General features: G+C 44.2%; 4 protein-coding genes across 12 annotated transcripts; 3 read left to right on the top strand and 1 right to left on the bottom strand.

Annotated features, from left to right (window-relative positions):
• Positions 1-11,342: 11,342 nt before the first annotated feature.
• CLK4 (CDC like kinase 4) lies at positions 11,343-21,706 on the top strand. 4 transcript variants are annotated; one of them, XM_084215889.1, is made up of 14 exons: positions 11,343-11,454; positions 13,278-13,337; positions 13,926-14,083; positions 15,127-15,352; positions 16,516-16,606; positions 16,997-17,063; positions 18,295-18,411; positions 18,508-18,674; positions 18,780-18,874; positions 19,229-19,358; positions 19,662-19,744; positions 20,229-20,308; positions 21,226-21,313; positions 21,397-21,706. In XM_084215889.1, the coding sequence occupies exons 2-14, from the start codon at positions 13,284-13,286 to the stop codon at positions 21,532-21,534; spliced, it is 1,494 nt and encodes a 497-aa protein (XP_084072015.1). In that variant the 5' UTR covers positions 11,343-11,454; positions 13,278-13,283; the 3' UTR covers positions 21,535-21,706. The 4 variants fall into 4 exon arrangements, with proteins under 4 accessions (XP_084072015.1, XP_084072017.1, XP_084072016.1 ...); XM_084215890.1 differs by having other exon boundaries at positions 11,356-11,447; XM_084215891.1 differs by lacking the exon at positions 13,278-13,337.
• Positions 21,707-23,990: 2,284 nt separating this feature from the next.
• Positions 23,991-198,071, top strand: COL23A1 (collagen type XXIII alpha 1 chain; the record flags this gene model as incomplete). Its single annotated transcript, XM_084215806.1, is given in 35 exon segments — positions 23,991-24,097; positions 24,714-25,027; positions 25,030-25,102; positions 25,104-25,145; positions 25,147-25,185; positions 25,187-25,505; positions 29,304-29,373; positions 147,937-147,981; positions 155,721-155,764; positions 172,582-172,608; positions 174,390-174,416; positions 175,064-175,090; positions 179,633-179,704; positions 180,962-181,078; positions 181,505-181,540; positions 182,041-182,067; positions 182,472-182,498; positions 183,687-183,731; positions 184,334-184,396; positions 185,631-185,675; positions 186,136-186,213; positions 186,562-186,585; positions 187,446-187,499; positions 188,214-188,258; positions 188,731-188,820; positions 189,160-189,231; positions 189,543-189,584; positions 190,430-190,456; positions 190,857-190,928; positions 191,017-191,070; positions 191,341-191,367; positions 191,832-191,885; positions 192,534-192,620; positions 194,013-194,090; positions 196,474-198,071. Coding segments are annotated over 35 exon segments (2,418 nt in total). The 3' UTR covers positions 196,522-198,071.
• A 152-nt stretch (positions 198,072-198,223) lies between these two features.
• On the bottom strand, positions 198,224-224,364 carry HNRNPAB (heterogeneous nuclear ribonucleoprotein A/B). 4 transcript variants are annotated; one of them, XM_084216040.1, is made up of 9 exons: positions 224,220-224,364; positions 223,822-224,103; positions 220,771-220,939; positions 220,528-220,686; positions 220,002-220,133; positions 218,238-218,346; positions 217,992-218,144; positions 217,829-217,913; positions 198,224-200,217 (listed from the first exon to the last, which is right to left on the bottom strand). In XM_084216040.1, exons 2-8 carry the CDS (start codon positions 224,064-224,066, stop codon positions 217,843-217,845), a joined length of 1,038 nt encoding a protein of 345 aa, XP_084072166.1. In that variant the 5' UTR covers positions 224,067-224,103; positions 224,220-224,364; the 3' UTR covers positions 198,224-200,217; positions 217,829-217,842. The 4 variants fall into 4 exon arrangements, with proteins under 4 accessions (XP_084072166.1, XP_084072168.1, XP_084072167.1 ...); XM_084216041.1 differs by lacking the exon at positions 198,224-200,217 and adding an exon at positions 215,339-217,572; XM_084216042.1 differs by lacking the exon at positions 217,992-218,144.
• On the top strand, positions 206,874-215,200 carry PHYKPL (5-phosphohydroxy-L-lysine phospho-lyase). 3 transcript variants are annotated; one of them, XM_084216039.1, is made up of 14 exons: positions 206,883-206,967; positions 208,078-208,185; positions 208,475-208,593; positions 209,336-209,495; positions 210,096-210,170; positions 210,997-211,084; positions 211,179-211,295; positions 211,498-211,580; positions 211,865-212,090; positions 212,357-212,511; positions 213,042-213,131; positions 213,283-213,413; positions 213,822-213,878; positions 215,020-215,200. In XM_084216039.1, the coding sequence occupies exons 3-13, from the start codon at positions 208,539-208,541 to the stop codon at positions 213,848-213,850; spliced, it is 1,209 nt and encodes a 402-aa protein (XP_084072165.1). In that variant the 5' UTR covers positions 206,883-206,967; positions 208,078-208,185; positions 208,475-208,538; the 3' UTR covers positions 213,851-213,878; positions 215,020-215,200. The 3 variants fall into 3 exon arrangements, 2 of the variants coding, with proteins under 2 accessions (XP_084072164.1, XP_084072165.1); XR_014616529.1 differs by lacking the exons at positions 208,078-208,185; positions 215,020-215,200 and adding an exon at positions 212,858-212,934 and having other exon boundaries at positions 206,874-206,967; positions 213,822-213,958; XM_084216038.1 differs by lacking the exon at positions 208,078-208,185 and having other exon boundaries at positions 206,874-206,967.
• Positions 224,365-230,585: the final 6,221 nt, after the last annotated feature.

The following is a 230,585-nucleotide window of genomic DNA, read 5'->3' as shown; positions in this document are numbered from 1 at the left end:
AAAACTACGCCCTAACAGTAGACTCATTGTTTGTGTGTGGAAAAAAATGTTCCTAACTGCCCCAGAAAATATCTCAAAAAGCTTAAATGAAACCTAAATGTCACATCATACTGAGCTTTGCATTTTTATTACTGACTTGGTGCTATCTTTTCAGATGTTCCAGTCCTTCTCTCCCTACAACAGAAGGATGTAACCCTTTCTTTGAAATCAGTAATAATTTTATTTCAGCACAGAGTGATTCCAAGTGGCTGTGGTGTTTTGAAAAATTTGGGTAATCACAAAACCTGGCTGTGCTGGTCTATTTAGCCAGAAAACTGGAACTGCTCCTGCCCTCTGCCAGGCCTCAAAGTTGTCCATGCCTGAGTGAGCTGTTGACCTGGAGGCATGGGCAGGCTGGTGTTTGGGGGCAGCAGCCTGGGAATGCTCTGTGTGGTGCACTCCAGGCTGAATGTGTCTGCAGAGCAGTTCTGTGTTGGGTTATGGCCTGTGGGAGCCCAGCCTGGCTCACTGACTCCTCTTGTGCTTGCTGAGCTGAGCAGGATGGATCCTTCTGGATTAGCAAACATGGCTTGGGGCAGAACTTCAGGTCTCCTTTTCCTGTAGATCAGTGCACGAATTCAGATGGGGGGACATAAAACTCTAATGTGTTTATTCCAGCTTTGTGGGGAAGAACTAAGTGTAAGGATGGTACAGCATCATTGCAGCCATGGAATGATGACTGTTCTGCTGATACTGTGAATCTGCTGTTTGTTAATTTTTCTACATGGAGCTGAGAGCTATACAGAGGAACTATACACATATAGCTGTTCCTTCAGGCAGAACCATTTCCAAAATGAAGCCATTAAAAGCCTGTTAAATTTCAGATTAATCCAGAGCAATAACCATAAACGTATCTACAACAATGTTAATGTTTAAGTGTGTTTCCTAAATAGTAATTTTTTCTTACGATCTGCATATTTTTAACAGGCACAGTGTGACTTCACAGTGGAAATATGGGGGTTTTGCTTATCTGAAACCCAGTGCAGGTGGATGGGCCCTTTCTTAAAACCTGCTTTTTAAAATTTAAATCCCTATTCCTTTTCTAATGAGCCACTAGAGGTCTGTACAGATTAGATTAAATATTGTGACAATTAATTAAAATATTATTTCTCATTATAATTCCTTATATTTTGGGGCACCTTCCATGAATTTGGGCAATTTTGCAACTACAAATTAAATTAGATCTCCTAAAGTTTATCACTGTTGCAAACTAAACCACTTTTGTAGTCCAAAACTTTCAGATCTCAGTGCTTAAAATGGAAGCATAAAGGTCAGATCTAGGTGGGTATCAAGGGCTTAGTGGGACTGTCAGAAGCACTAAATTATTCTTAAGCCTTTATGTAGTCACACATTTAAAAGGTCTTTTTTCAGAGGTGCTAAACATCCTCATCTCTTGGGGAGTAGTGAAGCAATTATTGCTTTATAGAGGTGCATGGCACATAAATCTGTAGTGTTTGATCTCCAGAGACATTCACTCCTCTTTGCAAAATGACTTGGAGATGAGAGTGCGCAACAACTTAAAATGAGAAGACTGCTTTTAAAAAACTTACTTCAGGAGACGTAGCTTGCTTCACAGAATTTTGTAGCTGAATCCTATTTAAACAGAAACAATGTAAGCCTTAAGTTGCAGCTGTCAGTTGCATTTCTAATCGACCTGCGGCCTAACCAGGGTGAACAGCTCCTGGCAGGAGTGGGGTTAGAGCCTTGCTTCACCAAGCACCAGTACAAATGAAAACAAAGAATGACAACTTGGGCAATAAATTTCTTCTAAAAATGTATTAATATTACATGAAAATTAGGACATATACATGCCCAGTAATCTATTTTTCTTGCTATAACGGCATAAAGAACTCCTGCCACACTGAAAAGAAAGGATCACTTCCCACCAAGCACTAAACCACTCTAAGGTGTGCAGTTATTAGACCAACATCTAGACAAGTTACTTGTAGTAATGTTGTGGCTTTCTAATTCTGCTTCTTTGAGTGGATTCACTCCCTGGCAGCTGCTTGAACTAATGCTACACAGAGAGCAGAGCAAAGCTAGACCTGTAGGTCTGCACTGTTGGTATCAAACCCCTAAGCTGGTAAGATGTGAATATGACACAGTCTTGCAGAAGCATTAACTTAGTTTCTGGTATACAGCAGTATTTTAGAAGACTCAAGTACATTAAATCACTTCTGCACCTCCTCCAGTGTAATCAGAATGGTAGCTAAAGTCCCATTTTTCCATTTCTTGAGTGTGCTATCCTGCAATGCAGGCATAGGTATAAAGCTCAGTGGAAAGCAAGGAGGGAATTGTGTCCTTCAGCTTGTGTGAAGTCAGTAGATGAACTTGCTCAATGCCTTTTGAAAGACACTTAATTGTACAGTGTTGCCCTCAATTTCACATCTCCATTGATCACATTACCAAATTAAAGGTGCATGGATATAGGGCAGCTGGGCACAACTAAATTTTTAGGGCAGAAACTCAAAATGAGTCAAGCATCAAGCATCCTGTGCACCAGAGTACCCTGATTAGACTGTCATTGTTCCCCCTCTTAGGCAATGAACACAATCCTGTTGTACATCTCTGGAAGCTCCCCATGAGAAGCTGTGATCTCAGCTTCTGCTGAGGTGTCACTTTAAAAAAGTGTGGACAGCTGCTAAAGCACTTCAAATAAGAAACAATTTAAATGTAGAGATATTTTTCTGAGCTCAAGAACATTTTATGATGTGGTCAGTGGTGATAAGATAATCACTCACTTAAAATTAAGCCTGTCCCTTCCTGATATCTTAGTTATTTCATCATGTTTTATTGCAATAGTATAATGCACCTTCTTTTAAAGCACATGAGCACTGGTTTGCACATGAATTTAAATCCAGTTTAGAACAGAGTTCAGATCACTGAATATGTAATTGGAATTATCAACTAAAAAGACATGTTAGTAGAAAAAATAGTTATGCATATCAATGTAAAAATGTTGCACAGTTAACAGTCTCTGGCCTAGCAATGACTGTGTTCCATGGAATGAGACTGATTCCATGGCAAAGCAATGTGCCAGAGGAACAACTCCAATTAATTTTGATGGGCTTTGGAACAGTCCTGCAATTACTAACTGGAGTACATTTTTTCGTTATTCATAGGTATTAAACTGTATTGCCAGCTGGCGTAGTCTCTGTGCCAGGTGCAACTCTCAGATGGGAGATGCACTTAATAGGGTGAAAGTGCAGCCTTAGCAAAAGTTTTCTTTGACATTGTTGAACTTTCAGCAGCAAATTCAAGAACTAAATCTGATCCAATGAATTAATTCATGTCTGAGAGCAAAATTTGACTTTCTGGCTTTAAGAACCTTTTCCTCTTTTTATACTAGTAGAAATTAGCCATACTATCTCAAATTACTCTTTCATTGGAAATTAAACCCCCCCCCTCTTTGATTGTGAACTGATTATTTCCATTGTTGTAGTTGCAGAATGGGGTTAGGGAGTGACAAGGAAACAAGGAAAAGCCCCTTTGTTACTGCTCAGAGACTCAATTGCGGGCCAAAGCTGTCTTTTCTTTTGTTCTTTCCAACATTACCTGTGGAGTGGAATTCCCTCTGCAGGTGGTGCGGGGCATTCCTGAAGTGTGGGTACCCAGCTCTCGGGATGGCAGCGCAGGCACCACCAGGGGATTATCTCAAAGCTCAGTGCACATTCACAGCTGAGCCTGCACTCTACTTTCTGATGCTGGAACACATCCCTTTTGAAAGGGAGAAAGTTCTTGGATGTTCACCTAAGGCAAAGCCTACTATGCTTCCTTACCCACCCAACAGAATGATTATGAGAAAATTCTTTGAACTAAAAGATTTTCTCTAGTGGACTTAGAAAAGTGAAGAATTTGTTACTTAGTTGACAGAAATTTTAAGATCCAAGAAAAATAAGTATTTGAAAAATTATGAGAAATACTTTGATGGTTGTTAACTTTCATATTTCACTGCACGGTGGCAGAGTGAAACAAAATATCTTCTATTAATACCAATGGCAGCTAGGCAGGTGAAGGCAGGAGAGAATACAGTGAAATACTGGTGCAGAAAATGTTACCAAAAATTTTGTTTTAATATTGACTAGAATGTGTCCCTTCCCCTGAAACCAATGCTTCCTGCTGTGTGGAACAGCTGAACCAGTTACCTTTTTAGATGGAACAGATCTGAAGTTAAATCTGGTTTGTATTAATTTCTTTTACAATTCTTTCTGCAAATTTTCAGATAGGCAAAAAATACTAAGTACACTAAAGCTAATGCTCATACAAGGCATCACATCCTGCATTGTTACACTATGCCAGCGTAGCTAGGGAGCAAATAGCTTGTATGGCTGGTATTTCATACACTCTGCACGAGTGCAAGACACTGAAACTCAGGCAGCAGCCTCAGCCGCAGGAAGAAGCTAAGAAAGAGTCACTCCTGCCGATCTCCCTGCCCTGCTCCATGGCCAGCACAGGCTGGAGTGCTGTAAATTCAGAGTGGCTTGGACTGCTCCCTCCTCCCTTGATGCCTTTCCCTCCACAGAAGTGGTATTTTGCTCCATAAACAGCTCTTGAAAAATGCCAAAGGAACATTTTTCTAGCTTTCTGCCATACAGAGGCTCTGTATTCATACTCCAGATCTGTCATAACAGAATAAGAGTCCTTCTTTCTTTTCATCCCCATGGCCTTAAAACTGCCAGCCCAGAATAATATTGCAGTGTAGCAATGTTCCCAGGCCTCCTAGAATGCTGAAGACTTAGGAGTTCAGAGCTCAGGAGTCCTACAAATTAAATGTTTGTAAAGGAACCTTATTTCTAAAAGTTGCAAAGCCCCATCTGATGGAATTTTGAACAGAAAATTACATATTCCAGCTACCTTTCAGAGCAACATAACATCCTCAATGAAACTATTACTGGTCAGTACTATATCACCGCTTTCATTATTGAATAATGCTTCTAAAATTCCAGTCTTTTTGAAATGAATATGTGATGGTTTTTTGATGATTGGTCTGTGGGCAAACAGAATAGAGAAAATTGAGGCTGTAGTTTAGGCTGTTGACATCATCTGTGTTTCTTTAGCAGCCCAAGCTAGGTTATCACTTGCTGTCTGTCCTTGCCTTGAACCAGAAGGAGTTGTTCCAATACAATTGTCCAAATTATTAAAACTTAGGGAAAGATGCACATACAGAGCTATTAAATTCAAGTGTTTCAAAGTCTGATTCTTACAAAGGTACAAGTACTTCCCTTAGGGGTCTGTCTGTAAAAACATCATTATTAGTAGACAACATAGATGGAAAACAAATTATCTTTTGGGTTCCAGAACTCTTAGCAAGCATTCATAAGCTTATAAAGGTGAAAAATTGGATTTTAAGATTTTTTTTTTTTACTTTTAGCAACAGTGACTATCAACTATTTTAACTAAACTCCAAGAACATAGTATTCTAAAACTATTAGAATGATACTATTTAGTCGCAGACCTAAAAGCACAGAGTAAAAATGGGTAAGCAGAACTATCTTCATTTTCAGACTGAGAAATTCAAAGGTTGCACGACAGGCCCAGGGCTACCTGGGAAGTATGTCCTTTCAAAAAATGACCCAAAAAGATATCCAAATTTTAGTTTTACATTTCTTCTGGTGTTAGTCCTTTTTACAGCTGTGCTTAGATAAATGGGAACTAAATTATCACTTTAGGTTTTGAAAATAATCAAGGTAGGAAATAAATATGGCTTAAAAGAGTGGTATGTATTAATCATGTGAGTGATAGCAATGAGGAACTGTGATTTTCCTGTATCTTTTTCATTAAATTAAAAAGTTCATGTTGTGATCAGTATTTTCAGGTCAAATTGAAATCTCTCTACCATAGAATCATAAAATTGTAGAATAATTTCGGTTGGAAAGGACCTTTAAAATCATTGAGTCCAACTTTTAACCCATACATAATACTCAAACCATATAGTTTTGTTAGAAATTCCCAGAATACCAACTCTTTATTAATTGCACAGGCAGGAAACAGTAAAGTTACTTGAAAGTGGCTGTTATGATTTTGTGACTGTACATAGATCTTGCAAAATGTTATTGGTAATATGCATCCTGTAGCCCACATAAACACTGCGAGAATAGCATGGTCATTGTTACGCTTTATAGCTGTTGTGGAAAATGTCTTAACCTGCATTCATGATGATAGTGCCCATCCTACTCCCAAGTCTTTTTATACAGTTGTGGTAAGATTGTTATGAAATCCTTTTGTCAGTCATGTTCCAGCTAACTTACCTATGTATAGAATTTATATATTAAACCCCCCTAATTTATACTGTGTTTTAACAGTTTGCCTGAACTGTCTATGGTTTCTAAATTTTGTAATGTGAGTGTCAAATAAGAATAATAAGTAAAAAAAAAAAAAAAAAAGGCTTGTCTGTGTGGATTTTTTTCTTTGGTTTTATATGTAGGAAAGATTTCTACAGCATAGGGTGTGAAGAAACTCACATTGCTTTTAAAGAGATGTCCCTGACTCTGCACAATGATTAATGAATACGTGCGTAGAAGAAACCTGTGGTTTCTGCTCTTTTTCATTTCCACTTTACTGCTTCCCTCTTCATCCTCACACATGCAGTTCAAGCAAGTGCACTGCAAGGAAAGGAGACAAATTCACAGTCCCCATAATAAAGTATTTTCACAAATAGGAGCTGTAGAATGGAAACTTCATAATAATAGGAGGAAAAAGCTGAGACTGGGTCTGAGTATTTTTAGTTTGTTTCTGTAAAACTCTGTGGTACAACTGATGTTTAAATGTATTCTTTTAATATTTGTTTTGCTAATGGCAATCCAAATAATAAACTGAGAAGTGCTGCTGAGATGAGAGGCCCATTTCAGTAACAATGTAGAGCAAGTGACATCGTTGGTTCAAGCAGCTTAAAAATCTTTTAAATAAAGGAAAAAAAGGCTCAGAGGTGAAACTTGCATAGAGAGAAGTGGTGGAGTTCCCTTGATGTAAAATTTGGCACCTGCACCACAATGCTTCTGAGAGTGTGTAAGTGCTGTTCAGCACAGCTGGTCCTGCCTGCTGTCACCAAGGGAGAATGGCTCAATGTGAGTGGTGGCACTGACTCCAAAGCCTGCAGAAGTGGATGTGCAACCTCCTTCCTCAGCAGTGTTCTTACTCACAGTGCCAGAGCTGCTCTTGCCAAAAGTCACTCTTGAGTCATCTGGCTGAATTTCCTGTAAACTGGCTTATCCAGGCTTCCCCATGTGAAGCCCCCAATTCTCTACTAGGCTAAAACATTTCAATCTTCAGCAGGCCCAGCTGTGCCACAGAGAGTGAGAGAAGTCCAAGTTTCAACCACCCCTGTGAGCTTTTCCATTAAAGGGAGTGGATCAGCTCAGCTCAGCCCAAGGTGAGCCTAGCTAGCCCGTGTATCACCAAAGTGAAACCAGTCTGCCTGCTGGAGGGAACACTCCCTGGTCCGGGTGAGCTGCCAGGGCTTGGTGTCCCCATCGCCCTCAGCTCAGGACACGCTGAGGGCAGCACAGCCCATTCCAGTCTGCCACTGGCCACAGCTCACCTATTACCTGGCCACAACTTCTCCCCACCAGGGAATGAACACAAGTGCCCACACTTACACAAAGTTTCTGGGTCACTGCTTTTCTAAGAAAAATTCTAATAACTCTTAAAAAAATGTGTCCCTAAGCCGTAACCATACCTTGTTCTTTTTCACCTGGCTGAGTATATTTGCATTTTTTCTATTCTACTGCATAATATTAAAAAAAAAATTTAAAAATCTATTTTAAAATTTTCTTTTATAAAAATTAACCCTCGTAGAATGGAAATGCAACTGTCAGTGGGTTCTCACTTTACCTTTCTGCTGATCCAGGCTCCTATTATCTCTTTTAATTTACATATGCCACAATAATCTGGGACGCTGGCTCCCTTGATCAGTAGTTACAGTGATTTGTGAAATGAATAATATATTTTACCGGATGTATCTTAGAGATTCTCGTGGTGGTTTTTCCATCCCCATTCAGTTCAGTCCCTTTTAATGAGACAGTATTGTCATTACTCTGTCCCTGAGCTCCCAAGCAAAGACACAGCTGTTCCCACACAGTTGGGGAAACCTAAGAAAATCTCTCCGTCAGTGCAAAAATCAGACCATGGAACTGTAGAAATCCATAAACAACTAAAGGCAAAGCACAAAGGCTAATCAGCCACCCTCTGACACCAGAGGGAGGAAAAACAAAACCAATACAGCTGTAATTAAAAGAAAGCGAGCACAGCACTGGAAGTACTGAAAGTCAGGAATTTTTGGCTCTGCCTCTCTGTTTTTCTGAAGCTTTGGGCAAAGCAGACAACCCTTGCTTTAAATTTTGTATCCAAACAATGAGAAAACTCAATAAGGTCTATATCTCCTGAAGAGCTGCTGTGAGGATGGATCACCTCCTGTGGCAAGACATTTGAAAAAGGGACCATACAAAATTGCATCTTGAAGCAAATTGTTTGAATGTATCTTTTCATACACTCACAAATGTGTCCCAGCAGCACAGTAACACTGAATTGTAATGTGCTCTGCTGTACAGAGCAATTTAAAACATAGTTGCATTGTGTGTTGCTCACTCCACAAGCTGTGCACACATTTGGCATTGCAAGTCTAATTAAAGAAGGATATCTCTCACATAAACAAAAGTAAATACCATAAGGGCTGGCAGCAGAAGTGGCTGTAACTGCACTTAAATGAATTTCCTGAGTTTTGTAAAGACTGAATTTCTCCAGTTTGATTCTTCATTGTTCTTCACCTCATTCCTGACTTAAAAATGGCCATTAGAAGAGGGACTGTCACTTTGTGCTACCTAGCCTGGTCATGGGCAGCAAATTCCTCCTGAATTTATCCTACTCTGAGACACCACCTAAATTCCAGCTGACATTCCTTCAGTGCTGTGTCTCCACTGCCACCTCCTGAACAGGAAGGAAAATTAACTTCTTCCAATTCTGCTTTTCTTTTGAATGTCTGCAGAGGTGTTTTTGAAAGTGTTCTGTTCAGCACACAGAGCAGGAGCTGAAACTGTTTTGCCATCTGTCTAGAGAGGCTACATTCTATAAATCCATTGCAAGGCTTTTACTTCAGAGGGAAATTTCTTTATGTATCTTTGATATGAAGATGGTTTAACGTTCATACACTGCTTCTTCTTCAAAAAGGTCCAATTATTCACTTCTGATAGGTTTATTCTTCTTTTAACTGTCAGCTGAAAGCCTCTGACTGAATACAGGAAACTTTTAAAGCTCCCATTCATTCTGTTTTCACAATGCACAACAGTTATTTCTACCTTTTCTATTCCCAGCTGAAGATCCTTATTCCTAACAGGAGAGAACCAAACTATCCAAGAACCAAAATTTTCCTGCTTCCAAAGGTAGTCAGTTCTGAGAGTCTCTTCTGCATTAATTTCCTTTTTTCCCACTAAATGTGATTTCCTAAAATTGTCCCTGAACTGCTATACTGTGTTAGAGGCCTTGTCATCCATTTAAGGGGAGAGGAAATTAGCAAAGGTAAAACCCAGTAAAAACTCAGAAGAGTCAGCAAAGCAAGAAAGGCTGATCTGTCACATCCCATCTTCTCTGCCCTTCCAGGAATACCTGCCACTGGTTTGTCATCAGCCTTCCAGCAATAAACTTTCCATAAAATCCAGATGGTCTTCCTAGACACACCTCTTGGATTAAGAAATTAGAGAAAAATAGTAATTATGTGGTACAGTTGGCTAATATCAGGTACATGGATATTTTCTGTGTCTTCACAGGTGCATGTTCACTCTCTGTAAATTTAATTTCATACTTCTATATTTTTTCTGCTGCTTGCAGTCTGAGAATTCCTCAGTATCAGTGGATGTTGGGAAAACTCTTAATGCTTGGCAGATATTACTAGTTTTTTATAAAGAATAACCAATCATTTAGGTGCTAAATGAGAAACAGTGAAGCAATGGCACCAAAGCCATATCTGGCATACAACATGAATTATGAGGTTAAAAGATTTTTAAAAATACGGGGGGCAACAAATAGGTGTCAATGCTCTGTATCTTAGTTTCTCTTCTTTAAAGAAAACAAAAACAAACCAACAAAAATAAACAAACAGAAAACCCACAAAAAAAAAACAAAGAAAAAAAAAAGGAAAAAAAAAAAAAAACCAAGAAGAGGAACAGGATTTCCTGTCCAGTGCAAACCAGGTTCAAATGGTTATCTGACTCTTCTTGACAAATTAATTGTAATGACAATTTTAAAAACATAGATACTCTCCTTTTAGAACAACTTACTAATGCTATTTTGGGGACTAACATTAAAAGGACAATAGCAGTCATTAAATTCTAAGTACATTATACTTTAGCTATTCTGGATTTTGCTTCAAAATCTTGCTGTATTAGATGTAACACTTACTAAAATTATTCTGGGAAAGTGCCAGTAAATCCAGGAATTTTTCAATTTACCCATTAACCTTCAGAGATTGCTATTTCCCCCAGATTGCTACATTCCTCTAAGTAGGGAAAGAAAAAAATCCCAAGCAACCATAAGTAGAATTTTCAGTTCACCTCAAAATTGCTATTTTCCCCCATTGTGAGCTCCTAAACCTGAAGCTTGTCTTTCAGTTCGACATTTCCCTATTTTGGGGCGTGCTTTTCTTTACTTTGCAACAATCTCTTGGGGTTTATTGAATTCTGCCGGGCTGAGGGCAGGGGGAGTCGGCCGTGCCAAGTTTCCCGGCGCAGTCCAGCGCCAACCCCGCGGTCCCTCAGGCGGGTTTGCCCCGCCAGGCCGTGACTCAGCGGGATCCGCCATCCCACACGGGCTCCGCGGCGAGGCACGGCCGAGGGGCCCTGCCGGCCTGCAGGCCGCGGCAGATAAAACATCTCCTTGGGCTTTTACTGGTTTTACACAGGAACGACTCGCACAGAGAACTGTGAGCCTGAAGCCAGGCCTAACTGCGGGATCACCAAACTGCTCAAACGATCCGTTTGGCGAGTTCATTAGAAGGAATTAATTGGCGGTTGGGACTACTTGGTGATTTCTGCACTGCTACACGCGTTTGATGAGGAGAGGAGATCTGGAGTTGCCTCTGAACTCGCCCTCCATGCTTGACCTCGTCCATGAGGTTGGCTTACAAAGCCGTGAAGATCTGGGTAGAGATGCCCAGCGTGTGGGATGGGGTGGCACGGGACGGCACCAACCCCTCACAGCCGCCGCCATGGCAGCGGCACCGCTTCAAGGGTGGGGCGTGCGGGCGGAGCCTCTTCTGGCTCTCCCGCCCTGCCGGCCCTTACGCCGTGCGTCTGATGTCACAGCGCACAGACGCCGCGAGAACGAGGGAGAAGAAGGAAGCAGCCTCTCCGCGCTCGCAGCCGCCATTTTGTCTGTGCGTGCAGGGTGGAGACGGAGCTCGCTCGTTTTCTGTTCCAGTTGTAAGTGGTGAGGGCCGCCCTTCTTCGTTCTCTTTTCACCTTCGCTTTTTTCCCTCTGTCCTTTCTGTTTCCAGGGGGGACGAAGCAGCGGGGAAACGGAGAGGAGGCAGGCTGGGGGGTGGGGTGGGAGAGCTGCTTGCGTTGTCTCCGTGGAGCGGGGCGCATCAGGCGCTGCTTCAGGAGGTGTTGAGGGAGGAGGAGGATTCTCGGCACAGCACCTCTGCCGGGGTCTCTGCGGAGGTGCGGAGGGCTGGGGCGGGCGGAGCTGGGCTCACCCGGCCCGGCCGTGCCTGGCGCCCGCCCAGGTGGCAGCGGGGACCGGCCCTTCCTCCCCCGTCGGCCCCGGAGACCTCCCGGGGGAAGGTGGCCTGGAACGGGCTCGGTGCCCTGGCTTGGGGTGGCGGGTGTCCCCTCCAGGATCTGCCGTGTCGGACTTTAGCCATCCCGAAGGAATAAGCCTTTGACCTCCTCCGCCTGCCAAGGTTTTGAGGAGAGGCATTTAGAAAGTGCTGTGTAGGCAGCTTACGGCGGGGCTTTCGTGGCCCTTATGTGTATGGGGCTGTTCAGGAGGGGAATGGCTCCTGCCTGAGCAGCCTTATGGCAAAATGTGGGAGTGAAAACTGCCTGCGATATGGATTAGTTCCACATGCTACAGGAATGCATATGTTCATGGCAGCTGTCAGTATTACATAAGTGAAGTTCTTCGGCGCATAAAATCAGAGCACCGTAGTTTAAAAATTGTAACGTGGCTTCTAGCGTAAAATGGAGTCAGACCGATTCTCGCAATTTCCTCCTCATTTAAATTTACTTGGCTCCTTTAGGGACAAAAGTCGTAATTTTTGTCTTAATTTCAGTAAAGCTATGTGCATTTGTTTGTAGCTAAGCAGCAGTTAGTCTTCAAGCATTTTCTCCAGCTTCCTGTGTCAAATATCCATCCTTGCCCCCAAACCCTGCTCTGCAGGACAATTTAATGGTGCTTTTATTTAGATAGTTGTTAATTACAGAGCTTTAGTGCAGCTTGCCTTCCTCCAAGTAGGGAAAGAAAAAATCCCAAACAACCATAAGTAGAATTTTCAGTTCACCTGTAACTGTATGTGTGTTTGGAGCTCTGCATCTCAGGAGTAACTGAAACCCTGAGTGTGCTTCAGAACCTGAGTTATGTAAGGTGAAAATACACGAAAATGGCTTTGGAGCTGTGTAAGAAGAGAGGAAATTAAAGCATGTGAATGAAACACCAAGTCGGTTTTAATTTTTCAGGTGGTTTTGTTAGTCATTGGCTACATTAGTATTTTTTTGTTTTTATTAGAATATCTCAAGTGATATAATTGCCAAAATAAGGCAATTTTTTTGCACAGTTTGTTAGTATGTTTTTGGTTTTAAAAATATTGTTGCAGATGTCTGACGGTTTTTTTGGGTTTTTTTTTAATTACCAGCCTCTCACGGATCTTCTGAAAGTATCAAAAAAACCTTTTTTTTCAGAATAGGCCTGTTCTAGGAGTTTCCAGCTTAATGCCCTCTCTTTGTATAGAGGCATTGTTCTCTGTAAATTTACACGGATTTGCACAATTTACACATGATTTACAGTCATGATTTTTCTACTCGATTGCTGTCACTGTCTCTAAACTACTGTTCTCACTGTCACTGCTTACTGCAGAAACTTTTTATTATCTTGTATAAATTCATTCTTTGGAATATACTGGAATAGACATAGAAGGTTATTCTTACTTTCAAAAAACTCCTGCTGCAGATGAATAAAAAAATATCAGCTGGTTTTGTTACATTCATTAATTCTACAGCCGTGTTTTACTTTGCCTTTTTTTTTTTTTCCAGTTGTGCATGTACCTGTTTGAACAAAGAATTCCTGCACCTAACATCCAGCAACAGAAGCTGGTGGGTTTTGTCTTTGGCAAATCAGCTGAACTGTAGAACACCCGCAGTCCTGCATGCTAATAGGGTGCAAAAGTTGTGTTAATCCATCGGAGTTCACAGTGGTTGATGCTAAAAGTGACTGTTTCTTGGTGTTCTGTAAATAGTTTAGTGAGAGAAGTTTTTAGACTGATTGTGCATTCTTGATTTTCTGTAGTAACTTTACAGTTCAGTAGGGAGACTTAAATCCAGGTTTTCTTGTTTAGAGGATGTTTGGAGAGGAAGGCTTCTTCCAACAGGAGGCTCTTTAAGGATACTATTGTGCTTAGTCACTTGAGAGTTTATTTAAAACAGGCTTTAATGACATGTTTGAAGCTATTAAATGAGGATGAGTTGGCCTATTTAATCTTGATTTGTGTTTCATAACAGCGTTAGTGTTGGGATGAGGGAGCTGGGTCTGCTCGCCAAACTGAAATAATGGGGGGAGGGAGCTGAGGAAAAATGTTCCTTTTTAGTTCTGTCACACTTGATCAAACTGCCATTGTTGACTTGCGCCTACATGTGTGTTTGTTGATTTTTTTAAGTTGTTATTATTATTATTGTATTTTGCAGTGGGAGATGAGGCATTCAAAGCAATCTCATTGTCCTGAGTGGGACGACAGGAGGAGCTGGGATCAGAGGAAGCACAGCAGCAGCCGCAAGCGCAGAAAGAGGTCCCACAGCAGTGGCCAGGAGAGCAAGCACTATAAACCCAGTCGCGTTTCAGAAAGGTATAACACTCTGAACTGAGTAGTGTAAATGTTTCTTACCATGTCTAAAGTAAATGTGTTTTCAGGGTAGGAGTTTTTGAATTCCCAGAGTTGTCAGTTCCTTGTGGTTTGGCTCACTTAAGACAAGCCTGATAGGTAGTTGTTAACGCAGCATCTGAACCAATGCATAGAAGTTGTTGAATAAAAACAAGTAAATGTTACTAGTTTGTCTCAGTGGTGTCAGTTAAATATTGGTATTGAATACAATCAATATTAAATTTCAAGTGAAAAGGATGCCTTTTAATTTAATGTGAACAAAAGGAGAAGGTTTGTTTAATCATTTAATACAGTGGTAAGTATGAATTTCTCTTACTAATTTGCAAGTGATTTGTGTTTTCTCCCACACTGCTTTCACTGGAAAGATGTATTTTCTGTTTTGTCTTGGTTTTTTTTTTTTTTTCCCTTGAAAAGATGCAATGGAATTCTTTTAAAAGCTCATACCCATGCTTATTAAAATGCTGGAAGGAGTAGGCGTACAGCAGTCAGGGAACTCTGTGCCTCAGCAGCTTTCTTAATGGTCTGTTTTCTGTGCAAAAGATCCCTGTTCCAGATCCTCTGAGGTTTTAATGGTAGTTGCAAAGCACTTTTAGAATGATGCTACTTCTCTCAGTCTCTAGGTTTTATTTAAGCCAGGAGCTTTGAAAGCATAGAAGGGATGATTTCTGTATTGAAGGTGGTTTGTCATGTGACTTTAAAGGTTGTAATGAAGTTGCTCAGTATATTTTAGGAAGTGTTTCTCCTTTTTAAGTCTGAGTTTCTTACTATGCAAACTGTGGTCAGATCATACGTTGTTCATGTGGATGGCTGCCATGTATTTGAGACTGACAATGTTGTTAAATTCCGAATAAAGTAACATCAAAAGCTCCACTATTTTTGGGGAGGGAGTCAATTAAAATACAGTTGTGCTGTAAAGACAGATACTGTGTAACTCAGCTCAAGTCACTTATCTTGTTGGAACCTCAAGTTTTTGAAGTGGAGAACATTCACTTAAAATATATTTTCAGTCATTATTTGGACGATAGAGCCATAAATGAAAGAGACCATCATGACCGGAGATATGTTGAGGAATACAGAAATGACTTCTGTGAAGTGTATGACCACAGGCATTATCACAGAGACTATGAAAAGAGTCACCATCATCACTATAGCAAATCCTCTGGTCGGAGCAGGAAAAGTAGTCATAAAAGGAAGCATAAGAGACATCATTGCTCCAGTCACCAATCGCATTCGGTATGAGTAATTTTTAACTTTATTATTCATGAATTAGTGGTAATAGACTTCTTAAATGAGTGCTAGAGCTGCAATTCCTGATCCACGGTACTTTAAGAAATACATTATTAAAAAGGATTTGTATTTATTTGAGTCTGTTTGTGGAGCATGTGAATATGTTGTTAGTTGAGATTCTTGGATCATTGTTGGGTGGGGGGTGGGATCATCAGTGCTAGCTGTACACTGGGAATGTAGGTGGTTGGTAGTCAAAATCACTGGGGTTGATCTGAAAAATGTTAACTTGAAATTGAAGACAGGCAGCTGTCCTCTTTTAAAGTACAGTTGTCACTTAGCTTTGCAACATAGTGAACTCTGTTTTTCCAGGTAGATTGTGAGATGCTATCCTCCCTATTGCTAAAAGTAATTGAGATGACATGCCTTCTTAACATGAATTGAAAGTATGAATGTGCATGTCTGGTAAATGGATGTGAACAATTTTACACCTAATTCCAGAAAGCTTTGATAAGCCCTGTGCCCAGCTAATGGCACCTAATGTCTTATGAGATGGGATAAGTTTGCTGCTTGCCTTCTTTGAAGGTGTGCTCTCTGAATTTCTCATGATGCCCACTGATGCATCTGCAGTTCCAGCTGTTTTATACCACTTTTCTGCAGTAGAACAGCAGGGTATATTAGATTATATACTGCAAATTAAGGACTTCAGAGTAACTTTTCTCCCCTCTCTAAACGTGGGAGAAGTAAAATTGTTTACATGAGTGGATGTTTTAAGAATAGAAGCATTTCACCTGACTGAGAGCTTAGGTATGTACATAAATACTGGTTTCTGCTATTTGCTAGCAAAGAATTAGAAATAGCAGTGTTTCAATCTTAATCTGTCTTCAATTAAGCCACTGTTTGAGAGACAAAATTGTGTTGTTTTTTTTTCTGTTGCTTGTATCACTTTAAGTATTTATCTGAAAATCTGTTCCTTGCCATGTTTTTCTTCTGTAACATAAACTGTGCCCTGTGAATTTCTGGGGACTGAATTTGAAATTGCTCCTGCCAACTGTTCGTGGCCTGGTGTGTAACTGAATGCCTGAATATCTCCCCGCTGAATGAATTGCGTATTCTGCCCTGAATTCACTCTGATATATTGATTGGCTGGACGATCTTGGTGCCGTTCCCAGAAGAGTCACCGAAGGAAAAGATCCAGGAGTGTAGAGGATGATGAGGAGGGTCACCTGATCTGTGAAAGTGGAGACGTTCTAAGAGCAAGATGTATAGAACATTTTTCAACACTTTTAAAAAACTTTTCAGAAAAAAATCTGTTTAGAATAGTATGTCAGAGGAGGGGGGCTAAAGAAATCTCATTGCTCTTTTTGTTCTGTTTTTTTTTTGTGCTTTTTTTGTTTTTTTGCATATCTTCTTTTCTGTAGAATTTAAATACTGTGTTCAAAAAGTTCCAATTAGTAAATGAACTTGAGATTAGAACGAGAGATAGTTTTTTGGCTAACTGTTTTCATGACTCCTGTCCAATAAAATAATGCATTCTGATGCTGAAATTTAAAGTAATTATGCTTTTGTAATGGCACATTTTAAAATCTACATTAATATGTTCATTCTCCTTTAAGTAGTTGTATAATTCTAACTTATCTTTGTTCTTTTTAGATGAAATTGTTGCGACTTTAGGAGAAGGAGCTTTTGGAAAAGTAGTGGAGTGCATAGATCATGATATGTAAGTGTTGGGTTATCTTTATCAGTGGATCTCACAATAAAAGATACTTAGTTCAGAAATTAAAGCTCGGGGACATTTTATTTAAGAGAAGGCTGCAGCCCAAATGCCCTTTTTAATGATTGAGAACTGTTTTGTTTCATTTTTCTGTTTTTCTTAAGTACTGCTGCTGTAACTGGAGAATGTGAGAGGAGGTGAAGAGTGCAGAACTAGTTTGGGAGACTTAAGGTGGTACAGTGACATACTGAGAAAGTAGTTTTGCTTCTTAGTGGAAGCAGCTTCTGAAAAGCAGTTGCTTGGAATTGCTTGAGCTGTAAATAGCCATCCTCAGTTTTCATAATCAAAATTATCCTTTAAAGTTTTTTTAAAATCAACAGTAACCTAGTATGGAGTACTTTTTAAATTAAATGATTGCTTCCATGTGGGGGGCATGTCTGGTGAAGGAGAAGAAACTTAACTGTATTTCTGTTAATTCTGTATGTTCTAACAGTTGTTAGAACTCAGACTATTTTAACTGTATGTTTTATATCAGCAGTTCTGTGATATGGTTTTAGTCCTTTTTCCTCTACCTTTGGTTTGTTCATTCTGTCATTTCATAAGTGAAGTCTGTTCTGGAGTTTGAGGTCATGTGAGTGTTCTGAAGTTAGAATTGAAAGAGCTCTACAGAGACAAAAGTTCTCTAAGAGTGAATGGGACAGAAGGAGCTGTGTCTGTGTTCCATTTTACAGTCTGAATGCATGCAGGCATTTGGTGCAGGGCAATTTTCACTGGTATAAACTGCTCATAATCCAAACTTCAGAAGTTACTCAATTCCCCTGATTCCATAAGAACACTGGAAAAGAGCCAGCAAAAGTTGTGCAAGTTGCAGGAAAAAAAAAACCATCAAATTTTTGTAGTATTTTTGTTCAAATGAGAAATTTGTTAATTTTTTAATCATTCTGCTGGCAGTTTCCTAATGTTTATTCTGCTTCATATGAGATGATAACCCTGAGAAGTCATTAATAAAGCATGTCCTATAGGTATTTGAGAAAGGAAGGATCGGGATTACTTTTTTTTTTATAAAAATTGTTCTGGTTGAGTGCCGCATGCTTAAATCAAATTCCCCTAATCCAAGTCATAATTCTCCATGACCTTTAATCTTCCTGTGTTTCTTTTATTAAAATCAAGCTGCTTTGGGGTTGTGGGTATTTAAGAATAATGGATTCAGTTTGCTATGCTTTACTTTCTTTCCAAGGAGAGGAATGCATGTAGCAGTTAAAATAGTGAAAAATGTTGGTCGATACCGGGAGGCAGCCCGTTCAGAAATACAGGTGTTGGAACACTTGAACAACATGGATCCGAGCAGCAATTTGTAAGTATGAAATTTGAGTAGTCAGCATACCAAGGATTTGAGGAAGGTGATTTATTCAATAGATTTTAATTTGTTTTCCTTTTTTTCTCTTTTAAGCCGCTGTGTCCAGATGCTGGAGTGGTTTGATCACCATGGCCATGTCTGTATTGTTTTTGAGCTACTGGGGCTCAGTACTTATGACTTTATTAAGGAAAACAGCTTTCTGCCATTTCATATTAATGACATTAGAAACATGGCCTATCAAATTTGCCAATCTATAAACTGTAAGTAAATTTCAATACTCCTTTCAAATATATGGGTGTGTTTTGGTTTCTCCTCTAGGAATTTAATGTGTTAATTATGGAATACTCTTCTCTTTTTTCTTGTAGTTCTACACCATAATAAACTAACTCACACAGATTTGAAGCCTGAAAATATCTTGTTTGTGGAGTCTGATTACATAGTGAAGTACAATGCCAAAATGGTAGGTTTGTTCTTTGTTTCTCCTAACTTAAGTTGCACTACTTCTGTCTTCATTGAAACTTCTCATAAAAAATGAAAAAGAGATAACAAGTAACTGAAGTTAAGGTTAAAAAAAGAGGAAAAGAGCTCTTGTTACTGTGAATGGCCTTTACTCAGATGTTTTGGGTTTTGAGATTAAATCACTTTGTTACCTGCTCTTCTTTCTTGGAGCATGGAGCTGCACAGGAATTAAAGTATTTGGAGGAAGTGTTTTGTTACACATTTTATTCTAGCTGGTACTTTGAAGATAATGTGATAATGTTTTTTGCCTAAGCATGCTTTTAAAAAGTATTAACAGCATTTTGGTTTCTTGCAGAAACGAGATGAACGCACTTTAAAAAACACAGACATCAAAGTTGTTGATTTTGGAAGTGCGACTTTTGATGATGAGCATCATAGCACATTAGTGTCTACAAGACATTATAGAGCTCCTGAGGTTATTTTAGGTCAGTAAAGACTCTTAAACCTTCTGAAAGTTTGTTGCAGTTCATTCAGATGTCTTTACTTCATAAACTGGAGTAGTTGTTCATGGTTCTGGTAATCAGTCATCTCTTGGGTGGTGGGGGTAAAATTATTGAGAGTAAACAGTAAAAGAAAGACTCTAAAACCAGAAACAAGCAGCAGGGTTTGAGGAGAGCATGGGGAATAAGTTGGGCATCAGTAAATGTTTGGAAACGGGACGTGTGCTTTGTGAGTTACACATTTTGGGAATGTACTAAAAAGTAAAACAAACTTTGCCTTTTTTGCAGCACTGGGATGGTCTCAGCCGTGTGATGTGTGGAGTATTGGTTGTATTCTGATTGAGTATTACCTGGGATTTACAGTGTTTCAGGTGTGTATGTAAGCTTAAATAGAATGTGTTTATTACAGATTACTGATTTTAATCTTTTAATGACAGGCACTTAACTATGTAAAAGGCCAGAACCCCATGGGTTTTTAAGGATTACATAGATGAGATTGGAAAACCACCATCCATACAGGAAAATGTTACATCTTGGATATCTCCTTCAGAGTAGCCAAGATGACCTTTTCTGGCATTTTGAGTGAAGAAGACTGTTGTGTTACTGCTGGAATTTAGAGTAAAGAAAACAGTTGTACGATACTTGGTTTGTGAACTGTCGTTCAAGGGTCATCCTCACTGTGGAAAGTGTTATATAATCTACATTACATAATCTGTTTTTAGTAATCGAAAGTGGCAAAGTTTAAAGATATTGTGACAGTGCTCTGGCAAAAACTTGTTTGGAGTTTGATTGTTGTTACCAAGTGGCTCAGAGGAGAAAAATGTGCTTAGTGCTTTCACTGCTTTTTCCACACAGACTCATGATAGTAAAGAACATCTGGCAATGATGGAAAGAATACTGGGGCCTCTGCCCACTCACATGATCAAGAAATCCAGGTATGTTCATTGTAGAAGTGGTAAGTTGCCTAATATTTTCTCTTACAAGAGAAATTGCAAAGTTGCCATTGTAAGCTGTGAGTTCTTGCAGATCAACAGAGATTCATAGGCAACTGTAATTAGTTGACAGTAGTCCTTTTTTTCTGATTTTGGTATGAACTGTCATCCTCTTGAACTGTAACTTGGGTATGGATATTTCAAACTCTTTAAAGCTAAGTATGGTATAGTCACCACAACAGTATTATACATAAAATTTTCTTTAAACTCTCAGAATGTGTTGTCATCACAATAGTTATTGCGAGGAAGAAGAAGGTCCTTGCTTGCTAGTACAGCTGTCATCCTCTTCTACTGCCCTTCCATATCCCTCAGACATGCGCCTCAGTGATCTTTCTTCTTTAGAGATAACTCCATGCAGCAGGAGTTTCTCACTCCATGGCAAGGAGAAGCAGCCAGCACAGGGTTCTCCCCTGACCCCTCTGTGTTCAAAATTTAGAGTTCCTGAGATTTGATGGTCCATTTTCTTAATTACATAAGCTGTCCTCTTGCCAGCTCATGTAGATAATTCTGTAATAACTCATGTTAGAGTAGGATTCCAATAATTCTGAGTTGGATAATGTATATTGTTTTTTACAGTTTCCAGTTGATTATAGTGCATTTTGAAAAACAGGAAAAAGCTTGGAAAGCAGCAATTGCAATAGATTCAAGTAATAAAAAAAACAGCTACTGTGTTTTAATTAATTGTGGCAGCAATAATAAAAACCCAGCAGATCTCTGTGAATAAATACACGCTAAAAGAAGTGTTAGCTCCCAAATGCAGGGATACTTGCAGGAACACTTAATGGTGTTTTAAAACTTCTTGGAAAAGCATCTGCTTGCTGTGTGCACTGACAACTTCCTGTTATTCCCTTGTCCTGCAGAAAACATTATTTTCACCATGACCAGTTGGACTGGGATGAGCACAGCTCTGCGGGCCGGTACGTCAGGAGACGCTGTAAGCCTCTGAAGGTAGGAGACAGCATTTTTATTGCTCTGCTTGACTGCAGTTCTGAAAGCTCTCTCTAAAATACCTTCTGCATTTTTTCTTTCAGGAATTTATGCATTGCCAAGACACAGATCATCAAAGTCTGTTTGACCTTGTTCGCAGAATGCTGGAATATGACCCAGCCAAAAGAATTACTCTTGATGAAGCCTTGCAGCATCCTTTTTTTGATCCATTAAATAAATAAATTCAAAGATCTTCTATGCTTCTTCAAGGAGATTTCCTAGACTGTGTCAGTCAGTCAGCAGAGGTTGCATGAAACCTTTGTAAGCTTTAAATTATTTTGTACAGTTAAGTCTGTAAATAATTACATATGTTTTGTATAACTGTTATGTTTACCTTGTTGAGCAGTTGTAGTCTTATGGGTATCAAAGTGAAAAATAAAAGTAATTTTCATTTTTGAAAGTCTGCACCATTCTCCTTTTACAGATGATGCTAGTGGACCCTCTGACTGTAGGTGAGGCGTCTGGGCCAGCTGGAGTAGTTCTGGAAACATTCCCTAAAATTTCCTTTTGTTAGTCTTGAAGAAAAAAGATCCACATAGTTATGCTGTAGTAACAGTTCGATGGCACTTGAAACATGATTGGAAACAGTGTATATCCTGAGTAGGTGGCTTTTGTGGGTCACATCTTTCCCAGATTTTCTGTTACATAGTGTGCATTGCTCCCCAGCCAGCTAATTAACTCTTGGGAACTTGTCTGATGCCTTCAGTTTCAAGTATTCGTAGCTAATCTTTTTAGTTAAGATCTGTAAAGTAACATTTAATATTTTCAGTATTGTTTCTAGTATTAAAAATGAGCATTTTCATAATAAGTTTTTAGATTGTCCTGCAGAGAGATATGGTGTGCCATGGAATTGGGGCATATTTAAGCTCTTGCAGTAGTGAGATCATTCTGAAGTCTTCGATGTGTATTTCTGTGGAGCTTTTTTTTGTAGTTACTGGTAAGTGAAGTGGCCTTGGGAACTGAGAAGTGCTGGCATTGAGACTGTACAGGATGGAGGTGGCTGGGTTCTCAACTGTGATGCCTGAGCTCCAGTACTGAGTTGAGAAGAAAATGGTGCAACTTTCCAAGACCCATTAATGTACTTTGGTAGTTTTGGGGTTCCTACATCTATAAGTTAATGGTTTTTACTCCAACTCCCTTAATCCATTTGACTCTGTATGGGTGGCTTGCTGAGCAATAGGAAGGAAGCCTTCCATAGAAAAGTTAATTCTGACTGTAATAAGCAAGTTCTGGCTATTTATTTTAATCTTTACTGCACAAGCCCTTCTTCAGAGGAAGGAAACTAAATTGTTTTGGCTCCACAGGAGCCCGACTCCAGGTTTTGTGCTTGACGAGTTAGCCCTAATACACAGTAAGATTTCAAACTGATGTGGAGGAGCTTCATTTGCAAGAGGCTCCAGACGTGCATATCTCTGAGCTGGGGGTAGAGTAGAGCTGGGCCAGGCTTTGAAAGCTTATCTTCTGTTACTAGTGCCACCTCTTGGGCTTGATTACAGCTCATCACAGCCACCTCCTTTCCTTGGATGTTGGTGTTGATGACATTGTTTCTGCTTGGCATGACAGAAAATGTAACAGTCTGTGCCATGCAGGTCAGCTCGGTGGGGCTGAGCAGGACAAGAGTAAATTCCTTCTCTTCTTCCCACAGTACTTTCCATCCCACAGCTAGAGAGGCGAAGCAAGGACTTGGCTGAGTGTATCAGCTGAGCAATACAAATCGAAGGCAGATGGGGGGAGAAAAGTTTATATGCTGCTATAACAATAAAACTGTAACCATAAAACAGTTCTATCAAAATTAGGGAAAGATGGTGTGCTCTAGCTTACAGAGTGCTTCTAGCTGTTGATGTAGGTACTGAAATTTGTTGAGCTGGGTAAAGGAGATACAGCTTAGCCCTATTAAAGCCATCTTTAAATTGACTTTTCTTCTTCCAGTGAATTTAAAAGCACTATCAGGATTAATGTGGCACCTGCAGCAAGGTGCCAAGGGTTTTTGCAGACCTTTCAGCATCTACACCCGTGTTACTTTGCAGGCACACAAGTCCAAGGCCCCTGAGTTCCCCAGGGAAGCTGTGTGGGGGGCTCTGGGCAGCACCCTGGAGCAGGGTCTGGTGCTGCAGGGCTGCCCTCAATGCTTCTGTCTTTAGTAGAGGATGGATTTTTAGGTGCACACACCACCACCTCCCATTGTCATCTTCATACTTGTAGTTGGTTTGGATGTAGCATGTTTGGATCAAGCTATATAGCTGTTAAATAATTAGAAAAGTATTCCCATCTATTTCTGCACTTCAGATTTCCAGCTATTTTACCCTCAAAATACGGTCTGGGACTGGGTCAGCCAGGCAGACCAGACTAACTGTGCATTTCCATAGTGCAGCAGCCACACTTTTTACTGAAGGTGGAGGACAAGAAAGAATAAAACTGTCTTTTTAGTGGACAGCCCAGGCTTCATCACTGAAGTGCAGAGTGTGAAATCTAGGGCTCTGGAACCTGAGGGAAGAGTTGAGCTTGAGGCTAAACTGCATGGGAAAGGAGTGGATTCCTGGGGCAGGAACTCATCTGCTGCAGGAGTGATCAGTCCTGCCTGTTCCTTCAGTGTCTGGATATCAGGGCTGCCTGAAGGGCTCGGCTCACACTGGACAAGATGCTTTACACCCAAGGGTCTTCCCACAATGATGGCAACTGTGTGTGTTCTACTGCTCTCAAGGAAAGTCTTGGCATGCTCATACAAAGGAGAGGGGGGAAAAAGAGGTAAGAAAGAGGGTCTCACAGAAATCTGGAGTTTTATCATCAGGATCTGTAAAAAAGCAGGAACTAGTTGTCAACACATGCTATGGATTTACCTGGTTTAACTGCTTTGGAAATAGCTACAAGAAGCCTGTGTCTATCCCTGTGTGTGTGTTTTATTAACAAACTTAATTAGAATCTGACTTTGGTAATGTTACTGACATCGTAGCATTTCCTAACTCTGTCCTAGGCTTCAATCATCTATTCTAGAATTAAGAATTACTCCTCGAAGGGCAAGTGTCTGTGTCTAGGAGGCAAAAGGTACACTGGAATTTGTACACCATGTACTTAGAATCTAGACAAGCATTAAGTTGCAGGAGGATGTTTTATAGGTTGTGATGCTCTTTGTAAGAGTAAGGAGGAAGGATGACAAACTATGTGGATGCTTAGAGCTTATGGTGAGCAGTTTTGTCTCGTTCAAAAGCTCACGAAAGTGGATGGAGCACTCCACTGAGATAACAGTGAGTTACGGTGCATGGTAGGGTTCCTCTCTGGAACAGATCGCAGTGCAGTCGGGCTGTAGGGCAGAAGGTACAAAGCTCCCGGCCGAGTGACACCTCTCGCAGGTCGCACGCTCCAGGGGAGCGGGGCCGGGCGCAGCGGCCGCCCGCTCGTTCTCCCGGTGGGGGGAGCCCGCTGGAGGGCGCCCGGCCCGCGCCCGCCGCCCCCGCCACGGGCAGCGCCGCTACCGGCACCGGAGCGGGGAGCGGGCACCGGAGCGGGGCCGCCCCGCCAGCAGCCTGCGCTCCGGAGCGGCTCTCGCAGCGCCGCGCCCGTGCAGCACGGCCGGGACCCCGAGGGGCGCGGGGTCCGCGGGCGGGCGGGGATGGGGATGGGGCCGGGGGGAGCGGTCCCCGCGGGGGGCCGGGCAGCGGGGGTGGGATCTGCTCCGCGTAATCCCCCATGGGGGGCGGCGGACCGCGCTCGGAGCATCCCCCCTTCCCCAGCGCGGGGGGAGGCGGCGGGGGAGCCGCCACCCCCCGCTTCCTCCGTTTAAGACCCGGGCTGGCGGGGCGAGCGCAGGAGAGCGGCCGCTCCGCAGCTCCGGCCCCACGCCCGCGGCGCGCACGGGGCGGCGCTGGATGCGCCGGCGGCGGGAGGCGGGCGGCAGCCGAGCGGGACCCCGCGCAGCGGCGCGGAGCGCGGCGCGATGAGCGCGGGCAGCGGCAGCGGCGCCGCCGGCGCGGCGGGCACCGCCACCTCCGCGCTGTGCCTGCTGCTCTCGCTCACCGCCGTGGCCGTGTGCCTGCTGCTGGGCGCCAAGACGGCGGAGCTGCAGGGCCGGCTGGCCGCGCTGGAGGAGCGGGGCGCCGCCGGGCACGGGCCGCTGCTGGACGCGCTGCAGCCCCGCGTGGAGCAGCTGTTCCGCGAGGTGAGTGAGAGGCGGCGCGGGCGGCTCCGCGGCCCCGCGGGCGGGCGCGGTGAACCGGCCGCTCCGCGGCGGGGCGGCAGCATCGGGGAAGGCGCTCCGGCCCCGCTCCGCCTCGGGGTTCGCTCCATGTGTCACCGGCTTCTCATCCTCTGTGAGAAAACTTACTCCCTTCTACCAAACTTTCCCCTTCTTGCTGCCGTTCGCATGAATCAGGCGTAGGGCGAGGCGCGGCAGAGCCCACCTTGATTAGCCCCAGGTGAAGGGCCGGCAGTCGAAGGTTAGAGGACATGCGACTTTCCCCCTTATTCTATTCACTGACACAGGTAACCCGAGTACTTTAAGTATTTGTCTTGGGATTTAATGGACCATAATTTCCTTGTTAGAAATTATGAACATGATCCCTGCTATCTGGACTCTCTGTCACAGACGATTGTGGTCTGGCAGTGCAGAACTGATTTATGGCAGGCAGAAGAGACCCGCCACTTGTTACTTCACTTTCAGTCCTGGGGTTTTCTGAAATTATTCAATAAATATTTCTGCGCTGAACAATTCCGCCTACTTGGAGAACTATTATCCACACTGATGCCCTTCTCAGTGCCTAACTGAACCAAATCTCTAGGAGAAGTTACACTTTATCCCAGGGTTATCTTTTTCCCGATTCTGGTGTTTAGGTTTGGGGCTTTTTACAGGCAAGGGGGACATGAAGGGCTCCATCACTCATAGGCACTGCTTGAAGATTCCGCTGTTAGTTTGCTGGATTTGTATAAACAGTAGTTCATAAAGTTCAGCAAGACTCAACACTGCTTGTGGGGCTGCTGAAGGGCACCCCTGAGTGATCGGTTCTGACATCTGGGGAAGGTTTTACACTGGGACTTTATTAATGGCCTGACTGTGGTGCAAAACATGCGTTAAAATCATGACAGCCATGAAGCCTCAATCATGCAAAAATGTGTTTTTATGTGGAGCTCTGTGAAAGCTCTGGGGCAGTGAGCAGGGATGGAGGCAGTGCTGGGGGCATGGGGAGACAATTCCTCATGCTGTGTGTCGGGGTTGGAGCTAGGGTGAGGGTATTGCTGGCACCACCACAGCACCTCCTTTTGCCTGGAAACTTGGTTGCATTGATGTGCCTCGATAAAAGTGAAATGTTAACATATTTTTGTGAAAACCCTGAATACCAGACCAGGGGGGTGCCTGTGAGGCGTAGTCACAGCCTCTAGTTAATGTCTGTTCTCCAGGCAGGAATTAGCCTGCCGGTTGTGGCAGTGGTTCTGTTCCAATTACCCCAATAAATGTGCTTAGCAATGGGAATGGTTTCTGTGGCACTGTCTAAGATCATGTGCAACCTCTTGCTGAGATTTAGTTAAGTGTGGAAAGCTTGTTTTGTACTGGGAATGCTCAGATGGAGTTTGTACAGGGGAAAATAAAGCAAAACCACATAATTGGGTTTCTAATGGAAGAGTGAGCTTGTTGAAACATTTAGTATGACCAAACTCTTGTCAATGCTGAAGCAAATTTTGAATCAAGCAACAAATTTGATCAATCCATAGTAATTATTGCACTATCTATTAACGGTCATTTTAAATGAACCTCTTAGTTTATGGTAAAGTTTCAGAAAGTGTTTCTTGCCCAAACTCTGTTACATAAGACGGCTCATTTGTCAAGCAACTGCTGCCCTTTCTGTGCTTGAGAGTTTCTGGAGAGTGAGAGAGTATTTCCATCGTATGAACATCAACTGATGCCTGGGGTCAGTTTTTTTGTTAAATTCTGTGTTGGTCCTCCTTTGAAGTTTACCACAGTATTTCAGAAGTGAAACCAAAGCTCCATACCCTCTCTGTGCATGACCCAGCATTCTTTGTTCTCTGCCACGACCCAAAAAGCTTTACTCCATGTACCAATGGAGGGGTTTGCTGGCATAATTTATGGCAGAGCAGTGTGTAGAGAGCAGCAAATACAACACCAAACACCGGCTCTGTTCCTTTAATGCTGTTTAAATGTTTGGCAAGTAAAAGAGGATGGGAAATAATGTAGGAAGGGTAAGTGTGTAGTTAAGGTAATGAAAGCCAATTTGGACAGCTAGGATTTAGTTTCTGGCTCTGTGACAGGCATCCATGTAACTCTGGAGAAATTGCTGATTCGACTGTGGCAGGACCTTGCCCTTCCCTTGGCTTGTCCCGTTAGTGGGATGTGCTGCAGGCTCCTTTGATGCCCTCTGAAACATTGCCAACAGCACGGTCCAGGCGTGGCAGCATCTCCACTTGCTCTGTGTCTGAAGCCCCAGCTCCAAGTGTGTAGTTTTCACACTGGAGGGAAAATATTAACAGGAGGATTATGGAAACATCCAGTTGTTGTAAACAAAGCCGGAGCATTTTGTTCACAAAGGATTTATTGTCCACAGTGTCCAGATTAATCAGTTTCATGACAAGAACAATTCAATGGGAGAACAGAGGACTCGCTCCAGGATTCAGATCTCCTCTGCTGCTCCCAGTGATGCCTGCTGAACCAAAAATGTGGGAGAGCTTGTTTTCATTTCCTCGAGCATCTTCATCATCCAAATTACTTTAAAAGTAAACAGATAGAACTCGAGCAACTCTGTAACATTTAGACTGCAGGTTGCTGTCAGGAAAATCTCCTTAGATGGTTTTTTTTGCCACATTTTCTCAAGGAAAGTGTATGTTTTGCAGAAGGCAGCCGGATCATTCTGGTATTTATACTTCCCTTAGGACAACTTCTCTGTCAGGTGCCATGAAACCACGTTGATACTTTCAGGACCTCTCAGTGTCACATCCAAGCAGATAGAGGAAGCATAGGACTTCAACAACAGATACAACTATTTAATCCTCAGAATAAAAAGAAAATAACCTAATTCACAGGTAGCCTAATTCCTGAATAGTCCACAGTGTTCAAATATTTGAAAAGGGTCTGGGTCATCAGTTGTACAATATCAAGTCTTAACACCCTAAAGTGAATAAGTACTTTGAATTTTCTGTCTTTGAAGTGTAGGGACTCCAGTTATCAGATTATTGGTTTGTCTTTTGGCAAGTACTTTAGGTAGAACAGGGCATTCCTGGAGGACTGAGAGAGTGAAGACTGTGGGTGAAGATGAGCTGTTCCCACCCTTGCTGGGCTGTCCCAGGCAGGGAGCATGCCTGAGCTAATGTAATGTACCTGTCATCAGGCTCATTAACTTGGGCTTGGCAGTGGGCTAAATGCAGGCATGAACAGTCTGGCTGGCTTAGGGAGCAGCCAGAGTGTGCACACATCTGCCTGCAATATGCCACGTAGACACTGCTCTAGTTTCATGAATTTTGATGTGTTCTAGTTACCCCATTGATGAGTTTTTCACTTTGGGGATGGAAACACTGGGCTTTGGGCAGGCCTGAAAGTGGGTGAGCACTCCAGTCTTGACTGTCCTTTACCTCATCCCTCTGCTAAAGAAACCTCTAACACTCCATGGAGCATGAATTTTAAGTACAAAATCAACCAAATCAGGTCAAGTTTGAACATGGGACTTGTAAGGGAGCTCAGGATGAATCCTGCCAATGGAGCTTTGCTCAAGGGACTTTGGGATGTGCAGGAGGAGTGTCTGCCTGCTCCCTGTGAGCGCTGTAGGCTGCCACTTGCTCAGAAACATTCAATATTTACCTGCTACTGCGGCATGGGACACTATCCAAGGAGGCTGAACGCCACAGGATGAAAGCGTTACCCCTCCCTGGATGGCTGGGAGGTTGGGGTGCATGCACAGTCCATGTTTAGATGTGATGTGCTCTCTAAAGGGCTCTTTTCATCCCCTCCAAACAGAAACTCGGCGAAGGACTGGCCAAGCTGCGGACGGCGCGAGAGGCCCCCCCAGACTGCGTGTGCCCCCCAGGTAGGTGCCAGGTACCAGCGCAGCCCGGGGCCACCCACCCTCTGAGCGCCTCCTCTCCTGCTCTACATGCTCCTTCCCATGGAGGAAATTGTGTTAAGAAGCGTTTTTCCCCGGCTGAAGCTCTCCAGCGTCTCCCAGAGCCTTGCTTTGGCCTGTTTACAGATCAAGGAGTTTGAGGTTTGGACAAAAGCGATGTTTGGCTATAAGAATAAAAGAGGGAAGAACTCGACTGGGTTGTGAGCCCTGGGTGTTGGGCCAAAACAATTTAGAAGTAGTAACAAAATCACTGGGGCTTAATGCAAGTGTGATAATTAAAAGCTGCAGCCTCTCTGCCTTTTCGGAGGGCAGGATTTCTTTTGCTGTAGGAAAGCTGTCACCGATTGTTTAAATTTCCTCCCAGAGTTTAATGAACTTCTAAAACCGTCAAAACTTCCTGTTCTGCTGTGGAAGTGCATGCTCCTTGGAAACAATAAACAGCTTCGATTAGTTTGTAAAAGAACCTCATTTACAGAAATGTTCTGTGAAGCGCTCTGCTGTCACACTGAAGGGTGCGAGTGGCTTTGAGCTGGGGCACTTCGAGCCTTTATTTTCTTTTTTCACATAAGTAGTGAAAGATGGGCGAAAGATGTGCAGTGCTTTGATGCGGGAGAATTCACAGGGGTGTTACAAGGACTTGCAAGCAGCAGAGAGTTCCATTCTAGTTGTAAAGAAAATAAACAAACAGTAAATGCTACATGGGGATGGCAGAATAGGCAAAGGGGCAGGGCCAATTTTCCCTGCCACCCTGGATACCAAAATACACAGAGTTAGTCCATATTGGCAGGACCAAAACAAACAACAAAAAAAAGGGGTTTTTTTTCCCCTGTAAGATTTTGTTTAATCTCAGAAACATTTCACTAATGATGCTCTTAAACGTACTCGCTGCTTTTCTGGTGGAAGGCTCCCTGTGTGCCTCACTGCCTGGTAACAAAACCCACCAGCTGAGAAACAAATCCTGCTTATTTTCAGCTCTTTGCAAAGTGGTCAAATCAGATTTCTCTCTTGTGGTGCACAGACCCAGCAAGCCCACCAACCTCATGGGACTCTGTGGCTGTGTCTTTCTCTGGTCTGGACAAACAGGGCACTGCTGGTGTGCTTAAGTGGTCAAGAGGCTTTTCCTTTGCTCTTTGGAAAGCAATTGGGATTGAAGAGGCTTCTTTTGTCCAGGAAAGTCCCAGTTCTGTTCCGGGTCACTGAGTTGCTGGTTGCTGTGTTTGGGAGATGGGGGAAGAGAGGAAGGGGAAGGTTTTCCCACGTGCTGCTGAAATGCTCGTTACAGTCATTAGTAAGGAAACCAAGTAATTTGGGAGCCGAGGGAAGGAGAAGTGATTTCCTGGTGGGTAGGAAATGTCCCATCGGTGGCTGCTGCTGGCCACACTGCAGAGAGCTGACTGGGGATGTGCTGCGGGACTGTCCTGAAGCCTTCTGGCTGTTTTTGAGCGAATCTAAGAAATCTTCAGCTGTGTTTCATTCTTTTCCTCTTTCTCCTGAAAAAGGCCGAATTACCTTCTGCTCTGTAGTTAAAGAGCTGGGTCTGGAAACCTCTGAGAGCTTGTGGTCCTCACTGGCATTTGCTGCTGAGCTATGCCAGGTTGCAAACCAACAGCTAAGCTTCAATTTGCCTCTGCACTGAAAAAGCAGCCCCCGGTGGAAGGAAAATTTCCTTGTGGAGGGGATGGGGAGATGCTGCCAGCCCCACTCCTGGCTCCATGGGCAGCTGGTGGGTATCCTGCACGCTGGGCTGGGTGGCTTTCCTCTGCCAATAACCCTGCCAGGCTTAAGAATTCCTGATTACAGCTGGATTTAAAGCCAGCTGGGGAGAGAGCTGCGGGAGGATGCTCTGCGATTGCCGTGCAGGCGTGCTCCCTCCCTCTATATAAAACACGGCACCGGCTGCCCCGCAGAGCCACCGTGGGCAGTGCAGGAGCAAACACGGGCTCAGGGCTGGCCGTGCCAGCTGGGCTTGTTCCAAACAAGCCCCGATTTTCCCTAGAAATGAGTCAATTTGGGGTTTGTTTGGACTTGAGGGGGTGGCGGTTGTTTTTAGGGCACTGCTTTGATACAATTGACTCACTACACACTCAAAGCAGTTTTGGAACAAGATGACCACGACCCACTTAAAAGTTAAATGAGGGTCAAGTTATTCTAACTACAGCGACATCCTAAATCACTGCCTGTAAAACCAAGACAAAAGACAAACACCGTTCCCTCCTAGAAGAGCCCCCAGCCCAAACGGACCCGATTTGTGCCTTGTGCTCCGCAGGCGGTCACCTCTTTGGCTATAGGGCACGGCTGGCTTGGCTTTCGGGATGGGACCCTCGGGGCTCTCCGCGGCTGCGGGGCCGGCGGGGCCGGTGGCCGGCAGAGGGGGCCCGGCTGTTTCACCAGGGCCACGGAGAGATCGCGATCGTCAAAAGAAATCATAGAAGGACTCTTTAAAATTCATCCAGTCCAACTGCCCTGCAGTGAGCAGGGACATCTCCAGCTAGATCAGGTTTCTCAGAGCCCTATCCAGCCTGATCTTGGAAGTAATAACAATTTGAAAAAAAAAAAAGATAATTAAAAGAATATATTTTTAAAAGGTAAAAAAATAAACTTTTCTGTCTCTAATGCTGAGCATGCTGCAAAAAAGTTGCCTCTGCAGTTGCTCTGAGCATCTGTGTACTGCTTTGAGTTGACTTGTTTTGCATTATTCATTCAAGCAAGGCGATGCGGGGGAGGATGACAACAACTTTGTGTCACTTTGAGTCCTTTGTGGTTTGGGCATTTTTGTGGCTGAGGGAGAGGAGAGCATCCTTGAGGGGGTTGAGGCAGCTGGACTGAGCGTGGGTCAGGCTCGGGAAGGCTGTGACAGGCTGGTGACCCCACTCTGGGGCCAGGCATGGCCTTTGGGTCCCCTCAGCTATTTGGGACGGGGTGGCAGCAGCTGGATGCTGCGGGCCAGGACAGGCTGTCCCCATATGTTGTCTTGCAGGGAAACAGCAGCTTTATTCTTGTGTTATTGTCATTCCCTAAGCCAGGCCTGTAACGCTTTGCAGAGAGGCCCCTCGTCCCCTTGTGTTCAGCCTCTTCCTCTGGTGGGATCCTCACAAAGCCTTTGCTGCAGGATGAAATGCAGCAGGTGCAGGAGCACTGGTGTAAATGGCATTTGGGACAGCCTGCTGATCAGCACTGGGAGGTGGGTTGAAGGCAAGACTAAAGCTTCACACTGGTAAACAATTTGTTTGTCAGTTGTGTGGGCTCTGGCTGCCTTCTCACATATATGTTTTTTAAGGATTAGTTTTTATTTTTCCCACTTTAAATTTTAACAGTCTTTTAAAACATCAGGTGCCAAAGACTCTTGTTAAAGGTGGTATTTGCTGTGCCAAAAGTCTTCAAGCTCTGTGAGAACAGGTCCCTCGAGAGCTCAAGGTGCTGGATGCACTGTGCTAGAGCCTGAGAGCAAATATTTCCTTAAATCCAGTAAAAAAAGGCTTAAACCAGCCCCAGTCCTCAGAGCATGCCTTGCCCAGCAGCTGGTCCTTGCTGAATTGTGGACTGAGGGTGTGAAGAGCTCCAGCTCTGCTGGCTGCTCTTGCACTGCGTATTTCTACGTATGCATTGTGTTTTCATGTGCCTTTTTATTTACCAGTACCTCTGGAGCCTTAACTCCAAATCTCCTGGCTGTTGGATGATGCACATCCCTGTTTTCATCTCGGGTTCCTGCTGGGATGGAGCCGTACGCTTTTGAACGTATGGATTTATTACAAAACAGCGTTAAATGTTCAGCGTAGTAATCTGATGTTCCAGCTAATATGTGACAAATATTTCCCAATAATGGCTTGGCAGCAGCAGGAGTGCAGTGGTGCTGCAGCCGGCAGGACGGCGGATTGCTCCATTTCTCTGCAATTCAAACCATCTGTACTGGGGGAGCCCAGCATTTCAAACCCTCTCCACCTCTGCAGACTCAGCAGCTCCAGAGGCTCTCTTACTTAGATTGTTTATAGAATTAAATTTTTTTTTATTATTACTTTTTTAATATTTATCCTAACTTTATACACAGGGATCGGCACACTCCAGCTTGTCCTGGGAGGCTGGTGTGGCACTTCTTGTGATTTCAAGTGACTTGAAATATCTGCCTGGTTTTTACGGGTGTAAATGTTGCCTTCAAGTGTCACTCGCTATCAGCCTTCTCCCTGTGTTGTCTCCCCAGGTAATTAGCACAACAGAATTTCCCTAATTGCTGCAGATCAAGGGGGAGAGGGCTCTTCTGGCTTTGTAGTCCTGACAAATGGCAGATGTTTTCCAGGAGGCCAAATGGGATGCACCCAGCTCTGCTAATTCTGACTCTCTGTTTTGTTCTCTCCATGATAGCAGCTCTGTTATTACATCTTCAGGATCTGGGCCTGTAGTGCCACATTTCTGAGTCCTTCAGGGTAGTTTAACAGATACTGAAAGATATCAAATATAAGCAAGTATCAATTTTTTTTTCTTAAATTATCAGTGACCTCTGCTTTTCTGAGTTACTTTGCTTCTATTGACCTTAAACCTCCCTCTGAGTTATTCCTTACACTCATCTCAAGATACCTTTTTCTGCTTGCTGAAGCCATGAAAACTCAGTATTTTTCCATAATTTCTATGATATAGAGTGGGACAAAGAGCTTTACAAAATATTCAAGTTTTAAAATGTCTTCTGAATCCCCTTTGCCTTGGTTTTTGTACCCTACTTCACTTCAGCAGGGTTTGCTATCTCCATCTGCCTTTGTCTCCAGGAGGCTGGGACATTCGAGTTATGGATTAGTGCAAACAGGATTTTTTTTTGTACTAAACTTACAAATGCAATCAGAATTCTCTCCTGCACAGAAGAGGCTGTGCCAGGATTTTAAAAACTGAGCCAGAAGCCAAGCGTTAAAGCATCTAAAAAACAAAGAACAACGGCCTGAGAAGGACTTCTGGCAAATGGTGCCGTTTAAATGCGGGCACCTTCTTTCTGTTTCACGTGATTTCAAATCTTATTCCTTCAAAAATCCAATCTGCAGACCTTAGCAACTTTTGGGAAAATGCTCTTTGAGCATAGGAATGACTGCTGGCTACCTTCCATCAGCTCCTTCCTGGCCACCATTCCCCAGTCCCTTTTGGATATTTGTGGAAGGCCCCAGGGACATCTGGAGCTGTGTCTGCACACCACATGTGCGGGAGCTGCCAGTTCCTTCTCCCAGGAGCTACCTGGGATGGGCACTGACACCTTCCATCCTCTCACTGCTGGAAAGCAGCTGCCACAGGGTGATGGGTGCCCATCTCATCCTTGGGACCTCAAAGCTTTGGCTTCAGGATTGATGAAACCTTTAGGTCAGGGGTTGTTTTTCTGAGTGGTTGCAATAGAGGGAAATAAATGGAGGAGAGGGAGTTTTGCTTGGTTTGGCATCTCCTCCCAGCCATGTGGGTGCCAGCCAGCAACAGGGAAAGGAGCCCAAAGTCCCCCTGGCAAGAGGAATGACTCTCTGGAGGTCCTGTGAGAGGCTGAGTGCCCCGAGGGGGTTGCTGGGGTGCTGGCAGCAGCCAGGTGTGTCATGGGAGAGTCAGGAGGGCTCTGCTCACAATTCTGGCCCTGTTCCACAGCCCTGCTGAGGAGCTCGTGGTGGTGGTGGGAGGAGGTGACAGCCAGGTGTGCAGCAAAGGGGAGGTTTGGGTCTGGGAATGTGGGGACTGCTCTCAAACTGAGCTCCCCCCATGTGCTGTCCCAGCGCTGTCCCACCTCAGCTGCTGTGGCACCAGCAGTGACATTTAACGTCCTGCCGAGGTGACCGTCAGTGCTGGATGTGGTCGGGGCTCTCTGAGGCAGGAAATAGCACAGCATCAGTGTTATTCCCAGAGCTGGCGGCGCCTCTGACACACAGGCAGAGCACGAGCTAGAGGCAGTCTGGCCTCAAAACCACTGTGGCAGGGAAATGGGCTGGAGGCATCTTCAGGGAGGCAGGATTTCTCCTGGTGGCGCTCGGTGCAGCCCCAGCATTTGAACACCAAGGCCTGCAGCAGCCCCCAGCAACATTTGCCTTTAGACCACTTCAGCAAAAAATAATTAAAACTGGTGACATCAATAGGAGAAGGCTTTGAAAATTTATTTTTTCAAAGTCTGCCAAAGTTATTTTGAGTGTAATGAAAACTACAAAAATAAACCTGATGACCATGTCCTCCACAAGAGGCTCTGTGTAACTTTATCTTTGTCTCGACATATGAAGTCATTTACCCAGGCACAGATATTTTTTGCTGCCAACCCTTTCGGTGCTGCCTTTCCAGAGAGAGACTCTGGAGCAGGTTGGTTCATTGTTCATGCACTGACTCACCTGGGGAGTTCCTGCTACTTTCAAGTTGTTTTCCTCCTCTTTCTTGTTCAAATGATGGCTCAATGTCATGCAAGTGAGCAGTGACTTGGCTGTGCAGAGCTGATTATTGAAAATAGACAGTGCTGGCAGGGTACCTGCTGCACCTCCATCCCTCTCATCAAGTCAGTAGTGCTGTCATCTCCTGCCCGCCCTGGGTCTAACAGGGTGGGAATGTGTCTCACCCCAGCAGGCCTTAGGTTGAGTTTTTCAGTCATGAAATGTTGATAGAAGCAGTTTTTAGCACAGAAATCTTTTGGGACAGTGAGAAGCTCCAGGCTGACATTTCATGACTCACTCTGCACAGGAATCAGCATCACCTGTGGCTGTGCCTGGGGGCATGTAGGTGACACAACCAAAACCAAACTCGAGCAGAGGGGCAGTGTAAAAGTTTTTATTCTGCTCTTGCTGCACTGGGTGGGTGCCACGTAATTCACCAACAGGTACCATTAATTACCCTTCCCTCTGGCCAGCCCAGACAAAGGCTGGACAAATAGCCCCATCTGCCTTACCAGCTTTCTCCCTTGGCTTCCCACTTGAGAAATCCTAGATTATCTACAAAACTGGTGTCTCCTGGTTTCCATGACCAGAAGCTCTTCTCCTCCCTGGTGCTGTTGGTTTGCTGCTGTTTTGTTGCTCAGACATGGTCATTTGTTTGACTTTGGAAGCTGCAGGGGCAGTAGGTGTGGTGCCCTTTAAAGGATCCAAATATAACTCCACCACTCCTGACACTCCAATAAAGGCTGGAGCAGCGAAGGGCTGAGTGGTGCTTAGCTGGGGTCAGAACATGAGCAAATCTATCAGTAGCTTTTTTGGGGTTATTTTACAGACTTTTGGGTTGGACAGTCCCTTTCAGCACTTGTTAAATAAATAGAGTTTTCTTAAAGGGGAGTGTTGTGAGCTCCAGCCCTGGAACAGTCTTTGCATTGCAAATGTGCTCATGCTTTGACCACCACATTGTCATGGGAGGGAGGAAGGTGAACTGGAGAGCAATACCCATAGCTGGCTCTAGCTGGGAGTCCCAGCAGGATTTTAATCAAGCAATTATGTTGCAACAGTTGCTCAGGGAGGAGTGTGGCTTGCATGGATTACAGAGGCCAGGGTGTGAATCCAAATACCAGCCACAAGCGTGGATCACTTACCCTTCCACTACCACCCAAACAACAGAAGCCAAGCACTGATCATACCAGCTGTGAGCATACTTGAGGCTCCAGGTGTTATTTCAGACAGAAAACAGAGAGAGACCAGGAACTTTTGTCTGTTATTGTCTTTATTGCAGTAGCTGTCTGTCTAGATCAGCTGTAAAATTACTTATCAATCTGATACAGAGAGCACCTGGACCTTGCTCCAGGGGAAGTTGCTGTGACACCAGCAGGTTTGTCCCCACATGTGCCAAGGGAGAGGCAGTTCTGACCCTGTGTGATGGGACATTCCTGCACCTTGTTTTTCATGAAGCCAAGCTGGCTGTAGAAAATCCCAGAATAACTTTTAAAAGCAGACAGAGGGAAGAATTTGGCCACAGGTTTGTCCATACATGGTTGTGAGGAGTCTGGAAACAGCATTGCTGCACTGGTGTCCCTGGCTGCCCTGGCCCAGGGGTGCTGGGTGGGGTGGCAGGGGTGCACGTGGTGGCTGCACCTGGCTGGAGCTGCTGCTGGATGTGCAGGAACCATGGAATGAACTCAAGGTACACCAGTGTGAGGGACAGGTCCTCGTGGTGACACACTGCAAGGAGGAGCAGCTTGAGGAGGCAGATCCAGTTGCTGATCTTTTTTGTGTTGCACCTGTCCTACTATGATAAACTAGACTGTGAAAAGGCTGGACTTCTTTCTGCTTTTCTAAATCAGGCCCAGGAGGCAGCAATTCTCATCACTTCCCAGCATGAGCCCTGGGTAATCCCACCAGCATCCAGCCTGGGGGAGCAGTGGTCTCTGCAGGCTGTGCCTGCCCCCCCAGCACGGACTGGTGGGTATGAGCACTTGGGTTAATGCAGCTTTACAGGACACACTCATGTGGTTAATGACCTAATTAAGCTTCCACCTGCTCTTTGTTGTCACCATCAGTCTGTTTTATCATGTGGCAGAAGAGGTACTGGTGCCAGGATGCCCCAAGCACGTGGCTTTGGCAGCCTGTGCAGCACAATGTGCTTCTTGGGTTTCATCCCTGTGGCAGATGGAGAGAGCTCGTGGCCTTGTGTAGGAGTGAGGCACAGAGCTGCTGGAAAGGCAGGAATGACAGATCCCCAATGCCCCCCAGCTTGTGCTTGTTTGCTTTTTAAAATGTGACCATGTGGGGCAAGAAGGAGAAAAAGCTGCATGTGCTGGAGGCATTGAGTGTAGCCAGAGGACTGACAGAAGAGGGCTATGGAGAGCCCATCACTGCCTTGAATGCTGATTTGGTGGCAGGAATTCACTTTTTTCCCACCAATTTGAGCTGGGGACGTGTTTGTGAAAGACCTCCCATTCATCTTGTGTGTCATACAGAATTTTGGTTGGGTAGGGATCTGGGGCAGTGCTGGTTGCAGTTGAAGCTGTTGTTCATGTTTCTGGCTCACCTTTAAATTGGGTCCATTTATGTAATTACATACTGAAGGCATTAAAAGAACTTGGCTTCTGCTGAATGGAAGCTGCCCTTGATGGTTTATTTTTTCACAATGATTGCAATCATGGCAAGACATGAAGGCCAAGAAAAGCCAGCCTTTACCTGAGGCTGGTTGTGTGACAAAAATTGCTTTTTTAACCCACTTGAGTAACCCTGTGTCAAGAGCCACTGACTTTGGGACTTTGTTCACCTGAAGGTTCCCTTCAGTGCAAGTTTGCTGGGACACTTAAATCGAGACAGCTCCAGTGAGGAACTTGGCTCCAGCCCATGTGTGATGTTTCCTCCACATTACAAGAAATCCCACATTTCTCCCTTTGTTTCTGGCTCTCAGTGGCACAGCTGTGGATGTTGGATGTACAAGCAGCAGAGAGAGGCCATGTGCCCCTGGGTGAACCCCATAAATCCTGTGCACCACATAAAAATGTTATCCTTCATGTCCCAGGCTCTCAGGTGGCTTCCCAGCAAGGGTGTCATGGTGGAGTGAGAAGTATTCACAAAGAAAAATTAAATAGGTTCTACAATGTTCCCAACCATCTGTGTGCTTGTTGTCAGCCGCCTAAAAAATACTGGTGGAGATGAGATCTGTCAGTGCAGTACATCTGGAAATGTTTCTTTCTGCTCAAGTTTGTCTGGGTTTTCTCCCCATTTTGTGCTGTCTCTGAGCTGTCCCCATTTGTGCTATTCCAGCCCACTTGGTGCAGGAGGCTCGAGCAGGTTTGTGCTGCTTCACTGCTCAGAGGCATTGGAGAACTTGGAGGAGATGTCAAACAGATTTTTCTTTTTTTTTCTTTTCCCCAGCAGATCTGTCTGGAGGATGAGAACAGTTGGTATTGATATGATCTGCTTCATATTTTGGGAAGCCTTGGCAGTAACTACTACCAAATAATGATGCTTCTGGGGCCCTATTGTGCAAACATTTAAATATGTTCAACCGTGTTGCGCAGACGCCCTGTCAAGAGACTGACACGCCATCCCAGAGGGACTGGAGGGCATGGCTGATGGCAAAAATGGGCCTTGATAGGGAACTGGGAATGTATGTTCTCATTCCTTAAAAGAAATCCTGGCTTTTTGGCTGCTGACAGCTGCTGGTGGCTTGGCTGAAGGCTGCTGGTTGTTTATTGGAGGTGGGTTAGAGGGGAAGCACGCTGTTGCTGGAGGAAGGGATGCTGCTGGTGTGGGCAGTGCTGCTCATGGGTGCTGGGACTCCTTGTGTTCATTTGATTCTTTCCATTTTTCTCCTAAACTTTGCATCCTAACCCACAGCTTGTCCACCTCATTTCTGGGGTGATCACTCTGCACGTGGGTCTGCCTCATCCCTCATTCTGGTCAAGGTGTGTTGGGGGAAGGCAGTGATGCCCTGAACCTGGCCAGAAGTTGCACATGCTTTTCTTTTCTGCTGCATTTTCTCTTTTTTCTTGGTTTTATTTTTTGAATCTATCCATTTTGTAGATCAGGACTGTATAAAAGTGTTTTTTTTTAAATTCCAAAGATACAGTTGAATTCCCCAAGAAGTTCTCTTCAGCTCCACTTGGGAGCCTACGCAGACCAGTTGACTTTAAGGATAAAAGCTCTGTATTTGAGCTCCTCGAGGGTTGCTTTGTTGTCAATTAAGCCAGACTTCAAGGAGCTCTGCTTCCTTTTCAGAGTGACAAGGTTCCCAGTCTTTAAACCATTTCTTCACAGAGAGGTGAGGTCAGAGTGCATCACTGCCCTGCAGCATCCCGGGACAGGGGGGCTGTGCTGGGGATGATCAGACACAGGAGCTCTGCTCTGTGTGCAGCAGCAGCAGCACAGCCACCCTCTGGTCTGCTTCCCTTTGCTTGTGGTGGCACAAAGACACATTCAGGCCCTTTGATAAAAGCCAGGCTTGGCTGCTTTTTACAAACACAAACAAAACAAAACAGAAAAACAGCAGAGGAGAGGGGGCTGGGTTTTGTTAAAGTGGGGACTTGGATTTAGCAAGAAAAGAAAACCCAAACCTGCGCTTTCTGAATAAACAAGGGAGTCTGAAGTTGCACCCTTCTCCATCTCTCCCACCCTGCCAAGTCATTTCCAGACCCCTTCCTGGGAACATTTCTTCCTCTTCATCCCCATGGTGGTGTTCTAAGGAAGAAAGAGTTTTACAGAAATACATCTCTCTCCCTCCCCCACTCCCATATATATATATCCCATCCCATATAGAATCCCATAAATATTTATATTTATTGCTTGCTAAGTGGCAAAGCAAAATGCAGTGAAAACCAGCAAGTGACAAACACATTCCTTCTCCTTGGTAACTAAATGCCCACCCTCTCTTACTGGGGTTTATTCTGGGCTTTTCTGATTGCAGGTTTTAGCTCCTCTTTGCTCCAGACTGCCCCTGACTGCCAGCTCAGTGCTGAGAGCTCATCCCCAGGGGATTCCACTGGTGGGAATGGGTGAAATTAGGTGGCTTCATCCTGGTTTGGTTTAAAATGGTAATTATGTGTTGCTTGAACCCAGCTGATTGTTGAGCTGTTTTGCTTTTAAATTCATTTAATACCTCATTTTGGAAATTTTTCTTGCTGTAGTTGGGGGTTCCTTACAGCTGCTCCATTGCTGTGTGTCTATATTCCATGACTACCCTGAACTCCAGCCCCTCCACAGAGTGAGTTCACGGCTGGCAGGAATTCCCCTGTGCAGAACTGGCCATGTCAAACCTTGCACTGATGCCCTGAGGACACTGGCCTTGGCCACCAAATGCTGCAAATGTTTCCTTTCTCCTGGATATAAAACTGTGCAGTGAAGGCAGAGGGAACACACACATTGAGTTGTGTCACTTAGGATGTGACAGCTCCTCTCAGAGGCCCTGGCACAGAGCACCCAAAGGAGCTGTGGCTGCCCCATCCCTGGGAAGGGCCAAGGCCGGGTTGGACAGGGCTTGGAGCAGCCTGAGACAGTGGGAGATGTCCCTGCCCGTGGCTGAGCTTTGGAGAGAGATCAGTTTTAGGCTCCCTTCCGACCCAAACTGTTCTGTGATTCTACAGAAACTCTCCTTTGCTGGGTTCCTCAGGGAGGTGTTCATGCACTGCACCCTCGAGAGGCTGAAATCCTAACAATGAACCTGGAGAGGCAGATTCCACCCTCAGTCACATCCTCTGTGCCCCCAGGAATGACCCCAAAACTGGCCTCTGCCTCGCTGCAGAGGAGCCAGGAAGGATATCAGGAGCATCTCTCCCTGCTCTGAATATCCTAGGGAGGGGAACAGAAAGGGCAGTAGGGCTGTGCCCCTCTTTTTGCCGAGGGGAGCATTGCTTGGTCAGACTCTCTGTCTGTACAGACACAGCCTGGCAAGAATTAGAGTTGGTTTTAACTCATCTGCCCTGGAACTGGAAGTCTGCTTGGCCGTGCTGTGGCTGGTGAACGTGGGAAATGTGCACCTTAAGGAGAAACCCTGTGCAGAAGGGTGAAGTGGCCCAGCTTCAAGATGTTAAATCACAGGATGCTTTGAGGGGTCCTCACCTCTCTGGCTGTTATTTTTAGTGCTTTTCTTGCATAAAGAATCTTTTACACACAGACTGTGCAGCTATCCCAGTGCAACTGAAGCATGGTGGGGAGCAGGGGCTGAGCCTGTTGCTGGCCCTGCTGAGACACCAGCAGGGTTGTGCGGGAATGGCAGGTGGCATACTGGGGTATAACGCCAAAAAGGTGACTCCTGGAGATGAAAAGATTCATCAGGCAGTGGGAGCAAGGTTAGAAATGACACTAATTGCCTTCTGTCTGTAGGAGTCTTTCCAGCTCAGTTCTGTGACTGCACTATTGTCTTTAGTGCTTTTTTCCCTGTGGTGTTTGTTTGTTTTTTTATTTTTGTGGAATGCCTCTGTTGGAGGAGGGTGGGGGCAGACCTTTATGGATGAAGGAAACATTTTCTTGGGTAGGTGTTACAGAATGCAAAATGAGAGGAGCCCCAAGATTCCTCCAAGCAAGCCCTGATTTGAAGAGGCATCTCACTCAGCTCTGGGCAGTGACTGCGGATGGCTCTGCCGCTCAGCCACGCTCAAGCACGAGCTGGTGGCTCTTGGTGGAGCTGGGGGAGGCTGAGGTCGCTGCTGACGGGCCCCAGCTTTTGTGGGGTTGGTGCCAAATTCTGCTTTTAGATCTCAGTGCTTGGTAGAATTTAGCAATAGCCTGGCTCAATGTGAAATGGGGCCCTGGGCTGGAGTCATTCATCTCCCCTGCTTGGGGCTCTGCCCTTGCCAAGGAGCCACCAACAGCCTGGGGAGAGGGGGCAGCTGAGTTACAACCTTCAGCTGGGGGTGGAGAAGAATCCCTCTCATCAAGGCCGCTGACTGAGGCTGTTTTCTCTCAGGACATCCCTGATAGCACCTGGGATGCTGAATAATAATGCCTGTTACAGGCAATTTGTCCTTATCTGATAGCCTGAAGTGGGAAAGCTGGAAGGAGGAAGATGAAGGGACAGAGGCTAAGCCCAGGACCAGAGGGTTTGATTTCCCTCTCCCAGCTGCCAGCATTTTGATGGGGAGCCAGGAATGCTGTGGGCTGTGAAATGTTTTTGTTTCACTTCATCGGGTTTGTGCAGCCAAGCCCTAATCGAGGCTGTCATTTCCAGAGAGGGGAAATGGGAGGTCTGTGTTTGGAACACCTCTGTGGGACTGCAGCAGGGGCAGGGTCCTGCCTGGCAGTTTTAAGAGCTGAACTTTACTTGATGTTTGAGGAAGTTGTTGTTGTTTTTTTGGTTTGGCTTTGTTTTCCTTCTTAAAAAGTTTTTTTTTTTAAGCAACACTGAATTGCTGTTTAGAGTCTAAGTGATATAAAAAGGGACTGAGCTGAAGCTTTTTAGTGCCAAGTGTCACACACTGCTCTGATCAGCTGGACAGCTGCAGCCACAACTTGCTCCTCTCAGCTCAGCCAGGTAAAAACACATCAGGGATTAACATGAGCCCTGTCTGCATCTTTCTTAGGGACCTGCCTAGAATATCAACATCACTAATGTGTTATCATTTAAGTCTCTAATTTCTGTTCACATGCAACTCTTCAGCTCTCATCTGTGAATAATTCATCTGAAATTCAGAATAGCAAAGTGACTTTGTTTGCAGATATTCTTGGAGGAGCCCTCCTTGGTTTACTTGTCTTCCTTACCAGTTTATGTATCTTGACATGTCATTTCCTTCGTGGTCTTCCCCCCCTCCCAAAATGATTTGCATACGAATAATTAAAAACAAAAGGAGGCAAATCCCCATCATAAATGTCTTTCACATTGGGTTAGACACGATTTTTGGGGAAAGATGACTCTTGTAGGCTGTAATGGAAACATCACATGGGACATACCTGAGCACGAAAGGGAACCTGCTCCTCTCAGCTCCTGCCCTGCTTCCATCTCATCCTCTCTTGCTCAATGCTCTGCTGCCCTTCCTTCAATACTCTCTCAAAAGAGCAGGATGGAACCATAGTGGTTAAATTAGACAGGAATACATATTTTTGCAGCAGGTTACTTGAGGACATTAATTTAGTCATCAAGCCTATCCTCCTCCCATAGCCTTCAGTGCAGCCCCTGCCTGCTGAGCCCTTACCCTGCACTGCTGAGTGAATCCCTGCTCTCTCTGCTGTGTGCAACAAGACAGTTGTAATTTTAAGGTAGCTCTTCAAGGGAATAAAACTTTAAATCCTTGGGTTGCAGTCAGTCCCAGTTCTAGTTTTTGTTGGTCAGTATTAACAGATTTCTCTTTATTATGATTGAAAGGTTTTTATTAGGACATGGAGATTTTTTATTAGGCTCATGTATGCATTGATTTGCCCAATGTTCCAAACAGATCATCCAGAAGATGATCATATTTCCTGCAGGTGGTTTAACTGTAGATTCTGTAGTGTTGTGGTACCACTCCTGAAATAGATTGACCTTTCAGTCTCAGTTCTGCTCAGTTCTGCCAAAATGATTTCCTCCTTACTCTGGTTCACATTATCGAATTGCAAAGCCATTAGTTCTAGTTCTTGGTAAGGATGCTGCTGTCCAAATCTGGCCCTCACTTAGGCTGAGTGAAACTCATGATTATTTACTCAGCCTGAGGCAAAGTACTGGGAAATGAGATACAGGATGGGATTGAACAAGTCCCATCAGTTAGAAATTAGTGTATTTTTAAAATTATTTCAATTTTATTTGGACTACAGCAATGTGAGCTGGAGAGCTTGGGATGTGGTGCCCGCAGAGACAAAGGCAGGGCAGCCTGTGAATCCTCTCTAAGGAGCTGCAGTGGTGCTGGCTCTCTCTGGTTGTCCTTTTGCGGGGCTGGAGAGCATCTGCTGTGTCCCTGTCCAGTGTAGGCACAGCAATTATTTACTTTTCAGGAGGAAATAAATTTATTTCATTTGGTAGAAATTGAGGTATGTGAAATGTTTCTATTGGGTTTTTCCCCCCAAGACTTACTGGATAAAAATTCTACTTGAAAATGTAGAAGGTTATTTCAAACATTGAAACAAGAAAACTTTTCTTGAGCTGGAGTTCGTCACTCCCCTACTCTTGCTTCTTACAAGCACAGCCAGAATGCAGCAGTGGCCCTCAGGAACCCTGCTCTGGGCTCTTCTGGCCGTGCAGGTCACTGAGCCCCAGCGCTGGGGCAGCGGCGCTGCGGCTGTGCCCGAGCAGTGCTCCCCCTCTGGAGCTCACAGGAGAGCCTGTGGCACCGTGAGCCTGCTGGGATCTAAGGTGTCCCTCTGGCTGACTGATTGATTTTAAAAAACCCAATTATACTATGCCCAAAACAACCCTCTCCTCCAGTCCCACCCTTGAGCATTTGCTTTCTTTGGCTCTGCATGCATCATCCTGATGCTGTCAGCATCCTGCTGCAGGTCTGCAGAGCTGCAAAATGGGGGTGGGAAGCTGCTGCACTGGACAGCTGAACTTGTTTCTTTTGTGTGGCAATAGCCCTGATCTAAAATTGTTCCTGAGGGTTCAAGAAGCACAGTCCCTGTGACCCAGGTGTGTGACACAGCCCTTCTCCAGCTGATGTCAGACCCTCGGGCACCAGACATCCTGCAGAGATTCACCTCCTGCATCCAAATTTCTCACCCAGCAAAGCCAGAGGCACGTGCTGGTAGCAGGTTGGGTGGCACTGTGTGTCCTGCTGGGGGATGCTCGAGGTAGAGGAACAAATCTGGGGTGGGAAGGGGAAGAAGTGGCTAAAAGAGTTTAAAAACTGGCTAGATCCTGGTAATAGCTGTAACAGTACATGAAATATCAGCTCATGCTGAACGAGGAGATAGTCTTGGCATAATTCAGCAAAAAACTGACTCTTAAAAATGTGTCTTTTCTTTAGATTTACTCTTAATATCCTAAATAATCTCCAGCTTTGACATTTTAATTGTACAGCACAGATGTGAAAACTTTCCACCAGGTCCTGGCAGAAATCCCAGCAAACTTCTTCAACCAGAAAAGTTAAAAAGGGGGAAAAAATTGTTTCTTGCACTTGTAAACCCTATTGTTTCAGAATTTATGAGGTAATATTGACCTCTCCAGGCTTTATAAAAATCAGGATAAAAATATTGCAAGTGATGGTGCGAAGGAGATGTGGTGGAGGCACTTTGTGAGCATGCAGTAGTGTATTTGGTGCTGAGGAGCTAGGAAGCTTTAGACATTTGTTTGGTTTTTGTGAGATCAGAGGGAGGCAGGGATCCAGTCATTGGTGCTCAGTACTGGCCTAGATGTTATGGGTTTAGCACTGCTGCTTTGAATTTTATTCAGTGGTACTTTCTTGCAGGGGACAGACTTTTCCCATCTGTTTAGCAAGTAATCCTGGACCTGATTCCTTTTGTATCCACTCTGCTGCCAGGAAAGATAGGAAATATGCATAAAATCTACAGAATATGCATAAAATCGATTATGTAGGGTTTGGGGATTCTTTTGAGTGTGTCTGCTGTAATGAACAAGCTCCTTGAGAGGGGCCAGGACAGCCCCAGAGCTCTCCTCCTTGTGTCTGGAGCATGTCTGGGGAGGTGGAGGGAGCTCCTGCAGCTACTCCTTCCCTTAGAGCAGTGTCCTGACCCTGAGTGTGCATGGGGATGCCTCTGCTTTGGGAGGTGAAAATGGAGTTTTAATGCAATTCATGGGTTGCTCCTGCCTGGATCCTTCTGGCACTGAAGGCTTTGAGGCAGTGGCTGCTGTTCCTGGTGGGATGGAGGGGCAGAGGGGCAGAGGTTCCCATCTGACAGCGAGCAGAGGCTGATCTGTGCCACCCCTGGGGTCAGTGGCCATCCCTGGGTGGGCAGGGCAGGGCTGTGGTGCAGGGGAAGGTGGCTCTGTCAGCCCAGCATCCATAACCTGCATCTCCAGCCTGGCTCTGCTCCTGGGGCTCAGGCACAGCTCCTGCAGCCACCCCTGGGTGCTGGGGGAGAGCAGCCCCTTCTCCAGAGCCTGCTGCCATCCCCAAAGGGCTCAGTAATTAATTCCAGCTCAGCTGTGATTGCAGGAGCCTGGGGATGGCCTCCCCTGCCTCTGGAGAGGGACCTTGTGCTGGGCTGAGCCAAGCAAGGCTTTGCCTGGAGTGCTGGGTCAGAGCAGTGCAGCAGCTCTGGGGGAATGGTGGGCGTCCACAGGCTGAGCCTTTGCTGCCCAAGTGTCTCCCCTGTCCCAGTGGAAACCATTCCAGAGAGACAGAGAGCATGGAGCCCTTGCAGCTGGGCTCAAAGAGAGTCCAGACATCCCCCCCTTATCACACAGAGCTTGAACTGATGAATTAATTGAGTCTGCAGAAGAGGGATGGGCGAGCACAGAGGGGCTGTAAATTAAACTCCCATGTGGGAATGTGAGTGCTGGAATAAGCTGGCAGGGAGGATTGGTGCACACATGGCCACTCACTGCTGTAGGTGAGGGGGTCTGGAGCTTGTGAGGAATCATTTACTGAAGCACAGAAACATTGCTGGGAGCTCAGCACTGCAGGGATGAGTTGGGGTTGTCAGATCTCCGTGGCCAGCCCCTCGTGATGGCTCTCCACTGTCATCCTGGAGCTCACCATGTCCAGCAGCACTATTTATGGAGGCAGAAGCCCCAGCAGTGCCCTTTGCCTCGTCTGTCTCTGCTCTATACCATGTGGTTTGTCTTTGATGCCAGTGAAGTATTTGTCTAAAATTTGGTGGGTTTTTTTGTGGCTGCTGGGCTCTTCCACAAAGGTCCAGCATCTGAAATTACAGCAAGGCGTCTCTGGAGCTTTGCTGATGTCTCAGAATTTCATTAGCTTGGAGTTGCTGTTAGTGCACTAATTGTATTTCCCCCCAGCCTTTATTTTTTTTTCTTTTTGCCTGCAGGAAGACGTATGGTTTTTGCAAACACTGTTTGTTATTTAGCTCTGGCTTCACAGAATGCCTGTGAAGATTGGTCTCCATGAGAATCAATTGCAGATAATTTTCATTGCAAACAAGACCCTGCAGTACATACATGTGCAGCTGGGTTGGCTTCTCCTTGGAGCATATGTAATGGTTTCTAGATGGAAAGGAAAGTCTGAGATGGAATAGATCATGACATGACATTTTGAAAGTGTATGAAACAATAAAAAACAATAATCATGGTTAAAATTTGATAAATGTGTGGTGGTGTTTTTCTAGCACAGAATACAGTTCTGCAATAAACTCTAATTAATACAGTCTGTGGCAAACAGATTAATTCCTGTTAAAATCAAACTTTCCATGCCCTGAACTGAGACAAGTATTCATTTTAGCAGCCAGTGTCTAAACCGGGGAGTAAAAATATTTCTGTTCTTTTTTTTTTTTTAATTGTTGTTATATTCATTGTATGCCTTGAGAAAAGCCAAAAAAAAAAAAAAAAAAAAAGAAGCAGTTCTGAAACTGCCTGGGTGACATCAGGCCCTGGCTGTGTGTGCACAAACCCGTCCCCTTGCTGTGAAACACACACAGCCTCATGTCTGCCAGTGCTGGATTGTCTGGGTTTATTTTCTCAGGGAAAGGGTGATTTCTTTGCCAGTTTGGATACATTTTCCCCAGAGGGCACAATTTCCCTTTTTCCCTGGGCTGAAGTGAGCAGCTGTGGGAAGGGTCACAAATGTCCTCAGAAAGCTCCTTGGGACACTCAAGGGCTGGGACACTTTGAGCTGAGTTTGATGTTGACTTCAGCTGTGAAGGCACATTCTTGCTTTAGTTAGAACGAATTAACTCCGTGAGTCATCCTCTGGTAAATCAGGATTTGGGAATCTGAGATGTTCTGAGTGTCAGTGAGTGGTGGCTCCTGCATGAGGGGACATTTGGGAGCTGGAGAACATTTGCCCTTTCCGGGTCTGAATTTCCAAGCCTACTTTTGAATCAATAGAATGATAAAATATAATGACTAAATCTAAAATTGTTGTTGTATCAAGCTTTTGATTTCTTGAAAAGTAGAAGATGGCATGAGTTTTTCCATTTTAATAAAACAAACTTGATCCTAACTGCAGAGAATCTGCACTGAAAATGCACTTTTCCACCTCTATCCCACTGTGGTTTTCCTAATGTGTTTCTGAAATAGACCTGCCTGCCAAGGAAAACATCAGCTGTTACACTTGCTGGGAGGAGAGGATTAAATTCTGCTTCCTGATGGCTGGATTTCACACAGGTAGTTTAGGCCTAACAAAATTCCATTCTGGTTTTAACAAAAAGGAGATTTTTTTAATTGGCACTGGGCTGTGGCTTGGGGAGTGTGTACATGTGGGTTCTGTTTCACTGGAGCAGGGATGCCCGACCTCCTACACCGCCAGCACAAGAAACCTCTCAAAGCCTCTTGTGCAGCTCCTGCTCTGCTCTGCAGAGAGGATGCTCTGCTGAGAAATTCATCAGCAGTGCTGGTATTTAAAATTAAAAAATAAAAATCTCTGAGGTCAATGAGAACTTGACAGAATTAGGGTGTATTTATCTAAGTTTTATGCTGCCACAGTTTTATTTTGATTTCTGAAAGCAGCAATAGCAAACTGTGGTGCACCTTCCACATACAGCAGTGCCTGGAGTGTAACTCTTGGAAAAGCCAGACCAGAGAGCAGAGCTGGGCACGATGGGGTCTTTCCCCACTTGAGCAAGTTCAGTGGAGCTGAAGAAAGCCCCAGAGCCCTGGCTGGGGCTGGGGCACGGCAGCAGTGGCTGCTCACCCACAGCCTGGAGCCCTGCAGCCCCAGGGCAGCCTGCCATCAGAGCCAGAGGCAGGGCTCCTGCTGGGAGCAGGGATTGGAAATAACCATCTAAATGAATGTTCCTGTGAAGTGCAGCTCACTGAGCTGGCTCTGGGCTCTCTCTGCTCCACAGGATTAATTACTGAGTTGTCCCAAGAGCACGGGGTTTGCTGCAGAGGAATTCCGGGTAGCTGTGGGGTTAAAGAGGAGGCTGTGAATCTTTACATGCAAAACCATCTTTGTTTGTTAATCTGGGATATGTGACTCAAAACCTGATAAGGTGCCACTGAAGGTTTTCTAAGTGAATATATCAGTGACTTGTTTACTGAACTAATTGAGTTTATCATTCCAAGAGTGTTTATGGCTGTCCCTGGGAGCTTTCTGGCAGACATATTAATGTGTTTTCACATACCTAAAATTTGTAAAACCAATTGTTTATTGTGCTCTTGAGCATAAACAATTGTGCCAGACTGAGTTTCACACTGATGTTTGTAGACACCATGAGCGTTTCTGCTGTAAATACCTTCTCTGTTACAGTGCTTCTTAGCCAGGACTGATTTCTCTGCCTTTAAAATGCAGTTGCTTCCTCTCATGACTCTTTGCATAAAATTGCCTTTGAATGGGGTGTGTATGATGTGTAATGCACATGTGTGAGCATCTCTGTGTGTGTAGTCATATTAAAAATATAAGAAATATGTTCTTTTCCCTCTCGAGAGCGGGCTGCTTGAGTTGGGCTGTTTCAAAAATGGGAGGAACCCACACCTGGGTAGGTGCATGAGAAGTGTTTTAATAGTGAGATAAACTCAGCAAGAAGGCCCTGCTTCTACACTGCAATCTCCTGAAGCACTGAGCTGAAGGAAAAAGCAGTCACCTGGCCTGTAGTGGGGACTGCAGAGCTGAGCCAGGATGTGTAAGCCTCTGACTGTTTATGAGCATTATCCCCAGGAAGCAACAGGTAGGGGGAAATCCAGTGACTGAGTAATTCCTCTGCTTAGGATGGCTTCCAGTTTTCTCTTTCCCCTGAGCACCACAAGGCCTTCAACTAATTCTGACCTGGGTTAAATGAGTGCTTTAATTAATGTGTGTGTCTGTTGCTTAGCCATGAGGAAAATCAGGTTGAAAAAAGTTTGGGGCTGTTTGGAAAGCTCTAAATGGCCTGAATAGTTTCAGCCTGAAAACAGCCCTGTTCCCATTATCCCAGCTCTTTCCCCAGCCCCCTGCTCCTTCTCCTTAGGAAGTGCAGAACTGGAGAGGGACTTTGGAAATTAAATGGGTGGCTCTGCAGTAGTTTCACCTATGAGGACAAAAGACAGCCCTGAATTTCTTGCTGGAAGGGATGATGATGATGATGCTCAGAGGAGCATCTCTGTCCCAGCAGCGCACCTGTGAGCAGCGGCAGAGCTCGGGGCTGCTGGGGGCTCCAGGTGGGGCTGGCAGCCGGCTCAGCACAGCTCCTGCCAGGGGATAATCCTCGCTCCCAGAGCCCCTCCAGGAGCTCTCACACGTTCAGCTGCAAAGCGGGTGGAGATGTTTTAAATGCACAAGAGCGCCTTTGATCACCGGGAAGGTTTTGCTGCCGTGAATGTTCCTCCCGTCCCGCAGGGGTGGGTTACTGCAAATTTGGAAAGCAAGTGACTTATCTGGACTTCAAAATCCTCCTTCTCCTCCTCCCTGGGAGGACTGGAAAAGGAGCTGGGAAAGTGTCACCATCACACGTTTGCCTTGAACTTGCCCACCTGAACTGAAATTTTCCAGGTGTGAAGCGATGGCTCTGCATGCCCTGATTGTATTGATGGCACCAGCATAATTCTCCAACCAGAGTCCTTTTTCTCCCTATATTTCTGTAATTAAAAGATGAATAACACAATTATTTTATGCATGAAAAGGGACTACTCCTTTTGAATAATTTTTACTGAGGAGCAGATTGTTTAAGTAACTGTTTATGGTGATTAGTTGTGAGTTTTCAGACTGAATCAATAGCAGATGTTACTTTAGAATGACCTTTATGAAATGTGGATGTGTTTTCATGCTAAGTTGACTCTTCAAGGTACCCTTGAAGTAAATCAGATGTCTTAAAAACCCCTAACCTGTGCTGTGCCAGAATGCCATGCACTTAGGAAATAAATGACAGACAGCTCTGCTGGCCAGAGCACCTTGGAATCTGCATAAGTGATTTTATGCTCTTGCAGCCAACAAACATCAGGATGTGGTTTTCTTACAGGTTTCCATGCTAATTGAGTTATACATGGAAAAACCAACATGATAAAAAATCAGCTTTTTTTGTTTTTAAACCTCTGGCCAGTTTTGGGTTTTGTTTTTTTTTTCTTCATGCAGTTATCTCTGTGGTTCCTGTTAGAAGTTGTTAATTTAGAAAATAGGAAGACTTTATTTCTAATATGTGTAGCTGGCTGCTTATTAACTGGTTTTTAGCTTTTTTAGCAGTGCAAGTAGCAGGCATCCATGTGAATGGAAAGATCAGATCTTTATATAGATTAACACCTAAAAATCTGTTCTCAGTCAAAAGTATTTGACTTTCATTTGTGTGCTTATTCTTCAAATTTTTTTGATGGCCTTGACAAGTGATGCTGATTTGGCTGCTCTGAAACCTGGCATCATCATCATCATCTCCCAGAAATGTGATGCTCAGCTGGGTTAGCCTGCCCTGCAAATACATGTTTGGACGTGGATAATCGGTGAACACACATCGAATTTCTCCCACTCGGTGTGGGAACACCTTGAGCCTTGGGACTGGACTAAGACAAAGCACTCTGGGAGTCTTTGCTTTGCCTGCAAGCAGCAAAAACAGCACTGAAATCTTCATTTAGGGGTGAGACCTCTGGGTATGCTGCACTCAATCAGCAGTTACCTGAGTTTCTGGCAGGCTGCAGTGACTTTTATGTGTGTGTGTCCCACCTCCATCCCCCCCTGGAGTTCTGTCTCAAACCAGAGAAGAAATTGCATGTTCAAATTGATAGTGATTTTTCTGTATATTTTAATGTGTTTTTTTGGTTTGACTTGATTGCAAGATTTACTTCCAGTTTCAGGTAACTATTAATATCTTCTTTTGAGCAATATAAAAATTTCGGTTTTATCTTTGTTTATGGCTTTTTCCCCTCCTGTCTCTAATGTTGTTGAACAAAAAACATTAATAATCTTTAGCAGGGGAAGATGTTTCCTGACCAGTACCTTTTTCTTGGTAGGAAAATATCCAGGTCAACTGTAAAACATGGATGAAATCACAGGTCCATTTCCTGAGGAGCACAGAACATATTTGCAGTATGGCACCAACTGGCTCCCATTTGCAGAGCACATCCATGCCTCTGCCTGCTTCACTGCCAGTGAGAAATTTTCCAGACACGTTTTTTCCTTGGCTGTGTGATACATTAGCATGGGAGTGCTGAGCAAAACCTGTCCATGGGATTTGAGGTTAGAGAGCTTGGGGGATATCCCAGGATTGCTCAGGAGGCACTGAAATCTCAGCTGTGGAGGGGCAGTGGGAAGGAATAAAGGGAAAATACAAAGTCCCATAGGATGATTTCTCTGCAGACTTCCTGGCCTTGGTTTGATGGGCTGGGCTTCTGAATGCAGAAATGCAGAAGCACTCAGAGCTCACTGGGATGCTTCTGAACCTGAAGAAAAAGGCAATAGAGTAATTTTAACTGTTGCTGAAGCTTTCTGTGAGATCAGTAATTGAAGGGATTCATCTTGAAGCCCTGGCATTTTTCTGTAGAGTGTGGGTGTGTGTTTTGGGAGAGGCAAGGCATGCATTGTTATTTCTTTGCTAGCAGTTCTTGCACATGTAGTGATATGTACTCAGCACCCAGAAACCTCAATTAAGGACCATTATTATCCACAGCCTGGAAGTGAAGTGCCCTGAGGGCTTGTAACTCACCTGGCTGTTACTGAGGCAGGTAAAGAAAAAAAAAAGTGTGAGTAATACTTCCTGACATTTTTGGTTGTGTGACACAGCAATACAGAAAGCACTTGACAAATTCATTTCTGCCATAGAGGGTGGAAGAGGATAATGAGATCTGTCAGACACACGTGTGGGTGTTTCACTCCTGTCTGTCCGGAGCATGCACGTTTTGGTTCAGTCTCATTGTGTGGAAGAACAAGATGTTTAACTGTGCTTGTTCTCTGACAGTCTGGCCTATCCTCTGGGCCTGGGTGGAGGGCAGGGAAGGAAATCCATCTGGGTTTCATTTGGAAGGTGTGTGCTGCAGTACTGGGCTGCACCTCCTGCTGCCCTGGCCCTTCTCCTGGCTCCTTCTCCTTTGTTTCTCACTATGTATATCAAATTTGGAATGTTAAAGTCCATTTCCAAATGCTCACTTTTAGCCCAATGTCTAGAAAAAAAAAAAAGGATGCTACAAGTGGGACTAAGTGAAAAATGGATTTTTAAAGCACAGTGAATTCTGGTGTTGTTTCAATCTCAGTCCCTCTCTGCTCTAGTTGTGAACCATGGAAGAAATTGTTCTGTTGTGGTTGCTTGATATAAAAACCAATGAGATGCACAAAATACACACTTTTGGCTTTGTCTCTTACACTCTTATATCCTATTTTATATGCATTTTGGAAAAAAATATTTTTTGCCTCATATTTTTCTTTGAGAAAACAGAGCAATATGACCTTCACATGTACTTGGGGTGTCTTGCTGAACTCTGTCCTACCTCACATAGTTTAAAGTGAAAGCAGGTGTATTTGACTAATATGAATTTTTAAAATAACTATTTTCATAAGAATATGTGAACTAAATTAAGTGGAAGATGGAGTATTTAAATTTTTTTCTTTTATTTTTCTTGGGCTCATATACCCCTAACAGGGTTTTTCTACCCTGTAGGAAGGACCTGATTTGGCTTCTCAGTCTTGGGGTGACCTTGCGGGACTGGGACCTGAACCACTTTTTTCTTGGTATCTATAACTCTGAAATTGAGTCAAAACCCCCAGACAAGCTTTCGGTATCTCCTCTTCATTCACTTCTAAAACCTTGCTGATATGAACACCTCAGTAGGTTTTTCATAATCAAGACATACTGGGGTAGAAATGACCCCATGCTGCCTTGGCAAAGTCAATCTTTAGCACAGGTTCTCCCAAATGGGCCACACGAGGCCATCCTGGAGGAGAGCACTGGGAACTGCTGTGGGAACAGCTGCACCACCCAGATTGGCACACTTGGGCAGAGCCATGAGCATCCCCAAAGTGCTGTAAAATCTTCTTTTATTGGTTTGGTTAAAGCCCTGGTAGTTGTAATTAGAGTGACAAAAAAACACTTCAGAAGTGAACAATCACTTGATGGCAATAAAATCTTGGAGCAGACCCTCCTCTCCTCAAGGGCACAGGCTGCCTTGGAGAGCCTAGAATGAGTCTGGTGGAGCTGCAGAATGGTTTGTCAGACCAGGAAAAATCTTGGTTTGCTCTCTGCCCTGCTGTTGTTTCTTCCTAAGAGCGAATTGGATTGTAGCAGCAGCATTGGTGGGAAGGGCTTGGTGAAGGGCTCTTGTCCAGGCTCCTGTGCAGAAGGGTTTGATCAGCATCCCCCTTGATCTGGGGGCCCAAAGCTGGGTCCAGCCCCCATCTGCAGCTGTGCTGGCCTGGGCAGAGGGGGCACAGTGCAGCTCTCAATCCACTACCCCATCTGTGCTATTGAGCAATGCAAACCAATAAACCCACGGTGGATGTGGCTCCTCCAGCCAGCCCCACCCTGTGCCTCCCTGGGCTGGATGTTGGTTTGTCAGGCTAAGCCTGGCTGTCCAAGGATGTGACATTTAGCAGTCTGCCTTGTAAAATCCATCATTTGTGTTTGGACATCCTCAAATGCCTGTGGGAGAACACGAGGTCAGCGTTAGGTTCACAGTTGTGCTCGCCCATGTCCAGCTGTTCAGCCCCCCGTGCTGGAGGGGCTTTTCCCCCCTTTTCTTGCATATCACATCACAAACTGTTGCAGGTCTGTGGACTCCCACCAGAGCTACTGGGTTTTATATTGTGATAAGCCACAGCAGTTTAATTCTCTTGTGAAAAGCATTAAGTGTGTTTAGGCTGAAGGGGCATTTATAATTGTTTCATGTGGTCTGATTATGAATTTCACGTGTTGAAAACATAGACTACTTTTTTTTTTTCTTTTAAACACACAACACATGGTGTGGAAGATGGAAAGCTTTTGTCTTCTATGGTCCCACCCCAGTACATAGAGGAAAAACTTAGTCTGGTGCTTGTGATGACTCTGGAGGTTCACTTTAGGTAGCTGTTCAGAAGTTTCCTTCTCGCTGGCTTGTTTTTAAAAGAGCCTTCAGGGGAGAACTGGATGCTGCTTCCTGAGCCTGCATGCACGAACCATTAAAACAGAACAAATGGGGAAAGGAGCACCAGCCATTCTACTGAATTTGGGCTTTGAAGTGGATACTCACTGTACAGAAGTCTCTGCTTCTGTCAGTCCCCATTTTCTGTGTCTCTGCCTGTTTTCCCCACAGCCCCATCTCAGTTCTTGGTCTTTTTGCAGAGAGAAGGTCAGTGCCTTGTGTCGCTGCAGGGCAGTGTGTAATGGTCACCCCTTGCTACAAATGATGAACTTTACTATTCAGAAGTTTGCATTTCTGCAGGAGATTGGGATGAGGGAATAAGCAGAGAGGGGGAAATGTCTCCAGGTGTTCAGCTTGTGGAAAGAAGGCAGCTGACCCAGGTGGGTCAGGACATTGATCCTGGAGGCTGCTGGGGTTTGCTCTAATGCAATATTGGTGAGATGTACAGAAGCATAAACCTAACATGAGTCCTTCAAGAGCTGTGAATTTTTTGCAGATTAGGCTGCACCTTAAATCCTGTGCTCATTTTTGGGCCCCTTGCTGCAAAAACACATCGAGGTGCTGGAGGGAGATGGGAGGAAATGGCCTCAAGTCGTTCCAGGGGAGGTTCAGGGTGGATAACAGGAAACATTTCTGCACAGAAAGAGCTGCCATGCCCAGGGAGGTGTTCAAAAGACCTAGATGTGGCACATGGGGCATGGCTTAGGGGTGAATGGGGCAGCACTGGGTTAATGGTTGGGTTCTGTGACCTTAGAGGACTTTGCCAACCTCAATAATAATGAATTTAGGTAGAAATCTGAGCAAAGTTGATCTGCTGTGCTCAATCTGCAACCTGAAGAGTAGGAGAATAGTTCTGGGAAGCTTTAGTCACATGTTTTGGTATGCATTTAGAGTATTATAGCCACTTAAAAATAGTCTTTTTTATAAGAAGGTAAGATTTTTGCAAAAAAACCTACTCATCAGCAGAGTCCATGGAAGAATTGCTAGGTAATTGAAAAACCTGGCCTTGCTTTTGGTTGTTGAAGCTATTCTAATTGTATAAAAACATTTTGATTTACACAATCTCTGATTTTCAGATGGTTTTGGAAAGGAGCAACCTTCTGTGGGAAGTGAGCTCTTCCGTGCTGCCTGAGCAGACCAAAGAGCAGGGAAAATGGGGATTCTCTGGAAAAACGCTCTTATGATTCACTCAAACTCTGTAAACTAATATGGGAAGGGCTTCGTCTTCCTAAAATCCAGAGTGGTAACACCTGGTTTTAGTTTTTAAAGGAGCTTGTTGCCTGTGCTGCTCTATCAGCAGAGCATTACATTTTCCATTACTTTAGGCAAGAGTTTGAACATGTTTTTTTAGCAGATGTACTACTGTGAGTTTTTTCCAGTTTCTAAAAATACAAATATTCTGTTTTCTAGTAGGAGAGGACCAATTACTCTCTACTATTTTGCCTTGTAGCTCAATAGTGTGTATACATTCTTTTTCCAAGGAAAACTCAGAGCCAAAATATGAAGGAAAGAATCACAAGTACAAATTATCATGAGTACAAATTGCTGCTGCTCTGTTGAATATTCCCACTCTGCACACATGGAGAGACTATGCCCACTTTTGTAATTATGATCTGGTCCTTAGGATCTGCCTTAATCTATATATTACACTTAATTATACATATATGTATTTTAACTTATAAACATCTGAAATAACTCACCATTAGACTTTGAATACAATTTGAGGGGACTCACCAAATCCAGAGACTGAATGCTGACAGCAGGAATCAATTATGAAACCTAATATGAGATTAAAAGGTTCCTGAGTATATCTGTAATTGAATTGTACAAAATGCCTGATTTGTGCACTGGACACAGCACACAAGAGACCACAAGCCTAAATGAAGCAAATTATAATTCAATTATATAAATGCTTCCAGAGCAGTTCAAACCCCATCTTTAAGACCACTTAATGTGGAGAAAATGCTTTTTGCTTTTTTTTTGTTAGGATATAAAAAAAGAAGCCCTTATCTGAAGGGTGTCCTCTGTACCACTTCTGGCAGCAAACTAGAGTGTATAACAGCACTGGCTGCAGTGGTGATGTTAGTCTGTGAAAGAGAAAGAAAATAGATGTTTTGTAGAGAAATTGGAGAAAATGATGATAATTTGTAGTGGTGAAAAACAGTCCACTGGAGCTGTCTTGCAAGCTCAGCTCAAATTTTCCCATTTTCATGAGGCATTTATGAATTCAGTCTCCTTGCAGAGCCTGTCACCAAGTCCAGCCGGGCTTAAATTTAATTCAATCCAACTTGTGCTTATCTTGGGATATCTGTTTGTTTCCTCCCTTACAATCAATGCATGCTTGGCAGTTTGAGTGCTGCAATGTTTAATTAACCCTCTCAGTTGCTTTGTTTAATTGCAGGAGAAATTTAGTCCTCACTAGATGTCCATGTATCCACCTTACAGTAGCAAAGCAAAAAACCCCTGATTTTTAACAGCAATAAGAACCTAAAATGTCAGAAATCTGTAAAATATGAACATTTCAAGTCACTTCTGCCTTTTTTTTTCTTATTTTTTCCAGAGGGTGATATTGGAGTCAAATATTACCACACCAGCTTACAAGCAAGGGTATGGCTGTATCAAAAATTTGCAGAGAAATGATGGATAAGGTGTGAAATAAGTTTTGTTGGTGATTGTAGGAGTCCAGAAAGCTTAGTTGGGATTGGTACACTTGGCAAGTAACAGGAGGAGTAGGAGCTTGTTTGCTTGACTTAAGTCTGACACTCATTCTCAGTGTTTTCTGGCAGATTACTTTTAGTGGGGATTTTAATACATTTTTTTTTGTTTACTTTTTTTTTTCTCCTAGTGGGGCAGATGAGCATAGCATTCCATCAGACCTCTGCAGAGCCAGCAAAGAAAAAAGCAGTAATAACAATAACAATAACAATAACAATAACAATAATAATAATAATAATAATAATAATAATAATGATAATAATGTGGGGCTGGGAGTGGTCTGGCTGCCAGGCATGCTGGCAGACTGTAGCCACTCAGTAAATACCACAGGAAATTGCTTAATGAGAGCAGATATAAGAATATCTCTGCCTCTAAAAAATTTTTGGCTTGGCTGCTCCTGGATAATGTGAATTAGGCTGTGTGCTTTGTGAGGCCCAGAGGGCAAAATTGGCATGACTTCCCTGCCCGTATTAGGGAATAATTGCAGATAGATAAGGGAGGGCAAGGTTCCCCATTAATTTTAAGTGGAAGCAGTGAGTGGGCTTGCTGGTTATTTCATGTATCCTATGGAAAAACCTCTTTTCCCTCAGCAGTGGTAGCATAAAACAGATTTATGCAATGGTTTGCCACCTTTTATCCTGTCTGGAAGAGCTCTGCCTTGGAGTGCTCCTGTTGCTCTTCTGGTCCTGGTGAAATCACTGATTGTCCCAGGTGAAATCACTGATCTGAATTCTCTATTTCTGTACAACAAATTGCTGTGTAAGCAAAAGCAGGCTCAGAAATAGGTCCCATGTGTAGATATTTTCTATCAATCCTCAGTGTTATCCAACAGAGGAATGTTCAACACAGCAGCCACATGAACTCTTGTGCAAGTTTTGGGTAGCCTTGGGTGACCTACCAACAAGTTTAAATTGCTCTGTCACCTGCAGTATTTTCATTAAAAATGTTCCTTTGCATAAATCTGCTGATTTTAGGATGTGATGATATAAATGCTATGCCATGGATGAGTTGAGAACAGCAGGCCAGATTTGCCTGTCTCAAAGTTGGGAGAGTTGTGCCAGGGATGAGTTGAGCTTGGTGAATTTAAGGCAAATTTCCTGATGATTGATAGTTCTGGTGCTTGTGATAGGCACTTCTCAATGTTAAACCTCTTGCTCATTTTAGTTCCTTTTTTGAAAACTCTTTGGTCTGAAAGACTTTGTGATGAATTGCCAAAGTTCACATTTCAAATTACATTCCTTCTGGGCTAAATAAAAGAATAAATGAGCATCATGCTGCTTGTGTATTTCTTGTTCACTTTGTTATTTTCTGGTTTCAAAAGAATGGGCCTTTTTTAAACTTGTGAAGTGAAATGAAATAGGCTCTTTTGCCAAACTTATGCATGTTCAAATTTACTGAAGAGCAAAACTCAGCTCTGGGTTTCCATTTGGACAGGCTAATGGAGGTATGGGAACACAATGACTGATCCTTCCCCCACTTCAGCTCAAGGTACCATCCATGGAAGATATTTTAAAGAGTAAATTTAGATCCATCCAAACAGTCCCATAGTCATCTTTTCTTTCTGGCTGGATTCTGCTCCTTCAAGCAGACAATTTCTACTCTAACTACCTCAGTTAAACTATTTATGACAGTAGGTGCAAATTCATGGGCTTTGTTTTCTTAGCTTGAGTCTGTTTTCTTTTATGAATATTGTTTCCTCAGTTCTGCTGAACTGAACATCATCTTTAACCATCAGTAAAACTCCCAGTGCAGAACACAATGAATGCCTCTTTTGAATTTCTTCAGCTATAGGAACTTCAGTTATTGTTTGGGAGTTTTTTGAGCTTAAAATTAAGGGGGTTTTTGCCAGCCTCATTTCTTGAATGGTTAATTAAAAAAAACCAAAACAAAACAACTCCAAAAGCCAAAAGAAATAACAAAACTATGAATGAGCAAATTTAGGAAATGGCCCTAAAATACCTTTTGGCAAACTTCCTGAATGGGCATCTTGCCATACTTGTCTTTGGAGAAGCAGGAAGTTTAATCCTCTAGAGCTGATCAAATTTGCAGAACTTTGAGCTTTTAGCAGCTTGGGGTTTTTTTTTGTTGTTGTTGTTTTTTTCTTTTTTTTTTTCTTTTTTTTTGGTTTTTTTTTTGTTTGTTTGTTTGTTTTTTGTTTGGTTTGGTTTTTTTGAGTTTTTTGTTTTTTTTTTTTTTTTTTTTTTTTGTAAATGACTGGGTTGAAGCAAACTGTGTGTCTCCTTGGCCCTTTTTTGGGCTAAAAAGGAGCAGATTTATCCAACCCAGAATGAATGTTGCTGATCTTGGCTGCCCCAGCTCTAGATCATCACTACCTGTGGTGTGAATTTCTTGGTAGAAGAGCTTCCCTTTCTTTCTTTTTCTCTTTTTGTTTTTTATATTTCCAGCAAATATTGCTGTTGAATGCTGACTTCAGCTGTAAATTTCTTCCAGAAGGTAATTATTTTCTTTTTAAAAAATGGTTGTTTTGTGTAAGTGAGCAATAATTCCTCCCAGAGACCTGCCTGTAGCAGGATAAGAGGATGTGCAGGAAAATGAGGCAAACCAGAGCCTGACCTGCTTCTTTTTATCTGGTTGCTGTCAACTCAACTGATCTTGATTGTCGACTTCTGCGTTCCTGAAGTTTACTTGTTTATCTGAGCAGGGGCCAAATCAAACAGCCCCAAAATGTGCCTTTAATCTGCAGTGATAAAGAATACCTTGGAGAGGAAATTACGTTGTAATGTTGGGAGAAGAGGAATAACTGGAGAGAATGCATGTGAAAGCACTGCTCTGCTTTCCTTACAAACAGTTTTTTCCCACCACATTTTTCTCCCAAAAGAAAAAAAAATGAGGGAGGGAAGGGGAGCTGTGGGGAATGGCAGGTTCCTGCTAGCTGTTTTGGAAGGAAATTGCAAAATGTTAATTACAAGGATAAAATTTGAGGGGGAATTAAGAATTGTTATTTTGAGACATTAGTTTCTTGCCTAAATGCTTTATCACATTGCTGCGAGCTGACTTTCTTTAATAAGAATCTTTAACTTTGTCTTACTTAATATAATATGTGTTAATTTTCTTAATTCTTTCTGCTCTTTCTCCATATTTCAAAACCTTGGCTGGGAGTGAATTATTTTGAGGTTTTCTGGCCTGCCTGGCTCTCTGGGTTTAGCCCTGATTGTCAGGCCTTTGAGGAAGGGATCGTATTTCATTATGTGTGGACTATCAAGCTCAGAGGTTTTCCCTTCTCCCACTTGGAATTGCAGATGCTCATCTGTTCAGAAGTATTCTGCTTTTAAAATAAAACTAATTGTGAATAAATTTTGCCATGAGTTTGTTTCCCCTCCTTCAATCAATGGGTTTTCTAAAACCTGGTTTGTATTTTCTTATTTTCTGGTGCTCATAACTCTGACTTAACCCTGCCTAAAGTTTTAGAAGGAAAACTGCCTTTGGGCTTTGACAGTGCGTGGAAAACTTTAGTCCTTTGCAAAATTTGTTTAACAGAGCTATTTGCAACAGAAAAAGTGGATTAAATTGGAAATGCCATCTAGTCCTGATGCTCTCTGCTGTAACCTGTGCCTGCACACATGTAATACCTCTATCATAACCTCCTGCCTTACTCAGTTGCTTATCTCTGTGTGAAATTCCTGCTTAAATATTTTCAGGGAACAAGTTTAAATAAACGATGGGTAATTGCTTTCCCTCATTCCTTACAGCTTTTGGCACTTCCAGACTTTTCAGTGTTTTTATGAGGAGTTTTAGCTTCGTGCTTTTAATTGGTAACCTGAGAAGAAAGCTGGTGTATACTTCATTTAAGTGAAATCAGAGCATTTTAATGAAGCCATTTTTGGGCTGTGATGGGGGCTGACAGAGGTGCAGAGCACAGCCAGCCTCTGGTAAAGCCAATTATGCAGATCTTTGCTTTGCCCATCCCTGCACTGTACATCAGGGCAGTGTTGATGCTGGTAGTGCATCCCCACATTCTGGCCTGTCTCTGGCTTTTGTTTCAGTGAATTTTTCAGTGTTTTTGGTTTATACAAACCAGTTGATGTGTTACTCTGGTCTTTTGGGTTCATATGCAGCCTAGAACCTGGGGAAGGCAGCTGTTCCCTAAAGAAAACCCTCATATTGTGTTACCAAGGGCTGTGAACCAAAGCTGGCTGTGGAATCAGACCATAAAACACAGCCCTGGTGGCTCTAATCCCTGGTTTAGGATGGGGTGGGGACTGGTTTCCTGTGGTGTACTGGGCAGTGCTTTCACTGGGGAGATTATCTGATGGCTGAGAAGATAGTTTGGTATTTCAAACCTGTTCAGCTGAATTTGGTTGGTATTTCACTCTCCCTGGGAGTTTGGCACATGGGGCCAGAGCTGTGTCACAGCCCAAACTTCTGGGGGGGTCTGAGAGGAAAATGTTATCCCTCCCCCTGTTGCTTTTGAGTAATAAATTCCCACAGTGACTTATGTATTCATCTCCTCTGACTCCTCAAACAGAATGAGTTACATGTTTAGTGGTATTTTGTAGCCAGGAAAGGGAAGGAGACACACAGATTCCCTAATTTCTTGCCTTTGGTGTATTTTTGTTGAGTTTTTGGAGGATTGGAAATGAATATTCAGTTGTCCTCTTTAATCTAGATCTTGTGACACATTGCAGATTAAATACCATAACTCAGAGCTTAATGTTGCCTGAACATGACAGTTCCAGCCATAAGAAATCAATCATCTTGCAATACAGCCTTGCAGCACATAAAATGCCCCAGCAATTACATTCACATGCATTGCTTGGACTCAGATATTTTAAAAAGTTGCTATTTCTGTACTCTGTTGGAAATGGAGGCATCAGAAAGGAGGAGCTGGTTGCACCACTACTTCATGTTAACACAGAAAATGTATTAATATTTTATTAAGTACAAAGTCCCTCCTGCCTGGCCTCAAGATGTGTGTTTGACTGACCAATATATGTTCATTTTTTGACACTGAAGCTGGGAGGGACACATGTGGCTATATAAATATAGGGAAATGTTCAAGGAAACTCTATTAGTGAAAATAGTGAAGAGTGTTGCAAAATTGCCATGATCAGTAAGGATATAAAATTATTCAGCACTCTGAATCGACTGCTCACACTGGACTTTGTAAAATGTCTTTTAATTTAATCCAGAGTTGTGAGAGTTGTCTGTAAACAAGCAGGGGAATAGAAAAAAAATCTCTTCTTACACAAGAGTAATTGAAGATTGAGGACAAAGCCATGAGAAAAGCTGGCCCTCTCAGCACTACAGCTCTTTTTTGGGTTTGTTTTGGTCAGTAAAAAGACCAGAACTGCACTATTGATAGTTCAGAGTGAACCTGGGAGAGTGGGCACTGTTCTCTGAACTGGCACCCTCACTGAAGTTTCTGTGATGTCTTCTGAGGCAGAGGGAGGGTTGCAATAAAAACCTGTGGCTGGGCTCTCATTTCACACAGTGAGAAAGAGAGGAACCACATCTACAACTCGAAAAAAGGAAATATAGAAAAGCTTTCTGTGTTCTAGGTCAGGAATAAGCATAAGATCTGTTTGGATTCATGTCTCTTGCCCTGCTGACTTAAAAGGTTATTTTAAAGTATATGGGTTCAGATGGTGCCATTGCTGCAGTGCTCTCCTAAAGAAATTTCTCTTTTTGAGAAAGTTAAAATTTAATAGTTTGAGCAAGTAAAAAATTTTGAACTAGACAGTTGTGGATTTGTCCAAATCTGAAATGGCAGTTTACAACTTGATGAGCACAAGCGCTGCAGAGCTGAAGTCTTTGTGTCCCCCAACAGGTTTTTTTTCCCTGCCAAAGTCACTCTGAGCCAACCTTTTTTCTATTTTGGGAATTAGTCATTGCATCCTTCTGTTTCTAATCAACCTAATTGGTAAAAAAAGAAAATTAAAGAAAAGCTGAGACTTGTACCACTCATTCTGTTGATCACAATTGTGGTGTGTGGTTTGATGCAGGTGCTCAGCTGCTGTTGCTGGTTGTCTCTGCAGTAGTTCTTTTAATGTTAAGAAGGAGGGGTTTTATTTGATTGTAAGCACCATCCAAACCAGCCAAAAATGGCATTGCACCCCATTCTCTCTGCCTGGTGGTGATTGGGACTGAATTGGATTGCCCTGGCAGGCTGGAACCCTGGCATCTGGCAGAATTTAAAAGGGGGGCAAATGTCCAGCTCACTGCTGGTGGCAAGGGCTTGGGCTGTAATCAGGCCATGAAACACTTCCCTGACTCACAGGCTGGGTGCTTGCCATTAAAAACATTTTGGTGTGAAACGTGCTCAGTTCTGACATGTGGGCATGGCATTGGTGCCATCAGTCACGGGGACTCTGGGGCCACAAGCACTGGTGTCAGGCTGCATTTACAGCTCTTTAATCAGGCTGGCTGTTGTAAAATCATTCTGGGCAACCAGAAGAGCTCAAGTTCCCAAGAGGGTCCCTGAGGGGGTTCTTCCTGGCCGGCTCAGTCAGCTTAAATACACTGCATTTTGTGCTTGTCATTACCAGGACAGCCTAATTACTGCATTGGTGACAGCCAAGGTCAGCTGAAAGAAACAGGGGATGCCAAACCCAGCCTGAGCTGCTGAAGTGAGCGTGGCTCCCTCACCAAAGTGGCTTGGCCAGAAAGGATAAAACAAAGATAAAATGTGCAGGTCTGTGTGCAGAGAGCACATCCGAGGCAGTGAATGGCCCATCCCTGGAAATACTCAAGGCCAGGTTGGGCTGGACTCTGAACACCTTGATCTAGTGGAAGATGTCCCTGCCCATGGCAGGGGGTTGGGCTGGATGACGTTCAATGGTCCCTCCCAACCCAAACCACTCTGTGATTCCATCTCCAGCTCGTGCCTTGGCAACACTGATCAGGGATTTTGCTAATAAAAGACTTCCACAGAGGCAATTAGCATTGTGCTTTCACAGGCTTTGTTGAGTGGACAATTCCTTGCCCTGAGCACAAGGGGCCAAATGTGGTCTCTGTGTGACTCACAGGACACAGGTGAAGCCCATGGTACAGGCACAGGCAATTAATTATCTTTTAATTATCTTTCCATTGCTTCAGTAGGGGTGTTATGAAAGACAGACCTGCTTTTGATCCTGCAGTCTTCTCCCTGCAGAGACCTCCCCTCCCCAGGCAGTGGCTGCTGCAGCCATCCTCTCCCCACTCCAGTGCTGAATATCCTGAGCCCACAGTGGTTTTCCTTTGCAGCCCCCATGTTTCTGGTGTAGAACAGTTGATGGGATGTTGAATGGTGGCTGCTCTGGGTGGCCACAAAGTGCTGTTTCTGTTCTGTCAGAGCAGTGCAATAACACATGCTGTAAAGCACGGAGAGAAGGTGTGAGAAATGCAGCTCTGCCAGCTGTAATGCTGAATGAAAGGCTGGAGTGCATTTGGATCCAGGTTAGCAAATAAGTGACAAGCCAGTACAGCTGATGCTTTCTTGCTGCAGGAAATTCCTCTGGAACATCATGGAATTGCTGAAAATAGTATCAGGATGAACAAATTTCCCAGGTGGTGGGGGGAGAAGAGAAGCAAGCTGCTGGGAAGGGGTGATTCCCCAAAAATTTTTTGGCTTGTTTGTGTTTTTAAAGAAGATAAAGCAAAACAAAAAAAACATGTGGGTTTCATAGATGTTACAATCTCTGTGCAGTACCATGTTTTGAGCTATGATAAAGCTTTATGCTACAATAGTAGTTGTCATTTCAAGCAAAGGGACACACACAAGGTGGGCTTTAGTGCAAGCTGACCAGGAGAGTGGCTGAGATGGAGAGAGTAGAGCAAATCTCCTCATGACAGAATTAATGGCAGTTGTTTACAGCTCAAGCTGAAAGATCAGCTTTCCTCAAAGAATGATGCTTGCTGTTGACATACCTCCTCCAGCCTGAGGACAACTCAGAGGGCTGATGAGGTATTTGGGCTTTTATTATTATTATTTTTAACTCAGTGTAGGTGGGTGACAGCAGGCAGTTGGTGTCCCTGGTATCTCTGCCCCTCGTGGCACTCTGCAGGCCAGCTGCATGGCTCAGGACAGCTCCCAGCAGACTTTGTGATTTACAGTAAATCATGCAAAAATTTAAAATGTAAATGCAATGGCACGGAGTGTTCTCAAAGGGTATAACTTAAAACATTTCTGACAGGAGAAGTTCTTACTCTTGGACTACAAGAGCTGTCTTGGGATATGGAGGGCTCATAAAAATCAGGAAAACCTCTGAATTTCCAGGACCATGGAAATGTGCTCCTGAAAAAACCTGGCTTTGTGCTGCCTGGTATCTTCATGGAAGCTCCTCTTGTATTTGATAGATTCCTAATGATAGCATCCTTCATGGTGGCTTTGCTGTTTAAAATATGACAATTGGAACCACTGAAGTGTCTCATTTCCAAATTCACTGTCAGTGGGCTGGGACAAGTGTGAGGCTATGGGGAACTGATTCCTAGTGTCCTTTTCCCACTTCCTACAGGGGAATGAGAAGTGTTGTTAAATAACCAAAGAGGCATTTTAATAAAAAAGTAAATATCACTGTTTGTAATGTGATGGCAGAGCGCAGCTCACAAGGAGGGCAAGGACTCCCCTCTTTCTTTATGCCTGGCTGTGGTGCATAGCTGGATCAGCCCAAGACATTTTCAGACCCTTTTGCAGGTGCTCTTGGCCTCAGGAGAGCTTGGCACCCTGAGCAATACATGGGGGCGATGTTTGCTGTTCCCATGTCATGGGAGGACAAAACGTGGTCAGAAAATCTTCCCTTGTGCACTTAGAGTGATTGGAAAAATACCTCCAATAACAGGAGTCCTAAAATGATCCATTCTTACCCTTTCCTAAAAGGAGTGGAAAAAGATGAGAGCAGATGCTGAGCAGTGAGCAAGTGTGTGGGTGTTTGGTGTTTATTGTATTTCCTTCAGCAGCTGCTGGTTCTTCAGGCTGTTCTATATCCATGCGTGAGACTTGGTTTACTAGTGCTTTTAATCAGGGGATACTTCTGAGCTGAGTTGCCTCATTTTAGTTTACAGGGGATTTCAGAAGTCCATCCAGTTATGTAAACTGAAGATGTCCTTGCTCTCATGAAACACTGTGGCTTTCCTGGAAGCTTGCAGTTCTCATTGATAAATTTTTTGTGGCACATTGAGGCAGTAGGAGCCTCTGGTGTGAGCCTTTACTCAGTGCTTGTTCAAGCTGGGGACAAAGCAGATGCCTCAGCAAATGCTGCTCCCCAGCTTTGGGCAGGCACAGCCCTGGCTTTTTCCAGGTGTGTGTGGTGGTTGGATTGTGGAGTGTCTGTTCTGATCTTGGCTACAGGTGAAAAATGCCCTATTTTAAAGCATACCTGCTCTCTTAGAGCCTTGTGTGTTCCAGGTTTTTATAGGGAGGAAAGAAGGAGGAGCGTCCTGCTCAGGTTTGGTGTGTAAGAAGCCTTCCAAGGAGACCATCTTGGAGGCTTCTGCCAGATCCAAGTTTTATCTGTTTATTTTTCTGCAGATGTGTTTACAGATGCAGATGCATATGTACAGATGTATGGGGTCATGCATGAAGGCACCTCAGCCCCAAGTGCAGGGGAGAGCCTCCAGTCTGTGCTCACACTGCGCCAGTTCATGAACAATCAGCTGCCACCAAAAGGTCCCTCTGTCCATGGGGGTGTGCTTGGTGTTGGGGATCTCTGCATTGATCTCTGCCAGGTCCCATGACAAGGAAAAAGGGCTATTGGAGAAATCCTGCTCCTACATCTATTTGGACACGACATGAAACCTCTCTGTAACACATTTCCCTAGGCAGCACGAACCAGGTCTACTCAAACTGCAAACAAAGTGGGTTTGACCCTGTGCTGTCTCTTGTCCCTCTGCCATCCCTTCCCTTTTGTTGGCATGAGCTGTTGGGGATCCAGCCCCCCTTTATTCTCCCAGTTTGCCCACAGCAGTCTCCCTTGTGGCTCATCCTGCAGTCACCCTGGCAATGGGCCAGCACAGGGCTGGATGGGGCTGGAGCTGGGAGGGAGAGCAGAGCCTCTTCCAGGGGCAGTGCTGGTTCTCACTCCTCTCACCATGGTGGCAGTAGGTTAAATAATGTGTTGAAACATCCATGGGGGAAGAAACTGAGACTACTGCATGTCCAAGGACTTGTGCCTGGCATTAACATTATTCCTGATGAACTGTAGTTAGTGTTTTGTTCTCATTTTGTTACTGCAGAAATTCTAAATATTTACAACCTACAACTTGGGAAATCATGTTTTCTGGCACAATGTGCAATTTAAAACTGCATTAAACTGACTGGGATGGGTTTAATCCAAAGCACTGTTGCTGGGGCTTTTTCTCTTCAAGTTTGTGTACATTAGTGTGAAATTCTGGGAAAAGCCTCTCTGCACATCGAGGGTGAGAGGCTGCTAGAAATTTACTGGCAACTCACATCTGGTTTTGACCTGGTCCCCTGCCTGTCAAATTGGTGGAAGATCTTCCAATTACTTGTAAATCTTATCTTCTTAATGCTTTTCCTCTGGTCTTTAAAATTTTTGGTCTCTGCCAAACCAGCTAGGGCAAGCACAGGACACATCCCACTTCCCCCATCTCCTTTGTCACTGAAGGATGATGGGGGCTGAGGTTACAGAGGCTGCAGGGTCAGAACCTCAGCCCTTTCTGGAGGACCCTGTGCTGGGTGCCCCCTTTTCCCCTCTCCTATTTTGTGAGGGAAGAGCCTTTCCCTGTCCTTACTGATTTGCCTGCAAAGCAAGAGGGTCATTTCCTTGTTTGGTGCTGGAGAGTCAGGGTAGAACAAGGGCTCTAGCAGTGGGGAGCAGCAGGGATGCAATGGGTGCTCCCAAAAATTCTGACAAATCCTGGGCTATGGCTTGGTGGACCTTGTTCCTGCCCCAGTGCAGGCTTAGGGGAGGGGGTCCTGCCACAGCCCATGGAGAGCAGCAGCCCTGCTGTGCCCAGGTGTGTGCTGGTGCCTCCCCACCCAGCCCCTCACCAGGAGTGGTTTTCCAAGGTGAAATGCAGAGTGGTGGCCGTGCAGGGGGCAGGCAGCACTTTGGGGTGGGTAACTTCAGAGCCAAACACAAAGTGGGCTGTATCTTGTGCTGCTGCTGTGCTGCCACCCCTTGCTTCTGCCTGGAGGGGAGCTTGTCCTTCCTTGCAGCTCTGTTCTAGATCATGTGAGCCTTGAGGCTTTCCTGTCTAGTTCTGGATTTTTCTTCCACACTGACACAAGGATCGGTCTTTCTTATTCATATTCTGAGGAAAACAAACCAGAAAACTCTCATATGCTAAATACACTTTCAGCCACCTGGCTCAGCTAAGGAAGCCTGTGCTTGGGCAAAGTTTTGCAGAGGCAAGCAACTGCTTTGTTTTATGAAATCTGCATTTTAAGGCTACGTGTGCCATTTGGTCACCAGCTGACTGAGCTTGCAAACCAAAGGCCTCCTTTGACTTCATACGCTTTCAACTCGTGTGTGGCACCTACAGACACTGACTTAGCAAAGTGAGCTTTTCCAGTAATAATAATTTCATTGTAAGAATAAGGGTATGAGTCACATAGGATTAAACACATGGGGAGAATGTCAGCTTTTCAGCTACATGGATTATTTGGAAGCTGATGGATGATTTTTCATTACATGCTCATATTCTTTTGTAGGCAAAAAAAGGGGGAAAGCCATTGCCCCGTTGATTAAAATAGCAGGCATCTACTGTATTGAACTTGAAACAATTCATTTTTAAATTGCCTTGCCTTTAATATGTTGTGAGAAAAACGTGTGTGTTCTGAAGACATCCAAAATCATACCTGGAGTAGGAGAAAAAAAGAAAAAATTAAGTTTATATCTGCAAGAGATGAATCACCTGGGTTCACACTTTGTTTTGCCATTTCTTGCTTCTATCAAATCAAACTTGCAATTGTCACGAATATTTGCAAAACAAGTTATGACAGCGCTGTGCCAGGGATCAGAGGGAATCCACGATTCCCAATCCCAGCCTGGATGGAGCTGTGCCCTTGGAGTGAGTTGATTACTCCTAACAGGAGAGATGTGAAGAAGGGAGGCAGCCTCTGCCTGTCCTGTACAGGAGCTGTGGCTGGGGGAGGCGTGAGAGCGCTGGGCTCTGCTTCCTTTTTGCTGAACACTGATACCTGTTGTTCATGTGAATGAATTCCTACCTTCTAGTTGATATTTTTTAATGCCTATTTCGTATGTATTTTTGTCAACTGGGAGACATCAAAGCTATTCTACCCAGAAAAAAAACAAGAGAGATAGGGAATAGCAATTGTTTCAAATTAGGTCCTAATGAGGTGCAGATGTTGAGCTGTGCTTGCTAGAATTTCTTTGAAACTACAGATGGTCTGGTAGTTCAGGGGTAAGAGAGGGGCTGGGAGGCTTTTTGGTTTCATTTTCCCTCCTGTGCCATTTGCATGACATGTTAGATTAGGGCTGAATGTAAATGAAGAGCTAATACCCTTCTTGGGTCTCTGGTCTTGCAAAAGCAGTGTGTGTGTAATTTTGTCAGTGAAGCAGATTTTGTTAAGCAGCCTGGGCTTATGTATAATACATCTTTCTGCTTTCCTTGGGCATTTTGTGTTGCTGAGGGTTGGAGGTGAATGGGGGAGAGCAGAGGGGCTCTGAAACACGCAGAGATACCCCAACTGTCTAGAAGTACTTTGGACCTTTTCTGATCTAAAACGTATGATTGTATTTTAACAGAACTGGCATTAAGGATGTTTAAAATGCATATGGCTCTCTCTGCTCTGTTAAACTTGGTAAAATGTAAAATCTGCCTTCTCCCACTAGTTCATGCATTTTACTGCTCTCTGGGGTGAATCTCAATAAATAACTGGGAACCAGATCAAAGGCCCATCTTTAAGACTGTTTATAAATGCTCATGTTCTCTAGAAGAGATGATTGTGCACGTTGGAGGACAGGGTTTGGTCTGAACAAAACGATACGTGCAAGGCCTGCTTTAAAATACAGCATGTTTTGGTGGCTCTCTTTCTCATCCCAAAGGTGCTGAACCTCAGAGCTTGGCTGAACTCAATGGGGTTTTCAGGCTTTTAGCACATTTGGAAGCCACGCTGATCCATGATTATTGAGCTAAGTAGGAAGCCATGAGGAGTGTTTTGAAGCTGCTTCAGCCCTTGGTGAATAGAAGGATGTGGTTGCTGGTGTCTGTCTCCTGCCCTGCTGGGTGCTCCCAGCAGATCTGTCTCCCCTGGTTGCACTGCTGAGCCCCAAAGCTCCCACTGCCTGCTGTGAAAGAGGGATTTCACCCCAAAGGAGGGAAATGTTCTCGGTGTTTGTGCTGTAACACCTTGTGTGGCTCTCTATCTCCACAGTGACTATCTCTGGTGTTGTTTGCACGTTTGGCATTAGTCCTCCTGCTAATTAATGTGAAACAAAGCCCTTGCAGTCCCTTTGATGTGGTCTTCTGCCTTTCTTCCTCCTCCATGTAATGTTAAGCCTTTTAAATCTAGATGGATAAGTGGCTGTAAAAGCACTAACATAATTAAACCTTCAGTAATAGGGCTACACTTTGTTAGCTCAAAATCAGAGCTGGGAAATAACAAACTTCAGCATCTCTGAGCCTTCTCCCTGTTCAGTAGGGGTCAGGGAAGGCATGATGTGGCTCATCTGCTGCCCAGAGCCTCCCTGCAGTGCAAAATTACATTTCTGGTAGTGGGTTCAAGCTGTTTCACCTGGGCTGGCAATGGGTGCAACAGTGTGAATGAAATGGTTGGAGGAAAGAAATGAGATTTTGTGTTCGTCGACATTGAGGCACCTCATGTCATCCCATGCTGGATGATCAGGTTCAGCTCACACATTGGAAGATCTCTAACCAGATAAGGGAGGAGGTTCTGCATCATCATGCCAGCTTTACTGAGCTGGGCTGGCTCCAAGAGGAACTTCTTGATCCAGTTTGTAGACTCACAGAATAGTTTGGGCTGGGTGGAACCTCAGAGATCATCTTGTCCCACCCTCTCCATGGTCAGGGACACCTTCCACTATCCTGGGTTGCTCCAAGCCCCATCCAACCTGGTCTTGAACACTTCCAGGGATGGGGCAGCCACAGCTTCTCTGGGCACCCTGTTCCAGGGCCTCACCACCCTCAGAGTAAAGAATTTCTTTCTCACATCTAATCTAACCCTGCCCTCTGTCAGTGGGAAACCTTTCCCCTTTCCTGTCACTCCTTGCTCTTGTCAAAAGTCCCTCCCCAGCTCTCTTGTTCCATTATGTTGGTGCAAAGCTGACTTTAGAGAAATCCAAGTCCAGGCAGCCATGTGTACCCTTAATGTTTTTTAAAAATGTGTATTTAGCTGGTGCCAGTAATTTCTCACTAGATAAAAGTCCTATGAGCTGCAGGCTTGCACAGCTCCTCTTTGGAGGGAAGGCAGTATGGAATATCTGATCTCTGAAAAGTCATCTCCAAATGAAGATCGGTGTGTCCTTGGGTAGGGGTGTGAACTGGCCCAAACTGTGTAGAGGAAGAGCTGTAAGTGAGCCTGAGCAGTGGGTGCTCAGGGGTGGAGCTGTGGGGCCACCTGAGCCCCTTGGCACATGGTGCAGATGTCTGGTGGCTGCACAGTCAAGGTTGGTCTGGATTTCTGGAAAAAAGAGCTCCAGATGCGCTGCAGTTTGGAGTGGCCATCTGTTGGCCAGCTAGCCAGTAGTTATTAAGCATTTCATGTGTATCACCTCTTTTCCTCTGTGAGATTTTTATGTAGGTTTATGTGACTGTGAAGGAGCATCGTGGTTGTAATCTCAGCTCTGGATAACAGATGCTGAACACTCCCAGATTACAGATTGCATTTACTTTTTAAGGCCAGAAAGAGTTATTAGGGTTGTTAAATCTGTGTTTGATACCTCCCAGTGCAGGATTTCTTCCAGAAACCAGATTAAAACCTCTCATTTTGGAGAGGTATCTAATCTCCTCTGTAAGACTCCAAGCAGTGGCAAGTCATCCATCACAGACTGAAATAGTCAAGAAGTGATGGGCCAGCAGCAGGGACTTCAGATTTGGGTTTGGAGCAGCACCCAGGCTTCACATTCTTGCTCAGGGCTTATCTGGCAAACCCAGACCTCTGGAGCCTGTGGGTTCAGTGTGGGAGCTGCAGTGAACAACCTTCCCCCTTGCATGGCTGCACAGAAGCTGCTTTGTCATTTTCTCTGTATTTGAGTACAGAACAGAGCAATATACTGGATTTTGGGAAGGATGGAGTGCAGGTGCTGATGTTTTACACTGCATGTCAAAGCTCTGTTTGAGCCATCACTCCTCCACGTACACATCCCAAATAATGCTGAAAGCATGACCAGGAACACAATGTGCCTGGACCCATCTCTTTGTCCTCTCTTTTGGATTTCATCTATGCCAGAGGCATGTAGGTTTAAATTTCCCCACTTTTTCCATGAATCCATTGGTTCCTCTCGAGGAGCTGTGGTGAAGAAGCAGCTTGTGCTGAGCTGAGTGAGTGTACCAGTGTCCCAGCTCGTGCCAGCAGCTGCTTTCGAATTTCCTGAGTGAGAAGTGAGAAGCTGCAGTGACAGAACAACCTGTCACCACCAGAGAATGTCACGGTGCCAATGGGAGAGTAGTTTAGTAAGGGAGGGAAAGAGGTCTAAAATGAGAAGAGAGAGCATCAATTCAACTTAATGCTTTTCATTGAAAGTTCAATTTACCCATGGAGAAATAGAGAAGTTCAAAGGGGAAAGGCTGCATTGTTCATTGACAGATAAACTGCATCTGTGCTGTCTGCTATTTTTAAAATATTAGGTATTTTATAGGGATTGGAAAGATACCTGAGTGGTATGGTGAACTTCAGCCTTAAGTGGGATATGAGTGGCTGTCATTTGAGGACAAGGAGGGCTTAGATGGTCCAGAGCTGTATTTGAAAGGTGGGAATATTGACAGGCAGACAGAATATGGTCAGTGCAGTGATGGAAGTTGCAATGCCTACTGACAAGGCTGGACAGGATTAGAAAAATCAGGTGCCGGTAAAATACAATGATTATGTAGACATTAACTGTTAATGAGGTGTTTCCTAACTGGTGAAAAGCTGCAGAAAGAGGTTTAGTGACACAGGAATCCTTCTTCTCTGCTCTTTGCACAAAGAACTTTTCTTCATAGGAATTTCTGTCATTAGGACCTGACTTTGGGTTGAATTTCCCTTTTGTATAAAGTTCTCTGAACCTTTTGTAAGTGACTGCTAATGATTTCTTCTTTTTATTTTGGCTTTGCTTTTATTTCAAATAAATCTTGGCTGCAGTGGCCTTTAGAGCCTTTTCTGGTCTCTCTGGCTGACAGCAGACCCGTGTCTCATTCTCTTGTTTAGGTTTCTGCTTACTTTGTTCCAGGCATTGGAATGCTGGCACGGAGAATGGTCAAATTTTCAAAAATGCTGAAATCCTGACTATCTAGCGCTGTGGCAAGAGAAGCATGCAAGTCACGAGTGGCTGCTCCATTCCCTTGCCATCCTGGGAATAAAGAGTGTTGGCTGCAGAAGGGATGTCCTGAGGTGCAGGGCTGCCCTTTGGAGAGGCCAGCTCAGATGGTGCAGCGCTGGCCTGAGCCTGGGCAGTTCATTGTGAAAGAGCCTCTGGGGCCCTGCCTGAGCCTCCCAGACTGCAGGGCTGGCTGGGCATGGGCTCGTGGCTGTGTTTGCTTTCAGATGCGCTTGGGAAGGGCTGTGCTGGCTGCCCACAGACATTCCTGCAGCAGGAGTGCCAGCCACAGCTGTTTTCTCTCCATCACTCCACAGCTCTGGTGTGAGAAGGAGCTTTGGGTGAAACAAGGAGTGTTTGCTTCGGTCCTGGTGGTCTGAGCTTGTGCATAGGCTGGGCTGGGGGTTACACAGGGAGAGGAGATGTGCTGCTCCCAAAACACAGCAGGTAAGGATCCTGCACAGCAGACACCTTTCTTCAAAAGTCAGTGTGGATGGCATGGATTCCTCTGGTTGTGTCACTGATGGAGTGGCAGAAAACTCAGTCAAACTTGGAGAAGCCACACACCAGGTAAAGGTCTCACTGGGTGTTATCAGCTCTGGGGATTGACAGGCTTGTCCTGCCTGACCCTGATCTCTTAAGGGGCTGATCACAAAACCAACTGCAGAGTGAAAACAAGCAGTTGGCTTGGAAAGGATGAGACAAGAGTCTCATCAAAGTCCCACAGGGTGTCAGAGCTGGAAGTGCCTCCTTTGGTGTCAGCAGCACCAGCCAGGCTCTGTTTCTTGACTGTTGCTGGTTATTAAAGCTGACTACAGCCTAGGCAGTGGCTGGTTGGCAGCCTGGGGCTTGCATGACACCCCAGAATTCTTTCTAGCAATTCAAATAATTAACATTTCATTGCAAAACAAACAAACAAAACCCTAAACCATAATGGCAGGAATTTTAAGGATTTTCTCTTTTTTTAGTTAAAAAAAAGAAAAAAACACACTAGAAACTTAATCATGTTGGAGCTTTACCTTTGTTTTGCATATGACCTATTGGCATTTTCTCCTGAAACTCTGCAACTCCAGTCTTTGGTGAGGATGAGTTGTAAGCTTTAAATGAATGAAATGTTTTGTCCAGGATAGTTCAATGCCCAGGAAATTTGTGTTTAATGCATCTGTGTTTGCAGTGGGTTCGGAGTTACCAGGGGTCTGTCTCAGCTGCTGGAAGAGGTTCTGTGTCCCCAGGGATGGCACTGTCCGTTGTTCCCTGGGACTCTTTGCGGTCCTTCTCCATCATGAGCCCTCCCCATGTCACAGCTCTCTGCTCCCCAGCCCTCTCTGCCCCCAGGGTGTGCTCCCCAGCCCTTTTCTCCCTTGGGCTCAGCCTTGCTTTGAAGGCTCACCAGCATGGGACAAGTCAGCATTCCATGTGGGGGGTTTGGGCAGGTCGGGTGCTGCAGGGCACAGAAACAGCAACAAGCAACTCTTGCCCTGGTTTTTATCTCCATGCCAAGGCTGGGAAAACAGTCTTTCCTTTTGCCTTCAAGTAAAGATTCCTGTCTCTTCTTCAGCTAGGGTGAGTTTGATTGTGTGGCATTTCCTGTCCTTGCCTGTGTTTTGGGTTAAAGGATGGAAGCAGTTATGATTTTGATGTGACCTGGAGAAAAATGGTCTGGTCTGTGCTGGGGGTGTGAGTGTTCTATAGCCTTTTGTGTTGACTTCCCTTCTTCATCTGGGGGGAGGCTGTTGGTTTAGGACACATATATGGAACTGGATGTTCAGGCTCCACCTCTCAAAGGGAATTGTCAAACTTAAGGATGCTGCCCCAGCAGCTCTGTTCCCTAGCTCAGTAACAGCTCTGGATGATGTTCTGATCATGTCTTGCATTTCATGGTGCTCCGGTGCTAGGGAAATGTGCTTTAAATGCCTTTTCCTGGAGATAATGTTTAAAGGAATAGGAAAATAATTCTATTTTTTTTCTACTGAATAGAAGGTAAGGAAATGATGGAATGGGTGGTATGTTCCTAGTGCCTCCTGTTTAACTGGAGAACATTGCTCTGTCTTTTCTGCTGTCCTGTGACACTTTCCCTCCCTTACCCTGGTATTCCTATATGCTCCCAAACCACACCTCTTTGCACCAGTGCCTGGAGAGTGACAGTCATGGCTGGAACTGATTTCTCAAGCTCAGGCTGGGCTTCTCATGACAGCAGTTGGTGGGTGATCTCTCCCTGTCCTTATCTCAACCCAGAGCCTTTAGCTGTATCTTGTCCAGCGAGGAGGGGAGTAATGGAGCAGCTTTGGTGGGCGCCCAAAGACCAGCCAGGGTCAACCCCCTACACAGAGACATGATGCGCAAGGGTTGCAGGACAGAATTCATATTTATTATGTATTAAATGAGGATTTGTATACTTTTATTTGAATATTGACTTGTCAAAGAAGGACTTTGATTTTCAGCCATGGAATTGGTAATCACAGAGTCCTAAATTCCTGGGCTTTCACCATAGTCCAAGTGTATCTTTGAATTTTTTTCAAGTTGTTCAGCCTCTGTTGCATTCGGATCCTCCTTTTCCCAGCCTTGGCCGTGAGGATGGGAATCTTCTCTGGTGGAAAGTAAGATTTCCATGCAATGCCCTACTTCCAGGAACTGCTGTCTGCAGGGAAAATGCCTGTTCTGGAACAGGATTTTGAAAAGCAACAGCGATTGCTAGTGTTGATAAAACTAAAGCACTGCTGGTGTTTGACTGGGACTACACAGCCTCTTGTTAGTGGTGGCGCCTTTGAGTGGGTCCCCTGGTGCTGCCAGTGCTGAGCAGACAGGACATCAGTGGTGGTGGTGTGGCACCAGATGGGACAAGCACAAGGGATGACTTTCCCCATGCTTTGTGCTCATGGAAAAAACCATAAAACCCTTTTACAGCTTGCTTTTACAGTGTTTAAAGAACTGGGGCTGGGGGGCTCTGTAGCACTGCAAATACCAGAGATAATGGGGATGTGTGTTTGCCTTCCTTCACTGCACTGTGCTTGTGCCTTCCCAGGAGAGCAGGAATCCCTGCAGAGCTGCCTCGTGGGCTTTGGGGCTTTCACTTGCAGTGGCACATGTCAGCTGGAAAGGAAGGAGGGTCTTTGCCTGGTCTGCTAATGGAGCAGGAGAGGGGGAAAAATGTGCCCAGCCATCCCATTCCCTTTTGGATGGGGAGGGAGAGTGGGACAAGGGTTTTGCACATTGCTCTGTGTCCTTTGTTAGTGTGGCTCATGCTGCCTCTGGGAGATCTGTCGTTTCCCTGCTCAGTTCTGCACAAGGATTGACAGACAGCAGCTCAAAGACCCTCAGGTTTTTATTTGGTTTTTTTTTCCTCTGTGAAGCTGCTTCCCAGGGAGCCTGAGCCATGTGCTGGGGGTTCCCAGGGAGCATGAAGAGGGAGGCCCAGCTTTGGGAATCTTATTTTATTTATTTTTCCCCTGTCCTGCTGCTTTCTCAAGGCAGCTATCTCTGAAGTCAGGGCAGGAAATGAAAGGGCTGAGAGGTCAGGGGTGCCTGGGGAGTGCTAAGGACCTGCCTGCTGAAAGCCTGCCGTGACTCTCCAGGCTTGGATACAAAAGCAGGAGGCTGCATGTACTTAGAAGCATTTCTAGCTTGATTCATTAATAGCCAAGCCAAAAAATTAATGTGCAGCCCTTCCAAAAGGGGAATATAACTTTATGTTGAGCTGGGTGTGTATTTGGAGTGCAGAGCTGGGTTTTGGGTAGGAGCAGTGTCGCTACTGCAGGAAATTCCATGGGATGCCATTAAAGGTCTACAGGGGTTACCTTTGGAGCTGTGTCCTTGTTGCTGTCTTTAATTTGCCCATCAGCTGTTATCAAAAACTGCAAGATATTGTTGAGAACTTGAATTTCAAACTACAAGTGTCCTCTTGTAGTTTCCTGGTGATATTCAGTGTATGAGAGGATATTTTTATATAAATACCCTGGAGTTGAGCAACAGAGCTCACAGCGTCAGTAGAGAGGGCTTCTGAGCAGCTCCTCAGGGATTCCTGTTTTTCAGGGCATGACTGGAAATGGAAGAGGCCTTACTCAGTTTGAGCCTTGGTTTAAGCAGGGTGTTATTCAGACACTGTGATGTGCCAGTGTGTGATATCCTGTCCGAGCTAAACTCAGCTGAATGAGGTGGTGCACAAGGCACAGGGGAAGTGCCAGGGACCAGGGTGCATGGCTGGGAAGAGGGGATTGGAAAACAGGAAAGGCTGTTTTCCCATGGGCAGCTCCTGTCTGGCCCCATCCAAGAGCCCATTTGCCTCCTCCTGTGCTGCAGGCAGGACTTGCAGCCACGACTTGCGGGTGTTTGTCCTCTCCATGCCTCCCCAACCCCTCTGGGGCTGGTGAGAGAGCCCTCCCAGGTTAAACACCTCTGCCTCCTTGGAAGACTGGCTGTGTTTGGGCTGTTGGACATCTGTGCCTGTTCACTTTGGGGGTGGCTGAGAAGTGATGAGCTCCTGGCATGGCCAGAGGTGGCCTTGCTGAGGAGCTGCAGCTGTTTTGCCCCAGGAAGGAGCTGAGGCTGCCCAGTCATCTCCACCTTGTGGGGATGCAAGTTTAACAAAATGCTCTGAAGGATGGCCCTCCAGGCTTTTATTTTTAGTGTAAGTATTTACAAATAGTAACTGTTTGTATATTTTGCACCCCTGCTCTCAAGCTGTGCACCCACCCCGTGGGTGCTGACACATGGAGGCTTGGAGAGTTTTACCTTACAAGGATGTTTTCCCAGATGCTAATGAAGCTTTTTTGCCATATAGTTAGTGATCTTGTGAGAACTCCAGTGAATTACCCGGAAAAAAATATTGGAAATTAATATTTCCATTTTTTTGGTATTGCCTTGTCATGGTTTGAAATAATAGAGAAGTGAGGTTTTTAATTAGAATTTTGGTTAGTTCTGCTTTATGAGTAATAAATTCAATATCTCCTGTGCAGGTTTCTCTCCTGGATTGAATTACTTAACTTAGTTCCACATATTTTTTTCCCTGAAATATCTCAGGCTTCTTTATTTCACAAGAAGTTTTCTTCCTTACTTTTTCTTTCTGTTATGATTTTTGTATTGTATGACTTAAAAAAAAAGAAAGCTGCACGTAGTGTGCTTTTTTGGGCACTGCTAATGAGCAAACATTTGTAAACCATTAGCTTAAGAATTAGTAAGAACAGATAAGCACAGTTTTGGCAATTCTGTCAAATTAGACATTTGCTTTATTTTAGCAGAAGACTTTCCAAGTCATAAGCAGATCAGCTGCCAAATTGCCATTGACTTTTTGGAGGAGTAAGATGCGTTTCTGCCTAACACAGCATCCTCTTAATGAGATGCACCTTCTTGACCTTCTGTGTTTATGTAGATACAATTATAATTGTATGTGATTTTTATTGTTTAGTTATGATGTGGTTAGTAATCACTGGTATTCCTCCAACAACCCTGAAGGTGAGCTCTCCTGTGTCCTTGTACTGAATGTTTTTAAAGAAGATTGTGTCTAAAGTACTCTGCAGACTTAAATGTTTTTTTGTTCTGTTGGTTTCTTAACACAGAATCCCACATGAGGTTTCAACTGATTGTCAACATTTGTAAAAGCTTATTGCCACTTGTATTTAGAAAGAAATTTATGTTAAATTTTCAGATGCAGAGTTCTGAAATCATCTCATAGAGCAAACATACATTTAGCATTACCTCAGTTTGTGTTGCAACTCCATAGGAAAACAAATCATCTTCATCAAAAATAACACAGAGCTGGTGCCAGTGCTTCTATTGCTCAATTCTCACATTTATTTCAAACAAGCACCTTCATGCCTGGGAGCAGCTGCATGCAGGCATCTGCAGAACTATCTCATCATTCCCATCCCGAGTCCCACTCATAAATCTCTCAGGGTTTTTAAAAAAAAAAGGAAAGGCTTGGTTGGTCGGACACTTTTACTGTATTGATCATTAGGAGGTTTTGTACTTCTGCCTAGGTTTGGTTGGGCTGTTGCTTTATGAATTGAGAGCTCTTTGGGCAAGGGGTTACCTTTGGCACTGTTTGGGCATGCTTGCCATAGTTTTGTGTGTGACTGGGGCAGGGTAGCACTGGAGTTCTGAAAAACGCAAATAAGGATAATATCCTTGTAATAAGGATAGAATTTGCCTACCATGGCTATAAGCTCCCAGCTTTCCAAAGAGAGTAATGGATTTCCCTTATGGATGGTACTGCCCGCTCACTTCCCAAAGCTGTTGGATTTCTTTTCGTCTCTGAAAATGTTGCTTTGTTCTGGAAAAACCACTAAAGAAGACCAGCACTTCTCCCTACTTGTTGCTGGGTTTTGAGGATGCTTAACACAGAGCCAAGGGTTGAGCTGCAGAGAAAGCCATTGGCACAGCTGCTGCTGTTGCTGCTCTGTGATGCCACAGCAGATCTTGCAGACCCCCCTGCTGCTGAAGCCACTCTCTCCTGAGGACACTCATAGCTGGGGAGTGAGCTGTCATTCCTCAAGGGCTGGAGAGGAAACAATTTGTCTTCTATGAGTCCAGTGATACTTCCTTTTCATTAATGGATCTCCTGGTGCTGTACATCAGGATGAGTTTTTAAGAATGAAACGAGCGGTCACGACTGTTCTTTGCTTTAGAAGATATTTTAAGTGTTTGTAATATAATCCATGGTTCATGGTCTTAGCAGCAGTTTTCCAGAGTAGCAAAGAGTCAATTACACATGCATGGAGAGGAGGAGTTGGGAGAGTAAACACAGGAGAAAAATATTGTCTGTTGCAATAAAAATAAGCAAAGTTCTCATGGGCTCTTGAACTCTGTGCTGGGTTTGACGGGCAGCATGAGGTTTGCAGCTGTCATTCTCCAGCCTCTTCATGGGGACAGCTTCATAACCTGGGAGGTCTTTAAATACGAGCAGAGGATCAAAAGCAAGAGGAGGAATTCAGGCTCTGGGCTCGGCTCTGCCCATTAGGTTATGTTACTTGTTTAAACCCACTTTTTTTTTTTTGGAAGCATGTGAGGGAACTGTGTGCTGCTAGCACCACAACAGTTTCTGTGGTTTGCAGATGTAAATGCAGTGCTAACAACACTAACTAAAAGGCTCTGGCTGTGATTTATGGCTGGTGCATATGGCAGTGAAACAATATCCCCCGTGAGCGCGCTGGTATGAGCGGGATGCGCGATGAGCCTGCCCCGGGAACAGGTGGTCACGGATTTTCTGGGGGCTCCACATCTCCTGGGCTCTACGTTTTGTGTGGGGTGAAACTTAATGTTCAGCTGCTGGCTGCCTTTGATGGCCCTGCTGGTTTGCCCAGGAGAAGTGGCTGGTGCTGTGAAGGCAGGAGGATTGTGCTTCTGCAGCTGGACTGGCAGTTTCCCTCTCCATCGTCCAAACCAATTTTATCTCCTGCAGCTTGTCAGTAGCAGCTATTTTCCCCTGCAGACAAGAGAGAGGGATCAATGACTGCTCTGATAGTTATCCTTAGTTTATGTACAGTCCTCTTTTCTAAAAGGGTTAGTGGATTACCACTGTGCAGCAGAAACTTTTTGACTAGTACCATCAAACAGTAAAATGTTTCTATTCTGCAGTGAACTTCAAAGAGGGAGCAGCAGTACAAAGCTAGGAAGAAGATAAAAACAAACTTTCCAGCTATCCAGGATGCTGTAAAGCCTTTATTGATTCTGCTTGGGAAGATCTTCATAATTCTACCAGACCTGGACTCAAAGTAATAAAAACTTTAAAGGAATCTGTCCAATCATATGTTCTCTCTATCCTTGAATTTCATAAGTAGTGTAAACATGGAATTTTAGCAGGCTCTAGTCCCAGGAGGAGGCTCTTACATACACAAATAAGAGCAGGAATATGAGTGCTTTTCCCATTATAATTTTTTTCCCTCTTCTGTATGTTTACCATTTAGATTTCATGGACTCATATATTTTCCTGATTATTATCCAAAAGGAAACCACAGTAATTAGGGAGGTTTCGGTATATACAACACCCTATCATGTCTCCATAAAAGAGAAAATTATGATGATTTGACTTGGGGTCAAATAATTGTAAACCTCCATCTGACAGAGCTTCCCTTGGTGCTGTGCTCTTCATGGCAGCACTGCAGCAGCACCCTGGGAGTGGGGAAGCTCTCAGACTTCTCTCCCTGATGAGTATCACAGGACATCAGGGTGCTGTTAATTATTTCAAAATCTGGGCATCTGGAAAATTATTTTGTGGGGGTTTTTGGGGCATGTTTAGTTTTGGGGGTTTTTTAAAGAAAAAAGTAGAAACACTTCAAGATGTGTGTTTATTTACTCAGGACTCTGTTTCCTATTGAGAACATGATCCAACTGCATGGTTTTAACTCTTCTGCAAATATTCCTGTGCTAAGTTTTGGAGAAGGAATGTTGTTGCTCTGAAGTGCACTTTCATGCCCACATTGAGAAATGACGTGGCCTGTGGACTTAAATAGAAAGCAAGTTGCTTTTAGATCTTGTGATGATAAACTGAAAAATGGAGGTGAGAAAACTCTCCATGCTGTAAACCACTGTAATCCTGCAGTGTGAAGGGGAGAAGTGGTGTGGCATGAGTGAAAGATGAGTGTGCTTTTCTTGGAAATAAAAAAGGGAAAGAGACTCAAACTTCTTGGACAATGAATTGGTTGGACATAATCCAGCTGTGGACTTTAAAGAAAGTGAGATGTGCCATCAACTTGCTGAATTCTTGTGATGATTGTGCACCCAGGAGTTAACTTCTGTGTAGACAACTTCTAACATCCCAAATAACAATCTCATGTGGTTTTTGTAAAGTACCTCTCTGAAATGCATGGGTCTGGTCAATCTTGGCCCTTCCTGTGTCTCTTCATAGCCAGCCTTCCTCCAACTCCTTAAGATACAGCTGTCAAAGTAACTTGAAAGGTGTGGTGGGATGTTTGACTGAGCAGTTCCTATAAAACCAGGACAAGCCTGCAGGACACATCTGTTCAGAGCTCTCCAGGGAGCTTTCATTGAAGTTAGAGCTGAACATGTGTTGGGAAGAGCTTGGGTGTGGTTGGGTTGGGGTTTCACTGCACTATGTAGGGTTTTTGGGGGTTGTTTTCTAATGACAAGATACATGTGGTGTGTCCATGTTGTAATTACCCAACAGCTGCTGAGTGCCAGGCGATAAAATGACAGACAAAATGTGGTGCAGATGAATAAAATAGTCATGTATGTGGGAGATGGGTGAGTAATGGTTAGGAAAAACGAGAGACATCTCGGGCTCACCTACATCTTGAGACAGTATGTGTGCCTCCTCCTTTCTCCAAAGGGAGACAGAGTACCTTTGAAGTGTGCAGAGGAGGATGAAAAGGGATGCCAAAGAACCATTGGATAGACAGTTCTTTCGTGTTCTCAAGTACCTGCCCAAGAGCAGGAAGAGCCCCCTGCTATTTTGGTTGGCATGACTTGGGTTCTTAGCCAGGAAAGAGTGCAAATGCAGTCCCCCAGCACAGTTCCTAGAGTTGTTTTCTGCCCCCAGGGTAATCAAGCACAAGAATTGGTGCAAGTGCTCAAGAGGTAATCTTCTCAACCTTGGAAATGCATTCTGCCTATTCCCCACTGTTGGACACAGGTTAATAATAAAGAGGAGAGTCATCCCACACATGTTCATGTTTCAACTTCTTGCTAATGCTGTCATGTGCGTCAGCAGAGCTGCCAGCAGCAGAGCTCTGTAACGCTCTCTTCCCCCAGCCCTGCATCCCTGGTGCAGCACAGATTCCTGCTCATAGCCATGGCATGCGGCATTAACCACCGTGGAGAAAGCTGGATTTGTGGGCTTGGCAGCCCATCCCTCCTGATGGCATGTGAGCATTTGCCCAGGCAAATCATTGCACAGCTGGGCAACAGCTTCCAGCAGCACCTTGCTCCCACCAGGTAGCCCAGGCAGGGAGGCAGCACTCAAATAGTAACTGTCCTCTAGCAAAAACCTCTGTCAGCAAATTTGAGGAGATTGTTTTGGATATTCTCTGGATTTTATTTTCACTAAAATAACCCATAAGTGGTTTTCTGATTAGACTTAATCTATTTTTTTTTCCTTTCTCTGAAATTAGTCCATAACCTGAGTTATGTTTAAGCTATTTTTTGTGCGGCTGTGCCACCCAGACCATGTAAATATTATAGTTTTCCAACTGATTTCACTGGAACTCTGATGGGGTCTAAAGTCAAATGAGGGTTTTAGTGGTTGGTGATCTTGGTTTTCTCCTATAAAATCTTGGTTTTCTCCTATAGAATAAAAAGATACCATCTCAAATTCAGTCAGCTGCAGGTGTGATTTCCTGGTCCTAATTAAAAAATAACGTAGCAGCACTAAAGGTTGTCTCATACATTGACCAGGGGTCTGGTCTTGCGTGTCTGCTTGTGAAGTCTTTTCATATCAAAATAAGGAAAGAATTTCCAAATGTTAGAACTACTGATGTAAGATACCTGGATGCATATAAGACACTTAAGGTTTCTGGGCTTCTAAAATCTTGTTTGTGCCTTGGGATCGAAGAACCCCTTGTTTGTAAATACTCTGTGTCAATGATTGGCTCAGAATAATTTGCAATGCGTGTTTTACTGGTGCTGTTCAGCAACAACAAAATGCCTTTGGTCCTTTTACGTGCTACACTCATTTTTCTAGTTCATGCTGCTCAATTAAATGGGCCAGAGATGGGCAGACACTGAGCTGATTTCATCTGCCTGAAATGCCCCTCTTCCCTGGGTCTGTGTCCACAGGACAGAGCTGGTTAGGAGTCCCTGGGGAGAAGCAGCTCTCCTGGGGACCTCTCTAGGGGCTGTCATCAGCCTTTTCTTTGGACCCCACAGGGGTGAGGATGAACAGCTCTAATGGAAAACTCTCCTTCAAAGGCAAGTAAAGGCAGGTGAGAGAAATCCCACTCTCAAATCCTTATCAAACATGCTGGAATAATCCTGCTGTGAGGCTTTCTCTCATAACGCAGTGCCAAAAATAGTGAGCTATCTTCAATTTACTCAAGAATTCCGTTTTTATAACTCCTCTCAGACAGAAACATGCGAACACGTTTCATAATTTCCTCTACAATTGTGTGCATCCATCTATGCAAATAAACAGGCTGCTGGAATTATTTAATGTTGGAGTGCTTTGAAAATGTAATGTGCTGTTAAATGCAAAGTATCAAGGATAGAGTCCTACGATTAATAAGGCCTTTTATTAAATAAATGCTGGTTCTTGCCAAAATTCCAGAGAGACTTGTGGTAGAGCATGTGTACTTAACAGGTCAGAATGTGAAAGTAATAACACACATTCTCAAATAGAAAACACATGTATTTGTTTTTAAACTTGGATATATTATTTTAAATTCTTAATACCCTCACCCTTCTTTGATTAAAGGGCCATAGACTAAGTGGGGTTTTGTAAGAGATTTTCTAACAGATGTTCACTGCTGAGAACATTTCAAACTGAAGACAGAACAGATGAAAATCCGTAGAGGAAAATATAATATAAAATTGATCTTTAAACTTGGAAGTCTATGGGAAATAACAAGCACAGCTTTCCTTCTCTTAGCAGTTAGGGCTTTGCACTGACTGGGCAGTTGCAGAAGTCCATGTACAGCAGTAGCAAGAGGAAAAAACAGGGAAATTGGTCTGTATCATATAATACTCTGGTCACACAAAGAAATTAGGCTGTTTATGTTAATCCCCATGAACGCCACATAAGTGAGCAAGTATATAAAATTATACTGAGGCTTAGGTCCCTCTCCTATCTCAGCTGCATCATCTTAAGTGGAAACGTTGCTCAGATTGATGGAGCTTGTGTTATCAAGTGCTCCTTTATTAGTGTTAGGCTCAATTCTTGTTTCTGTTCAGTTTATCAGCTTTTACTACAAACAGATTAGAAGCAATAGAGGCTTTATCTGACCTGAAAGCCTCAAGATTCAGCCATGAATTATACTGTTTTGTTACACAGACCACTGGGGGAAAAAAATGAGCTAATCAAGGAAATAAATTGCATGCACACTTAGAAGTTTGGGCTTTTGAAGAGAGATTACCTTTGCTATTCAGTGAGATGTGTTGTGGTAAATTACTCTGTAGTGCTCTGGGGATGTGGGCTGGCTTCAGATCCAGGGCTTCAGTGTCCTGAGGTATTTGTTAAGATTCCAAGCATGACGTGAAGGTGCCAAACAGCCTCCCTTGCTGCCTGTTTCAAAGTGGGTGTTTTGACAATTGCAGAGGAATCTGAGATCAAAATCTGTTGAAGCACAGCTATAGATAATGTCAGTAAGCAAACAGAAAAGCAACAATAAAAAAAAACAAAACAAAACAACAACAACAAAACTAAACAAAAGATGAATCAACCCAAACTAAAAAACCCTAAAACTAGAGAATGTGTGAACTTCAGTGTTCCAGGCTCCCTTCTCTCTCTTTATTCTCAAAAAAACCCCCAAACAAACAAAAGAAACCAAAACCAAAAAACAACCAAACTGAAAGGAGGCAATGAGGAGAGAAAGGTGGAAAACCACTTGGAGGGACAGCTTCCTGTAGTTCCCTGTTCAGGACTGTGGGGTTGGAGCTTGCTCCCTGTCAGGGAGGCAGGGTAACCAGAAGGGATGGGGCTGGCACAGCTGGCTGCTGCATGTCCCCAGGGGCACTGCTGGGAGCACTGTGACTGCCAGGTAGGCTGGAGCAACACATAGATTGGAAATCTGCTGCAGGTGAATGTTTGGGGGACAAATGTTCCTCTGGATATGCCAGACAATAAGGTCTGCCCGTCTTGAACTCTTGTTTTCTGCATTGCTGTGTGAGAGCATGAACAGAGCAGCTGGCTGTGTGCATTGGTCTTTACCCATGGTAGAGCACAAGGACCTTGATATTTTATGGCAATTCAATTTTCTTTTTTCACGTTCAGTTTGCATATTAAATTGCTTAACAGCTGCTAAAAATGGTTAGCACAGGATATGGACATTCTCATTGTACAATATATATCTTAATTAGTTTCTACTTCTAGCTGCTTTTATTCTTCCTTTTATCATATGGATTTTGTTTATCTATGGATTTAAATTGTGAACCAAGGAGGTTAGAAGAGTTTGATCTCTGCCAACATCTTATACTATACCAGTTGTCCTTAGACTTAGATTTTCCTTTTTAGCCTAGTGCCAATATAAAACTGGGTTCAGATTCTGGACAATTTTGGCGTATCTTCTTTAAAGAAAAATATCCTCTGCTTGTCTTGATGCTGTGATTCACCTATATCTCCTGTCTCTTTCTTATGTTCTTTTTCCTTTTACTATTTTTGTTGCTTTCAAATATTGATAGGCAATATGTTTGGGGGAAATTTTTTTCCTGTGTTGAATTTTTATCTCAGCAGTGCTGACACTGTGGTGCAGGTCTGGAACCAGCACCTCTGCCCATTTTGATATGAGGCAAGTCTGGCTTTGGTTTCTAAATAAAAATTTGTTAAAAGCAGGAGGATCATCTTTCATCTCATCTACTGAGGGAAGCATGTTTCACTACAAGCCAAGCATGGAAATAGGAGAATGTAGTTTGTGGAAAAGGAAAATTATCAGGTTTGGGATAGCAAGGGCTTTCTGCTTGGGAGGCAGTGGCCCTGCTGCTCACTCGCTGCTGAAAAATGGTGACATCTATCAATCCATCAAAGGGCAGAGCAGTAAGGTAAACAACAGCCCTAAACAGGGACATCTGGCTCCCATAAATTAATTGGCCATTTACACAGTGAGGGCTGTTTGCATGTAAAAGGAGGCCTTCCTGCTAACGCTGTCATACGCTTTTGATTCTCCTGGTTCATCCATGAATTAGGATGGCTTGTTTTAGTCAGCTGGGTTTAATTTATTTTACTTTGTCACTCTTGAAATGAAGAGGAACTGGGCGGTCATGAATCATCTGACACTGACACTTTGTCTTTTGATCGTCTGGGATCTTGCTTATATTTTTCTCTTATAATAAGAAACCCAAGAAAAGGGGATGATGAGTCTGTCTGCACGAATGTGAGTTCAGACTCCTCTTCCCCTGAGAAATCTTTTTTTTTTTCCCCCTCTGCCACTGCTGTTGAGTGTAATTGATGGTGTCATGGGTTGAAGAGGTTTCCTCTTTGCTAAGAATGTTCTGAACAGTCCCCACATGTGGGAGCATCCCTGGATTGATGTTGGCAACACCTCAGGAGTTACTAACTGGGCATGACAATCTCTGAGGCCTGGACTTACTTTGGGACAATCAAGAGGTTTTAGTCAACTGGACTCTTGAAAAGCATGAGGATGGATGGAGGGATGTGGAGATGCTGCTGCTGGGATGGACAAGGCTTTGGAATAAATCCAGTGGAAAGACTGAAGCAAACTCAATCCAGTGTAAGGAATGGATTTATGTTCCTGGGCCTGCAGCCAGGACATGCTGAATGCATCCCAGAAGTGTTGTATTGCTTATTTAACATGCCTTTTCCATGGTTAAGAGAAGTTTGCCCTTCAGGGTTGCTCTCCTTGATTCATCCATTAAGTAATGTTGCAGTGGGGGGGAGAAAAAAAGCTCCTAACATGTTGTTTTAGCTTGAATGAAGTAACCCTTGCTGCCACATGTGGCACTGAGGATTGTCATCCAAATTTTTGAGTCTGTTAAATAGCTGAGGCTTCCTCTCTTCTTCACCCTGAGGTGAAGTACACATGGTCTGGCTTTTCCAGGAGAGTTGTTGAACTGAAATGCTGGGGTTTTTGGTTTGGGTTTTTTCAGGCATCTGTCAGCAGTTCTGTGGGGTGGGTGGCTGACCTTTTCTGAGGTTCTCAAGGAGGAGATAAGTGATTTTAATCACTCTTGGCATAATTGCTGGAGTGTGCTATCTAGAGAAAAAAAGGTATTATAAAGGGGGAGAAAGGCCATTTAAAATTCTGTTTTCATGTTTATGCTAAATACATCCTGGGAGGGAAGAATTGCTGCTGACATATGAAACAAGATGCTCTAGAACTGAGAGGCCTGAGGGGACGTGTTCTGCTGCTGCCTTTTCCTTTTGACACTATGCAAAGATGTATTTTTCTTCTGTTTGGCAATCTCTGCCCCAAGGTACCAAGATTTTCAATGCCCAGCTGGGTTGTGGTTTGGCTGGATGGATGGACCCTTTGCAAACCTGTGAGTCTGGTAGATGCTGGTTTCAGGATCAGGACCATCTGGAGTGGAAGGAAAAGAAATCTGCCATTGCATCCAACCAGTGTATCCAGCTTTTCTTGAAAAAGCACTATGGGAATTTTTTTGAGCCAGTCTGTAAGCCACTTGAGAGAATACTAAGTAAATATGTACATTTGGATCAGGCAGGCTTTGTACTAAAGAGGGAATTTATTAGAAAGTATTCAGGGAATAATAAACATCACTGAGAATTCCTGGGTTCCTGCCCATGGGTTTATGAGTTTATGCTTTAGCTGGATAAATCTCTGTGCCTTAGCTTTCCCATTAGGATGCAGTGTCATCCCCAGCCTTCATATCATGGAACTAAAAAATGACACAACCATTGTTCCTGTTAGCCTTCCACCCTGTGTCACTTCATGACTTGTCTGACTCCTGCTGAAGTGGTGTTGATTGAGAAGTGGCTGTTTCCACCAGGGGGGAGATTTAGGGAGACCCCTGCCAGGTTTGGGATCTCTGTGAGGAGTTGTTACCCATGCAGTAACTATTTTGCCTTCTGATTTGTTTCCCTGTGGTTGCTTTTGGGCACCTGCAGCTCTGAGAATAGGAGGCACAATTTCAGTGCAGGCATGTAAAAAGGAACGAGTCTGAAAGCTCTGGCACTCTTTGAATGCCATCAGAGGAACAAAAAGCCTGTTCTTCAGCTTTGTGAATTGCCCTGCTTTTAAATGCTGGTACTGGCACCTTGGTTTTTAATATGACTAATGATATGAGGATTTTTTAATATTTCTAATTGAGGTCTGAAGCACTGACCCTGACTACCTCCTAGGAGCATCTCCTGTCCAGGAGGGTTCCCTGCAGGAATGGAAAACCACCAACTCTTTTGTACCAAATACAAGCCTCTTTGGGGGATGTTTCCTGAGGAAAAATGCTTTTTCTTCACCTGCCAAATATAGCTGAAGAGTTGTTCATGGCTTCCTGAGCAGTGACACTTTGAGGTATGGGGATGTGACAGCCTTGGGAAAGCAAGAGCTGTCTTAGAGCACTTTAGTAGCTGAGGCTTGTTGGGAACTAAAAAAAAAAGGCACAATGGGAGGCCTGGGTTTGTTTTGTTGTGTTGTTTTTAAGTCAAGATGAAGTTAAGTGGAAATAGGAACTCTCTTTCCCACTAAGCAGAGAAGTTTGTCAGTGTCTGAGCCCACCAGGCTTCCCACTGTACTTGTGATTCCTCCAGCCTGTGGTGGTGAAAAATCAAGGGTGAGTTCTCTGCTCTTTTCATCTGGTTCAGGTAAAGCTTTCCATGGTGCAAAGTCACCAGAAACACCTGATGGTTCTCCAGACATGAGATCTCCAGGATCTGGGAGATGCTCCTTCCAGCATGGCCTGTCTGCTTCTCTCCTTCCTCCCTCTCCCTAAACCCTGCTGCCTTTCAGATGTTATTTGTTTTGCTGAAGCCTCTTGTTGCAGGCCACCACGATGGTAATAGAGCAGCGTGTGATTCAGGCGCTGGTGTTGAAGGAGGCTTTCCTCTTGTTTTCCTCTCGAGGGGTCCAGGTTGAACCCACTTATCTCCTTTCCTGTGGATTATCAGGAGCTTGTTTGTGTGCTCCCAAGCCCTCTCTCTTGGGCTTCATCCCTTTCCCTAAAATCCAGCAGGCTTTTGAAAGCTGTGAGGCATTGATGACAAAGCACAGGAGCTGTATTTGGGTTTTGATGGGAAAGATACAAGCATCATGATATTTTTTATATGTGGGTTACTTCTGAAGCTCAGAGCAGTGAAGAGTTCTCATTTATGCTTTCAGAAGTTACTTCCAGAAGGAACAATGTAGGTCTTTGTGTGTTTATGTATCAATTCCCTTAGTGTGTTTCTACTCATATTTCATCAATAAAAGAAACATATTCTAATAATATTTTTCTAGTGACATTAAATAATGCATTCTCTTCTGAATAAGTTGAAATCTATCCAGAAATTTTAAGTAGGCTCTTTGTTGCTCGGGGTTGGCTTGAATATTTCAATCTCTGTCCAGCACTGTAAAATGTAACAAGCATTTTGAATAAGTAGTTTGGGGCTATTTTTTAGTTCAGTGTGGATATTTTTTTAGTACCTCCAATTTAAAGAATCAAATTGATACTCCTTGCATTTCCTAAGCAAAAACGCAGTTTTGATGGATGGCATGCTTTCATAGGAAGAGATTAAAGTATCAAATGCTTACTTTAATGATGCAGAGAGATGCAGTTTGCTGATATTCCTTATAATGTTAGGATTTGATGAAAGTCCCTCTAGGTTTACAGTGCATCCTTACAGTCTCATTTCCCATTATCTTGTTTTGGTAGTGGGACTATAACTTATTAAATGAGGAGCTGGAGTTTAATTTATTATGGGTAACTCTCCTAAAAATCTACTTTCATGTACAGATGGGCTGCAGCACTTTTAAGTGACTGTTGGGCAGAATGATCTATTTATTTGTGTTGCTGGTTGATAGAGAAGAATTTTTCCCCGGGGATGTAGTACAGCACAACTGACCTATTGCATTAAATAAATTTTCTGCTTTCCTTTGGAGTAAGCAAACCAGTCTATTCCCAGAGCAATTAGGGATGTGTGCCCCTTCCCCTCGCTGTGATTCATACCACATTGGTACAAAGTCTGCAAATAAACAGAGCTGCATTCTTACCTAACTGTGCTACATGGGAACGGTGCTGCTGGGCTGGCTGGGGGTGATCTGATCCTTTTGAATGAAACTCTGCCTGAGAATTGCCTTGACACATTGGCCTCGTGGAAAAGGCTTGGAGATGGACATTGCAGGGGCTGGAGAGGTGGTCTCAGCCTTGAGGGGTTGTAAAAGAACCCAAGCAATAACCATGGCATGATGGCTTTGAGGAAGAGACAAGCACCACATCAGTCAGTGAGGAGCTGTCATCACTGGGAAGCTGAGGACAGGAGTAAAACACTGCTCCATCTCCAGGCTGGTGCTGAGCTACACCATGGTAGCACAGGAATGGGGGAAAATAGAGCAGGATTAGCTCTGTAGCTCAGATGATTAAAGAAGCTCTAATGCTAATTCTCAGCCCTGTTCCAGATTTCCTTTCTAGATTTTACAAACTGCTGTTTCTGGGAAAGCCCAGTTTATCTTGATATCATCTGAGTGCTCGACATGAGCACAGATGTTGTCGACAGAAACTCCCTAAATTGGCACCAGATCTGCTGCTTTGCCTCCTCCTTGTGCCTCCATTCCCCTAAGGAGCAGACCCAGGGCCAAAAGGAGCAGTCTGTCCTTCTGTCTCCAGCACACCTGACACATCTGCTGGCATGTTCCTTGCAGGATGGTTATCCCCAAACACAGTTTTGCTCTCATCACTGGAGTTTCCCTTTGCTTTAATTCCCTTTGACTCCCCACCTTCTGAGGAGTATTTAAAGAAATAGTTACGCAATAGAGACATGAACAACCTAAGCCCTGCTCCCAACATGTTTTAATGAAGAACAGAAAATGAGAAGGAAGTAAGGCTACTGCCAAACCCTAATGTATGACATAAGTTCCAGAGAACATCACAAACTTGTACATGTAGTCTGAGTCCTCACACTCAGGCTTAGGGTTTTACTGGAAATTCTACCTCTGCAGCAGTGATTTCAGAGAGCCGACTAAAATAGTAACAAAATTACTCTTAAAGTGAAAGCGTTTTAGATTTGGGTCTGAAATTGACTTTTGTTATGTGTTTAGCCTATTAAGCCTTGCCTACAGTCTCTGGGACTATATGTGGAAAAACTCTGGAAAAGAAATTATCTGCACCTTGGTTTTGATTACAAAAACCCACCCCCTTTCCTTATAGGTTCAGGTCTTGCTTATACTGCATAGTAGTAACACATCATAACAACTTTATAATATACAAAATTGACTTGGCATAAATACTTTGCTCATAAAAAGAACACTTCAGCCTGCAAGTGCTGCTGTTCCTGAGCCTCAGGGATATTGGTTATTCCAAAACAGGCAATGATTTGTCACTCAGTTTTAAACTTATATGCAGGAAGAAAATCCTTTCCTAAGTGTATTTTTATGTCAGTCCTTTGAAATGGGATGAAGAGGGGATTATCTGAAAATATTTTTGTGTGCTGAAACCTGAGTTTTGGATGTAAGTGTGAGGGAAATCCTCCACAAAGCATCATAGTTATGGAGATCACAAAAAAGCACTGTGCATTTTGATCAGAGGGATCATTGCTGTACACAATTCTAAAGCTTTCAGCGAAATGTAAGAGCATTAATGTGGAGCTTTTGTTGCTGAAAAGCAGGCTTTAATTCCAAAATGGATACCCCGTTGTCCTGTCCCATAGAGGCCAGTAGAAATCCCACCAGAATCACACTGGAGTGACCATTGCTGGGCCTGCTGTAGTATTTGGCTCTTATGGACAGGAAAGCAGAATATTGTGTGGAATAGGAAGGATAAACAGCTCTTAATCCCAGCTGGGTGCTTTTACCAGTTTTATCTATTTTCTGTATCAAAATCTGGTATTGTCAGAACTCTCAAAACAAGTTTTCTATCACTTTCTTGTCACAACAAGGCAAGATGCACACCTTCAGAGAATTGGAAGGACATGCAATCATTTGTTGTGATTATTTTAAAGTTTAATTATTTGCTGGTTTTGCAGCTTGAAAGAAACTTGTGCCCTGTCCAAGGATTGCTGGGTCTTTCTCAGTTACATGTATAGCCTTGAGTTGTCTGCAATTACTAAAAGCAGCTATTGGGCAACTGAGGAGTAAATTAATTCCATTCCTTATGCCTATATCCTTTCATTAGTTGCAGCAGCATTTAATTAAGAACTGCAGAGCCTGATAGTAAACTACAGGAAGAATGCCTTGTCCTAAACAAATTAGTATTTACAAATTTAAAAACCCTTGTAAGAAGTGTAGGCTCAAAAAGAAATGCCTTGCTGAAGGCTACAGCGCTGAAACCTCGAAGGGCAGCAATGGGTAAACCCAAACAACCCAAACCTCCCGGGAGATGGTCAGGTCTTCTGCCCCATGGATTAGGCTCATGGAATCTTAGAAAATCCTGAGCTGGAAAGGACCCATAAGGATCATCAAGTCCAACCCCTGGCTCACAACAGGCTGACCCCAAAAATCATACCATGTGCTTGCTGGTGCTGTCCAAAAGCTTATTGAGCTCTGTCAAGTGACTGCTCTTTGTTTCAGACCCCTCCCAATGGCTTTATTTTCTTCTGTCTCTTTGGAGTTCTGATTTTACTGACTTTCTCTTCATGTGTGTTGCTTTAAACTGGTAACTGCGCTGTGTTGAAACATTTCTGACTGTGCAGGAATTGATTAATCTGAGCACTGGAATGGTGCCATTGACAGAAGAATATGTGTGCATGTCTGTTTTCATCAGCACAGAAAAAATAGTCATTAGTCACTGTTTTTTTTCAATAAAGATTTTATTTTAAGACATGTCAAATATCTGTTGGAGCCAAGGAGAGGTTTGTTCTGAGTCAGCTGAAAAGATCCTAAATAGCAGTAGGAGATTTTTCTAATCAGATTTTCTGATCATATGTGATTTTAGCACGCTAAAATGGCATTCTTTGAAACATAGGTTGTTTCTTGGATTATGGCAATTATAGAGCAGAGAAAAACTTAAGCTAGTGGAAAAATAAATTTATACTTGACAATTTACATACTGATGTCCAGAAACAATAAAATGTACTTGATGTGCAAATAAACAGATTCTCCTCTCTGATGAATTTGAGTGGCATAGCTCCAAGCACAATAGTTTTCCAACGGGGACATTTTCAGGAAAAAAAGCCTGGGTGTACTATTTGTTTTCCTTTTCATCCATAGAGAATGTACAATCTGGGGGAATTACAAGGGTCTTTCTAGGAACTCTGCCAATAAATGGACCTTGGTGGTGGTGTTGTCTTTGGCAGCTCACCAGGGAATAATTCTGAATTAGGTTTGAAGGCCCTGTTTCTGAGTCCAGCAGACCAAGGTCAGGGTTGAAACAACCCAGTAAGGCAGGATGGAAAGGACATTTTGTATCTGAAACGATGCCTGTTTTAGCATTTTAATCTTACTTTGTGTGGAGCTCTGCTGGCTGTGCCCAGGCACCTGTGTGAGCAAGATAGTGCTTGTGTGGGCTGGTGGAAAAGGATGCAGCAGAAGTCCTTGGCACAACTACTTTTAAGGAAAAAGTGATAGTTTGTGCAGTATTGTTAGAAGATTGTTGGGGAATTTTTTTTGTGTTGGATATAATATCCTGATTTGAAGAAGAAAGGGTCTGGTTGAAGAATTAATCAACAGCAAATGCTGGTTGGTGTAAACAGCGTTTATTTCTTCTTTGGCCATGTAACTCAAGGGCACAAAACCACCCCAGAAATGCTCTCTTCCCAACTGTCCAGCCAGAGAAGGGGAGCTGGACCAGCAGCCTTGGCAGCTCAGCAGCAGCAGGGCATCCTGGGGCACAGTGATGGGTGCCTAGAGATTCAGCACCTTCTCTTTTCACCTCTCTTTGCCCTGGGTCTAATCCTGCAAATGCCAGTGGCAAGCAGAGAGCAGGAAGCAGTGGAAGGGGAGGAACCCTGGAGAGGGATTTTGGGGCTCACTAGGAAGAGCTTCTGCTGGGGAACCACACAAGCTTTGAGTTCTCCATCACTGGGAGTTCATGGAGGTCATTTTTCCCCCCACTTTCCACGAAGGGAAGGAAGGAATAACACAGGTTGTAGTTTTGAATTAATGGCTGAAGAATTAAGTTACCATGTTTTCAATTAATTACCATCCTCCACTCTGAATAGATCTGCATTATATTGCAAAATGTGTCTGTTGCACACGCATACGCGATGTTTTTAATATATAGAGTGCATGCAATTTACCTGCGTATGTATGTGCAGATGAGACGCTTCCTTGTGTTAAAAATATGAACACCTTTCCAGGGACTAAAACCATTATTTTCCTGCTTTTTTTGCTGCTTATTCAGTGCAAAAGAGGGGAGAAAGCTGGCATGCAGGTGCCTGTAGGGGAGTGCTGGCCACAGCCCCAGCCCCACGGGCTCTGTCATGCGAGGAAGCTCCGCTGTCCCCGTGACCCTGCTGCAGCTGGGGATGCTCCGTGCACATCCTGGGGCTGCAGATCCTCTTGCGTGATCCCAGCCCACGTTTCATGCTCGGGCTGACTGTAAATTCTGCAGTGCAACAGCCTCTTCATGGAGCACTGTGCTGCTTGAATGCTGAAGTCATTTTGATTTACTGCATAACGAACTTATACGTGGCTTTGAAATGCTGTGTGCGTAGTTTACCAAGAGATCCTTCCAGGCTTTTTTTTTTTAATCTTGCCACAAAATATCACGATTTGTGTTTGGTCTGTGATTTTGCAAATGGGCTCAGAGACCGGGGTTTGAAAGGCAACAACAACAAAAACCTCAGAACTTCGAAACACATCCCTAGCTCTATTTTGGGATCCAGCACTACAAAGGAGCAGCAAGAAGCAGGAGCCAAGGTCTGCTCTTGGTTACCCTGCTGGAGCAGGGAGTTATTTCAAGCTGTCATCCAACCAAAGCTTCTCACAGCAGCAATACCAGCACAAGTAGTGTCTGCAGTTCTGCGTGGTGAAATGGGCTGGGAACTGACTTGGTTGCTGAAAATAGCACATGGAAATGGCTCTTCTGAGCCTGGGCCAGGCCCTGGTTGGGTACCACTGCTGCTGTCACCCAAGGAAATGCTTCTTGTCTTGCACACTGCAGTAATTGCAGAAGCCCGTTTACCACATAGAGTAACCAAGGCTGTATGTGGCCAACTGTTTGTTTTCTAGACAAAAACCAGAACCTCAAGCCTGCTGCTGTGAAAAAAGGGCGAGGGTACACATTTTGCATCACAGAGGACTCGCTGGGGTGGGCTCTTGGTCCAGTTTTGCTCACAGATGCACGTGTTTGGTGCTGGACTGAGGCTCAGCTGTGCCAATGGCACTGAGGTTCTTGCACTTGATTTATCCAGGAGAGGTCAGTTCAGTGGCAGTAGCATCTGGTTTTCAGCTGAGCTTTACTTGGGTTTTCAGGCTGACAAAGGCACAGGGAAGCTCACCACAATCCACCCTGAGCCATGTGGTGAATAAATGGCTTGTTTTTGTGATCACAGGCCCTTCTAGGTTAGTAGTCACTGCTAGAATGTCCTTCACCTTAACAAGTCAATACTTCCCATATTGTTTGGGAATGCAGAGAGAGGAATCCAGCTGAAGGTCAATGTTGTTGGAGTATCACATTTATAATTACTCAGTTTGATCTCTGTAAAGCTCAGTGTGTTCGTGTTTCATGTAGGATGGGAAATATTGCCTGGACTGTGAAACCCAATGACCCAAGGGATGAACTTTTCCTTACCTGCTGTACCTAAGGCAAGTTTATCTCAGAAACACCATCTGAATGCAGAGCTGACTCTTCCATGGGGGATTTGGGAGCTGTTTTGTTGGGGTTTTTTAATTGATAAAAGCTTATTGTTGTTGCTGGGGTCTCCTGTGTTGAGGCACGCTTTTTGTGGTTTTCCTTTTGGAAATGTTCCCATGCTGACTGAAAGCACAGACATGCTGCTGTGCATTTGGGCCTTTCAAGATCATGGAGCAGGAGGCTGTGCCATGCTGCTGCAGCTCTGGGAAAAGGACCCAAAGACCCCAGATATACAAAGAGAATCCCAGAATGGTTTGGGCTGGAATGGACCATAAAGATCATCCAGTCTTAGCTGCCTCTACCATAGGCAGGGACGCCTTCTACTAGACCCACCCAACCTGGCCTTGAACACTTGCAGGGGTGGGACAGCCACAGCCTCTCTGACACCTGTGCCAGGGTGCCACCAGCCTCACAGGGAAGAATTTCTTACTCATATCCCACCCAACCCTGCCCTCTCTGTTTGAAGCCGTTTCCTCTTGTCCTGTTACTCCAGGCCCCTGTCCAGAGTCCATTTCCATCTCCCTTGGAGTCCCTTTAGGCACTGGAAGGGGCTTTAAAGTCTCCCTGCAGTGTTCTCCAGGTCTCTCAGCCTTTCCCACAGCAGAGCTGCTCCAGCCCTCTGAGCATCTTTGTGCCCTGCTCTCCACCAGCTCCATGTCCTGTTTGTGTTGGTGGCCCCAGCTCTGGATGCAGAGCTCCACTCCTTGCTTTAGTGTGACAAGACAAGCAGAGGTGTCCAGGCTCTGTCAGATCTTACAGGAAAAAGGAGTTTTGCCAAGGCAAGTTGTGTATCCACCCCCCAGCTGCACTGGGACTCTCAGCTGACCAAAGGCTGCCACTGGCGATGGGGAAACACCTCTCAAGTCATGTTCAGAAATGGAGAGAGCAGTACCAGGGGAGAATCTACCTGGGCAGTGGTGTGTTATGGCATTCTGCAGCACGGGGCAGTTTTGGTCTGGGTGCAGGGATGTGCCTGTCCCTGATGCAGCCTCTGGGTGCTGCTGCATGGGCAAGCCAGAGCTGAGCTGTGCTGTGCATCTCCCCCAACTCACAGAACTCACATCAGCCACACATGGGTGTTTAGGTTGCTCTGCAGTTGGTTTATTGCTTTCACATGCTGCTTTCATTATACCTTACAGCCTTATTCCTTTTTTTTTTTTTAGGGGAGGGAAAAAATAGAGGAACAAATCCAAAACTAAAATTAGTCATTTGAGAGTCCAAGTTTGGTTTTCATTTATTTGCAGATAGGATGAGTTTGAGCTGGGGGAAGGTTTTCTGAGGGGAGGGGACTGCAGAGACGAGTGGTGGGGATGAGGCAGTGCTGCCTTTTCTCCCTCAATGTCAACATAGTCCTTCTGCAGTCACACACTAACATAAAACACCAGGGTCTTGATGTTTTATTAGCACCTTCCTCCACTGGTTCATCTCTCTTGTGGTGTTTCTGTGGCAGAGATGAGCTATTGCCAAGCCACCCTCCTCAGCACTCACAAGTACCTTGGTGCTGGGCCTGCTGATCTTCTCCTGCTGCTCCATCATTGCTCCATGCTGGAGCAGCTGGTGGGACAGGCTCCAGAGAAAATTAGAACGAGTCAGATGTGACCCAGCTGTCCCCCCCATCGCCTTCCTGGTGCTGGTGTCTCTTGGTGGGTATTTCTGCTCTTCATCCACGGCACGTCTGTCCCCGCTGTCCCGCTGGCACGCAGCACCACACGCTCTCCAGCCTCCTGGGACTGCTGGGAATGCTGCTGGTCTTGGGTGAGACACTGATGGTCTGGTGTGTGCCAGGGGGGCTGCTGTGTGCTCCAGCTTGAGCTGCAGCCCTGCCTTTGATGGGCTTCCCACTCCCAGGCACCCTTTCCTGCCACCATGCCACAAACCCTCATCCTGACTCAAAACCAATGTTTTGGGGTTTTTTTAACCTTCTCAAAAAGTTTTTTCTACTCTTCTCAAAAAGTTTTTTCTACAATTATAAATCTGGCTTCTCCCCAGAGCCTGGCTCTTACATCTCTCCTACTGCTGGGCATGTTGGCCAGACTGATTGACATCTCCCCAGCAGCGGGCTCAGGGCCAGGCACTCATTAACAAGTACTTCAATCTCTATTGAACAGTAAAAAATGTAGATGTTTCCAACATATTCTGGCCCCCTACCAATCACCTGGAGGTAAAATACATGGTGCCTATTGCTGTTCTTTAATTCTGTGCTTCCCCCACCATCCCTCTCGCAGTGTCTGTGTGAGGACGGGCTCCATCCAGAATCCCAGGGCTATTCTGGGCTGCTCAGGGGAGGCACAGGGCACTCTGCCCAGGTCCTGCTGGGGGGATATCTCTGCTTGAGAGATTCTTGGGGCTTGGTCCTGCCGTGGCGAAGCAAACCTGCTGGTGGTGCATAATGATAAATCTCCTTGATCACCCTAATCTTGCCTCAATTCTGGTTTCTCCTGTGCAGGATTGTGCCCTCCCACAAAGCTCTTTGGGTGATTTTAGAAGTAGTAAGAAACTGCTTTACTGTCTCTCCCCATGGGAGCTCACATGGTGATCTCATGCATTGTCCTGATGGGATGTTTCTCCTGGCTGCCAGGCTGAACTTTCATCTTTTCCATTTTCCTAGGGCTCAGGCAGCAGCATGCACTGGAACATGGCTGTCTTCTTTGTGCCTCTTCATGGTCAATTTATTTCCAATCCTTTCTAAGCTTTCATTTAACTACCTCTTAATAATAATACCTCTAATATTTTTTTTTCTGCATGAAGATACTGTGGTTGCAGGTGAACTGAAGAGTGACCTGCTGCCACACTGGTTTTGGGCAGGAGCACACCAAAAGGAGAGAACTTTCATCACTTGTAGCCTTGTTACCTTGCAACCTTTGTCTAATATATAGAAGTTTTTATTCACATTTTCCTTGTGGAGTTATTGCTTCTCTGATTTCCTTCTCCCTTTGAAGAAGTTGCTGGGAGGGATGGTGCTGGTCCTACCTGGCAATAAGCACAGCACAGGGCTGTGATGTGTTAACTGGCATCCTGTCTGTGATAAAAACTCATCCTGCTGCGCTTTTATGGTGTATCAATTCAAGCATCAGCTATGTTCATATTTTCTTTTAAACCTTGATAAATCTCCTTGTATAAAATCTAATTTGAGATTTATAAGGAGAGATTTAAAACAGGAAAAACATCTGAGTGTTTTTCCTATTAATGATGTGTTATTGAATTTGACGTCAGTCAAGCGGTTGTAAAACGCGTTATAATAGAAGTGCGCCCAGAACAAAATTGCTCACTACTTTTTGGCTCTGGTGATTTAGCTCTTCATTGTGAACATAACTTCATAATATTGGAATTGTACATATTTTTATAGATTTTTTTTCTTTTTTAAGTGCTGTAGAGCATCTTTTAGGAGCCTTACTGATCACTTTTTTAACCCTTTCAGTAATGTTCCTAATAGAAATTTCAGGAGAACGCACTGTTGTGTTTGCTGTCTGTTGTTTCTGATGATGTTTTGTTGAGACATAGAACATATGTCCAAGAGCTGCATGAGTGCCCTTTGGGTGGAAACAGGCTCCACCACTGTGAGTTTACAAAAATTGATCGTGCCTGGGCAGAGAGAGGAGGGAGAAAACTCACTACATATCCTCCTTCCTCCCACCCCTTTTCCTCTTTGGCATCAAATAAAACGATGTCTCATATGGTAGAGTACAGTGTTCCTGATGAGTTTACTGTCTCCATACCACCCAGGATGGGTCTGGTTCTTATTGTGTGTACTTGCACACACAGCGTGGAAAAACAGACTCCTTTGCTGAAAAACAAAGATTTCAAAGCCTAGTTAATTGCCAATTATTCACCTATTGCCTTAGAATAGGACCCTGCAGGTTGGATGTAATTTTCATCAAGCTGGGTTCATGCTGCTTGGGATGGAAAAAGAGACAGTGAACTCCTTCCTCCTTCAGTGAAGAATCCAGCTGTGGACTCGAGCACCTGTGTTTGGTTTCTACCCCAAGCCCAGTGTGAACGAAGCTTGACAAATTGTTATCTCTTTGTCTCCCATCTATAAAGTGCAGAAATGCTTTGGCAGCCTCAGGGTAATTACTGCAATGTGTGGTGTTAGTTCATGGCTGTGGTCTCACTCTGGCAAAAGGCAGAGAAAGGACCTTTGGATGAAGTGTCTTCACAGAAAAAGTTGCTCCATCCTCAGCCCTACTGGTTCTACATAAGTGGCAAAGCCAAGGCAGAGAAGTCAGGCGTTTTACCTCTAGCAAGTTGGAAACTCATTTGTTAGTGTTTCCTCCAGGCTCAGAAGCCCAACAATAACAGCTTTAGATTGGCTTGGGTTCAGCCTGAAAGCCCTGGCCAAGTTGTGACAGCCCATTGCCTCCTCAAAGGCAAAGAAGATAGATGTGTGTGGAAAACGTCCCAGCTGTGGGATTGCTTGGCATAGTTTACCAGAAATCACCTAAAGTAAATTCTCTGTTTAAAAAAGAGTAATTTTTTTCTCTCATGCACTTCTGGATGACAGTTTTGTGACTGAGGAGATACAGAACAGGTCTGTGATGGACTGGACAGCTTGGTAGGGCTTTTATCTACCTTTGAATCCAAGATGTTCTGACACTGAAGCCTCAAAGTGTGCTGTAAATAACTGGGATAAGGGAATGAGCAGGATCTGAGTATTTTTCCCTCTGAAAAAACCTTTAATTTTTAATTAGAGCAGCTGACATAAGAATACAATCATATCTGTGAAAAATATTACAACAATGCAATATTCACTTTCAAGGAATTTGTTGTCCAGAAACTCTATTCCAGATAGTCCTAAAATTGTTTGGAGGTGCAAGTAACCCATATGTATCTGAGATTCACTGTTGTACTTGTGAGAACATGAACTACAGCAGGTATTGGTGGGATTTTACAATGGGTGATCTTTTACAATGGGTTTAGTATGGGGTTTATTACTGGTTCTAGATTTGTGGTTGGTACCAAACTGTTGGGAAAATCTCACCATGAGACTTGCAACATTCGGATAAAACATTAAGCCCACGTTAAGCGGTTTTCCCAGCTAAATTAAAGATTGTTGTGGCATACTTTCAGGAGACAGGGAAGCACCTCTCCACCCTGTTTTCCCACTGGGAGGCTTCCCCAGCAGGCTGTGAGCTCGGAGGCTGGACAGGAGCCCTCGCAAAGCACAGAGCAGCAGCTCTGTGTGCCCACGCCGCCAGGGAGAGCCGGCACGGCTCGCGTGCGAGTGGAAGCACAACCGTGCAGAACAAAGCAGCTGAACAGCCCACACAGACCTTGGAGACGCCAGAACGCTTCAGCAGCCAATGTTTTCATGAGGATTAGGCTGGGTTGTTTGATAAAGCACATACAAGGACCATTGTGTGCTATCGGTGCACAGAAACGCTGATGTGCTAATGGGCAATGAAAGGCAGCTGCAGGGACTCTTCAGATGCCCGAGGATCTGATGACAAGTGTGCTCACTCAGAGCCCTCCAATAAAGTCACTGGTGGGTTGTGGTATTCCCTCTGTGGGCAGTGCAGTGGGATGGGGCCACGGCTGGCAGATGGACTGGCCACAGCTGATGGGAATCCTACAAGGGCTCCAGCGTGGAGTGAAGAAGAAATGAGAGACATGGGCAGAAACCATTAAATAAACAGGGATTATGCTTTAGATATTTTTCTTTCATTTTGATTTATGGCAGCTGCAGAGCTAAATCTACATAAATTAATCTTGCCTAATACAGAGTGGTTTATCCTGTGAGAGAAGGTGGTGCTGGGGGAGGGATGGGGTGTGACAGCATGGGGACTCCAGGCTGGGAATGTTTCTTGCTTTTTGTGAGCTTGGGATGCTTGCTCCACTGTTGGGAATGGTGGTATAAAAAGCTTGCTGTTCAAAGCATGGAAGCCCTGTCCCAGATCTATAAGTGCTGTCTTGGAGAAGATGAGAGAGGAAAGGGCTTGATGTGAGCAACATGCCCTACCTCAGCTGCTTGTGTTGGGTGCACCCAAGGGAGTTCGTGGCTTTTTGTATTGGCCTGGTCAGACCTTTTGTGTGGGTTTAACACCAATTCCTGGCTAGATACAAGGATCTTGTAGGCATGTGCCAAAAGGAAAAACTAAAAATTATTTTCCCCAACTGCAGATTAAACCAAAACATTTTGGTTTGGGTTTTGGTCATAGCAGAATCAGAGCTTCAGCTGTACATCTCTGACACATCTCATGTGCTGAGCTCCTTCCTCCTGGGCTGAGCAGAGTAAATGCAGACTGACATCTACAAGCAGGTCTCCAGGGCTGTCCTTTCCCAGCCAGGTGTTTTTGCTGTAGAGGAAATGAGGAGCTGCAGCGTTGGGAAGCAGCTGTAGGAATTAGCTCTCTGAAGCAGTAAATCCATAGCCCTGCTACTTATGAGTACTGCAGGGAGGATTTTCACTCTGTTTTGAGCCACTGGCTTTGCTAGTGAGGGAAAAAAAGCTTAGCAGCTTTCCTTCAAGCTGTGGCTTGAACTCTCAAATGAAAAAATAGCTTATTTAATTTTTTTTTTATACTGCTCTTAACATACCCTTTACAAGAACAAAAATCTGCCTCCTTTGAAAATGACACTGGGGTATTGCATCTGCTGCACAAACACAGTAATAAGTTCCATATTTAGGTCTCAGCACAAACCCAAGGGCTGTTGTGTTTTCTTCTTTCCCGTGTTTCAAATATCTGCGTGCTCCACCATGGTGTGTCTTGTCCCACTTAAAAGCTTTAATGGTGTCTCAGGGAGGAATGTGGAACGATTTTTGCTTTGTAATGAGGTTAAAACCCATGCACCCAAATTATTTAGTGTTAAATGTAGAAGAGGAAGATAATACTACATGAAGAACGACCAAAGCTTGTGCTACAGGGGAAAAGGGAAGGTGTTACTGGTTAAAAAGAAAAGGGTGAAACTTTGATCTTTCCAAACAGCTCCTGATGGTGCAAATCATCAGGGCTACTGAGTTACACACACACATTCCCTGAGCACGAGTTGCGGGGGGTGACGGCCGATGTGTGCAGGCAGCTGAGCGGCACCGCCTGTGAAATGGGACCCCAGCTCTGAGAACCATCTGGAGACTTGAAAAATCAGATGGGTGAAACTGGACCCCTGGCAGTGTCACACTGGGGCTGCAGGGGGCTGGGCAGCACTGCCTGTGCAGCCTCCTGGCTCACTACTAAACACCAAAGCAGCCTCTGAAGGGAAAACACTCAAGGGATGCTCATATTGATTTTTAAAGTATTAGTCACTATGGGAAGGGAGCAACTTCCACATTGAGATAAATGCCATGCAGACGGGAAGCTCTGTGTTGACAGCAGATAAAATTATCTCTTCAGATTACTTTCTAGCTGACTCTTTCAATCACTTCAGTGCTCTTTTAAACTGAGCAATAACAAACTCCAAATTCTTGTTCCTTTACAGGATTCTTCACTCTAATGTGCCACCTCCTTAGGCTTGGAAAGTTTTTCTTCTTTAAACTCAGCAGTAGCAGGCAATAAGGATTTCTGGGAAAAAAGGACTGTGGTGGATCCCCTGATAATAAGGATTTGCTGCCAGTAACTTGCTGCTTCTGAACTCCTTTGGCTCGGGACAGAAGTTCATTTCTGGTCTGGCTGGGAAGCCAGGCAGGTCATTCCCAAAATGAGTGCACCCTGTACATTTTTCAGGCATGTCTGTCATTTATATGACCAATGGGGGAATTTTCTGTATTTCCTGTGAACAGCAAATAGAAAACTTCCTATTCCTTTGGATTTGGGGATCACATGGCAGCTTGGTGGACTGGGACAGTGGCAGGGCCCCATGGCTGGGACAGGGAGCTGGGGGTTTGAAAAGCTGGGTTCACATCTCACTGTGGGATCAGGCACAGAGTGTGGGTTGGAATATCTCCGTGAATCCATTGGTGTCTGAGGGAAAAAAAACCCCAACCAAATCACATAAATACTACATTGTGAGAGCTGCACTTCCACAAGGGCATGTGAAGATCCTCATTAGTGTTACAAGTGGTAATTAGTGCTGAAATTCACCGCTCACCTGGAGTTGCAATTACCTACTAATGTTGCAAGTGACCTTTCTCTGCTCTGGAGCAGCCTGTGCCATAAAGCCTAAACCAGAATATGCTAAGGCAGGCATCATTCTCAGTCTGTTCTTAATCCTAACCCAGGGCACAAGAATCTCTGCTGGAAATGGGTCTTCAAGTAATCTTTTGGCAGTGGGAAAAGAGGGAGAGCATGTCAAACCTCACATTACACAACCTACCATTCTACTTACTGAATCATCTGCTACTTTAGTCACTTCTTGGAAGGGAAGCTGCTATTTTTCTTTACTGGGTGCTTAGCAGAGGTTCCAATACTACCAAAATTATGGAAACATTTTTTCCTGTGTGACTCCTGGTATTTCGCAAGCAGCACCAGTTTGCTCATGAGACTGCTCTCATTAGGGCTGTTACCTGGGATAACAATGAATGTTTTGGGTTCCTTGGGTTGTAACTGGATGTTAGTGTAGTTACAGGATCAAATCCCTCATTTATTTTTGTGTGGAAACAATGGAATCTGTTAAACTTCACTGGTTCCAGTACATGGTTAATACCTAGGTTAAGTACAATGTCTTGTGAAAAAAATTTGGTTTTATGATCCATTTGAAACTTGCAAGAGACCAAAAGATTCTTCAAAACTGATAGTTGAAAACCTAAAGGAAATCATAATTCTACAGTGCTTTATTCCCATCAGGGCACTGAGATATTTCAGGTCTGACCTATGCACTCTATTTTTAATTTACAGACAACAGGTTACAAACCACGACTGATATGTAAGGCTGGAACAGTGGTAAAAGACTGATGGATTAGTGCTTCCCTTCCCCTTTGGAAGCCTTGGAGACTTGGAATATTGCAGTAAAAGCACAGAAGGTAGCATCTAGTAAGACAGTGTTTGGAGTTGGAAAGCCTTTCTAGGGATGAAAGGTCAAAAGCTGGTGCTCAGAGGCAGGGCATCAGGGCAAGTGTCACACAGACATTCTTGAGAAGCCTCCACAACTTCAAAGTCCAGACAACTGGGTGTTTGTGCCAGAGGGTCACTTCCTCTATGAATTGCTAAGATGCATTAAGAAACTCTTTGGAGAAATTCATGGTACGGTGCCAGAAGTTTAATGCTCATAGGGTCATCTTTGTTGTTTGGTTTGGGTTTTTTTGCTCCTTATAAAAATATTTTGGGAAGAGAAATACTGCTTTTCAGGATCTTGTTTTTACTTGAGTTTTTGCAGCCCCTAGTAATACCTTGCAAGTCTTTATTCTTTCGTGCAGAGATAGCGTTAGATTTGTTCATTTTATAATCACATCCCATTGGAATGTTTTATTCCTGATTTGTAATTAAATCTTGCATTTGTTTCTTAGCTCATTGCTTACCCTGGAGTCTGTGCATAGGTGTGTGTAGTGGGAGCAGCAGAGTGGCAGAGGGAAGGAAGGGCAGAGAGTGGGTAATTCTCTCTGTTGGCCTCTGCCATGGTCCTGTTGGGCAGCTGGGGAAGGGGTTGGGAGGAGCCTTGCCTTGGATGTACCAATATCACAGAAATTTGTGCCACAGACCAGGTTTTTCACCAACTTTGCCTTGCGCTTTCTGTGTCGGGGACAGTGCAGTGTCACTATAGAAGATATTCCCTGTTTTATTATCATTTGAACAGCAGCAGCTATTTGAATTCCCAGCCCAGCAGTGAGGAGACCAGAACCAGTTCTTATTTCTCAATAAGTGGGAGTTGGGAGCAATAAAACCAGGCCTGTTGTTTAAGGGCTTGGCTTAGCCCAGCTGGCATTTATGACTGCAGACAACAGGATCACTTGCTGAGGGTGCTTATTTTAGACTAACATTTTTGTGGGGATAAATTGCCTTTGTCCCTTCTGCCCCCACTTAGATGCTTGCTGATAATGTGACTTTAATAGCTGGTATGCCACAGCATGGCTTGTGAGCATGAGCAAGTGCATGAGCTTATCTTGCACCGCTTTGGGCAGCTCTCTGAACGCACCCATATCTGCTGTTCCCATGGCACCTGCAATTCTGGAGTGTGAAAAAGCAATTTGGAAATAAACTGTCACTGAGGAGAAAGCCCAGTGCCTCCCATCCCATTCTAACCTTGAAAGTTTGCTGCATTTGCCAGCTACTGAGCTTATTTTATGAGCAGTGCGTAGATCTGATGGAATTCTTTTGAGAAATCTCACATTCATCTGCACTTGTGCAGCTTTCCAAGAACTGTCATGTTGGCAGATTCTCTGAGAGTTGTTCAGATTTAAGCTAGACCAAGCTTGCAGGAGGATGTTATTTTCTACAAGAGCTGTGCAAGCAGATTTCAAATTAGTTTAATTTTTTTTTTAAAAAAGTTAAAGAAATCCACCTGTCCCTGGAAAAGGAAGAAATACAAACCCCTTTGCCAGTAGCCTCCTTATTTGGTGTTTTGCACTTCCCTGTGGTCCAATCTGGACCAGCAAATGCTTTCTTTATAGGGCAAACATTTCCTGATGTGATTTTGGTTAAGTGTGCTGCAGCTCACCGGGCTGCAGCCCCTGAAGCACATCCCAGAGCTACAAGGAGCTCCTGAGAGGGGAGGATTGGTGCCTTCTCCTTCCCCCACTGCAGTGGGTCCTGCATCACAGGGCGCATCAGCAGTGCTCCCATGGGATCAGCTCTCCAGCCTTCTCCTTCCAGGGTGGTGGGATGGCTGTACCCCTGGTCACTGACAGGTTTGCTCTCTGTGCTCCAGCTGAGTCTATCCAGAGGCTCTTTCAGCCTGCTCTGGTCAGTGGCAGAGCACAAAACCAGTTCCCTGCCTGAAGCTGGTGGGCTGCCATGCAGCCTGGGAGAAGACCTGCCCTACGTTCCTTTCTTAAACTGGAACTTAGTTGAATTCTGTGGTTTTCTGACCCTCCTTCTAAATTTAAGAGCAGCTCCAGAGTGCACAATGTTTCAGTAGCTTCATGAGAGAGAAATCAACTCTTTGGCAAATAAGTCAAAACCTTTTGTGTGTGGTGTGGATTCTGTTCTATCTTAAATGGGCCATTTTAAGTCTATTGGTGTGACAGAAATAATTTCAAGATTGATGGTAAATCTTGCCCCTGCAGGGAGTATCAGAAACAGTTAGCATTTTACATACAGTGTAAACAAAAGGATGATCATTAGCCATAATTAGATTTTTATGGGTTTGTAAGATGATTCATGCCCCCTGGAACTTTTGCACAGCGAGCTAAAGACATGCCAAGGTTTAGAAAAGCATGATTGCTCTTTGGCTTGTAAAAACACCAAGCCTGGATGTACAGCTGTTGTGTGTCCCTAATAGTAATGAGACAACTATGTTGTAACCTTTACTCATCCCTTCTTCCAGCAAACTTTCCATGGGATTGAGTAAGAGCTGCAGGATAGAGTTTGTGGACCCTGGCTGTAAATGTCAGACTGGGAAGCCAGTGGCAAAAATAGCCAAACTCTGATGTTTCCCCAATTTGGGGATGCCAAAGCGAGCAGGCTTCTGAGAGGCCACCAAATCTCAGTCCAAGCTTTGAAGTGATGAAAAATATCAACTGTAACAGCAAGTCTTGGCTTTTTGGAAGACCTGAAGTATGTTGTGGTTGAGGAGCAAGACATTCTGTAGGGCACTCTCACAGAAAGAGCTGTGGAGAAGTTCCCTCTGAAATTCAGCAGGTGGCTGACTCCTGAGTGTGCCTGGTGAGCCTCTGCCATCTACCTGCAAGGCTTTTACTGGACTGGATGATTCTCCTGATTCACAGGTCTGTTGACATGAGTTTCTGCCTTAAATACCATTCACAAAATATACCTGCCTGAAATGCATCTTGCCCTTGAGGTGGTCCCTGAGGCCACTGGCTGTCACTGAGCCCTTCTGGCTCCTTTGGATCAGAAGTTCAGTCTGGCACCTGAAGTTTCCAGGCTGAATGTTCTGTGCAGGATCCAGGGACTGTGCCAGTGTCCTTCTGCCATCACTCTCCCTGTGCCAGCTCAGCTGTGCCTGGGTAAGGCACACACTTGACCCTGGCTGTGACTGCTGTGTGGGGCTGGTGGCTTTGGGCACTGTTTTCCCTTGTATTGTATGGGCCTTGCTCAGCTTCTCCTGTCTCTATCCAATTGTACCTGTAAGAGACAGGAAAAGTCTCTTAATGGTTGACAAAATTATTGCATTTTTTTTTTCTGAAGAAACCCAGAAAAAGCATCAATATGGAATCACCATCCTTCAAAATGACTGCTCCCTCTGGTGTTGTTTTTTTGCATATGGGGACTGTCTCCTCCCCAGATATGGAATACTGAGATGGTTTAAACGAAGGTATGCATGTGAAATGAAGGACTGGGCACATGGATGTCTGTAAATAGGGAAATAAGCAGACTGGTTTCACAATGCTGATTTCCTCTTACAAGGTGCAGAGGCTGCAAAGCACGGGGCTCTGACAAAATGCACAAACTGGCCTAAGATGCTGAAGTACTGAGTCTGTACATGCTGAAATCATGTAGGTGCTTTGGGATAGATGTTGCTCACTCAAAATTAGGGATCTGGTTTACCCCTCTTTAAAAGCATATTAATAACACAGCAGCATAAAGCATACTTTATTTAACCCTGTTGGTAATGCTGCCTGTAACTTTAAACTTGGCAAAGCATGTCCTAAGAGAGCACAGGAAGGAAAAGGTCTTGTGTCATTTGGGGGAAGAAACGAGCAAGAAAATTGACTAGAATTTGTACGCTTCTAAAAGGTGTCATTCTGGAAACACCCTCAATCAGAAATAGGAGCTTTCAGGTGCACAGGGTCTGAATTTTCAGTTGTTTTCTTGTCCCTCCTCACCCTCTTGCACAGGGACTGCCAGGCAATGCTGAAGGTCGGGAGCCAGATGCCTGAGAGGGGCCTGTGGCTGTTTGCAAGTTTGCTGCTGACTTCAGGAGTGGCTGCTGTGCTACCTCGATGGAGACTTTTTTTTTTATTATTTTCTCAACATCTGTTGTGCATTTGTCTATGGCAAGAATTACAATCCCTGAAGGAATTGTTGGCTGATGTATGGATGATGCCAGATGAGGAAAAGCACCGTTTGGCACATTCCAAATTAAGCGGCTCTCCGTGTATGACACTGTCATTTGGAGATGATTTACACAGCCGTGTTTGCCATCAGGATGTCATCTGCCCTCTCTGCACTGTTGAGCTTTAAGGCTTGGATGCAGCCTGACTACTTAAACACACTGCTGTGATTGGAAACACACCGAGGGGAGCGCTGCATGCGCTCGCCTTTTGTTGCAAACAGTTTTATTTCAATGGAAAGCAGAAAGAGAGGAGTCATTTCCCCCCACCACCCCCCCCCATGCTGATGTCAGGATTTCAAGCCTGACTGCCTGGATGACGAGAGCTGTGGTATTTCCACAGGACAGAGCCATTGTCAGGTTTCAATGTGTTCCTGCTAATGGGGAGGGAGAAAACTTGGGACTCCTTCCCAGCTTGTCCAGATGTTTCTGGGTATTAGCATGGGTATCATGCATGTTCTTTCAGCTGCATTTTGTCCTTAGGAGATTTTGTTTTCCATCCTTTCATCTTCATTTTGCATGATGTAAAAATAAGCATGGACAGGTTGTGATGATTAGTCCAGATCCTGTGCTGGTGTAAATCAGCAAAGCTCTGACTTCTACAAGATGGCCAAGTCCATCTCCTCACTGTTCTGGCCATGTGTGTTGTAGAGAGGATGCTGTTGTTGTGGGTGGATATGGTGGTGGCTGGACCAGCAGCTCCTCTTCCCTCTAGCCCTCAGCTGAGCAGCACATGAAGATGTTACTCAGGTTTGGTTAAAATGGGCTTTATGTGTTTTAGAAGCAACAAAACCTCTGATGCTTATTTAACACTATGGAAACAGCAAAAGAAAATCCCAAAGTTCTTATCCTCTGTCCACAACCTGGGGCAGAGTTAAGTCTGTATAGTGACACAGCTTCCCTCTGTAAGAGTTGGCTTTACCACTGAACTCTGACTGAGGACATTTTCTTTACTTTCAGCTGTGCATTTAGTGTGTTTAAAATCGTATGTGTCCAAAAGACAAATATTTCATTCTGTACTTAACTCTAATGGTCCTTCCAAGACCATGAAGTTACTTAATCAGTAATCCTTGCCTACAAATGCTGTCTTTCCACACCAAAACCTTCCAACTAAAGATAAATCCAGTTCTGCAATTTTTTCAGTAAAGTCCTGTTCCCCCAGTATATGTCTGCCCTTGCTGGCTCAGTGAAATATTTGCTGGAGTGAAGCCTATGGCTTTGAGAGGGTGATGTTTGTGACTTTCCCCTTCTGTATGACAAGAAAAAACAGGCAAATGCAACCTGAACTCAAAGCCAGAGTTTTCTTTGTCTCTTGGGTTGTGTACTGATTTTAAGCTGAAATTAGGACAACTTAGAATTCTGTTGGAAACTTTCTGTGTTTGATCTGTGGAAGCTAAAATCACTCTTTTGAAATGGACCAAGCAAAAATTGCATTCTATTCTTGGCGCTGTATCAACATTTATGTAGCAATGTAAAAGTTTTAAACTGTGAAAGAAATAATCGCCTGCTCTAATCAGCATTTTCAGGGGAAGGCTTATTAAAGCACTGATACACTATCTTAAACTTTTGAGTACCGTTCCTTCCATTTACAAGAACTTGAACTTTCCATAGCTGCTTCGATAAACTTTTCAACAGGGTTCAAAAAACTAACAAACGATCCCATTACACCATACGTTAAAAATCTATTCATCTTATACTAATGAGTTAGTGGACATGCATAAAATAAAAATATCTGTTCCTTTTGCTTTGTTTAAATTGCTACTGTCATGTACTTCAGCTCCAAATGATAACACGTGCTTAAAAAAACAAATACATTACTGTTTCATGTTATTTTAAAGTGTCTCTGACTTTTTTCAAGTGATTTATACTGTGTTTGTGATTCAAGCATGAAAGTATGCTAAGAGGCCTGGGGAGAGAAAAGAAAAGTTGCTTTAAAATCAGAGTATTTTGCATACTCTTACCCCAAACCAGTGAAGTAACGAAATACCATAAAGAAATTGGAACGGATTGCTGGTTTTATCTTTAACAAGTTTATTTAAAAGACAATATTTTATAAAATGACAAATCAATTTAGTGATGAGACCTAGAACACGGGATGCCTGAGCAATCCTTCTGTTTTGCACCTCATTTGCTTCCCCTTGTGGTTTGTTTTTGAGATGTGCAGTCGTAATCTCTTGGAAAAATCAGCCGTGTGTTGTTGTTAGCGTGCCCTTCCAAAGGAGGCAAATCCTCTGCTTGACAGGCATCTCTGACATTAAACTGCAGTGCAGAAAGAGCACTGACCTTTAAGAAACTCTTCATGGGTACATGCACTGAGTGGAAAGGGCTTTGGGTACAAAAAACCCTTTTGGGTTTTGTAAGGGAGACATCAAGAAGCTCCCATAGAGAGATCTCTGTGGTGGGAAATGCACTTTGGGAGGTGTCTGTGCCACAGAGCTCCCGCTGCACCTGGGCTGGCTGGGTTTGTCTGGTGCCCCTGCTGCAGGAGCTGTGTGCTGATGTGCTCTGGTGGCCCTCAGTGGTCTGATGGGAGCAGGTTTGGAGCCCACTGCAACAGCTGATGTCAGCCAACACTTCAATGAGATTCCCAGCAAAAGCCAGCCAGTTTCTGTGCTGGAACAGGAGCACGGGTGAAGGGAAGCTGCCCTGGGAGCAGGGGCTCTGGCACAGCTCACAGCTGCTGAGTGTGCATGGTCAAGTTTGTCCCAAGGGGTTCCCTGCAGGGAACTGGGTGATTGAGCTCCCTGTGTCATTCAGAGATGCTCTGGGAAGGTGGGAACTGCACAGAGGTAATCGAGCTCCTGAGAACACTTCCCAGCAACCACATTTCTTTAATCCTTGGTTTAAATTCAGCTGTCCAAAAACTACCCCAGATCTTCTGTTGCTTGCAAAACTCCTAATTTTTAACATCATCTTACTCCTGGTCAGTTTAATATTCTCATGCCAACACTGCTCTACAGTTTAAACAAGTTTTTGGGAACAAACTGGGCGTACCTCCCTTATGCTGTGTTTGTAGATGACAATCTGTCCCATCTGTCCTGGTTTGTCAAGGCTGAACCTCCAGTGTCCTGCTCCTCTCTGGCTCCTACTGGCTAAGGAATAAAAGCAGGAATACAAATTTCAGCTGAAAACCACCTTCAGAAGGCAGCACCAGGCCAGACTTCTCTCTGGACCTTAATTGGCTTAGTTTTTTTGTTTCCTGATAACAATTTAAAAAGGCACATGTGAGAAATGTGAGAAAGCAGTTGTGGATCCAGAGGGCTGTCCTGGAAATGAAGCTGGTCTGTGTGTGCTGTGTGCAGGCCCTGGTGAAGATGCTGTGGTGTTTCCATGCCCCTCAGGCAGAGATTGTACTGATGTTAATTTGTAGAGAACAAAAGCAAAGTCAGATGTGAGTTTATTTCTTCAGCTCTTTGTGTCTTCAGTGTTAACTCACATTTGAATAACTCAGTAATTCTGAATCATTTTATTTTAATACCTTCACAGTTACCAAATCCTACTGATGGTTTTTTTAAAAAGATTTTTTTTTAAATTTGGTTTGTTTCTTGAGGAGGACGTGCACAAATAATTTGAAGCAACCTGTAGACATATCCTTTCCAGAAAATACCTGCAAACATTAGGTTGTTGATAGTGTCATGTTTTCCTGAAGACACCTGGGTTTGAAACAGGGCTACCAAAGTCATAACAGGGCCCATGCAGAGGTTTTACTGAGCTGATTTATGTCACAGCACTTGAAATGCTTCTTATGGATTAAAACTACTTTTTTAGCAATGTGGCTGAAAACCAGCCCATCTTAAGAGCACTGTCTTGAAAACCCAGCTGTGTAAATACTTGGGTTCATTTTTCCCTCCTGATTTGTTATTCTTCCCCCAGCCCCAGCCCCCTTTGCCATACCAGATTATTCACTTTTCCTTAGGAAAAAGATCTTTGCAGTTTGAAGTTTTGGCGTTGAACTCCACAGGGGACCTTCACTCTCCTTTGCAGCAGAGCTGAGCCCTTGCTGTCACATTGGTCAGAATTAAAACTAAATTATGACCCCTGGAATTTCCTTACCAGATGACCAGATGTCACATGCAGCAACCAGGGCATGGCAGGCAAGCCCAGCACCTGACCAGCCAAACCCCTGGGGTGCCATTCCCATTTTCCATAATGAACCTGGGAATTGTGCTGTAGACCTTGCAGATGGAGCTCTCTGAACCTGGGTGTTTGTTTTAGTTTCTATTCTGTTATTGGTTGTACTGTAATCTATTTTTCAATCTGCTGGAATAATTTGCAGGAAATCAGTGTGACTTTCTCTAGAGCAAGATAAGGAGGAAGATTTTGCCTTCCTGTTTTCTAAGGGCTTTCGTTCTGCAGCTTGAGGAATCCAGTGGGTGTTTCTAAGCTTGTAATAAACTCTTGTCAGTAAAGATTTATTGCACTTCAGTTACATCTTACCAGGCCCAGAAAAAGTCTCCATCTAAAAGTGTTCCCCAGCACTGGAGCTGCTCTTCCAGAATGGACCAAATGATCTTGGTTGACTGCTCCAGCTGTGACCTGTGACTGATGCTCCTGAGGAATTGTTCTGGAGGCAGCTCTAGCCCCTAGCAGGTGATTTACTCACATCCTTTGGTGGGTTTTTGGTTTTCATTGGTTGGTTGGTTAGGTTTTGGCTTTGTTTTGGTTTTTTATATGGACCAGTCTGGACTAAAATCCTTGTGTAAACTTCAGAGTTGGAAAAAACTTCTGGGAGCAGCCCTCCTCCCTCTCTGGCTGTGGGACATCCTTATAACTCCAGCTCAGATTTTTCTTTATGTGATACCTGATACATGCTAATAAGTCTTGGTTTTGTGGCTTTTGTAGTTTTCCATTGCAATTTTGTATTCCATTTTCTATTCAGGGATGCCATCAGAGCTGTGTTAATAATAATCCCTGTGGACTATGTGGTTTGCTCTCAATTTCTATTAAATTTTGAATTACAGAGCCTGCAGGAGCTGGACACTGATAGCCTGATAAGAGTGTGGATCCATATAACTATATCCTAAATGGGTAATACCTGCCCTAACAGTGGGTAATGCAGTGTCCTAAGGAGTGCACAGTCTCTCTGATGTACAGAGACATATTAATTTCAGGTTAATGCTCTGAAATTAAACACAGAAATTCTTATAGAAGCAGTATATTCACAACTCTCTGCAAGCATCAGCCACTCAGTTTGCATGCCAGATGTTAAAAGCAGAATCTTTGCTTGGGAAACCCTGGTTCCAGGCTGGGCAAATGCCAGCTGTGTGCATCAGGGTTTTTGTGCAAACAGGGCAGCTACAGCTTAGAAACCACAGGGGTGTGAGGGGTTAGAGTGGTCTAATGTTAGCTGTAGATGTTCTAGTTCAACATGTGCTGGTTTTAAACCTCAGCTGATGTTGGAGTTTGAGAAAGGGGGTCTGTGGGGTCAATGTGCTCCCTGCAGCACTGCTCTCCACCCTGATGGGCTGTGCAGGCTGAGTGAGCAGCATGGAACTCATTGGGTTGCTACTGAAATGCAACTTGGGACTATTTAAGCCTGTGTTAACTTAGAATAGAAAATAAATGTTTGAAAGGTGTCCAGATGAGGTTGCAGGGGACTCTTCAAATGGACTGGAGGAAATTCCTCTGGCCAGAATCTAGCACAGTTCTTCCCAACCACACATGTGAGTTTTCCCATCTGCCACTTGCAGAGGATGCATCATGTCTCGCTTGCACATTCACTATTCTGCTCAAGATAGCCACGAAAAACCTTTTAGAAAGCAAGAAAATCAAATTACTATGGCAGGAAAATGGGACTGAGCCTCATGGCATGTCTTGCTGAAGGCTGGAGAAGAGCAGAGCTGAATGGGGGCAGGTTGTGATCGCTTGGAAGGATTCTAGTGAAGGGTTTGCACTGCCCCTGTTTTTATTTTGGCTTCTTCTTTCCCTTTCACTAACTTTTCATGACCAACCTGAAGTCAGCAGGGAAGTGAACCTCCAGGCTTGTGTCCAAAGGCAGGGTTTGTGGAAGCACTGCTCTGGAGGAGGCTCAGGATGTGTTTTTCCTCCTTCAGCAGAGGAGCTGAGTGGCCTGGCCTGTGCTGATCCTCATCCCTGCAGCTTTGCAGATCTGAGTTACCCTCTGCATCTGCCTGCCCTCACTGCTGTGGGTGCTACATCTGCAGCCAAACAAAAGGATATTTTTTGGGATGAGGCTGATACTCTCCCATCAACAGAGTGATCTGGCACACCGCTTCTGCATTATTACACCTGGACCTTTTTGTTATTTATTTTAGTGATCATTAGGCATCTTAGAAGCTTTTTCTCAATAGGTGTATTCTAAGGAGATGGGGGGAAAAAATATTCACATGTTGTTCAGGCTCTACCTACAAGTAAGGAGTGGACATGTTAACTCTTGTCAAAAAACCCCCAAACTACTCTTTTGGAGATAGATGTCAAGCCTGTATTTAAATTGACACTCTGCATGCTTTGTCCCCTATTGAGGGACAATCTGCCCTCTGATTTCTAATTTTTTTTTTTAATTTGTAGAGCTTAATTAAGTGGAATTTTTTTTCAGAAAGGCACCGACTTTTACAATCACAAATGAAATAATAGCCCGTAACCACTATCATTCCCTAAGCATAATTTGCAAAAAATACTTACATCAACTAAGTAAATGTGATCTGAATCAGAAAATTATTCTGAGACTGTTTTAGCTTAGCTTTGACCAAATTAATGTCAGTCTGGTTAGTGGCTTGATAATAAACATGCTTCTGCTTTCTGAAGCCACTACTGTATAATCTGATTACAGCTGATGTGGCTGGCAGGGAGCCAGCCCCAGCTTGCAGCAGGCTCCTTCCCCACTGGAATGTTCCAATAAAAAGCACAGAATTTGCTTTGAAAGCCACTGGCCAAGGCAGCAGGGCAGGATTGCACCCCAAGCAGTGGCTTTGCTTGGCCAGGTGATGTCTGTGCTCTGAAGGGTTTTCCTGTCAGCAGGGGCAGGGCAGGGGGTGGCAGTGCCAGGGGGCTGCTCTGCAGCCAGGGTGACACTCAGGTGAGAGGGTCCTGCACCTCCTGCCCCTGTGGGAAGGGCTGCTCCATCCCTCTGCTGCAGAGGCTGCTGTGGCAATAAAAGGCAATCATTGCAGTGGAGAATCCTGCAGCACAAGTACAATAGGAATTTTTCCTGTGATAAGCTCCTTTTGAAGCTTAGAAATAAAGTTTTCCAGGGTTTTTTTTTTTTTTTTTATGCTTTACTCTCTTTCTCTGCAAGGCTCTGCAAAGTGAGTTGGATACCACAAGAGTGGTTTCCTGGGCAGAGCATCATCTCTTCCAGATAAGAAATATTTGGCTTCTTGGCAGCTGGATTGTTTTTAGTGCCTAAACATCTTCAAAGACTATAAAAAGGGAGACTTGTTATTGTTGTATATCTTTGTCCAAGATGTTTCTCCCTGGATGCTATATTTGTACACAGGGTCTGTGTTTTATATTTTCAAAGCTGCTGGCATGAAGGTTAATGTAGGAAACCAGAAATAATACATCCTGAAGTGGAAGAAACTAGAAATACTTTCACCTGAAGGTAGCCAGTGACGAATGAAAGAGTTGAAAAGGGGAAAAAAACCCCAAAGAAAACAAAAACCCCTTAAAGTTATTCCATGCCACTAATAATTAGTGAGTTATTTTGGTACTTTAGTGACTGTGAGCTTTTCTTCCACTGGTGGTTTCCCCAAACCTTCTGGAAAAGCTCATGAGAGGTGCAGGGCTGTCCAAGCTCACAAGCAGTGAAATCCTCCTGGGGCATGGCCCAAGAGCCAGATCCAGACTTAAAAAGTGGCAGCTTGTGTGTGTTGGTGGGAGGTTGGTGGGGTTTTTAGGGGGCAGGTTTTGTTTGGGGTTTGTTTGGGGTTTTTTTTTTAGTTAGGGCTGTGGATAACATGGACACAGATGCTTGCTGTTGGTCCAGGCTCAAAATTCTTTGAAACTTTTTGTCAAAACCTTAAAAGTGGAGGTACCTGTGTGTGACAAAAGAGCCTGTGGCTCTGGTGGTTCAGTCCTGCACAGTGTAAAAGGTGGCACCTCTTTTAATCCAGACAGTCATTTGTATCTGTGTGCAGGGAGTGAACCCTATCCCTCTCTTATATATTGTGTTGGCTAATAGGAAACAACTGTGCTCTGTTTGCTCACACTCATTACACTAAAATAGATGAACTTTTCATATTCCATCTGAAAGAAATTATGCATAGATGATTGACATGCAAAATGGGAGAAGATTGGGATGAAAAAGAAAATAATGTTGACTTCAAAAGGAACTAATTCTAAAATTGCATTTAATTTTGTTTAATGGATTGCTAAGAAAAGCACCTGAAATAATAATTTCTCATAAACTGTGAATCATTACTGGGTTTTTAATAATGGAGAAAGAACAGGAACTTGAAAGAATTTCAGGAAAGATAAATTGACTCATAAATGGGATATAAAATAAGGTACTTCGTTTTCTAATTCATCTCAAAATTTTTCAAATGTTTCAAGTGCTCTCTGAAGTGCTGCAGATACTGAAATCCAGGGAGTGTGCTGGTGTTCTGATAAGTTGACACTAAATGAGGAGACTTTCTGCAGCTTCAGAGAGGAACTGTAGGTTTATTTTGTAAGATACAGAATATAGTCTGCACCAACGAGCTCTGGATTGTGGAGATATTAACTATTGCTTTGTCAAGATGAGGCAATCTGCCACAAAATTTGGTGGAAAATCTGTTTTGCCATTCTGTTCTCTGCTTCACATGAGACACAGGAACTGAAAGCAAAGGCTGCCCCAGGTTCTTCAATTCATTGGGGTTTGTTGAGGTTTCCAGGACCCAACTGCTGAATGGGGGAGACACAAACCCTTAAAAATTATGGACTTTTGGGTAATTTGTATTTTTTTGCCAAGAGGACATCCAGTGTTTCAGTAAATTCTTCCAGCAGAAATGTTTGCTTAGCTAAGAGGAAAATGGGACATTAGAAAACTTTTCCTGCTTCAGTTGTCTTTTTAATGTTTCTGCAAATCTTTTACAGATTTTTTCAACTGGAACCTTTATGGGATCATAAATCAGAGTTTCATTGTGTTTCTTCTTTTTGTTTTTATAAATATGTATCACTTGCAGAGCAGACAAACAGCTTCAGGGTTAGTAAAGGCAGAGGGGATGCAGGTTGTTCCAGAGCCATGAATGTTTTTAGTTTATTTGTTACTATTGAATTTGAACTTACTTTTCAATAAAACTGGAAAGGAAATGCTATTATTTTCCCTCAAAATTGTGGCAGGAAATGAATTTGCCGTGATTCTGTTTTATCTCTGGAGTTTTTCTGGAGCTCCAAGTTCAAATGTGTGCCGCTGTCCTGAGCATCATTTCTACCTCGTGTCACTCTGTGCCTTCCTGCTCTGCAGTACTGGGCTCATTCATTTCTCAGGGGGTGTTATGGCATGGATGAGCACAGAAAAAGGCAGAGACTGGCAGATCTGCTTGCTCCAGACATTATTTTTCCAGGTGTGATGTGTAAGGCTCTATGAATGCAGGTGAGCAAGCGCCTCTTCTGTGTACAAATGCCTGGGCACCAAATCTGCACTGCCCAAACCTGTGAGGATTTCAGTGTGTGATGAATCTCTGCTCATCATCTGTGCACTGCTCTGCCTCCACAGTAATTTCTGTGCATAATAGGTTGAAAATCCCATTTAAAATGGTGATATGGATGTCTTTGCCCTGCAGATTAAACTGCTCTAGCCACAAACTCGGCCTGGAGTAAAGCACAAATAGCTTCTATAACAAAAGACGTGCACGTGTGTTGTGTGTTTGTGTATGCAACTCCTTCTCTGTTTTTTCTTTTTTTGTTTCACTTAAATAAAAGCACAATCTGTTTTTTCTGGTTTTCTTTCATTTCCTCCCCAGCACGCCAGGTCTCTGCAGCACTTCTGCCTGCACCTCAGCTGGGCTGGATCCACACAGGAGACAGTGGGGGAGGTATCAGTCTTTTTTCTATGAAATCACCATAATTGTAATGCAACTGGAGACACAGGCTCTCCTTGCTTTTCTAAAATACATTTGGCAACTGCAAAGCTAGAGGGTTTCCAGATCAAACAGAGGGTGGGTGTCCTTGCTCAGGAGGTACCAGCAGTTCCCCTGCCTGCCCCCAGATCTCTTCTTTTGGGGCATCTCCACTCAACTTGCATGAAGCAGAATTCCTGAGGCTGGAAGCAATGAAAACAACTTAATGAGCTCCTGGTCTTGACCCTCTTGTCCATTCTGCTGGGTTTCTCCCTGCTCCCTGACAGGATGAAGTTCCAGGCAGTTTGGCTGCTGAATGGCTCTGTGTCTGGGGAGGGATTCCTCTGCATGGGCACTGTGCAAAAACCAACTGCTTGGCCCTGGTTGCCTTTCTGCCCCACCCCAGCGTGGTTGAGCTCTGATTTTGCAAGTACTTGGCTGTAAGGACGTGAGAAATCACGGCAATCCGCTTCTGTTATCTGCTGGAAGAGGGACCTCCCTGCTGCAGCTAATCCCGGGGATGAGACCACCCTTTCTCTTTTGTTTAAAATATTCGAGCTGGGAGATGAATGCAGTGGCATCTTCAGCTCCTGACTCCCTGGCCATGCTCCCCCGGGGAGTCACATAAGAAGTCAGGACCTGTGGCAATGACTGCTTCAGAAATCACAGTGGAGCTGCTGGAAAAGCTCTTCCCCACGATGGGTGTCCCCAGGCACTGCCAGTTCCCTGCATAAAAACCAACTCTCACTCGCTTCCAATGAGCATTTGGGTTTGCATGTGTTTTAAAACAGAAGAGGAAAGGCTGTTTTCCTCTCTTTTTGCAAGGATCTGTGAAATGTGGAGCTGAGGGACTTTGGGAGTGAAGACTGAGTTTTGGTACTGGGTTCCTGTAGGCACCGGGTGTCCCAATGCTCAGAGGTGTGGCTGTTGCTCTTAGGATACAACTACCCAAAAAACCCAGAAAAGGGATGTCTTTCTGAGTGTGAGGCTGAGAGATTTTGTCCTTTTGTGCCTCTTTCAGGCATTGGAGGTGGCTGTGGACATCCCTGTTCACTGTTGCCACACATCAGTTGCACGTCAGCACGAAGGGGTGTGTGGCTGTGCTGGTGGTATTGACTGGAGGTTTTCCACCACTGTGATTTTCCTTTTTTTTAAAGCCAGCTGCTGCTGGGGGGGCTCTGTGTGCGTGTCTGCATGTTGTGGAATTGCAGAGGATTTTGGGTTCTGTTTTTTAGCAGACTCATAAAATTCTAGCAGGGTCTTTAACGTGGTGTGTACTCGTAGCACTGCTGCTCCACAGCTGTATGGTTATTGAAATGTTTTATTATTTCAATAACATTTTGAAAGGGATGTTTCCCTCCCAGCTTGAGGGAAGAAAATTTAATCCCCTTTCAGTTGCCTCATGGCTATGGGACTAAAACTGATGTGCTCAGACCTCATCTGAAAAGGGTTCGTTGCCTGAGCCCGGTGATTCTGTAGAGGGTAGGACATGTATGTCTCAGCAGATATCCTTTGCAAAGGCCAATTTTATGGGTCTATTTTGCTCAATATGAGATGATTCTTGTGAATATAAAGGCTTTCTTCCCAGAAATCTTATGAGATTTGTGCTGCCTGGCTCTGTGCTGATACGTGTTCTAGCAGGAAGCAGCAGCAGGTAATGTATTTATACTACACAACTGCTTAAGAGCAGTTTTTTCCTCGTGATCCTCTGGCTTCTGAAATTATAAATTAAAGATGAATTTGTACCAGCAGATTAAAAAAAAAAAATGGTCTGAACTTCTTTTCTTCCTATTGATGGTGAGGATATGCACAAAATCCTGGTTTTTGGTTTTCCTGGTCACCCTGTGGTGCTGCCAACCTTGTTTCCAGCCTCCCTGCTCTCGGCCTGGGCAGCCTCAGAGCACTGCGATGGTGTCACTGGGGATTTTCTGAGTCATCACAATGTTGGTGGGGCTCTGTGGGTGTTGTGCAAGGAGGGTTTTGCTTTGAAGTCCCTCCTGGCTTATGTTCTGTTGAGCAAACTTGTAGCAGGACCTTGTTTTGTTGCTGTCCTTCTGTGTTGGATTAGTTTATTCCTGGCTTTGTGTGCTGGAGTGGTGGTTGATGGCTGACATTAGGACCAGGTTTTCTTGTGTGCAGCATTCCCTGTTGGATGGGAATGGGCAATGAGGTGAAAGCAAGATCAATTTTCAGTGGTTTATCCACTATTTTTGTCCTTTCTTCTGAAAGGAGGAGTTCCCATGGATGTGAGGAGGGCTTGTACCCTGGAGGTTAGGTTGAGAACGTTCTTCAATCCTGTGCTAAAGCTGGATGTTCTGCTTCAATTTGCTTCCAAAGGCAACACATCCTTCTGGTTTAATACTTACTTGGTGGTGAGGAGTAAGAGGGCTGAGCCAGCAGCCAGAGCAGAGCAGCTTTGGAGCTGCCCAGCCTGCAGCCCAGCCTTGGGGCTTGAGAGGTACCAAAAGAAACCAGAAGTTAAATACCTTTATTGACTTTTGTACTCTTTGTGGCTGGAAATGAATTCATTGTCTTTAAGTGACAATAAAGAGGTGCCTCCACCATGCAGGTCTCCAACAAGATGATGAGGGTGGACTGGGCTGGTGAATTTGGCAGGGAGGGATAGCTGTGCTGCTGTCCAGGAGAGAAGGACAAGGACAGGGTGTGTTCCCAAGCATGAATGGCCCACATTTTTTGATTTGCAAGTTCTAAGTCAACGTAAATATAAAGCTCCCAGAACAGCAGAGGGTTGCTGTTTACAAAATCCAGTTGAGTGGAAGATCCCCAAGCGAGGATAACGGAGGTGGGGTGAGCCTCAGAGCCTCCTCAGTGCCAGGAGCCAGGGCTCCAGCTCCTGCCCAGTGTGGGCACTGGGAGAGGGAGGGCTCCCTTCTGTAAGGCTCAGCTGTATGGTGAGCACATGTCCACATTGATGTCTCTTACTGCGGGTATTGCGAGCATATTTATCACTATTTAATATTAAGCAGTTGTCATTTGCGTTACTCCCATGCCTCTGAGCTTCAGCCTCAAGCTGTGCCCTGTTTTGTCCCAGTTCAGCAGAAGGAGCTGCCCAGGAGCCCATCCAAGCTGCCACTGTGGGTGCCCTTCACTGAGCTCTTCCCAAAATGCCCCAAATAAACCCAGAGCAGAGGCAGGGCTGCTGATAGCATGGAAACGTGCAGTTCTGCAATTATGGAGTGCAGATCATGGGATAATCTGTTTGAGAGGGCTCCAGAAATGTTTCCTTATCTTTTAGTAACAGATTGCAGCTTTGTTTTCTGAAATAGATTCTGAGAGGGATGGTTAAAGAATAGGGTTTAAAGAACAGAATTTAAAAGCATATGTTTTACTCCCTTGCCCACCCCCCCCCACCCAAACACTCAAACCCACTCAAAAAACAAGCCAAAAAAGCTCCCATAAAATCTCCAAACCAAATAAATAAAATCCCATCCCTCATTAGGTTATTAATGAGGCAGAGCACAAAGGAAGGAGAGGCTGAAAATCACTTTGGTTGACTTTTAGTTCTTCCCTTGCTTGACTTCTTCCCTCACCCCACCATCCCCAGCAGCACTTGAGGAAAAAAATGCCCAAGGTGTGGACTTGATGACAGAATGTGGGTCCTTTTGTTTGGTGCTGAGCATGGGGTTTTGTGAGTGAGTCAAAGGATTAATGAAATAAGTTCTTATAGACACAATGAAAAATGACTTGATTGCCAAGAAACTGTCATCCTAATGAACTTGGGTAGTCTGTTTGTTGGAGACACCAGAAAATGGAAATGGGCTTGCATAGCTTTATTATATTCAAAAATAGACTTTAACTAGAACATTCTGTATTCTTTCCTGTTTGAGTAAAAACAGGGGCTGATAGAAGTTGAAAGCAGCAGATAAACTGATGTGGAGACACATATGGCTTGAAGCTAGTGTTTGAAAAGCAAGGAAACCATAATCAGTTGAAGGTAAAAAGAAAAATGTTCCTAGTAAAGAGCCCTGTTCTCAAGGCATCACTTCATGTTGGTATGAAGACAAGTTTCGATTAAGTCCAGATAAATTCTTTTTTTTAATGTGTACCTCATGCAGAATGGATGTTTGTCACTGTCCGTCTCCGTTACTAGGGAGGAAGGAATGTGGGAGCATGCTGCTGCTCAAGATTTTGGGGCCCTGATGCCAGAAATCAGTTCAATGTGGTCATCTTATGAAAATGCTCTCAACAGCCCATGTGCTTGGACTTTTTACTCAAAATGGATACATTTCCTTCAGAATCAGAACTGTAAGATAGGAGAGAAAATTCAGTTTTCTGTCTGAAGATGGCTTTTTTCAGAGGTGTTCAGTAGATCTGGGAAAGAGCTCAGTGAGGCATCTTAGATTTGCAGGAGGAGGGAAGACCCATAGTGATGGGTAAATGTGATATCTGGGAAAGAGCTCAGTGAGGCATCTTAGATTTTCAGGAGGAGGGAAGACTCATAGGGATGGGTAAATGTGATATGCATCACATCTTCCCTGGTCTTTCCTCCTCTAGCAAAGCCAAATCATCCAGCACAAAGGCTGGGCAGGATCTCTGCTGGTAGGATGTGGAACCATGGTTACTTGTGGCTCATCTCTCTCCTGGAATGTTGTTGATATTTACTGAGGTCGTGCACATCCACATAGTGAAGAGCAGGATGTCTTCATAAATGTGTTGTCTGCCTTGGACACTTTTTATTTTAAAAGAAAAGAGGGAAAACATCTTCCACAAAATTGAAAACACTTCCAGCTTTAATACTGGTTTTGATTGGAAAATGCAAATGCTGGTGTTGAATTCTTGACTATTTTATTTTTAAATCAAAAATTTTACTGGGAAATACCCCTGCTTTCTGTCTGGTACCTGGGCCTCTGTCCTTTGGACAAGGGAGTGGTTGAGGTCTCAGTTTCCTGTGACAGAAGTGGCACCTAAAATAATGCTGGCCTTTTATGGATGCATTAAAGGTCAGAAGCAGTGTCATGACACTGACACATCAGCAGAATTATACAGAATTATTTCACATATTGGATTAAAAATAAAATACTGTCTAGTTTTGGTTTTCCATAAATCTTTACCCTTAGTTTTCAGCAATCAGATCAGAGTATATAAAACAAAGGTAGTTGCAGAAGATTGACTGCTAATGAGTCATTTGCTTGCTTTCAAGATTTTTGTGTCTAGAATTTTTTTAGTAGGGAATATATTAGTTAAATAAGTGATTATTAAGGGTACCCAGGAATAGAACATGTAAATGGGTGAACAGAGCAGTGCAAGCATTCCATCTGGTCCCCAGGATGAGAGAGTTGACTTTTGAAGCAAAAATCAGAAAACTTGACATTATTCCTGACCATAACTGCTAATATTGGGTAAACATCTCACATGTTTAGGAGCTGCATTCCCTATATGTAAAATATGAATAACAATATTGTTCTTTGATCTCTTCCCATGAAAAGCTCTATGGAAATTCCAAGAATTTGATATTAAATGCTAGTTTGAAGCTTTGCAAATTGAGCCCAAGTTATTTATAAGTATCTTAGTTGTTTTAAGTAAAATATTCACTTGGCACGGATAATGCTTTCTACTGTGGTCAAATATGAGTGGTAAGAATAAAGCAAGTTCTATAAGCAGCAGTGATTAAACACAAATTTAATTTTTGCATTCCTACAGTATGTTCAGAGGAGATTAAAAATGCCATGATCCAAGGAATAATGCAGTAATATGGTCTTGGTGACCGCTCTGGAGTAATTCTGAAGCAAGACTTGTGGCTGTGACTGTATAACACTGGAAGAGAGAGCTGTCCCAACATGAGAAAGGAATTGAAATTGTAATTCTCCAAGTCAAACAAAGAATTGATTGGTTATTGCTGGTTTAACCATCATAAAATGTAAGTCAAGAGGGATACTGCAGTTCAGGCTTTGGCACCTCATCTTGTCTCATTTGAACTCATGTGTTCCTTGATTCCCTGCCATCAATCTCCTCTTTAGGAACTGCAAGCTGAAGTTAATGGCTTTCATCATAACAGCAATGAAAATACCATTTACCTATTAAAAATGCTCAGCAGGGAAATACTCAAGAATGATGCCTTGTGCTCCAGGCTATTCATCCAGTTTGATGAAATCTCAATTTTTCGTTATGCCTGCGTGTATGCAGACACTCTGCAAGGCTTTGAGCTGTCCATTTTGGAGTGTGATTAATTTGTGTCCACACCAGACAGCTTGTTGTGCATTAAGCCCTGCCAGCCAACAGATAATTTTTCTAGCATTTAAACCAATTTATAGTCTAGATGACGTGCTCATTGTTTCCCTAAACCTGGCCAGTCAGCACCTTCTCCACCACAGAGCAGGAAATTAATCTTTGCAGTTATGTGACTCCACCAGCTGTACCTGCTGCATGCAATTGTGGAGGAATCTGGCAAACTTTAGGAGCTCCATCCTCAAACTGTGCTCATGACAGCTGCCAGCATTCCTCCCTTCCCTTTCCTGGACCCTGCCCTGAGGCACCCTCTGCTCTCCCACCCAGCTGGGTGGAACCAGAACACCCAGCTCCCATGGGAGAGGGTTTGGCTGTGCTCTGTACAACCCAGGAGGGAGCATCTGAGGTTGCTGAGATTGAGGAGACAGCAAATACTGCCTGTGTGATCTGAAGACTCATCTTCAATCTTCTACTGCTGACTTTGTCAGCCTGGGGCTATTAAACATGAGAAAGACTTGGAAGGTACCAGCTTAGCTCCCTGGTTATGCCCCTGGTTTGAGACATGGGCATCAATGTAATTAGGTTCAAACTTCACCAAGGCAAAGAAAAAAATTGCAAATTATCCAAAATGTGTACTTTTACCTGCCTGTTCATATGAATGATTTATAAAAAGATGGATCTGAAGCTCCTGCGTTGATTGTGGTGTGCTGCTGCAATTGTTGCTCTTAAGAGATGAAAAAACAAATTGAGAAGGAATTGGGATGGAAACTCAGTTCAAATTTTCCTTAACAAAGAGTGCAGTAAGACTGGCACAAAACCAGCTCTGTACCCAAGTCCCCTGTAAGTTAAACCCCCATTTGCACAGGGAAGGTGGAGCTGAGCCTTGTGTGCAGCCCCACAGGGTTTAGAGGTGCTGCTCTGCCAGAGCTTCCCTGGGACTCTCATTTCAGTATTCCCAATATCTACCTGTGTCCTTGCCCTGGAAGGAATCCTGGAGCTGAGACATGGTTTGAGCTAGTGATTGTTTTATGACAGATCTTTGCTTACAATGAAACCTTGGAATTCATTCAACTTTGCATGACTGTGAAAGGCAGTTTGATTTGTTTTTTTAATTTTCAGGGATTGTGGAGACAGAGCTATCATGTGGAGAAATTCTCAGCAGAAAATGGGATGCATCAAAAAGATGCGGGGAGATAAATTTCAAGCAATCCAAAATTAATTCTGAGATCCCAAGGATTTCTCACTAAGTGACCAGTATTTTGCTGAAATGCCAGCATCGTTTTTCTTTCCAATTTTGTTTTCTCTCTGAGCCATATCTATTGCCTTTGAAGTAGCTACAGCTGAGGCCAGAATTTGTAAATGCTGGGAAACCAGCAGTTCAGAGCAAGGAAGAACCTTTGTAGTCTGTTCACAGGCAGGGCAACAGAGTAGGAAAATATTTTTTTTTAAATTAATATTTTATTTCCAAGCCTCCAGCATTTGATCCTGAGCTTCAGTCTTGTTGCACTAAAATGTGTGGTGCAATCTTAAAATTCAATTTGCCAAGGGGCAAAGACCTTCCTGGTCAAAGGGACCTGGCAGGGAGAGTGCTCTCCACGCTCCTGAACTGTCTGATGATTTAGATGAAGTCATGGATTTAAGTCTTGACTGGCTTTAAAATGCAACATATTGTCTCTTCCAGGAGCTGTGCTGGTTAATTTGGACTGTGGTGATTGTCAGGAAATCAAGCCTTGGTTAAAACATGTGCAGCATTCCCATGGATTGACTTAGAGGTCTAAAATTTGGAATTGTGAGCATTAAGACTATATTCAATATAATATGTGCTTGTTGGGATTGCCATTGGTGTGTTGTAGCTTCCCCATGTTCCCAGTTCTTAACTTCATGGCCACAACTGCTAAACTGGAAAAACCTTTGGCTGTATTGATATATACTGATACAACTCCTATTACCATATGATTGTCAGCCCACGGCATAGGAAGAACCAGTGAGTATTGCAAGCCATGTTGAAAAATTAAGATAATTAAAACTTGTATAACAGAAGTTGGTATTACATAGCACAGATCCTGCCATGAGTGTGCTGCTGTTGCAGGGATTTAAAGATAATTGCATTTTACTGTGATCTTTACATGTTCCTTTGCATGAATTTCAAAAGAAATGGCAAAAAAAAAAAACAAATACACAAGAGTCTGGATGTCATCTGGAATTTATTTGACCTCTTACATTGGTTCTAAAAGAAATCATAAACAAATAAACAAATAAAACTTTTTTCTAAGATAAAAAAGACACTTAATTTAATAACTAGATTAAAAACCAATTTGAAACTTAGTGGGGGAGCTTGCGTGTGGCACAAAAAAGAGAGAGAGAACTTTTTATTTTAATGGAGATGCTGCCAGTTCTTTTGGTATGAACCCTTTGTCCAGGGCATGGAGAAATTCCTCTTGTGATGAGCACTCCACAGCTCCAGTGACCTGTGCCCCTCAAGTTAGTGAAGATGGGATCTTTATATGGAGGGTTGGGATGTTTGAATTAAAAACCAGTCATTTGATTGTGGAAGGAATGAAATTTTAAAGACAGTATTGGGAAAGTACATCTTTCTTTACTAGGCAGCCCCAGTGGCCTCCTGGTATTTTAAATCTGTGCGATGATCATCAGGGTTTGTTTTTTAATTAATGACTTGTCTTGTCCACCTTTAAAAATGCAAGTTTTATTTAGAGCCAAAAGCACAATTTGGGATACACAGGAGCTACTGCTTTCCTCAGCAGGACATTGTCCCAGCTCTCTCCCATCTCCCCCAACACGACTTCTCCCTCCCAGAAGTTGCCACTGTAGATCTCTTGGATAAAATGTGCTGCTAGACATAAAACAAGAAAAATATTTGTTTATTCTGTGGCAGACAGCTGTTTAGGATGCTGTGGAGGTCTCAGTCTTATAGCAGTTTTGCAGATGTTGTTTGTACGTGACTTTCTCTTGGAAACCATCTGTGTTAGGAAGCACGGAGGGATTCTGTGCATCCCTTGGCAAAGAGAGTTGGGCTCTTTTCCTTCAGCATCTTTGTCCAAGGAATTTGAAGGAGGAGAGAGAGACAGAGGAGCATTACCAATATTTGGTCAAAGTGAGGACCCTTTTGGGCTTGGCCTGCAAAAAGCTTTTCTGGATATTCTGGGATATTCAGTGTGTCCAAAAGGGGAAAGAAAAAAAAATCTTCCCTCCTTTCTAGAAAAATGTAGAGCAAACTTCAAGTCATCCCTATGGAAGTGGTAGATAATGTCTAGAAACAGGTCTTTGTTTTTGTGCAGAAAAGCTGTTTTGAATGGTCTGCGCTGCCAAGCTCAAAAGAGCTGGTTTGGTGAGATTAATCTGCAAATCTCCAGAGCACTGTAAGGAAAAGGGGCTCCCCAGGGTGTGATGGCTGTAGGGCAAGGCAGCTTTCTCTCCAGAGGTGGGGATAAACATACACTCACATTCGAGTACTTACATATTTCTATTAAGATAATTCAGCCAACAAAGCACATAGCCAAGGGTGATAGAAATTGAGGAATGTGGACCTTTTCTTGGCAGTTTGAGTCTGGCTTGGAAGCATTTCAGGGGAGGATTAAATCTCTCTGCTCAGCAGGTCAGGGTTGGGGTAATTGGCGAAGGCAGAGGTTGGGGATGGCTGAACTGGGGATTAGTGCAGCACCACTGCGGGTCTGGGGCTGCTGTAAATGAGGATGCAGATGGAAATATGTCAAGCATCTTTCATACGGGGCATTTTCAAATGGGCTGTGGTATTTGCAGGAATTTTGGGCCAGTGGAGTGGGGAGGGAAGGATGACAGAGCTGCTACCTGTGCTCAGCACAGGTTTTTACCAGGGATTAGCTGGGAAGTGCTGGGGCTCTAGGCTTGTTTGATCCTGTTTTGTTTGCTTTGTGGGTACTCAAATACCTGAAGTATTATGATGAAAAACTGACTTTTGTGCCCTGACATTGTTTGCTTTGTGAACTTTGTCATTAGTTCACCCAGTATTGTGCAGGATGCGCATTGTATGCAAATTAATATGGTTAAACCAATGTCAAACACACTTACATATGAGAAAAGTTAGTGTTTCTCTTGGCAGTCCTGATATCCTTTGTTCTTTATGTGATGAATTCATTTCTTCTGCTGGCTCTGCTCTGTGCACATGCCACCATGTCGAAGGGACTTGCTGAAAGGGCTCTGCCTTCACTGGACAAGGTGGAAATTCCTCTGTTTTGCAAAGTGCATCTCTGAGACACAACAGCTTCTGCAAAGCTTCCAGAGCAAGACAGCAGGCCAAAAACACTGTAAAATTAAGCAGTTTATGGTATGAAGCTTCACAAGCAAAAGAAAGCCAGCTTTGTTCTGGTGTGTGGGTATTTCTGGATTGCTGGCTGGACCGTGCTGGAGGCTCGGGGCTGGGATGTGGGATGAGTCCAGAGTGGTGGCTCAGTGCTGGGTCCCCATTGCCAGGCTGCCACACATTCCACTAGCAGGGTAATCAGCCAGGCCCCAAATGCAGATTGGAATTTCTGGATGCACAGCTCCAAATCTGGAGTTGATCCACTGTCAACAAGAGCTAAAACCAGAGACAATGCTGGTCCTGCCACACTCAGCACGAGTTTTATCACCTCCTCAGCTCTGGGCAGGAGTTATTCACTTCAGGAACAAAGTGCCTCTCAGCCATTTCTCAGGTTGTCATGGTGATTCAGCTTAAACATCCATTAAAAGAGGTTCAGGTTCAGGGTTTGTGCAGTTGATTCATGGACAGTATGAGCTGCAGATCTTTATGGTCCCATACAATGTGTGATTTCAGTGTATATAAGCATAAATATATGTAAGTATCTGAAAGGAGAGTGTCAGGAGGATGGAGCCAGGCTCTTCCTGGTGGTACCAAGCAATGGAATGAGGCAAAGGACAGAAACTGATGCACAGGAAGGTCCACCTGAACATGAGGAACAGCTTCAGTGGGCAGTGATGAGCACTGGGACAAGTTATCCAGAGAGAGTGGGGGGTCTCCCTCCCTGGGGATATTTAAGAACTGTCCAAACATGATCCTGCACCATGTGCTCTGGGATGACCCTGCTTGGGCAGGGGTTTGGCTCAGATACTGAGGTCCCCTCTGACCTGACCTGTTCTGTGATTCTCCAGCACCACCAGCACAGCCACGTGGAAACAACAAAGCAGCACTGGGTTTTCAGTCACTCCAAACTGAGAATTTTATCATTTCCAGAGTGCCCAGTGGAGCCAAGCTCCTACAGTGTCCCTACAGTGCTTCTCTCTCCTGGATTTCATCATCACCTCTTCAGATGAGCAAATGCTTTGGAATCATGGAACCACAGAATTGTTATGGTTAGAAAAAACCTCTGAGACTGAGTCCAACCAGCAGACTCAACCACGTTCCCAGGTGCCCCATCCACACCTTTTAAACACTTCTGGGAATGGCAATTCCACTGCTTCCCTGGGCAGCTCTTTCAATGCCTGACCACCCTTTCAATGAGCAAGTTTTTCTTAATATAAAATCTAAACTTCCCATAGGGCAACCTGGGGCCAAACTTTGATGTTTAAAATGGCTTCAATGAAGGCACTCACAGATCCCAGAGCACATCTGCAGCGGAGTCTGTTGGGTAGGACCAGGGAGATGGGGATGCAGAGGCAGCACTGGAGGAGAAGGGACTGCTCCACACATGTGCACAAAGGTTTTGGGCTGAACCCATCCATTATTCCTGTGTTTATTTCTCGTTCCATCAACTTAAGTTGTGTTTCTGGCATTTGTTTGTTTCCTTTGGGCAGTTATAGTTATATTAGTGTAAATATTTTCTAGTGATTGTAAAGTGTCCAGTTTACATTAGTTGCTTGCAATTTCCTGCTGTAGCTTAAAATACTTTTTTTGTAAAAGCACAAAATTACCCTTCCCATAAGCATCAAACTCTGCTTTTTCAGGCAAAACCCAGACTCCTGAAATTTCAAAGGCACCTTTTCATAATTTGAGAACTGAAAAAAGAGGTGGCATCTACATGATTGAGTGAATTCTCTTTCATGGTTGTAAAATGGTTCAGTAAAATCTGAGTGAGGCACTACAGCCAGAGTTAAGTGGCCATGAGAAATTTATGGTCATTCTTGAGTTGTTGTTTATCCTTTTGTTCTTACTGCCCATTTCCTATGGAAACTCATTTTTGTTGTCATGTGGGTATATCCAACAGCAGTGTCTTTAAAACAGGAGCCTTGCATGCCTCCCCTCTGCAAAACTGATAAAAGTCTCCTGGTTGCTGTAACAGTAATAGCACAATAAATGCTTAAAGTGAACTGTGCTGAATACCTGTAATCTATGACTATATTTTTCTTTTTTTCTTCTTTTCTTCCCCCTCCCATTATAAAGGTGCTCTTTCCTAATTGATTTCTACAGTCTCCCATTCAGTTTGTGGGCAAGTGAGAGCTGGCTCCTGCCCTGGGCTGCCCTACTTCTGCAAAATTAATTTTTCTTGCAGCAACATGAGGAAAGGCTGGATCTTATTTATTTTACCAAAGTAAATTTTTCAATATGAGAACAATTAATAAATGATTATGGAAAAGAAATTCAGCATTTGTTCCCCAACCTCTATAAATAAGATAATTACCTTCTCCAGAGGGAATGGAGTTGGCAGTAGTTTCACAAGGAACTGTTGAACTGTTTGACATGTTTTAAATGGTTTACCAAGGAAAATCAGTTTTAAGAGGAAAGGGGCTTGTCAATCATTTAGCTTGTGTTGGGTTGCTGATGTCCCCCTGTCAGTCAGAGCAGTAACAGCTTTCAGAGGTGGCTGAGGAGCTGCTGGAGGGAGGGGAGAAGCAGCTGTGATAATTGTGGGGGTGGGGGGGCATTTCAACATTCCTATTTTATACAAGTGACATGTAGTTTCTTGGAGGATCTGATTTATTGTTATATGGATTCGGGCAGAGTGTTTGCAAAATTTACTCTGCTTTATGGTACTGCAGCAAAAGTAAACACATATAATTCAACAGTGCCAGAAGAAATGAAGATGGGAAATAATCTTTGCCAGCAGCAGGAGGGGTTTGGAAAGAGCTGGGAAAAGGAGAGAAGTGGCAGAGTTGTGACTGAGAATAAGTTGGGGTTTTTTATCTCCAAGAGGAAGATTATGGGTCACTTTTGAGGAAGAGAGAGCTAAAGCAAAGCCAGGGGTCAGGGGAGACTTGTGCCACGTTGGATGGTGCCAGCTCTGGAGTGCCATGGGGGTGTCCTGGTGAGCTCCTGCCTGGACCCAGGGCACAGGGGCTGTGGGGGCTGACCCCTGCTGCAGCCCCTTCCTTCACTCAGCTGGAGCTTGTTTGAGCTCCAAACACAAGGGAGAAGATAAGAAACAGAAACATCAGCAAGAGAGGTTTGACAGCCAAGCTGTGCAGAAACCAGATGTCATTCTTCAGAGCTTGCTTTCACCCGGGAAACTTGGGTTATTGCACCTCTGCCTCGGGGTGAGGGAACATCTCCCTCCCAGAAAAAAGCCAGGTCTAGGACAAGTTTTAGCCATGGTTTCAGTGGGATTCACGGTTATGGGTCTGTGCAATCACTCATTTGTATCTGGCAGTGATGTGCAGCACAACCTGAGACGCCCACAAGGTTCCTTTGTGGCAGGAGATGCTCCCTGGGGACACAGGGCTCCCCAGGGGTTCCCAGCTGGGGACAGGATTCCTTTCTCACCAGTTCAGTAGAAGTCATTGCTCTACTTCAGATTAATTTAGGGCCATTTTTTTCCAAAGGCTGAGGACTACATGGTGTGAACTACCTGCTCTTGCTGCCTGGCAGCACTGCTCCACAGGCTGCTGCTGAGGGTGGGACTGACTGGGAGCAGCACTAAGACAACGTGGACATGTGCTTGCAAAGCAAAATATACTTTGGGAATTTACTCTGGCTTTGTGGTCTTTCTAATTATCTGGAGAATCCAAACCCAGAATGGATTCTGAGACTGTTGAACAATTTGGGAGGAGGAAATGGGAAATTCTTACCTTAGTTCTAGAGAACCATATTTAGTTTCCATAAAACCCTTTGGGATCTATAGGTATTTCTATTCTTAAGGTGGGGATTTTTGGAATGTTTTCTGAAGCCCACAGTGTGTGGAAATGTTGGGATTTGGTTTCACCTTCAGAATGAGCTTCATTGCCCAATACTCCCTAGCTCCTTCAAAGTCCAGGCCTGCAACACAAATGGGCTCTGCATTATTCATCTATGGATGCTGTAAATGCTGAAAGGCTGATTATGAATATTGGAGAATAATCAAATTATACCAACAAAATTCTTGGAGGAATCTGCCAGATGTCCTAGAAAATTTTCATCTGTTAGGAGAAAAAACACCATCTGAAGCAGTGGTTTTGAAAGCACTGTAATCCTGTGACCCCTACCAGCATTTGCTTTTTTTTTTTCCTGCTTTCAGTGTTAATTTCCATCTGCTACACTTCACTATATGGCTAACTGCCCTTTTAAAGGCTTCATTTAACTCCATTTCAGAATTCAGTGGCAATATATCTATATTCATGCAAGACTCTCAAGGTTTCTTCTTGAAATACTTTTCGATCCTCAGGTGAAATTACATCCAGGATATCAATAGTGTAAAAATGTATCCTGGAATCCAGAAAGCAAAATTGAAAGCAGGATTTGACTTAGTGTGTTGCATTTAAAATCCAGGTCTGATTTCAGTTAAAATCTTGGAAAGATCCAGCAATAGGCATCGTATATTAATCAATGTAAGATGAAGGCCAAGCCTGCTGCTTCACTTTGAGGAGAAACCTGCCATTTTTCATTGTCTTTCAAGAACAAGGTAAACTTGGAGGGTTGGCAAAAGTCTTTGCATAGTACCTAGAGCACATGACTGAGAAAATAGTGGTCTATGGGAAAAAAAGTGCTCATAAAATGATAAAATGCTTTACCCAAGTCTCAAACTGACATATTTGGGAAGTGAAATCTCAGTCACTGATTCTCTTTGGTCCCTTACTGTGCCAAAAGGTCTTTCTGTCTCTCCTGGGTCTGTATGATCCCACCACTGCCCTTTTCCCTAACCCCAAAGCAAAAAAAGTCAGATGCTTCTTGTCTTTCCCTTTCATATTTTTCTGGCTTGGTTTTCTTCTCTCACCATGTTTTGTGCTGTTTTTCCCAAACTTGGACTCTTTAAAATACAAGTGGAAACTGATGGTCTTATCCAAACTTAGTAACATATTGGATAGCTTTGCTCAGAATAATTGCCTTTTTCTTTTCATCTCATCTCAGTGTTTAAAGAGCAGCAATACCTCATCTCTGCTAAACCTTTGAACCTTTCCTGGATGTCATTTGGTAAGTTAAATTAGAGATCCAGCATTTGTTTAGCTGAGCTCTAAAAAGCACAAATGACACAATTCAAGTATCCACAGGTAAAAATTTGCACCTTGGGATTGTCAGAAATAATTTAAATTTTCCATTTGATCTTCAAGATGCTTTTCACTATTAAAAAAGAAAAATGCTGTACACCTCCCACGCTGCTGCCTTTCTGTCCCATTGATCCTGCTTTTTTTTACTTTAAAATGGGAAAGAATAGGTTTGGCTGCAATGTAAAAATATTTATAGACCTACTGCTTTACAGACAACTGAAACTCTGGAGCTGAAAATGGCCTAGGTACCTCTGAAAGATGCATTTGGGTAATTGGTAATGAACTAAGCATCTGGAAGAAGCAGCTGAGCAAAATCAGTCACTTAATTATGGCTTTTTGAGCTGTTTGCCAGACTGGGGAGCTCAGATAAACCAGACTGGTCATCAAATAAGATCCACTGAGTAGGCAAATTAGCTGATTAAGCAAATTACAGTGTTTCTTTTGGTAGTCTGGGGGTTTCATGTGCACTTGCAGAGCTCCACACTGTTCCTGTGTCTCAGAAAGGCATCGGCTCCAGGCGTGCGCTTGGAAGCACCTTGTGGTGCATCACGTGTGCCCAGAAGACTTTGGTCTACAATGAACTTGTTACTGAAACATTTCCCAGATGTGTGGGCAATAAATCATCCCCTCTTTGCACTTCAATAGAAACAGCCATTGCCACTGAATTCTGGGCCAGAGCAGGCCAGGAGCATGGCAGGAAGGGGCCGTAACAGAGTTTGCCTTTGCAAATTTGGGAGTGTTGGCTCATCCCATTTCACTAATTGCACCTGTTCCCCACCTCTGAGGCATGGCCTGTGCCAGAGAAGTGTCAGCAGGCTCTCTGGTATCTCAACTCTGCTTTTGTACATGCTAATACACCTCTTTTTTAAGTTCTCTTTTCCTGCAGCTGCTCTGTACTCAGCCCCGTTGCCAACCACGTCCTTTCCCATCCACATTCCCAGCCTGGAGTGAGCATCCCTCACCCTGAGCTGATCTCTGCAGCCTGGTCCTGCAGGGCTGGGCATGGCCAAAGGCAGGTTCCATGTCTCTGTGCCCAGGTATCTTAGGTTGGAGCTGTCTTGCCTTCCCATGGACGCTGTGATTAAATTCTGGAGCACTTTTATATTTCATGGGGATGCCCAGAGGCTTGTGCAATTATTGCCTCTGCCCAGACTGAAAGTGCACTTTGATTTTATTCTGTTTTTTTGTCTTTTTTTTCCTAATCCTTTGTATTAGCTATCATGCTCCTGCTTGTTAATTAAATTCAGGCTTGACACAGATTAGCATTATGGATGGAAGCCTAATTCTTTAAATGGATATACAAATGCTGCTCTTCAGTTAGTCATTAATTACTTTTATTTATTAGAGCTTATGAGTGTGGCCATTTAGGCCTCATCTGGCAATTTTAACTGTGACTGCCTCAGCTTATTTCTGCTGGAAGCTGAGCAATGTAGGTCAGGTACACAGCAGTAAAAGGGATTATATTGTTTTGATCATTCACACTTGTTCAGGAAACTCCATATTCTTTCTGGGGAGTGAACATGGCTGTAGCACGTGCTGGTTCTGCCTATAGAATGGAAACTGAAATTTTCATAGAGTTCATGTATTCCTTTGTTGGAAGGATCTCAGATGGGTGGGAAAGCAAATTGTTTACACACAGTCAATCTGGTGTTTGCCCGAGGTCAGCAGGGAGAGAAGATACTTGTACTTTTAATTATATTCTCAGTTAAAATAAGAAGTTAATTTTATCAAAGAACAAGACCCAAGTACTTCTGAAGAATTTTTTTTTTCTCTGCATCTCTTCTGTAAAAATTTTTCATCACTGATTTCATTGCATTATCAGGACTCAAATGAGAAACACTGCTTATGAGCAAATATAGCATCTGAATGTGGGCCAGGAATTCTTTTTACAGTATAAGCTTTTGTGTGAAATAAAAGCCAGACAGCTGCTCACAACTTAAGTCTGAGTAAGTGATCTAATACTATTGCTCTGGTCTCAAATTTGAGGCTAAATTGTTTCTTTGCCAAAGACCTTGTGCCAACCTACCTGGTCCCAATTTGTGAGAACAAAGTATACTGTTTCTGCTGCTCTGAGACTGGAATCACTTCATTTGCCTTTCTTTTTTCACTACAATTTCAGGCCTGATATGAGAAGCTTCCACAAGACTAAGAGTTGACTTCTCACCTCCAGGAGGTGTCTCAAGTAGGAAGGTACCTCCTTGCAAGGCTGGTCTGACAGGATGTGTAGGGATATTTTATTACCCTTGAAAGCTCTTTCTGGATTTTGATTTACTTCAGTATTTTACTCCTCAGATCTTCTATTCTCAGTCTTTTTCTTCTGCTTTTGCCATGCTCTTCATCAGCTGCTCTCCAGGCTTCCTCTGCCTGCAAATACTGCAAAGAAGAGAACTTTCCTGGTTATAAAAAAGACAATTTCCCACAGCATTAGGCAGAGACTATTCCTCAAATATATGGTTATGCACTTGCCCTTTCACAAAAGGTTATAATTTCCAAAGAATTTGAGTTGTGCCCTAAATGTACAGCTAGGGCTTAAGTTCCTCTCTGATTTATTGCAAACATATTAGCAGAAGGGAGAAGAAAAATGCAGAGGCCAAGAAATGTCATGTCCTCTCCCATGATGCTGACACCCTTGGCTGTACCCAGAGAAATCACAGGGTGACCCCAGCCTTATTCTTCTTATGGCAAAGCTGAGATTTACTTGTTTGCTCTAAAAATTGCTTATTTAATAGAAACTAAGCATGAGGACACTTGAGGCATGTATGTGTTATGTGTACAAGTTCTTGCTGTTATTGAATTTTTTTCTACTTAAGAGAGAAGTCTTTTTTTTTTCTTTTTCCTTGGGTTGGTGAGTCTGCTTGCAGATGGTCTGCTCTCTTTCTGTGGCATTTAGGGACTTAGCAGTGCTGGATTAATGGTTGGATTTAATGATCCTAGATGTCTTTTCCGACCTAAATGAGTCTGGTTCTTAGATTAACTGCTTGTTGGATAATTGAGGGCAGAATGAATTCACACATCAATTTAATTTTGAGTGTCTGGGAGGAGGATCACCCATGTCTAACTTCCACCACTTAACTCCGTTGAAGACAGTGTGGGAGTTTCATTGGATGTTTTCTATTGGGTAAAATTATTTTGGAACAGACAACCTTGTTAGTGTCTGTAACTTACAGCTGCTTATTTGTGTGACACTGCTGTCATTGGGATAAAATGATGTGGGTTTTTTTTTTTTAGTTTTGCTTTGTACAGCTTTTACTTCTGTTTTACAAGGCTTCATGCACATGGAAGGGATTTGGCTGTTTGCATTTTGCTTGGTTCTGTTTCACTAGGATGTGCTTTTTCCCTGTCTTTTGAAGCATATGGCATCATGTAGCCTTGGTCAAGGGTTAATGCAGATAATGGGAGTAGAAACAGCTCCAGAAGCTGACTTCATGTTTGTTTGACAGGCTATTCCTGATCTTCTCTCTTTATAGAGATGATGATGTTTGTGGAATTAGGTGCAGAAAACAAGAAAGATCTTACAAAGGTGTAGGAAATGCCTTCTGCATGCAGGAGATTTGGGGTGGAAAGAGGGTTACACAGCAGAAAAATGTTTCTTTTGAAGACCACAGGAGGAAGAACTTAACAGGTTTTTTTGAGATGCTGAAATAGTCACTTGTAAGTGCAGTGTTGGATGAGTCTGGAAACAGGAAAACTTTGATTTTTATGTTGAATTTGATTTGTAACATAGAAGCAAACTCTCTTGGTGATATTAGTGTGATGGTTGTGGGAGTGTTCTTAGGATGTGCTTGGCCCCATCCCTTGGATGCTTTATGGTTTGCACATGGCAGCTTGGGCTCCCCTTCACAGGAAACTGGGAAACAATGAGGGTGGAAAATCCTGCCAGAAGGGGCATTATCCACAGACTGTGTCTGCAAGTGTGGGAATAACATTTAAATGCAAAGGATGTGATTTTTTGCTTAAAGTCTCCAATATATACACTTCTCTATAGTTCCTGGGATCTTCCCTAGATAACTGTGTTATTTATCTGCTCTCAAAGCCTTGATTTGCTGGTTTCTCATTTTTCACATATTGAAAATCAGAGTATTTTATTTTTTTTTTTCTCTGTGGGATCTTGGCTCAGGAATGGCTAATTCTGATTGTAGATAAGGAGCATTAGCTTTGAGTACTTCCGTGCTCTGAAGATGCAATTCATCAAAACCCAAGTACTTTGTGTCAGATCTGAATGTTTCACAAGAGATTTTGTAATCCAGCATGTCAAACTTGTTTAAATGTGAGATTGCAACTGAAAGCTGAAGGAAGAAATAAGTGCTTTGTTATCTTCCTTACCTTACAGAAGTGTCTTGCAGTTCTTAGGAAAAAAAGAAAATTGTCTTATTCCTGCAAGAAATACGCAGCTACCTCTTGTTGTAGAGGTGCTCCTGAGACGAGCATCTGCTCCTTGTGTTGGTAAACAGGCTGGTGCTTCATCAGGCAGATTTAGTGATTTGAGTAGAGCAAGCATCATCTTCATCTGCTGAATAAATCTGTTGCTGGTCACTTCTAGATTTTTCCCAGAGGTGAGTTTGTGTTAGAAATTATTGGAGCAAGAAAAAGGCCTCAAAGGTGTCTGTTTGCTGATCTCTTGTTCTGGGCTGTGCTGCTTTGTTATCTAGTACTGGAGATGATATAAAGATCATGAATTCAATCAAATGCAGTGTGAGTTTGGATTAATTTCTGTTGCCCAGCTCTTTTCTCTACATGGATTTCTAGCTTGTATCCATAGAACAAAAATGAGTCTGTGTTCATTTTCCAGATCCACGTTGATACAGCTATGTCTGACTTGCCTAACCAGTAAGTCTCTGAAGAGATTGTGACCTGAATGTTTTTTTAAATCTTTCTAAGTGTTTTAAGTGTGCAGGAGCATATGGGGACGATGAACAGAGCTGGTCACTGTTCTCATAAAGAAACATGAAACCAAATATGTGTGCGTGTTTGTGCATAGACACTTTCTGAAAGATGTTCAAAGTTCCCATCTCTGTCCAGGACTTGGACTGAAGCAGCTGTCTCGGTGCAGATGTGGAAAACTGAAATCTGCCATGAAAACTTTTTTACCTTGCATATAGCAGCTCCCACAGCTGCCAAAATATGCATCCTCTTGTTTTAAAAATAGAGGGGGATATGCTTAAAACATCTGCTCCTGCCCTGCACTGCAGCTGTGCCAGTGTATTATCTGGGAATGGCCTGAGCAAGACTAGCCATAACAAGAGAAGAAAAATCCCATGTTTGATGTAAGTGCAATTGTGGCTTTATTCCAGTCACTTCTTAATTTATATCTCAAATCCAGTTTATCTTCGTGCCCTGATGACTAAACAAAAGAGCTGTATGCACTTGACTGTTTGAAGAAACTGTCTCTGGGTGTGGGAAAAAAAGAAAAAATTATTTAAGGGTGGAGGGTGGGAAATCCAGAGTATGGAGTGAGTGGCACCATCTTGGTTGTTTTAAATGGAGAAAAATCAGAGCTTTGGTTTCAGTGGGTGTGCATGTATAATTCCATACTTTGAATGAGCTTGAATTTTATTTTTATTTATTTTGCAACAAGCATCCACCCAGGGAAAGACACTTAAACACCCAAAATTTCTCCCTGGTCTTGAAACACTGTGTCATCTCAAGCTACCACACCTTGTGTGCAGGCTTTATCAGTGTTGCTGAATGTTAGATTTGGGACTTGGATTTGCTCTGCTGCATCTTGTTGGAACAATTTAAATCTGCATCCTATCCCCTCCTGGAGATCCCTTATTTTGGGGGTACCCTCATTTTAGCTTAGCTGTAGGTAAAGAAGAGTTTGAGGCTGTGAACCTTTGGTGCTGAGGTCCTGAGGTGCTTTGGTCAAAACAGATTTTGAATACTGCCCTGCATTATCCCAATAGCAGCAGCAATATTCCAGTTTGGTTCCTGGGGCGGATGCTTTGTTCCCTGAGGCTGAGCACAGCTCCCCAGTGCATCATGAGGAAGATGCTTTTGAAGGTCTAAGAATGAAAACCATTTCTCGTTTCTTTTGTGTCTTGAAAGCAACTGGGTCAGGTATGGAAGTGCAAGGAGCTCTCCCCAGCTAACTACTAGAGGTTGCTTTCTGTGTGGTTTTTGCTAACACATAATGTAGCCCAGGATTTCAGAGAGCTTTGGGGGCACATGGGCCAAATTTGAAATGAATCTAGATATTACTTTTTTTTGCTTTTATTTGGAAAACTTCTGCAGAACGTAGGTGCTGCGTGTTTCCAATCTGCACCTGGTATTTGCTTTGAGTCTTTGGGTCTGTTGGAATCCAAAGCCAGGAAGGTTCATGCAAAGTGTTGTGACCCAAAACTGTTTAATCTCTGATCTGCAGTCTCAGAGCCACAGCCTGACTTGAGTACCTGATGAGTATCAGCTGAGCAAGCATCACAGCATCTGACTCCTGCCCATGAACCATAAACTTTTTCCTCAGGGAACAAGAAAGTAAATTGGCCTTTGTGCAGGAACAGCCAGCTAGGCTGGGGCTGTGCCTTCCTCGTGCTCAGTACCAGACCCCACGGTGCTCTGCTGCAAAGTTCTCCTTCCTTCTAAGTGAAGCCATATGAAGAAAAAAAAAAAATCTATTCTTGAGAGTGGCTGAACCAACCAATTTGTTCAAGCCATTCTTCTGGTTGATTCATTTTTAAGTCAAAAAAATGCTGATATATTGAAAACAACTTGAAAAATGCCAAAAGGGAAGAAGGGGAAACAAGTTAAACCATTTGAAGCTCATAAAATAAAAAAAAAAAAAAAGCATTTAAGTGCAACCACATGAGTGGTGTAAAATTGGTGTAATACTTAATCCCATGTTAGAGCACAATGTGTTAGATATGAGGTCCTCTAGAAAATAAGGCCCTAAAATAACCTAATATTTATGATTGAGATTTCACAACATGATCAGCTCACTGTGTTGTGCTTGCAAGGGAAAAAAGCCTCTGGTTTACAGATCCACTAAGATAGGTCCTCGTTTCACTTGGCCAAAGTTTTTACTTGAATGCTGTTCTCAACTACTTCTTTGGATCAACATAACAAAATAAAAATCCCTGAGAGCCTCAGCAGCACATGGCTTGAAGGAAGAGATGGAGCCAGGTTTGTGGAACACCTCTGTGTAAGTGTTCTCAGTGGAAAAGGGTGATGTGTAGGAGAAATGGAAGGGAAGGGCACAGGCTGGTGCCACAAGTTGTTGGCTAAAATGTGCTTCACTGGCAGAACATTTAACAGAGCATTGGTGTTCAGCAAGGCTTTGCTGGATTTCCTTTCTTGCTAACCCTTTAAACTCACTTTGTCCTTGACAAACATTGATTTTACCTTGTGCCCAACAGTAATTTGCCCAGGCAGAAATTTATCCACCCAGCTGAAGGGCTGGGAGGCAGCAATACAGCCTCCCAGCCATGGAAATGTGGGTCAAGGACTAGATTTGGTTTAATTACAGGGGATAAAAAGATGTTAAACATGCATAGTGCCTGTTCTCCTTGGTGCTGATGGATTATGGTGTTCATTGAGCAGCCCAATTTGCAATGGGTAAATTAGTTCAAACAAAGGTTATTTACTGTACTGTGGACAAGTACATGGGTTTGTAAGAATATGTGAATAATAAAGTGATGTTGATTTTTAATATTTCATTTACTTGCTCACAGTAGATGACATAAGTGGCTGCTACCCAGCAATTGTGAGTGTTTGCTATGAACTTTTTACCTTGTTTCTGAAGAGCTATTCTTTAGATACATCCATCATCTCTTCCTCATAATATTTTCAAATAGCAATATATTTAATTCTCTTTCTTTGTCTTTGGGTTACTAAATCTATCATCTTACTGGGAAGCTTATGGTATTGTCAGAAATTGCATATTATGCCCTGGATTAAGGCTGTTTAGCTTGAACGTGACAAGTTGTTTAAAAATAGACTGTTATGCTTTGTATTCATTCTCCACTCCAAAACTCTCTTTCATAACAATGTAAATAAAGGACTCCAGAACTGATACAGTGGGGCTGGCACAATTAGAAGAAAAGGCTCAGCCATTGCCCAATTTACTTTAGTGCAGCGTGAATCTTAATTCTATTGAACAAACATCAGACTGCGAGGTCTTGGGAGATGGAGCCATTAGGTAACAGTTTACAGGGAACATTCATCTTCTAGCAAATTTCCAGGCCTCCTTAATTTCTTTTGTAGTTTCTTAAAGGGGTTGAAAACAGGAGGTGTACCATGGATTCACTTTATGCCTGGTTCATTTGCAGTATCTAAAGCTGAGAGCCCAGAATAAGCTGGAAATTGCTACAGTAATAATTTCCAATTGTTCTGAGCATAGATATTATCACATCTGCAGAGTTTGGGGTTGCAGATGGCATTAGTGACTCCTGGGCTGCTCCTCTGTGCTGCCCTTTCCTGTGGGAGCTGGGAGGTTTCTGTCCTGCTCACCCCCATCTGCACCACAGAATTGACACTTGCAACTTTTGCCCAAAGTAAGTGCTGGGTTTGATATTTTTCCTTTTAATTCCCACCAATTTTTTTTTTTTCCTCAGAAGCATTTCCTAATCCAGCTACTGCATAGCAGCAGGATTCTAAATGTGGTTTCCAAAATGCTATTTTTTTTTAAATCAAATTGCTTTCAGATAAAAACAGCAAGTAAAACAGATGAGAATTTTTTTTTTAAATTTTTTCCTCTTCCAGTTTTGGTTTATCTCACTTACCACAAGCAATAACTCTAAAATATATTTGTAATTCCATGTGCTGCACCCACTTTACAGATTTCCTGGAAGACTGTAGGGAAAGAATTACAAGATCACAAAATGGTTTGGGTTGGAAGGGACCTTTAAAAGTCACCTGGTCCAATCCCCTTGCAATGAGCAGGGACATCTTCAGCTAGGTCAGGCCAGTCAAAGCTCCATCCAGCCTGACTTTGAATGTTTCCAGGGATGGGGTATCCACCCTCTCTCTGGACAGCCTGTGTTGGTGTAGGCCAGAGTCAATTTTTCCCGTGTGTGAAGTATTAAGAAATTCCTTAAACTTGAAAAAAAACCCAACCTAGTATTAAGGTCCCTTTTTATACAGAATCTTTGGTTCCTTGAAGGTTTCTCACATTCCCAGTTGAATGGCTCCAACCCAAGCTTTATGTGGGAGCTCTGTGCATCCACCCTTTGATATCAACTCTCTTTTAAGCTGCCTAAAAGCATCAATACCAGGCCATTACTCACTTGTTTAGATATTTGGCCTCCCTCTCCTACACCTCCATTAGGACATTTCCTCCTCCCTGGGGAGCAGCCTGTGCTTTCTGCCAGCAGGAGGGAAAGCAGAATGGTTACTGAGCTTAGATTAAACAGAACCAGGAGGAATCCTTGGCAAGGCAGGGAAGGATTAAGCAAGGCTGGTGTTTAAAGCACCCCCTGCACTCCAAGGGAGGCTGGAAGCTGCTGAGGCTCAGGCTCTGCCTGCAGGTCAGACCCCCAGAATTAGCCCAGAGGGTGGTGCAGGTAAAGGGGCTTTAATTGCTCAGTCACCACTGGTCTCCAAGGTTGAAAAAGGTGCTTCATCAGAGCTGTGGTTCCTCTCCAAAGCAGCTGGATGTGGGGATGGAAGAAGTAAACCTCTCCCCTGGCTGTAATGTGCTTTCAAGGAGGCTGCAAATACGTTGGGGGATTTTTTTGTCTCCCCTGTAGAAACTTGTGAGCAAGTTACTTAAGGAGTAGTGGTAGACATTTCTACCAGTCATTTGTGACTACCCAGGGCTTCTGTCTGCAGGTTGCCAATCCCATAGCAAGGGACCAGGTGGGATTTGGGCTCCCACTGGAGCCCCTGTGAGGGTAGGGGGTCCTCTGGAGCTCTGTGGTGGGCTGGGGAAAGGGACTGCTGGACAGTGTATCCAAACTTCAAAGAGGAGAACTCCAGGCTGTGGCTGAAATTCTGTACATGCAGTTGCACATCTGAGCACAGAAATGTTTATGCAACAGGAGAAATTCTGATAGGAGTGCAGAAATATTTAATGATCTTTGTTTATCATCCTTTTCCAGCAGAAAGGAGAGGGAGCAGTGTTGTTTCACAGATAAAAAAGTGAGTTCTTGCCTTTTGTTAATGTTGCTGTCACTCAGTAAATACTCTACCAGAGCTGGCTGGCCTGCTGCAGGAGGCTGCAGAAAGGAGCTTTTTCTTCCAGCCTGGTAATGCACATGGCGTGGGAGAACGGATGCTTCCAGGTGCCAGGCAAGGAATGCTGGCTGCAGCAGAGAGGCTGCAACACAATGGCATGAAGGATGTGGTGTTATGGCTTTGCCAGGGACATGGATGCTCTGGGTGTGCTGGAGCAGTATTCTGTATCAGGGTTTATTGTTTGAGTGCTTTTTTCCCTTAATTAAGTGTATTTTGTCACTTATGACACTTTATTGATCCCTTAGCCATTGCTGCCCAGTAGGGTAAGAATACAAGCAAGATTTATACCTGAAATTAAAAGTGCATGACCAGATCTAGGCTGTGTCAGCAGTTGCACAGAACCAGCTCTGACTCAGATAACGATTAGTATCAAGAGGTTCATGTTCATTGCTTTAATACTTTAAATATTGTGATTTGCAAGTCTGTAACAGCCATTTGCAGCACGCAAGGACTGCACAGCAATGCTGCTTGGTCAGAAAAAGATTTTTCCCAGAATTTTGGATCATGTTAGATCTGGGCTTCTCTACTATCTACAATACTGATAACTTCAGTACCTGCTTCCCAGCTTGCCTTGGTTTTTTTCACTGGAATTAAGTTGTGGGGGAAAAAAAAAGTGGTATTTAAATTGTGCTGCCTACTAATTATGTTGGTATTTGTGAAAGGAGGGAAGACACGAGATGGGTCCAAAGGGGAGGACATGGTAGATGCTCTGCTGAGCTGGCTGTCCATGGGTCATCACTAACCCTGTGCTCTCTGCCTGCCTCCCACAGGGCCCCCGGGGAGGCGAGGGAAGCCCGGCCGGCGCGGAGAACCCGGTAAGCATCACCTGCCAGGGGCTGTCATGGGGCTATCATGGGGCTGTCATGGGGGTGGGAGCCTTTGGGTAATGCACCTGCCACCTCCATCTAACAGGCTGTGGAACAGGGGCTTCCCTCACCCCTGTGCGCTGGGCATAAAGGGTTTTATTAAAAACTTTTTAAAAACAAACTAAAACCAGCTCCCAAACCCCTAAATCCAAAAACGAATTTAAAAAACATAAAAAAAAGAAACCAACCAACCAACCAATCAAAACAAAAAACCAGTTCCACTCAAAACACCCACAGCTGTTTTATCCACGCTTCCATTTCTCTTTGTACCATTCAGCCTCATCACTGCCCCACCCAACACTGAAGAGGAACAGTGAAGGAGCATGGGAATAGGGAATGGAGCATGGAAACAGGGAATGGAGCATGGAAACAGGGAATGGAGCAGGGAAACAGGGAATTCCCCAGCCATGCTGGATGGGAGGTGTGCTCTGGCTCGTTCTCTGCCTGTGGCCATGTCCCTGTGCTGTCTGCCAGCCATGGGGTGGTGGGGTCTGCATTTGGGAGTCAGGGATAACCAAACCTCAGCCACCAGCCCTGGACACATCCCCTGAGCATCAGTGTGCCCTCAGCCTGGCTGAAACCACAGGGCAGCCTTGCTGGGGGTTCATTTGAGCTGGCTGTAATTCTGTGTCTCTGGCACTTCAGTGTATCTGGTGAGGTTTGGGGCTTTGTCTCTGAAATGGGAAAGGACTGCCCCTGTTTCAGCTGGGGAGAGGTGCTGTTTGCATTCTGCTCTTGGGTCTGAGTGCTGCTGGAGAAGGGAGAGATGCAGCTGGTGTTGCTCTTTCTCAGGAAAATAGACTGGGATGTGCCCAGAGAGCCAGGCAGTTTTTGGGATTGCCTCACTGTGCCAGAAAGCAGCACATAAAATTACATATCCCAGCTCTTAGGTTCTTGAACACGGATAGAATGAACGGGAGCCAGTGGATTTTAATTTAGTGAGGAAGCTGAATTCTGTCCTCTGCTACCTCTTGCTATTGAAAATTCACAACTGGGATTTCAAAAAGGGCATCATAACTTTCTGATCACCAATATTTTAAACACTTTTTTAGACTCTGAGGCAAGGAAATCGAGTGGATATGTGCTGTACACCAGCAGCAGCACCTGAACTGAGGGACAAAAAAGGCAGGCAGGCATTTCCCTTCTCTTCCACTGCTGGTATTCCTGAGTGCATTAGGGGTTTTTTGTTCATGAAGCATCAGGGATTTACTCCTGGCCAAGGGATAGGTGCTGATGGGGTGGTGCTGGATCCCAGCCAGCTTTGTTAATTTGTTTCATTTTCCCAGCAGCCAGGCTGTAGGAGCAGCCACCAGACAGCTTTGATTATTTTCTTGGGTTTTTTTAAAACATCACCTGAGGGCTTTAAGGAGCACAGTGGAATACAGCATTCTAGCAAGGGCAGCTGGAGAGGTCAGCCAGTGGGTCTGATTTTATATGCAGGCATTTATGTAAAACAGTGCAAGATGTGTCTCTGGTCCTGACAAAAATCTGGGAGGTAGCACTGGGCTCACACATGCCCCCACATCTCTTCTCCCTGCTTCATGCAAAACTTTTGCAAAGCGGCAATTTCCCTCGTGTTGTGACACATCTGCAAACGCACTTGAGCATCCTTCTGATGAAGCAGAAAGCTGCCAGGGAATCAATGCAGAGCCAGCAAGAAAACAAACATTGTAAAAGAAAATAAAAATGAGAAAAGAAGAAATTCATTATTGATGATAAAAAATTCCAAACCTTAGTAACAGCTTTTTAAAATTTCTGTAATTGTGGAGGAAAATGGAGAAGAGTGCAGCTGCCACCCACTGCACACAGGCACAGAGTGGGGCTCCAAGGGGCAGCCCAGTGCAATCCCAGGAATGCAGTGCAGAGCCTGCACTGCCCCACTGCAGATACACAGGGAGCAGGCATCCTGCTGTGTGCTGCTTTTGGCTGAGCTGACTGATGTTTGTTTCTCCAGATAACTTGAATATATATTTCTATATCTGTTTGAGAACCTGACCACACATAAACTGGGCCCTTGTTCCTTCACTGCAGCTGATAAATGTGAATAAAACTTTGTTTGTGTAGCATGCTGGTGTCCATCCCCAGGGACCTTGCCTGGTTAGGGCTTCACAGCCTCCAGACAAAGGCTGTTGAGGAGCCAGAAGACTCAGCCCTGCCAAGGGAAGTGTTTTTCTTTGGCCTTTGTTGAAATAGTCATGTTGAAAAAGCTTTTCAGATTATATTGAAACTTTCAATGTATATCTCTACGAAACAAGCAGAGAAACTGTTAAGAGATACTCCTGTCCCTTTTAATCACACCCTCTTCTTGATCTAAACCAAGACTGAATTTTGCTTTTTTCTTCTGCCATGATGGATTCAGATGAAATAAATTAATCCTCCAGCTCTGTTTCTCTAAACTAAGAATTCATCATCATGAAAACCCATTGGGACAACAGCTCTCTTCCACAGATATGTACCATACCATAAAATATTAATTTTTAAACCATTTTTGGCAAAAAAAATTACCTATTTAGACCATTTGGACGTGGGACAAGCCTGGCTGCACATGTTTCAAAACCACTTGTTAAACCAATGGGGTGAACCCCCACTGCCCCCAGAACCTACCCAGGGCAGGCAGTGGGTCCTGCTGGGGCCTTGCCTCTGGGCTGCTGGTTTATTTTGCTGTAGAGAAGCACAAAGGCAACAAGTTTCCCCCTGGGGAGCCCTGGAGGGCAGAGGGGGCTGCACTAAACCCCAGCTTCCCTTTGGGCTTCACATCTCTGGTGGCAGTTCCAGCTCCCTGTGGTGGCACTAAGGTCCTCCTGTCACCCCTTCCCTGAGCTCAGACACAAAGATCAAGTACCTGGGGAGTGCTTCTGCCCCCATCAGCCCAGCTGAACAAACCAGGGAGTAATTGAGTCAAATGGCCCCATCCAACCCATTTTATTTACTCTCTCCATCATCTGGCCCTGTGGGAAGCACTGCTGCAGCAGAGGAGCAGTCCTGGGGCTGGGCACAGCCACTGCAAAAGAGGCTGCTTTTTAAAACCAATTTATCCCACTGTTGCTACCACAAGGCCAGAAAATTCACCCCAGCAGCTTCCCTGGGGGATGTCACTTTGGCTGTTTGGTCTGGTCCAGCAAGTCCTGAGCTCCATCCCACTCTGCCAGGACAGACACAAGGGTCCCAGCACCCTTATCCCTGCACATGATCATCAGCAGTTTCTTTTCCAGTGGAAAGCAAGCACAGCCTTGAAGAGTCATGTGCACCCACCCATGGAAGAAGCCTAGAGAAAGAAAAACACATTTTAATACAATTTTATGTGGGATTTTCAGCCTTCTCTCTGTGGGGTTGGAAGGAAGGCTTTGCAGCACTTGCTGTCGTGATTGGCCCTGACAGCCAGCCTGCTCATCTCAGATGCAGTTCCTTTTCCTTGCCAAAGGCAAAATCAGGTTTAATGTCATGTTAGCTTATTTTTCCAATGTGATATGTCCCAGTGAGGACACAGTTCAACTGCTGGAGCGAGCGTTTGTGAAATCACACGGATTTTTGCCAGGGACCTGGGAGGTTTTGCTTCCCCTCTTGCTGCCAGCTGGTGCTGTGTGAGCAGGATGGGGTAGGGACACACAGCCCTCACAGGGCTTTGTGTTTATTGTTTTAAAGACTGAGCCATGCTGGGGTGTTCCTGAAGGATGGATGAACAGGATCCAGGATTTGGGAGCTTAGTTGGAGTATTGGTTCAAAGGCTTTGCACGACTAGATGGTGGGAGATGATGTTCCTGTCTCTTGGATTATCATTCTGCTTTCTTCCCCTGGCTTGATGATTGATCCAAAAACTCAGAATCTCTCAAAATAAACCAAGAGACAATCCACATGAAACGTTCAGCTTGGCAAGTCTCTGAGTAAGGCTCTGCTCTCCTGACATGAAGCAAGAGCTGCCCCAGGACGCAAACACCCAAAGCTGATGGCTGGGGTGCAGCTGTCTGCATTGGCTGTGCACAGCTACAGCCCAGGGGGATAAACACTGGCTGGTTTGGCACAAAATTCCCTCTACAGGTGGGCCAGAGAGGGCATTTTTTTAATGAATTGTTATTTCATTGGACTTGGCATTATTTCTGTTTCTGGCAGAAAAAGTTTTGTTTACAAAATGTTTTCATCTCAAAAGCAGTTTTTGGGGAAATGTGTTGAAATTTTGCTGTGGGATAGAAGTCTGCTGCCCACCACCCACAATTTTTTCTTTTTCTTTACGTTACACTGCAGGTATTGCCTCAATTTGAACTTCTAACAAAGATTTAATTCAAAGGGCTTTTTGTTACTTTGGGAGGGCTTTTTTCTTACAGCTATTCTGTTTGTGCAAATATCCTGATTTGGAACAAAAAGGAATCAAAAGATTTTTTAAAAGGAAAAAACCAATGTGATTTCTATGCAGGGAAGGTTTATTTCTCTCCCAGTGGTATATATACTTAAAATCCCATATTATACATATCAAGGTTTATGCTTTCAAACCCATTAGCCTTGAATGGAAAATTGTAAATATACAGTTGCTATTATTCAGTAAGTACACATGGGGCTGCATGTGGGTAAATCACACAGAGAACCATATTTATTTGGGGATTTCTATTGCTCCCCCTATTTCTCATTATAAACTGCCTGTGACAATCTCATACCCAATGAATTATTCTGCTGAATTTCAGGAAAAATCTAATCTGGCGTTCAGTAATGAGCTTCTGCTAGGAGAGCATATTCCCTGTGTGCCCCAGCACTGAGGCAAAGATAGGAGTTAGAGGTCAGCACACAGTGACAAATAAAGTTTTTCCCAGATTCTGTGGCTTCTTATGGCTGTAGCAGTTGTCACCTGTTGTTACCCATGGCTCTGTTACTCCCCTTACAGCATCCCAAATTAAAAGCTCCATGTGTATGTATATACATAGTGCTTGTGTTAAATACACATAGCCATGTATTAATATAGATTTTTTTTACTATATATTTTTTTTTACATCTTCAGGTGGCCATAGGTGCATGTTTGCTACCTTAGGGATGGGCTATTTGCCCTTTTGTGCTGCAGCAAAATCCCCTCTGACTCTTCCTGAGCTGTTGGAAAGGCCTGGCTGGTTTTGTTTCCCCTGCCTGGCTCTTTCCTCTCATGGCAGGAGAGCTTGCATGATAAATGACTTGCAGATTTAACAGAAATATCATCTTATCCCAAAATTTCCAAGCTGAAAAAATACTTGGAAATAAATGACTGTGACCTGTCATTTCCCATATGTTTGTGTACTGCTGGGGATGATGCTGCTGTGACCCACTCGGGCTTTGCATATACAAAACAGCATTCATGTTGGTCAATCAGGAAATCTGGGTCATTAATTTTTAATGAGTTTTGATTTTCACCTCCTGCTAGCACAGCTGTGCATGTTCTTAAAGAATCTTTTTGTGTTTCCAAATATCTCCATGCCCTTGCATGCTTGAGCACATGGTGTTCACTCCTGGTTACAGCAGCATCCTCTCTGTCCAGGTAAACCAATCATAGACCAAAATCTCTGCATTTGCAGGTTATTTTTGTATTTCACCTCTTCCTTCTGAAATCAGCCCCCAAGTTAATCTGTCACATAGTTTTCAGTACACAAAGGCTGTTTCCAACTTTTATTTGTTGTAAGAAGAATTTCCAAGTTGTTTCATTCTTCCTTGCAGCCTCTCAAACTGATTATTGCCAGTCAAAATTATTAGCAGCAAATTCTGGCAAATTTCTTTGAAAAGAGCATAAATCTTGTGCAATGTGCCCACAAAAATGAGATGGCTGGATGAGGGGAAGCCCCTGGGTACAGGATCAGTTTCTTTATTTATTATTGAATTGCAAAAATATTTGACTTTTTTTCATAGGGAACAAGTGTCTGGCGACTGGGCTGTTGAAAAACACATTCAGCAAACCAGAAAGTTCTGTTGTTCTTAGGAGGAGACATCAGTTCAATAGGTTTAACTTTATGCCCTAATGAAGATTTATTTAACCTCAATTGGCCAACAGCACAGTGAAAGATTGGTGTAACTCCACTGATGGGGCTGGAGAACATCCAGAGGTGCATTAACACACCTCCCATTTGACTGATTCCTGAATTTGGGAGGAGGAAGCACTTTAAAAGAGCACTTGCCTGCACATGTTGGGGAGAAAAAAACAGTAGCTGAGAAAAAGAAAGTAGGCAACAAATTCCAAAGAGATTATAATTGGTACATGATTGAAATCCCATATTAAAATAATTTCCTGCCCACTTCTTTGAGACTTAAGTCTTGACTTTTCCACAAAAGGGCTCTTGTGGGTAGCCTGGTGTAAGTGAGTTAATAAATCAGGTTTATGATTCTCAGTTAATAAATTGGCATAGAGCCACTGGCTTCTGTATTCAGAAGAAATTAAACCAAGGAGAGCAAGTTAAGCCCCTGTGCTCCTGGCCCGGAGGCTGTCCCTGCCCCAGGCATGGCTGTGTGGCACTGACCCCCTTCAGGTGACAGACACAGGTCAGTGGGATGGTTCTTGGTGCACTGCCAGCCATTATTTGTTGCCACCCCTCATTCTTAGGCTTGTTTGGTTTTTATTTAATTCAACTCAGCCATGTTTTTAATTTTAAAATTAATTTTAAAATCCTTGAAAAGGCATTGACTTGAAATATGCTTCTTGAATAATGTTGAATAACATAGACGAACAAAGCTTTTTAAAATTTTTTTTTGCCTCCATTTTAAGCTTTCCCACTTTTTTTTCTTTTCTAATTGTGCTTCCAGTTTCTGGTTTTGATCAGGCAAGAACCAGAGCATGAAGAAATCCCAAACAGAGCTATAGGCTGCCTCATGAACAGGAGTGCAACATGGATTGGGGCACAGTGCTCACCTCAGTGCAGCACCAGCTCGGCAAGCAGTGAGAAAACTGCAGAAATTGCTGTGGCTGTGCTGAACACCCTGCCCTGCTGGGGGATTCTGGGGAATGTTCTTTTCCTACTGCTGTCAGAGCCAGGCTCAGACTGTGCCCCTGGCCCCCAAAGCCTGACCTAGGTGTGATGGGAATTTCCCTGGAGCTGAGGCACTGAGCAGCAGCCCAGGGAACAGGAGCAGGGGCACATGGGGGTGGCACAGGGCTCTGGGGCTGTGTGACACGTTTGGAGGTCAGGGAGAGGTGGGCACATCCAACAGAAACATTTGGGGTCTGTGGCAGCAGCAGCACTGCCCTTGTCAGGTCCCTACCAGGCTGCTCCTCTGGCTTTTGTGAGCTTGTATCCTGCTCCTCCTACATTTATCCAAAGGATAAATAAAGTCCATGGTGAAAATATAGATTTTATTAATAAAAATTTGCACATTTTTCTGGCCACATCTGTCTCCTTTCTGCTGGCCACATGTGGTGCCCAAGGCCCTGATGCCCTGCACATGGATCCTGCCCTGTGATGTGCCCAGGGTCTTGGGGAGGGAGAGAAAACAGAATCATACTGTGAAAAAGATGGGAAAAAAGTGGTTTTGCACCCCTGTCAGTACTGCTGTGCCAGCAGCACGGGTGAGATGGGGCTGAGTGAGGGTGGGGATGGTGCTGAGTGCATCTGCAAAGTCATCATGTGGGATTTGGACTGAAGAGTCCTAAATCATTCTGGTGTTGGTTCCTGCTTTGTGTTGCTTTGTCAGATTATACCTTTTCTTTGGAATTGACTTTTTTTTTTCTTTGTTTTTCTTTTGTTTTCCAGGACCTGCAGTAAGTATCATGGATTTTACTGTTGGATCAACAAAGTTAAGTCTTCCCCTTCTCCTGCCTTTCAGCGTCCTTGCAAAAGCACAGCATTTTTTGGTAGAGGTGTGTCTGGAAACAAAATCAGTACCAGATGCTGCTGGATTTTTTTTTTTGTGATTGTAGACAAATTGTGGGGGGAATTTTAAAATGTTTAACTTGCTGCCCCAAGGGATTTTGACTAATTTTAAACTCAGAAAATATTCAGTAAAAAGGAGTTTTCCCTTTAAAGAGTTCTTTAGTCTGCCTCTATTTAACAGAAAGAGTGCTGTACTAATATTTAACATGTTACAGGGTTTATTGGTTCTAAAGCTCTGTCTTGCTTTTCTTATCTATTGTGTTTCCAGCATTTAATATGGGTTTGGTTGCCTCACAAGAGGGGCTAGAGGGAAAACCATAGCTTGCTTGCTTCTTTCTTTGAAGTCTTGGGTAGAATAATGAGCATTCCTACCAATGCAACCAGAAAATTTATGGGGAAATAGTTGTTTGAAGGGGTAATAGTTGAAAATGTGTCAACTCCTCCTTTCAAATGTTCAGACGTGCCTTTGGCTGTGCCACCACATCCAAATCTGTTGTTCTCCCGCTGGTTTTGGAGTGAGAATTTATGTTTTATTTGTGCCCTCCAAGTTGCTGAGGGTTGCTTTAAAAAATAAATTATGGGTATTAGGTGCTTCTGGTTTTCTACCTTTCTTCCCCCAAAGGAGGAGGAGGAAGAAGAGAGGTTCAGGCTGTTTGCAGCCACATTTCCTTGTCTGTCATTGCACTAGCAGAGGCATTTCTTCATGCTGTTCTCTTCCTATAGAGCCTCACTGGGTTGAAAGGGCTTATTTTAGGGAAAATAAATTTGGCAACTATTCCTGGGCTAATAAATTCCCAGTTTTGTTTTGGTGACAAGAAGTGAGGGCTGTCCCATCACCATGGCTCTGGTTCTCCTGGGACTGGCAGCACTGCCTGTGGGTTTAGTGAAGAGTTTTCAGCTTTTTGAATTTTTGCTTCTATTTCAAGTTCATTTTTTAACCTAAATACATAAGAGGGGTGTTGAGAAAAATGATTATTTGGGATTACAAATAAAGAGGATAGTGGGATACCGCCTGTTTAAAACTCCCAAATACAGCTTTAAGGGACACTGCCCCTTGACTGAAGTCCTTTGGCTAGTTAGAAATGGGTTTGTGTGGCTGTTTGGTGGTGCTCAGAGGCTCCTCTGAGCCACACAGGAGCCAGGGGTGGTGCTGCCTCACGTGTGCTGTCTGCTCACGTTTATTATGGCCATCCAACGCAGGCAACATATGGTGCACTATTAATTTTTCTTTGTCTCTAGTTGGTTTCATTTCCTGGTTCCCACGGCACTATTGAATTGCAAACGGAGCACAGGGGAGATTTAACACAAACAAGACCTTTTTTTCCTTTCCTCTTCCCTTGCCCTTCTTTGAAAGACAACTCCTGGTTTAGTTAATTTTTGGGCTGGGTGGGGTTTGTTGGTTGGTTAGTTTTGGTTTTTTTTAATCCTGCTTTTTAGCATAAATGGCCTTTGCCAGAGACTTCTTTAAGCATAATATAAAATAAGTCCTAGAACCCACAGAACCACAATATTATTTTATTTTAACAGTACTGCATTTATTAGTTTCTTCTGTTTCTTGATTTAGGCCAGAAGGAATTGATTACTTCTTACATGTATAGCATTACACTGCTCTAACTGTATCCCCAATTCTGTTGTTCCCTAGTAGCAGTTGTTCTGGTACTTTATTCTTTTGGCTGTCATAAGTTAGTTATGCATATAAAATTATTAGAATTTGTGGTACAGGAATTGTGGCTGATGGATGATTGATTGTCCTGTCTGTGAGTAAGGGGCATTCTGCTCAGATATGCTATAAAACCTCTGTTTTGGAGAGTATTAAAATCACATGCTGGGTAGGGAATTTCTACAATTGAAATATAGACTTACCACAGACTGTAATTAAGCATTTACAGTCACAGATATTAACAGACACATTATGTGTTAGTGTGCTGGCTGGGGAACTCACCAGCAAGCGAGGGCAGGGCATTCCAAATGTTTCCTCTTTATCTGTGTGTGCTCCTCTGCCATACCTCTCCATAAACCCCCCTGTACCCTTTATCCCAAGCTGTAATTGGTTAAACGAGCAGTTGCTGGAGTCAGTGTTGATTCTGGATGAACCAGGAGTGCTGCAGGAGGCATTACAGCTGCAGGGGTGCTTAGGGGAAGGGAGTGAGGGGTGTGAAGGGGCTGCTGGAGCTGTCCCATGCCATGAGCAAAGCCTGACTCTGACTGTGCACCCACAGCATGCTGACACCACCTGAGTTTGTGCAGCAGGTGACATTGCTGCAGCAGGTGACATTGCTGCACCAGACACTCACCTGGCTGCCTGTTTGTGTGCCAGCTGATTCTCACCAGCTCCTTCCCAGGATCTGCCCTGGGTCTGCCTTGCAGCAGGCTCTGCTGTAGCTCAGGGCATGGTCAGCAGCCCCTTGGGCTGCAAACACCTCTGGGAACCCCCGAGGAGAGCAAGGAAGGTGAAATACCCAGTCTGGGCTGTGTTTTGTTCTGCTGATCCTGCAGCTGCTCTAGGAACTGCAGTAGGGTCCAGTAGGAATGATGCTATTCCCCACAGCATCAGCTGTGCTTTCTGCTTCACTGCAAATAAAGCAAAGCTCAGATGTGAGCTGGGAGAGGGCATCCTGCAAGGAAGTTAATGGATTTAGAGGAGTAAACCTTCACTGAATCAAGTGCTGGAACAGGAGTTTGAAGCTCAGTGATTGATGCTGCCGTGACCCTGGCTGCTGCCTCAGCCTCCACAACCTCTCCCCAACACTGAGATGTTTCCTTTCCTCTTGGCACCCCCATCCCAGGGCAGCTTTATGGGCAGGACCCAGTGTGTGCCATGCATGTCTGTGGCTCCAGGGCCAGAGGGGCTGGGCACAGGCAGCAGGGATGGGTGCAAGTTGGCAAAACCCTGGTAAGTAGCCAAAGGGGGGCAGGGGATCACAACCCAGGGAAGTCCAGGGAAAATACACCGTAGGTGTGACCCCTCTGATAGGAAAGTTACCCCAAGAGGTTTGTCTAGTTTAGTGCCAGGGCTGGCTGGAGAGGCCTTGGCCCCATGCCCTGCCTGCTGCTATGTGATGTCAAGCTGCTCCAGGTGCACTGACTGACTCATGTCCCTTGTTCCCCCCACAGGGGCAGTCAGGACGCGATGGTTACCCGGTAACTCCACTGCTCCTTGATTTTATTCTTTTCTAATCTGTGCTCTGTGGTCCTCTCCAGCATTTTCCATGACACTTGATTTTCCCTGCCTGTTTTAAGTTGCTTTTCTTCACTTTTTCCCTCCTCTCTTTCTTCATTAGCAATAGCTTTTGAGGGATTCAGCCCTAAAACTTAAAAGCCTGAGCTTTTGGTTGTAGGGATGAAATACTTGAGCCCTTTCATGGTTGCATTCACGCTCTTGTTTAAGAGTTCACTGGACTGCAAAGTGAGTGAAGGCTTTGGGTTTGTCCTCCTTAGAACTCTAAGAGGGGATACTGGTGAAAGAGCCTCAGGTGTTGAGGTAGATACTCATTTGCCCATATCCAAAAATTTGTCTGTGAGTGCAGAGCTGTCCTGCTAGTTGTGCAGGAGGAGGGAGTCCTTGTTCTGGCCAGACCCCAAACCTCAGCCTCCTGGCTGGCTCCCCTGTCCCTCATCAATGCCCTTGGATGGCCACAGGGCTCCAGCTCCCAGGGGCTCAGCAGCTCATCAGGGAGCCACTCCCGGGCATGCACTTGGTGTAAGGGGCTGCTAAAAAGCACTGTAAATTCCCCATGGCATGGAGAGAGAGCTTCCAGCTCTGCTCCTGCTTTTTGAATTGATGCAGTGAGCTCTGCACTGCCTGTTGCTCTGGAAGGGGTGTATTGGCTTTCTTTAGCCTTCTCCTTCCTGTGGTTGATGCCCTTTTTTTCCTTTTTTTTCCTCCTTTTTTTTTTTTTTTCTTTTTTTTCCTGAATGAGGGTGCTAGGAAAACTCCCTGCTTGTCTTTGCCACCACATGCCCTGGCCTTGAGTGCCCAGAAACCACAGAAACATCTAGTGAGTTTTTTTGTGTGCCAGGGAGCACAAGAGAGGAGGAGTGGAAGGGAATTCCAGGGATATTTGCAGTTTTCACTTCCCCTGGACCTCTGTGATCCTCCCTTGGGAGGGCAGCAGCGTTTCCCCAGAAGTGGAGAGGTGGGAGATGGGGTTAATTTTGCAGAACCAGCCCGTGTTGCCCCTGCATCCCTGCCATGAAAGCACTCGGGACTCCACCAAAGGATGAGGATAGATGAGGTTGGCTGGCAGGGAGGGCTGTGGCCAGCAGGGCTCTGTGTCCAGGGAAGGGCTTTGTCTCCCTCAGGTGGCACCTGCCCGCAGCAGCCCGGAGATGCTGGAGCCAGGAGGATGTACAGATGCCTCAGGGATCTGCTGGAAATTAAGAGTTTAATTTATTAGAAGTTAAGATGTGAAATTTCACTCTAATGGGCTGTTGATTGTCATTTTTAGGGTGGCTTTTTGCCCTTGTGGGGTGTGGCAAACCCTTCTGGAAACCCTTGGCAGGTTTGTCCCTTCTCCTGTCTCAATCATGTGGTTTAGTGGCAGAACTCTGAAAACCAGAAACTCTGGAAGGAAACAGGGACTGTTCCCTGGGAGAGAGCATCAGCACTGTCCCCGGGCAGCCTGGCACCTTGCCTGTCCCAGCTCCTGGAGAGGGATTTTGGTGATGCTCCAGCCCTTCTGGATGGTGTCAGGGACTGGGAGTGACCTCAACTCTGCTGCCACATCTGCACTGGGAAAACAGCATTCACATCACCACAAGGGTTTTCCTCCCCTCTCTTACCCCCAGGACCTGCAGTCCTGGTCCAGGCTGGTCTTATCCTGACTTTGAAACCAGCAAACACTGAATTACTACATCCACATGGCTGTGGCTGCACTAATTAATTGTATCTAATAAGGAGGTGAGGATAATTGTATTTCCAAAGCAAGATGTATCCCTGAAGAAGGAGGAAACAAAATATAAAGCAGACTTGGGAGTATTATTCAGCAGAAGCATATGGGCAGGTTTTATTAAATCCAGTTGCATATTCAAATGAATTTACTTATTTAGTTCCCTTCCAGGGGATCAAATAAACTATGAGCTGTTTCAGGGGGTGGATGTGGTGAAAATGCAGAGGTAGAAGGTGGGTATTAAGTGGTGTGTGGTGACACTTGCATCCCTTGGCCAGCAGTGCTAGTGTTAACTGAGCTGCAAGCAAAGGAAGCTTTAAAGGGATGAAGTGATCCAGAGCTCTGGAAATGGGACTGAGGGAGAAAACAGCTTCTATAAGATGATTTCAATATTTTTATACTTATCTTCTTAAGACGAGAGGTTTGGGCCTTACAATAAAACTCTACAGCAGAAACAGCTTTTTTCTTTATGAACTTCTGTAGGTTTATTGTTATTTTTGAAATCCCATAGAGGATTTTAGTTTCCATTTTTAACCCAATGGCATATCCTACTAACATTGTTGTAACAGCTATGAAGGATGTTGGGATTTGTCGATTTTCTGCTCTCGTTTGATTTGGTTTTGACACCCCACTGATCATGCATCACAGCACACACCTCAGCCTGAATTTCAGTGTAAGGGCTGTATGGGTCTGTCTTCTCCTTCCCCAGTAACATTTGAACTTGGCCAATTTCAGCCAGATTTGCCAGAGGGACAAAGACTTTGTAGAGAATAGTTTAACTTTTGATACTGGGGACAGGTTAAGGGAAAAAGGCTTTCTGATTCCCACGGTGAGGCAGGAGCCATGCTGCCACAGAGCTGCCTTGAGCTCAGCTTTGCATGGGGGCAGCAGAAAAGCAGGAAAAGCAGATGTGCAGCCACCACAATGATGGAAATGTGTTTCTTGCTGGGCAGGACCAGGCCCTGGGAGCAGGATTCCCTGGGATGTGTCCCAGGCTGTGCTTCCCCAGGCCAGGACCATCCCTGCTGCAGTGGCTCCCCCTGACCTGGGGTGCTGACAGCCTGCTGGGCCATTTACCCTGGGGAGCTGGGAGGGAGCAGGGGGCTGGTGCAGTGGGGCTGTGCTGCTTTTGGGAGCAAGGCAGGCAGCTGCATCTGGGCAGGAGGAAAAGGAGAAAATGAGGAGCAGATGGGAGAGCCAAACTGTGAGTAGGCTTAGAGCTGACCTTTGAGAGCAGGAGGATCTCTGCATTGCACAGCTGTCTAATTGGATGTTAGGAAACATTTATTCACCAAAAGGGTTGTGGAGCATTGGTCTGGACTGCCCAGGGAAGTGGTGGAGTTACTGTCCCTGGAAGGATTTAAAAGATGTGGCTCTTGATTTAGTGGTGTGCTTGGCAGTGCTGGGTTAATGGTTGGACTTGATGATCTTGGAGGTCATTTCCACCTGAATGATTCTGTGGTTCTAAGCAATGGCTGTGCAGTGCTCTTAGCAGTCTTGCCCCCATCTCTTTCTCTGCCTCGTGCAGGGATGGTTCTTGCCCTCAAACTACTCAGTTGTTCTCCTATATGTTCCTCCTCTTTCCCAGTGAGATGCTGCATTTGTGGTTCACCAGAAACCATTCCCTTCTCTTCTCCACTTACTGGAGAAGCCTTTTGAAGCCAAAGTCTCTGTTTCTTGAGAGTTTCATCTGCCTCTACTACTCATCCCAAAAATCAGTCTCAGCTCCACCACTACGTGACATCCCAAATGCAGGGTTGTCACTTCAAGTGGGAAGAAACCAAAAGAATGAAGTTGATTAATGAGGGGAATTACTTCATGTGCATGTCTTCATTAATAGAAAGCAGAGCAGGGAAGAGGCTTTGCAGAAGAAAAGTATGATATGAAACAGGGTTGTCTCCTATTTTATACATTTCCCTTAGAATACTAGGATTTCTTTTTAGTTGAGAGGTGAGTTACCCATTTTGTCCCTACTGTGTATGATGTTTGCCTTCTGAATTTTGTCAATCACTTGTGTGTTGCCTGGAAGACATCAGGCATGGTCCTGCCCATCTCTTGCAGCAGTGGGAGACTTTTGAGAAGGCAGGGAGAAAAGGCACCATGCTCTGCCTGCTTAGAATAGTGCAGCTTGTTACTGAAAATAATTCAGCACTGAGTACCCAGCTCTGTGGTCCCCAGCACAGGGAGGATTTTGATCTGTTGGAATGAATCTAGAGGAGGCCACCAGGATAAATAGGGGAATGGAGAACCTCTGCTATGAGGAAAGGCTGAGAGAACTGGGATTTTTCAGCCTGGAAAAGAGAAGGCTTTGGGAGATCCTAATTGCAGCCATTCAGTACCTGAAAGAGCTACAGGAGAGCTGGAGAGGGACTGTGTGCAAGGGCCTGGAGTGACAGAGGGTGGGGTTAGATGGGATATTGGGAAGAAATTCTCTATAGGGAGGGTGCTGAGGTCCTGGCACAGGGCACCCAGAGAAGCTGTGGCTGCTCCATCCCTGGAAGTGTCCAAGGGCAGGTTGGATGGAGTTTGGAGTGACCTGGGAGAGTGGAAGGTGTCCTGGCCCATGGCAGAGGAGCTGGGCCTAGACAGTCTTTAAGGCTCCTTCCCACCCAAACCATTCCATGATTCTCAGGTAACTGCACCAATATAATCAATTAATAGACTTAAGGTAAAAAAGAATCACAACACAGTCATTGCTCCATGCTGGCTTTTAATTTGGGGGAATAATTGCTCTGTCAGAATTGAAATACTCCTGGGCAGGCCGTTCTCCCATATTTATAGTCCAGCTCAGGCTAAGGAGCTATTGGAGCTAAGCAGGTCAGCATCTTCAGAAACTTTTATTTTGGGAGCCTTGGACAGTGAGCTAATATCTTCCTTTGGCTGCAGTGTTGTAAATCCAGATCTATCCTCTGAAGTCAGCTGTAATGTATAAGCCAAAAATCAACTGGTAAGGATGGTAAACTCTGGTTTCAATTAATTTTCAAGACATAAAGTGAAGCCAAATGTGTTTTTCTAGGCTGATGTCTGTGAGCGGGGTTGAAGAAGCATGTGTAAAAGGGAAGATGGTTCCCTGACATAAAAACTCAGCACAGTGGAGCGCTGGAACAGCAACTTTGGTTACAGCTCTAGACCTTGACCATAAACAGCGGAGTCTGGGGTTTTCTCCCCTCAGCAATTAAGAATTTCTGTTAGTACACAACTTAGGGAAAGTCTGTGCAAGCTTTTCGTGTGTGACCCATAAATGTAATATGAATGCAGACAGGATGATGTGTGGGAAATGAGGAACACATGCCTTAGCCTCTTCCTGGTGGCAGCTCCTCTGTGCCATTGCGGTTCCTTTCTTACCAGAAAGCTCCAAGGCATGCACTTAACCAGGCATTTTGGAAATGGCAGCACCAGCAAACCACATGTGGCATTAATAACAAACTACTTTTACAAGAGAACTGTGGGAGTAGCTTAAAACCGAACTGCCTGATGTCTTGATGAGTTGCCTCTACCTATGCAATTATCTCAAAGTGCAGTTGAGGTGCAGCCTGTGAGGGTGGCTGGAGGAGCCTGGTATAGCTCTGGGATTGCTCTGTGTGCAAACCAGAGCAGCAGGCAGCATTTTAGCTCTTCAGGAGGGCTGCCATAAATCCCATGTGAGGTATGGGAGACCATGCTATGTGGCCAGACTTCATGGGCTGTGTGGACCTCAAATTTTCCTGGATTTTAGCAGTGGGCAGTTGATTGCAGACCTTGGGTGGTAGCTCTGCATGGACACAGTTCCTGTGCTGTCCAAAACACATGGCATGGGTGCTCTGGCTGGTTGTGCATTCGGTACTTTGAAAATCTGTGTGGTATGATTAAGGCTTCTGTTGATGATGTATTTAGTTTTCTTAGCTAGGCTAATCAAGGTCATAACTGTAATTTAGGATTCAATCCTGTGTTTGTTCCCATGTTTTACTCGTAAATATCCAGACTTCAAGGAGTGTCTCCTGTGTGTGAAGTCATTTGCACACATACCTCTCCCAGTAAGAGCCCAAAAGACAGAAGTAACAAACATTTGTTTTACAAGGCAAACTTCGTAGTTCCAGTCTTTTTCATTTTATTTTAATATCAGTTTTGTGGCCAATTCATGTAATTATTTGCCTAGAGGGAAAACCCTCTTTAAGCAGGGAAAGCAGATCCAGCATGTTTTCCTGCTACATCCATTTGCTGGCTCTCTGATGTGGAAGCAACAATGATTTTGTGAAGACCAGTTCTTCATGGCAACAGTTTATTTTCCTTTTCATTTAAAGGTAATTCTTCCACAGGGATAATAAAAAGTTGTCTTCCTTCCCACCCAGTGGAGGAATTGCAGATGCATTTGTTTATCCTGAGTCATTCCAATGGTTCTGGATAGGAAGAGAGGGTCTGGTGAAGGTGCTGACAGCAATGGCAAGGAGAACTGTGCAGCCCAAATTGCACTGGCAGGGCAGAGGTTTGGTTTCTGGCTTCTCATGCAGCTTTTCCTCTGGTTTCCTGTTTTGAGTGTTGAGTGCAGCTGGTGGATCTGCATCTCTGTTTCCAATGTGTTTGGGTCCAGCCCTGTGGTGCAGAGGCTTGGTGTCTAGGCAGAGCAAGACTGAGAAAACCAAGAAGTTTTCTCATTAACCACCAAAGAGAGGTAATCCAAACAGAAGCTGTCAATGGCGCTGGTCTGGAAAGATTATAACGGCAGTAAGCACTGAAATGTTTTCTTGTAACACCAACACTCTTCCAAAATTACTTACCTTCTTAAAAATTGTATTCCCAGCTCAGAGGCCATCACCTCTCTCATAGGTGGATATTAAAAAAATATATCCAAAGCCCAACTGAACATCAAATACTTGAAGAAAGCAGTTGTGCAAAACACACGGGACTCATTTAAGCCTCAGAAATTTGGGGAAGTTGGGGGGCTCTTTCTTCCATAAGAGTACTTTGCTGCTTTGGAAGAGAACTGGTGCAATGTGATGCACAGATGAGTGAGCTCTTCCCCCTGAAATGGTGATCTGGCCTGTCTGCCCTGGAGCCACAGCAGTCTGTGCTGGGAGCAGTGACCAAACTGGCTCTGTTTTGGCATCTCCAAGTGACCTTCCTCAAAAACCCTAGCAGTGCCCTGTGCAGCTCCCGCCCAGGGTTTGTTTCCCACCCCTTTGGAGCAGTCAGTGTTAGATTTGATTCCAGGCGTTTTTCTTGAGCATCTTTGAGAAGACATCCAGAACAAAGAGGAAGCTCTGTGCACAGACAGAAGGCAGCACATCTTGTGGTTAAAGAAGAGGCAGCTCCTGCAGGGAAAAGGGTCCCTTATCTCATTTGAAACCCTGCAGAATGTGGCTGACATGTCTGGAAGACAGCTGGGAACTGAAGCACTCCGGAGAGCTCAGGCTAGCGATGCAAAGGAGGGGCCGGACAGCGGGCAGAGCCCAGTGCTGCCCCGAAAGCTTCCTGAGGATAGAGCTGGGTTTGTTTTTTCTGGTTTTTCTGTTTGTTTGTTTCTTTCCCAAGGCTTTGAGAAGCGCTGGGAGCGTTGGAGCCCCGCGGAAGGGAGAGGGGCTGTCCCTGCCGAGGCCTGCTCTGCGCGGCCCCGGATGCCCGCGGGCCCGGCCCGGCCTCCGAGGCGGCTGCTCCCTTGCAGAGCCGTCTGGTTTGCATTATGGGTGAAGTTTTTAGCAAATTACTGCTCCTTTCTGCTCCGTTTCCATCAAAGAATGGGCAGAGGCCTCCCAGCAGTCTGTGGGCAGATTTTTTGGAGCAGAGCGCAGATCTGGGGCGGGTTTTGTTGCCTTGTTAAGGCACGCTTGGCTCTTATCAGGCTGCTCTGCACCGTTTACCTGGCACCTCTGCTGGGGGATTTATGGCTGGCAGCCTGGGCTGAAGGACACGGCCCCCTCTGAGGAAATATTTCAGAGCCTTTGAGGGTTTGGTGATGCTGAGCCCGGCCAGACGGTGTGGGCAATGCTCAGGTGGCCTTTTCGGAAAGAAACCAGGGAGAGGGGTGAGGGTGAGGAGGGCTCGGCTCAGCCTGCTGCCCTGTCGGGGCCCAGGACATTCCTCTGGCTGCCCTGGAGGACTCGAGACCCTGGCAAGGGGCTCAGGGACCTTGGCACGGAGTCAAAGACACCTGTGCCTTCCATTTTAGCCCATGGAAACAATTACCAACTCTGTGTGAAGAGTTACAAGCCACAAGAGTCTGAGTAGAATGATAGTTAATTTGTCACAGGGTGAAAAAGTAGAATTTTGGGGTTTTAGAATGGGGGTTCAAGAAGCAGGATGGAGGAATCTGGGCATGTCCCGTTCTTCTCCTTCTTCTTGTCCTCCATCTTCTGCTGCAATGGTGACACTTTTGGGTTGGTTTAGAGTAGAGACAGACTGTCTGACATAGGTGATAAGTATTAGAAAATTATTGTGAATAATGTACATGTAGTTCTTAGTATAAAAAGCTAACACCACCCCAAGGGCGGACAGTGTGCTGCAACCTGCTGGACAGAGCTCATCAGGTGAGAGAAAGAATGTAACAGATAAGAGAAAATAAACAGCCTTGAAAAGCAAAACCGACAAATCTCAACTTCTTCTTCGATTGCAGGGCTGGGCAAAAAGACTCTTTAACACCTGGGGGGTCATCTCAACCACAGAAACCCGAGACAGCCCCATCCTTTGGGATCTCCCACAAGACTGGGATTGGTGTTACATGCAGGGAGATTGGATTTTGGGGAACCCCTAAATGCCCTTCCTCATAAAAAGAAATAGGGTTTTCTCTCTGAGCAAGGACAGCCTGGCTCCGAGGCCACGCAGGATGCGGCTTGCATGTGTAAATTGTTTCCAAATGGAAGCAATTAGTCTTGCAAGGATTAAAAAATAATGTCTCATCAACGTTGCTGTTTAGTGCTTGTAAGAAAATTGTAGAAGCTGTTTGGTTTTGGAATTTTTTTAAAAACTATACAAAAACTATCATCTCGTAATGGAAAACGGGTTTCGAGTTTGCATGTAGTCATGGTTTGCTCCATGACTGCATGGAGGAAATTTGGCTACATGGGGAATTTGTGTTGGACAATACTGAAATAGCTTTTTTCAAACAAAGAAAAAGAAAATTGTTAGGAAAGGTTTGTCGATAATAATGTTGATTGCTTAAAAAATAATATTTATTTTTAAGTGCAGCGCTGTTCCCGTGTGTAGCATATCCCATCCCATTGCAGTGAGGCCCTCCATGCTATCTATAAAGCTAAACATGAAACTGTTGTGTTATAAATTATCTTAATGCTTAACCATGGCAGCTCCTGGTGGGAATGTTTCCAATGTTTTGTCATGCTGTAGACTGATATGGTTCTGGGGTCTCACACCAGGGACCCAGAAGGTCAGGGCTGATGAAGGAGGAACCTCCTGCCCAGGACTCACAGCAGTGAGTGGTGTGTGCTTGGGGTAATTCCTTGTATGACCAATTCCATACCCTTCACAAGTTTTTAAATGTAGTAATAAATTTATTTAGCATTATAAATAATAATGATTTTTAAAAACCCCAATAAAATATAATTTAAATGCATTTGAAAGGACAAATGATTAGTGCAGCAGCAGTGGTATTGTATGGAGTAGAAATTTGTTATTTTGTAAGGGTTTCTGATCCTTCTGCACTGAGGACTTCGGGGAGGGAGGAGGAGCAGCAGTAACTGGGGATGAGGTGACATCCCAGAACAAGTCTCTTGGACTCAGTTTATTCACAGTTAGTGCCAGTGATTCTCAGCTGCTATTTAGAGGACTCACAGTTCATTTTTTGTTTCTCAGTCCCCTTTCTTCCCTTTCCCTTCAGCTGGAAAGCTGGGAGCAGCCACAGCAACCTGGCTGTCTTCCTCCACTTTCCTTGTGACAGGGCTGGCAGGGTGTGCTTGGCCACAGCTTTTGCCAGAGCTTTCTTCTCACACAAAAATGTGCTGAGGAACCACATGGCCAGCAGACACTGTCCTGCCTGTGAGGATTTACAGCATGGCCTAGGAAGGGATGGTCCCTGCTCCCTGCCTGTGCTGCAGATGACCCAGGGCCCTTTGCAGGGATACTAAAATATTGTCATGCTCTTTTGTTCATTCCTTGAAATATAAGATTCTACCCTTTTTTAAAACCACAGAGCCAGAGATGGAAAGGCAGCCCTTTGAATTTGTCAAAATTTGACTGCAGGGTTCCTTCCGACCCCTGTGCTAATTTTTAGCAGAGCAGGAAACATTAAAAATAACCATGAGAGAAGATTTCCCAACTCAGAAGGATTGTCCTCTTAATAATCTCTGGCTTTGCTTTCACTATATATTTTCCCCCCTTAAAATTCCTGTAACGCTTTAAGAGCAAGTTCATCCCTGCCAGCAGTGAGGATGGAGGGGGATGGCAGAGGGCCAGGTAGCCAGGCTGGCACCTGGGCTTGTCTGAGCCAGAGGTGAGTGATGAACGTGGGAAATGCCTGTTATTTATTGGAACAGCTTTTGCATGTGAACCAGAGCTTGCAGGCTCCACATCTTCCCCTTTGGGTGAGCTCAAAACTGTTCTCAAGCCTTCAGCTGACCTCAGCAATGGGTGAATCTCATTTTTGCAATGAGAGGTGGCATTTTGGTGCTGTATCTCAAGACTTGTGAGCTTGTACTGTGAAACAAAATGAAAAATACATCAGAATTTGTTTTAAAATACATCTGAATGCAGCCCCTTACTCTGAAGATGAAATGTGTGTCAAAACCAAGGCATGCATCAAGATTATGTGATACAGTAACAAGCTCTGCTCAAGATTTTGCATTTTATCTGACCCCTGTCTGCATTCTCAGCATCAAGGTGTAATTATATATCATTAAATAATAGATCATCAATGTGTACCATAAAATCTATTAGCTTTATAAATAATGTCCTCATCCTGGAGATGGCAAAGGGGGATGCACCATGGGATCACCATGGATCATTATTCCTACAGGAGCACCTGTGCCTGTGTCACTCTTTGTGAGGGGTGAAACCAAGGTGTGTAATTGCAATTATCACTCACCTCTGTGAGTGATTGATTGAGCTCTGTGTCACCAGCTCTGTGTCACCAGCTGTCCCCACTAATCCAGCTTCCCCTGCTCCAGCAACCTGAGTGCTCCAGACAGATGTTGCAGATGTATTTTCTTTGCAAAACTGACAGCAACAATTTTTCTTTTCTAATGGGGAGGGTGTCCCACAGAGCTGGTTTGACCAGGCACTGAACACATCTGGTGTGTGGTCAGAAAATGAGATGTGAGTTGGTTACCATCTGGAAGGGGCCTCTAGGGTCATCTGGGACCCCAACAGTGCTTCCTTGAAGCATTTTTCCCACTCAGCCAGTGCAGTGATGGTTTTGGCCAGAACTATGTTTTGGGGGAAATTGGTTGAATTTTCCCTCTACCTTGTTTTAAAGCATTGGGTTTGTCCTAGGCAGAAAGTTCATCCCCTCTGGCTGTAGAGAATAATGAATTATCTGAGTTGTGATCACTGTGTGTGATTTAGAGCAAAGGACTGTGATCAAGACCGAGTGAAGGCACAAGTGAAATTGCTCTCTGGGCAAAACGCAGAGCTTAAAGCCACTGCGATGCTTTCTTTGCCAAAGAGTCCAAGAAGAAATCGCTCCCTTTTTCATACACTTTTCCTGGTTGGTTTGGCAGAAGTATTTTTTGTCCTCTGAAAGTGAAAACTTCTACAGAGATTGGTTTTAAGTGGGGGAGTAGAGGGTTACTTGTTGTTTCCCCATTCCTTGTTTATCAAATAAATTAGAGATTGCTTAATCTTTAATTAAAATGACATGGAGGAGAATTCAAATAAAAGACAATAACAATCTCAACACATGGACACTCCTGAGATTTGCAGGCAGTCAAGTCAGGCAGCCCAGATTTCAGATGCTCTCTCTGCTCTGCCCATGAAATCTCCTGGCTGCTCTTGGGACCCCTGCCTTGCTCACACAGACATTTGGCTGGGCAGGTAGAGCAGAGTCAATTCAACCTCCAGCCCAGACTAACAAGACATTTAAAATTCCGTGTTAGTCTTGTCCATTCAGTGCTGTGGCTGGCCAAGAGCCCCTTTGGAACCCTGATGGATATTGTTTCTCTCAAGCATTAAATGCTTTCCCTCAAACATCTTCTGAATAGGCCATTGTTTTTGCTTCTGGATGTCTCTTTGCGGACTGATACAAGAATAGCTAAAAGCTGAAGAACTGGCATTTTATATTTTAAAAAATAATAATTCTGGGACTTCTACTCCTCTGAGAAGTTGAATGTGCTGCCAGTTCTCTGCTCAAATCCCATGGCTGATCCTCTGAAAGTCAGGGAGTTGCATCAGGATCTTCAGATGAACGACCTCAAACAATCATAGTTTCAGGAAAGAAGCTCTATGAACCTGATGCCATTTCTAGCTTTTAGAATCTCAGGAATTGAGGTGAGATAAAGTATGGAGGAGGTGTCAGGGTAGTTTGGTTGTGACCTGCAAGCCTTTGCATTAGCACACAACTGCTTTATGTATATTTTTCATGACCACTATGTAGCTGTTGAGTACTGATGATTTCTTATAAGAAAAACTACACATCACATAAGGAATGTAACCTATGCTTGATCACTTCAGAAATGTCATTTGTGTAAAGACATCCTCATTTATTTTCAAGTGAACTTCTCTTGCACAGAGCCCCAGCCCTTGTAACCTAGCTACGGATATCTGCCCAGGTCATCTGGGTTTACCTCTTTTTCCTAACAGAGCTGTGTTCCCCAGAGTTTCATATTCCAGGCTCCATCAGCATAACCACTGCAGAGTGATTTATTCCTTATCAATGCCCATTTATTCCTTATCAATGGCTGTGAGCTGCAAGGATGCTCTTTTTAATGCAGCCATTGGCCTCCTCCTACCCACCTTTGCCTCTTTTGCTCAATTTCCCTATGACAGAAATAAGATAAACTAAAAAAGACTCACCCCAATCAGTTCCCTAAGAAATACAGAGAACTTTGATGCTTTAGCACTGTACCAGAGCCCAGACCCCTTTTGCCTTGGTGGACCCTCATGGTTCTCAGGGCTGTAACATGGGAGATGCTTCATCTCACCAGGCTGTCAAGAGGATGTGCATATTCCACATGTGTGGCTGTGCAGGGCAGGCTGGGAGGGAGCTGGAGCTGATCCCAAGGTGCAGCTTTGCAGGGGGAACCCTTGCATTTGCCACAGGCAGTGGATTTACAGTAACTGCTGGGTGTCACTTTGTCCCCAAAAGTGCCAGCTCCAGCTGATGACAGGGGCAGCTTTGGCCTTAGAGCATCTGTGCTTCCTTCCTCCACACATCCCTTATCAAAAGCAGTGTTTCCTTTGGCCCAACACATTCACTGGTTTGGTGTTAATTAAGGGCCTAAGTGCCAGAAATGCTGGGGAATTCACCATTTCCAATATTGCTGCAGCAATTCTAGAAACAGGAGACCTGAGGAAGAGCTGGGATAACTGAGTGCTTTAGGAAAAATAGCTCAGATCCAAGGTTGATGTGAATCACTCATGGATCTGCTCAGTTTAAGCAAATCAGGCATATTTTACAGCTGCTGGTTTTGACTTCCAAAACCTCAGGGAGTCCCAGGCCAAGTGCCAGGGCAGTGTCACCTCACCCCTGTCACTAATCCTGTCGCTTCCTTTCACCCTTCTTTACACTCTGCAAATTGTTTGATGCCTCTTACTGTGCCTCTGTGAAACCTTCCTGCTGGATTGCATGGATGGAGGAGTAGGTAAATCATAGAATCATAGCCAAAGATTAAGTAAGTAGAGTCTCTTTCAGAGCATGCCTGATAATGCTATGTTTGAAACTTTTTTTTTCTTTTCTTTTTTTTGATAATGCTCTCTTTTCCTTACTTTTCCAGGGGCCTCTTGGCTTGGATGGCAAACCAGTAAGTAGCACTAAGTGCCAAATATAACATGTCTTTGTTCATGCTGCTCCACAATAAACAGGCACTATCTCAACTATTACTCATTTAGTGCTACATATATAACTGTTTAGGAGGAACAATTGTACTTGGGAAGATTATTCCATGAAAGTTTGAATTCTGAGCCAGGGCTGGCCAGCAGAGCTGGAGGTGAACTTTTCTTTACCTGTCAGCTCATCTCAGCTGCCTCTTCCCCTCCTGCCCCAGCTCAGGGAGCACAGACTGCAGATGGGCATCGGGCCAAATTTGGGAAATAAACTCCAGTAGCACATTCAAAGAGCAAAGTCAGTAATCTTGTTTGTGTGCTTCTGGCACTACAGAGTGATACCATAAAAATAATTGATCCCAAAGCAGGTTACTTTTTCCTCCAAAGGACCTGGGATGGGAACTGCTTGAGGGTGCCCAGTGTCCATGAAATACTTTTTGGAACAGACTGGATTAATTTATGAGCTGTTTTCTTGACTTCATTTTTGCTTGGAAGCCCTTTGGATATTCAGGTGCTTCATTCTTTTCTTACTTATTTTACAGAAATGCAGACTTTTTTATTTTTATGCTAATTGAACCCTAGCCAGCTCTGATTCCTTCCACCAAATGGTTCCTACAGAAGGTCACAACTCCATATTTTGTCTCCAAACCCCATTCTCTTCCACCACCTTCACTACAGGGCCCCATATGAAATCTTTTTAATTCTGGTCCTAAACCAAGTGGGATTTCAAAGTGGGTAAAAGTCATTCAGACTTTGCAATTGAAAAGTCACTCCAGACATTTATTTCCATCCAGTGAGGGAGTGTGTTGTTATAGCCATACATTGCTGTGGTTGGTTTTCATCCTAACCCTGAGGATAGCAAATGTGAATAACATCTAGAAATAAAGCATTAGACAAAAAAAGAAGGAAGGGCTTGGCTTTCAATAGCAAAACCTCACGCTGGGAGGGCAGTCAGACCCCAGAGCACAGCCCAGCACCGCCAGGCTCGGGTGCCACTGCAGGGCAGGAGTGAGAGGCAGGGGAAATCTCAGTGACACAGCAAACTTATCACACAGCCAGACTCAAAACAGACTGCTGATGATCTCTTCCATGACAGAAAGGGGCCAGCAGCCTTGCTCAGAGAAAAGCAGTGGGAGGGAGGCTGCCTGGGAATGCAGATGCTGCTGCCTCTGCTGACCTTCCCCCACTGGTCCCACTTCAGCACTGGTCCCAAGATTTGGTACTTTTCTGTGCTGGAAGGCAAATGCAGAGCAGACACATCAAAGTGCTGCTCTGGGGTTCTCTCTGGGGCTGCAGTGCCCCTGCCTGTCCTACAGACAGCTGCTCAGAGGGAAGATGAATGACGCCTTCAGCAACGGGCCAAGGAAAGCAGCCCATCCTCCTTGTTTATTTCAAACAGATGTATAATTGTTGTAATGATACACTGAGCATGTGCTTTGTCTAGAAGTGATTTAGTACCTCAAGGTATCTTTTTCCTCTATTTAGAGTCACGTGGTGGTGAGCTGCTGCCACACTGCCTGCCCTGCTCTGGTCCTCTGTACTCTGTCCTGGCAGGAGCAGGACCTCATGGGTGCTTTTTGGTGAAGTGTTGCTCATGTCAAGCACTGCACAATTTAAAATAGTAGCCTTGTATTCCTTAAAATAATAGAGAATGTGGCTCAGGTTTGTGAATTGATGAATGTGATTTCCTTGGTTTTTATGTCAGCTGCATTGGTGATTCTGCTGTTCCTTAATTTGGACCCTTCTTATGTGTTTCCAGGGACCTCCAGGACCAAAAGGGGAAAAGGTAAAGGCTGCATTAACATGTGGATTTTGGGGAAGCAGTTCCTGTATATCCTCCTGTTTCTGTAATTCTTTCAAGTTCAGGTTGCCCCAATAACCCAGCTGGGTTTTGTTGGAGCTGTTAGAGTGGGTTCTTACATTGCTCTTGGAAAAGCCCCAGGAAGGGGAGGGTGGGAAGAATTTGCAAAAAAGGTGGGGGGACAAGTGTGGTCTTAAAGCCCACATATGCTATAGGGTTCTGGTAAGCCACTGAGGGTGATGAGAGTATAAAACTCTTAATTCCTCCAAGGGATCTGGGCTCCATCATGTTTGCACGACACCCATGCAATCAGAGGAGCCAAAGAAGGTCATTACTGAAAGTGAAGTTAATTTTCACATGTGAAGGACATAAGCAGTTGCTAGGAGAGCCTTAGAGTTGGAAACAAACTGCTATTTCTGATTTATTATCTGTTTCACTGCCTGCCAGGGCAGAATCTTTCCCTATTGTGTTGCCTCAAAACCTTCTCCTCCCTCATTTTAAATATATTAAACAATAGGAAGGACTCTTGCCCCTTCCCTTGTGTGCTGTACCCGTATCCAGCTGACCCTGTGCTCACTCCTTCAGGGCTGAGATTTGAACTCTGACCCTTTGCTGTTTTTCCTGATTTGCAGGGGGAAGCAGGAGACATTGGCCCAAGGGTAAGTGGTGACACAGCACACTAATTTATTCTAAAATCTGGTTGGGTTTAGCCACTGCACAAAACAAAGCCTTGCTGCAAACAGTATGGTAACAGTTGAGGAAATGTTTAATTTTGCCTCTGCAGCTCTTTGTGGGGATGGTTTTCCTGACTTTGGCCGAGAGGAAAAAGGAGTGGAAGATCTTCGGGTACCTCATGGAGGGTTTTGCTTCTACTGAACCTTCTCATCCCTGATTTCCTCTTCCAGTGTCAGAGACAGACTCATGTTTCTCTTGAAGTTTCTCTTGAGGCTGTGCTCCTTATCTGTTGGCATTAGAGCACCAGTATGTGGGGGTAGGATCTGGTGCCCCAAGGAGAGGTCCAGCACAGAGTTGTGCAGGATGGAATGTTCCTCCTCCCTTGCTGAGCTCCCCACCTGGGAGCAGGATGGCATCCAGGTGATATCCAGGCTGCCTTTGAATATAAAGGCGTTAAAGTAGCTGTGTGATGAAGGAAAACTCTTTTGGCTATAGCATACAGAAATTAATGGAATTTCATGAAGTTTCCTCTCATGGGGCTGCACGAAGTTGAGATTTGCTGAGGTAAATCAGGACAGGTCTCCACGAGACACAAGGGGGGTGTGGATGAGACGGGAGGTTTCACCACGAGGTGTGGGCTCTGTTGCAGAGGTATTTCTGTGTTTCTGAGGTGTGGTTGTCTGTGGATTATGGGCACCTGCTGCAAACCCCATTGTGGGGATGTGCTGGAGTCCTGGTGTACCTGTCACCGTAGGAGGCTGGATTTGGAGCTGGCACTCAAGAGTTGGCTGATCTGGGTTAGATATCATTGCTGGAAACATAACCTGGACCTCAGTGGTTAATGTTGAGTAGAGAGGCTTCAGAGACATTTTTCTTTTTTCCCCTGGAGGTTGTAAAATCACTCCATGAAGTTGGTGTCATATTCTGAAGCAGCTCCCAACTGCCTTGGGTGTGTTTGGAAATGTCACCCTGGGGCTCAGAGAGCCCCTAAAATTTCTCAGATGGATTTACAGCCTGGGTGGTGAAGGAGGGGCTCAGTGTAAGGCCTCACTTTGTGCCCACCCACGGGCTCAGAACAGCCTTTAAGAGGTGATTCAGCAGCACAGGGACCTGAGTTTCACTTCTTGGCCGGGGTCTGGGTGACTTTGGGGCTGGCAGCTTGGGAATGCTGGAGGAGGTGCTGCTCAGGCTCCAAAGGCTCTGTGCTGCCAGGTGCTGTGGAACTCACCTCCTGCTGCAGGAGATGCTCTGGGACAGGCTCTGTCTGGACTTGCAGGGCAGGTACCAGCTCTCAAGGTAACACTTGTCCTTTGTTTTCACCTACCAAGAAAAATGTGCTGGGTTTTGGGGGCAGATTTTGTCCTGATCTGCATTTGTCCAGATTTTGCTTCAGTTTTTGATTTATTTATGACTTTTTGCAGAACAGTGAGAAAAAGGCTCAAAAACAAATTGGGAGAAAAGTGAGAGGAAAAAAGCCTGGCAGAACCATGCACAAGTAGACCTAAAAACAGGTGCCTGACTTTGAAAACAGCTCCCTTTATGTCTCCAGACACTCAGGGTTGTGAATAGAAGGCAAAACTTCTCAATACCATCTGGTCTAAATTACTTTTTATTTCTGAATTTAATCTATCTTACTCCTCAAGTTTCAGTGGTAGCTTTGTTTAGCTGATTTTGATTTTGAAAGATGTGTCAATGCAACTCACTGCATCAATGGGAAGATAAATAACTAGGACTGTATCCAGTGCCCTCTTTCTTGTAAATGGTCATGTCCATGGGGCATGGAATGAGGATAGAGTGTGTCAGTGAGCACTGAAACACTATCATTAGCAAAGATGGATTAAAAGAGATTAGTCCTTGGGGTGGCTTTGGAGGGACTGTCTGTGGTGGGAGTGAGGTGATGGCATTTAGGGATTAGCTACTGAATCTGTTCATGTCTGCACTGCTTCTCTTTCTGTAATAAACACCTTCCAGCAGCGTGGACAAAACCAGAGATTGTTACAGGTTGGAGTGTGCCTGGTGGGAGATGCTGGAGGGTAATTTTGGAAAGCTAAGGAAGGAGATCACCTTGGGTTGTTCATCACTGAATGCTCCTCGTTGTAAGCAGCAGGAGAGAGGATGTTGTGCAGCCTCACCTGCTCAGGATGGGGAATAAATGTGCACAAATGTGCTGACAGAATGCATGGAAGTGTATTTACAGGGAGAAATCACTAACAGCTCCCCTCTGCTCTTGGGGGGATAGACAGAGTTGAAGCAGGATGCTGCTGGGGTTGGGACAGCTGTGCCCTGATATTCAGAATCACAGAATCACAGAATTCATGCCTCTGCTTCTCTCTCACAATTGAATACATTGCTGCACCCCTGGAAAAGACTGGTTTTATAAGCCTGACTTGCTCCCTGGGCTGGCACTGGGCCAGCTGCTCTGGATTTATGAACTCAGCTGGGTGATCTTGTTCCTACTGACAGATGAGATGTTCAGACAAATGATGGGGCTGAGGAATCCCTGCACATCTGGGCCAGAGGATGCACAGTGCCTGTGGCAGCAGCACCAGCTTTGCTCTCCAGAGGGGGAAAATGAGCTTCAGCTGGTGGGATAGCTGCTCTGTCTGCACGGCCCATGTGGCACTGCCTGCCCACGGCCAGGGCTGGTGGAGGTGGCTCCAGCACCTCCTGCATCCAGAGCTGCTGGGCTCAAGCACTGGCGTGGCTGAAGCAGCTCTGCAGCTCAGTGCAGACACAAAAGGAGCTTTTGCTCCCCTATTTTCTGCAATACTATAACTGCTGGCCAAGCTCACACTGCAGATTAAAAGTCAGCACAGGAAGCATCCTGCAGAGCTCTCTGTGACAGGCAACAGACACCTATGGATACTTCTATTTTATTCTTTGCAGATTTTGGAGTGTTATGTTGAAATGGCTACATTGAGGACTCTAAAGCTGGAAATTACCAGTGTTCAAGGCTTCTGTGCTCCAATATTCCATTGCTAGATGGGGTCAGACCCAATGGCCTGTTAGCCCAGTGCCTTGCAACCCGATGCTCTGGGAACTGTGGAGCAGGAATGTCTTACTCCATCACACTTAACCCCTCTCCTGGAGCCTGGATGTTTCCTGAACCAGGGATGGTGTCTCTCTATTTAATATCCCTCAGGGCTGTTCACCTCCCATGGGCCCATCTGTAACAGGAGCTGTTTAAAATTAAATGTGTGATGGCTGGATTTAGTGGGATTTGGTGTGTTTGGCCTCAGAACAAATGCAAATTGTTATTTTCCATTAAAACAGATAGGGCTGGGCTTGTAATGTGCTTATTTGGATGATGCCCACCAGTCTGAGGGACAAGAAAAAAAAATTCTGTTCCTGTTTTGCTCTGTGGAGTTTTATAAAAATCCCACTTTATGCTTTTTTGTACTTTATGCACATAATGAGCCACAGAACTGTGTCCTTTCTGTCCACCACAAAACCTTTTACTCTCAGTAGAGTCTTTTTGGTGGTTTCTGTAGTATTTGGAGGACCTGGCCACATGCAAGGTTTCTGTGTCCTCATTAATTTTAATTTCTCAGTATTTCAGTGTTTTTCTTTGCAAAAGTAGCTGCATTTAAGTAAGTGTTGAGCTTAAAGCTCCTCTCTCCATCTTGAAAAAAATTCTTGGTAGGGGCTTATTTTCTGGGGTTGACTAGTTTTTTCTGACTTTACTTTTTCCCTCTCTTCTTGACATGATGGTGTTACAACATCTGCCTGGGAGGCTGGGCAGGAGGTGACCTTGCCAGTGCACTATTCCCCCCAAAACTGAGGTTTGGGGTTATCTGTTCTTGGTGTGCAAGGTTTAAAAGCTCTTTGGCAATTTGGAAATTAGGTTTGTTCCCCAGAAACCTCCAAAAACCCTCATGGAGGCTTTGCTGTGTGTTCCCACAGGGCTCCTTGTGGCTTCACTCCACCCTCTTGATTCCCCTATGGATGGGTGGATGGGGGAAAGGGAGATGCACGTGGTGTCCTGAGAAAGGAAATGTCTTCCTGCTTCTCCCCAGACAGATGAGTGGAAAGGCTAAAACACAATAGCAGTGACTACTGATACAGCCTAAATACATTGTTTTTGCATCATATAAATCTGGGAGATTTATCTGCAATTTGCAGGCTGGGAATACATCAGTATTCATTTGAGCCTCTGAAAACAAATACAGTATTTGGTCTCAGGGAAATGCTGGGATATATCATCCCCTGTGGGGTTTACTGGAATAATACTCTTTATTCTGCAGTAGGGGAATCCTTGCTCCAGCTGCTTTGAATGACCTATTGTGCAGTCAGCTAGTGAAAAAATACTTGTTTCCCTCAGTCTGTGTCCCGTTACAAAGACCCAGTGTACCCAAAACCTTAAACCCCAGTGTTGGCTACCTAGACTATTACTTTCTAATGTACCAACTAGTTATTAAAAATAAATGTTATATATTGCTACAGCCTTTAAAACTCAGTCTTCTGCTGTGCTTTCATCTTAAACTGCTTCTCTTTCTTCTTCTGCCTCCCACTTTCCCTGGATATAGATGGTTTTTCCCCACCTCAGTCATGGATTTCTGGCTAATGATCAGCTTGTCTTTAGCCGGCGAGTGCTCAAGGTAGACTCCAAATCTGCTGCCACTGGTTTGCTGTGATTGAGCTGCTTTTGCTTTCTCTTTCTGGCTGTTGCTATTTTAAATTGCCACAACCATGGCTGTTTTTAGAGATGCTTGTTGGAGCACGTTTAACTGAAATCCCATTGGAATTTAGGGGGCAGGCATTGTCAGAGTAAAGGGACATAAAACTAAGGGGTTTTAGCATTTGGTTCTTTGTGAGATTTGAGATTCAAGTGGAGAAGTCCTGTAAATTTGATATAAACAGTGTTGGTATTGTAAAATGAAATGCATTAAAACTAAACTAATCTAAATCCTTGAACTCTAAATGGGACATTGTAATTAGGAAAAATTCAGTGGGAGACTCAACTTGACATAATTGGTTGCAGTGTTCAGCATTTACAATTGGGTTTTTTTAAAAAGGATGCAAGTGATTTAGGAGCCCAGATCTTGTTGAAAGGCCATGAGACTTGTGCTGCTAAGTCACTTAAGGACTTCTGAAAAATCCCACACTTGTCCCTGATTTGAGGGTGGACCGCATATTAAACCCAGCCCTCGGTGGTGACTCTCCCAGATGTTGCTAAAAGATTTACGAGGCAGCCCTTCCCATTGTGCAGCCCATGGATGGGCCAGCCCCGGGGCTGGGCTGGGCTGGGCTGGGCTGGGCTGGCTGCTGGGGGGCCAGGAGCTGATTCCCAGCCTGGAATCAGCTCCACGGGGCGCTCCCCTTGGGAATGGCACCCACCAGAGCCGCAGGGACACAGCGAGTTCTGGGCACCCAAAGTGCGCAGGGTGCGAGCGGCTCGGGAGGTTGGTGTGTGGCCGTGGCTGGCTGAGGAGGGTGACATCAAGCACTGCCACTTTTTTGTGTGGTTTCCTGGCGTGGTGCACTGAGCCATGGCAGTGTGTGCATGCTCCCTGCCAGCATGGTGTGAGCCTGGGCTGCTCTGGGTGCTGTTGGGTTGGTGGATTCCATGCAGTCACTGGGTAAGGGATTAAGGGATTAAATCTCGTTGTCGAGCACAATCCTGGTTGAGGAACCAGACCCAAATGGCATAAATTGGCAAGCTCACTTTCATCTTTCCCAGCTGCAGTTGGGGAAGCTGAAAGTTCAACATTTGGAAGGTGCAGTTAAATTTATCTGGGGCAGCAGAGGCCAGGGTGCTGGGGGCCCAGGGATGCAGTGCATGTGTCGTGGGCACCCTGAGACCACCCCTTGCCAACAGTGCTTCGCCTCACCATGTCTATGTGAACTTCTTCCAGGGTGATCAAGGTCGAGATGGAGCCACGGGCCCCCCTGGTCCGCCAGGACCCCCAGGTGCCCGGGGGCCTCCTGGTGACACAGGAAAGGATGGCCCAAGAGGACCCCCAGGCTCCCCTGTAAGGACGGGAGATGCGCAGGGAGCTCGTGCCAGGCAGCTCCCACCCACGAGGGACAGCAGGGTGAAGGGTGTCCCCTTCCCCAGAGCTGCCACTGAGCCACAGCTGGGCTCCAGAGGCTGCTCACAGAGCAGAGCCTTGGGGTGTGGGGCAGGGGAGCAGGAGGGAACCTTCCATCTCAATTTTGGAGCAAAGGGCTGGGCCTGGGGCGTGTGTTTGCAGGTGCTGGTTGTAACTCACACAGCCAGGTGATCTCTTGCCCAGTTCATACCCTTTGGATGACCTGTTGCAAATCTGAAGACCACTGGCAATTTATTTAGTAAAAAATAGACTAAAGCATAACACAGTGGAACATTCTAATTATTGCTGAGCATTTCGGAGAATGAGAGGTAATAGTTTCAGTATTGGTCTTTTTATTTTTTGCAGGGTTTCAAAGGCGAGCCAGGAGAGGATGGAGTCATGGTCAGTATTGCCCAGAAGCATCTGTGTGTGTGCCCCTCACCCTTCAGCTCACTGCAGCAAGGGGGTTTGTGTTGTTGGTTATGGAGCACAAAAAACCCCTCATGGAATTATGGGTGCCCTAAAATGGATCTTTGTCCAGGGCTACCTGTGCCCTGGGGAGAAAAAAAGCCAGTTTTTGTGTCCCCTGGGCTCTTCTGGAGGGATGTGGTTCTCCTGTATCCTGACTCCTGCCCCTCTGAAGACATTTGGCATTGTAACTCCAGATTGCTAAGGTTTACATTGGATAAAAAGGTATTTATTATACATAAAATACATGAACCATAAAAGGATATTATTTACTGGGAACACAGAGAAAAAATACAGCTCTATTTGTAAGGGAAGATAAGAAGTTGACAGCTATGTCATTTTTTTTCCTTGGAATTAAAATACTCCTAGAAATGTTTTTATCCTGTTTTACTCTGTTGTCAAACAAATATATCTATCACTCTTATATTCAACAGGGTGCCAGAGGCCCTCCAGGACCAAAGGTGGGTAATAATCTGTCTAATTTTGATAAGAATTCTTGAAATAATGCTCCCTAAGAGGGGTGGGGAAGAAAATATGCATTTTACAGTGGACTCGAGCCCATTGATATATATCAGATATAAAATTCCAAGGCATTGACTGGGGTGTAAATGTTTGAATGCATCACTTCCTCAATATCACATCCACTGCCCATGCTCAAAACTGGAAATGGGGCTGGAGGGAGCTGCAGGGGGCTGCAATCTGCTGTGCCATGGGAATGTGCTTTCTTGCATTTGGGGGGGACAAATATGTTCAGCAAAAGCCAAGTATTTTAATTTTACAATCAATTTTGATTATCCACATAATTTGCCTTATTTTCTGTCATGTCCCTAAATTTCCTTCTCTTCTGTTGATGTTGCTGTTGAAGGGTGAGCCCGGTGTCCAGGGAAAAAAGGTAAAATTATGATTTTAAAAAATATTATTATTTGTATTAGTATTATTTGTATTATTAGTTTTATATTTATATTTATAGGTATAGGTATAGTTATATTTATTTATTTTAAATATTTGGTTTTTTAATTCATTTTTTATTTATTTATTTCCCCTTTGCTTTGCTCTGTGCTTGGTTAGGGAACCATTGCCCGAGACTGGTGTAGAAGCTGTGGTTGTGGCTGTCCACGCCAAACCTTCCCTGTGCTCCCTCAGTTTCCCTCCCACAGCATCCTGGGGCTGGGCATGGCTGTGCCTGCAGCCTGGCTTTCATTCCCCCCAGCAAGCCAGGAGCTGCAGCCACATCTGCCCAAGAGACAAAGAATAAAAGAGCAAATGCCAAGCAAAGCAGTAGGTCTCGAGCCCTTTCTCTCCAATAATTCAATGAACCAAGAGGTGCCTGGAGGATGTTCTCTGCCCAGGGAATGGGTCTGGAATTCCTGGGATGGCCATCATCCAGCAGCACTGCAGTCCCATGGGAAATGTCCTCTGGAGGGCCAGGAATGCTGCTTGGGTGTGGCATTGAAGATTGTGAGATTCACATGCCCAAGCTCTCCACCCCAGTGGTGCCATTGAGAAGTGGATAAATCACTGCCTTTAAGAGAAGTCAAAGCACTGAGAGGGCCCAGCCTTCCCCTCTTACTGATTTGGTCCAAAACAGGGGTGGCCATGGGCATTTTCCAGGCCAGAATTTGGCTTAAATATTTCCTAACTGGCTGGTAAAACTAATCTTGTCAGCATCCATGAAGCGGTTTTACTCCAGGAGAACAACAAAGCACAAGCAAAACCAGAAAACTTCCTCCTGGCAGAGGGTGTTGGTGGCTGGTGATGAAGTCCAGGAAACAGCTACAGGAGGTCTTTTGGACCCCAAAAGGCCTTAAGGAATTTAATGTTTAGTTTCTGTTGAAGGTGGGAGAAGATCTTTGCCAGAACCTGCTGTAGGCAGATTCTGGAAGATGCCCATGCACCTTCCCAGGAGCAGGGGACCACGCTGGAGCCTCCTGTGCTCCTTGCTGCTGCTCTCCCCCGGCTGCCTGCAAACCTGAGTGGGTTTTGTGTCTGTGCAATGCTCAGTGAAGTCAAGTGATGTGTTGGAACCCACTAAGTGTGTACAAGGCCTGTGTATTTCACTTTTTGTGTTTTGTTCCATCAGGGTGATGATGGGATCCCTGGGGAGCCAGGACTCGTGGGTCCCAAGGTAGGTTCTGCTCTGTGTCCCTCCAATGCGAGTGCTGGGCAGCAGCTTTAACCTCATTGTTCTGTGTGATTCTCTGTGATCTTTTGCTGTCTGGTTTTTGCACCCTATCACAGTTGGGGCAGGATGAGAAACATTTCTCCTCTGGTGTGGAAAAAGATCAAAACACTGTGAGACCCTTGCACAGGGTGCCCAGAGCAGCTGTGGCTGCCCCTGGAAGTGTCCAAGGCCAGGTTTAACAGAGCTTGGAGCAACCTGGGACAGTGGAAGGTGTCCCTGCCATAGCAGGGGTGGGACTGGATGATCTTCAAGACCCCTTCCAACACAAAACATTGTGAATTTATTATTCTATGCTGTGGTTTTGGGGCCAGCTTCATGGCTGAACACACCACCTGCAGCCAAATTGCTGATTCTGAAAGCCTCATTTTCATCTCAAAAACTCCCTATTTGCACCTGGGCAAGGTGAAATGTTTCACAGCTGAAAGCAGAGCTCTGCTCCCTCATGTATGTAAAGATATTGAAGACAAATCAAGAAAATGATAACCTGAAGAAATCTTTTCTCCATCCTCCCTGTGCAGCATTTGTCTAAAGGGCTTTATTTTCAGGGGGAAAAAGGCAGCGTGGGTCCCAAGGGAGAGAATGGCACAGATGGCTTCCCAGGACTAAAGGTAAGGAGAAGCTGCAACTCTGGGCACAGCACTGCTGAGGCAGAGGATTCCAGCTGAGGAGGTGTTTTGGACCTTTGGCTTCTAAAAGCCTCATAATGTGCCAAAACTGACACAAAAAGAGTGAGATTAGGAGTGTTTGAACTTTTCCTGGTGATTTGATGAAAGCTGGGTTCAAGCAGAGATCACTATAAGAGCTTGTAAGTCATCTGCTTGCACATTTTCCACTGAATTGCCTTTTTCCTCAAAAACTGTAGAATTCTGATCACATTTTGATCCCACATTATTGTTGGCTGTGGAATTGCTTCAGAGCCTCAAGCACTTGAGAGCTGTCCTGTCCTCCTGACCTCCAAAGCTGTTGAGAGATAAAATTATCTGGGTTTGTTGGGTGATGCTGAGGAGACACACACAGCATCCATGGGCTGCTATTCACCCCCTCAGCTGCTTTGGATTTAGTAGGATCTGGATGCACCAATATTTTCTATATCAAAGAGTCGTGATCCCTTACTGGGCAAGACAGTGTGTGTGAGGCAGAAAATGGGCTCTGGTGAACTTAAGTAAACTTTTCGTAGAGCCATAGTAGCAGTGGTGATTGAATTTAGTTTTTTTCTATACATTTTTACAATTTCTGACTTTTTGGAGGGCTTTAATTTGGTCAGCAAGGGGATCAAGATGGGTGTGACAAATGGGACATCTTTTGAATCCTGAACAGAATTTCAGGCCATTACTGTAAGAGTACTATGACTTTTTAAAATCCTCCAATTAAAAGAAAAAAACCCAAAAAATTATGAAAAGGAGGGTGGGAGGAAAAATAAAAAAGAGGAAGAAAAAAGGAACAATCTGTCACAGAACTTTTCCTTAAACTCCCCCTTGAAAATGGTTTAAACATCTCTGCTGAAACTTTCCACATGCAAAACTCAGCCTGAAGCAAAGGGAGCCATGTGGAAGCAGCACAAAGAGATGGAACTCAGCAGAGGGAGCAGGGAGAGGAGCTGGGGAGCAGCACAGCCCCAAGCTGGCCACTCCCCTCCCCCTGCAACGAGACCTCCTCTCACTTCTCTTGTTGTTACACCAACACTGGTCTTTGCTAAATATATTCACTCTCAGTCCCTTGTTGGTGTCATAATTTTTCTTAATCTAAAGCATATCTTTATGGGTGGGTACAGTATTTTTAAAATAAATATTTAATATTTTACTTGGTCTGATTGAAAAAAAAAATGTGATTTTTGATTTTCAGGGTGAACCTGGTGAGAAGGGAGGAATTGGCTCCATTGGACCCCGGGTATGTGTGTTCAGGATTTCATTTTGGAACAATATTTTTCTCAACCTTAGCTGTTCCCCACCAACTCTTTCTGCTTAGTATGTGGATGAATTTCTTCAGGATCTGTTCAGTGCCAGAAAATAGATATGGTGCATATTTAAACAAATGATTGCACAGGTACTGAATACTGGCATGGGAAATAAGTCCAATTTTCTTATAATCATGACCATTCTGTGACCCTTTTTTCTGCCAGAGGGAAGCTGGGAATAGGGGTGATCAAATGAGGATTTTTATGCTCTTCTCCATTACACAAACTGATGGCCTCTTGAGGTCTGACAGCTCCAGCTGCCAGACTAAGGACTGGTTAAACCCATGGTGTTTGTAAGGTGATAACCCCCAAATGCTGCCTGTCAGGTCTGTGCTTTCATAGCAGCCACCTCTGCATGCTGTAGGATTAAACAGGATCCATCCCTGCCTGCAGGGTCCCCCTGGGCTGAAAGGGGAGCAGGGAGACACCGTCGTGATCGACTACGACGGCCGAATCCTGGACGCGCTCAAGGTGAGCCCTGCGCCAAGGCTCGGGGAAAGGACCCACATCCACTGGGACAATGCCTCCACCCTTGTCCTGAGTCTCCTCCTGAGACTTCTGTCTTGGCACAGAGCTGGTTGGGAGGGAAGAAAGGGCTGATTGCCTCTGGGGGCTGAGGATATTTAGGGCGCAGCAGCAAAAGCGGTGGCGGAGCTCGATGGCAGCAGTTGGGATGTGGGAGGAAGGGGAAGGACACCCCAGCCTTAACCTGCCCAACTGAACAGTGCCCTGACCTTCTCATTAGAAAGAAATAAGCTGAATAGAATAAATCCTTAATTACAGGCATATTTGAGAACCACCCTAATTGTTTTATAACAGGCTGCAGGGATACACAAAGTGCTGGTAATTTCCGTTTGCCAGATGTCCGCGTGGCACGCAGCTTTGGGAGTGGAGTGCAGTGGTTGGAGAGGCTCCTTCCAATGTCTGGAGGCTTCATCTGCTGGACCCAGACCCTGTCCCTTGTTCTGCATGCAGAGGTTGCTGAGGGGCGCATCACTGAACCTCACTAACTTTGCTGTTTTCCTGCTTACTCGCTGTTTGCAGTGTTTGTGCACTGACCTGTCTCAAGGACAAGGCTCTGGAAAGGCTTCCACTGTGACTAAATGTAACAGCTTTTGAGTGTGCAGCCATGGAGAAAGGTGCTCCAGGATATGATCCTGGTTTGGCTTCCATCTGAGCAAGACCACAAATTTTGCTGCTTGAAATAATTTGCAACTTGGAAAATATTTGTTCATCTCAAGGTGGTTTGTGGTCTTTGCATCCAACGGTGCCCAGGAAAAATAACTTCTTTGAGTGTGCAAGGTTTTCCTGTTGTTAGTGCTCACACAAACTCCTTTTTTCCCCCTCTTTAATTGCACCTCCCTGGCTGGGTGACGCTGTTTTCAGCACGTTGATGCTTCCCAGGCCGGCTGGCTGGAGCAGGCAGGATGCAAAAAGAGACCATCAAATTGGGGTGCCACCTCCAGCTCAAGGCGTTTTGCCTCTTTGCAGCTGCACACCTGACTGGCTCCCAGTGTGTGGTGTTCTGCATGAAACAGCCCTGTGGCAGAGGAGCTTTGGGCACTCTGCAGCAGCTGAGCTCATCTTGGTGCTCAGGCAATCCCACTCACCTGAGTGTCTCTGGCAGATCATGGCTGGGAGTGCTCATCCCCACAGCCATGTCCATGCCAGTCATCACCAAGCCTGTTTTGTTTGTGTTTCAGGGTCCACCAGGTCCCCCAGGGCCACCAGGTCCCCAAGGCACTCCAGGTCCCAAGGTGAGCCTGACCTCTGCCAAGCTACATGGTTGTTAGTGGCTCTCCATGAAGAGTCTTCTAAGCCAAAATCAGGCAGTTGAAGCTGCCTGCAGAGGACTTTGAGGCCATGTGTGCTGAAAAAACCAGCGACTTTCACACAAAAGCCAAAATTTTGTTGACCTGTCTCTGGCCTTCTTCCAGAGGATGGTGTCCCAGAAATGAGCCCAGTCCCAGTTCCACACCTGACAGACAAAATCCCAGCTCCTCTGAGACTGCCCCATCTGTCTGTGGCAGGAGGCAGAAGTGGGAGCAGCAGTTGTCAGAGGGGCTGGCAGTCCCCTGGCTGTGCTGAGCCACCCCCATTCCCACCCTCCCTGTGTGCTCTTTGCTGTCCCAGGGCTGTGTCCCAGGCCCTGCTCTGCTCCTGCTTCACAAGCAAGAGTCTGCAACCTGCAGCCAGCTGCTTCTTAAAAAGAAGAATATAATTTGTAGAAAAGTATCTCTTGAAAGAATAGATGGGACAGGATTTTGGTGCCTTTTGAGGTCTCTGTGTCAATATCCAGATCAGCTGGTGATGCTGGTGGGTCACTGACACCTCCTTGGTCCTAAGCCTGGCAGTTATTCACATAACCACAACAGTTGTGTGTGAATAACTCATTTCCTTGCACAATGCTTTCCCAGGATGAATCCTTGATTTAATTTACCATGGGCTCCCCTTTCTTTGTCTCCCTCCAGGGAGAGCTGGGCTTGCCAGGTCCACCTGGAATGGATGGTGAAAAGGTGAGTGAGGCACGGCTGGATCGAGCGAGGCCTTGCCAGGAGCCAAATGAAAAGGAAGCTTCCTGTGTGTGTCTGAAAAGCAAATCCAGCGTGCCAGGAGTGAGCTCTGCTGTGGAGGGGCAGCTGTGACTCCCTGAACTGATGGCCCTGTGCCTGCAGCCCCTGCTCTGCCCTGAGCGTGCTGATGCTGCTCGTGGCCGTGTCTGCTCAGCTAAAGGGGCTCCTTTCACAAGCAGCTCGTCAGATGCTGTCTCAAATCCTTTTGTAAACCTTCCCAACCCCAAATGGCTGCACTCCCTCCTGCAACCCAGCCAAATTCTGCTGCACCCTCAAAATTGGCATCTGTGAGGTTGAATGTTAAAACGTGTTCTCATGAGCTCGCAGTGCAGAGGGAACAGCAGAGAGGCAGAAGAGGTTGCTGTGGGGGGTTAAGAGTTTTCTCCTAAACATGTTGTGTTTTCTCAACTTGCAGGGTCCCAAAGGAGCCAAGGGTGACCAGGGCAGCATGGGGACCATGGGGCAGAAAGGAGAGACAGGAGAAATGGGCTCAGCAGGTCCCCCGGTAGGTCCCTTTGGTGTCCCTGTCCCTCTGCCCCTGGTTCTCTATTGCCCTCATTTCTGCAAGTGCTCAGAATGGGGCTGGGTTGGCTGATTTAAGCAATGACCTCTCCACACCACCTTCCTGTGGAGCTGGTGGATGTGGGGGCTTTGAACTTCCATTTCTAATCAGCTTGTTCAGAATGTATTAGGGAGGAGAAAATATTTCTTCAAGGTCCTCTGGAGATGACCACGAGCTTTCCTTGAGCCAAGGCTGGTGTTTAGAGAGAGACAAAGCTATTTTTCTCTCATTTTTGCTTTCCTGGAAGATGCACCACGTCAGTGTCACATTTTTATCTTTCAGGGAGCAGAAGGGCCAAAAGGAGACAAAGGAGAAAAAGGAGACACTGGCTCACCATGTCTGCAGAATAATCATGTAAGATCTTGGCAACGTAAAGTCTTTCATGAGACAGGATCAGGCAAAGCTGGGGGAGCAGGACACACCCACCAGTCCCATATCCATCAGCAAAACCCAACTGCTTTCTACAAGTGTCTAAATGCAGTTTATTCCTTAGGGAAGAGCAGTTCACACACTTAGCACTGCAAAGTTATTCAGATTTTGTATTGGTGGCTGAGATATTGGATGCTGCTGTTGTAATTAATTGGGCACTAAATCATGATTCTGGGCTTAGTGAGGTTTCCACTCCTGACAGCCTTGTTAATGAGCTGTTTAATTCCCTTCTGCAGATCATACCTGAGCCTGGACCCCCTGGATTACCTGGCCCTATGGTAGGACTCTGAAGTGATTCCTGCAGATTTATTGTTGTATGTGATAAAGGACAAGGGTGGTTTGTTCTGTTTAATCATTGTGGGCTGTCTTGAATCCGGGGAAAAAAATCAGGGAAGTGCTACAGTCTGATCTGTCTTTGGAGAAATTAAAGCGCCCAATTAAGGAGAGTGCATCAGAGTTTATGGCTCATTTTGCAAAAATCCAAGTTGTTCCTTGGGAGAAAAGATAAAAATCTGTTCCCCACCATGACAGTGTCTATATTCCCCTAAATTCACCCAAGTCTTGAAGTTTTCTGCCATCAGCTGCACTGGGAGAGGATGCAGGTGGTGATGAATGCACAGAGCAATTTTGATGGAGACATCAAAGGGGTTTGGTGCCTGCAGTGCTCCAAAAGCAGCTGTCAAGGACATTGGGAAGGCTGGGATGCCTCTGCTGCCTCCAAGGTTCACCTTGAGAGACCGTGCTTCAAAAGCAGGTGGCATTTCAGGTGGCATTCACAGCCTGGGAGGTATCCCAGCCCTGCCCAGGTGTGGAGGGCTGTCCTGGCACAATGCCACCCCCAGAGCTCCCTGTCACTTTCTTGAGCAAAGATTCTGGGGGCTCTCACTCCCCAGAGCTTGTGTTGCAGAGCTTTATTGTCCTCTGTTACACAGAATGCTCCTTTTCAGTTCCCCTGCCCCCTGATTTGATACTGGAGAACAAAATAAACTGCCACCTGTCTTGAAAATAAGTGTTTGACCATTGTCAGCCTGTAATTTGAGCAAGAAATGGTTTGGGAAGGAAAGTCTAGGGTATGTTTTTAAATTCTGGGTTTTTTTCAAATGCACCACTGTCTTTCCCACAGGGTCCTCCAGGAATCCAGGGGCCTAAAGTAAGTCAATAAATTAAATGTCACCCAGTTTCCCAGCTGCTAGTGCATTATTTACAGGCTCACAAAGGCCTGTCAGCTCTGGAGACTGAGTTTTTGTCCCTGTTGTCACAACACAGCCCTTGGTTACACTGTTCAGCAGTTGGCATTTTGGAAAACAAGCCATTTTTCCTTCCAAGAATTTGCAATCCAAACCCCTCCTCCAGCACAGGGTTCTGAGGGCTGGTGAGAGCCAGGGCTCTCAAACCAAAAGGCTTAAAACCTGTATTTTCAGCAATTTTCTTATATGATGTGGTCAAGAGCAAAACATCAGCAGCAGTGTGGGTGTGAGAGCCCAGGGAAGGGCAGGAGGGGGTGGGTGCAGGAGGGGCTGATCCTTGGCTGATCCATTTCATCTCTGCAGGGTTTGGATGGTGCCAAGGGAGAGAAAGGGGACAGTGGTGAGAAGGGGGACCAAGGTGACACCGGACCTGCTGTGAGTTGTTTTGCCAAGTCTCATTTCTGCTGACAGAAACTTGTCTCAGAGGAAACAATCCCAGTGCTTTGTTTCTTTTTAATTTAAGGGTCTCCCAGGTGCTCCAGGGCTCATTGGTTTACCTGGTACCAAAGGAGAAAAGGTAATCACAGGTGTGGGAGAGGAGCAGGGACATTGTGGTGCAATCCTAAAATAGGGGCTGTAAAATCCTGCTGTGGGGAGTCCAGCCAGAGCTGCAGAGCTGGACCAGCACTGCCCTGGTGGGTGGCAAAGGAGCAGCCTCCAATCCAGGGGCTCCTCACCACTATGTTATCCATGCCCTCACCACTATGTTAAACCAACTGGAGCCAAAGTTTGTCTGCAGCACCAAGCTCAACACAGAACATCTTAATTTTTATTTTTACATCTGCAGGGAAAGCCAGGGGAGCCAGGACTGGATGTGAGTATGGAAACCATTAATTATTCGTGGTAGAAACACAAGTAACACACATCTAACTTGGGATTGTTGGGAAAATATACAGCTAACACTGTGTACACAATGGCCATGGAATGATGGCTGTAGAGGGGGCTGAATTCAGGCCCATTGCTGGGCTGCTTCCCCTGCACAGTGGAGCTGCTCACCTAAAGGGGCTGCCAGGGCTTCCCTTTCCAACTGAGAATATTTAGATTCAGTGATATGAAAATTCCTAATCGCTGTAATGTAACTGGGGTGTGGTGAAGCACTCCATTTTTCCAAGAAATTGCTGACATACCAAGTCAACAGGAAGAAAATGTCATTCTTCACCATGGCAGGACAGGCTGATGGCTGGAGTTGGCTCGTGTTGAACTGAGCCATTCACACACTAAACTAACAAAAACTTCTTTTTTTTCCCCTTTTTTCTCACCTAAAAATTGTGGTGACAGGGTTTCCCTGGTCTCAGAGGAGAGAAAGGAGAGAGAAGTGAAAGAGGAGAGAAGGTAAGTGGGTTATGGCTGTGTTGATGCTTGTGGGGCAGGACAGGCTGCTCTTTTTGGCAGGCAGTTCTCCTTGCCCTGGGAGCCACTGCTGAAAGGCCTTCTGTGCAGCCCAAGGAACTGCAAATTCCCAGCACAGGGCAGGACAGGCAGTCAATTCCTACCCACTTGGAAGGGTTTTTGCAAGCCTGCCCCCATCCCAGGCCAGCCTGACCATTGGGGGGAAATGGAGCAGCCTGACAGCTCCGGGTTGAACAGGATCACTGGTCTTGGTTTATAGACCTTGAAAATGGATCCAAGTCAAAGGTTTTGTTACAGGGACCTTTGAACAAAGGGGTGCCCAGGTGGAGTCAGGAGCCCAGCTGGGCACAGGGCAGTGGCTGGAAGCTGCTGCTCCCACTTGCTGTCAGATACCAACCTGGGTTCCAGCAGAAACTGCTCATTCAGTCAATCTGTTATAAAATTATCTACTGCAATATTTCCACCCAGCTTCAACTGAAGATTTTCACAGTGATTCCACTGCTCAGCTGAGGTCACACTAGTGCAAGTGTCCTTACTCTGGGTGAGGACTGGGACTCTGTGAGTGCTGTGAGACATGAACCAGAGGTGTTTCTTCCCCCTGGCCCTGATATCTTCCTGTTGTGCTGACAGGGGGAACGAGGAATACCAGGGAGAAAAGGGGCCAAAGGACAGAAGGGGGAGCCAGGCCCCCCAGGACTGGATCAGCCTTGTCCCGTGGTAAGTCTTTCATTTCACTCATCCTAAGCATGGGCTGAGGGGCTGAAAAGGAGACCCAGCTTTGCAGCCAGGGAGGATTTGGGAGTTCTCTTTTGCAGTAAATCAGAGCAGATGGTTATTGTTTTCTCACTTTTCTTAATGGTTTATCTGCACTGCTGGAAGTTCACTGCTCGCTGTAAGGGCTCCTCACTGGCCAGATGGGAGCAAGCCACAGCAGTAAAAATAAAGCATCTTTGTGTAAAGACCTTCTTATTGTAGTCAGGAACAATGGACCTCAGTAGAGCTCTTCAGGAGATAGTGATGCTGCTGGCCTGGCTGCTGAGCATGTTTGAAATCAGGGAGTAGCTGGGTGCAGGGGATGGGAGGTGATCTGAAAACAAGGCCAGCTCCATCCCTTCCCTTCATCCCTGCAAACTGAGTGAGGGATGAGCCAGGGGAAGCATGTTGGGGTTGATAGCATCACAGTTCTGCCAGGCATAAGTGATGGATGAGCTGGAGCTCCCCAGGCTGCCAGGATGTGCCTCTGGGAGGAGAGACCTCCCCTGGTTCCCATGCCTGTGGCTCAGAGCTGTCCCTTCCCAGACACACCCCGGGCCACTGCCCTGCAGCACAGCCAGGGGGCTTTCCAGGAAACCTCCAGGCTGTCTGAGCCTGGGCAGGCTGGATCTCCCAAGTCCACTTCCTGACCTCTCATTCATTAGATAGAGCCCACAAAAACAAAACCAGAGTGGTTTATAAGAAGTTATTTGACCTGGTAAAATTTGCCTCCTTTTCACTTACTGTTTCTCATATAATGAATAAAGCTAGAGAGATCCTCTCCATGAAGTGCTTTGAAGCTGCAGGATGAGAAGTATCAAATGTGGAACTGAAAGTGCTTAAATGTAGCTGTTTAGAACTTAGTCCAGAAGCACCTAATTAAGAGTGCCAGCTGCTTGCTCCGTGACAATTCAAAAACCTATTTCTTCTCTGAAAGTGTGACTTTTCCTCACTCTCTGAGCACAGCCATGGCAGCCAAGGCTGTTGTGTAACTCCACTACACCAGCAATAAGCTCCTTTGTCAATATGCTTTATTTTGGCTGGACATTGAATGTGAACTACAATTAATTTTTTCCTCTCTCAACATGTTGGGTGATTTACCCTTTATCTCTTTAACTGCACTTTTACAAATGTGAAGCTCTGGTTCGTGTACAGAGGATCTTTCCCAGATGACAGATTCTGCATGTCATGTGAATTCCCTACCATAAAACCACTCTGCTGACGTGCTGTGTCATCAGAAATGGAGCTGTGAAGCTCTAGGCCCATCCTCCTCCCCCTGTGCTGAAACATGGGTGTCTGTCTGTGTAAATCCTGTGTCCTGTATCATTCTCAACAAGCAGTTATTTTTCCAAACAGGGAGATCATAGCATTGCAGGCAGCAAAAGGGACCCAGGTTTGCCAGGCCTGGATGGGCTGAGCCTGCCCTGCCCTTTGGTACAGTATCTGCTCCGTCTTGCATGGTTTGTGTGTGTTCCTGCCCTGGCCAAGCCCTGTCCCCAGGAGCAAACCCCTCCAGGGAGAGGAAGGACACAAGGCAGCAGAGCCAGCAGGAGATGTTTCACTCTGGCATTTGGGGAAGGATGCCAATGTGTGGGGCCTTGTTCTTCCCAGTTAAAATGACTTTAGATAAGGAGTGTAAATCATGGGAGATCACACAGGGGATGCCAGTCCCTTTATAGTAACAGATGCTCAAAGTTAGATGCTTTCAAAATTTTTTTAGATGCTCAAACTCTGGTAACAGATGCTCAAAGTTTCTCTCAGTACCTGTGGCCCAGTTTGGTTCCCCTCGTGCCTGTGCTGCTGCACCCCTGAGTCCCATCCCCAGCTGGGGTTTGAAAAGCTTTCCTCAAACAACCACCAGTCCTGCAGAGCCACTGGCACTCTGGCACCAGAAGGGTTTTGCTGTGTCTGCACAGAGCTCTGCCCAGAGCTCAGGTTGAGCCCAGTGCTTATGCAGGAAGGTTTGTGCTCTGCTCCCCAAAAGGACTCTGCACCCCTAGCTAAGAGAGGTCATTGTTTTATTTTCATTTTTTTAACCATAGAAAATGCTGCGTGTTAGATGATTTGCAGTTGTCCTCAGAGAAACAAAAGGGCAGTAAGCTGTTTCTCTTTCAAAAAGTTAAATTACTTTCAGATGTGCCCAAGAAACCAATTCCTAACAGCAGGCCTGCTCTAACTTCTTACTCCCCAGGGATAATCTATTTCCCAAGCATCTCCCATCTTAACTACACAGAAAACACAGGACCCATCTCTGCTGAAGGCATTGTAAACTGCAGAAGGTGATTCCTCCAATTAACTTCAGCATGACCAGTCAGTAAAGCACTTGTGCATCTTCCTGGTTAGTTGCAGCTTGGTTGAAATGTTGATTTTGTTCTGCAGCCCAGGGTACAGAGGAGGCTTGCTGGGCTTTCAGTCCAGGAGCTTCAGCATGAGCCCCACACACAGCCATGAAGAGTCATTTTGGAGTCACTCAAGCGAAACATGGTAGAAAGATGTGGAGTTTTATGATGGCCAAATGAAATATTCTGAGTGCACAAGAAGGAGAAAGAGCTCAGGGCAGGAATCAACCCCCTGACCATCAGTGTTAGGGTGCACCTCAACAGAAGGTCAGGATGTTTTAGGTCAAACAACCACCCTGCACCTTGTCCCCCCCATCACCCTCAGACAACTCTGGCAAATGTACATGCTTTACCTTTTTTTTAATAGCTTTGGACCAAAATATTGACTGTGTCTGCAGAAAAAATGTGTGTTTTCTAATAAGGTTACAGGAAAGCATGACTGCTTACACTCTGAGTAGCTGGAGAGGGTTACCTTACTTCACTGCATCTGTTTTATTGGGCATAGGCTATTTTACATATAAAATCAATACAGAATACAAAAAAATGTGATGACTAACATTTACAGTAAAAAATGTATAATTGCATTTTGACCTGTATTTGCACTAGCAGTTCTCTGCTGCATCCACATCTTCCCAGCCCTAGTGAGTCTGGAGGTGGCTCAGAGGGAAGGGTCAGTGCCTGTGTGCTCTCTGTGGCTCTACATGCAGAAATTCATGGAATTGGAGATCCAAGAACAATCCAGCATCAGGAAAGGCAGCTGAAGTCAGCTATTTCTTCTGAGGTGTCTGGAGAGAGCTGGTCATACATAGCTCATTCCTCTTCTAAGGGCTCCTTCCTTTCCAGTGTTCTCCTCCTGGAGTGAGAGCTCTTCTGGCTTTCTGATTTTTGTATGTTTCTTGTATCTCCAGTGGAACAAGACAAATATTTTCACTCCCTTTGCATAGTCCACAACTGATGAGTTGACTGACTATTCTCAGTTCAGCAACTTAAGATTTCTTAAAGAAACTAAGTACTGCAGGATCAAATTTAACACAATTAGGATACCATCTAAGAAAAAAATACCTACATCACCTCCCCCAAACAGAAAAGCACATTTTAACAAAAAATACATTCCCACATCATGCTTTCCATATATATGTCTGATTGAAAAATACACTACCTTATAAAGCAGATTATGAAGTTAATGAACTGTGATTTCAAATCTATTTGTACACATTTTCTTCGTTTAAAGGAAAAAAAGTGTAGATTTCCAATTTTTTTTTTCTTTTTTACCCTGAGGTGTATTTAATTTTGTGTTGTGCGTGACATATGGATTACATTGCCTGCATATTCATTTTTGTGCATATACAGTAAATGGGTTTTGCATGGTAATTAACAGTGCTGCTAAGCCTTTCATTGTGAAAAATGAGCTTCAGGTTTTTGGGTCTGACACTCAAGTCACTGTCAGGAAAACTGAATCTGTGAATTCAATTTTGCAGGGACCAGACGGACTGCCAGTAGCAGGATGTTGGCACAAGGTACAGTAACATCAATAACTGTACATCCTTGAGCAGGTCCTGAGTGATTTTGCTCCCTGCATGGTGATTGTTTGCACTGCTGCACGTGCTTCAAGCAGCAGCCCACAGGCCTGGCAGACATGCTATGCCTTGGGAGAGCAGGATTGCAGCAGCTTCAGGTCTTGCTCCCCCCAGCTCTGGACTGGTGCTGGGAACACCAAAAACCTGCTGAGCATGATAAATCATTGTTAACACTGTCAGGAGAATGCCTTTTTACAGGCCTGCTCGGGCTTTTGTCATGGCCAAGAAAGCTCAGGAGCCACCCACGGAAAGGCTGCACCAGGTGCTCATGTGCCTTTCTCAGTCCATACCCTCCCAGCTGAGAAGTTAACAGAGGGCTGTCTCTTTGTGGCAGAGTTCCAAACATTTATTTTCTAACAAAGACTCTTCTGCCATTGTAATTATAACTCACAACCAGTGCACTGCCTCAGTGCTCTGATCAGCAGCCTGGGTGCAGTGGCCAGGTAATTTGTAGCATCTCGTGCACCCAGAGCAGCCAAGGGCTGGAAGTGCTACTGGCAGCCTGGGAGAATGAGGAGAGATGTTTCCTCCTGTAAAATGGGGATTTGATCCAGACTTGTAGGAGAATCCTCATTCTCCAACAAGAGTATGACACTGAATCTGAGTGGAATTACCAACCCAGCTGTAAACATGTGTTATGTGGACACAGCTGGAGTTAACTGCATGCCCCAACTGATTGCAAACCCTCAGAATGTGAGCACACCCTTGGTATATCAAGGGTTTTAATTCTTTGTAATTTGTTTGGATGTACTGTTAATAATAAAGAAATCTGAATGCCAATCCTTATAGTAACAGTAAAGTTAGTAAGTGTAATGAATGGAGCATTTCTCTGATTTAAATGTTTGTTTGTGTGTTCTTTTTCAGTGATCTCTAAGCATGAAGCACAATATGTAAATAATGTGATATATTTGGATCTTTTTAATTTTTGTATAAAAAAAGGAAAAAAAAAAACTTTTGACAGTAATATATTGACCTTTTTTTATACTGGATTCTGACATTTATGGACTTGGAAAATAATGTAAAGCTCCCAAATCCATACTATGGCATGGTAACACCAGGATTTGCTAAAGGTACTGATGGCAGCAGCTGAGGATGAACAGTGTTCCCTGCTCATGCTGCAGTGTGAACTAACAGTACTGAGCCTGCCTCGTGTGCCTTACTGCATGAAAGAGGGCAAAATCCCTGTCCTAATTTGGCTCTCAACTTCATATTTGCATTGTACATGCACATTTAAAGGGTGAAAAAACCTGGCTGAAAACAAAGAAAAGAAGGATGCAGCCCTAAAAATGGAAGAAGCTGCTGTCTACTGTCTGGTCAAGCAGGAGAAGGATTTGCAACCTGCAGAGGAAGCAAAGCCAAGCTCCATCCATCACTACCTGCTGTGGGTGATGGAAACAGCAATTCTGGGGCTAAACTGAACAACCTTGACTGCCTGTGGTTATTTCCTCTACAATCAAGAGAAACCTTTCTCCTCAAGAGGAAGCACCTCTGGGTTCTGTTCTGGGCTCTGAGCCTGAAGATGTGCCAGCACTTTGTTACTGTGGAACACAAATTCCCCAGGAAGCCTCTGCTGCAGAATTTCAAACCAGAAAAACCTGGCAATAATTTCAGTGCAGGGAGCTGCAGGACAGGGAAGGCTCTGCTCAAGTCCCTTCTTAAACAACAGAGCACATAATGTTGCTCTTGGGGTTCCCAAAAATTGGGAGTTTGGAGTATTTAATTGACTTGGTTTGTGGGGTTCATTTGCTTTTTATTTCTTCTTGGTTTACATGGTTTTAACTGTAAACTAACTCTGCACTCTCCTCTTGTTGTCTTATTTTTCTTCAACTTTTCAGTCTCTTTTGTTAAATTATCTCTTCTCAGGCACATCCTATGCAGAGCAGGGTAGTGGATAAAAATCATTATTGATATCTGCATATGTCACTGTGGGATCAATTAAAATTGCAAACTATTCCTCAGCTCAACATTTTTAGGATGTTGAAAAAACAGCAATTGTGCAGCAGAGAGCCATAAAAAAAATATTTCAAAGAGGAAGAAGATGGCTTATAGCCTGTTCAGCTTACAATGAAGATCAAGAAGCAACCAGATTCCTTTACAGGGAGGAGATACTTTGTATTAACAAGTTTTTAAACTGCACAGAGAAAGATACACAAATACTCATCCAATGGGTAGAAGTTGAAGCCACACAAACTGAAAACAATAAACTGTGGATTTTTATTGGTAAAACTGGTTAATCCTAACCAGATCAGTGATACAATTGCTATGACCCTTATGCCCTTTTCATTTAACACATCATGGCTGGAGGGAATACTTTGCTCAATACAAGTTGCTGGGCTCTGAGCAGGAGTTTTAGGTGAAATTGGGAGCTGACTGTAATATCAAACACGGTTTTATGGCTCTTTGTGGCCTTGATCTTAGAGAATTCAGAAGGGAGGCAGTTTTGGTGCACTGAGTAGACTCAAAACCTCTGTTAAGATTCTTGCTTCATTGCCACTCTCACTGCAGCTACTGCCAAAGAGGGCTTGAAAGAGGGATGGTCCAGGTGCACCCTGCCCTGTCCAAGCTGACCTGGTGCTGGAGGTCCTGCTCCAATATTGTGAACAACATGGGAATGTGCTTTGTGCTCCACACTGGTAGGGTGATGCCTGGTGACATTCTCAGCTGGCTCTGGGTGTCCTGGAGTTTATCCCAGGAGTCAGGGTGAGCCTGTGCTCGGTGCTGGTCAATGCTGGAATGGCCACCAAGCTCAGGAGAGGTGACACAGCCTCAGGGCTGTGGGCAGTGCATCTGTACCTGGTTGGCTGCTCAGGGGCTACACCTACACACCACTGGCTCTGTGGCTGTACTTGGCATCTCTAGCAGTTACTCACCGTTTCCTTGGTCACCATACAGATTAAATCCATGTTAAATTCAGACCAACTAACAAATCAAGAAACAACAATTATGTAACTCAAAACAGCAATGAAAATGCATTTTATTTTACTTCCATTTCATGTTCTCGGCTATCACTTTTGGTGTAGGGGTTTTTAAAGGCATAAGGAGCAGCTAACAAGCTTCCACTGGCCTTTAGTGCTTTTGAAAAACCCCTTTAATATCCCAAATTAAAGCTAAAAAATTTTCTGTGAAAGGTTGAAGGCAAATCTCTCATTGATGTCACCAGGAAGATCTGTAATTGTTCCCTTAATGTACAGTTGCTCTTCCCATCTCCCCCAGTCATCTCCAAACTAAAAGCAGTTCACTATTCCAAACCACACTGTGGGCTTCTACACTCAAATTCCTGCACATGTCGTGTTCATGGAACTTCTTTCAATATCAATGAGAGTTCAGTCCCCAGAATGACTGCAGAAAGCACAAGAATCTGGAAGTGTCCACAAACAATCTACAATGCAGATAGAAAAGTCTTGTTTTACATACGCTGGCAAAAACTAAACAGCTTTCTATCTAGCTCCTACTTGAAGAAGTTTGATATCACTGAAGCTACAAGACAAGCTAACCTCCAAAGCTTATGAAATTATATTAAAATTTATATTTTCTCTGAGGAAATACCCCGAAGTCCTATTATCTTCAGGTAAACAAGTCAGTATTCCGTCTTCAACTTGTGGAATATCCAGTGCTTGTAGGCATCAACTGTGACCACTGCCAGGCCTGCAAAACATTGATACAGAATACCAGAATAGTGCTTTACCCTCTCACCACTCTGCAAGGCCACCATCCCCCTCCCAGCACAGAGCCTCTGCTGCCACAGCACCCAAGCCATTCGTCTGTAGTGGAGGAAGGCTGGAATTACCACTCTAGCACAGCTGTACCCACCCCCACCAGTGCTGCAGCTCAGCTACCAAACCTTTTTGTGATCCTCTTTGGAAGTTCCCAGGCAAAGGCCCTTGGTTCTGCACGTACAAAGATCATCTCTGCACGTGCAGCCACTCAGGAATGTTCAGGACATGGGACTCACTGCTCAGGTGCAGTGGCTCCTCTGGACTCCTGCTGCTGCCACTCCCATCAGGAATGCTGGCAGGCAGGGATCCTGCTGCACATGGCTGCCACTTTGGCTATGAGGAACTCATCTGAGGAACCAGTGGGTCTCCTGGATCTGTCCCCACTCCTTGGGGGTGGTACATCCACTCTACCAACCCCTCACCACCAAAGGAGCAGAGCCTCATGGAGAGGAGGGAGTGGATCCCCCAGCAGGGCTCCCACTGGCAGCTGAATCCTGCCTGGTCCTCAGCTGAGATTGGTGCATTTGGCCTTTAGATTCTGAACAGTGTCCCTGGTTCCCTGCCCACAGCACAGAGCTGGACCTCAATCACCTTTAAAGACTGTTCCAAGCCCAGCCATTCTGTGATTATCAATCATACCATTCAGATCAACAGACTTTACTAGAGAAACTGTTGGGTTTTGTACTGATTACACAGTCTAAGAGGAAATCTGTTTAGACTCCCATGTGCCTTACACACAAACATATTTAGAAGAGCAGTTGTTAAATACAGAGCAGTCATGATCTGACTGCAGTGAGTTGAAAAGATGTGCTTTGCTCTGCAAATTCATGCCAGATCAGTTGATTATTTTCTCCTTCCATATGAAAATGTTTATGTGGGTCTTTCTGAATACTTTGTGAATAGCTCACAAAGACAAATTTTACTTCTAGATAGTACTGGCAGCCTTGCTCAAAACTCAGTCATGATCTCAGCCTTTCACAAAGCTTAGGGAGTTCTTCCCCCAGGAAATCTCTCTTCTTTTGTTTTCCCCTCTGGTTTGAAAGAATGTGAGGCTGCTTTACAGCAATTCCAAAAAGCAGCTGAATGTTACCACTATATGTCAGCAGCAATGAATATGATTGACAGAGAAGCTGCTAATGCTTATGAAATGTGGGTCAGGCTGAGACTGAGCCACTGATTTTTGTTGATCACTAAAATATTTGGTGTAACTTCATAGATTCATCAATAGACATTCTGGGTAACACTGAAGTTATTTATATATTGGGGGAGCCTGAAACTCAGACAGATATATTTTTGTTTTTTAGTTGACAAAACAAAATTCCTGCCTCTAATTTAACTACATGGTGCTTTCCATGAGGTTAGGGCAACCATGTCTGCTGCTGCCCAGGAGCAGAGGACACACAGTTTTCTGTAAGGCTTCTTCCATTTCAAACTGTAGCTAGTGACCATCTTTCCTGACTGTAGCCCAATGGGTTTTGGAAGCAAAGTTCCCAAACTGAACCATAAGGGCACAAGAATTCTCTTGAGACCCCTAAAAGGTTTTCCAGCCCCAAAGCTCTGCAGGCAGGGCTGCCTTGCTGTGTCACAAAGCAAGTGCATTCCATGACTGAGGCTGGAGCTGCTGCTGGCTGTGGCTGTGTCAGTGCTGGGGCTCCAGGAGTGCTGATGCTGCACCCAGCTGAGTATGGGAGCACTCCCTAAAGCCTCTGGGGAGGATGGATTTGGGGAAGAAGGGAACAAGGCAAAAAACCCCCATGTGTGTAACTGCACAGCTTGACAGCTTGAGAGGAACCTTGCCAGAGCATGAACCCAGTAATTTGCCCTGTTCTCATGGGGACAAATGTGATTAATTAAGAGTTTTGCAGATCAGTCACGGCTTGGCCAGTGAATTCAGGAATTTTTTTTGGATTGCAAAACAGGTGGCAGAGAAATCCTCATCTGACCCCAAACTGGAACTGTTCCCAAGTGTCAATTCATCAATATTTTACTTTATAACATCATAATCAAGACACTGCCACATGCTTTGTTTTATTCCCATGGGGAGTCACTTCTCCTGTATGCACTGCTCCTGACATTTCCTGTATATATAATGGTGATGAATTTATTTCTGTATGGATTTTTCTCCTGTGTATTTAAAAATAAGAATGTTTCCTTTAATGGTAAGTGACTTTTTGATGTGTTTTCTTTTTAGGAAACCAATATATAAAATATTTAGATGAGCTTTTGTCTTCTGTAATTTCATAAATTCAGCATTTGAAATCCTTAAGCAAACCAGCAAAACATGTGGGAGGTTTCAGCAGTTTAAGATATCCCATGCAATGATGCAAAGTAATCCATGGAAATGATACCTGTGGTTTTAGAATTGTTATAGTAACCACTACTCTGGGAAAAGTTTTGGTTTTGCACTCAGCCAAATATAGCAAGTCTTGGGCAAGAATGTAAGAACTCACACATTGCAATGTACAACTGATTAAAATAAGTAATAAAAATTATAATTAAACTATTAAATGCCATAAAGTTTCCAGCTTTCTCATAATGGTAAATAACTCCCCTGGCCTTCAATGTAAAATGTGCTTTATAAAGGTGAATGCTGGTTCAATGCTGCCCTCTAGAGGAGACTTTTTAAAATAGAAGCAAATTTTATGCAAATTTTGTGCTGTGACAGTGTCTCTTAATTTACAGCACATCTGACTTTTGTGTAACTCTTCAGTTTGAATAGATACTTGTAAAACCAGGAGTGCATGGATAGAAATTTTTTTTTCCAAATCTAGTACTTCTTTCTTGGGAAATACAACTGTATTCTCACGTTTTTTCAGTCCCAGCTATCTGTTGGGACACATATCTGTAAATGATCTGTTGCCCGGATAATTTACAGCATTATGCACATATCATCTATCTGTTATAGGTTTCCTGACACATTTCTATTTTTAAAATTTTGAGAATGGAAGCTCTGAATTATTATCTTTGTAGGCCACAGATTTCTCTCTAAGATATGCAAAATGTGAATAACTACAAATGATTAAGATATGAAAATTTAAATGTCCCCAAACCACTCATCCTGGACAAATAGTGCAGGTATATGGCTGAATTCAGGTCAGTGAGCTTGGTTCCAATGTGCTCTAGCAGAGGAAGGAGTGTCCAGAGGTGGAAAGAACCTCAGTATTGCTTTGTTTAATTTGAAATTCCTGCTTTTTACCTGTTCAGGACAGGCTGACATGCTGAGCAGCACAGCCAGCCATGCAGAGGTTTAACCATGAGATTTTCAAGTGAGAAGTTACACATATGGATAATTTCAAAAGGCCTGTGGCACTCTAATTTGCCAAGGCAATCTCTGTGGCACACACTGAACCTGGCAACTTTACAAGGCAGCATTTATTTAAGCACATTTCCTGAGCCTTTGCAATAGTGGGGTGTTTTGGTTTTTTTTAAGAAAAGGAAGGGACAGAGAGAAACTGGTCACTCTAGTTAGTCCAGTCTCAGTGTCACTAACTGCAGTCACCTGCCTTTTAACCATGTCCCTGGCACTGCACTGGACCTGACCATAATTAGCTCAGTTTGAAATACTCCAGGGCTCCACTTGGGGGAATCTATTACAGACTGAAGCAAACCAATGAGTGAAAAAGCCATTTCCTAAACTTTATTTTCCCTTGTGATAATTTATATTTGTAAGCTAAAAATTGCTTTTAGTACTTTCACATCCTCAGGTGAACTACTGCAAATTTGCCATGTGCTGGTGTCCCATTAGATGGCACAACACAAGGGATTTGTCACTGTTGTGTAACCTGCAGCTAAAGTCAGTGCTGAAAATCTGTCCCTTAGATATGAATGGAGGAAGGACTTAATAGATGATATTATTGTATACTACTGTAGAGAGCCTGGGGGAAACCACAGGAAGGCTGGGAAACATGAGTTTTCCATGCATAAGAAGTTGAATTATTGACAAGAGAATGAAGTAAGAAATGCATTAGTAACATTTGTGGTTTTCCTATTACTTAGGACAAACAATCAATTCCTGCTTTGTTAAGTTCTGCTAGAAGTTGCCTTCAAGTGTGGTTTTGATGGAACACTTACTTCACTTCTGTGTCAGCTCACTTGTGTGGTTTCTTACATAACTTAGATATTAGGGGACAAAAACTTTAAAAGGAGGTGACCCAAGTATCTGTAAATGACACTGATCTCATCTACTGCTTTTTATTATAATATTAAACACTGTATTTAAAAATTTCATTTTACAGGAATTTATTAAATATAGGTGAGTGCTTATCAAACTTGTATTTCTTGAAAATTACAGGAAAAAATTAAAGTCTGGTTTTGCATAGCAAAAGCACCCATGATATCCACTGAACTTGTAAATTTAGCAGGAAAGGTCCTAAGCTGACATCAGCGCAAATGAGAGCTGGAGCCTGTTGTGTTTGCTGGTTTGTTTCATAGACAGTAGTTTTATAAACAATTTCATAACAGTTTTTTGAGTTTCAGCTTGGGTTTCTTTTTCTGTTTTAAAAACAATCAAAAATACTGAATATGAAGAATGTTCTGCACGAATACCACAGTCAAAACTGAAAGTTCCCTGCTTTGCTGCGTTACATGACTTTTGGACATAGAAATGATACAAAACTGGTGTGTACAGGAGCATTTGAGAAACTGTACCTGCTGGTATCTCAAATCTGTATACAGTTTAGAAAAATAATCCAACATGTGCCTTATCTGTCCATATTTGTTTTCAAATTATGTCAATAGAGCTTAATCCTCTACCACGTTATGCAAGTGTCCCTTATTTACATGAGTGGTTGCATCACTCCAGGGAGGCTGTTTAGAGGAGAAAGGGCTGTTTGTATGTTTGCAGCTTGCCAAAAATGAGTTTTGAATGTATTTACACGGTATTTTATACAAAACTGACTAAATCTCTGTATATGACATTTGAAAAGAAATATATATATATTAAAATTACAGAAAATGTACTTAACATCTCCATTTGCAAACTTCTTGTGACTTTTGATCATGTATGTGCCACGAAAAGATTTCTATTTACTCTTCTTTGGGGAACAACTACTTTAAAAATGAAGGCATTAATAACAGTATTTCTTATCCATTGTTTTAACATGTTAAAATGGTATTAATTAGTACTGCATCATGTATTTCTAGTTTAAAGCTGTAATGGACAATACATTACCTTGAGACCTAAAAAAACTTTTTTTCTTGTGCTTTTTTTAATAAAAGCAAAGACTAGATTTTAAAAAATGGTCTCTCTGTACAGATTACTTTTACAATTGTGTGAATATGTATAATGAACTCTGCATTTGTAACCAAGAGTAAACTTTCCAAATTGTAAATGTTCAGGTTGTTATTATAAATAGCTAGTAAATATCTTAACCAGACAAGAGTTCAAATAAAGATTAACAGCCATTATTAACTTTTTCTCCACTGTCTTTCATTACTTAAAACCTGACCCTTATGAAACAAAGGAGTTAGACTAAGTTCATTCTAACTTTAAGTACATAGCAACTTGGTTTTGCATTCTCCATATTGCACAAAATTTCAACTGCTCCTGTGTTCATCAAGTAATTGCAGCTAGATATAATTATTGGTGGCTGTATCTAGTGAGCAAAGTCTGTCAAGTGTATTTTTAAAATTACCAGTTCTGTTTTTCTAGAGTTTTTAAAAGCTACTTGTCAGTTTAAACCAAAAGAATATGAACATGTATTTGGAAGGAAAAAAAATGTGTCATCTTCTAGAATCAAGCTGGAAAAGTTGATGAACTTGGTTATGGGATACACCAGCAGTAGCAGAACTCAATCCATCACAGAACCTCCTTTCTGGTTCTTTGTCCTATTTTTCTTTAGGTAATTCCAGTCAAAGAGGAATGGAAGAAAGATCATTCTAATCTGATTGACAGCATTTCCTCTTTTAATCCTAACTATTACCTGCTTTGTTGAGGATTGGCTCTGAAGGAGTCAGTCAGGTGTCTACCTATCTGCCACCAACCAAACACAGGGCTACAACATGTAAAAGGCTGGGTTTACTTCTGCTTTAACACCGAGGTGGAACAATTTTTTCAGTTCTACCACCTTGGCTACCTGCTTAAAAATTTTCAACTATAAAGAAACTTCCTCAATGTGTATTTCAAACAAAGAGTGCTATAGCCGTACTAATGATCCTGGAGAGCCCCTTCCTCCCTCCGAGGTGGGTGGGGTGCGGGGCTGGATGTACCCGAGCAGCGTAAAGCCCGGGGGTGTGCTGTTTAAGGATCAGCCTGTCCCCATCTGTCCCACTCCTGCCTGCGAAGGAAGCGCTGCCCCCCCCCCCGCCGGGTCCCTGGGTGAGCTCCTGCCCCGCTGCCGGCGCACGCCGGACCCGCTCCGTGCTCCGGGAGCCGCGCTGGGCGCTCCGGCCGGGCGGTGCCCGAGTCCCCCCGGGGCCGCGCTGGGCGCTCCGGCCGGGCGGTGCCCGAGTCCCCCCGGGGCCGCGCTGGGCGCTCCGGCCGGGCGGTGCCCGAGTCCCTGCGCCGCTGCCGCCCTTCCCCTCCCCTCCGGCCCGGCCCCGCGGGAGGCGGCCGCTCCCTCCCTCCCTCCCTCCCTTCCCCCTCGCTCCGCTGCCGGCCCGCGGGCGGCTCGGCGGCCATGCGGGCGGCACAGCCGCGCTCCCGGCAGCAGACCCTGGCCCTGCGGCGGCAGCTCGTCGGGTGAGTGCTGCGGGCGCGGGGCCGGGACGGGGGCCGGGGCCGGGGCCGGGCGGGCGCTGCCGCCGGACGTGGCCGGGAGCGGGGCCGAGGCGCGGGCCCCGCCCGGCGGCAGCGCCATCGCGCCCGGGCTGGAAGCAGCGGCAGCGCCGGAGCGCCGCGCCCGCAGAGCCCGGTGCGCTGCTGTAATTAACAGGAATTAGCCTTTCTTAAGGAAGGGGATTACGAAACTGCACTGTAAAACCCGTATGATACCGAGAGCGCCTGTTTAGAGTCTAAAGTGCTTAGAAAGCGTTTTCTGCGAGCCCGGCGGAAGGCACGGCTGGAGCTGAGGCCGTGCAGGGCCAGGCGAGGTTCAGGCTCAGCCACTATTATAGCCTGTCTTTCAGGAAACTAATTATACCAAAACCGTGATGGAATTAACAACAAACGTCTGCTCTCTTTGACAGAATGAGAGACAAGACTCAGTTCTAAACTTCCCATTACCGGTGGTGTTTCAACCAGCCTAAACAGTCTTAACTCTATAGACCATCACCAAGTATGGCAACAGAACTCTTTTATTTAACTGAGGGAATACTTTCGTATCATATATATTCAGATCTGAGGCTACTTTTGTGTGCTGTATAAATAAAACAGTTGGGATGAAAAGTAAATGCTGAAACTAGAATTATGCACCTGAAAAATATTACACTGGGTATCAAATCTTTTTCTAACTGATTCGCCCTGCCACTGGCAACAGGGACCCAGCCTCTGCAAGCACTTTCTTAGCATCTTTTGAACAGTTAGGAGACACTTACAAAAACTCCCAACTGTTTCGTCAGCTCACAGAGAAAGTATCGAGATACCTGCTGGGAGGGATAATGAAGCACTTTCTTCACTACTGTCCTCTCTCATCCATTTGACAATGGCTTTGTATTTATTGTCAAATTATTTCTGTATAAGCCATCTTTTACTGTGAAGTATGTTAGTTCGGCATTGCCCTTTAGTCTCAAATCTCTGTAATTCCTACTTAGGCAAATGTGTTTCCATTTTACTTGTTTGGCAATTAATTATAAAAAGTGAAACAAATGCACTTAAGTAAGCCCAGCCTTATAAAATCACTCGCTGTTCTAGCTATGGTTAGTGAAGCTGTAACAATCACCGACAGCAAACTATCTGGAAAATCAGGACCTTGGCAGGAGTAGCAAGAACATAATGAGAATAAGAAGAACATAGCACAAGGTAAGAGACACAAAAGAAGAAAAAGGGCAGACAGCACAGACAGTAAGGAATTGCTGTTAAGACAGGATGAAGCTATAGAGGTGTGTCCTCCTGCTTTGCCTAGACCCTAGAGTAGGATTTTCAGGTTTGGAGTGGGCTTTTTTCCTGTTAATCTAAGAAAATTTGAGTACAAGGCTTTGGTTTAGGGGCCAAAAGCAGGATGACTGTGCCAGCAAACAGGAGAAATGTCTTTTACCAGTAGGATAAACTAAACTCACTAAGGTATTTTGCTTTCTGATGCTTGTCATAGCTCTTCTTGCAAGCTGTTTTTTCCTAATGATCCAGTGAAGATCACGAAGGCAAAAGGCCAGTATATGTATGATGAGAATGGGAGACAGTACCTTGATTGCATAAACAATGTGGCTCATGGTAAGCTAAAGTCATGGCACTGGATGTTATTTGAAGCTGTGTTTTTTTAAGTAGAACAATCAGTACTTTTACTGCAGTTGCACTGTGCTGGGGGAGGGGGTGTTTAATTGGAAAAGTGGAAGGAAACTTTCTTGAGCGTGTAGTTTGGGGAATTACAGTGTTCTTGAATTTGAGTGTGTGAATGTGCTTTCCAGACTTCCTTCCTGTCCTGTCTTCCTAGAAATGTGTCTAAAACATACAAATTTTTTTCCATGGAAACTCAAGTAAAGCACTTCACTGTAAAATGAACAAGTGACATTTTGTGGGTTTTGTAAAAGTTACTGTTAAGTGTACAGTCACAGAACCACTGCTCAGTGTGGTGCCTTAATTGTGTATATTTAAGTGACTGCTGCTTTCTTACAGGATTTGAAATCTCTCTAATCTAACCCCTACCAGGGCTAGTAATTCTTTGATAGTAAAGCTTACCTGCTTCCTCCCAAACTCCTGACCTGTGTCAATGCCTAAATCCAGGCATCAAATCAGACACTATTTGTTTTAGCATATCAATTTCCAATACTAAATACAAACCTTAAATACAGTGGGATGCAACTTCAAACCTTCTGAGGAGCACAAAAATGTTTTTACAAGCCCTACTGATAATATCTCTGTACTATTAGAGAAATGTAAGTGTTAAGCTGGCATGTGAATAAACATCATGGGTAATATGAAGAACTCTCAAGCCACTCTCCACATTCTCTTGCAGTTGGACACTGTCACCCTGATATAGTAAAGGCAGCCCATGAACAGAATCAATTGTTAAATACAAATTCTCGTTACCTTCATGACAACTTGGTTGATTATGCAGAGAGACTTTCAAAAACACTACCTGAGAAATTATGCATCTTCTATTTTTTGAATTCTGGGTGAGTTGGGTACATTAGAATTGATACAGGGGCTTTACTAGGTATATACAGACAAGCACAAACTTTATCAACAACCAGTTTCTGGTGGGGATGACTAGATACTGACAAAAACATGGGTCTGGTTCTGCAAGCTCTTGACCTGGGAACGAAACTTGTGCTTTATTTAAGAAGGGTTTTATTCTATTTGTAAGACCTTGGACCTCAAAACAGTAATGTAATTATTTGCTGTATTCGTTTCTTGTCTGATTTGTCTTCTGACTTGACAGCTATTCTCAAAATTAAATGTACCAATGCATTGCTTCTGGGGGGGACAAGGGGGGGTATACATATTCTTAAGCAAACTTCATTTGGAAGAAAAAAAAAAAGCCAAATTGTTTCTCAGAAAGTAGTTCTGTACTCCGTAGTTCCTGTACTCTGGCTTTTTAAGTTGGATTCTGGTGAACAGTCCTACCTGGTGAGTGCTAATTACTAAGGAATTTGTGCATAACATGCATCAAGTTCCGTCTGTTCTCTGCAGACACAAAGAGCAGTGCAAGGGAGGTTAGATTTCAAAACTCAAGATACCCACAATGAAACAATTACTGAACTTTTCTGTTGTAGGTCTGAAGCCAACGACCTTGCCCTGCGATTGGCACGGCAGTACACAAAACACGAGGATGTGATCGTTTTAGACCAGTGAGTACATCAGCAATTTGGGGGTACAAGGCTCATGGGTTCTGGCCCATGGTCAGAGCATTTCTGAAATCCTCCTGTAGTAGAAAGACTGTAACCAGAAAGCTGAGTTAATTTTTCCCTCTGTTGAGTATTTGCCAGCCCAGCCCTGAGAGCTGTGGTTGGCTCTCCAGTACTTGACAGCTGTTGACACACTGGAAGGAGGCCATCAGTGGCCTGCCACAACGGAAAAGGAGCCACAGCAGTGAGACGGGCTGGGTTTGTTCAGCTGCAAGGGACAGCCAGATAGATCTCACTGCAGCTACAACTGTCTCATGGGAAGGAGCAAAAAAAACGGGAGCCAGGCGTGAAGATGTATGGTGACAGGAAAAAATACCTCAGATGTTAAGTTCAAACCTGAGGAATTTTGATGAGACATAGGGGAAAAAAAGTCTTTTGCCATGAAGGGGGGTTGGTCAGATGTTAGAACAGGATGCCTACAGTCACTGAAAACTCCATTGTTGGAGGATATTCAGAAATAGGCCCTTCCCATTCTGCAGTCTTGTGTGATACTGCTCAGGTGTTCCCTGCTGTGATTGCAGTCACTGGTGCAGGCAAACCAGTGGTAAGTCCTGTCCCTCTGCATCCTTTAGATGGGAAAAAAGAAAAAAAATCCAAGCAGTACTGAGCTTATTGATGGAAAAGAAATTGCAGAGCTGTTCTCAGCTAAGTTACTGAATTTCCTACCAGGTGATAGCAGCTGGCTACTTTTTACTATTTGGAATGCTAATATTAAAGAACTCTTGATACTGAGGCAATTACTGTTTAGTTCTGCCAATTGTTTTTTAAGTGCTTACCATGGACATCTGACATCTTTGATTGACATAAGCCCATATAAATTCAGAAATCTAGAAGGACAAAAGGAATGGGTCCATGTGGTATGTACTTCAGCCTATACCTATCAATTACTTGTAAATTGAGTGAAGTTGTTTTTATGATATATTGAATGTAGGATATTATTCATTTGCATAGGCTCCTGTTCCAGACACATACAGAGGACTTTATAGAGAAGATCACTTAGATCCAGTAACAGCCTATGCTGATGAAGTAAAAAATATTATTGAGCATGCACATAAGAGAAGCAGAAAGGTAAGACATCATTTCCTTAACTGTTTGTCTTGTCTTAGAAATGAATGTGCCTGACATTAAGTACAATTCAGAGTTACTAAACTAAGTGGTATGGACTTGTGAAAAAGTAAAAATCACATTAATAATCAAAAAGCATCTAAGGACAAAGAGCTTGCTCCACAACTTTCTGCAATGTGTTCAAACATTATATGCTGTGTTTTAGATTGCTGCATTTTTTGCTGAATCTCTACCAAGTGTTGGTGGTCAAATCATTCCCCCAGCAGGATATTTTCAGAAGGTTGCAGAGTAAGTGGTCATTCTTTATCTTTTTTAACTTAACATATTTGGTAGAGAATTCTCTGCCTGCTGTAGCGTAGAGCTTGATAGGTAGGAAATTACCCAAGGAAATGACCCAAGAATGTCAGCTTTGTATATGGCAAAGATCTGCTTATAAACACACAGTATGCAATACAGGCTTGTATATGTTTGTTTCCTTAAAGTTTGCAAAGTAACACTTTCTGCATGCTCCTAAACAGTAAATGCTGTGTTCTCTTTCCTTTTAAGAGACAATCAAATCTGTTATGTTACAGGCATGTGCACAAGGCAGGAGGTGTATTTATTGCTGATGAAATTCAAGTTGGCTTTGGCAGGGTTGGCAAGCACTTCTGGGCATTCCAGCTTCAGGGAGAAGATTTTATACCTGATATAGTCACTATGGGGAAGCCAATAGGAAATGGGCACCCACTTGCTTGTGTAGCAACAACAAAAGAAATTGCTGAAGCATTTGCGGCCACAGGAGTGGAGTATTTTAATACAGTAAGTAAACAGCTGCCCACTTCTGTAAAGGAGCCCAAGGATTAAAATCAGATACTCATGCTGTGTTTTTATTAGTATTTACCACACAGTAACTAAGGAGGAACTGTGTGACTGTACTATTTCTATGTTTCTAGTCTGTGACTCTATGTATTGGCTCCATCTGATAAAAATAATAATATGCAAGGTATCACTGAGGCTCACTTTAGTGACATGATTTAATCTTTCTTCCCTTTCCATGGCTCTGTGTGTTTCTTCCCTGGGCTCAGTTTGGTGGGAACCCTGTTTCATGTGCCATTGGATTAGCTGTCTTAGATGTAATTGAGAAGGAACACCTTCAGGCTCATGCCACAGAGGTAGGCAACTTCTTGATGAAGACACTCAAGGAGCAGCAACTCAAGCATCCCATCATTGGCGATGTCAGGTATCAGTGCCTTATTTATATTTTTAGCTGCTTTTGTCTGGTTCAGTCAGTCCAGTAACTCAATCCAACAGATGCTGTTTTGAGAAATTAATAAAATTTTGTGTTTTCAGCAAAAGTAAAGCCTCCTGTACAATTAAATAAAACAAACTTGAGCTTCTCAGAAGTCTCATATACTTTGCCACTCTAGGCCACTACTGTTTTATCTTTTTATTAGCTGCTAAAACTGTTTAACTGCTCCAACTGCTACTGTTCAAACTGCTGTTTGAACTCAAAGTTCAAGTGCACAGGGTACAGAAGTGATGAGCTAGATGGAAAACATACTTAACATCCTGTTCTGCTCTGCCAGTGTGAGGAGACAGAAGTCTGTATTACCACATCTCTTCAGAACAGCAAAACCTTTTCCTAACAGTAGCCAAACATCAGGTAATTCTCATGCAGTAAAGGTCTGGTGTTAAACCTCATTTTTTTTAGTTCACTTGTAGTTCCTTCCTCTGACACTGACAGACTGAGTGGTTTTATTTCTTTTACAGAGGTTGTGGCTTATTCATTGGAGTGGACTTAGTCAAGGACCAAGCAAAAAGGACTCCAGCCACAGCAGAAGCAGAGGATCTCATAACAAGGTACAGGCGTTGCTAAAACACAACCAACTGGCCAAAACTGTAGCGAGTCAGTGTAGAAAGGCACTGTGTGACATCCTGCAGGCTGGTGTTGAAAAGTTTTTCTGAGCTACATGCAGAGGTAAGTGTAATTCTTATTTATTGCTCCTTCCAGACTTAAGGAAAAATGTATTCTACTCAGTACAGATGGGCCAGGAAGAAATGTACTGAAATTCAAGCCCCCAATGTGTTTTAATATGGAGGATGCAAGATTTGTTGTGGAGACAATTGACAAAATACTAACAGGTAAAAAATGATAAAAACCCTCAAAAATAGCGGGTGGTTTCTGAACTTCCTTGAAGACAATGCTGAGCTATCGAGCCTGATTTTCAGAAGTGCTAAAATAGAGCTGAGATGGTAATTGCTGAGCACATAGCCTTCCCTTCTCAGTTATTCTGTGAAGTTCTCCAACAAAACTACTTCCTCTATAGATGCATGTGCCTTTTAAAATAGCTTTGCTCTGGCTGAGGTTTAAGTGTTTAACTTATCCAAACAAGCACAGTTTGTAAAAGATTGTCCCCATGTTCCTGAAAGTTGTAATCTATGTGTTTTTCCCAATTAGTTTTTTATACAACTTCTACACACTTGGCATTAGGAAAGTTAAGTGTAAAAAATGTCATGGCTTTTCTAAGTTGTTGCTTTTTCTCTCTCCAGATATGGAAAAAGAATGTCTGAACCAATAGAAAACACCTAATTGTTCCACCTGAGCAGGTATTTACCTATAGCCACTCAGTACTATTTAAAGGCCAACTTCCTAGACATAATTTCACAAGCACTGTGAGAATAAAGCTTCCTCCAAGATGCTTTTACTCAAAGTTTGCAGGAATTTCTGGGAATCTCCAGGCATGGACGACTTGTGTACATCCAGCATTCACAACTGCCCTCCATCACTCTGACACTCCCAGCAACACTGTGTGCATCACTTGTTGTAAGCAAGGGCCAACATGTCCCAGACATGACTGTCTGTAGAGCATGCAAATGACTGCACATCCACACAAACAGAGCTTTTCTGCTTGCTGCTCAGTGCCTTCAGGCTCCAACCAGAAGCTGCATAACCACTTCTCAGCAGATTCCCTCAAGTGTCATTTCAGGTTCACAGCTGGCATCTCATCCTTCAGGATTCATTTACCCCTAGACTCAAAAGTTTGTGGGTATCAGAGTAAGATGGGTCTTGATTAAGTCTTCAAAGCCTTGTTATGTCTTCATCTGTTGAGGTCCCTCAGTAGGTTGCCAAGAGAACATCTAGCTGCAACTCAGTTTGCTGCACACCCATGAGCACAGTGTACACTTGCAGTTAACACCTTGGTAGCAACACCCTTTGTACACTTAGTACTTCTTCAAACTAGTCTAACTAAAAGACACCCACATGTTTAGCAGAACTCTGGATAGCTGGGTGGGAATGCACCTAATGTGGTCATTGTGAGCAGTGTAATCATTAGTGGCCTCAACCACCATGAGATTCACAGCTATGGCCCTGAGCTAAGGAGAAGTTTGTTTTTCGTTCAGTGTATATTAGTATAGCAGGCACAAGAGAATGTGTTAATATTTTATTTAGCAAGTTAATGGAAAGACATACAGCTGTTTATACTACTTATTCTTAGGAACAGAAAGATTACTGAACAGTGCCAGTGCAAATTAGAGGCCTAATGACTTAATGTACTTATCTGTGATCTAAACTAAGCAAGAAAAATGCCTTTATTTTCTACAGGAAACCAAGAATGCAAAAAGCCTCTTACTAAGTACAGTACTAGTAAGACACTTACATATAATGTAAGCGAAAATGAGGCAATGAAGTAATTTCTTTTAATGATACTTTTACAAAAAAACCCATAACATTATTTTCTTTCCATAGGTTTCAAACAATGTTCAAGATCTACTACTAAGAAACATTATTCTACTATAATAATGCACATTTAATCTTCATCCTAGCATGTCTTAGACCAGATAAGTCACCTTTGATTTTTCTGTTTTCATTTATCTTGTTTTTCGTAAAAGCTCTAGGAGAAATAAATTTTATAAGAGCTTGTCTCAACTCTGGCAGTGTGGAATTAGCTTTTATTTAAAACTGATTATAAAGGAGGATTTTTCTAATGGCCACTACAAGATACATTTCCTAAATTTATGTACTTTCAGGTTATGACCTTTTCAAATTGGTATGAGCCAATGGATGTTCTGATATTTTCAAGTCTTCAGCTACCTATGCAAACACCATTCCAGGTGCCAATACACCCAGTCCTTCCCAGGACTCTGATGAGCTTCAGCAGCCAGTGTCAGAACAAAGTCCCTAAGTAGCACTATATTCAACAAACACTCTCAAGCCACCAGGTTAAGTCAAAAACTTCAGTTCCAAATTCCTGACATCAAACACATGAGGAACAAACAGCTGAGGGCTATGGCTCCCAAACCACTTCTTACAAACACAGTCTGTCCTTGAGAAATATCCAAGTAGGATTAGTAAATTAAGAGTAGTTTACAGCCATAAGCAACAACCTTGTGTACAAGCCTTTACTTTCACCAGGCAGTTCTTTGTATCACAAACTTTTCATGCAAAGAAGAAAGGGAAAAGCCAGCTCTGCATTTAAGTACCAGTATCCTCAGTTCCTGCCTAAGGCCACATCACCTGTTAAGGAAGCATTACCTGAGCACCTACTTACAAAAACCACCACAAAAACACCAGCTGACAAACTCTTGCTAGGACACTACTAGCCAGAAGGACTGCAGCACAATGGTCCTGGTACCATGCAGTTTTCCCACTGGAGGGCCAAGTGCTTGCTAGAAAAATATTCTGCTACCCCTTATTTCACAGAAAAAATATTTAAAGTATGTTAAAAAAGTATTTAAATTTTAAATCTTGAGACAGTAATACTTCTAAGTACTGTACTCATTTGTTTCAGTGGTTTTTTATTTGCAAGTAAGTTGGGCTGGAGGTTACATGGTCCAGCTGTAAAGTTGTCAACTATAAGATTTAAAATCTGATTTTTTTTTCAATACTCAAAAGATTTCCACCTAACACCAGAAGAGTCTTACAGACTTCTAAACTTACAAGCAAGCTTTTCTTTTCAAGGACAACCAGCAGGGAGCAGCAGATTATAGTCCATGCAGAAATAGCTGCACCCCTTGTTAAAAAAAACTGGAAAGGTCATTAGTTACATGTGTTTGTTTCTTGTCTTAGTAGAAGACAAGAAACTGCTCGTACACTTGGTTTGATTCCACTTCCAGATGCTACTTTTTCAAAGAGAATTTATTACAAGAAAAAAAAATTGCCAGATTTAAGCTTTAAAATGGGATTAATATCAAATTGATCACTGCAACAAAGATTAGAAGTTTACTTTGTGCAGTAGAACTTGTTACTTCTATTCTGCAACAAGACAGGCAAATCACATGACAGTTATTGCCTTAAAATAGCAGTAAACTAACAGTAAAGTCAAAAAAAAGAGAGTATTTCTAGCAGGTCACTCATCTCTAGAGAAAGAGATGTTTTTTCCACCCACAACTGCAATGGAAGTTCTTTTAGCCTTTTCTATTGTACAAAAAGGCTGCAAAAATTCCGCCTTTGCATTGGTAAATGAATGTCTGTCCAACCTGCCTTTTAAGGCAGGTATATACAGCCTATTAGCAACTTGCAGAACAGTCTCAGACTCAAGACAGTGAAATATGGAGGAAGTGCAGCCAGCTTCTTGCACACCTCCTGGCTCCCTCCTGCAATGCTGTCCAGACTCCCAAGCCCTACCTGAAACCTACAGCTCTGGCTCCTCCTAGCAGAGCCCAAAGCACACACCACTCCAGTTACTCTGAGCCTCTGTGCTTGCCTAGAGCACAGCCACCACATCACCAGCACAGCCCCACCACAGCTGGGGCTTCTCACCTGAACTCTCCTCCACAACCTCCAGGCAGAAGTGCCAGCAAGTTTTAGCTGCCACTTAAGCTGCAAGTGAGCACAACTACCAACACAGCCTTCTAGTTTTAAGATTAAAAATATTTAAGCACAACTCAATCTATCAAGGTACTGCCATGAACTAAGTTCTGGGAACAGGATACTGGTGTTTTACTAACACATGAGCTGAAGAATGGCACAAGACACTAGATTACGCCTTTTTTATTTCAAAAGCTAGGATAGCTTCAATATCCATGTCATGGTGAATCAGAACACATGTAAAATACCTTACAATACATTAGATTCCAAAAAGGTACCAAAAAGTACAGTAAAATTAACACTTCCATTACAGGAAATGTATGACACAAAAACAATACAAAATAAAAAGGTGGAAAGTGACACTGGTTCCCTAAGATGCATCTCATTCTGTACAACTGGAGTAATGCAGAGTCCATAGTTAACTCCAAGAGGCAGTCCCTAGATGCAGAGCTGCAGCTTTAAGCAGACCCTCAAAATCAGTTTCAGTTTAACCTATTAATAAAATCATTAATTAATATCTTCAGCAATGCTGAAAATTACACACCACACTGTCTAGACAACTAGTTATTGGTAAGTATTAAACATGTAAAACATTTCCAGGGAGCTCTTCCAAGTAAGATGCACATTTAACAGGCCATAGAAATTTATTGTAAAGTTAAATTTGGTACAGAACTGAAGTATCCATCTACAGCATTGTATACAAAAACCTATGCAGTCATTTTCCAAAAGAGACCATGCCACTGCATACCTGAATAAGTTTGATCAATATGGCTTGTAGTTATTCTGATGACCACCACGTCTTGGTGTCTTCCCATAATTTGCACTGCCTTGACCTATGAACAAGAGAACAAATGCATTAAACTGCTAATTAGTTATGCTTGCTTATACCCAATACAGTTCTCTTTACTTACTGTAATCATAGCCTGGTCCATATCCATAATACCCATATCCTGAATAATCATAGCCTCCATAGCCACCATAACCTTGCTGATAGCCGTATCCTTGATTCCCATAACCCTGGTTCCAGTAATTGCCATAACCTTGATTCCAATTTTGACTTTGAGCTATAGAAGGGAAAACCATCCACAAAATCCCATTTTAGTACACACAACTTATTTAGAATGTGTCCATACTAAAGTAGTGTGTGTGGTACTTACCACCGCCTCTTCCACCTCTGCCTCTTCCTCCATAGCTACCTCTTCCTCCACCACTACTGAACTGTTGCTGCTGGTACACTTCTTTTGGCTGTGCTACCTTAATCTCACACTGCAAATAAAACACAAGGAAAAGTCTGTGAAGTGTCTCAGAGCAGCACTGCCCCACCTGAGCACCTGGAGAAGCCAGAGGTTCCTCTGGAGGCAAAGGAGGTGTACGTGCTGTGCTCCTGGTCAGGTGAGCAGCACTAATGCACATCCATCTGATTTATTGTGCCACCTGGGCAAAGGTAAATCCCTGTCAGCCTTTCCAAGAGGCCACTGCTTTCAGGGCATTTTATCCTGCCTATTCCCTAACACTGACTGGGATTGCATTTGGTACACCAATTTCACCATGGAAGAGGTGCTGAGGCCACCTCTCCTGTAGGAGCCACAAGGCTGCCCTCTCACCTGGCACAAGTTCCAGGACAAGGCTGTTGCTATCAGACTGTTTCACCTGACTTGCACTGAACGAACAGGATTCTGAGAAATGCACAAAAAAGTTTTCCTGGCAGCCATTGCACACCCTACACACTGTGTATGTGGATGGACTGCACCACACCCCTACCAACACCTGAAATCACCATTTATCAAATACTAATAGGTAAAAGCACCCAGAACTGACATTCCAAGACAGGCTCCTAGGCCACAGTTCAAGCTATGAGCCAATCACCAGGTTCCTGGATCTGTGCAGTCCAAGATTAAAGCTACTGTGCTGAAAAAGAACAGTACCTGAGCAAGCCTGGCGTGGAGTTCTTTACCACAGGGCCTTTAAGTAATCTGCTTTTTATTATCTACGGCTATAACACAGAAACAAATCATAGATATGAAACAGAAATTTCTCAGCTCTCTTGGCATTTAGGCATTCATGTCTCCTGAAAAGAAACTTCACTACTAACCAGTGACTTTCCCACTGCGTTAGGTATGCCAAAATTTGTTCTGTGTCAAGACCAGTCTTAAACCAAATGCAATGCCAGTCAGTGTCAGACAGTATGACCCAGTGTATAAGGCTCTGAAGTTATGTGGTCAGCACAGGCCTCAGAGCAAGGGAACACAGACACCTTGAGCCAGTAGACATCATTTGCCTCCAGTTCCTCTACATTTGTTGATCCACAAGCCTCTCTCCATTAGTTATTCCCTCAGATGAGCAGTCAGCTGGTCAGAGCACCTCACACCACCCTTACAGTAGCTCCCATAACCAGCTGACCCAGCATAAGCTTCCCTAAGTGTACATTCACTCCCTGGATCCTTGTGGTGGGTTTACACGATAAGGTTTTGGTAGCAGGGGGCTGCAGAAAGGAGCTCCAGAGAGAAGAAAGCAGAAGCTGTCCCCCAGCAGAGAGAGCCACTTTCAGCCAGGTGCTTGCAAAATTAGGCATCTGCAAGGCTTTTATTTATGCAAGTGCTCTATGCTGAAAATAGGCATCTACCTGCTGGAATGGCTTACACTGCTACACAAGCCAACCTCCCCACATATATTTAATGAATGCAGTTAGATACTTAATACACCAAAGGCCCTAAAATCCAGCAATAAAAATCACAAGTATGGTCATAGAGCTTTGGCAGCCTCTGTGACAGAACTTAGGGCAAAACACTGCTATGGTAAAATTCAAGCGGTCCTTATTGCAAATTTGGTACTCTGACACAAGAGATCTACAAAAGCCTTTTCAGATTATAGATGTAGAGGTATAGTCCTTGGGCAAAGAGTTACAAGTCAAGAGTTTCTACCTTGCTTCCACTGACGTTGTGGAATTTCTTCTCCAGAACCTTCTTCACTGGATCCTCTTCCTTGAAAGTGATGAACACAAACCCCCTCCTTTTATTGGTCTTTGGATCCATTGGCAGTTCAATTGCTTCAATCTGAAGATGTGAAATACTATTTTCAGATTCATGTTTTAGATGAACAGTTAAATGCACAGAAACTGGGACAGCAAAACTGTAAATTTTCTCTTTATGCATATTATGCAACACCAACATTGCAAGCCTTTCGATGCTAACAGTGCCTTTCAGATCCAAGATTTCCATTTTACAACTCTTCAAACTGGTGTTAACATCAGCTAAAATGCTTTAAGACAAGGGTCTCTAACTAGCAATGGAAGCACCTAGTGCAGTAAGTGCCGCCTTTGCTCTCAAGTTGGGAAACTTCTAGATGTTACAGAAGGCTTGATACATCTGAAGTTAACTTACTTTGAAACTTGCAAATTATTAATAAACTAAACAGCAACTGGAGAGTTTACTAAGAAACATTACACACCTCTCCAAACTCTCCAAAGTATTCCCTGATTTTCTCTTCTGTAGCTTCTGGATTTAGCCCACCAACAAATATTTTCTTCACTGGATCCTTTTTCATTGCCATGGCCTTCTTGGGATCAATTAGTCGTCCATCTAGTCTGTGTTCTTTCTGTTCCAGAACCTAAAAGACAGTTTGGTATGATTAACTCAAGCTGGAAAGTTTCCCCTAGAAGTTAAAGACCTAAAATATTTAGGTTAAATTCACCTTTTCAACACTCCCAGGTTCTTTGAAGAGAATAAATCCAAAGCCTCTGGATCTTCCCGTGTTAGGGTCCATCTTTATCGTACAGTCGGTTACCTCACCAAATTTGGTGAAGTAATCTTTCAAGTCTTTTTTGCTTGTATCCCAACTGAGGCCACCAACAAACATCTTCCTGAAATTTCAAGGAGAGAAGAGCTATTCAGATTCAGGAAGCACTAGAGAAAAGCCCATGCAGTAAGATGCTCAGTGGTACACACCTCAGCAGCATTGTCAGAACAGGACTGTCTGTTCCAAGTGCAACACCTGCATCTTGTCAAAAGCTGCTGATGTTACAGAGTGCACAAGGGTGGGCTTCTCCCCCCCTCTTTTTAAGGGAATGCCACAATGCATCCTGCCATTGTTTAGAAGATACAAAAAAATAAGAAGAACAGCCAGAAATATTCCTTGCCAGTAACTTATGTTCTTAACTAAAGTATTGTATAATTTGCAAGAAAGCAGTATTGATTATCAAGTACTGCCAACTCAGTTTTTGCAAAGGACTTAGGATCATTCCTGCTACTCTGAAAACATTCAGCAAGGAATAAGGTATCAAAAGCAAAGTATTTGAGCTCTCTTAGGTTTTGATTAAACAGCTCTAAAAATTTTAGTCCAGGTATCTGTGACCTCCAATAACACTCACATACAACAGATGGGACTTTGGACCTGCCTTAACTACTGTGTTGTGCACTTCTTCCTGCTTAGTTACTGACTCTAGCTCTGTCTTCATCAGTACTACAGGAGTCTCTCCATCCTCAGTCTTTAATTCCAAGTAGGCGGATACAGTTCTTCCCTGCCCACTTTCCCATACAAAATACCCTCCTGAAGGAGGATATCTAGCTCAAAGAACTAAATTCAAGGCACAATACAGAAGTGAAGCTAACAAACAGTGATAGCAGGCAATAAGGCATTTTTCAAATGCTTCGCTTCAAATGAAAACATTAATAACATGGCTGCATTTTCTATTTTCGTAGTTTCCAAGGTAACAAACTAAGCTTTTAAAAGCATTCGAGCCTTTTTATCTAACTATAGACTGAAGCAGTTCAAGTTGCCATTACTCTTGTTTGGAGGCAACCTAGATTGACACTGGAAGGTAGCAGCACTTCAGAAATTAAACTATGCTTAGATAAAATTGGCTTCTGGTGTTTATGTGTAACTTTGCAATAATCGGCATCTGTTTATGCACAAGAGGCATGGGGGCAGCGAGCACACACCTTATGGGGGGTTTTCCCTTTTTCTTAAATTGGGTGAAATCATACCCTTTTATCTGCCGAAGTCAAGTTTTTTTCAGCAGACCAAGCTGTGCACTCTTGTTGATGAGTGCAGCAGGAAGCACCGGGTCCAAATACATCGTGTGTTTCCTGCAGCCATTACAGCAGAGCCTTGGAGGAACGGCCTAGCGAACTTTATTCAGCCTCTCAACACTAGGGCAAAGAAAGGGGCTTGGGGTTTCCTTTCCATCCCAACAGCTGACTGTGGCTGCTCTAACCTATACGGACTGACAGGCTTTCCACAGCACACCCTGTCACCGCTGACCACACTTACAGAACACTCAAGAGATTGAGGTTTGACAGGAATTTGTCTGGAGGCAGCTTTGGCTGCTTTATGGCACTGCCACGTGCTAAACTCACCTCTCACCACAGCACTATGAGTTACACTTTGCAATTTTCAGTGCTTTGTTTTGTAACTGGAAAAACTGATACCTAATTTAAATAACAAAATATTTAAAACTTTTGAACCTTTGAGACAAAAAACCCAGTATTTGGCTTTTCCTTCAGAGGTACTGCGCCTACTGGAAAACTGCACCCTTAACACGCATTTTTCCCTCTTGAATATATTTGTGCAGCTAAACTAAAGCTTATTTTAGCTCATAACAAAACATTGTAAAATCAGTGCGTTGGACAGCACTACATTTTTCACGTACGTCAATCCCTCTGAATAAGTGCTTTTCTAAGAAGTTTCATTTCATACCGATTTGGGGCTGAAGCTTGTCACCTCCTGTTCATGAAAGGAAAATACCATCACCCTTTTTTCAGCACAAAATACTAGCAACAGTAAAGAAAAATTCGTACTGAGCTAAAAGGCCTGGTTCGCAATCCTTCTAGTGTCTGCAAAGAGTACATCCGGCCCCAGCTCGTGGGAAGCTTGTGCAAGTGTTACTCGTTCCTTTATAGTCAAAAATCTACCACACTGGCTTCAGCGCTGTGCTTAACCTAAGGGATCTGACCCTCTGGTTCAGAGCTCAGCGGTAACAAAGGGAGTTCCAGTTAAATACATGGGGTAGCCTGAATAACAAAGAACTGCCTGAGAAATAGCCAGGTAATGTTCGTATCAATTACGTGTGTTTACGAACGGACCAACTACGATAGGAAAGAAATTCCTCTTGTATACACAAGGATTCCACCACCAAAGCACAGCGAAACTACACTGACTCCTCCAAAAATCCCTCGCAAGACTTAAGGCATTTTCTGACAATGCTGCAAAGTAGCACACCAAAATAGCTCTTACCGATTTAAACACACCGCGCATTATCTCAATCGTGCTGATTTTCCTTTTACTTCCCTTAAAAAATACTTAGGTTATCAACGCTGCCTTCCAAGGCCAGGATTATTTTTTATGTGCTTTACACAAAACATTCATATTTACATCGACGCCAGCGGCGATGGGCCACGCGATCCCCGCAAAGTTTCAGCCAGCCCCCCCTCCCCCAACCGAAAGCAACTCCTTCCATCCGCCCCTTTCGCTAAAGAGGGAAAGGATGAAGAAAACGCGGGAGAGGTAAATCCCCTTCCATTTTACAGCGTGAGACGGCAACAGCCCCGCTCGGCGCCCCTCCCCCAGCCGCCACATGGCGCCAACAAAAGGCAGCGCCAGAACAAAGGAAGCGCTGGTGCTGCAGGGCCCCGGCTCGGCGGGGCCGCTCCCGCCGCCCTCCCCGCCGGCCCGAGTGGGGCCGGGGGCGCTGCCGCCGCAGGGCCGCGCCGGGCCCGGCGCTCCGCACATGGCGCCCGCGCTTACCCCGCGTCCTCCTCGTTCTTGCTGGCGTTGATCTGGTCGCCCTCGGCCCCATTCTGACTGGCGGCCGTGCCCGCTGTTCCCGCCGCTGGGCCGGCTCCCGCCGCCGCCGCCGCTCCCGCTGCTCCTGCCGCTCCCGCCGCCGCAGCGGCCCCGCCGGTCTCGGCCTGCTGCTCCCCGGCGCTCTCGGCCGCTTCGTGCCCGTTCTGGGTGGCGCCAGCCGCCAGCTGCTGCTCCGCTTCCGACATGGTGCCCCGTCCGCAGAGGCAGAGGGACGAGAGACGCCTACAAGAGACGAGCGCGGGTCAGCGCGGCGGCTCCTCCCCGGCCGGGCCGGTCTGATCCGGTCCGCTCACACCCCTCCCCCTTCCCGCCGCCGCCGCCATCCCGCTCGTACTCACTTTTAAAATCCGCTCCCGATAAAACCCGGGCTGACCGAAGTCTAATTAAAACCGCCCAGGCACTGGTGCTGGAGCCGATCCCGCTCCCCGCGGCTGCTCCGCACCAGCCCCACCGCCACCGCCGCCTCCCCCTCAGACACGTACTCGGGCCCGCGCCCGCGACGCGTGGCCGCCTTTATACCGCCGGAGCCTGCGCCACACCGCAACAAGGCGCACCCTGATTAGATGTTGCCGCCTGTCACTCAGAGGATTCTGCTCTTGCTACTGGCTGCCCTGCCGCGGTGGGTGGGGCCGTACCGGGAGAGGCGGGCGAGGCGGGACCGGGAGTTGCCGGGCGGGATCGGGATCGGGATCGGGATCGGGATCGGGATCGGGATCGGGATCGGGATCGGGATCGGGATCGGGATCGGGGCCGGGGCCGGGGCCGGGGCCGGGGCCGCGCTCCCAGCACGGTGCGTGGTTCGTCGGCGGCTGCGGAGCGGGCCCGCGGGCTCCGCACGGGAGGGTCCGGCTGCGGCCGGAGCGCTGGGCTGTACTCGTAGTGCTGCCCTGCTCCGGCCCGAGCTGTGTTACGGGCACTTAGTTACTCCAGGACGAGAGGTTTGCTTAATGTTTCCAGCTCTGCTGGTTTTGCAACCGAGAGGGGCCAGAGTTTGTTGTTTTTAAACTTAGATTTCGATATTACATAACTCGGGGCTGGAGCGCTGAGCACGTGCCCGGGCCTTAATTCCTTTTGCCGAAGGATATGTCAGCCTTGTTGGCAGAGTTGTGGGTGAGGAGTCCAAAAGACAACTGCTCCCTGTAACCAGACATTGTTTTATGGCATACAGCTCCTAATGTCCTGTTTGTCCATGCCAAAGGGGCAGATTTTGACTTCTAGATATACAGGTAAAGCTTACATATCTTTAAATAAAACTGAAAGTTAAGCCCTTCGCTTGTGGGCAAAAAGTAACAATTATTACCTTATTATTATAACTTACTGCAGTAATGAGTGCACACGTTAATGCTCCACCCTCTGTCAAACACGCCTTGTGGCTCAAGTTTAGTCTGCTGTTAAAACTCGGGAGTGCCCACAGCCACTTGTGAATTGAAACAGTGGAGAAACATTTTAAGCGATCTGGTCTGGATCATGAACTGTCCTTCAGCTGAGCTGCTTTTAGAACAGTTTTTATCAGAATGCATCTTTAGGGATGCCTGTGTCAGCCTAGGCTACTGGCAGGGTAAGGTATGCTATACACAAACTCTCAACCACAACTTTACACTGAACTTGTAAAAAAAAGTTCCATGAAGTCAGGGCAGTAAAGGTAGCAGAGCAGGGCCAGTACACTTGAAAGCTGTAATGTCCTCAGGACAGGTTGTAGATATTGGCTGATAGAGATGTTCATCTTTATGAGAATATATTTTTATATTGTTTCCTTGTATTGAACTTTTAATAGAATGTTAGAAGCAAAAAATTTTTTATAAGATACCATAATTTATACCATGTCAGAGGAGCTTACCTTCCATCCAGCAAGGGGGCTTCTTGTGATTTTTCAAGCAGCTTTGGTTTAGATTTTAAACCCCTCAGGTCTGTACCAAAGAGATGTGGTTTGTGATTATAACCATCTGCCTGTCAGCTCAGTGCATTCCCTCAGCCAGTGCTGATAGCCTGCCTACTGGGGAAATACCACACCTTTGTTTAAGTCACAGGGAGCCAAGGCCACGCTGAGGCTGCAGTGGTGAATGCACTGCCCTGGTTCCCTGCCCACCTTCTTTTTGCAGCCTTTTGTGCGTGCAGCTGTGGCAGGTGACTGTAAAAATGCGTCTGTGCTGAAGTTAAAAGTTCACAGACCAGAACCTGAGAGTAAAATGAAATTTACAGCACTTTGCTTGGGTCTGTCAGGCTCAGCTGATGGACATAACCTGAGTGCTCTGGAATATATATTTATAACTTCATTTTCTTGCAAGATTCACTGTCCATAACATCTGCTTTGTATTTCATCAAGTCTTGCTAAGAACATAAATGACTGTCATCTCATTGGGACTTCTACATACATTTTCCTTTCCTTTCTCTTCTCTTTTTATTTCTCCAGTTCTCTTTTTTATTTTGCTGAACCTGTCTCATCCTTCCCTACCACTGGCACTTTGTCAAGTGTTTTCCTGTTTCTGACTAACAGTGCTTCTTTAAAGCCTTGCTCATTTCCAACTGCCCATTTCTCCTGGTTAGGTCCCTCTCCATCTCCCACCCTGGCAATTCCAATTCCAAGCCCTGGCTGGCAGGGCTCTCTATGATTCCCATTTTTCCCATGTTAATGGCTGTTTGATTAAACCTTTCTCATATGCAAGAGCAGGCTAACCATGTGGTTGTAGACTGGCTAAGCAGCCTGGTTTGAGAACTGAGACTGGCCCAACTAACAGAGTCATTCTTTATGCATCTAGACATCAAGGACTGAGAAATTTGAGAATATGGGTTGTTGTGATTATTTTTTGTCTCACCAGGCCCCATCATGCCACAGGTAATTTTGAAGAATTCCTCTGGGCTGTGACTTGGGTTTTGGTCTTGCTTTTCATTCCCCACTCAAAGACTGTGGTTAATCAAAGAAAAGTACACCCATGCCTTCTTGGGTGGCAATTCTCCCTATATGACACATTTACTGCCAAGAAAAAAAAACCAAAACTATCACTGCCATTTTTTAATCCTGTAATTGCTATGTTTACTCATGGTGTTGACTGAAATTCCACTGAATTTTACTTGCATATGGGCCTTCTGATCTTGGGTCTGATTCTGCTGTTCTATCAGACTTGCAGTTTATGCCAAGCCCTGCCCTTGCTGTCTGTTCATATCGGTTTTGTCCCATACCTATCTTCATTACCTCTTCCTTTTACTTGGCCATCCTCTCCATTTCCTCATTACTTCCCTGTTGATTTTTCTAAATTCTCTTCTAAAAAATAAAAAAAAGAGAGAGAGAAACAACATACCATCCGCTGCCTTAAAACTTGGTGTAATTTCTGTTTCCCACATCCTATGCCTGCCTTGTCCAAGTTGATTGCATCTCAAGTCACAGACTGCCTACTCTACACAAACACATTATAGGAAACTTCTGAGTTAGTCTTTATGCACAGCATAAGTAAATACATTATTATTATTATTATTATTATTATTATTAATAATAATAATAATAATAATAATAATAATAATAATGGCTCAAAATAAGTATGGCAAAAAGGATTCCTTATGTTACATGGAATTAAGATCAATAGAAGATGTCTTTAAGTAGGAATTGACAATATATCTTTAAAAAAGCCTTATTTAACCAATTGTCTCTTTTAATTTCTTAGATAAAAGATTTTTATTGGTTTATTGATACATTCATTTCTTCATTGTGGTAGGATCAGAGTGACAACTTATCTCTGAGCTTGCTGGCCTCAGGGATAATCCAAGCAAGCATTATGTTAAACATTGTGTAGAACAATGAAGCAGCAAACACACACAAGTGTTTTTGCTCTAAAGTTTAGGTGAAAACCTGATATCTATATGCAGTATTTATATAGAATATTGTCAGCCCCAACCTCTACAGGTGCTCAACAGGAGATAAAGCAGGAAGGTGTTTATCTGAAAAGCCAGTAGTGGCATTCAGTTGTAGGGCTGCAGGAAACAGGTGATGTCTTTACAGAGTGAAACAAAAGGTACATTGGGGTCTTGAGCTGTGAGCTTGGAGGGAAGGGAGGAGAGTCAAGGCCAGTGCTCACCAATGCTCCTGAAGAAAACGAGAGAAACACAAGGGAAGAAGGGACTGATAAACCAAGCTGAAACAGTGACTGGAGAAGCAAAAAGTGAGAAAAACTACAAAAACTAAGCTGAAACATGAGCTAGATATGCTAAATGTGACAAGGACAAACAAGAGATTGGTTTAAGATGGATTGAGAAGCTTTCAGATAAGAGGAAGCAAAACCAAGTTTGATGGGGATTTAGGGTAGAACCCAACAAGAGACAAAGAGATGTGACTGGAAGAACCTGTCAGGTGACAAGAGGCACTTATACCAAAGGCACTTTTTTTCCTTCTTTTTTTTTTAATGATAAAAAAGACAAGCATATCTCTGTGGGTGCTAAGAATCAGAGCAGACTGAACAACTAAAGCTGTGAACAAATGAAGGAGTGAGTGTTGGGAAGATCAGGAAATGAAATGGGGTGAAGTTATCAGGGCAAGTGATGGAGTTACAGAAGACATGTTGATAAGCTTTTTGGTACTGCCACTTAGAGACTTGTAGACAGAGGAAGCATGAAGAGAATATTTTATCACTTTTATCTTTACAGAAAATGGTGAGATAACAAGTAGAGGAAAACAGACAGGAAAGTTTTACAAGGGTTAAGCAGCAGCAATGAAAAGCTCACTGGGATTACAAGCATGCAGATGAGCTGCAGAAGGAGAATTGTTAAGTTGTGAGAAGGCAGAAATGGAGGAGAGCAGGCATGTGGGAGAGGAAGTTGCCTTGATCACAGGATTTCCTCACTCTGCACTGCAAGAGCATGCATGGGTGGAGCAAGCAGTGAAGGTAAGCTGGCGCTGTGAGTAGGTATGACACTTCATCATAAAAAGAGATAAAGGAAAAAGAGCCCACGGTGGATGAAAGTTGTATGTGTGGCAAGTGTATAGTTAGAACATTGCTGCTGGAGCAAACACATTTTTCTGTACTTAACATCAAAATACAAACAAAGCTAAAAGATGTGCCAGTTTTATTTTTAATCAGTTTTAATAGTTGGTATTACTTCTTTAGCTTTTCTTCACTTATTTTCACCATTCTGGTTTTCTTTCCTTCCTTTTTAACAGTCTGCAAGACATTAGTTTTTGCACCTTCTTGCGCTATCAGAGGGCAAAATTCTGAAATAATATTTTTCCTTACGATGTTACTTATCTGGTGTTGCAGGGATGTAAATGCACCTGCAGCCACAATCTTTTGGTATATTGGTATACCACCACAATCTTTGGTGGTATATTCCATGCCAGCTAAAAATAAGTGAGGCAACTAAGGCTTGTTAAACCGCTTAACGGATAAGATACAACAGCCAGACTGTGTCCTGAGAAGTGTTCAGAACCACAGTGGTTCATTGCATTGTAGTTCTAATTTTCCTTTTTTGTTTTGTTTCTTTTCCTAAAAGCACATCTCTGGCCTACAGAGGTTATGGAAGGTGCTTCAGACCAGCCTTTTAGTTATCAGAAATATTATTTCAAGCTCTGTAAAGACAATAAAGATAATGATATTAACACATTGTTTTAAGGTCTGGTTCATTAAATCCAAGGCTTTAGAGAAACCTTGTAGATTTTACTGCTGTTGAGCAGCTTTGTTAGGGAGCACATAGCGTAATTTTCTTTTAACGTGTGGGGCCACTTTAAATTTGTTCTTCTGCATTATTAAACCGTCGTGGGAAGTGCAGCAGGAGGAAACCCGGGTAATTGGCTGCAGCTCCAAATGCAGCCGCTCCTCATTGGAGAGAGGAGGATTCTCCCCGTACTAAAATTAGACCATCCCCGCCCTCCAGAAATGCTTCTGGAAACAGCGAGGGGAGGAATTGTGACACAGCCCGGGGAGCCGGGGAGGGCAGGAGCTGTGCGGGCCAAGCCGAGCCTCGGGCTGCTCCGCAAGGTGCTGTGGGTTCGTGTCCTGGCTGCCTGCAAAAAACATGCACACAATAAAGGAACTGCGAGAGATTCACCTTCACAGTGAAGCACGGATATTAAATTCAACATTTCTTATGTAATAATAATTCTGAAGTGTTCATGCAGGCAGAGGAAGCCTTTGAACTGCTAAATTTAAGCAAGGGCTGTCAGACTTGCGCTCATTGACTTTGAAGAGAAATGACTTGCTGAATTAACTCTGAAGTAAACTAAAAAACTGGTGGACTCCTTATATCAGCATTTCTTAAAAAATATAACATGTTTATCCATTATCTCTGAAGTTGCAGTGTTTACAATGTCTTCAAATGAAATATTGGATAGGGTTAAAGAAACAAATGCCATGTGCCCACATTGGTGAAGGAAAGCCTATATCTGAATTTGTCTTGTGCACTTGGAACCTTTATTTTTGAAGGTTATGAATAACAATGTCAGTCTTCAGTTTTTAAATACATTTCAAGTTGGCTGCAAGGAAATACCTGCATATTTTTATTTCTTGTTTCTATATTTATATTATTCACATTACTCATGAAAAAGATTAAGGCAAGATGGATTTTTCTTACACTAAAACCAGCTGTAAATTCGCTATTTCCTCACTTAACCAGGGCACATGGTGTCAGCATCTCTGGCTCCAAATCCTAGGGGATTTTTTGTCTTTCCTCCTTTGCCTTTTCCAGTCTGATACCATTAAAATTTAACGCCTGCACACCTGTGT

This window comes from Fringilla coelebs, assembly GCF_963513975.1.
Source record: "Fringilla coelebs genome assembly, chromosome: 15".
NCBI classification, from domain to species: Eukaryota; Metazoa; Chordata; class Aves; order Passeriformes; family Fringillidae; genus Fringilla; species Fringilla coelebs.
The sequence above is the reverse complement of the archived record's forward strand: the minus strand, read 5'-3'. Positions and strand labels throughout refer to the sequence as shown.

Coding starts and splice junctions, on each gene's coding strand:
- CLK4 (XM_084215889.1), top strand. CDS start 13,284: ATGTACCTGTTTGAACAAAGAATTCCTGCACCTAACATCCAGCAACAG. Junction 18,412..18,507: donor ATGGATCCGAGCAGCAATTT/GTAAGTATGAAA, acceptor TTCTCTTTTAAG/CCGCTGTGTCCAGATGCTGG. Junction 20,309..21,225: donor CACATGATCAAGAAATCCAG/GTATGTTCATTG, acceptor CTTGTCCTGCAG/AAAACATTATTTTCACCATG.
- HNRNPAB (XM_084216040.1), bottom strand. CDS start 224,066: ATGTCGGAAGCGGAGCAGCAGCTGGCGGCTGGCGCCACCCAGAACGGG. Junction 220,940..223,821: donor AAGAACGAGGAGGACGCGGG/GTAAGCGCGGGC, acceptor TTGAAATTTCAG/GAAGATGTTTGTTGGTGGCC. Junction 218,145..218,237: donor CAGAGGTGGAAGAGGCGGTG/GTAAGTACCACA, acceptor TCCCTTCTATAG/CTCAAAGTCAAAATTGGAAT.
- PHYKPL (XM_084216038.1), top strand. CDS start 206,906: ATGCGGGCGGCACAGCCGCGCTCCCGGCAGCAGACCCTGGCCCTGCGG. Junction 206,968..208,474: donor CTGCGGCGGCAGCTCGTCGG/GTGAGTGCTGCG, acceptor TGCTTGTCATAG/CTCTTCTTGCAAGCTGTTTT. Junction 209,496..210,095: donor TTCTATTTTTTGAATTCTGG/GTGAGTTGGGTA, acceptor TTTCTGTTGTAG/GTCTGAAGCCAACGACCTTG.